Source organism: Epinephelus lanceolatus, chromosome 17, assembly GCF_041903045.1.
Source record: "Epinephelus lanceolatus isolate andai-2023 chromosome 17, ASM4190304v1, whole genome shotgun sequence".
Lineage (NCBI taxonomy): Eukaryota > Metazoa > Chordata > Actinopteri > Perciformes > Serranidae > Epinephelus > Epinephelus lanceolatus.
The window spans coordinates 34,417,335-34,705,692 of NC_135750.1; the positions used below are offsets into that span (position 1 = coordinate 34,417,335).

Genomic DNA, 288,358 nt, shown 5'->3' on the forward strand with positions numbered 1-288,358 from the left:
GAGGGGCTGCGGTCCCATTGACGGTTCCGTCTCCCTGACAGCAGCATCAGCATCAGCATCAGCGGCGGCGCTGGAAAACAAGAAGTCGCCGCCTCGCCCCGCAGCCACACAGCCAGCCCACCGGACCGAGCGGAGACCCGAGCCGTGTTCAGGGGACCCCCCTCTCTGCCTGGCCTGAAGGAAGGAAGCGAGATCCTCCTCCCGTGTGCCATCATCCCGACCGACCGCCGGAGATATGGGCTCCCCGTAAAACGGAGGTGGTGGAGGGGAGAGGCGGGCGGGCGGGCGGTGGGAGGGGGGTGGGGGGAGAAGATAGCGGAGCAGCAAGAGGGAGAAGGAGAGGCTGAAAACGGCAACCGGGAACCGAAGCGCTACCACCACCACAGTTACCGCTGCTACTACTACCACAGCTAGCACCGACACTGCTGCTGCTGCCGCCGCCGCCCTGGGTGCCCCCCGCCACCGCCATGGGAACTCCGCATCAGTCGCTCCAACCGCCGCTTTGTCCGTGGGCCATGTCGTGATCCGTGGGCTCCGCCAGCGGGTTTTCTATCCGTGATCCCGACCGAGGCGAGGAGGAGGAGGAGGAAGAGGAGGAGGGAGGGAGGGAAGGTGGTGGTGGTGGGGAAGATGTTCGCCTCGGTGGGCCCTCGGGGCGGCCCGCGCCCACCCGTCGCCCCGGCCATCCCGGAGCCGGACCTGAGCCATCTGACGGAGGAGGAGAGGAAGATCATCATGGCTGTGCTGGCTCGGCAACGGGAGGAGGAGGCGAAGGAGGAGGCCATGTTAAAGTAAGAGGGAGAAAGAGGAGAAAGTGTGTGTGTGTTAGTGTGTATGAGTGTGTGAGAGAGAGACTGGGCCTGGGCTATTTCCGTTCTGAAGAAGTCCATCCACCTCCTTTCTCTCTTATGGATGCAATGTTTCACCAACACTTCACTGTATCTGACCATGCATGCATGTGTGTGTGTATGTGTGTGTGCGAGTGTGTGTACATCCTGCAGGTCCCCCCAACAGAACTCACTCACTCACAGGCCCATAGGCTACAGCTGTGTGCAAGAGAAAACATGCAATGGGCAGTGTAGACCAGGTTCACCTCCAGTTTGCAGATTCTCGCTGCTCCTGTGAGAGGCTCTGTGAGAGTGGTGGTGGTGGGTCAGGTGTAAGTTTGCTCAGGAGGGAGGAAGAAGAGGACGGTGGGAGGATGAAGGGGTGTGTCACCATGCCCCATCATCAGCAGCATCACACTCCACTCAGATGAATAATATGAACTGATTTCTCATCTGCACTCCCTTTTACCATCACTGCCATTCACACAAACGCCTGAGTCAAGTGGCGAGTATTTTGGACTTTAAGCTGAAATGTTTCATTTATAGATGCAGCAGGAAATTGCAGAAGGCTCACTGGAGCCTGGCATTGAGAGTAGTAAAAGTAAAACCCTCCCTGTTGGCTTTTATCTGTGCAGCATCCATCTCAACAGCTGCTGTTCTCAGCTCTGGGGTGCGGTTGAGCCTTTCCCAGCCGTATGCACTGTATGTAGGCCAGTGCTCTTGCAACAGACATCGCTCAGGCTGTTATGGAACCAGTAGGCCTATTACAGGGGAAGAAAGGTGCCTGTGTAATGTCATTTTGCATCAGGAGTGACTTATATTCACTGTGAGCATCCACCTCCTCCTCCTCCTCCTCCTCCTCCTCCTCCTCTTCTTCTATACCACCACCATACATGCATGGAGAAAAGTCTCCTCCAGATTTATTTGTCAACTGCAGTCTCTGCAGAAATGAACCCACATCCACCCCCTTCCTCCAGGACCAGAAAATGCATCAAGTTGAAACGATGCCTTTCTCACGTTTTCTGCATGGTCTGCATGAAGCTGCATGCATAGATGGCCAGATAGAAAGATAGACCGACCCACCTAAGCGAGGCGCTCCTCAAGCTTTACGTCCCTGTTCTATTTTAAGCCCTCTGTGCGGACTGATAGCCCAGCACTGGAACGGAAGATCGATTCATTGCATCTAAAGAAGGGAATGTCCAATATATAGCTCCGGCTCTAAGTGGCTATGCATCATTTTCAGTAATGTATTAGCAGCCGAGGATTCACTCATATCATACCCTAGCAGCTGCAAATACGGCAGGCTGTCAGCACATACATGTCTTAACCTATACTGGCTTCAGCACTGTTTCCTCTCATCACTGTTTGGATGGAGATTGCCATAGCAAAAGCAGTGTGTGTGCGTGTGTGTGTCGTTACGATCTGCACTGAAAAGCTGCACTGGTTGACTAATACATGCATGGTGAGTGTACTAGCAGTAGGGTAGTGTGGGTTGTAATGCAGAGAGGCAGAGGATACACTGCTCCTATGAGAAGATATACTCACCATCAGTCCTCTTGTTTTTAAAGCATATAGGATAACAGTATATGTACGCATACCTCCCTGTTGGTATATAGCCATAGCAACAATGATGTCATGGTAAATAAATTAAGGGTAAACAGTGACATCCTGTCAATAATTATCATGAGCTAAAGTGGTGTATGACAAAAAAAAATCATTGAGAGAAAGAAAGACTGATAAACTGTAAATGTAATGATCTAAAGCCTGAATCCCAGTTACATAAACGGAGAGGTAAAGTCGTGAACGTAGTACAGTAAAGCTCCTCCCTACAGCAATATAACAAAACATCAATGATCAGCGAGTAGCGTTCCCCCGCTGAATCACAAACACAAGAATTCAACTAAAAGATGTGCGTTTTATTGATACAGTCAAGCACAAGGCATCAAACTTGACAGTTTAGCCGTCATGATGGCCTTTCCTTATTGCACTGAGCTGATGAAACCAGAACCTCAGTGGAAGTACAGTCTTGCATTGCATTGCAATCACTTCATCTCAGTATCATTAGTCTCTGGAAGTAACTGAATAAGTCAAATTGATTACTTATTTTCATTGGACAGAGAGCTAGTATGTCAGTGCCCTCACCTTGAAGGTAGGAAGGTGCCAAACTTGTCTTAGTCCTAAATGAAAACAGGAAACACACATCTGCATCCATTGTAAAGGCTCAAGTAGATGAAAGTGTTAGGTACGTGGTGTTTGTGCGTCAGTTGTTCATGTTTATTTTTTTCTTGACTAGATGAGAAAGACAGTGTAGGAACATTGCAATGCATTGTACTCTCTATAATAGCTGATCAACCTACAATGCATAATATGGATTCAACAATATCGAACATATTGTTATATGCCAATGTAACAATACATATTGTGATAGACATGAGTGTATATGTATGTGTGTGTGTATGAGGAAAAACACCACTGTGTGATAGTTTCCGAAGAGCTGTAACATCTCAAGCAAAACAGCTTAAAGGGATAGTTCAATTTTTTTCAAGTGTGATTGTTTGAGGTACTTATTCATATGCAGTGTGTTCCCCACAGTAGATGTTAGTCAGCAGACATGAGTACCACCATGGAAGCTAAGCAATGTACTGCTGTACTTTGACGAGGGGGAGCAGCCGCAACATATTTTAGCCACTTAAAAAAAAGCCCTACCTTAAAAAAATCAATATCAGTTTAAGTGGACACCACACTGAAAAGAAATTCACCACTTGACCTTGCTGCCAAACAGCCCTTTCCTTTGGCACTACATTTTCTCACTCGTAGAACTTTCGTATTCCTACGCATCTCTCTTTCGGCCCGCTGAGTCTCCTTCTGCAAAAGTTGTTCTCTGTACTCTGGTTCATAATGGTATCCTCTTGACTCCACAGTGAATGGCGTTTTATTGTCGCTGTCATAATCACTCATTTATTTTATTTTCTTGTATTTGTTGTCTCTTTCATAAACCGCTGAAAGTCTGACCCAAACAGCTAATCTGTGGCGTAATACAGTGCGTGGCACAGTTGTGCTAAAGCATAAGAAGTTCTACAGTTGTCAAAGGAAAGGGACAGTCTGACAGCAAGGTAAAGCAGTGTAAATATTCTTCCTGTAGCATATACTGAAACTGAAATTGATTTTTTAGGTGGGACTTCTTTTAGGTGGCTAAAATAGCGTTTTGCTGCCAACCTGCATCCACAGCAGTACATTGCTGAGCTTCTGTGTCGGGACTCCTGCTTGCTTCTCCGAACTGGGGGCATGCCTATCGCCATATACTGAAGGTAGCTTACTATGTACCTCATACAACCTCATTTCAGAAAACCTTAAAGGACCTTTCCAGTGATTTTGCATGTTTTAGCCCAACATTTTCCTCCTGATACTGTTTCTTATACCAGAATGTAGGAAATCTGCTGATACAGAGTGCAAATCCAATACCAGGGCTGTCTTTTTCCCTAAATGTGTGGAACTGATTGTAATGATTATTGTGTAAAGTAACATGAGGCCAGGGATTGCTCCAATGCAGGCATATCCAAACTCCAAAGTCTGGCTCGGGGCCAGCAGATTTTAAACAGCTCTTGTTGTGTCATTAAAAACATACTATATGTGGCACCCCACCCAATAATGGTTAACCAAGCAAGATCACTTCTCCTTTTTCGTACACCTCATGATAGCAGGACTATCATAGTTTGAAGACCAAGTAGGAACTAATGTTACACAGGTGGATATAGGGCATTTTCATTAGAGGTAAACAAGCAAACAAACTAAGAAAGGAGCATAAAGTCAACAGTGAGGGCTGCCACTTTGAGGAGCAGTGAAAAGTTGAATACCTTTTCAGTGGAAGATGAAACAGTTGCATTTCTCTCATTTTTATGTGAATTCTTTTTTTTTTAATAACCCATATGATGTGAGAAGCAGCTGGCCCCCAGGTATTTTCACATTATCTAATCTGGACCCCATTCAAAAAAGTTTGGACACTCGTGGTCTAACGCTAAAAACTAAATCGTCAGGCTGTTGTGAATGAACGTATAATGGAAACGCTGAACATAATAACGTTGCCAAAAAATCGGGTTTAATGTGGATTGGACCGATTCATCCATATTAACTACAAATAACAGATTTGACATTACAGCCAACCATTTTGTAAATCATGCTGCAGTATTTTAGATATTTGAAAGATTTTTTTTCCTACAGACTCAGACATCTGTTGGCCTCCATTGATTTTCATACAGTATGAAAATCTTTTAGTAAACACGTAACATCAGTAACATTATCATCATAAGCTATCTACAGTTCAACTATGTAACGGAGTAACCTTTACCAATGTATTCTGAGGATGTCATATCTACCTCAATCACTGCTGATTTTAAACAACCAGTGAAGCAAAGGATGGTTGAAATCCATGAGCAGCAAAGAGATATCACCATTCCTAAAGCGTCTCATAATGAGAGGGGTACCCACAGTATTGACGATAAAAAGACATGTCTGTTTTAGACAGCGTGGGTGTTGGCGGGGATTTCTCTCTTGAGTTTCCTCTGTGATCTGACTGATCAGAGCCCACTGTTCATGTTTATGGATGAGATGGTTTTGAATCATGCCGTGAATGTGTCAGCGGACATATTGAAAGCATGTCATTGTTGTCTAAGGCCTGTCATCGACGCCTAAAGGTATCTCCGACTCTGCGACGGGAGTCTAAATGAGCAGTTTACTTTGCATTTGGAGTGTTTGCTTTTTTGGTTTGACTGAGTACAATGTCATTCAAACTCAGGCGACACAAAATACTTGTACTGAGCGTCTATGCCTTAACAACTCTGCTACAATTCATTAAGAGTGAAAACATTATCCTAACCAAATTAAGCCTCAAAACACAAAGTTTTTTGGAGAATAAGAAGGCAAATATTGACTTCTCAAAGCTAGCAGTTACTCATAAGAAAGCATAGCATAACAAAATGAACCAGGGCTACTGTCTGGACTCATGCTCATCATCTATTTTAATTTATATGAACATAACAGGCAGACAGGCAAAAGCGTTAAAGTGTTTTGCAGGACGACAGGTAAAGTCTGTCCAACAAATCTACAAAACTTAATAGTAATACTGACATTAGACAGCATTCTGTTTGGAGCATGAGTTTGGAAATAAATAAATTAAAGGTCCCATATGATGCTCATTTTCAGGTTCACGCTTGCATTTTGGGTTTCCACTAGAACATGTTTGCATGCTTTAATGTTCAAAAAACCCATTATTTTTCTCATCCTGCCTGCCTGAATATACCTGTGTTCACCCTTCGCCTGAAAAGCTCTGTCTATGTACCTGTCTCTTTAAGCCCCCTCCCGAAAAGCCCAGTCTGCTCCGATTGGTCAGTGTTTCCGGGTCTTCCACATCTGCGATCTTGGTGTTTCTGAACAGTGATTGCAGCCAGGGAATGACTGTAACAATACCATAGTGGCAATTTCAACCGTTACATAGTTTAGTTGTGACATCACAGCTTCACAGAAGTCCTGACGGCTCGTCTAAAGGCACAGTTTTTGTGCATTTCTCTGTGGACTGAACGTTTTAATACTTTGACAGTAGTTACACAGCACCTAAACCTGCTTTATAATAAAAAAGTCATGGAAATCTGCCGTTTTACAATATGGGACCTTTGGCTATATACAAAAAACAGAACAAAGTTAATAATAGAGTTTTGCGCTAACTTCATTTTCCCTAACTCCGTGTGTTTCAGAGAAGAGAAGCCTATCCAAGCAAGAACGGTGAACCTTGTTGGGCAGAAGAAACCTCCACAGCAAAATGACGTCCGGTGAGTGGCAATGGTTGTTTTTCAACCACCAACTCTTTGTCACCTAGTGGATATGGAATTTAAAATGAGTTTAAAATTGGTGTTAATATTTGCTTTTGCGTCACTTTAGCGTCATTTCACCCCAAAAGCCCAAAACAACCTCCAGTCGAGGGCTGGCAGTCTGTTCTTTTGCCTCACATCCGTGTTTTGTTGTGAAATCTCTTTTACACCTTGGATGAGTCAGCGGTATAAAAGATAAACTCGTGTTCTGGTGACTGTCTTTTGCAAGCGTGACTCAAGCCATTATTATGGAATTTGTATGGTCCTCTAGTTTGAATGGCATTGCACTGGCACCTCATTTGGACTTTTTATTCATATTTAGGGAATTTGCCCCAGTTGGTATCACTGAAAATACATGTTTACAAGCCACACACTTCTTTACCTTCAGAGTGAGTTTCTATCCTGTTAAACACACTCACAGCCCTGTTGCTGTCTGTCATCTATCAGACACCATCTACATGGCTTGCACTGTAAAGATGGACACGGTCAGTGTGATAAGTCCAGTCCAGATCCTGTTGAGTCATTAGAGACTAGCTAATGTTGTCCTCCTCCTCCGTAGCTTTGCTGGCTTACGCTGGATTCAGATGCTCTGGGTGTCTCACAGTTTGCTCAGCTCTATTGTCAAACTGCCCGTCTGGAGGAATGACTTCCATCACGTGTGTGTGTGTGTGTGTGTGTGTGTGTGTGTGTGTGTGTGTGTGTGTGTGTGTGACATGTTTAAGTTCAACTTCTTCTGACCTGTGTCTGAAATTTCACATGAGCTTTGGAGCCCAGCTGAACAATGCATGGCAGCCATGATGTCTGATAAGAATGACCAACATAGTAAATCAGGTCTATTTTTCCATAGTAAGGCCAAAAAACAACTGTGGCAGGAGAGCTAAAACATGCTAGCCAGCCAGGAACATGATAGCCCTAGTCAGTCCCAATTGATCTCCAGGCTGGTAAGCTGGCAGCTAGCTCTAGTGGTTGCCAACCGGACAATACAGCAACAGTACAGGGTTATATAAAAATAGATGGTGCTAATAAGCTTTAATGGCGTCCTCTGTTTTCTAAGATTTATGCCTGTAAAAGTTTTGCGTAAAAATGTAGCTGGTTTAAGTGCTTGTGTGACCAAACGCATTTTCACTCTCGACTCGTCCAATAATGACGCTTGGGTGCGCCAGGTATCCCTCCAACATCCAGTTTGGATGCTCGAGGTCAGCGTATCAAGTTCTGCTCATTACAAGCAGTGTCTGTACAGAAAATGTACAGTTGCTGCTCGTTAAATGGGTTTTAGGTTTACCTCCTTAGGTTTCAGCATCAAAAGCAAGTGGTTAGATTTAAGAAAAAAAATCATGGTTGAGTACATTTGTTACCAACATAACATATGTCACTAGCATACAGTGCTACATTGTTATTAAAAAAACGAAGATGAAGATTCTACCACCCCTGTCTTTTTTCACTTTTGGCCATAAAAGATAAAAAAACACATATCTAATAAGTGCAGTAAAGTTTACTTTAAATCCACGCCACTAACACACATAAAACGTCAGGTCTATCTGGTCTAAAGCCCTGAAGGCAAACTTCTCCAAACAGCCCTAAAACATTTACACCAAGATCATTCAACAAACGTATCAAATTCAGCACAGTATTAACTGTCAAGGTTCATACACAAAACAGTTGTTTTTTGCTAGTGACCCATTATAAGCTTAAGCATGTTTACATTATACAACATAGCCTAGCGCCTAGCAGACTTTTTTCCTCTACAAATTAACTAATTCCATATAATGTTATTATTTTTCTTACTCCCTGTTGGTTTAAGTCCCTGCATCTCCCGACAGAACAACATGGTTGAATTTCAGCCTGCATGCAGGTTTTTTCAGCCGAACATTGTTGAAACAGAACTAAGTGAGATGTCTGACCAGGCAGGTATGTCTGGTTTTATCTCATAATGGCATTATTTACATATGGGATGTGCTTTGTCTGTTGATCAGTATTTTCTCCATCACTGACAATATTTCCACACTGCTGATTTGTGACCTTCTTTCTCTTGGCCGCTTGCCTGCTGCTGTTTGACGGTGACACGGAATTTCAAAATAAAAGTGTATTCTTAAGATTATGGTGTTTTCACTTTGCATTAGTGATATTATGATCATTGAATCGATAAATTGATCCAGATCAATAGATCGTTACACCCCTAGTAGTCTCCTGGGTGAAAATCTGGAGTCTGTTTGACCCACTACCCTATTTGGACTTACTTGCTCTTTACATTATGTCAGTTGCTCTGAGCTTTAACAAAATGACAGGGTTTGTCTCACACTGACTCTAAAGGTGCCTGGTGCATTGATATCTGAAGCAGAGGGTAACTGCCTGAGTGTCGGTATTTAATGCGTTTGGAGTGACTGGGCCTTTATCTTTATTTACGCTGTTTTAATCACTCCATAGGTGAACCAAAGCCAAAGAGCATATCAAGCTAGCTAAATGTTTTCATTGAATACCCATAATACCCATGTTCTAGTAAAGTTATGCACCCCTGCTAACTTTTTAGCACTTTACATCAGACACTTTTTTAGGCAAATAGTGCTGCATAGTTGAAGGGACTATATCTGTCACCTAGGGTTATGAAAGTAAGAACACATTCATTTTTTTTAACTGACAGTGAGTATAAGCCGACAAGCTGTTGGAGCAACAAGACAGCATGCAGTCTTTAGTAGAGAAATCAATTACAAGTTCCACGCGGCAAATATTAATCACAAAGGTTAACGTGGTGGTTTGCTACCTATTGTGACGACAAAGTAATCTGAATCTGATGGAACTCTGAATCTTCACACTGGCTATACCTTTATAGCGGTGGCTACTGAGAATCATGGGTACTGTAGTATTTAATGGTATTTGACACATGAAAAGAAAAGAAAAACTCTAATTTCCTGAAAACAAGGTCGAAATATTTATATCAGACGACTATAAGATATTGCTATCGTATCATTAATTTATGGAGGAGACTGCCGTGATTTTTACTGACATTGATGTTATAGTTAAAAGTAAACCTTGGTATGCAAATTCACATTTGGAAATTTACTTTCAGCTTTAGTGGTGCCAACTTCCATGCTTCTATATTCCTCTATCCCTTTGCAAGCTTGCCAACTTTCATCACACTGAGGTGGTTAGTTAGTTTTTGCTAAAATATCCTCTACCATCTCGTCTCCAATTAGTGTGGACTGGATGCTTGATGGTCAGGAGCGGTTCTTTATAACGGCTCAGCTTAGTGATCATTTTTCCTTCACTGCTTTGTGTGGGTAAAGTCTTGTTATTTAATCAGTGGTTGTTAATATGGACTTGAATTATTTGAAACACACTCGTTTTCACTCTTTGATGTCATATGAGCATCTCTGGCTTATTTACGTGTTGAAATGCGAGTTTCCACGCAGCTCTGTTCGCAGTGACCACAGCAGCCAGTAATGTCTTTTTTTCTGCCTCACAATGATCAAAGGATAAAGCTTGTTTATGTTCTCTGTGTGTGCACTGTATGTGTGTGTGTTGGTGTGTGTGTGTGTGTGTTGTTGGATCAGAGAGTGAGGTGGGATTACAGAGTAAGTCAGCTGGAGCACATCTGCTTCTCTGAGGAATCCCACAATATGGCCCCTGTTTATAACATTATACAATCTGTGCCTTTCCGGTCAGTATTTCCCACATTATTCACCAGACGTTAACAGTCAGTATTCCAACAGTAATCCTTCTGCAGGGGCCGCTGAAGTGGGACAGGGATACTATTATGTCTATAAAGTGATATTAATGCAAACCACATCAAACCAAAAGGACTGTTGAGCTCCTTGAGGCACATTTATGATTTGTGATGTTGGGCTTTGTAAATAAAATTGATTTGACTCTGTTAGCCGGTGTTTCACCCAAAAACAGTACTGTTAAAAAATGTAAAGGCTGTCTTTTGGGGGCCTGCTGCTTTAGGTACTGTTTAACCATCACCCAAGTTCAAATTTATTTCCTTCGGGCCTGTTTTCGCTGGCGCCTTCCGCATCAGTACCCACACTTAACTAATGTGCTAATGTCTGTCTGAACATGGCCTTAGCATGGAGGTTCAGTGTTCTCTCACAATACTGTAATCGTTCCCTCTCTCTCTCTGTCTGTGATAGTTGAGCACACAGTATAGTTAGTGGGTATAAAATTACCAACATTTAGGCCTAAGCTTCTTCATGTGTTTGGCCTTTTGTGCATACCTAAACTGCGTACTGGGTATCAGTACTCAATACCTTTATGGTATTGACCGAAAGAACACAGCAGTGAGATCTCAGTCGTGTCCAAACTTCTCAGGTGAAACAATACCTGCATTGGATCCTTTTGTACCCAGATGTAAAAAAATGACTATTTGGATGGTTTTTCCTTGCAGTCAATCACCTCAAGCCTTCTTAGATTTAATGTAATGAGGGATTGGCCCATTGCCACAGCAGCTCCAACCCATACAGTCTGTGGTGTGGTGAAGACGAGACTGGTGTATTTGTACGAGTAGGCAGTTCAGCATGCCCAGATTCTTCCAAAACGTTCGAAAATATGATGGCATTTTATGCAACTTAATGCTCCCATTTACACTAGGGTTGCAGTGGTATACCGATTTTAAGGTATACCGTGATATAAAAGGTGATGGTTATCATACCCTGTTTGTTTGCTTGTCTACGATATAAAAAAAAAATGCAACTAGACATTGAATCTCCCCTTTATTTTAGTTATTTTAAAAGGGGAGACTTTTCACACGTACTTCCACTAACATTATAGTAATGAAAATTTTGTTCAACCAAAAAGGACCTCCCTGTAAGGTTCATTCTGATACCGCGAAACTGCGAAACTGCGAAACTGCAGTATTTTCTGAGACAGTTATTGTACTGTGAAATTCTCATACTGTTGCAACCCTAATTCACACCATAGGTATTGAATGAAGTAAAAAAAAAACCAAAAAAAAAAAACCAAACATAACAAGTAAAGTACTCTATTGGTATCACTTTAAGGGTAGGTCTACTGGTAATAGTACTGGTATTGTTATTTTTTTTTTAAAATGACACCCAGCTCTAGTTGTAGGTCACTGAACTCACCTATTGTAAAACTCCGTTCATGTTGAAGATTTTCAGAAACTTTTTCAATGTTGACGTATAGACGGGGAACACAGGTTTTAGCTTGTTGGAGTGTGCGCTATTATTTCCTTGGTGAGGTGTCACAAATAAGGTGGCATTTCGTGCAATGGTGGATGTGTCCAAATTAAAATAGTGCTGGGAAATGAAAATTTGCATGCTACAGGTAGCCTTTCAGAAATACCTTTTTTTCAGCTTTCTGTTTGGCTAACATCTTCTTTTTTGTGTGGTTTAGGGTTGCATTGGCATGATCTTGACAGTGCTTCAGTTGTTTTTTTGTGTTTTCATTTGGATTTTTTCAAAACTAAATTTTAAAAAATACTCAATTGTAGACTTAGCTTTAGCCTTTTTACTTTACTGTCATGACAAGCTGTTTTACCTATATCGTTACTTTAGGTTAGTATCGTTTGACTGATATCTTTTCAAACTGTCCATTTGCGGCAGAACGTGGCTACTTGCTATCTAAATTGAATGTTCCACTGTGACAGAGAAATTCTAATTTATAATGCCAAATTCACACATAGTATAAGACAAAGCATCGCTTTTTACCAAAAAACAAAAAAATGAAATCAAAAGCAAGCAAAACAAAAGCTAAATGACTGGTTTTGTGTTGACTAAGTTGTTATTGTGATCATAGTAATGCTAACTAGCTGGATAGCTAGCAGCAAGAAAAATTCAAAAGAGCTATGTTTCAAGCTTGAATTGGTTATACTTTCATCACATTCAAACGAAGGATGATGTGGCATCTAGTGTCGTATTTATGAAGTTTTGTCTTGTTGCAGTGGTTGAAACATTTACCTGCTCATCTACTTAGCAAATAAGGCTGGCATTGTAAACTGATAAACCCAGAACACATTTTTTTTAAATATCAGTATCATCTCATTATGGACAACATCGGTCATTCCTTTACTAATTACAGAAAAAAAAAAAAAAAAACATAGCTCCGGGAAACCTTGATGGCAGACATCGACTGCTCATTGTGTATTTCTCAAGGCATAATGTTTATTCACAGAATTATCGTAACGTCTGTAGGAAATAAAGTGGGCAGGGAAACCTGGCTGCTGATGGCCAGCTCCTGCCAAATGTTTGTCAGGTTGATCGGCTCAGTAGAGACAGAATGGACTTCTGGTGAGCTGTTGATTGAGCTGCTGGCAATCTCAGAGCACTGTAAGAGAAAATGGCTTGTCCTAAACTTGACCACCGTGTACTTTTGAGTTAATCTCTTGGGGGTTTTAAACTTTTAATAAGCCCAGGAGTTGCAGACGTTTCTTAGTCTTTAGGGGAACATGTAATCCTTCAGCTGGAGTTAATTACCATATGCAAGGTTTTCAAATGATAATATCACTGTTAAAATGTGAGTTATTAATGACCTTGTGTTACTGAATGCATTTTAAATGAGCATATTTCCCATGCAATACCACATGTTTATTAGTCATTCAATGCTTGTATGTTGTCTTGAAGGTTCTCAATTGAACATTCTTGTGTTAATAATGCAGTATTTTTGCATACCAGTGTTGCATTGAGTTTAACCCATTTAATCCCAAACCATGATGAATTTTAATCCATGGAACAACACACACTATAAAGCTTTATGCTTTTTTTTTCTAAAGTTATATAAAGTTATAATATCTAATTTTTCTGCAGTAAAATGTCTGTTAAGCGACAAGCCTATTGTTGTATTTTTGTTGAGTTGTGTACTTACATTATCCTACCAATGAGAAATCTGTCATTTTAATCAAACTGTCATGTCATTTGGTCACTGACCCCCATTAGTGGCATCATACCTCTTTGTGCATGCATCAGGGTTGTGGTTGTCTGCCAGAAGCTGTTAAAAATTGACTTCTTCAATTCAATTTTAGGCCACATTTTTACGATACACTTTTTTGAGCTTAGTCGCTTTTAACTACATGTTTTCACTGGATGAAGAATTTTAGTCATTTGGATCTTAAGTTATCAGGGACACAAGCTGAGCAAACATGAGCTGCAGCTCAGCTCCAGTCCATGCTGTGTCAAACAGCATTGAAGAAACACTGATTTTAATGCAAAACTGTTTTGTTCTGTGTTTTTGCTAGTTTAAATCACCTGATCTGTTTGTTTTGGAGAGAAAGGGACCTCTGTGGATAATTCGGCTCCTGGTAAAAACCTCCGGAACATCTGGCTCTTAAGTTTTTAGAGAAAAAAGCTGAGCACGTATTAGCAGGAGCGGGGCTAGCAGCCCCTCCATGACAAGCCAAACAGCATCTGAGAAGCACTGAGTTTTAGAGCGAAACTCTGATCAGTGTTTTTACCAGTTTTAATCTCCTGGTTAAATCCTCCTGAACAATGAGCATTGAACTTAATCCTAACCAGGATAATGTGACTGTAGTGACGTCATTGCTCCGTCATTTGTTTTTGTCTTTTGATTGAGGGACCGCTAGTGGCAAAATTTATACATTGTACATTAAATAATGACATGTTGTGGGAGCATGACATAAATGTCGCAGTATCAATAATAGACCTTTTAAATATAATGTAAAAAATATTGTGGTCAAAAAATATAACTTGTGAGATTAACTTTTCTTCTCTTTGCCTTTTGCACCATGACAACAGACTAGTCAGGTGTGGTCACATTGCGTCAAAGTGCCATTACTTTCTACATGCATAGGATTCTCTAGTCTCGCTCCACCCCTGTCCCTCCCTCCAGCCACCCACGTCTGCACAGTAAACCCCATGCTTCTGTAAAGGGAACATGAATGTACTGCAGTGTAAAGGTGTTTACACTTCACATCACTATATGTGATTGGCCAGGTGTCCCCTGATAGCAGGGTACCATGGCGATGGCCCAGCAGCCCCGTAGTAACCTCGGTGACCCCTGGGATTGGCGAGGAGTCACTTCCTCACTTCCTTCAGGGATTGGCTGTTATCCTGGTCTTCCCATGAGTCTCTGCTCCAGCGGGGACCGGGGAGGGACTTGACACGCTCTCACTTACATTTCTGTATGCTTGAGAGAGTTCCATCTCGGATAGAGTTTTTGCTTTAAACTGGATCTTGTGCATAGTCAGTAGGAAGGGATGGGAATTTTATGACTTGATGGTATGAACCAAACATTTTATGATCACTAAGGCTGCACGACATTGAAAATAAACTGACATTGCGATATGTTTTTTCTCTGTGATATAGTATATTGTTATATAAACATTTTAAGGATTTATGACCAAATGTCTTGAATAGCTCCATTTGGAAATAATTAATCATTCTAGAAATATTGGCGTGGTTTAGTGGGGGACTGCATCTGCACAAACAGTAAAACTTGCAATAATAAAAGCAGTAGTGGGGGTAGGTAGTGTAATACACTGGTTAAATACAGGCTAAAGTCATTGATCTAATGCCATATTAATAATGTGTGTTGCTCACCTTAAAATAACAGGGCTCCTCTATGTTGTTCTCCTGTTTGTCCAACATTTTCAGGCAGTTGTCGGCAACTAGCTGGGCGTGCTTTGGTTGTTTATCAGACAGACTTCTTCCGTGGATTAATGTGTTAAAGTTACCATAGTTGGCAGGCTTCTGGTTTCTTTAGGCTAACTCTGTTAGCCTTAGCCCAGCTTGTAGCCTGTACCTTCTCTTTACAGTTCGGTAGGGTTAGGCTGGTGTAACTAATATTAAAGGTTACATATTATGCTCATATTCATGTTCATACTTGAATACAAAACACATTATTTTTCTCATATTGTCTGCCTTGTCTGATGCAACACTAGATGCAAGGCAGCTGCCTGGATCCATGTTTACTTCCTGTCATCTGATGTTGGTCATATACACTGCAAAACATTCAAACAAGAAATTCAAAAGGACCAGTTGAGAATGGTTATGACCTGGTGGTACATTCACAGAAACCAATCAATAGCAAAGTTTCTGAATATGAACAATGCATTTCTCTGCGGACTGAACATATACCTTCGCAGCACCTATACCCGCTTTATTTTTAAAAACACATGAAAATCTGACTTTTCACAATATGGGACCTTAAGGCCTTATGCTGGACTGAACTGGTATACTGAATTTTACCAGTGCACTTGACTCAGCAGCCACTCCTGAGTGGAACATCCATTAAATTTGCACTTATGTTACTTCGTGTAAACAATCTATGTAAATATCAGTTGTTTGCATGAGATCAGACGGGAGGAGTAACCACGTAAAAGATGGGCTGCTTTAACAGAAATCCCACATTGTATATTGTGATATTTAATGGAAATGACATATAATTAAGACAACAGCAGGTAGCCTTGCTTGTTATTAGCGATGGTCAGTTAGTTCACCAGAAACCTTTAGTTACCCGGCGACTTCCCTCCAGGCAGCTGCACCTTATTTTATTTTTTGCAGTAAAAAAAGAAGGTATCATGTAGATAATTCCTCTTTTCAACTTCAGGAATCATTGCAACGCTTTTAAAGCGAGCGACAGATGTAGATAGAAAGAAGGTGCCTGACAAAAGTTCGGCTCACAATGGTAGTGCTATGTTGTTCGCAATTATTTAGGGCACCCCTTTGTTTACTTCAAATCCAAAATGTTGCTGTATTGGTGCAGTTTTAGTTTCATATCTCCTCTCTTCACCTTAAAATACATGAACTTTGTTGTCAACAAACTGTGAGTAATGCTTTGCCCCTCCCGTCTCCTGAAATGTGATCTCCTTCATGTTGCTGTGCTCATCTGTGAAGTTGGACACTATTGGCTCCATTAGTCCGTTTATAAACATAATATTATGTTGATCATGTGGGATTTAGCACTGTGACGCTGTTGGCACAGGTTGCTGATTTAGACCACTTTTTAATTTGCCAGAACGTGTTATAATGACAAATACTGGTTCAGATGGTTTGCATAGAATCAAACCAGTTTAAGCTCCTACACTGGACCGGACCAGCAAAACCAGAAATCGACCCAATGCTACAGTCCTGCAACTGTGCGGTGAACAGTCGTTATACTGGAACGTGAGCTTATCTAGAAACTTTCTGCTGACTACTGGAGCTTCAGAAAAACATGTGTTTCTCTGTGTCTGTGGCACTTGCCGGCCAGGTTACAGTATTTTTCTACACACACACAAGAAGATCTCACTTCCTATAATGATTGCTGGCAGACTAAATCACAAACACACCTAGCCTGTCTTAAAGTGGAACGCTTGGCTGTTAACATTAGTCGTGGAAAATACTGTGAGGTTTTTTTTTGTATCAAGCAGCAAAAAAGTTGTAGCATGAGTGTATCTCTGTAGACATTTTACACCTTTGAGATGTTTATGCTCAACTTGGGTCTTATTTTCATCAAAAAGTACTTTCTATGGGACTCTTCAATATTTATGAGGGTGGAAGGGGTGGTGCAGAAAAGGAGATGCACGTCACATAATTTTTTTTAAGCACTGGGGAGGGACTTATGTTTTTATTTTGGATTAGGAGAGATGTGTACAAGTTTAAATGGTTGTATTTTGTATTCATTTTACCACAGATGTCTTGGAAGCCATGTTTTCACCCAAATTACACCACTTATCATGACCAAAAACTGTAAAAATAGACATTATCATTGGATTTTCCAATTTCTGACGATCCTTGAACACGTCCTGTGTGATAAATGCTTCTCTCAGAAAAGTAACATAACCCAGTCTTAGCTTAAAATAGTGATATTTCATCAAAATCACTTTATTCTTTATCTCCTTAAAAATTTGGCCAAAAATAAAATGTTTGCCAGCATGCACGGAAGAGTCTAAAAACCGAGGCTTTTCACAACTCCAGGATTTTTAACTTTCAAACATCAAAAGGTAAGTTTTAAAAATCAAGGAAAAATATTTGTAGCTTCAGAGAGGGTCATAAACAAACAAACAAACAAACAAACAAACAAAAAAATATATGAAAGTCACGCCCCAGCCACCCCCCTCCTCTGAGTAAAGAACAGTCCCTAATAGTAAAATAGCTTGTACTCACCAAGTTAATTGGTGAGATTGCTCAATCTTATGCTGAAGTCTGAGCAGTCAGATGACCATACACACTTTAAACAAACCCTTTCTTTACAGAGTTGGGGGTGGCATCCCCTCACTTCCCCCTCAGACCGAGCTCTGTATATGTGTGGGTACATGACAATGTGTGAATATGCACTACGTGTGATTATTGTGTTGAGCAGTATTTGGGTATCTGTGTGTGTATACATGCTGTGTGTGTCTGTGGGTATACATGCTGTGTATATGTGTGTTTGTGCTGCCTGGCTGTGTATGGCGTTGCCAGGCCATATGGAGTGCTGTCTGGGGAGCACACTACCCACTTAGCTCTGCTGTTGGCTCTGGTGCTCTCTCCATCTGTCCCTCCTCTCTCTCTCTTTCTCATCCCGCCTTCCATCTCACCATCTCTCTCTTTCTCTTCCTCTGTTTTATCTCCTTCTCTTAAGCTTTTGTTCTTTTATTTTTTTATTTCTTGGAGCTCAGTCTTTTTTTCTCTCCTTTCTCTACCGTCTCTCTCTCAGTCTTCTACACTCTGTGCTTTATCTCATCTTAATCCAAAAATAGTCTTCCTTAGGTATTTGTCCAATTACAAGTGTGTGTGTGTTTGTATGTTAGTGTGTGTGACAGAGCTAAGTGTCTTGTCAAGCACTCCTCCTCTCACTTTCTTTCTTTTTGGTTGTAAAAGTTGTCATCCTGCAGCTACTGTGCTCCTGAACATCCACTCAGCTGACAACGGTGATGAGGTTTAGAGCTTGACCAACACCAGAGCTGGTGAACGCCCTCCAATGGGCCCCAGGCTGTTGGGTTGGGATCCCAGAGCCAATAATCGATGAAATGACCGGTGGGGGGTCTGTTGTTGTCGGCTCACTGACAACAAGTTGTAACACAGTACATGTACACAAACTACCTCCCTAATCCACCCCAGCCTTCGCACATCCCAGCTGACATGCTGCATGTCCACAGGTCCTGGAAAAGTCCTGAGAAGTCTTTAATAGTATTAAGGTCATTATATTTCTGGCATCATTATTTATATCATACTTTATTTGTTTATAAGGATTTATAAGGCATCATGCGTGCAGTGGCACATGGTGTGCTCATTAACATTTACCTGAAGTGCATTGGGATCAATTATAAGGGGATTATAAGCACTGAGCTATGAGCTGGTGATGGTGAGCCTCATACTGTAGGGCAAACATAAATACAACTCTAGGAGAAGCACTATGTGCCTTGATAAGGTCTGATATGTACTATAAATACTACACAACTATGAAGTAGTGAGCCATTGCAGTACAGAAATGTTTGTACATAGTTACCTTTATGAGGTTTGTCCATTGGAGAGCAGCGACATGTTCCACTCATAACATGGTCACACATACTTAATAGATTTAATAGACACTGTCGAGAAAACCCATCCCTTCATGGCTGTATGATGCGCTGCGGGGCGGGGACATATACTTACAGTTTACAGTCAGTTTGAAATGCCACCCAAAAACAATGTAACTTAAGGAGCTGGAAACTCCCTATAGGGTGGGTCCAACAAACACCGGACTGTCACCTAGGAGCCCAGTGTTCACTTCCTGTATGAATGTACAGCCAAACCGTGATGTTTTTTTTTTTTTCTAAACCTCACCACATGCATTTGTTGCACAAGGAAATAAATGTAAAAATAAAAGGCGTTTTACCAACGTTGCAAGTTTATTTTGAAATAGACTGTATGCATCTAACAAGAAGAAACTGTACATTTCCTGTGAAAATGAAGGTGCGTTTTGAAAAGACACAATGCATATAACAGGCGTAAATTGACACGGCATCCCAGAACATCAACGACAGATGCACCTAGGGTACATTGCACATCATAAGTACATGTCAAAAGTCCACTTAACAAGCAGCAATATGTGAGTGAGAAAATGTTCGAAGGATTTAGGGAGATATATTGGCAGAAATGGAATATGATATGATAAGTATGTTTTCTTTAATGTATTATCGCGTGAAAATATGAATTGCATTGTTTCCATTAGCTTAGATTGAGTTGTATATGTCTACATAGGGAGCAGGTCATCATCCACAGTCTCTGCCATGTTCTGTGTTGTTACAGTAGCCCAGAAAGGACAAACAAAACACTGGCTCAATACTGGTTGGCCAATGCAGTTAGTAGCCCCTCCACTACGAGCAGCATTAGAAAAACACTTTTTCTTTTTATTCAGTGTTTCACCTGATCCATTTGTCTTGGTGAGGAAGTGACCTTTGTGGATAATTCAGCTCCTGCTAAAAACCTCCTGAACACTAAACACTGACAGAATTCTAACTGGGAGAAGTTTCAGCTGGTTGCAATCTGCAGTCCTCACAGCTGGATGCCACTAAATCCCCTAAATCTTCAACAGTGCCGCTTTAAGACCTTAAATGACAGAATTACATTTCTGTTGCTGTTGCTGACTGTTTTAACAAAAGGGTGTCTATTGTACAGTGAACTCCATTAATCTGTGTCTGGATATATTGCTTAAATAACATCATCAGACCATACACCCTCTTTGCAAAGTGCATTTTGTGCATTGCATTTTTCAGCATTTGCAGTTGCTGTCCAGTTCTTTTCTTTAAAATAACTGAACTCTTATGCAATTTGGTTACAGGTCCAGTGAGTAGGATTTAGGAGGATACACTGGCAGAAATGGAATATAATGTTAGTAACTGCACGGGCTGGACCTAACAATTATTTTTTTTCATCAGTAAATCTAACTATGCAAATGCAAAAAAAATCCAAGTGTGAATTCATGTATTCTCATTGTCAATAGTCAATGGTTGGCGGGCTGACCGGCACCCTATCACAGACCAGATTGTAAGTAAGGGCTGTAAGTTGAATATCACCGTGCTAGACCTTTAAACAGCCACACCTTGCCCTCTGTAAGTATGATATGAAAATGCTTCTTTGGTTTCCCTGTTGCAGAAGCCTCCTCTCATTTGTTCTGTGTTTTACAGTCTTGTAAGTTACTGCTGGACAGACAGAGACAGGGCAGTGATGATGATTATGGTTCTGAGAATCACAGTAAATTATATTTAGAGAAACACTTTTCCTGAGTGCCATTTCAAAGGAATGTTGGAGGCACGAGAGAGAGTTAGAAAGAGAGAACAAGTGAGAATGCAGAGAAAGTGCGAGGATAAGGAGTGAAGTGTATCCAGAGAAAGAGGAGGAAGGCGGAGGTGAGAAGAGTAGCGGAGGACATGAGGAAGGAGAAAAGTACAGGAGAGAGTTGCTTTGGCGAGCTGCAGTTAGAAGCATCACATGGACTCAAACTGCATTAAATCACAACTGTCAGTTTTGGCATGAATCATCACTTTTCTTCTCTGTTGGGATTTCCAGAAACCCTAATCTGTTCTTCTTGAGTATACTTTAGAACCAAAACCTTCACACCCAATGTGCTGAAAAACAGACTATGATGCTGGAGACAAATTAGAGCAATCGCTGATCTCGGACAAGATTAATACTTGTCTCTCTTCTCCAATAAGTTGTAAATACTATCAGAAGGTGGATGGGAGTGAGAGAGAGAGTGTGATACCAGAAAAGGATGGGAGGATAGATGGAGGGATGGAGGGAGTGGGGGAGGTGAGAGTACATCCGAGCAGCTCAGCATGGTGAGTTCTCTGACGGAAGTGAGGGAGGGGAAGGGATGGAGGAGGAACAACAGAGCTTGGCACAGAGAAGAGAAAACTAGAGGGCGAGAGATTCTCCATGTCCCTGCTGCCATATGGTGAGCAGCCAGGCCACAGCACAGCACATACATGCACTAATGGAGAGGTAAGCACAGAAAAAGGCTGATCAGATCATATTTGTCATGAAAAGATTTCGCTTGTATAACTTCTTAAGTTTAATGAAATATGAAGAACAATTAGGCGACATCAAGCAACTAACAACACCAAGGACAAAATACGACCTGTGCTAAATTCTGCTGCCGTAGCAAAGTTAAAGGATGGTTCGGATTTTTTCCAACCCATGCCATGTTAGAGAGTTATAAGTGGCTGTACTTATTCCTCCTGTCCTCACTGCCAGTGAGATGATCCTTTCTTATTGTGGCAACCCTGTAAAAAATGGGACAAAATCTATTGTACTAATGTTATGCAAAGTCAACCTAAATGCCACCACAAGGACTGAAGCTGGATAACTGGCTACAGCCCCAGATCCCTGGATCCTTAGAACACCTGAAGACTTCAGGTTTACAGTGTGGCGGTTAGTCTGTGATCATTTAAATTGGCTATAATCTGTATATTTATATTACCAATAGATCACATGACTACCTGATGTGAAAGGCTTTGCTGGTACCAACAAGCCCACAAAGGTTTTAAACTCACGATGCTTTGAAGCACCTTTCTCCTCATTGTTTTGGTGTTGGCGGCCAATTTACTGTTTGGTTTACTTGCGTGGTTATATCTATTAATTATTCATCACTTTTCCACCACAGCAGGCAGCTGTGTTGAGTGAAAAGACTCCAAAATCCCATTGTACGCCACCAGCTCAGCACCCAACAGCACACAGGCACAGTTGGGGCTCTGACATATTTTCCGCATCCTTCTCCCACGGACAACCACGGACTTGTACCAGTCACTCAGACACGCACAGGGTTCAATTCATACGATTATAAAAGGTCCGTGTCGATCTGGTGTTCCATGCATGCGCATTTCCCAATCCAGACTCCATTCCAGTTGGTGGTGGTAATTAGGGCTGCAGCTATTATTTTCGTTGTCAGTTAATCTGTTCATTATTTTCTCAATGAATTCATTAGTTTTTTGGCCTAAAAATGTTGAAAATGGTAAAAAAAAAAAAATGCTGATAATTGTGTCCTATACCCTGGGATGATGTCCTCAAAAGTCTTGTTTTGTTGACAATCCAGAATTGGATACTGGACTTACATTCATCATGTAGCCAGAAACACGACTTCACATTAACACTGTGTCTGCTTGATGTGCACATGCGCAAATGTTTACGACATGTCAGTTTTGTGTTTATGACCTGTTACCAGCAACCCAGCTTGGCCAAAAAATCATTTGATGCAGCTTTAATCGTTGTAGATTTCATTGTTAGTCCTTCCAGTACAGTATGTATCCTATATGTATGAATGAAATCTAGTTTTTAAGCCTTTATATTTTACAAAATATGTCATTATTTCAACGTATTCTCATAGACTGGTTTGATGATCCTACGAAAAATGCATGCACAACAGTTCATATGATATCCTACGAATTTGCGCCCCATGAATGACGTTACATCTGTAACAAACAGTTACATAATTAATGTAAAATTATGGATGTTAGTTTTAAGCAATAAAAGTTACTGTGGTCAGGGTTAGAAAAAAGCAACATGGTGAGGATGTACCTTAAAATGACTCACCGTTCAGTCAAATTTGATACAGGTCCAAACATGCGACTCCAGGGGAAAGTCCCGGGCTAAAGTCTGTTTTTTTTTTGTGACCCATCCACCACCCCAACCACCTTCGGTACAAGCACTTGGAACTGCTTCCTTGTTTACTGCTGTCAGCTTATTGGTCACGTGAGTGCAGCCTTTCAAAATACATGGGATATGTATGAATTTGGGTGCATTGCTTTTCATAGAACAGCCTGCATATTTTAAGTGGTCCTTGTCAACATTATGCTCAATCAATATACCAAACAAACTAATTACAGTAATACACAGAGTGGGAGAAATGGGGCGATCAGTGGGGTTCCTAAGCTCATTTTTGGCCTGAAGTCCACTTGTGGGTAAATACGGCCCTGAACAGGATGTGTCAACACAAAGAGGGAATGTTGGAGTGAAAGGGCTGTAATGACGGAAGATATCTGTGACTTGATCCACTATACCACTTGATTTGGAACTGGGACAATGCAATGTCTTTCAATGTACTTATGGCATGTGAATATTGACTAGAGATAGACTTTTGTCTCAAAGACTTAAACCTATATTTGAGAAGCTGAACACAAAGATGTAATTTTGAAATAAATCTCAGACTATACATTAACAGATACATAGCCTACATACTGTATGTATACCGAATATGCAGACATTTATTTTCTGAGTCATTTTTATTCTTTTATTACAAAAGACACACATCTCTATTAAATATAGATCATTAGGTGATGACAATGGATGTCAAAAAGTCATTATCCAGTAAGACCAAAGGCGTCCTCATTGATCTGATGCATGTTGCGCACATTTTTATGAAAATGATGCTGCTGACGGTATCATGATGTTAATAACTCAAAATAAATACATGCTGTATTTCAAGTTCAGAATTAAACCATTTTTCTCCCCTATGGTGCCTGTTTGAAATGATTCTCATGTCAGTGTGACGCAACCTAGCACAGTGTATATGGCCAGTTTCATAATTCCCAGATTTCCATCAGCCTGTAAAGGTGATAAACTCCTTTCTGCAAATAATAAGGTGTTAAAGTGAGTGTAGGTGGATCTCCTTTGCATGCAAACAAATTCCTTTTCCGTATGCGGACACACACACACACACGCACACGCAAACCGGAAACCCATTTCTAATTCTGGCATGCATTTTACCTTCCATTCAATTTCACAAATAGCATGAGAGGGAGGAAACTTTTTAATACTTGTCTATTATAAGACACAGAATGAGTTCCAATCAATCTTGTAGATGACTCCTCTACAGTAAGAGTGTGTGTGTGTGTGTGTGTGTGTGTGTGTGTGTATAGGGACTAGATTAAAGACAGGAGTGAACGTTGTGGGGAGGTAGAGAGGATGCTGAGAGGGAGACAGGTTTGAGAAAGAGTTGGAGAGAATGAAACTTTTGAAGGTCTTAAACATCGCACAACAGACCTGAGTAACAAGGGACCAAAGTTACTTTAAAAATAAGTGTAGGAGAGCAAATGAGAACGAGACGGAGTGCTTAATTTCTAAATGGCTGCGAGGTGATTTTCTCTGACACTGACTCATTGTTATTTGATTCATGTCTGCCTGCTTTTTGAATATCGATCCAGGAACTGGAGGAGTGACTCATACTCAGCCATAGAGGCCTGAGTCACTACAGGAAAGGAGTCGAAGCTGGCTCGCAATCCCAACCTGATGCCACCCTGCTTTATGAAAGCCCAGGACTGGGGAAGGCCCAGCCAACGTTTGGCCTAGCAGCAGTAATGGCGTTCAAGGACTGATGGACTCAGCTATTTTATCTGCCTTATTTTTGGACACATCTACTGTATGTCAAGCAGGGGGTCTTTAACTTTTTGGAGTTGTTTAACTAAAGCTTTAAGGTTTGATTAAAGGATTCAGGCTCCAGGAGAGAGCGGTCCAAAATTGCAGGAAGCTTTGCCTGCAGAAATAACTGGGGGGTCATTAGAGTAAAGGATACGTGGGGATCCAATAATGATTTTGGTTCAAATTTTAAAAATAACTTCATTAAAATTGAATACTTGCTAAGTACTGGTCAGTTGAAAGTAAGCAGAGAGGAGCATCCCCGCTAATTCAGATGCTAATTAATTAACTGTAGGATAAGACTGGTGATAAAAAAAAGCAGTTTTCTAGAAACTTTATTTTTTTTTGTTCGCAAACACTACACACAACCCATATGTACTGTTTCCCAAATGGGATACTTCCGCTAGTACACCCACATGCAGCACACTGCATACTCAAATCAAACTCGCTGTTGTGCACTTAACAAAAATGATGGTCACAAGATTTGACAGATTTTCTTCCTCTGCTTGGCATTATCACCAACATTTTATTGCCACTTACCAGAATATATGCTTGCTATATCGGGATATTTGCTCACTTGTCCTTGTCTTCTTCTGTATTGTATTAAAAATGAAGTGCTCATATGGCACATTTCTATATCTATGAATGTCTGCGGCTGATACAGGCTGGCCCTGTCACCAGGTAATATACCCAGGTAATGAAAGCTGCTGCATTTTGCAAATATTTACGGCTTGTCAAGTATTTGACAACAAATCTAATACTAAAATCCTCTTAGTGAAGATAAAAAATTGAACATGCATAAACACCTAAACATATGCCCATAGACCTTATAGCTTACACCACAACACATATAACCTCCATGCCTGATTATAAAATGTGCTGCTGTTAGATAGCTAGCAAACTGATGTTAGCATTTGTGTTTGCGTTTGCGGTACCAAATTTTTACAGAATTAACCCAATAAACAAACTGATGGCTTCTATTCGACAACAGTACAGTGGTCATGAAAATACGCATGTATCTTTGTAAAATGCTTTGGAGTTCACCAACATAATCGGCCAACATTTCACAAGTCGAAATGTGTTTGTTGTCCCCCTGTAGCTATACATAGGCAACAAGGTCGACCAATGAGGGTCAGAGGTCTCTGATGATCCACACTCAACTTTTTGACTGTTATGAGTGCACCATCCGGGGACTCATAGTTCACTGCGTTTTGGCATATTTCTCAGTGTGCATGCACCCTTGCACTCAAAAGTAGGAATGTACGATATTGGATTTTTTTGTCGATATCTGATATGCCAATAGATCAGCCTAACAACTTATTTGGCCAATAACCGATACAGATATTAATATATCCTAATTCACCTAATTTTAGTGATCATCAAGTCTCTTCTGTAGTGGAATTAACATCATATTATGAATACATACTCTTATCATGATGGCCCACCAGCAGATGGAGACATGAAAAACAATGCTTTTCAATGTAATATTCATTCATTGTGCAAAATAAGAAAACGCATGTTGGCTGATTCTGATAATTCATTTTAAAGCCAGTATTGGATATACGATACCGATGACGTGCCGATATCATCGTGCATCTCTACTCAAAAGAGCGTGTATAAGTACAGAAGTATCTGATTTGAGACACAGCATCGGTGTGCTAGTGGCCAGCAAGGCTCCACTTTCACTGCAACGCCATTAGTTTATGGTCATGTGATTAATTAAATGTTTATTAGCACAATATAAACATTTTTCCCCCATCATCTCTCTCATCCCATGCCTTCAGCGGATATAGCAGCCTGTTCTCATTCACAGGTCATCAAATACCAACACTGTCATGCCCCTTGGTGTGTGATATTGACGCCAAAGGCACCCTTTAGCGTCTTTAGCGACCTTCAGCTAACTTTAGTGTAAATCCATCAGAGAGCAACTGACATAGTATTAAGATTGAGAGAGTCTCCGTATGGTGGGAGGAAGGAAAGGTAGATGGGTCAAACAAAACCTGACTTTCACCTGGAAGACTGCAGTTGGTGTCTCGTGTGAAACCAAAGGTCAACATTTTTTATTGCAATGTTACTGAATTACATACAGTCATAACGCACTGATATCACAGACCAACACATTCTCAATCCAACCTTGTCACATATCAACAATTGGTCATGGACTTCTGACAATGACATACAACGTACAAGATCCTGGTTGCGCCGTGTCAAGTTCTGCCTGTTACATGAATTGACTCTTTTTAAAATACTATATTATCACACAAAATGTACAGTTTGCATACAGTCTCTTTCATTATAAAGGTATTACGTTGGTACAACACGTAGGGCTGGGCAGTATGACAAAATTTTCATATCACGTTTTTAAAAAAAATCATATCGGTTTCACGGTATTTTATGGTATTTTGCTCGGGTTTGGCCCACTTGACATGCTGCTGTGTTGTGCTATGGCCTCTTCAAGTGCTGGAATTTGTTATTTACCAGACAACGCCTGAATGCAACACAGGCTCTGCTCCATTAGTGCCATGCTCAGGTATAATTGTCACAGACTCGGGTCGGCTTTGGTCAGGAAAATGCGGCCCGAGCTGTGCTCTAGTGTGCTCTCACCTGTGTGTGTGTGCATGTGTCTGTGTGTGTGCGCATCAGGGCAGAACTCCGCCATGCACGATACAGAGAGCAGAGGAGAATTGTAAACGTTCTACCATGTAGAGACAGAAATGACATGCCGTCATGTAAATAAGATAAATAACATAAGGCTATTTAGTTTCTTTGATAAAAGGACAAGGTATTGACCTGTTCTATAGGCCTGGATATGAAGCGTCCGTGGCGCCAAATAATATAACGGCAGTTTATAAAGAGCTAAGACATAAAAAAAAAATTTAAAAAATAGAAAAGAAAAAAAAGTGAGCAGTGGCGGTCATATTTCAGCAGCAGCGCGCCACTGCTTGTTGCATATAGGGGAAACACTGCTCTTTTTGGTATGAGTTCTTCTGGGTCATCGAATTCTTCTTCAGCAACATGTACAGTTGCTTCGTGCATGTTCCGGACGTTGTTTGGGCTATTCACCGGTATTGCGGTATTTGTAAAATTCATATCATAACAAAAATAAATACCAGTCTTCGGTACGAACCCGTATACCGCCCAGCCCTAACAACACTGCAAATCGACTTTTTTCCCCTTTAACAACAAATGCACATGGTTACGTTTTCCCAACACACACACATGTTTAGGTTTAGGCAACAAAAGCATGCGGTTGGGTTTAGGAAAAAAGAACAGGGTTTGGCTCTACAATCTTACAAAGTTGGTGGTTGTTGGACCCATCCCCCACCCCTCGCACCCGTCCTATCTGGACTTCAGCTGCCTTAACTTTTGGTGCTGTCCTGCTGTGTTTGCCTCGATGATGCTTAGCGCTGTTGTTCAACAGCGACTGGTGGTGTATCATGCCGATGTGAGAGGACAGCTTTTTTCATCAGTGTCTGATGCCAAAAGTCACTGACCAAGTGCTGTATTTTGACCACTTCAGAGTGAGACAGGGTTGTACTGACACTACCTATTTTGTTATGTAACAAACATGCTTATTTTTACCCAAAACATGATCTTTTTTCAAAAACTAACCAAGTAGTTTTCTTCCTTAAACATTACCACGACTGTTTCACAACATTTATCTCTTGTAACTGTGTGTTTCATCTGTCCATCACAGAGATACACATGGGCGTAACAAAGTATCAGTATTTCATGACAGGTTGATATTGCACTGGTGCATATTCCGAAAAATCAATTTGTAGTTCAGTAAAATATTATTGACTAACTGACACTGCAAACAAGAGGCAGATAGGAGTGTATGCCAACTGACCTGAATGGCACTTAGGGGACCGCAGCTCATTTTTGCCCTGGGGCCCACTGGTTGATTAATCTGGCCCTGGCTTATATTTATAGTGGTGTATGGGTGTATGTGTGATTATCTCAAAATTAAGTACAGCGTGTGTGTGTGTTCATGGTAATAAAGGTACATGTGTCCCTGTGCAATGCTGTGGCTCATTTATGTGTTTTTAATGGTTTTAACGGCACTGAGGAACAAGATATATCAGGATCTGACGATACAAACATACATAGATTGTTGGTTATATGCAGCCTTATCCTTCAAGTCTCCGTGTATGTGTGTGTGTGTGTGTGTGTGTGTGTGTGTGTGTGTGTGTGTGTGTGTGTGTTTTTTCAGAATGTGTTTGTATGTCAACAGGGGGGTTGGGAGAGGCTCACAGATTGATTAAAGGGATAGCTTTAGCTCCTACAACACACACACACACACACACACACACACACATACACACACACACACACATTGTGTTCAGGAGACCAGGTAAAGGTCAGTGACCTATATAAATACTCTTTCAAAGGCTCCATCAAGCTGTAATCATCAGTGAAACAGAGAGAAGAATTTAAACACTTGTGCTGCTATCGCTGCTCCTTTATAATGACATTGTCATTTAGGGTTAAATTTGTGTTATTATTAAAAGTGTAAACTGTACCTTTGGCTGCACAGCAAATACAAGATTCAAAGTTAAAGATGTTGGTGGTAAAATGCCAGCAGGGGGATATCCCTGCAAGAAAGATTGTGTGTCCACCGTTTGTCCTTGGCAGGTAGAGGTCCATGTGCTGTCCAGCTTTGAGTTACAGTGCTTTATAGCTTCTGTCACAGTGCTTAACAGTAAGTCCAGAAGCTCCTCCCTCTACTCGTCTGAACTCCATCCTTTCTTACCCTTTTCATCCACCGTCTTTGCTCGTCCTGCCCTCAAACCTTGTTAGTATTGCCTGTGTGGCTAAAGTCTATGTCATAGAGCTCCATTGTTGTCCATTGTTGCACTGGGTTACATGTCACTTTATTACCATGAACACAAACACTGACGTTTATTGTGACTTAATGCGTCTGCTGTAAAATACTCACTGGAGCACTAAATGTGTATTAATCCGCAGCACAAAATAGTCCTCATCTGATTTCCTCCTGTTTCAACAACGTCTGCTAAAAACTACAGTGTCCAGCTGTTTCAGGGAATTATTGAGGCTTTAAAAAAAATAAGACGCAGTGGTATGGAGCCAGAGGAATGAATGATGAATCCATAACAAAGTCTTTGCACTCTGATCATAAAAGTGAGCATATCGCATAGTTCAAATAAGTTACCGGTATAGAGTGTTAAGACATATTGTGTTAATGGTTCTACATTTAAACATGTTTTGGATCAATATGTTTTATGTTTTTATTTTGTAAAATCTGAAAAAGCATTTTTTTTCAATGACAGAATTTCAATATTGTTATCAGTTATTATGATTTATTGACTTACATAACCTTTTCACTTAGGTTGTACAGATTTCACGGATGTAAAGCATTTGAAGATTCCCCCAAGCAATGACGTCACAGTGAGCAAAAATACCAATGTAGGCCCTGGTGGACCATTTCTATTGCAGAGTTCAAAGGGTTAACACAAAACATGATGTCTTTTCAAAACCTGACCAAGGAGTTTTGTTTCCTGAACCTAACTGTGACTGTTTGACAACATTAACCTTATGTTACAATTAGGGCTGTCAAGCGATTTAAGCATTAATCTAATTAATGCCATGCCATGTGACTAATTAATCTGAATTAATCACATACATACATTTTTGTTGTGAAAGAATTTTAAAAATTTCAGTTTAAATGAATTTTGGCAGATGTGTCGTAGTAAAGCTGCTGGATTTTGGATGCAATTGTCCCCCTGTCCTCCACCACCGTAACTGGTCTGCAGTCCATTTTGCAAGGGAGTTAGTTGGTCACAGGAAGACTTACTCAGTTTGCGTCTGAACGTGTGGTTGAGTGTGGCTTGTGCCAGCTCGGACCTGCGGGTTCACTGCTAAATGGTGTGCATTAAGGTGATACCTCAGGCTTGCAGTAAACTGATGGTATGAAAATTCCTTACTGCAGAAATTGCAGAGAACAGTGCTTCTAATAACAGTTCCATCTGGGCGTTTTTTAAATGTAAATGTTCCGTTCACAAGGCCAAGCAGCATTGTCTTGTCTGCGTCCATCATGTGACAAAGCCACTGTGGCCTCCAGTGATGCTGACAAAAAACCAAACAAACAAACAAAATAAAAATAAAAATTAAAGTTATCTCAATCCATTAATAGATTTGTTTCCTTGCATTAAGAGACACATCATTTAAAGACAGTAAAGTACATGGCTTGTTCTCGAATGTAACTTAATTTGCATATTTACAATAACAATGCTAAACTTTATTGAAACTCTCTTTCGTTCTGAAAATTTGGTAATATACTGATCATTGTACTTAATAAAAACAATGACCACTTTATTCAATACAGTCCTAATTATTGGTTGATTTCCTTGGAAAATATATTTCTACTTTCATTTTAAAAAACTATTCTTTTTACATCTCAGTACCAGGCGAAATGAGGGATCCTTTTTTTGCAGTGTGTATCTCGTGTATGTAATCCAATTTAATTTCTATTCTCACTGACAAAGCTTAGGTTTCTGTCTGTATGTGGAGTCAGAGTGCAGAGCTTGTTAGTGCTGCACAGCTCAGTTATGAGACACTTTATGTTAATGTTGTTTCCTTCTGTGAATCATGGGCCATTTGTTTATGATATATGCACCCACACAGATACACACACACATACACACACAGGCAGGGTTTATTTTTATGCTCAAGAGTAAAGGCATTGGATGTTTGATGGAAAAGTGAAGTGTGTTTTGAGTTTGTGTGTGTTTGCATAGAAAAGTGAAGCTTTTATGCTCACTTTGCTTTAACCTTGTGTCTTACTACATTTGAATATGGATATTTCCCTGCGTTGTCTTAATGAGCTCGCTCTCTGTTTCTCCGTCACACTGTACCTTTCTCTCTGATCTCTCCTCATCTTTCTGCCTCTCCGTCCCCTCCCTTCGCTCTCTCCCCCTCCCTGTCTGCTTCTCATAATGATCTGCCAACCCCCTCCATACATTTCCCGACACTGTTATTTGATGTGATAAATATTTTTTTTTTCTCACCTGCAAGAGCGAATTTGATGGCTTGTTGTGGTTGACTGATTTGCAGAGACGTACTTGATGTATTTCCTGCTCCTGTTCTCATTGTTTGCTTCTACAGTATGTCCTACTTTGCCACATTGATTGTAAAACACACACACACACACACACACACACACACACAGAAGGTTCACCACATTTGTGTTAGATTGTCCGTTGGTTTCTGTTCACCAAGGCGAACACAAACACCAAATGATACTCACGTACTCAGTTTAGTATGTTGTGATAATAGGCTAACAGTTAGCATTTCACACAAACTTTGTTGAGAGACAGTAGCTTGTATGCTTTAGCATGTGAGTGATAATTTATACTGTATGCTTGTGTCACTATACTTTTTAGGATAGGCTATACTGATTGAAAACTGGAATGTTGGGCTACATACTAACTCTTTACTAGGACTGTAGTCTCCTGGGGCCTGTATCACGAAGCAGGATTAATGTCTTAGCGAGGTAACTTCAGGGTTAACCCTGGGTTTTCGGTCTCACAAAGCCGGTTCAGTTCTTATCGGGGTAGATCACCATGGTAACTTACTCTGAACGGCTATCCTGCTCCGGAGCAGGGTAAGTTCAGGGTTGAATCTCATCCTATAAAAAGCACCACCCACTGGCCAATCAGCTGTTCAGAAAAAAATGACTCCACTGACAGAAATGCAGCCCAGTCATGACGGGAAGTTTAATTCATTTGATTGATTTTGATTTGAAAGTTTATTTTGAACATTAAAAAAGAAAAGAAAGCAACAACAACGGACAATGAAAAGATTGTTCAAAAAGGAGTGGAAAGAAGTCGAAATTTCATCCCACCCCTTCATAAGAAAGAAACTGATCATTTGCGGACACTTAATATATTAGTGCCAACATTTTGTTTTGTTGGAGGAAATGATCCCTGTTAAAGATAATGGGCCTAATTGACAGCTTTGCTGCTGGAAATGTGGAAAGTAGCCTATCATGTCTACACTTCATGGTGTTTGAGGGATTTTCCTTTTTGTTTTTTAAACAGGGAGACTTGGTATATTTTTGCGCAGTTGTTAATTTCTAACACAGCTCAATATCAGGATGATTTTATTCAGACTATCAATTTGGTGTTGATATGATTTAATTGTGATGTCAGCTTTAAGCTTTATTGTAGCATATATAACGTTATGACAAAGAAGACCAATTTATCAGACGCAATGATGTTAGATGATAATTGTAATACACCCAATTCATCTGCGCAGCATTGATTTCATGGGATTCAAGGGTGTGATCAGTGTCAGATGTACAGGTACAGGTACTGTAGCTACTTGAACCAGTGATGAGTAATTTAACCTACACATCATTTTATTTGCTACCTTGTTTTGTCTTGATTTTTCCCTCTCTCCTCCTCTATTTCTTCTTTCCTGACCTGTTTTTTTTTCTTCTCTATTATGTGATTTCATTGATGTTTTGACAGGGGAATTTCTTTGATAAGGCTTTAGTGGCTTCTAACCTCTCCGGCACTTTTCTTTTTTTGATCTTGTAAATTTTATACTGTCTGTTTTTAACATTATGTGCAAATAAACTAATCTAAACTAAAGCTAAATATTATTCATCCCGTTATGCGTTGCCACGCATGTTTCCTCCTCCTGCAGCTGCCACAGTGTTGGCCTTTTCTCTAATGTTGCTTTTCTCCTCCTCATATTTTAGTCGAATTAATCTCTGATCCTCACGAGAAATACTTTTTTTTCCTCAGGTACGGCGCTCTGTGAGGACGCTCAGTCACGTTCAGTGACGCTGTGCTTCTCTCATGATTGTGATTGGTCCGCTGCGTGCACGTTCACGGCTCTTGATAAAGCAACCCTGGGTTGAGTTACCGAGTTGATATCCAGCGTCGTGATACCGATGATCCTGGTTGCCATTGTTAGGGTTAGTCAACCCAGGACAGGTCTGGATAACCCAGGAAAGGTTGATCTCGCTTCGTGATACAGGCCCCAGGTCAACTAGTTGATTATTTGGTCGCTATGCTCTGGTCCGACCAAATTCTCATTGGTCGAATAATCGCTGTGTTACTTTCATAAGGAGAGAAGTGCTACATCCAAAGCTTTCCAGGATTAATCCATTATTTCCTGCCGCGGGGGGACAGGCTAAGTTACCTGTAAAAATGGGGGTGTTTTCAGAACACCCCTGTTGCTGACAGAAAGTTGAACACGCCCACCCTCACGCTCAGCGTCGCGGTGACGCAGACCTCCGGTCAGTTTGACAGGACACCATTTCCCTCAGTGGAAACGGAGCTTGTTTTTACTTGTATTTCACAGTTAAGAAACAATAAATTGTGAAGACAGTACCGCCTCCACTAAAATAGCATTTTAAGTCTTGTGTGTGATTTATTCTTCAGGGATTTGTATTTCAGGATTTATCCTGGCTTCATATGAGCAGAGGAAATCTCAGCTCGCCTCTAGGCTAATTTATACAGTGTAAAATGCCATAGGCTGGCGCTAATAACGTTAGCATGTTGTATTGTGGGGGAAGTGTGTCCAGATAAAGACAAGTGTTTGTCTGTCAGTTCTGCGATTTATAGTGAAGCCAATTTGCGTACTTGTGTTTGAAATTGTCTCTATTAAGCCATATTTAATGTGTGTTTTGAATCAACTATATAAATAAAGTTTGATTTGAACTAAACTTTACAGCACTTAACACAGTCCTTGACCGCCAACTAGTGTTCTGGAGGTGTAACTGCAGAGTGACACAGACACATCACCACAGAAGTAAAAAAAAACGTGCAGATTTTTTTTTTCTCCCACGATTAATCAATTAGTCGAAGATTATGTGCTACTTTAGTCGACCCAGATTTTCTTTGGTTGACTACAGCCCTACTGTTTACCATGGGCTATGTTGGATGAAAAAATTATATGTTAAGAGATAGTAGGCTACATGCTAACTGTTTAGCATAGGCTATATTGTTAAAAACATTATGTTGATAGATAGTGGGCTACATGCTAACTGTTTAGCAGAGGCTATATTGAATAAAACATGTTGAGAGATAGTTGGCTACATGCTAACTGTTTATCATAGATTATATTGAATGAAAATGTTAGGATGAGAGGAAGCAGGCTACATGCTAACTGTTTAGCACAGGGTATACTGATTGAAAACTGGGATGTCAGGCTACATGTGTGCTTAGCATTGACTATAAATGAAAATGTTAGGATGATGGATATTAGGCTCCATGCAAACTGTTTAGCAAGGCTTTATTGTATAAACACCAGGTGCGGGTCTCCTTTTGTGTGTGGAAAACAGGAGAGCAAATATAGTTATAATTAGAATATATATAATTAGAAGAATATTTTGTTGGATAAAAATGTGAATTTTGAAAATGATAACACTGATTTTTTCATTTCTAATTTTGACTTGGGCTTATCAGAGCTCTAGAGTTATTGGAAATGTTTGGATCAAACGAGTCAGAAACAATCCTACGCAGCCACCACTGGAATCTATAGCCTTTATTTCTAAAAATAATAAGCCTATTTAGTGTTTCCCATATATTGATATAATTGTGGTGCCACACCACATTATCACTATTGATATTGATTTCTTTTTTCTTTTTACTGTTTAAAATGGGCAAATTCTTATTTCATTGTAGAGCTGCATGCAGCACATTTATTCACTCAGCCCCTCCTTGCCCAACTCTCGCTTTGTGTTTATCAGACCACAAATGAGAAAAGAATTAGTGAGGTAGTGCACCCCTCGTTCCCTCCATCTCACTCCCACAACTACTTTGCAAGAAGAAGAGCAGTTGGCTGCTCTGGAGATGGACTTTCACGTAGTAACTGTAGCAGCTCCCCGTGGGGTCACTGCGGGCAGTAGCCAGCAGCAGCTCTGGGTCTAACCAGTGTAATGGCAGTAACATAAAGTTTGCTGATCCAGCAGGGAGTTGGGGCAGTCTGGAATTAGATACCCAGCTGGCGCTTGGGTCTGCACGATTTGAATGTGAGTTGCTACAGCCACTGACTGAAGGTCTGTGTCCGTTCCTCCTTCTCCCTCAATGAACAGCTACTGATAATACTAATAATATTAATGTAGCCTAATCCTTGTTTGCAACTGTGCAGAAATAGGCCACTGATGTATAGCTTTGAAGCTGTGAACTATTCGGTACAGCCCTACTGTATGTTAAGCTCGATGCTATCACTTAGTTTGTCTTTCACTCTGTGTGCTGTTTCCCATTACAGTGGCAGAGTCTGTGTTTGAAGACTGAATACCATAATTTCTAAAGTGTAGCCTATGTATTTCAACTGCTGGCCTTTCAATATTTGAAGTGTATATTAAAAACATGCCTTTTCTGCACTATTGTCTGTTTTATAGAAAGCATGTTTTTATCATATTTTATGTAAGAGCTCTCCTTGTTTTCAGATCTGAATGAATAGAGTGCTATTTGCTGTTAATGCAAACATGCAACATCTTCCAGTATGTTCATTATTGAGGTTATAGTTTGCAATGATGTTGGACTGCACTATATTGAAAGGTCTTTCAGACGTTTTGCCCACATCATTTACAAACACAAGGGAGGAAGAACAGACACATTTCAAAATGAGGGGCACGGTGGTGCACTGATGGCTCACAGCAAGAGCCTCCTGGCCTGTTTGAGCCCTTCTGTGTGGCGTTTGCATGTTCTCTGTGCCTCTCACCTCAGTAATAAACATATAGTTGACTTATCAAGTCTGTCTGACATTGTCAACAAACACTAACCATTATAAGGATCATGAATGTTTTATTGTATTGTATTAGGCTTACACTGAATACATAGCCAGCAGGTGTATGTTTCACATGAAAGCCCTCTGGGCTTGTAATGTGAAATATGTATTCATTTTCATTGATGGTAGCTTAACAGTGAAACTACAAAACCCCTCATTGTCTCTTACCTAGCCTTTATTTGTTTGTGCACACCAGGGTTACAGTAATATTTGGCTTTATTAGAGTTTCTGGGGTCACTGATTTTGGGTTTGCTTTAGTTTGGGAATTACAAAGACACTGACTGACTGACTTTGAGGACTTTACAGCTCTAGAAGCTTTTTACAGTTGCTTGTGAGGTTTGAAGTAAACTGACAATGCTAAAGATACATGCTAGGAGCTTTTTTATCTGGTGTATTTCTGCATATATTTGATTGGCCAGCACAATACATGGCCGGATAATGTTGTGTTACAGTGTAGTGACAGTAAAATCTTAACTCTTTCCATCCTTTTCCCACTCTCACTTCCTCTTATCGTTTATTTTCACATTTGGTTTATTGTTCAACTATAATCCTTTTCTATGACTCTCTACAGTATGTTCTGTCATTACATTTTCAAAGTATATAAAAGCACCGGCTCACACATAGTTATGTTCTGTTTTCATTAGGAGTTTTGTTGTAGTAAATATCTGTGTTTTTCTACTTTCACTTAGGATTTTCAAATGGAGTGAAAATACTTAAAAAAAAATGTAACTGCGGTATGAGGTGATAGAAATAGAAATATAGAATAGGCAACAGAAAGAGGTAATGCACATCAGAATAGGAAAGTGGAAGTATTTCGGAAAGGATCTTAAAAACTTGATGAACCCAATAAGACAATGACAGCAAGGACAGAGGGAAATGAGATGTAGTGGGGATGAAGCAATGCACAGAGTCCCTCTATGCATTTAATATCAAGTGTGGTTCCATCCAGCCAACGTGGATTTATTAAACCTAATACCAATAGAAGCTATTTTGGATTGAAGCCACCTTTCATCAGCAAAATGCCTCTGAAATAAGGAATAAGACACCAGTAATCATAATAAGAAAAAAATATATATATATGATGTGTGACATATATGATATGATGATGATCAAAATCATCAGATTCAATTCAGTTTAATAGCTTCCCGTGAACAACCAATGTAGTATTGATCAATGAACATATAATCAATCACATTGGCTCTGTTTATCAGCCCATATTGTACAAGTCTAACTGTACTGGGTTGTGAATGGAGCCAGGGGCTAGGAGAGACACAGTGAGAGCCCTGGAACAGGAAGTAAATCCTGTGGTGCTGCAGCAGCAGGTGACCTCACCATGACCTTTGGCTATTGCTCTCAGGAAGTGCATGTGTGTGCACTTAACATCACCAGTGGTGGGTTTGCATGAGTGTGTGTTAAGTGTGCAAATGTGTGGCTGTTGTTTTTGTGTAGAGATTACAAGAGGAGAGATGAGGTGAGGTGTGTGTGTGTGTGTGTGTGTGGGCAGGTGGTAACATTTCCAGGGGCAGGTAGGGTTTCACCCACTGGGTCCGCTGAGTCTCTGAAGGCTTTTCTTCAGGGTGTATTTAGAGAAACAGTTTGTCCTGTTACACACAACGGAGCGATGTTGATTCGTCTGTCAAACGACTGGATGTCGGACTTCCTTTTCTCAGGCCTCTGCTGCTGGGGCTTGTAGTTTTTGCCAGCTGGGCTGATGGGGGAGGAAGCTGCACCGCTGACTCCCAGTCTGTAAGTACTGTGCTGGAGCCACAGCAGACGATATGAAATTCTTTCGATGTCATATCAGGTTAACTGCTCTTCACTGTTTTGAGCGGTTTGCAAGGCTGAGTAGTGATTGGATGTGAGGATGTCAGAGCTCATATTAAACTTTAAGTCCAGCATGGCTCAGCTAACTCATTGTATCATCGTGGAAAAAAAATTTTATTCACAGAAATGTTCAGTGTTTTCTTCTGTGTTTAGTATTTGGGATATGGAGGCCAATAATAATTTTTGTTTTAAGTCAATTGTGTGCCTTTTTTAATATATGATTTCATAGTCATGCATTGTCATGGATTGCCAAATGCATATCGGGAGTTATATAGTGTGTCTAAACTGATACTCATATGAATAATTCCATGACTTTTGTCATCTTCATATTTTTATTTTAGATGTTTTTAATTTGGGGAAGGGGAAACCATGTTAGAGACTCTCCTCTCCTCTCCTCTCCTCTCCTCTCCTCTCCTCTCCTCCTGTCTTTCCGCCTACTTCTACTTCACCCCTCCGCTCTTATAACATTTCTTCTCCCTTTACCCTGTCCTCTCTACTTTCTATTTCTCTCCCCCTCCTCCCTCCTCACCTCCTCTTTCCTGTCCTCCCCCTCTTCTCGTTTCTTCTCCTCTCCTTCCCTATTTGTTAATTTTCACTTTTCCTTTCTTTTCTATGTATCCTCCCCTCTACTATTTCCCTCTCTACTCTTATCTCTTCTTCTCATCTCCTTTTCTCTCCTTCTTTTTTCTTCTCGTCTTTCCTACCTTGTACATTTTCCCTTTCACCTCTCCACTTCCTCTTTTCCAATTTTTACCTATTGTTGTCTTTTCTTTTATTTATTTACATAAAGTATGCCATCTTTGTATGGGATCATAATTGATCTGCCCGCTCAGATGGAAGTTGTGATAACTAGACAGACTACATAAAATTAAAAAATGCACAGCATCTCCTCTCTTCCTGTCATTCTCAGCCGATCACTTCTTCTCCTCTTTGGTCTGTTTCCCCTCTGTTTGCTCTCTCCTCAATCTCCACAGTCTGAAATCCAATTAATCAACATACTGTAACGCCTTAGATAAAACCAATACTCTTCCCCTCCCTCTCTCATATCGATTTGAAGAGTTCTCGTGTCTGCAAAGCAGCCTGAAACAACAGCAGACACAAAAAAGTTGATTGCACCAAAACACACAAACAGTACAGAGAACGGTGATATCGACTGGACTTAATGCAACGATTGTCTCCTTCACTCTCTGGTTTCAGTTCACTTCTTCTCCCCTTTATTTATTTATTTATTTATTATTTATCCAATAAAAACTCTTACTATTATTTTCTAGTTTTTATTTCATCTGATCACCCTTTAACTTGTGTGATATGTAGTCAATCACAGTTTATGGAATTACCATTGAATGGTGAATGAAACTAATTGGATCAAAAGAGCAGTATGGTGTATGATTTTTCATCCCTATTACTTACAGGAGATCATCCACAATGTTTATTTCTTCATATATTTCTATTTTTAGCCACACTAGCTATTAGATGGAGTGCTGTGAAATTTTGTACATACATCCATGGCCTCCAGAGGATGCCCATAACTTTAGTGATACCCTGACTTTTCATCTAGAGGTTTTTCATTGGGACTGAAAGCCTTGGCCCCAGAGGATGAACCATAATGACTTTCTTGATCAATGACTTTTCATCTAGCATCACCAGCAGCTCAAGTTCTGGTCATTTGTACGGATCCACGATATTAGATTTTTTGTAGATATCTAATAAGCTGATATATAACAACTAATTTGGACGATAACCAATACCGATATCAATATTTTTTTCCTCACCTAATTTTAGTGATCATCAGGTCTCTTCTGTAGTGGAATTGACATCATATTATTCATACATACTCTTATCATGATGGCCCACCAGCAGATGGCAACGTGAAATACAATGCTTTTCTATATTTGTTATATTCATTCATTGTGCAAAATAAGAAAAAGCATGTTGGCTGATTGATTTTAAAGCCAATATCGGCCAATACCAAGCCAATATTATCTTGCTTCCCAAGTTGTTTCTTACACTGCTTTGATCTAGACTAGAATATTGCCACGTATCATAACTGTTAGTATGAGGTCTTACAAAAATGCACATACAACAGTTTGTATGATATCTAGCAAATTAGCATCCATCAAATTAGCAAATTAGTGCCCCTACTGGTTAGGTTAGGTTAAGGAATAGAATCATGGTTGGGCGTTGTCATGTGACGTACTTAACGTAAAGTTGCGTAGGTTAGGTTTAGAAAAGAGAAATGGTTGGATGTTAGCAGGTTACATATTTAACATAAAGTTAATAACTTAACGTACCATAACAACGTGACGACATACCGTAAAATAACTCAAGGTTCTATTGGTTTTATACGGGACATAACACTGGTCTTCTGGGGGAAAGTTGTGTGTTTGTTTGACCCATCTGTCACCCAACCTGCCTCCTTAGATGGACTCTCACTTTCCACTTCCGTCTTCACTCCTGTCAGCACATTTGTCACGTGATCGCAGCCTTCATGGTTATGCTGGTTGAAAACAAATTTTGATGCATTACTGTTTGTAGGTATACATACGAACAGTGAATGCCAACAGCCTGAATATCTCAATATTTGCACAATGGATTTAAGGACAGTTATGAACAGACATGCATGGTTCCCAGACAATGTATCCTAATGACTTTGATGTCCTCCTGACTTTTTCTGTAGCATCACCAACAGGGCTGACATTTTTGACTCAGAGTGAAATATCTCAACAAATGTGGATGAATTGCCCTGAAGTTTATGTTACATGTACATATGAATTGATTATCAAATGACACCTGCATGTATTTGTCTTTACATATTAATTCAGAACAACTTTCAAATTTGCCAAAGCATTCATGTTTCCTCTCTTATTTCTTCCAGAGGTATCCAGCAGCAGTTGTCCAGCTACAGGGAGACGGTGATCCGGCAGGCCACGGTGGCAGCGGGCTCGGCCGTTCACCGGGACGACGCGCCAACCTGCGGCATCTGCCACAAGACCAAGTTCGCAGACGGCTGCGGGAACCTGTGCTCGTACTGCCAGACCAAGTTCTGCGCCCGCTGCGGAGGGCGAGTGTCCCTTCGGTCCAACACGGTAATGGATGATGAGCCACAGTGTGTCAGTGTAATTGGGCAACATTTTCTCATGGCCGTTTACTCATATGTATCCTGTAGAAACCACAAATTATAATATCATTTTCATATTGTGATTAGTGATGGCTATATTAATAAAACTACAGATTTCTATTACTCCAAAATCTTCTAGCGGTACTCTACTGAGTTGAGATGTGATGACTGTGAAAGCCATAGCACATGATTCACATTATTTTCATACTCATCAAACCATTCAGTGAGCCATCATGCCCTGTGGATGTGGACGTTGTCATCAGGGAAGAGACCACTTCCATCAGGGAGCAAGTTGATCACTCAGACTAACTTTGTATTGATTTGCAGTGACTCTTTCCACTAGCTGGAAATATATATGAAGGCCCACAACTGAGCAAAGGCAGTGAAAGGTTATCAGTCAAGTCAAAAATAAAACTAAATTCATTAATGAATAATACTGTCTGTTGAAAGTATACTATGAGGAACTATTGGTTTATCCACCTGGGGATTTAGCCTCGCTGTATTTGCATTTTTTCTGCACTGTGTCCATGGTTTTCGTAGCTTCCTCTTGAATGCATGCTGCATACAGTTTGGCACATGGTTGTTACATTTTTATAAAGTCCTGACTTTACCTGTGCACTGTGCCCAGGAATTGCCCAAACACAAATAAGAAGAAAATAAGAAAACCCAGACAGAGGGCAGAGTCGCTGCAGATAAATACACACTGCCAAACACCTCTAGTGATGGATATATCTCTGTTGTTAATTTACACACATTACAACAGTTATGCACAGCAGTCTGAATCAACTGTTAAATGAATTGTTCTTAATGGGGAGATTACATAGTAAGTCTTGTTTCCAGCGGCCTTGGACCTCAAAAAAAAACAAAAAAAAAAAAAAAACCCCGAGGTTTGCAGGGCAGCATAAGTCCATATCCGTCATGGAATCCGAATCTTCACTTAATACTTTTATTGCACATGCAGCTGTGGCCAATCAGGTTATACCAGGGCCTCAGCTGTTAGAACTCAGGTGGAGGTGATGAGCCATGGCACGTATGAGTGTCATTATGTGTGTATAAGGGTGTACAGTACACTGTGGATTTGTGTTGATGTGTACTGTATATGGGGTGTGTGTATCTGTGTGCACTTCCACCCATGTGTGTGAGTGCAGTGTATATGTGCATGTGTGTGTGTGACCCAGGCAAGAGCTGGTAAAGGTTAATTGGGCATTAGACTGAGCTGTGGACGGAGGGGGTGGTCTCCCACTCTGTCTTGGTCTCCCAGGGGTCCGGAGGTGCCCTATACATGCACAGCAGGGTGTAGGTGTGTGTGTGTGTGTGTGTGTGTGTGTGTGTGTGTGTGTGTGTGTTGGCATCCAGAGGCGAGTCTTTCTCTGAAATAAGTGACATCCTCTCCACCCTTTCTCTTGCATCGTCAGTGTGGCATTTAATGACCTCACACACATACAAACACACATGCAGACACACACACAAACCCACACACACACACACACACACACACACACGCACACACAGACGCTATCTTGAACAAAACGTTGACATACTAAGTACTACTGTTAGATTACATTTATTTCTTGATATGATACTTTTGTTGCAATAGCTAATGATGAAAAAAATCATGAAAGAAAAATAATACCGTATAATTTGACACCAGAAAATTGACAGCATCAGTTATTTGTCTTAGTACTTAAAAGTGTTGCATATCATGACATACACTCACATTTACTTTCATTTTGTAAGTTAGACTTATTGGTACAAATCTTGTGTGGGAGCAGTATCAATATCCTCTTCTAAATTTTTAAAAGAATGCAAATAAACACATTTCCCAAAACACAAATAAGTATTCTTTAAATAACCTCATCGTGTTCAGCCGATTTAAGGGGGGACGAGGCAGGGCACCATCCCCAATCTGCCATCTTTCTCCATCCCCTGGGTTCAGACCCAGATGCTGTCCCATCCACACCCAAACCTGTAACCGATAAATGACTGAGAATTATTAAATTTGAAGGAACATTTCTGTTTTAATCAGCACAGAGAAGCTGTGAGAAATCTGCCTGAGAAATGCATTGCATGGGCATGCCTGCACAGTGGTCAGGATGAAGTTTAACAAAAAACAAAAACATTCCTTTTCTTTTATGGGCCCAAATTGTTTGTAGTTTCAGTAGATAATTATACAAAAAATTGCAAAAAAGTTTCTTAATTTACTTGAATTGCTATACAAATAAGAATGTAGTCAAACTACCAGCAAGCTACTGCAAAATGTAGTAAAACTATGTTTAATTACATGTAGTTCACGACTCCCAAACAAAGTCTGATATTTAGGAGTCTGCGTGGTAACTGCTATTGGAGACTCAAATATCTGTGTATCACAGTGTTTGTTACTGGTAGGGCGGTAGGATCATTGTCATGCTTTCAGATATCATCTTTGCTCACATTCTCTCTGTCTTTCTTTTCATTATACATGGATGGCTGACTGGGCTGCAGGAGGACAAAGTGGTGAGTGCTGTGCTTTTTTTTTTTTCTTTTCTGGACCACAGAACTCTGCCTGCAACCTTTAAGACAATCCGTCTTAATGGGTTCAGACAGTATGTATGTATGTGTGTGAGTACCTTCAGTCTTTCTGTCTGTTCATGTGTCTTTTATTATCCCAAGTACAAGTTGTATCAGGAGAAGCAGCAGTAGTGGCAACAGTGAGTAGCAGTAGGAGCCTGAAATGTCACACGGCATGTAATGTCATCTAATAAGATACTTTAATCGCTACTATATACAGTGATCTCCTGGACTAAACTGCATCATCTTGCATCTAAATTTAAAACAATCCATTTATTCATTGTTTTGCCATACCTACTAATATTCCTATGACATCACCCAGTATGCATATGAAGCAAGGAAACAACCTGGACCTCATAGCTAGATCACAAACCAATACACAAAGGACAATTTTAGATTTTGCAAGTAAAAACTGACGGTGTGGGCGGAAGTGGCTACAAGCCTGTGCAAACATGGGGAGAAAGTGCAAACTCCATGAAGAAAGGCCCAGATTAGGAACCCACTCATAATACTGTCAACATTTAAAGGGACAGTTTTTATCAAAAACCAAATATTTCATTTTTTTCTTTTCCCTGTACTACTACTTATCTCTTTAGATAGTTTTGGTGTGAGTTGCGGAGTGTTGGCGATATCAGCTGTAGAGATGTCTGCCTTCTCTCAAACACAATGAAACTAGATGGCACTGAGCTTGTGGTGCTCAATGCGCCAAAAATATACATTTGAAAACCTGAACAGCAATGTCTCTTTCCAGAAATCATGACCCGATTACGCAAGATAATCCACAGACCTTGTTGTAAGCAGTTTCATGTAGGAACTATTTTCATTCTACTGACCTACACCCACCAGTGGTATCCCTGTGCAGAAGAAAGCTAGCTAACCTAGCACCACTGAGCTAGCTAATGTTACAGCTCAGTCAAGGCAGACGTCATTAATGTTTACATCTGACGCTGTCACGCTCTATGAGTAGATGAGTAAACAAAATCTAAATTCAAAGACACATTTATATCTGGTGTATATACAGTATATATTTTTTTGTTAATCCGTGACAGCTGCACTTAAAATCTTTGACTGTCACAAGTTAGCATTGTAGCTAAAATGGTTGCTTCAACCATATTTCACTGTGGTTGTGAGGTTTTAATGGTAAGGTTGTGCCTAAACTCCAACAGAATATACTTTAATGACAAATTCATTTGTGCCACTCAAAGCTTTGAAGAAAAAATGACGTGAAAAAAAAAAAACAAAACATTTTTAGAATCCTTAAAGACAGTTTTACAAAGCAGAAGTTTGTCAAATATGTAATTGTTCACTTCCTTGTTGATACTTAGATGAGAAGATTGACACCACTCTCACAACAGCTGGTTAGCTTAGCTTAGCACAAAGACTGGAAACAATGGCGCTGTCTGAATCAGCAAAATCCAACTACCAGCACTGCTAAAGCTCATCAGTATAGGAGGTTGTGTGTCGCACCACTTTTTGGCCTGGTACAGCGTCATCTTGAAGCCTTGTCATCCCTGTGAGGTTGCCAAGCAACCGACAGGAAGCCCAGGAAGTTACTGTGATAACTCTTAAACTCTCAGCAAGAAAGTATCAAACCATGGCTGTGCTTGGTGCTTGGACCCATCAAACCCAGCAGCACGTAGAGTTAACAGGCCGATGTGCAGATGGAGGACAGTGTGGCCTGTTTCTTGGGGTTTGTGACACACAAGTGCTGTATTTGCCTGCTCCATCACTGTAGACTTTCTCCGTCGAGTGGCCTGATTAAACAAGAGTTAAGCAGAAACATCCGATACGATGCTGCTGGAGAAACGTTCCCTGCGGACATGCCTTTAACACCTTCCTCTGTTTGTGTAGTTGTGTCAGGTTTAGAACCTTACTTGGCCTTGGCTGCCATCCCTCAGGGCAGCTGCCAAACTGGCACTTTGATGATACTTGGCTGGGCCTGAACGCCACGGCTGTCCAAGAGTGCTTTGGTGTGCTGTACATAGCAGTCTCACTCCCTCTCTAAAGCTCGGTACAACAATCACTGGCTCTAAAGAGGAAAGTTTTGGCAGAATGGAAGCCTTATGTAGCGCTGGCTGTATAGCTGGACATGGATTCATTTAATTACTTGGGGACTGATTAATCTTGCCTGGCACAGTGGTCTAAAAGTGCAAAGTTACTCTGCCCGCTTTTTCCACTCCACTCAAACTAAACACTCAAAGTTAAAGTGAAATTGTTGGCAAGGATATTTCTGGGCCTGATTGATATGTAGCCTTCCGGTGTGTTTTGTGGTCTAGATTAGTATAACTGTTTTTTTAATAAAGTGCTTTTCAAACTGGGTTTCTGTGGGTCTTTGAGGTCAGTTCCTGGGAGGATGTAGCACACAAAGTAAAGTTTAACTTCACTTTTATTTCACCTCCTGGACGTTACTTCTCTGAGATGTTAGACATTTCAGATGGCGATCCATAACCTGAAGCAATGCACTTTGAGCACCACAAGCTGAGTGCCATCTAGTTCCATTTTATCGGAGACAAGGCAGACATCTCTATAGCCAATATCTCCAACACTCAGCAGCTCACACCAAAACAATCTGGACTGACAAACAGCACTACAGGTACAATTTTTTATTTTCTTTTTTTGATTTGGGGTGAACTGTCCCTTTAATTGCTACTATGTTTTCTTTTACTAACATCAGCTTGTCTTTCAACTGTATTCATTTTGTGTATGTAGGGCTGGGCAAAATATTGATGTTATACGATTATATAAGATTTTGGATATCTTAATATCTTAAGTGTTGTCTTTTCCTGATTTTAAAGGCTGCATCACAGTAAAGTGATATTACTGTCTGAACTTACCAGACTTCTAGCTGTTCTATTATTTGCCTTTACAGCTTAGTCATTATATCGACATTACTGAAGATTATTTATCAGAAATCACATTGTGTAAATATTTTGTGAAAGCACCAGTAGTCAACCTTACAATATTGACGTAATACTATTATTGAGGTATTTGGTAAAAAATGTTTGCTCCATATCGCCCAGGCCTAACTGAAGGAACTGTGAAGAGGGTGCTGCTTTGCTTTTCAAAGAACATTTTTGAAAGTCGATGATGGAGAGATAGATAAATAATGTTTTTAACAAGCATAACGATATACAGTGTGTGGTGCATGCAGCCCAGTGTGTTGTGCTAATGATATTCAGGGCTCATTATCTGCAGTGATGGCTGTGCTCTCGTGGAGAGATGAGTGTGTGTTGTTGTTCTGAAGCCAAGTGTTTCTCACAGAAAGGGCCATTTTTGAAGTCCTGATTCCTCCTCTCATGGGAGACCAGAGAAAAGTGTTGTGTGTTGCTTTTTCACACACACGCACGTGTGCAGACACACAATCTCACACATGCATGCTCACTAACACCTCTCTTCTCTCTAATTGTAATGTCCAGGGCTGTATTTCTGTGGGGGGTCTGTGCTTTTATGTGACTATAACTCAGCGCTGGTGGATGGCTGTTTTTAGACCAATTCTGATTCAGAATTACTGGCACAGCTGCTACATCCACTGGTGTTTCCAGCCCACTGATGCTCTGAACCATGGACATAATGTTAGTTGTATTAATATACTCTATACTATTTCAGATGCAGAGTCTTTGTATGATTGACAAGTTGTGAGAGTGGATGGTGCAGATATTTTGCATATCTCTTGAGTACCTTCATCCGGAGCAAGAGCAAGAGCAAGAACTCTACCTTGTGCTGACATTTTTATTTACGTAGATGCTCTGTATCATAGTAGGAGTGTAGAGATACATCGATCTGGACTGTTATATTGATTCAATCATTTACGATTTAATGTTAGCAATTCAAAGTGAAAACATTTATACACATCGTCATCGTTAAGATACGCCTTTATTTTGAAATTCCCATGGCACGTCTTTGTCATCATTACTGTCCAAGCACACCTCCTTCCGTCACAAACACTCAAACTATTTTAGCAGCCTAGAGCCAGGCAGATAATAGTAAGCTGCCATGAAAAAGTCGAAGAGAATATTAAATGACACTGTCTCATACTGTGTCAATCACAGGCCACTGAATCAAATTGATTTAAATTTGTATCTTGTCAGATTATTGTTATCCAAATAATCAATAAAATATTGTATCATGATGAAACTTGTGATGTACTACTAGCAACCAGACACAACCAAAGCATCTCAGCCGAAAAAATTGCTGTGGACCTTGTTGCCCTTCTGCAACTCAGTCTCACTCTGAATTCCTTGAAAACCGGCGCTAGGTAAGTGACTCCTGAAAAAAGCTGTCCTTTCACATTGGCATGAGACATGGCTGTTTGACGTTATTGTTTAACGGCACCTGGTGGCGTCAGGGGGAAACAAGGCGTAACAACAACGAAAGTTAAGGTGGCAAAAGTCCGAGTAGAGCAGGTGGGAGGGGTTGTGGATGGGTCCAACAGCTACCTGTGATTGTAAGGCCAAACCCTGTTCTTTTTTCACTAAACCCAGCTATGTGTTTTTGTTGCCTTAACCCTACCATGTGCATATGTTGCCTAAAGGTAACAAAGTCTGTTTTTGAGAGAGAAAAAAAAAGTCAATTCACGGTGTTGTACTGATGTAGTGCGTTTATCTTGAAAGAGACTGCAAACTGTACATTTCCTGTGAAAACGAAGTGTATTTTGAAAACAGACAATGCATGTAACAGGCTGAAATTGACAATCTCGCCCAGAACGTCAACAACCAACGCACCCAGGGTACTTTGTACATCATATCTCGATGTGGGAAGTTCATGACCAAACCTCGATATGTGATGAGGTTGGATTGAGACTGTGTTGCCTTCAGTGCCTCTGTGCTCTGTATTTAACAATAAACTCATGACACATCAGCACTTTGTCAGCGGCCCTTCACGTCAATCTATGACGTGCTAGGTACCCCACCTGCCTCAGTTTTGGACTCCCAAGGAAGGCGTGTCAATTGTGTCTTTTCAAAATAAACTTTAATTTTCACAGGAAATGTACAGTTACTGCTCATTAATTGCAAAGTTTTTGTCAAAATAAACGTACAAACGGTGGAGCTGGCATTTTCATTTGAAAAATTTGGGAAAGAACGCACATGTTCCATACATCCACCAATCATACACATTCAGCCTACTATCAGTCAGCGAGGCGTTGTTTATAATAGGATTTACATTTACTCTTTCGGCGTACTCCTCTTCTCAGGGCCTCACAGCCACTTCCTGTATTACTTTTAGGAATTTGTTACAGGGGGCTCAGCATGTTCATTCATCATGTTTGTCCAATTATCTCGCCATCATGTTAACGTGATAGTTGTGTGTAACAGCTTTTCCTGGGGGAGGTGTTTATGAGCTCAGAGACAAGACTGTGTCATGCTTGCGTAGATTTGTTCCAAGCATCATAGAGTGCCATTTACCCTTGTCTGGGTCAAAATGCCTCTAACACAGTATTGTTGGCTGAAGGACGAATGACCATCATGTAAGCTGACCAGCCACTCTGATTGAAAAACTTAGTCTTGCACCTTGAGAGGAATGTCAACTAAAGGAAAAATACCTAAAAAATAATCTTACTATGCGCCTGATACTTGTGCAAATGTATATCTATTGATCTAAGCCTACAAGGAATTATGGCTTTGTGCCGCTTTGTGTCGGGGTGCAGCGCACTAGAAAAGCCTGAGCGATGTGTCATCTGCTGTTAACGCCACAGCGCCTCATGATTACTATTGATCGCCAGTCTCGCTAGCTGCGTCCGTCTCCACGTCCATCTCTCATTGACTGGTCTTAAGGGGGCCATCTCTCTCCCGGTTGTTGCTGTACACTCCCTTATGAAAGCAGGCTCACACACACATACACACACAAACACATTCTCACTGTATGGTAGTGTGCACATACAAACACACACTGAAGTGCAAACATCCTTGGATGTGCAGTGCTGTAGAAACAAGGAAGACACATTCACATACTCATGTAGGCTTCTCATACATACATACATACATACATACATACATAAATGCACTTTATTTACTGACACAGAGAACTCAGCCTTTGGTCTTTCATCAGTGTAATAATCACTTTTGTTGGGTTAAGAAAAGGTGGTCAACGTTTAAAAAGTAGTTTATGTATGTTGTAGGTTTAATAACTAAAAGTAACACAAGGCCAACATAATTTGCATGAATGCACAAAGTTACATTTGAGAGTTACCATATATTCTTAAATTGTTGTTGATATATTTTGGGTTTTTTTTTTTTTAAAGATTTTTTTGGTGGGGTCATGGCCACTTTGATACAAAGGCTTTGGCATGCACATTTTTTAAGCAAGCACAAAAGTAGTGACATCTTGAAACTAGACAACTTAAGGCATGCATTGGTACCAACCATGCCCTGCTAGCTTGTCAGGAAGGGAGCTAAATGACGTTCCAAATTTAGGCTAAATTTTGGCAAATTTTGGCTTGTTAGCAACCGCCTTTTTAAGACACATAAAAGCTTCATAATACTACATTGGGGTATTTATAGACATATTTTATTTTGAAAAACAAAATGTGAAAGTCTCTTAAGCTTGTTAACCACAGACCTTATTTCAGGCACCTAACCAAAACACATTCAAAAAGCACATTGACTTTGAGGTAAAGGGACTGGGAGTGCTAAAGTGCTAACTTATTTCTGGGTTTTAGGACTCATTTCAGGACCACTCTATAAAAATGTGTTCTACTGGGTACCCATGGGTCCCAACTTGAGACAGCTTGTTCCCAGTATTTTGTTCCTTATAGTCAATGTCCATCCATCCATCCATCAATCCATGTATATTTGTCTTTTTAGGAAAAGGCCAGCCGTTGTTGAGGAACGAAAACTCACCTAGCATGTACAGATACAAAACACATCAAAACCAGGTTGTTGTGGAACTCAAAATGTAAACTGCACCAGTATTAGTCTGTGCACATCAGATAATTCGTAATATTTACTGTAAATAACAAACCAAAGTATGTTATTCCTTCACTCTGATATTGACATAGTTTTCAACAGTATAATTCCTGAAACCAAATTGGCTTTTGGTTTTGTTGTGCCACCCCAAGATTTTCAGTGGCTCTATCTGGCCACCCCTATGAAAACTTCCTGGTGGTGCCACTGTCTATAACTAATCTTATAAATAGCTTTAAAGTTAGAAAAATGTTTCTTCCCTACTGTACCTCAGTGTTTAAAGTATGCATTTTATTCTCCCTGTTCCAATGCTTTAATAAAGCCAAAAAACAATTGCTGTACTGTGATTTTATGGCTGCACCACTGCTTGAATGGACATTAGATGTCTGCATGTCTTGTGCATAACATAATTCTGCCTGAATGATAGTGTTTGGTATCTATGAGATCCTTGTGAAGTGGATCATTATTTAAAGGGATATTCCTGTAATTAAGACATTTTTTGCCTCTGTTACTGTGAAGGACTTTTAGCAGTCCACTCAGTGGTTATCTCACCTTTAGTCTTGGTTCACACTGTAGTGAAAAACTGGCTAAATCTCCTGCCAGATTAAACCTAAAAAACATGTATACCAAACACACACAATCTCCTCCCTTGATTTCTTTTTCTCTCTCACACACATGCACACTTAAAACACTCACTCAACTACTCACACACTTACATTACCAGGTGCTATGTTTGCTAACTAGAGACATTTAGTGGTGAAAAAGGGGAAGTGCAGTGTCATGACCACCCTAAACTGCAGGACTACAACTCTGTGGTTGCTGGAGACTGGGATGGGATTTCAACACACAATGAAATACTAACACATGCCTATTATGAGAGAAGTGTATAAGTACCTGCTCCTGCTCTCTCTCTCTCTCTCTCTCTCTCTCCTGTTTAAATTGGTGGTATTCTGAAAGGGAAGCAGTTTGACCGCATTGTTTTCTATTGGAAGAACTATACAAGTAAAATGTGTCAATATCTGTACTTCCGTTGAGGGGGAATCCTCATTTGGGTCCCTGTGTTTAATCTCTTACTCTTCGTATCAAAAATGATAGGAACCCAACCCAAATTTCAGGATGAAAATAAAAATTTCCGATTAGGTCCCACCCAGTTTCAATTTAAACCCCACCTACTTGTGACTGAAAATCCACCGATTTCAAGTACAGATACAGATAATTGAGTTGGATAAATAATCCCAGACTCAGATCCAGATAATGGTGTACTCACTCAATCCTAACAACTATAGTAAACTGTCACAAGTAGAAACTGTGAGTACTTTCTGTCAGAAAGATCAGTGTGTGACTGACGGTGCCGGGTTTCACAGTTAGTACATGCTTTATGAAATGTCACAATTAGCATGTACCTGGGTTCTTCTGTGTGACATCTCTTCTGTTCTGTGTGTGTATGAGTGTCAGGGCAATGTACACCTGGTCTGGTGACAGAGGCCCTCACCTGGTCCTTCTGTAACGTCTGTAGGGAGCCAAAGTATTTTATTTACAATATTAATTACCTATGTGATTGTAGACATTGCTCCTGTGTATGTGTTTATACAGTGTGAAGGTGTGTGTGTAGGAGAAAGTGTGTGTAGCCCATCATGCATTGTTCTTGCTTGTAGGACTAGTGTTCCATGTGTTACCGTACAAATACAGTGCACTTGGGCGTCTACAAATGCACTTGTGTATGAGCATTCCGCGCGTGTGCATGTGTGTACTATATGTGTGTACTCACTTGTGTGCGTGGGTGTGTGTACTTTACTGCGGGTGCTGGGCTGCGCTGATATAGTACCTCATTAGCTGATGTGGACACTAATCTCCTTTGTGGCAGTCTTTCATCCTTAGCGCAGGATTTATAGGCGCCCTCGGTTACGGCGCCCGCCTCGCATGCTGCCGGTGCCATACGTCAAGCTGTCATTGGCTGATGCTACTTCCTGGTTCCGCCCCTCCTCCCACTCCACTCCCACATCTCAGGGCACATGTGGTCCCACCTGTTAGCTGGCAGGCGTGGGGTGTGTTTTATCCCCATGTATGGTGATGGCAGGAAGTGTTATGACAGTTTGTGATGTTTAGTGTTCTCTGTAAGGTCTGGAGATAGAGGCAGCGACGGACTCTGCTTTCATGTCATAGCAGAGGAATTGTCAGAATGACAGCAGTAACTTGGGAGAGTTCATATATTAAAACTCTTTTTAACTCTGCCAGAACCCCTTGTTTGATACTTTCTGGAGATGTCAGTGGCTAATAGTGTGTAATTAAAGGTACAGTTCATGGCTGCTGAGTGTTGGAAAAATTGGCTATGGAGATGTCTGCCTTCTATCGGATAAGGTGGAACTAGATGGCACTCGGCTTGTGGTGCTCGAGGCGCCAAAAATAATACATTTAAAAACTCCTCAGCAGTGTCTCTCTCCATGACTTTCTTACTCAAAATAATCCACAGACCGTGTTGTAAGTGGTTTCATTTAGGAACTACTTTCTTTCTACCAAACTACACCTGCCAACTGTATCACTGCACAGAGGGAAGCATGCATCAACTGTTAACTCCCCGGGAAGAACTAGATCATCAGTAACACTGTTTACTATAAAATAACAGACTTAAATTAAACATAAACATGAATTATTTCCCCTCTTCTTTCTTTTCTTTTTTTTTGTAAGACTTTGTGACATTTAAACATGTCCTCCTATAACATGACATCATCAGTCGGCCTATTGCTCTCTCTCGGTCTCTCTCCTCTTCCTAGTTAATACGTTTCTCTGTCTTGGCCTCTTATAGTAGGCTATCTGGCTCTGGCACCAATTCAAAAACAGAATTCAAAAATATATTTTTCAGTATAAAAAAACAATATATGTAACAATATAACAATAAAACTGTAATAATAATAGACAGTAATATAAACAATACAAAATGGCAGACCTAAATTAAAACTTTTGTTTTTTTGGTACATTAGAACATAAACTTAATACTGTCTCTCTGGCTCTTTTCTCGGCCTTGTTGCATCTGTTTCTCCAGTGTCCACTGCAAATCTACTAAATATATACATTCTATGGGCAAGACATGTGAGAGACTCGTCAAGAAGCACAGTGTAGCCAAACAGAGGCAGAGTAGGGCGGGTCTTGCCAAGAAAAGCCAATAGCAAAGTGGCAAGTGGGATAAACTGAAGGATTAGTATATGACGTCATGTGGAAGTGCTTCCCTCATCTACATATCTCGGTGTGGCACTGAGAAAAATAGCTTGTAACCTCTGTGGATGGTACCACGCCACTCGGTCAATGAATCAACTTTGCTGTTGAAAAGCTATTTGACTCAGAAAGTAGTGACATTACCACCACACAACTGAGAAATGTGGTTAAGTTTGTAACGTCGCCACTGCACAACACTGGCTAACATTACAGCTCAGCCGAGGAGAACACTATAAATGTTCACATCTTAAGCTGTCCATGAGTAGATGCACACCTCCTCCTGCACGTGATACAGTTGGCGAGTGTATTTTGGAAATAAAAAAATAGTTCCAACATGAAACTGCTCACAACAAGGTCTGTGGATTATCTTCAGTAAGCAGGTCATGATTTCTGGAAAGAGACATTGCTGTTGAGTTTTTCAAATTTATTTATTTATTTATTTTTTTTGCGCTTTGAACACCACAGGCTGAGTGCCATCTAGTTCCATTATATTGGAGAGAAGGCTCGGCAACTCACACTAAAACAATCTATTGATAAATAGCATTACAGGTAAGAGGGAAAATATGTATTTTTGATTCTGGGGTGAACTGTCCCTTTAAGAGAAACAGCATGAATATGTTTGGTGTGATAATTGCCTTTCTTTAAAGGAATAATAAAACATTTTGTCACCTCATTCTCAGAGAGAAGGCCAATAAGCTTATTTCCTAAAATGTGTAAGTATTCCTTCAAGTTAAGGCTGACGATGGTGTCTGGTGTGGCACACAGTAGTACAAAACTAGAAGTGTGAGTGAGACAGAGTATCTGGATTGACGGATGTGACTAACACTCACCCCTCTTTGTCCCCAGAGCCTGTGGTAGTGGTTGTTAATTAGCCTAACACAGAAACTGGTAATGAGCTTGATAACATCTCTATTTTGGACTATAGCACTGTTTAGTTTGGATTTGTCAGTTGAGACATTTCCAGAATTTCTGTCCATCCTCCTTATGGCCTTTTGTTTTGTCATGTCAGGGAGCGCACAAGAGCGCATAATCAAGAAAAAAGTTCACCCTCTGGTACTTTAGTGCTGTTACATCATCAGCCTGTGATGTTCAGCACAATCTAGGAGTAACATTTGTGTTTTTTGACAAACTGTAGTGTTAAACTCTGTGTTAAACAAATAAAATCCCAGATCCAAAAACGTTATATACAAAATCATAGCAATAGAATTTCTATGGATAATCCATAAAAAATTAATTCATCAAGCTGCTGTATAAATTTAATAGTTCAACATTTTGAGAGATATGCCTATTCTCCTTCTTTCTGAGAAGAGATTTTATGTTTTCCTTTCACATATTGAGACTATGAACAAAAAGAACCTCATCTTATGTGATATATACTGAAAGAAAATGGCCGCCACCAGTGAAAATGTTTTTTCAACACAGTGTGTTCTCCGGACAGTGAAACATTAGATCACCATCGACACAAGTCAATACAGTATCGATCAGTGGCACTATCACATTATCACAATGTAGCTTTATGAATACAGTATCTGCTGTCACAGCAGACATTCCCATGTTAGATTACAGGAATGTCTGTAGTAAAATCCTGCATATTTGTGAATGCGGGTACAATTTGAGGTTATTGTCCACCAGCGGCCCCTGGGGACCTCCATGCCTTGCTGCCGACACTGGCACAGAGCTTCAGATGAAAGCACTGAGCATTAGATCAAAACAATCGACACACCTCTGACAGTATGATTACAACATTCGAAACACAAGTTTCATTCTTAGTGGTTTCTGAGATATGAGAAATACTTTAAAAGTGAATTAAATCATGTGACACCACTATTACCATTTCAACATGGATGTGTTGTTCACAATGTAGCATTAACAGGGGAAATAATAGTGTGTTCCCTGGATGCATCAGTAGTGAGTTGTTCAGATTTTAATGCATTAGGGACACAGGACACGTACCTAGCAGCATCACTGTTGTCTATTTCTTGCCTTATTGTTTTCAGAAACATATTTTAGCGTGACGTTAAGATGTAAAAGTTTGTGAACCGGTGACCATGTTGGAAACAGCCAAGTGAAAACCAAGCACCGGCTGGACTAACTGTCTCATTTTACAGCTAAACAGTACACTAAAACATGTTTCTGGAAACATCTGAGGTGACAAATAGGCAGTGTAGTGACAGAATCTCTTCATATTCAGTCAGCGGTGCCTAGTTTGACAGTTTGACCCCAGTTTATGGGCAGTGATGGACATGGTTGACAGCTGCAAGACTCTAGCTTTAAAGGGATAGTGCACCCAAAAATGAAAATTCAGCCATTATCTACTCACCCATATGCGGAGGGAGGCTCAGGTGAAATTTTAGATTCCTCACAACACTTGCGGAGATCCAAGGGGAGAGGGGGTAGCAACACAACTCCACCTAATGGAGGCTTACGGTGCCCCAGATTCAAACGTCCAAAAACACATAATTGAAACCACAAAATATCTCCATACTGCTCGTCGGTAGTGATCCAAGTGTCCTGAAGCCCCAACATAAAAAGTTGTTTGGAAAAACGTCAGGACTTTGGCTCTCCATACTGCCATGGATAAAACAGTCTAAACAAAATGGCAAAAACTGTGTATAAAAAAGACATAATGATAGTTTTAAATCCCCTGACAGGACAAAGGATCAGCCCTCTAACAGTAATTAATGTTGTGTGTTTTTCGTCACATCAGACAGGTGAAATATTGCAGACAGATTCAAGTTTAACAGTGAAATAAGCTAGCTGACAGATACACTGTAGCAGCCATCCTCAGAATAAATCCCATTTTTATTTAAAGTAAAGGTCCAGACTCCTTTCCTTTAGAAAATTAAAAGTATTTTGTTCAGCCTTGTCAAGTTTATATTATTACAGGGATTTTTCAGTTTTGCTCCTTCAATGCAAATTCTCACTTTATTTGCAGTGGCATTAGTCGCGTAATATATATATATAGATATAATCTTGAGAGACAAAGAGAAAAAAAAGATAAAGTGTGAATGTAGGCAGCAGTGAAGAGCTCGCACTGGGAATTGAACCTCTCACACTGAGTTCACCCATCTCAGATACAGTACTGTACAGTCTGTAGTTACACAAATGACCTGCTCTCTCCAGGAAACAAACACCTAGCTACACAAACTCTACCACAGGATTATTCACTGTTACACCGCATCACACACACACAAGCACCCAAACGCACCATATACACATGAGCAATGATGCACACATGCGGATACGCACTCCAGCTCCTCGACAGACACAAATAGACACACACACAGATGGACACACACACACACACACGCAGATGCAGCAGGACGCAAAACAAACACACACAGGGGTTTGGTGTCCTAGTTTCCATCTGTGGAGAAGCTATTCTCTCTCTCTCTGGCTCGCTCCTTCACTCACAAACTCATCTCGGGGGGGGGGGGTCTTACTGTGGTCATGTGACACATTGCTGCTGTTGTTGCAGTTTGTGTGTGTGTGGATAAGAGCAGGCGTTTGTATCTGCATGTGTGCATCGCTGCTCATGTGCATGTCTTTGATTGTATGTATGGTTTTGTTTGAGCACAAGCCGCCTATATATATGTCCATCGTGTGTGTGTGTGTGTGTGTGTGTGTGTATGAGAGAGAGCTCACTGTCAGGCTGCTCTCTGCCTGCCTACGGTTCCTCCTCTCCACTGCTTGTTTCACCATCAGAGTGTGATCTAATACAGGGATTACTTTGGGATTAAGTGAGTCTCTTATAAAATAACAGCTCACCGCTCCATATCTCCACAACACTGGCCATTTGTTCTGCGGTATCAACACACTCTAACAACGTCTCACAAAGGTGAAACACAATAACTGCTCCAGCAGGGAATGAAATGTGCTTAGAAAGGAGTACACCAACAGGAAAATTGACAGGTGAGACAATCTACCCAAAACATGGTGTAATCCTTTAAGTCAACCAGGAAATTTCACTCGCCAGTTTCATTTTTCAACACCTGAACAAATTAGAATTTATTTACTTTTTTCCCCCCTCTTTAATCAGAACTGGCAGTCCTATCAGCCACAACCAGAGTGAGTAAACTGTGATGTTTGGTTTGTGTTGATTATCAGCAACATGAATTCTAACGCTGAGAGATGTCGTTTAGGCATTAGGATAATTAAATATGAACATAGAGCTTGATTTATGCTAATTTTAGAATACTTAAGCAGACATCAAAGAAAGGAAGCTATTAATTTGTGTTTTGGGGTAAGTGGCTCCACAGTACAGACATACATTTACAGTCCATGTAGAGAAATGCCATGCAAAAGGCCAAATATAAAAGAGACATTATGAAGTGTCTTATTTATGCTGCAACCCCTGGGTCTTCAACAGGGGGTCTGCAACCCCTAGGGGGTCCTCAGAGTTACTGCAGGGGAGCTGCCAAATTTAATTAATTAATTTTTTTCTTTCTTTCTTTTTTTTTTTAAATTATTTTAAATTTGAAATAAGTTTGAAATACACATTGATATGAATCCAATATATTATTAGCAAAGATAAATTGACCTATTAATGGAATTTTTTTAAAAAAAAAAAAGTTACAGTACACATTGATGTTAGGCTAACACTGAGTCCTTGTGTAATCATGTTCGCTAGCTAATGCTGGAACATGATGATGATGTGGTTAGGTGCTGCACCTGTCCATAACAGCGAGGCAAACTACTTAGCTAACATTTACGTATTACTGCAACATATTGGCCAATTATCTGTATCATTATTTTAAGTGTAGGGACATTCTTGTGAGTCACAACGGATTGTTTTGTAACTTTTCCAGCAAGAGACCCTGAAATACTGTCCATCTCAGACATGATGTAATGAATCGGCCAAAAGTTAGTATTTTAATAGCTTAGTATTGTATGCACCATAAAAGGGTATGTTTTGGCACTTTAGGCTGCTCTACATGTTATTGTAGGCCCATCTTAATATGCAACTCAGTTTTATTCAACATATTTAGTAGTGGGTCCTTGGCCTAAAAAACACTGAAGACCCCTGCTGCAACCTATTCAATACAAGTGTGAAGCAAAAAGTTTTTGTTGTATCGTGGAATAAATTAGATCAAGAAAAGTCAGATGCTCATTTGGCATTACGATTGAACAGTTTTGAATATTGCACAAGTTTAAATCCAGAAACAGATACGGAATCAGCACATGTTCTGCTTTATTTAAAACTGTTTTAATCAATATTTTTATGTTAACAGTGAATCAAATGACAATGTAATATGGGAAGTGTTGCTCCTAGTGGTGAACCCCTGGAACACTTGACAGTGTCAGGTAAAAATTGGTCTCAGGTAATAATAGTCTCAGCTCTATGGAGCTTTTTACAAAAACAATTTCTAAGGAGAAGTTCCCCAGTGACACTGTACAGATGTGCAGGTACACTACTAATCCCACTGTTTGCATTGGGTACTCTGATGATTTTGCTTCAATACTGGGGTGACACAGAACATGTTATAAATCACCATTAAGCTATAATTGCATACAATAAAAAAATATTAAGGAATTTTATTTTGCTATAGTCCTAATTAATACCTATTTGGTACAGGGAACTATGGTATAGAAAACATAAAAACAAAATTAAATAGCGATAATTTAAAAAACCGTACGGCAGACAGGGTCGTCGTCATCAGGTCAGAGGTCAAACTCCGTCAGCAGCAGGTCACACAGCAGCTGAAGGGCAGGTTCAATAACGTTACGTCGCACTTGATCTTCTGCCAGCGAAAATGTCTTGGAGATGTTTCAACCAGCCATGGCTTGTTCTGGATAGAATATTCAACCACCCAGCAGGGCATGAATGTTACACCGTCCGCGCTACCGACTGTCGGTTTCCAGAAAACGCCGACATGCTTGTATCAAGGATGGAGTCCGAGCTGTGGGACGAGTAAGTGTGGCCACACCTTCCTGTTACCTTTAGCTAACGGTAGCATAGCCATAGCGTTAGCACGGCGCTCACCATCCATGGAGAGCAGGCGGCGAATTTTAAATAAATGACGTATCTTATTTAACGTTAGCATCAAAGGCCAGTTTACTTTCTGAACTGCGAGACAGGCCACTCATATTTTCTTGTATGTTACTTTTGACCAATATTACCGGGGAAAGATTGTCTTTGTGTGTAGAGGGAGGTGTGCTAGCTAGCTGGTTGACATGAATAAAGCTAACGTTAGCCAAAGTAATGTAAAACCGCCTAACAGCGCTGTTAGCCTGAGTCAGAAAATACTTTGTGACAAGGGGTGAATTACACTCTCCACATTTGCCAGGCTGACCTGTTTTTAAATACTGTACATTTTCTTGATTTCTAACCAGCTCCAGCACCTCTTGGTAAGCTTATTCTTCATCTATATTAGGATTTAGTTTTAGTCATTCCTCTTCTTCCTTTTATGTTTTTAATTGTTAAAATACTTATAGATGTGTGGCGTGATATAGAGGTCTCGAACCAGGGTCTATTTTTGTAGCAGCACACAGGGCCGCTGCTTGACATTGATTTCATCACAAATGGTACAAATCAGAAAATATTAATAATACTACTAATAAAAATAATAAAGAAAATTATAGAACAGACAAACACACATACATACATGTGTGTGCAGTCTTTTTAATAAAATAAACAGAAGAATGATATTTTTATTGTAAGTATTACCATTATACACATAAAAGAAATACAGAACTGTCCCTTTAGTCACATGTAGCAGGAGAAGAGTCACAAAACTTTCCAAAATCTGCATATATGTTCCACTACAGAGGAAATTTTCAGCAGTTGCGGGAGGCTCTTGCACACATGTCTGCATTACCTGGCTGCAAGGTTGTTCATTATATTGTTAATTACTTTATTGTTATTGCAGACAGCTTCTGCATTGATGCTGATGACAGCAAGACCAAAGCTCAGCAGATGCAACCGATGGTATTAGTAACTGTAACAATGACTTAAAAGAGCGCAATGGCTAGTGAGATGTGGCGAGTGCGGCTCAAATCGTGTTGTGTCTGAAAGGGTCTTAACTGAAAGAGTTAATGCAATATGTATAATTAGGATTGATGATAATCATGTTAGGCTTTTGTGGTGCCCTATGCACAGCGCGTGATATGCATGCCCTTGGCGGCAGTGCTGGTAGCACATGTAGAAAGCTCCTGTTGCACTTCCACAGCCAGTTACATTTTAGTTTTAAAATGTTTTCAATTCCTGCCTTTCTGCATGTGTAGTTTCAGTCCAGAGGAGAAGGATCCTGTATATCCAAATCATCAAGAATGGTGGTTTTCTACTCTTTCTTCCCCTCTGGATTTGCCTCTACTGTTCAATGCCTCACTTCGATCCCCTGCAACATCTTGGTCTCCACCCCACAGAGCTCTAAGGACCAGGTTTGTGCCCCCAAATCAGTGGAGAACCAGGAAAGCTGCTGCATGGCAGCCCTATAAGACCAGACAATACCATGGATGGAGACCATCTGTTTCCATGCAAGGCGGGTGTGGCTGCAACTGTGGCCCAAGAAGATACAGACAAAGGAGATGGAGACCAAGAAGATGCCAGCCAGAAAGATACAGGCCAAGAGTGACATCTTCGGAGCATCTTCCTGTGGCCATCCAGCCTACAAAGTGGTACCAGGTTGTCGGGAGTATGCAGTGCAGCAACTGCAAAGCCCAGGGGAGGCACCAAATGACGTCTTGGATGTGTCAGAGATGCGAGGTTCCACTTTGTCTGAAGCCATATAGGAACTGCTATACCAAGTGGCACGGTCAGGGATGTGAGCTCAGAGGGTGGAGGTTGCCTTTCCAGGAGGAAAGGCAGTGAAAGTTTATTCTCCTGTGATGCGATGAGTTCTTGTGTTGAGCTGTGGAACCTCAGTTAGCCTGCAGGTTTTTCTTGTTTATCCTTTACTCTCAAATCTGTTGTTAACTTGCAAGATGCTGAATATTGTGATGGAGAGTATTGCTTTATGTTTACATGAGGGACATCACTTATTTTGACTTTTTCTGAGTTCCTTAAAGATTATTTATAACAAGAAAAAATCTCAGAAGTTGCAAAGGAGAAAATGTTTTAGGGGGTGCACAACTGGTGTGCACTCCATTGTTACTCATATATTCCCTCTGTGATTAGCCTATATAGATGTTAGGGAAAACGGTTTCAATAAAGTTTTCCCGTTTCTGTAAATGTTTGTTTCTGATTAAATTGCAGAGAAGTTGTATGTGGTTGTTTTTGCATTATTTCTGTAATACATCTTGGAAGGCCCAATACTGTAATGAAAAGGGAAACAGAACATAAATATTCAGAAGTCGGACAGTGTAATGGGATGTCAATGAGATACATACAACTTCCTCATGTTTACCAGCTGCAAGATGACGGCATGTATTAAGTTTTAATATGTAACTCCCCGTGTATGATAAAGAACATATCCCTACTGTACCAACATTTATGTTAAAAGAAAGAAATATGAAATGTCTTATTTGTGATTGGACACTTCAGGTGACGTGTCTGTGGTATTTTTTAGATCAAGGCTATTGACTAATTTTCTTAACAAATGACCCATGAGATTTTGCTCTCCATCCAATGTTGTTGCAAGTTCTGCACTCCAAACAGGAATATTCCTGTCGACTGTATTGTGTAACTGCAGCAGCTCTGGATGGAAAAAAAACACCCAGACTATTTTTGACCATTTATACTGCAAAAAATACAGCAAAGCTGTTAATATTAGTAGAATTTCAATGGAAATTTCTTTTGCATTAAGTACTTGCAGCATTAGAAATAATAATGATACTCTTTTTGCTTTTATGATTCAATAGTGAAAGCTTTTTATTCTGTCAGTGTTGACCATGGATTATCTAGGTTAATTACTGTCACAGTTCTAAATCTGACTGAAGGAGGCGGTAAGCAGATCTTGAGAATTAATGCTGCACACTATCATCACTGCAGTTTTCATAATTAAATTCAACTTTGGGTTTTGACATTCATTGTATTTGACCACCAGTAGGGGAAGGAAGTATCCAGATGCCTTACTCAAGTAAAAAATAAGAGAATAAGCTTAAGTAAACATACTTCATGAAATATTTTAGAATAACCTCTTTACAGGCATACAGAGACCTCTGCACACTGACGTCTACATCAAATTACTGTAGTGTTACAAACTGGTATTTTATATGGTATTTTTTTTTTTTTTTTGGATAGTAATGTGTAACATTTTTAGCAATGCATTATATTCTCAGACTATAGCAAAAGCATAGCATGTTTAATATTCTGTGGGCCTTTTTCACAGCACACACACACACACACACATTTTGACTATTTACACTGGTGCTTCTCCTAATGTGACTTGTCAAACTATTAGAACCTCAACATTGTGACTGAGTAAATTTTATTGGCTACATTTATAGCCTTAACACTTAAAGGGATACAATTTTCAATCCGCTTTGTGTCATTGCCATGTGGGTAATATGTGTAAATGAACTGAGGTAGGCTTCCCTCCATCTTCTAGTGCATTCTAGTAGGTCTAGGTTTTCTTCCTCTTGAGCAAAAGCGAATGTCAGCTCCTTTTCTGGTCATGTAGCACAAATTTTAAAAGTATTTGTGACTTTCACTGCATAGACAGCCTAATTTTATGATAAGACCTCTCTGGCAGTGAAATACTTTTTTGATTGCTTAGACCACTTATTGAGCAAAACTGTTGAACAATTGATAGTTCCAGCTTCTTATGTATGAGAATTTCTTGTTTTTCTTTTTTACATAATTGTAAATGTAATATTTTGGATTTTGGACTTATATTATAATTTCACTTTGGGAACTTGCATGGGCATTTTAATAAACTTTTAATAGCATTTAACGGAGAAAGAAAATGATTACTAGTTGCCAGTTATGTTCCAGCTCTGTGGTGCAAAAAATGTGGAGCAATTTTGTTTGTTTTTTTTTATAAATCAATAGCATTTCTTACACCTTTCCAGAAGTGTTCAAACTCGCTCACAGTATTTTGGATCCTGAAGATGTTCACTGTGGTTTTTCTGTTGACACTGTTACGAGCAGGTTGATTTTTATTCCAATTTAACGCCTGCTTGTGCACCTTTTGACATCAGAAGCGGTTAGATGAAATGCGGGAATTAAATGAAGGAGCTACAGTAATATCCCTGAAGGATGCTTTGCAGTCCCTTTCTATGACTACATAGCAAATAGCCATCACTGCCTGCCTGTAAATGTATGAACAAGTAGACTAGCACTGCAGTGTCGATCTGGCAGCCATCCACCTCGTCAGTCTGGCTGCAGAAAATCACAGATTGGTGGATGTTTTCACCAAAGCTATAATGTCCCACATGAGGCAGTGTTTTGCTTTCTTTGCTGTGTATGTATGTGTGAGTGTGTGTGTGTGTTGAGCACACGTTTTCCCTCTCTCCCTGGTGGTGCTGGGGTGTTTGGCAGGATAAATATAGCTGCGTTGGTGTAAAGCTGTTTTCTCCTCAGCTTTTGTAGCTTTAATCAAAAGCAATCTGGAGGAGGGAGAAATGGAAGGCAAAGGGGGGTGAGAGAGAGGGAGAACAGGAGGAGGAAGGGTAAGAGGAAGAGGGAGAGGTGGGTGGGGAGGGTGGCCGATGCCAGAGTGTTTTATTTTAGCTCTCTTTAAAGAGTCATTGGGGAGTGTTCAGGAGTAATGAGAACCCTGGTGGCTGGAGGAGAGGGACTGACTCTAACCTCCCCTCACTCTCTTCCTCCATCCTCTCTCTGTCTCTTTATTTCCTGCCCAACCTCACTTCCCCTGTCATCCCCTCTTTCTCATTTGGACTCTGATGTCAACACAGGACTGTGACTACGGCTACGTTCACACTGCAGGCCCTCATGCTCCGCTCTGTCTTGCTGGATGAATCCTCGTATCTATTCTAGGATGTAACCCACATCCCTCATCGATATGAACTGACAGCGATGTTGACAAGACGTGTGCACAGAGGAACAGTCATCAAAGACGTCACATTTGTTTTTAATGAATTTCAGTTAGTGTACGTAATAAGTCTAGCTGGCTAGTACAGGCTTCCTTTTCAATGCTGTGTGTAATTGTCTTCTATGATGTCAGTCAGTGAAAGTGCTGTAGATAAGAATTGTTGCAATTCACGAAGAGAAAAATATAGACAAAAGTTTAAGTACTTAAAAAATGAAAACATAAAAATATTTAAAAAAAAAAAAACACCTTACAGGCATACAAACTTGTCACCTCCTGGCAAAATTCACCATTTTGAATCCACGTTATCTACGTAAGTGTTATGAAATGGGCAATGTGAAGATGTTTCCACAGAACTTGGGAAAGGTTGCTGCATTTACATGCTTCTGAAATGGTCCCATTTCCTGAGCTGGGAAGTCATTCTTCCAACTTTGTTGTGTTACTGAGTTTTTAAAGGCCCAGACACAGAAAACGCAGTTTAGAGAACTAGCAGCGGCGAAGGCCCCCTGCTGCGTTGCCTGACATTGCCATGTCTTGGCCAAAAAGTTACACTTGAACACACTGCAAAGACTACAGACAACAGCCAACCAGCACACATGTTCTGTGCCTGCATGAGAGGAAATAACTTTCCACACCAGTAGATGGTGGTAATCTGTAATTGTCATTAACAGTAAAAAGGGAAACTGTAGGGCCACTCTTGACGCTAGTTAGCCAGCTAGCACATTAACAACACAATCCAATGCGTACAATGTACTGTGCGCTAGTGAACAAAAACACAAACCATCACGAAACGCTTCTGCTAAAGAGCACAACAGCTAAATAAAAATAATCTTACTTTATGGAACACGTGTGTTTTGGTCTCACTCCCTCTTGACTTCAGCTCTTTGTCTTAACCTCTCCTCATGCACTGGGCTGAACTGCCAAAGTTGTGTTATATTTTATTGGTCAGAGCATTTAAACAACACACTGATAACAGTTTGAAGCTTTATGTTTCAAAATGATTTTAATAAAAGTTTGCTTTTACATAACTTTTTTTAATAATCTAGTTGGACAGCAACCTAATATATTACAAATTACGTGTGGGCAAAAAATTGACACAATTTGTAAATCAAGAAGTTTATTACCATCAACCAAACGTTTACATTCATCCGCCATTTTTCTGCATATATAATGTTAACTCAGCAACGTGCACCAAAATTTTCAAACACTTTCTTGGTGTTGTTCCAACTTCAGGGGGCGTTCAGGTGAATTTTCTCTGTTGGGAGCTAATTTTTCCGATTATTCCGACAGCACATGAATGCAGGGTATGTGCCTGTACGTTTGAAAACACACTTTGTTTTATGCCATGCAGGTGAAGTAAAATACATTATTTTGTAAGATGTCACCCTGATGGCGATTCTAATATCTTTTAGTGTGTTTATGGGAATTCTTATTACGTGTTAGCGTCGAGCTAATGGACTAATTATTAATTTGAGTCTTGTAACTAGTAATTAAAGTTATCAAAAAAACAAAGCAAAATAGTGCAGTAAAAAGTACAATATTTTGTTCTGGGATGGTGTGAAGTCAAAGTATAAAGTTTCAGAAAATGGAATACTTAAGTAAATTACAAATACTTTAGATAAATTAGTTCCAGGGTACGTTTTTTCCCCATATTCTCATGCTCAAATCAATTGTAAATCCACATCTTAAAGCTGATGTTTTAACTTTATTCAGTTTGCATGCCTGAACTTAATGTCAGGGTAGCATTAGACAAATTCTGAGTTGGGTGTTCACATGTAGGTCAAATGCTTTGGGATCCCATTTTGTAGCACATATCCAAGTAGCACACTGTGATATCTAAATATGCAAAAGTCTCTAAGTAGTTAATCATCTTGTCCTCTATAAATCAATGCTTTTGCTGGAAAAAAAAATAATGTTACTTAGTGCTCCTCCTATAGAACTCCAAGCAAAGAAAATCTGCCTGTGAATCAGAGTTTCTGTGGGAGCAAATTGTGAAATGATAAATACCCAAAGAGACAGCGAGAGAGGAATGTGAGTGTGACTCTCAAGAAGGCTCTTACATAGTGTGTATAAAATCACTTGGTTGTTCATCACTGTCAGATTGTGTTGTCATCAGATACTGTATGTGTTACATACTGAAAATGGACATGAATTGTCTTTCAGAAAGAAAAAAAAAGAACAAAGTCAAAATTTACAATTAAGATTTAGACGTACGATGCATGTTTTTGTGTACACACTGATAACAAAATGTGAGGTAAAAAAAAAATCTGAAATTGGACACTCTGAGCTGTAGTGTGTGAATACAGCCAATGTATAGTCAGTGTGCATATGTGTGATGGGAAAAATAGAAAGAAAGAAGATGGGAGATATTATTTTGGCAGGGAGTTGAATATCCTTTCATTATCCATTTGGCTTTGTGTGCTTCGTTTGCAGGCCAGAAGCAGCCCACAGTGGAAGCCAAGCTGCTCCCTGGTATAACTGCCATGATGTTGATCTTAAAAAGCTCCCATAAAAGCCTTTTTCTGGACCACTCATTGGCAGCAGTGCAGCTCTTTAGGAAGTGCATTGTTCCATTTCCTGTTTGACAGTCACTGCGATTGAAGCTGGGCGTCAGATTAGTGGTTGGCTAAGTATGGGCTGAGATGGTTTTCAGTGGCTGCAGCAAAGAATAGTTCCTTCCTGTTGGAGACATTATGAAGATACTAATGTCAGCGGCATTAAATACCTCAGACAGACAGTTCTCTGTAGTGTTATGTATATATATGTATATATGTGATTATCTATTCTGTTGGTACAAAGGCTTTCTGATGAAATTTGTGTCCTATAGCTGTGATTGTAATCTATCCCCATGCTTCTTTTCACCTAGGTGATCTGGGTGTGTAATAACTGCCGGAAGCAGCAGGAGATCCTGACCAAGCCAGGCGAGTGGTTCACCGGTCCGCCTGGGAAACTCGGTTCAGCCGTCAGCGAGCCGTCTGTGTGCCAACAGCAAGGTGACAAGAAGCTCCGGTCTCGCTCCCAAGCACCCCCGGGCTCCACCACAGCAATCCAAGACCCCAACCGGCCCGTCGCACCTGGGACTGTACCTGGCACTGACTCTCGGTCACGTAGCGAACCACCACGAGACACGTAAGTTGAAGCCATGTCCTAGAACTTGTGCTATAAAACACAGGGCAGCATTCAAAGTGATTAAGTTTAAACCTATAGTGATGCTGTAACGGAATCACAATCTTTATTTATTTATTTAGCAATATCTGACATGCTACAATATGCAACCTTTAAACAGACACAGGAAGTGTATTGTCTCCCCCGCAAAACAAACCATCAAAAACATTTGTAGTCTTTGAACCTATGCATCTGAAGACACAAATGGGTGATAGATTAAAGGAAACCAACATAATGTGTCATTGGAACTCTAGTGGAGGAAAGGCAATCATAAGGCGGATTTATACATGTGCGTCTGCTCTGTGCAGAGCCTATACTGCAGCCTAAGTACGTGGCTTACGCCATTGTGAGGATTTTTACTTGTGTGGTGATGTGTTTGTGTCACTCTGCAATTACTACTCTAAAACATGAGTTGGCGATGGGTTTTCTGTGGAGTGCTGGAAAGTTGAGTTGATGTAAAACACACCCAAACCACACATTAAACATGGCTTAACATCAACAATTTCAAACACAAGTACGCAAATCGGCTTCATCATATCTCACAGGATTCACAGACAAAACACTTGTCTTTTGCTGGACACATTTTCCCCACAAATACAACATGCTAATGTTATTAGCACAAGCCTATGGTATTTTACATTGTGTAAATTAGCCTAGTTGCTAGCGGAGTTTTCCTCTACTCATATGAAGCCAGGGACAACAGCAACACTTAACGAAGGTAACGTTACAAAATTCATCTCCATTACAGCTCACAAGGTTCACCAACAAACAAACTAATGCTAAACACGTTTTCCAAATAAATACAACATTCTAATGTTACTAGCACAAGCCTATGGCATTTTACATTGTATAAATTAGCCTAGCAACTATATGAAGCCAAGATAAATCAAACACAGAACTTGAAATGTTATTTTGTGGGGGCTTTATTGTCTTCACAATTTATGTTTCTTGTCTATGAAATTAAAGTAAATAAAAGCTTTGTTTCCACTGAGGGAAATGGTTTCAGCTTACAAAAATAGGAGCCTGCACCGTCGGTATGGTGGTGATTTGATGCAAAAGTATAAATCCCGCCGTGAGATATTTCTGTATTTGGCGAGAATGTTGTCTGAAGCCCTTTTCCAACATGGAATATGTAACATGGAATTGCAGGCTTATCTATCTGTGAGTGTAAGGGATGGGCTTTTGTCACATGTAACAGACACTGGTGTCTGTTACATTTATTTAAAAAAAAAAAAAAAAAAAAAAAAAACTAAATTGAGGCAGCATAGGGATCCATATCATGTCTTTTAGTTCCTTGTAAGGGTAATGCTCCCAAAAACACTGGACCGTACAAATACCATAATGCATCTCACTAGTGTCATTCTTCAGACCCATTCATAGATGTATAATAATAACTAGATATGAGTCACCAAGATGGTGCCTTTTCAGTCCAATGGAATTGGTGGCATGGTGCAAACACCCAAAAAAGTTTATAGCTTCTGGGTTTAATTCTGGGGGAACGGGGCCCACTCACTATGCACGGTAGTGTTTCTCAAGTTCTTTTCCAGATCTTCTGTTTTCACAAGCAGAGTTGGACTAACCATACCTAGTAAAGTGATGCTTGTATGTGGAATTGGTTTAAATTGCATTCTCTCAGCTTCCAGAAAGAAAGCAGCATGTCTAGAATATGTTAATATTTGTATTATCGAGCATTATCTCCTGCATTCATCATTTGCTTCTTTTATACAGTGGCGCATTATGTCACTTAAGCAAGCAGTCTGACGTTGTTTCCTATGCCACTCTGAGTGTAATGGAAGAACGCAGTCCGTTCCAAAACACTTGATAGTAGAATGTGTTGTGACTTTCTATTAGTGGACATTAATGTTAACAACGAAACGCTAACAGATGCAAAATCACATCAATATTTGTTCGTGATGTTGTAAGGGAAGTAGAAGCTAAAAGCAGTCAAATACAGTAGGGTCTCTCACAAATCATTTACTCAGCTCCATTAGTTAAACTAGTTACCTTCCATCTCCACATGTGGTGTTATAAGAGTCAGCAGAAGTTAAACAATTAAAATCTGTGGACATACTGTTGTATGTGACTTTCATGTAGTGCTGAAACAATTAGTAGACCAATCGGTTGATCAGCCCTTTCACCCTGTAACCTGGCTTTGTGAGCTTCTCCAGAGAAGCTAATATTACACAACATTTCTCCAAGCATGTAAATACAGTATCCAGTGATTTATGTGCCCGAAATTAAATACTTTGTCTGTCAACAGCTGTCACCTATTCTTTTCTTTCTCTCTCCGTCCCCATATTGATTCCTCCCCAGGAGAAATGGGAGGGGAGGCGGAGGAGCTGGTCGAGGAGAGCGTCGGCCAGGTCAGCCCAGATTGCAGACCCAGGTCTCCATGGACCGGGACCTCCGGGGGGAATCCAGGGAGCGCAGGGAAAGCCGGCGGCTGACAAAGGGACGCTCTCTGGAGCACGATCCTGTGGGAGGAGGTGGTGGGGTGAGACGGACGGAAGAGGGGGGTTACCACCACATGGACCACAGTGGTGCCCCCCCTCGCCAAGCAGGGCCGGTCCCTCCTGGAGGCCGGGGCCACCCTATGCCCGTGCAGGGTCGTGGCATGGGCGTAGCGGGGGATGACGGGGATAGCGTGCGGCCCGGTCAGAGGACGGTGGGTGGGGTTGGCGGGCCACATGAACACGCCCTTGCTCAGCAACCCCCTCCCCCTGAACTCAGAGAACCTCCCAGCTCGGGCCCTGGCTCAACCCCAGGCCAGGGACCCGTAGTGAGACGGACCAAACGGGAGAAGGCTGAGAGCATGCTGCGCAATGACTCGCTAAGCTCTGACCAATCGGAATCTCTGCGTCCGCCACCACCGAGGCCCTACAAGTCAAAACGAGGGTTGGGGGCGGGAGGGAAGAGGCAAACCAGCGTCAGCAGTTCAGAGGAGGAGGGAGGGACCACGCCTGAGTACAGCAGCTGTGAGGACGCTGAGATCGAAAGTGTCAGCGAGAGAGGTGAGAGACAAGATCAATCTTCACTTTTTGTCCATGAAAATACTGTCGTTGATTTCAGTCAGGGAGGGTGTGGGAAGTATTGACATCTGTCTGTTCATTCATCTGTTTATCCATCAATCACATGAGATATCTGAGGAAATTTGATTTTGAGAAAATTTGAGGGAATGATCCGTCTCAGCACTGCTTTATGACACTGCCTAGGGCCAAGAAGGTACTTTTAACTACAGGTCAGCAATAAAAATCACAATAACCACTCATATGTCTCCAATCACATATTACATTTGATATACATGTCCTGTCCTATTTCCTATAGGACAATCATACTCCACCCTAAAAGTGTCTTTTGAAGTGTATGTAAAATGTTTTCTCTGTATGTGTAAGGCTGCGACCATCAGCCTGAATTAATGTCAGCAGCCAGTGCATAGCAATATAAATAATAAACTATTAGGAAATTATAGAACTGGTGCACCAACAGACATGAAACTGTGACTTTTGATGTCAGTTAAATTTGACAAAAAAGAAAGTAAAGCGAGTTTTTCTGAAGACTTGTAGACATGTCTCCATCTGCTGGTGGGCCATCACGATAAGATTATGCATGCATAATATGATGTTAATTCCACTACAGAAGAGACTTGATGATCACTAAAATTAAGTAGGGAAAAAGTGGATATATTGATATTGGTATTGGTTATTGGCCAAATAAGTTGTTATATAATGGCATATCAGATATCGGCAAACAAATCCAATGCCGTGCATCCCTACTTTTTTTTTTTTTTTTTTTTCCTCAGAAGTGTGGAACCCACAATTAATTTTATTTTTTGCAGCATTGTGGGACAATAATGCACATCAACATCTTATTTAAAAATCAAGCATTTTTTTGTCCGTGTGCTTAGTTTTTGAGCATTATGTTATGTAATATTGTCTCCTCACCAGAATGAATACACGACAGACTAAAGACCTGTCTAGAATTAGAATGTAGTTATAGAATTCAGACACAGCTGTAAGTTTAGACACTGAAACAAACAGTTCACAGTAACTTCTGGGTATAAAATCCCCTGTGTCATGTACATGAAATGAAATTTTGCTGAGCACACACTGCCTTAAAGGGAAATTTCGGTTTATTTCAACCTGTCTCCTATCGTCCTAAATTTGTTTCAAGTGACTAGTGACATAAAAATAATAGTTAACATGTTAGCCATTAGCCTAGATACAGCTGGGGCGCATAGTAACGTCAGACCTGTTAAAACGTAAGTGAACGGGCATACTTCAAGTGCAAAGTTAGTCCACTAAACAAGCTTTTTTTCCACAAAGACCGCCTCATATCGTTAGGATAAATGTCAGAGAACATATAGAAAATGACATGTAAACGTGTTGTCTTACCTTACCAGTGTGCTGCCATGTTCGTTTACCATTTAGCTCTGCTTTCCAAAGCATGGCCAAAATATATCTCGTGAGCTCTAGATAAAGCCCAGCTGGATACTACTCCAGGTGGAGGTGTCTTGTCCTCGGTCACATCCAGACCTTGAAAATAAGGCTGCAACCGGTCCCATTCCTTGCAACAGAGGCATTCCTCTTCTGTGGGCATTGGAGCACAGCATTCACAGATACACCATAGTGTTGCACGGTATACCGGTACTAAAATAGTACCGCGGTACTAGAGTATTCCAAAAGGTACTATAATGCATTTGGAAAATACCGGTACATTGAAATTCATTCATTCATTAATTTAGTTAATTTATTTTACTCAATTATGCACACAAACGCCTTTCTTGTTCCTATTGGAGCACAGAATGCACAAGTGGTGTGTATGACAACACCTATCAACGTATCACGTATCAACATTCGCAGCTGGCGCATGTGAAAAAAGACAAGAGAAAGTCTGCCTCGCAAAGGGAGACAACGTGAGACAACACAAACTTGGTGGGACATTTGAGTTACCAAACCGTGACGTCCGTACCGAGGTACTGACCGAACCGTGATTTTTTTGGTACCGTTACACCCCTACTATTTATTGTTCTAAAGGTTTGTATCCAAAAGGATTTTTCCTTAGGAAAAGTACTGAAGAGTATCGAAAGGTATCGAAATTCATATTGGTATTGGTACCGAAACAAAGATTTTGGTATCGTGACAACACTAGTACACCACCAATCTCCAGAGCTACGAAGCCTTGCAGCAGCCATTCCTCCTCTCTCATCCTCTACCTGTTGCGCCTCTCTCTCTCTCTCCTCCTCCTCCGTTCTTCAATTTCATGAAGCTCTTCGTCAGTGTATTCTGGCTCAAATAAATAAGGGCAGCCATCAAACTCCGCAAAATCAAATTCCTCCTCCACAAAGTTGAAGTCTGGCAAAAAGTCAGCCATTATTCTATAAATCTTTCATAAAATAAATGAATGAACTTTTCAGGCTACTGTCAGGTTCTGCCTTCCAGCTGTTGCTGCTTGTTCTCGCGAGATTCCAGGCACGGTATGACATCACTGCTTGTTCTCGCGATATTTCGGCCGCGCTTTGGAAAGAAGAGCTAAATGGTAAACAAACATGGCACCACACCGGTTAGGTAAGACAACACATTTACATGTCATTTTCTATATGTTCTCTGACATTTATCCTAACGATATGAGGCGGTCTTTGTGGAAAAAAAGCTTGTTTAGTGGACTAACTTTGCACTTGAAGGTTGCCCGTTCACTTACGTTTTAACAGGTCTGACGCTACTATGCGCCCCGGCTGTATCTACGCTAACGGCTAACATGCTAACTATTATTTTTATGTCACTAGTCACTTGAAACAAACTTAGGACGATAGGAGACAGGTTGAAATAAACCGAAATTTCCCTGTAAATGGTTAGTTTTTTTTAATGGTAAATGGACTGCACTTGTATAGCACCCTTCCAGTCTTCTGACTACTGAGTCACATTCACCCATTCACACACTGGCGGCCGAGGTTACCATTACAAGGTGCCACCTGCTACTCAGTAACCATTCATACGCTCTTACACACTTATGGAACAGCCATCGGGAGCAAGTTGGGGTTCAGTTCAGGGAATTGAAGTCGTTATCTGAAAGCCACCAGACTCCATTGACAAAAACCATCATTTTACTTTGCAGACATGAGAGTTGCTGTCATTCTACAGATTGACTTATTTATAAAGGCAAGCAGGCAGAACAAAGGACAGAAATAACTAAACTTAAAACTGGCAGACAAAGAAAGTAGCAACCAAAGGTTTACAGGGCAGTAGCTGTTATTGTGAATTAAAAGAAATTACAGGAGGTCATGTAAATTGTTTCACAAAATACATCGGCTGATGTTGCTTAACAACAGTGTTGAAGCTGACCCTCTACACAGTTGTACAGTTCATCTTTGATTGGCCAAAAAAGTAATTCCTGGGGGGGATGTCATGTTAACTGTTGCCATGACTACATTTTTATTTTTGTTAGATTTCTCAAAGCACCCAGGACCACAATGTCTCCTACAACTATACTGTGTTTATCAACCTGATTAGGTCATTCCAATGAGGGATATCAAAAACACAAAAAACTCACCAACGGATAACAAACCTCTTTAACCAGGACTGTTTGCAGTAATTCTATTAACTTAAAGAAGAAATAATATAATGCAGGTAATTTAATTTCACACACTTGCTGTATTTATGTTTAATTATTGCAATGAATGAGGTAAGAGGCATTGTACTTTATGCTGTATGTGTGTTTGAACACTCCCACTTTAACACTACCACTGGAGGTGAATGTAAGACGTGGAGAGAGCCTGTTTAGCCTCAGTGTGCTGTCTTCATTCAGACTTGAATCTAGAGACGCTTCTCTTCTTTGACTCTCGGGGTTCAGTGATCAGAACAGGTAAGACTGCTCTGATAGAGCCTACTGATTCAAGGTTACGGCTTGTTCTCACTTTTTATACTTTAGTATAAAGTGTTTGATTAAATCTAATGTATTACCAAACTGCTTGAAAAAAATTAACATCTTAGCAGCTTTCTAATTGATATCTGTCATTGGGTTGTGTTTGCAGAAACACTGCACCTCCTGCAACCTTTTCTAACTTCTGTGTACAGTGCATGCAGCAGGCCGTAGCCGGCAGTCTGAATGTCAAAGTGAGCGGCGACACAGTATACCAGCGTGCATGCTAACAAGTGTGTGAGCCCGGGTGTCATATTGTATTGTTTTCAGCTTGGCCCTAAGGGGGGACAATCCCACACTGAGTCTACATGTGTGTGCATGTTAGTGTGTCTGAGATAGGGATGTTTGACCCCAGTTGATCCCAGTGTTGACGTGAGTGTGGCCTCACATAGCCAACTATGTCCTTAAGCTTGAGAACACACTACTGTCATGTCCAAGCTGGGTTATGTCACTTCACTACAAACCATTCCAGGGCGCTCTGGCTCACTGCTATGTATCCAACTGTGCTGGAAATATAAAAAGGTAAATTGGACTAGCTAGGGGTGGAGTGATATTCTACTATTCTTTAATTCTAGATTGCAGCAGGATAGACCTACTGTGGGATTGCTGTTACATGTAAAAGAAAACAACATAAAGTAGACCTCTTGGCTTGAGCTGGGCAATATTACTGAAGAGAAAAGATGGATTGTGTACTGGCAATATGATGGCCATTGGAATTTGATACACTTTTAAAACTTTTACTATTTGAGTAAAATGTTTCCCACGTGTCCCTGAAAATTTGGGAAACACATTGTGCAACTGTATCATGTCACTGTCAACAGAAGATACAAGGCCCCCAAAATTAATATTGGTGTGGTGATTTGATTGATTGAACAGTTGGAGTTTTGGACAGAGACAAAGTCAAGTTCAAATCAAGTGACATCATGATTTTTTTGGTTGTTGACCAAAACAAATTTTAATCAAAGGACAACTCTCAATCTTCTCATGTGATTTTCAGATGTATACTTCACGGTCTTCATCAGCACATGGACTTTACATAGCTGTCATGGAGTTTCCCTGATAACTGTGCAAACATCCATCTAAGATGAAGTCCATTTTAAACCTATTTTAAAAGGTTCAGAAGTTCATTCATCTATTCAGCGAATTCACACGCGTATGACGAGTTATTCGTGCAAGTTATTTGCACATATGAAGCAAGTCAACACAAAATATACTAGCGTTCAAACTTGTATGAGTAACGCGACTTGAAAATTTGCATCGCATTTGGTGTGAACACAACATCAGACTCACCCTGAGTCTGGGTCCACAACTGCCTGTCAAAGTCAGGAGCGCTCACTGTGCAGCTAAATGCTTATATGAAATTATGTTTTTGACATTTTACTGATAATGGCTTTTAAGTTATCAAACATGCACAATTTGTTCTTTAAGGGTATTTCATAAAAATGTCTCAAGATTTAAGTAGAACTGATTAATATAACTGCACATTTTTAAATGACACTTCCACAGAGGAAACTTGTCACAAGGTTGGCAAAAATGTCATACATGCACACACTAGGTCTTTAGAAATTACACAACTTGTTTTAAGAAGTGAGAAACTTAAATGCCTCAGTTTGATTGTCCAGATGTCCTTTTGACTGTTTTAACCACATCCAGAGATTTACACACCTTCATACACCCACATAAAACATTACAGAACTGGCTCCTAATGATGTATGTTACAGTAACAAACAACCAAAAGGTCCAGTATGAAGGATTTTGGGGGATATATTGGCAGACATTGAATATAATATTTATAACCGTGTTTCCATTAGTGTATAATCACCTTAAACTAAGAAGTGTTGTGTTTTTGTTATCTTAAAATGAGCTCTTTATATCTACGTATGGTGCAGGTCCTCTTCCACAGAATCAACCATGTTGTTACATGGAAAGGACAAACCAAGCTCTAAATAGGACCATTTGTGTTTTTGTTTTTTTCGCGCCAGCCACCGTAGTTCTCCTACACACTCGGCACAGAGAAGAAGTTTCAGTAGGTTATAATCTGCAAACTCACCGCTAGATGCCACTGAATACTAAACACTAGATCTTGAAGCAGTTCAATGAAAGCACAAGCTTATGAGCATATCAGTCAAATGAACAATAATAATATTGTGTCAAACAACAGAAGTGGTTGTTTACCTTTTGATGATTACAGTGACTCTAGGTCTTTTTACAGTGTTTACCAAACACACTGTATTTGACTGTAGCCACGCTCACGCTACATTAAAGCTACATTTTCATCGATAAAGTGTGTTGTGTTCTGATGAGACAGGGAGCACACAGCACCAGCCTGGACCCAAACCAGGGGCTTTGACATCGATCAAGTGGAGGTTTAGGATCAGAGTGTTCTGTCAGGCCAGGTTTTAAACACACCAGCGTGGCAGCGAGACGCTGCTTCCTTTTTTAGCTCGAGACTGAGACCAGGTCAGCTCCGAGATGTGGTTGCTGGCAGCCGAGAAGCGTCCAGGCATGTAAATCATTGTAAGATCAGCGCAGGAAAACACACACACACACACACACACACACACACACACACACAAATGCAGTCAGTCACAGTACAGTAGATCCTATTATGATCTCTGCAAGTACTCTCCTCTACACACAAACACACACTTCCAACTTATCCTCTGATAGGAAGGATGGAAAGAAAAAGCACATCAGATATAATACTCTGCACCTTGGTTCACAGCTCTCACTTTTAACTCCTTATCCCAGAGTTTGTCAACCTTTTCTGGCCTTGGTGAACCTTTTTATAGGCTAGTAAAGGTAAGTTAACAAAAGCAGTCAAATGACAAGTGTTTTATCAGCTCTAGAAGCTAACCACCGGCTACTCCATGAGCTGCACCTCTGTCTACAGCTGCCTTTATAATGTTTCCGACAGAGTCAATATTGAGACTAAACCCTCACCAGTTGATGAACCATGTAGAACACATGGAAATGAAGAGACAGCATTGTTCTTGTATTGCAGTGTAGAGCTAGATAGTTCTAGTATTATTAGTTTGATAAGCAAAAATGTAAGCATATACTCTTACTTTGTTTTAATGTAATGCTATTTGGTTTCTTACCTGCTTAGCTTACATGCTTACATACTTCACTCTTACCTACTTTGCATTTTCAAACAGTAGAGAAAAAGGCTTTTAGAATAAAAAGTACCTAATATTTTATCCAAAGTAATGCTATCACAGATAATGTTGTATGGGGTTGGGCTGTTAACGTCCCCCAATCCAATAAAGAGCAAGGACAGAGCTGCTAATGTTAGCCTGAACTCTGATTGTGTCCAGGGCGGGTTTCCATACAGAAATAAAACACAGTGGATATGCTCGTTGTGAACTGGGCTTTTTAAACACATATCCATAACCACAAAAACCAACCCAATGGCCAGGAGAAAGTGTTGGCATTGTACGTTTCTGCAAACCCCAAATTCGTTACATTTGCAGGTTTCATACGTATCATATCAACGTTTCTAAAGTGAAGTAGTATATGAGCTGACTCTGTCATTGGTCGGTGGAAGAGATGGTGACTGATGTGTCACCAAGGAGTGATGCCTGCCAAGCTGCAGACCACTGTTCGAAACCAACAAAGAAGAAAACTGACTGTGGTTAAGCAAGTCATTGCTGTGTTTCCAGCAGCTTTTAAGGCCCCAAACATGGCATTGTTTCTCGTCAGGATAGTGGCACCAAAAGTGGTTGTAAGCCAAAGTATGATCTTTTACTAACCATGACAAAGTGTTTTTTGTGTCTCAACGTAACCACACATTAACCATGTCGTTGCTGAAACATAAAGTTTAACGTGTCCGCTGCAAACAATGTATCTGCGGTTTGCAAAAACAAACACTGCCAACATTTATTCTTGAGTTGCAAAAACTGATGCAATTACTGATTTGCTCCTTGGTCTTTGAAGAATCGCAGAGTTACTCCTGTTAGTCAGCTGCACACAGTGTGTGTGGCTTTTGTTTGAGAAGTCAATCAGTCTCTTACTCTTAGGTTTTTGGTTTTGGAAAAGCTAGGGGGAAAAAGCTCTCACTAAGCTTTGACAGAAAAACTGCTGGTTGGGGGAGGGTTTAGCAACTGGTCAAGTGACTTTAGCAGTCAATGTGCAGATATATCATTTTAATAGATTTAATAGCCAATGGATAACATGACTTGATGTTGCTGTTGACATGAACATAAAGATAGCTCCAAATGGACTTAATTTAAAAGACAATATATTTAACACTTAATACTACATGTTCTTTTAGTAAAAAAAAATTTATCAGATAATTATCAGCATAGCGTATCCATTCTTTAAATATCATACAACTCTGTCTGCACAACAAGGGACCCTTCATGGGGTCCTGACCCTGTTGTGACTATGTGAGCCTTTCTTTTTCATTCAGGTTTTTGTATGTCTAGAAACACAGGAACACACACTCACCCATGTGGCCCACCCACTGCACAAAATTACGTTCACACTCGAGTTATGAAACTGAGAACTCAGTTGTCTATTGTCAGAGCGTTTGCTTTAAGATTACATAATGTCACTATAAGTTGTCACAACTCATTAACCTCATAGCCTCCTGGCTCCTAGGAACGCTTGGCTCTGTTTTACTCTGTGTCATAACAGTGTCGTCGGGGTCCTGCACACATTTCAACACCGCCCCTCGGCCCATGTGTACAGAGGAGGCTGTTTTTGGACTCAAGCAGGAGATGGGGCTGAACCATTAAAAATATTTTGTGTATAACTGTCTGCCTTAAAATAACCAGCTGAACCTGAGAAGAATGCAGCAGTTCATGTTGAGCGCTCCCTGAAAGAAAAACATTATCATTATCATGATCCTTATTATAAATCATTAAAGCTATAGTGCGTAACTTCTGTCGCCCCCCCAGCGGATAATGCGTTATTACAACAAATAAGCCGGCACTTCCGTGTACACAGAGTAACACTCGCCTCACACCGTGTACACAATGCTACACAACGTGGCGAACACCAGGCTGCTAACATTACATTACGTTCATAGCACCATTTCCAAGAAAATAATAAAGTACTAGGTCCAGTACATGTAACAGCAACACATACTACTCATAATATAATTATAAACCAAGTCACTTACTTATCCAACAGCAACAAGGCAACATCTGTGTCTGCCCTCAGCCCAATTTCTTCCTTCAGGGCTCTCCACCGAGGAAAAGCGACGCCAATACAAATCCTTGTTTGCCTTCTCTGTCAGTCACTTTCCTTCTTTGCTAATAGACCTTCAGCCGAACGTCCAGGCTTTTTCTTTGTGGTTAGATCCACTTCTGAACCGTGTCTCGGCTGCTTCTTTGGGTTCTCCGCCATGTTGCTTTCTCTTTCTACCTGCGCCCTACCTCTTGCTATGAGACTCTCTGCTCTTCCTCCCCCTGCCCTTCATTTCCTGTGTGCCAGTGCGGGAATGTCGCCGGTCGACACGCAAACCAAAAATGATATATATTGAAAAATACCGCTAGAGGAGCCGATCGGCTTAATCAGCATTGTGTCATCTCCCCTAGTAGTGGCTTGGGTGAGACGGACATACGTACATACGCACTATAGCTTTAAGTAACTGAATTAAAGTGAAGCTGTGCCATTTAACAAATTATTGGAACTTATTTAGAAATATTATGGAAAACAATCGTTACTTAAAATCCACTTGCCAGCTTTTTCCGAAGCTTTCAGCTCTATCACACTGTCTTCATCAGCCAATAGAACTTGCTGAGTTGTCACAGAGACAGATCTATTAGCACTTTTAGGATCTTTAGTCGGCTCTATTCACCAATGAGGACTGTATGATATAGTAAAGTGATTGGACATTGACTTGGGATTGTTTTGTCAAATTATTTCAAAGGTCAAGAATGAACTTTTATGCTTATTTAGAAATAGTTTTCAGTGACTTTTTTTTTTTTAAAGATTATTTTTATTGGCTTTTTGCCTTTATTGACAGGACAGAAGGTGAAATGGGGAGACAGAGAGAGAGTGGGGACTGACATGCAGCAAAGGGCAGCGAGCCGGATTCGAACTTGTGGCCACTGCAGCGAGGCAATGCCTCCACTACGCTACCGACGCCCCCTGATTCAGTGACTTAAACCTTTGAGGTTAATTTATTGCAGTGGAGAATTTATATATTCTGATTAAACATTTGTTATGTGTCTGGCCAATCGGAGCTCTTGCCACTGCTCTGGTATGATTTCAATTTTAAATGGTTAAAATGAAAGCTGTCATGAAATCTCCATGTTAAAGCGAGAAAGATATTGTGTTTAACAAAAATTAAAATTAAAAAACTCATTATAAATCTTTTTTTCTATATATATATACAGTACAGGCCAAAAGTTTGGACACACCTTCTCATTCAATGCGTTTTCTTTATTTTCATGACTATTTACATTGTAGATTCTCACTGAAGGCATCAAAACTATGAATGAACACATGTGGAGTTATGTACTTAACAAAAAAAGGTGAAATAACTGAAAACATGTTTTATATTCTAGTTTCTTCAAAATAGCCACCCTTTGCTCTGATTACTGCTTTGCACACTCTTGGCATTCTCTCCATGAGCTTCAAGAGGTAGTCACCTGAAATGGTTTCCACTTCACAGGTGTGCCTTATCAGGGTTAATTAGTGGAATTTCTTGCTTTATCAATGGGGTTGGGACCATCAGTTGTGTTGTGCAGAAGTCAGGTTAATACACAGCCGACAGCCCTATTGGACAACTGTTAAAATTCATATTATGGCAAGAACCAATCAGCTAACTAAAGAAAAACGAGTGGCCATCATTACTTTAAGAAATGAAGGTCAGTCAGTCCGGAAAATTGCAAAAACTTTAAATGTGTCCCCAAGTGGAGTCGCAAAAACCATCAAGCGCTACAACGAAACTGGCACACATGAGGACCGCCCCAGGAAAGGAAGACCAAGAGTCACCTCTGCTTCTGAGGATAAGTTCATCCGAGTCACCAGCCTCAGAAATCGCAAGTTAACAGCAGCTCAGATCAGAGACCAGATGAATGCCACACAGAGTTCTAGCAGCAGACCCATCTCTAGAACAACCGTTAAGAGGAGACTGCGCCAATCAGGCCTTCATGGTCAAATAGCTGCTAGGAAACCACTGCTAAGGAGAGGCAACAAGCAGAAGAGATTTGTTTGGGCCAAGAAACACAAGGAATGGACATTAGACCAGTGGAAATCTGTGCTCTGGTCTGATGAGTCCAAATTTGAGATCTTTGGTTCCAACCGCCGTGTCTTTGTGAGACGTAGAAAAGGTGAACGGATGGATTCCACATGCCTGGTTCCCACTGTGAAGCATGGAGGAGGAGGTGTGATGGTGTGGGGGTGTTTTGCTGGTGACACTGTTGGGGATTTATTCAAAATTGAAGGCACACTGAACCAGCATGGCTACCACAGCATCCTGCAGCGACATGCCATCCCATCCGGTTTGCGTTTAGTTGGACGATCATTTATTTTTCAACAGGACAATGACCCCAAACACACCTCCAGGCTGTGTAAGGGCTATTTGACCAAGAAGGAGAGTGATGGAGTGCTGCGGCAGATGACCTGGCCTCCACAGTCACCGGACATGAACCCAATCGAGATGGTTTGGGGTGAGCTGGACCGCAGAGTGAAGGCAAAGGGGCCAACAAGTGCTAAACACCTCTGGGAACTCCTTCAAGACTGTTGGAAAACCATTTCAGGTGACTACCTCTTGAAGCTCATGGAGAGAATGCCAAGAGTGTGCAAAGCAGTAATCAGAGCAAAGGGTGGCTATTTTGAAGAAACTAGAATATAAAACATGTTTTCAGTTATTTCACCTTTTTTGTTAAGTACATAACTCCACATGTGTTCATTCATAGTTTTGATGCCTTCAGTGAGAATCTACAATGTAAATAGTCATGAAAATAAAGAAAATGCATTGAATGAGAAGGTGTGTCCAAACTTTTGGCCTGTACTGTATTTATCTATTTTTGCAAAGGTTTCTTTAATTGATTCAGTTCGATATTAGAATTAAAAACAACTCCTTAAAATTACATTCTTAATAAATCATTTTCAGACAGAATTAGTAAATAGAATACTTGGATAAAAAGTTTAGTTTTCATTTTATTTTTTCTTAGACTTACTTCTGCTGCATGTTTAAATTAAAAATAGGAATAAAAGACAACTCCATTTTAAAATTAGATTATCAATAAATTGACAGAAGAAAAAGACAGAATAAGTAAATAGAATAATTAGATAAATAAGTAAATGAATATAGTTTTTATTTTATTTTTTAGACTTATGTTATATTTTACAATTTAATATAATAATAAAAAATCATTAAAAAATAAATTATTAATGAATAGTTTTGAGACAAAAAATAAGTAGAATAATTACACTAAAAATATATTTTTTATTTTATTTTTATTTTTTATTTCTAAACTTACTACTTACTACATAGATTAAATATAAGGATAAAAAGACGAATAATTAGATGAAGAATAATTTATTATGGACTGACTTTTGTTGTTGTGTATCATTTAAATGCAAACATTTGAAGTTCTAATAGCTTTTTGAGACTGATAAATTCATTCATGGATTGTATTTAAAAAGCATAAGTTAATAAAAAAAATAATGTAAAGGAAATATATGCATTCTTTTAATGTTTTTCTGCAGCTCTAATAGAGTTTTTGTTTGAGCTGCTTCACATTGACCATTAACATGAGGTCATTATTTATCACAGTTTGTATTTAGTAATACAACACTGCGTTACCCCTGGAGAAGAGCCACAACATCTAATCTGTAAAATATCTGGGAGGGATTTCGAGCATTTTAAAAGGCTTAGCTGTGCTTTGGTATATCACCACTGCCTCGGCGGACTACTTTGAGTCCGAGTCCTGCCACAGCAGTGATAAATTTCTAATTCTAGCCCAGGCCTGAATATTCAATAAACTTAACCCTCTCCACTGTAAACAAATACCTTCCAAATTTGGCTGAGCTGTGTATGAAAGGACTCAGGCTGGTATGTGCTGTGTATACACTTCCACTGTATGCGTGGGTGTGTATGTGTGTGTATGTATAATGGGGATATGAAGAAGGTCACCATCTCTGCTTCATGCACAGTATGTGAGTCGCTCTCTTTTCTCTTGCAGGCGACTGGGAGTGCTATCCTCATGACCCCACCGTATGGCATGTAAGTCATCGTTTTTTCTTTTTATCTCATGTTTTTCATATTCAGCTGAAATGTTTTTAGATCAGTTTGAAGTGGAGCCAGATTGTCCCAAATTTGTCTTTGCAGATTTCAATAGAGATGATAGGTGTGTCAACAGTTATGTGTTACATGTGAATTGTGTATATGTGTAAGTTTCTCATTGCTGTGGTGAGCACAGTCCTCCACTTTAACTTGGATGCCCTTTTGAGAAAGTAACCTTTTTTTTCCATTGACTGTTGTAATGGTTGCTGCCACTGTGTATGCTAATCACTCAATTGTTTTTCTATTTATCCAAAGAATTCATTAACCCTTTAAAAATGGACGATCCGTGGATGGCTGTAGGAGATGGTTGTTTGCACGATCCTGTTTCAGTCAATCTAAAATAAGAACGATAATTACTCTTTCTACACCTGAAAGCAAAGGCGTCTGTCTTCCACATCATCACCTTACGTTACCTTACCTTAAATGCAGTGCAAACATAGCATTCGCAGTGGCACGGAGGGTTTGAACCCCGGGGTGAGGGGGCCCTTCTTCACGGAGTTTGCATGTTCTCCCTGTTTCAGTGTGGGTTTTCTACTGGTACTTCCTCCCACAGTCCAAAGACATGCAGGTTAATTGGTGACTCTAAATTGTCCGTAGGTGTGAATGTGAGCGTGAATGGTTGTCTGTTTCTATGTGTCAGCCCTGTGATAGTCTGGTGACCTGTCCAGGGTGTACCCTGCCTCTTGCCCAATGTCAGCTGGGATAGGCACCAGCATCCCTGCGACCCCTAACAGGATAAGCATTTACAGAAAATGAATGAATGAATGAACACAGTATTCGCCATGATAACACTGATATTTCCCTGGTGTGAAGGTGAAGGGATGACCTGCCTCCCCTGATTGGCTTGTACTCGTTGCCTTCGTTGGTTGGGTTGGTTAGGTTTAGGCAAGAGGTGTAAGATTGGTTAGGGTTAGAGTAAGAACGTCATGGTAAGCCAATTAGAGGCAGAGTAAGGCAGGATAGGGCAGGTCATGCCTTCGCTATCCTAGGAATCACAGATTTGCTCCCTGTAATGGCAACGGGAGATTGTTGTTTGCACAATACTGATTTTTGTATTTCTTTTTATGACACTATTTCAATACTTTTATCAGTTATTATGGTTTATTGACTTACATAAGCTTTCAGCTCTGGTTGTGCAGATTTTAGAAATATGAATCATTTGAAGATACTCCAAGAATTGACATCACAATAAGCAAAAATACCAATGTAGGCACTGGCAGACCATTTCTGTTGCAGAGTTCAAAGGCTTAATATAAAACACATGACAGCTTTTTTTTTATCAGGAAATACCCACCAGATCCAGTGTCAATACCAGCAAATGTTTCGGCTTTTACAAGTGTAATGTTAAATGACTGTTGTGTTATAGCAGTTGATGATAATGGATAGCAAACTTAAGCTAATTCATTCCTTGGAACTGCTGCAAACCATTGCCGCCCTTAGCGGGAAAAAGCATAGCGTAAATGAACCCACAATGCTTTAAGTTACCAATCATCAAACACTAGCTCTTGAAGAAACTGGACATGCATTAAGCCACATTACTAAAGCAACCGAAATGCTGTTCACTTTTAATCCATATACATATTTAACAACTATTTTAAAGGAAGACTTAATCATGCTGATCCAACAAGGACACTCACAGGTAACAACATGATCATAAACAGTCTATATTGTCACAGAAAGGAAACACTGTAGACTTCGGAAGGTTTACTGCAGCTGAAACATGACATAACATTCCAAAATATGGAATTTCATAACATTCAAAACTGGTTGTATTTCTCCAGTAGTAACTGATTTTATATTCCTGTCTTCATATTTGCGTATATGTCCTCTGAGTATCAGTGTGTGCAGCTGTACGTATCTCTTGTTGTCTCTTGTTGCAGCATCCTGTAACCTGGCAGCCATCCAAAGAGGGAGACCATTTAATTGGAAGAATCACCCTCAGCAAGAGGAGCGCCAGCATGCCTAAAGAAGCCGGAGCTCTGCTGGGGTTAAAGGTCAGAGATGGGCACACATACACACGCACATAGTGTTGCTTATTTATGGTTGTGATATTATTATTATAGTAATGTGTTCAGTCACCATTGCTTACGGCTATTACGGCTATGACGGCTATGACGCTAATCTTTGTCTCTCTCTGTGTCTCTCTCTATTTGTCTCTCTGTCTAGGTGGTGGGAGGCAGAATAACAGAGTCAGGGAGATTAGGTGCCTTCATCACTAAAGTCAAGAAAGGAAGCCTGGCTGACGTAGTGGGACATCTCAGAGCAGGTAGTCTAAACCATAATGTGCTATAATATTTGTAGGTCTTGACAAAGACTGGAATTATGATCATTATGGTCATTGTGATCCAAACATAAGGCCTATTAACATCACAGTGTCTTAAAAACCATTTTAGAGGCCTTATTTAATGCTATACAGTGGCAGGTTTGTTGCACGTTTACTATTGGATTAGGAGGAGCTGATTTACTAAATACATTTAACTTGTTTTTTTTTTTTTTTGTGGCTTTATGGTTTCATATCTTGTATTAGCTTAACTGGTCATAATACACAGTATATTGTATTATATGTTAACAGATCTCATAAAAAGGCCAAAATGAGGAATTAATTGATCCTACTAACAAGTTTTGTGTGTATATTAAAACCTGATATATGTTCGTCCTTTGAACTGTGGAGCTTCAATATTCAATATCAATAAGTCACAGTCACTACGTTTACATGCACAAAATAGCCCTTATTCCGAAAAATAAATTATTCCTGCTAAGCTGTTTACATGGCAAATGAAAATGAATATTCCACTGATATTCCCGTTTACATGCAGCCGTGCATACTCAGATGAACATGTCCTAACATGTTGTTAATCACGTGAAAATATAGAGCAGTGGAACGGCTGAATGGCTTGTGCCATTTTGCTCTTTTGCATCAAAACAGGGTTTTCAAAGTTTCCTACCTGTTGCAAACTTGTTGGACCATACAAACACAGCCTCCGTCTTTTATTTCTTCAACCACCTATTTCAGAAGGTCGGTGATGTGATATTTGCACATACCCGAAAACCTGCTGAAAGTCTTTCATAAAGTTTACAAGCAGGTGTGTTTCTTATTCCAACCAGAAATTTGGACTCTACCGCACAGCCTTGCAAACTGTTGAGTAGCTGGTTTGTGTACAACATGACATGACAATGCACAGAGGTGACTGTAAACAGACAAGAGGCTGTGTGACACAAACTGCATTAAAAACCCCAGTGGAGACGCATATTCTGAATAGGCTGTACTGTATACAAGTCCAAATAATGCTGGTAAAACCTCAATAATGATACACATCACACGTCTTAATCAGAAAATGTTACATTCAGAAAATGGTCTGATTTGGACAATTAATACATGACCCTTATCAAATTCAGAATATTTTCATACTCGAAATAATGCTGAAATATTAGTGTGCATTTTAACGTTCCCACTGATGCACCAGGTGACATGCTCCTTCATTACCATGCACACACACACACAATGTTGTTTATTTTGACTCCATCCCACATACACCGTCCTGTTGCCACAAGTACTCACAGGCGCACCGAATGTGGATTAATCCGCTGTCGAAAATAGTTCCAAATAAATGCACGATTCCCTCCTGCTTGAGTCACACTTGCTAAGACCTACAGTGCACAGCTTTTCTACGAAATTACCAAGCCTTTTTAAGAAAATAAATATTTGTGAAATGTGTGTTGTCAATTGGCATGAATGGGCTCTGAGCTGTGCACCGGGGCTGGAAAGTATTGAGAAGTGGACTAACACATTGTTGGTTTTGCTCTTTTAATGGGATTTTTCGACGGAATGAAAAATATAGAATAAAGATGAATAATCCTTGAACTCGTCTGATACCCTGACTCACACCCAGCCCTCACGCCCAACTTGGTGAATATCACAATATTACAAATAATTTCAAATGCACATGCATGTCTGATTCCAGGAGATGAAGTTTTGCAGTGGAACGGGAAGCTATTACCGGGAGCGACCATGAAGGAAGTTTACAACATCATCCTGGAATCTCAAGCTGAGCCTCAAGTGGAGCTGGTGGTATCCAGGCCTATTGGGTAAGTCGGGAATAAAACACACTCTATACACCTGTCTCTGTTGTTTTTTGATTTTGATGTTGTAAAAAAAATGCAACCCTTAAGTCAGTCTAAATGTTGCTGTTTGAATTTAACCCTTATTTAACCAGATAGTGTTGGCTGAGGCTCTGACTCAGAGTTGGCCGACCACAGACAGGGATGTTTATTTGTATTCTGACTATGACTGTGCGACTGCATTCAAAGTATTAAAAATAGCCTGCCATTACCTGCTGCAGGGGTTGCCAAGTTTTGAAACAGGAGATTTCCATCTTGTCTCGTATGTCCCCTTTAAAAAAGCACTTGTGTTTATTCCTAGGATGATATAAGGTGAATTATTATTGACCACATAAAATCGGCTGTAAGCTCCATAAAAGTAAAAGTGGCTGCATCAGATATTTCTTGTTGGTTGATGCCTTGTAAAAATTCAGCCAAGCTGGTCATGAACACAGTTGTGAGTGCAGTTGTTGGCCTGTGGTTTGAAAGTGACTGATTTAAAAGAATGCATAATTTTTTGCCTCATAAAATGTATTTATCTGAGTCAGATGATGGTTGATGTGTTCTTTCTAAAATGTCGTCTTTACTAGCTTATTAAAACAGAATTTTATTTAAATTCAATAAGGCAGACATGTTCATTTGAAGTATGTGGTTGAATAGCTGCATTAGGGGCCTATTTCATTGTTGCATGCAGACAGGAAATAACCTCATAACTATACTGATGAATTTCTCATGATCACGTTGACTTAATTGATCTATCTCATGCTATCATTTGTTTAAATGTCTTGAAGTCACCATTATTGTAGTAGAGTTATTGCAATTGAAGATAATTTGCTAAAATGCATTTAATTTTTTGAGTATGTTCAAACCACTGTAGGATAAGTCTTATTTGTGTGAAGTGCGGAGGATCAATATGCACGGATAAATGATGAATATAGTAAGTTGTGATTTGAGAGACATTTGGGAGATAAGTCTGTTTAAATTATTAATAGCCATAGTTTAATCAATAAGAGCTGGTTTTTACACTATAATGATAAGACACGTTAAACTTATCTCACTATCTCAAAAGCAGATATTATGTATCTTAAAAAGTTGGTTTGTAATTTAAGAACAGTATCCTAATAATTTATTTGGAAGTTTGAAAGAAAGACCTATGGAATTTAGTGCTAATCGTTTGGAAAATAGACATTTCCTTGCTTCATTTAAAGTAATAATTTATCATTCATTTCTTATTGATGTTAGACTCTGTACATATGTTGACTCGGATGTCTTCCTGGGTTCTGCTACCAGTTAATTTGAATTAGTTAATTGAAAGTGTACCAATTGACCCTTGGTTAAGCCCCACCCCCAGACGCAGACTGACCAATGATAGAGTAGCATCGGGCCGGCTCAGACCAGGCTCAGCAACACAGCTGTGCTCCATTGACTCCAGTGCAGTTGTTTCAGATTTCCTTTCATTTTCAGGCTGGTTTTGTTTATTCCGAGCTAAGAGGTTGGAAGGAGATATACGTTTCTTCCCTGTTCCAAAACCAAAATCAGATCCTGAAAAGTGTAGGGTTAGCTAACTAGCTAATGAAGGTACAGCCTACTGAATGTATGCACATGCTGCTTTTGCTTTTTAATGCTCATACCACTTACAAAGATCGACCCTGCTCTACAGGGACCAGTGAAAGTAAGCATGGAAACATTGCAGATATTTAACCAGCTGTATGGCATCAGAAGAATGGTGTTTGCCTTGCCGTGGAGCTCCTCACAGTCCAGTGGTGGAGGTCTGACCACTGGCGGTGGCACGGGGGTGAAGCCAAACTTCGTTCATCTGCACACAATGCGATGCCACACAGCTGGTTCAATATCAGCAAAGTTTCCCTTAATATTTATTGTCTTCTGAATCGGTCACCAGTGATGTGGTGGTTCACTTTTGCACTGTGATCTGTAGCCTATAGTTCCGCTTTAGCTTCTAACTATCTTCATCATTTGAGCCTGTTTTGCTGCTGAGTCAGTTTGACATGGGTAATATCCTGGATATATTCTTCAAACATATGTTATAGACCCCTCTGTCTGCCTTTTTCAGGAATCACTTTTTTGTTTTTCCAAAAATGTGATAATATTTCATCAGTGAGTGCAGGAAGTTACAGTGTGGGCACTATGCTAGCTCATACAGCTTGGTGGAGCATTACAAAGGGGCAGGGCTTAGCAAAGGGTCAATTTTATATTGCCTCCATTTCTCTGTTTGCCTTTAGTTTGTGACAAATTATATAGTCCAGAACACTTCCAAGGAACTTATTTGAAAATTATAAGGAAAGACCTGTAAAATAAAGCATTACTGTCATATCTCAGTATATATATCTGAAACAAGAATGTCAATTCACTTCCCAGGATAAGATAGTCAGTCAGTCAGTAACCTGACATAGATCACTGAGTAACAAAGTACAGTACAAGTTGTGTTTCAGCATTTCCAATAAGATATTGTTGTGAGTAAGGTTATCCTATTGCAATGGCTTTACATAAGACTTATTTCACGGTAAAGAAGTTACTACTGCGTGAAACTCTTGTAGCCTTTCTTAAGATTTAATTGCTCTTTGATGGGGAAAATAGTTGAATGTATTAATTTCTCTCCAAACACTCACGAAGGGTGTATAGAAAATATCAGTAAGTAATCTGCCCATTTTATTAGGACCCCTTAATCCTTTCATGCTTTTAAAAACAACTTTGGTTTTGCTGGTGCCATTTTGCATCCCTGAATGAACTGAACTGAATGCTGTTTATTAGGGATGTCAGTTGATGTAACTATTGACTTTTGTGGAAAAAAAACAAGCTGCAACTTGTAGTCTGCAATTAAATTTTTTAAGCTGAAAGTTCACTTAGAGGGATACAAAATGGCCAATGGGAAATGTCCATCAATGTAGCATTGCTTTTGCAAGCAAACTGTTTGTGCGGAGTTTGGAATTCCTCTTTTTCATTCCTGGTTTAGTCTTAGGATCCTAAAGTGAAATTCAGCACTTACAGTGTCATATAAGAAATGCTTTTTTTTTTTTGTTTGTTTTTTACTTTTAATCCCTTGGTTTGGAAGTTGGGACATTGGGATTCATAATGCAAGCAATATTTACTTTATTTCATTTACATGTTTTCAATTTTTGATTTTGGAATGGGCTCCAAGGCAACCTAGGGTCCATGAAACACTTATCAGTTAAATATCTGTGTATAAAAGTAAATATTAAAAACTTGAAATAGTTTAACATTTTGGGAGATGTGCTTATTTGCTTTCTTTCCTAGTGAAATGAGAAGATGGATTTCTCATGTTTTTATGATATGTTCAGCGCAGATGCTGGGAGGCCATTCACCTAGCTGCTTCCAGGCTTTATGCTAAGCTAGGCTAACCACATCCCAGTCCTAGCTCTGTAGACAGACATGACAGTTGCATCCATCTCCTCATCTCTCACTCTCAGAAAGAAATTAAATAAGTGTAAATTACCAAATGTTGAACTATTTAAAGAAAATATGGTAATATATAGTATTAGTTTGCTGAAAATTTAAAATACTTCCTTCTCATGTGCTGCCAAACCAACACTGAAAAAACCCTCCAAATATCATTGGTGGGGCTGCAAATTTTAAATTATGAACTTTTTTACTTTTCAGATTTTAAATTCAAAATGACATTTTTCTGATAAGTGTTATACAGATCCCCATGCTTTTATTACATGAAGCTGGTGCAATGGATTCTGGTGTTTCCCATGGGATCCTTAATTGTAGTGGTGGTGGTGGTGGATAAGAAAAGACGGTGGTGTGGACAGAATTGAGCTCCTGGTTCCCAACCATTATTATTTCAGATGACCATTGGCCAGACAAAACATCTGAATGAGTCTGGGAAACACTGCAGTCATGAGAAGAACTTGGCTCTACTCACATCTCCCCTATGCTTTTCCATGTTTTTTAATCACATTACATTTTAATCTTCAAATAACTTTAATTGCAGTGCTACTTTCTTCCACTACCACATTTATATGCATGTATGCCTGTGCATCAAGAACACTACTAACTTTGTTTAATCCAGTTAGATGCCAGAATGAGAGTGACTGACATGGACTTCTGCTTCTTTTCCAGTGATATCCCAAGAATCCCCGACACGTCCCACCCTCCATTAGAATCTAGTAGGTATCTCCTGTGGAATGTTGAAATATCTTGTATGCCTGTCTGTCAGTGTTTGCTTTGCAAGTAAGCAGATATGTCTGTGTGCTGACTATGGTGCCAGAGCCAGGTGATAATTAGCCTAGCTTAGCATTAAGACTGGAAACAGGGGGAAACAGCTAGCCTGACTCTCTCCAGAGTTTGTTTGTTCAATCCACACACAAACAGAAATGTGAAACCGCTGATGGTGATTCTAGAGTGAATCATGCTGTGACAGTCTTTGGGTGGAGTGGCTTCCTGAAGTTTTGTTTTCACAAAAGTTTACCATTTTTTGTACCATTGTGCCTGAACAGAACCAATACTAAAACCTGTGCTCAACATCCATATCTGGCAGCGTACTGGTTTTTGTCAAGAAATAGAATTATAGTGTGTAACTTCTCGTAAAATCTGTAGTTGGCATATTTACATTTCTGTTTGTGTGCTGATTAAATATTCGAGAAACAACTGGTTAATCAGTGAACTTTAGAGGTGCTGGTAGGTGTAGTGTTAAACTTTGGAGCTAGTTTAGCTGCAGTATGTATGCTGAGCTAGGCTAATCATCTCCCAGCTCCAGGTCTGTAAGCAACACACAGATATGAGAGTAGTATCAATCTACTCATTAACTCTCAGAGTGAAAGTGAATTAATTTACAGTATATCCGAAAAAATGTTGAACAAACAGCTCATTATCACAAGCACAAAAAGTCTCTGCATTCCCATTCCCCTCTAAACTCACAGTTGACAATGCAATTTTGTGTGACTTTAACCAGAAAAGTCGCTAACAGCTAATATTGCAGGAAATTCATTATGTCAATGAGCCTGTTTACATCTGGTTAGAACATGCATCTTATTTGATCAGATCACAAGTGAACAGACTTCAGTCTGTCTGTTGACACCTGGCATGAGAATGTGTCTTCACGTGTGTCTTGACCGTAGACTGTATGAAATAATGGAAATGGCTTTCATGACATTACCCATTGGTTTGTGGACTCCTATTTTGAAGCCTCAAGTTCAGCGTTTCAACTGTTGCCATGTTTGGGGTTTTAGAGCCAGAAGTGACCATATTTGGACGAGGGGGTTGATGCCTCTCAGACAGACTATCACTCAATTGGCCCTGCCCTTAAATATGTGCAATTTTGAGCCTTGATAAAAATGTTAACGGGTGAGTTGTATAAAAATTCACCCCCTATACAGTTGTTTTGATTGTTGGAATTCGCTACGGAGACCAAAACCATTTTTGTAACAGGCTTGTGACCATGATTATTTCTGCTGTAAAGTTGGGCATTTTAACGTAGGGGTCTATGGGGATTGACTCACTTCTGGAGCATGTCTCAAGTTAAAGAACTGCAGATCATGGCACTTCTGTGTTGGGTTCATTTGTAGCCCCAGAGGTTGACACTTGGTCTAGCCTGTGTAACAGCAGCAACAGAAAGTTTGCATATCCAGTGGGGAGCTGGATAAGAAGGGATGTCAGCTGAGTAGGCAGTTCTTCAGTGTGGCCCAGTACAATTAGCATACACACTGCTGAAAGAATGTGACCATATGTGGCCCAGGCCGCCTCTGAATGTGTTTTGAGTGATAGAATCTAAAGATTCATTGATGATGTGTTAGATGCATTCACACTTGTACTTAGAGCTGTCCACTTGTGATCCGGTTACCCAAGGTGCATGTTAATACCAGGTGTAAATAGGGCTTATAATGTATGTCAAGAGTGAGGTAATGGGTATACGAATAGTCAGTAGTTAAAATAAAACTTGATCATAAGACCATTTTATAAGGCATATGGGGGCCCAATACTTCTAAACAAAAGCCTATTGGACTCAAAGTAGGACAGAAGCTTGGTAGTTTGTCATCCTGACAGCAGGGGAATGGTCTGTGCTCTTTTTATGTGAAGTTTTCCAAGTTAAGGAATGGATGCTGGATATTACATAGATAGGAATACACTAACCAGATTATATTTTCACTCCTTACTGAATAAGTGTCTCACGTTTTTCCTCAGACTCTTGTCTTGTTTTAGTCAGAAATAGAGCCGACATTCTCTTCTTGGGGCTTCAAATCATTTCCCCCTTTTTTCATAGCAGGTTCCAGTTCTTTTGAGTCCCAGAAGATGGAGAGACCATCCTTAAATGTCCTGTCTCCCTCCAGTCCCGGGATGCTCCAAGATGCTCCACAGTTAATGCCAGGGCAACTCTCAGTGAGTGTGCGCACTTTAAGTGTGTTGGGCTGTTGATGTGTTAAACTGAAGATGAAGCATCAGACTTTGTTTGTATTTTTTTCCCACCCAGGTGAAGCTGTGGTATGACAAAGTGGGTCATCAGCTAATAGTCAACGTGCTGCAGGCTGCAGAACTTCCTCTTCGGCCCGACGGACGACCCCGGAGCCCCTATGTTAAAATGTACTTCCTCCCTGATCGCAGGTATGCTGTCCCTTCACAGGGAGTCGTAGTGATCTAAATAGGTTTAGATGGACTACAATAAATTGATTTTTACGAAGTGCATTAAAATCTGTCATCACACTGGGTGGTGAGTTTAGATAAGCAGAACCACACATTAACCGTTACCATGAGTGTAAAATCATTACATCCCCTGTAGAGATGCAACTTTTTTTTTTCTTAGCCATTTCTGATTTCCAATTTTTTAAAAGTCTGACCTGCTGATTCTGATTTTGGCCTATGCCAGTTTTCTTTCTACGAATTAATTGATAGCATACACACTTTAGTAACTCTCTAAAGCCAGTGGAGACTTGGCTTGCAATTATTAAAATGCATATATGATATCAAAGATGAGTGCATCCACAAAAGTCTCTAAAAATAGAAAGCCTAGTGAAAAAAACGGCTCATAATACTGCTCAAACCATTTCTTAGTATTGTGGGAGCATGATCAGATCACGCTTTTTGTGACAACTCACTCTCAGCTCAGGTAACTTTACCATTATATTTTCCTTTCAGTCACTAGTGTTGAAACATTTTGCAGCAATGGAATCAGCTACTAAATATATTAAATCTATTTAAGTTTTTTAATTGGACAAACAATAAATGTGAGTCTCCTGAAAGGGGAAGTTGGTTGGCTGAGTGTCTTTATTGTTTAACACAGTGACAAGAGCAAACGAAGGACAAAAACAATGAAGAAGACCTGCGAGCCTAAGTGGAACCAGACGTTCGTCTACTCTCATGTCCATCGCAGGGATTTCCGCAACCACATGCTGGAGCTGACGATATGGGACCAGCCCAGGTCACCGGAGGAGGACAGCACCTTTATGGGAGAGGTACCACACACACACACACACACACACACACACACACATACACACAAGACTTGGTTTGTAAAGGTTTATAGCCTGCCATGCTATAATCTTGCATTGTGTGTACAGTGGTGCACCAAAAAAAAAATGCTGTTGCGCACCAAATACCAAACAGCAGATGTTGAGAGCAGCACTGTCCTGTTGTTTATACAGTAAACAACTCCTACTGTCTGTTTTGCTGTATATCAATCAGCAGCCACAAACAGCACTTAAACATGTTGTTACTATGTGGATTATGACTTGAGCAGATCCTGATAGAGCTGGAGACGGCCTTATTGGACGACAAACCTCACTGGTATCCACTCCAAACCCATGATGTCTCATCCATACCGCTGCCCCGACCCTCCCCATACCTGCCCCGACGACACACAGACACCCCTGGCAAGAAGCTGCAGCGTAAGTCAGAGTCTTTGAATGCTGCTGTTTTTATAAATGTATGTATAAGCTCTCTCATAACCTCTGTGTGTGAGTGTGCATGCATGCTTCACTGTATGACAGAGAAAGGACTGTGTGTGGTTTACTATCAGTGAGCAAAGTATAACATGTATATCAATGTAAATGTCTGTTTTTTGATGCACCTGGATACGTGCACCCATATATGTGTGTGGTGTATATATACATCTGTGTGTGTCTGTATGTGTGTGTGTCTATGACTGTTTAGGTTCTCAACGTATAACAGAGCCTGAATTTGATGGAGGTACAGCAATAGTGTCTAAAGGTGGGTGGGGATTATTTCCTAGTACTACCCTCAGTGTTTCCCACAAACTGTATTTTATTTGTGGTGTTATTATAGGGGTTGCTTGGCTGGAACAGGTGTATGCATTTTTTATTTATTTTTTTAATTTTGTATGGAATAAGTTTTGTGCCAAAATGTATCTCATCATTTGTCCCAAAATGTATTCCATATGCAACAAGCAACCCTTACACTGTTATGCAAAATTTACACCAGCTGATACAAACTAAAGAGAGGCTAAATTTTGATTTGGAATTTTTATTTATTTTTTTAATTGAAATGAATCAAGAAAATATTAATGATGACTTGAAATGCACACCAACATTTAAAGGGTGACTTGAATATTTTCCGACACAGACCCTATTTTTCCATGTTTTTGTGTCTAAATGAGTAATGGAAACAGATTTTTTTGAAACTGGTCCAGTATTGAACAAGACTGCTGTAAAAGCAGCTGCAATGTAATCCGTGTGTCTGACAACATTATAAGAGTGATACTACAGAGGTTGACCTCTTTTTTAAAGAGTAAGATCCATTTTGTTTAACCAGAAACAGCCTGAAATTGCTGTCTTCAAACACACACCAGAATCCATTTAAATAAACGTGTATAGAGTCAGCTTATTTTCACATCTAATTGGGTGACTTAAGGGTTTATTTCAACCAAACCAGAGTGGGGATTGTTGGAACAGTGAAGAGATAAACCAAGATGACTATTCTGAGTTTATTTTGCTTCTGTTGACTTTTAATGAAGTGTGTTTTATGATGATAAAATTACTGTGTATTTAAATGGATTCTGGTGTGTTTGACAATATCAGTTTCGGGCTGTTTCTGGTTAAACAAAAAAGCTCCTAGTGTTTAACAAAGAGGTTGACCTCTGTAGGGGTCCTTTCTGTAATGTTTTCCAACACTTCAAATAACAGTCTAAGCATGTCAGTGATTGAGGGTGTCCAACTGCCGGCAGTTTTAACACTGCAGCCTGTTTTGATGCTGCTGGTTGCAGCTGTTTCACTCAATACTGGACCGGTTTCTAAAATGTATTCTCCGATTAGTCACTTAAACAAAAACAAATGTGGGAAAAGGGTCCAGGCTGAAAAATACTGAAGTTACCCTTTAAGGTTCAATGTGAACTCAAATCTTTCCTATTCTTAATTTACCTGTTATTGTGCAGCTGTCTGACAATAGTATAATTCTAAAACATTCTAAGCAAATTACTTGAAAAATAATTTAAAATCTAAATTGAATCAAAAACAACATAGATAACAGTGGGTACGACAGGCCACCACAAATAAATCATGTGTACGGGAAACACTGTCATGTCATAGACTACATGTTGGCATGGGGAGAAACCATCCAGGCTCCACGCACCACGCAGGCATTGTTCTGCCTCAGCTCTGAACTGGGTCTCCATCTAAAATATAACTTACTACCATGTATGTTGAAACACTCAACTTTTGGTTTAATGTGTATTAGTGTATAATTGTAAATGTCTGTCTGAGTGTTTGTCTCTGTATGTTAGGGCTGGACTGATATATATATATATATATATGTACAGACATTTGTTGATATGGGCTATCATAATAATCAGGCTGCTTGATCATATATTTCTTCAATGAAAACCCCTTAGGATAATATTAGTTACATTATATCAGTCGAACTCTACAACAGTATGTATCTGTGTTTTTTTGTTAATGAGAACTGAAGTGAAAAAGAGAGACAGAAGGGATGGAAAAATACACCACCTTCCTTTGACCAACTTTTTCTTTAATTTCCATGCATGGTAGGAATCAATGAAAAACCTTGGTAGCACTTTCCAAAGCAAAACTAATGACCCACTGTGAGCTTTGAGGTGCTGTTCTCTTGGAAATGAAACCAGTGACCTTGGGACCACAACAAAGCCTGACACAGTCCCACAGATCCCTTCAAGGCTGATCAGTCTTTCTGTTTGTATTTTTATCTTCAGAGATAGTTCTGCTACACCACCAAAGAAAGAGAAAGGTTTTTTTTCTTTACTACATTTCAAAAATACAGGACATGCTACTGAAAAATAGCCAGCTGCAGTTCTATTATTAGACTAATCTTTTAATAGTCTGTATCCTTGAGACACACTGTACTGTCGCGCTTACCATACAATTATGTTCAGTGGTATCAGGCTCCATGCTAAGATGTTAGCACCATGGTAAGAATACTGAACAAGAATATTTTTACATGCACTTAGCCACTGTGTGGTACTAAGCCATTAGCATGATCTCTAGGCAGTCCGAATCCAGTGTGGGAATGGCGGACTCTGCCACTTCTTTGTAAGTTTACTTTGGATCAGGGCTGTGGAGGCCTGCATTAGAAACTACTGAAGAGTCCCTTGACACTTACATTTCTCATATATTTACATTAATTTCGAAACATTTACATTTTCTCATGAAGGTGTGTTTATGTGTGTGTTCGTGCACTGCCATTCCCACCCAGCAGCGGATGGACGTGGCAGGGAGAGGCAGCGGGAGTCCGGGTCTACCCTGGAGGTGCCGGACCAGCAGAGGACGCCAGCCCATCACATACGTTCCCGCTCTGTCTCCCCACACCGTGAAGAACAGGGACGAATCCGGTCACGGCCAGCCAACATCCCCGCCCAGAGGTGAGGGTTAAAGGATGAGAGCAACATGCAGAATTTTAACAGATGTACTATTTTCTATAAAATAGTATGAGACATTATTCAGTTTGAGGGAAACAGAGCAAGGGATGTTTAAAGTGATATGCCCAAATCTTTTAAACTGCAGTGTTATTTTCATTGACGAAAACTATGATGAAAATTTTTCATCAACACCCTTTTTTCCATGACCAAAGCAAGACGATGATGAGCAAAAAATAGATCTTGATAATAAAAAATATGACAAAATCTATGTTTCATTTACGTTGACAAGTCGAGACATGACAAAAATGTGAGTGGTGAACTAACAAACATGGAAATTCAAGAATGGCCGTGCTCGCAATTATCTTAAAATACCGCATGAGCGTTAGGCTGGCAAACTCCAGCAAATAGTCTGCGCCAGGATGTTATAAGCCAGCAAATACACTCACACAGGAGCAGGGGCAGCCCTTGGTGCAAGTTATGAGCTGTAATTTAGCAGGAAATAATCAGTGTGTGTCTGACTGTGGATGGTGGAAGTGTTTAATGGATTTGTGGAGTTTGTTAGTTTGCTGTTAGCGGTAAGCTCCGCTTGTTAGCCACTGATGACAGCGGAGCAAGCAGCCACTGGCTGCCGGACTTCATAGCTAATACCCACAGAGCTCCACTGACATCTGGACCATCTTGGAAAGATTTATGGTTTGATGCTGTTTGACAGGCAGGTAAGAGGCGCAGTTATCTGAGTATAGCTTTGATGTAAACAGTCTGAAGTCACCTGAGTTTTCTCTGACAGAGATGAAAGTTTAGTTTTAATCACCAACTCTGTGAGAGGACATGCGTTTAAACCTCCAGACTAACATGTTGCAGATTAAGAAAGAATTTAGGCTTTAATTATTTTTCTGCTTCTTAACAGTGAGATGGATAAGTCAGTTAACAATGAACCTGGGTACAAATCCTAGCTGTCTCAGATTAGTTATTTGTGGTGTCAAAGTTTTTAAAAGCGTAAGAAAAGAATGACCCTTCATGGAGAGTGGAGGCTATGTTCAGCATCACAGTGATTACAATGCAAAGTGATCTTTCAGAAAAACGTGAAATAATCACGTCTAACATGGCATTATGTGGTAGAGGCAAGTGCGATGAAATTATGTGGTGGCAGCACAGTTGGATTTAGGCACCAAAACTACTTTGATTAGGTTTAGAAAAAGTTTGTGTTTTTGGTTAAAATAACAATGTTTATTATGAACGCAACACATCAGTATATCGTAAAGTGACATAAGTACATTACATAACATGACATAACTATGTAAAGGACATAAGCCGTTAAGTTGAAAGAAGTACACCTTACTCAAACTGTAGTCTCCTGGGTGAAAGTCCCATTTTGTCTGACACATCCACCACCCACATCTCATTGCTGTGAGGACTTTCTAGCTCTTTATACCACCCACGAGATTGTGACGTTAACCACAGCTAATTGCATGACGTCGTTGAACCAGTAAATTTGTGTGTCCACCACAACAAAGAATCCTAATTGACTTTACATCAGCATTGTTTCTGTGGTTTTGGCACGTATTAGTAAGACATTATGTGCCACCACCACATACTGCGGTGTGAACAGGTCATGGTCATTTCACGTAAGACCAGGTTGTTGCAACTAATTTTAACAGGTTTATACATCCATAATCCACCTCTCAGACACCTGTTTGTATATTTAGTGTGCTCCAAATGGTTATATTTTGGCCAAATGTAATACATAATTACACAATATAAATCATGGACTATTAGTCTTCAGAGGTGGGCTGAATGGCCTGATGTCTAATGATCGATACTAAAGAAGGACCAACACCAGCCTGGTGGGAAGGCTGAAAGACACTGGTCACTTGTAAGAGGTAAAAGCAACATGGTAGAGGGAGAGAGGAGGAATGAGAGTTTGCTGGAAGGCAGCAAACAGAGTCCATCTACTAATGAAATGTCTGTCTGAAGCAGAACACACAGTGCTGCCAGCTCTGCTTTTACTAGCTGAGCCAGATGAGCCCCGCCAAGAGTCTGCTGCAATACCGCCTGACCACTAACCTGACATAAGTCTTCCCTCTTTCCTTCCATCCTTCCTTCTTTCCTTCTGTCTTCCCTTCCTCCCTTTCTGTCTTATAGGAGTCTGGATGATGAGCTTCCTTATACTCGTCGTTCTCGCTCTCCAACCCGTTATGACGCTGCCAGAGGTCGCCACCAGGAGGAGTACCTGGATGACAGGTGAGTGTCTGTGTGTGAGCACCCTTGTTATATATCCAAATAGAGTAAATCTTAGAGCTGCTTGTTTGTGTGTGACATTGACCGCTTATTTGTGTGTGCAGTTATAAAAACATCTGTGTGACTACTGATTCTGTTTTTACATGTAAGCGTGAACGCCTGTCATTAAATTTGCTAAAACCTTATTTGATCAAACAGGTTAAGTTCTTTTGTTTACTATAACCATTTTTAAATATTTCCTGATTTAGGTTTTCTACCCTTTTCTTTCACTGAATGTCCCTCTTTCATGGCTGTTTATTTTGGGGCTGGAACCAAGTTTGGTGCAGTAGCTATCCGTTGATTGTCATATTGTATAAAGTGACTTTAGAGCAGTGTTTAAACAGAACAGCTTTAGTTGTGGCATCTTTGAGTGTGTGTGTGTGTTGTGTGTGTAGCAATTAGTGACAGCGTCTTTTCCTATTCACCCTCTTCTCCTTCTGCTCTTCTGGTTTTATGACTGTTGTTGATTTCCTAATGTGTCATCCATCCCCATGGTAACCACAGTGAGGTCATCATGATCCACCAGTCAATGCGAGGCAAAAGTGCTGAGTGCCTCCACACCAGGTAAACTGGCCAATCATGACATTGATTACATTGTGGTACTGGATTAGTTGTAGTTGTTGTGTGCAGTGGTCCTTTTTACTTTTTTTTTTTTTAATCAAATTGTCTCTCTATGCAATAAAAAAGGTAAATCCACTTAAAATACTCTTAATAAAGGGGTGAAAGTGGGAGAAAATATTCTACTGTAATCGAGACTCTCTGTTGTAAAAGTTAAATAAGTGTTATAAAGGAAATTGTCATTCAGAAAATAATAGCTACATAGTCTTCTTTCCAATGTAATGCAAATAAAGAAGTCATTTCAAAACACACACATGTAGAAATAAAATTGTGGACTGGATTTAACAGATGAGGCTGGTAATATTCTGTAGTTTTGTTATAGTCAACAAATCCCATGAAAAAACACCAGAAATGTTGTCTTCATTGTCCCTCTCACAATACTTTTTTGCTTCCCTACCCTGTCTGTGGCTCTCAACCCAAAGCCTAAAAAAAACAAATCCAGCTGGGCACTGTAGTTTTGATTTTTTACCTAAACAGGAAGAAAGCTGCAGATTTCAGCTGTGGATTAATACACAATTGGTGCTCAAGTTAGTATTAGGGACAGGAGGATGGTGTTTGTGGGACTGAGTCAAAATAAACCACAGTGTGTGTGTTCATGGTAATGAACATGTCAGCCAGTGCAACAGTGTGGCTCATTGATGTGAGTATGCACACACAGTACTTGTTAGTAGATACACTCAAGGTTGGTTTTGGTCTTTTCATGCGGTTTGTTGACAGTAAGAAAAATAAAGCCTATGATCACTGACTTGACAATGACTTGTCATTTTCTCCATATTTTTGGATAAAGTTGACAGTCAGGAGGGTAGCATGTGGGGAACAGGCAAGCAGAGGTGTTTACTCTCATTTTAAATTAATAAAAGTAGAGGAAATGAAATACGGGTCGGTCAGGCTGAGGAAAAGAAGCCAAAGAGCAGATTGTTTAGTTGTACTGCTGCCTCAGATCCACAAGAGGACACTACAGGACCATGCTTGCATTCAGACTGTGCTCATTCTTGGCATGCTGCTATTCTCTTTGCAGGTCTTGTCTCTTCACTCTGTTCTCATATCCTAATACAGTTTATGATATCAGACTTTTACTGTCACTTAACATTTGGTCATCACACCTACTGTGGTTACCTCCACATGGGTCTTAGATTGTTATTTAGGCACACAGACAAAGAGGTAAGTTACACGCTTGAGAACACATCTGTATGTCATTGCGGGCGTCTTCTTATACAACCATACGTCTTAGATAGAAATACAATAAGCTGGTAACATTCTTTTTTGTATTTTGTATGCACAGATGTGTTTGAGGGAGGACAGTGTTTTTAAGCATGTCGCTAGAGATGAAGGCCGGCTTTTGATGCTTGTTCAGCTGTCACGCAGTGCTGTATTTCCACTTGCTTACACTGCAAAAACCTACAAGCTTATCCAGTGATTTCTCAAAGAAAGCACTGTATAGAAACATACCAGATGACAACATGAATGTTGTGAAGAAGTAACTGACAGTCCTACTGCAAAATCTGACAAGTTGATCTTACTTTAAAAAGATCTAGGAAACTGATTGCATCGAAAAAGTTATGTAAATATAACTGTTAGACTTGAGTTAGGTTTACTAAGTTTACTTTGAGTAAGTTGTATTCACCTAATTTTGTGAAGTTGTTGCAACATAAAAATGACAAGTAAAATAAACATTTTCTTTCCAAGTGTTAGGAAGTAAGTCTGACTTAACTGGACAGTTGTGTTTACTCAGTAGAATTTAGGAAACAGATTGTCCTTGATAAATAAAGTAATCACAACAACAAATTATTACTTTGTAGGAGTGTCAGTGTATGTGGTAACAAATCAAATTGCACAATTAAAACAAATCCACTATCCAAATGACAAGTGAATTTCACTTGTCATTTCTAAGTTGCAAAAGCCTCACAAAATGAAGTATATACAACTAAATTCTAAGGAAACTTATTACTTAAATATAATGTACACATAACTTAAGGTTAATAGTGGTATCTACTTACCTTTTCAAGGCAGTCGCTCTCAAAGATTTTTAAAACTGAAATCAACTTGATTTTACAGGGTGAAACATGACACGCCTTTTTTTTTCTCAGTGTAAGTAATTTTTTTTGTGTAAGAATGGGATACATGAGCTGGTGAGCTATACCTCTGTAAACAGCGTAACTTAAAATAAGCCCAATTACCTACTAGATGGTACATTAAATCACTGGATAAGTTGGCGCCTTTTTTGACCTACAAAACTTTATGTCTGTTGTGTGTAAACACTCCCACAGTCTTGTTTTTTTCTCCTCTCCCACCCATTCCTCCCATTTTCTGACTTCTGTCTGCTGCATGCATGCAAACATCAGGAGATCCACTAGGCACAATAACACACTGCCACCTAAGATGCCCCTTTTGTTCAACGGTATCCACAAACACACAAACAGGTAAGTCCACAGGTGAGGGTTCAGTGTGCTTCAAACAAACAAAAACCTGGAAGTGCTTTACTCTGTAAATGTATTTCAACTTTTTCTCAATTTCTTAATCAACGTTACAAATAGAAACACAGGACTACCAGACAGTAAAACAACCCTATAGTTTTATATTATGGCCACTAGTTTGGATTGTTTTAAACTTAATTTTTGTGAAATAATGTTTTTTTTGTCTGTTTGGCATGGCAGAGAGCTATAGATACTACAATTACCATGAGACTTTGTGGCCAATGCTATGGGGATGAATCCAGTTAGAGTGACAGATCAAAGCCTTAATGAGTTCAAAACACTTTGTTGTTGCATTTTGGAACAAACATGGCGGCGTTTTTGTTGAATTCATCTACACGTAATCTCTATAAATAGATATCTGCATGTATGCAGAATCTGTGGGCAACGGGACAAGATTTTAGTATCATAAGCGTTCTGGTTCTGAGTAATGTTGACCAATTAAGTTTGAACAGCAGGTAACAAGTCCGTATGGAGATGCAGAACACGTTGGCCGACATGCAAGCGTAGAACCTTTGGGCTGTTGTCTGACAATAATTTATATTATATTATATATTCACTATATATCACTTCACCAACCAGCCCTTATATTAGGTTTTTTTTTTTTTTTAAATTACCTGTGTTCATATGTAGATATCTGTTTATTGAGATGACATCAAATGACCAGCACATGCAAAAGGATATCTTGGCCCAGATGTCTGCTGGCTATACTGGAGTACCTGAAATATTGGCCATTGCCCCCAGAGGCTTATCGCTGTCAGTCTGATAACCCACTGGTATCATGATTGATCTTTAAGTGACCCAGAATCCAAAAGTGAATTAATTTAAGCTGCAGACTGTATTATAATCTTTTGCTTCTGCCCTGTTGCCCGTATGCAGTATGTTACACAATTCTATCTTGGCGATTGGGTGTTTTTTTACACAAAATGCATCCTGTGAGTCGAAGTTTATATCTACGGCTGATGTTTAAATATGCCTATACATTCGTTTTTTTATCCTAGGACCACATATTTTCTAATGCAGGTGCTTGTCCTTTGTTCATTTTATTTGACTGGGACAGTTTTATGCTCTTCCAAGCTGAGGAAGTGCTCCAAATATGAGTCACCTTAAACTGTCTATGGAGAAAACGAATGTGACTTTTACGTCCGGAACCAGCTGTGGCCAAAATAGGTCCTCTTGGCTATGTCACACTGCCTCCCTGAATTCACTCCAAAATTTTGTGGGTTTTGCATGACTGTGTAGTCTTGACGCAATGAAATGGGGATGACTGCGCACATTTCTGGACAGCATCTTCTCAAAGGAGGAATAAAGGATCTCAAATAACTAACATAAAGTGATGGAAGTACAGTAGTTGTGCAAAGAAGGCTTGAGAGAGAAGAATCCTGCCTACTTCCGCACCGCCTCACACATAGCCAGCGTCCTGTTTCAGAAAGTCAAAAATTGTCCAGTTTCTCTCACAGTTAGACAAACACTTTGTTTGAAGCATACTGAGGCCTTTACACATTTTGTGGTGTCAGTGTGAAATTTTCTCAGCCTGTGGAAAAGCACATTATCCTTTAATGGTAGTAAATGTTGATCATCTCTAGTTAGGATATCTGCCAAACACTGCAGACTTCCTTTTATGTGAGTATTTTCTACAGTAGCAGGAGCTTCACAGATTCGTTTCCAATCTGAGCTTTCTTTTCTTTACTTTGTTTTATTTGCAAATGCATGCTGTCTTTGAAATTTTCATCTTGTGACTAGTTCAACGCTGCCTGCATGTCGAAAGATATCTATCATGGGATCGCACAGGGTCATGGCTACACGCAGCTCCGTCACACAACGCGTTGTAATGTTCACAGATGAGGCAACAGTTAGGTAAGACACATACATACATATGTACAGATTATTATTAATGGTTAGACATATGAGCGTAACCCATGTCTGGTTAGGAGAAATGTGCAGAGAGCATTCCATCCTTTGTCATGACAATCAAATAACACGTTTCGGCTATACCTCATCTTCATGACAACCATGACAACTTACAGACACTCCCATCCTTACACCAGCCAGCCAGTCATGATTTAGTTTTCAGGCTAGCATTATGATTTTGGGAATCAAACCAGACTTTCTTTTAAAACATTTTTTTTCTGTTTGTCCATTGTTTTTTCTCTTTGTGTTTGTTTCTGTCCTCTCCTCCTGTCTCCTCCTCCATTGGATGGCATGTTGTGCTGTGGTGCCTCTAGTGATCTGCAGCCTTCTCTGGACAGGGTTAGGAGCGCTAGCGCCAACTGTCTGACTCCAGACAATCATGTCCCCTCACCAGAGACTGAAAGGTACCAGCCTCTGTCCCAACCAACCCTCCTGTAGTTCTCCAGTAGTCTCTTATCCTCTACCTTTCCCCGGTGTTTGTAGTTCTTTACCGTCTGAATGGTCTTAGATTAAGCATCCACCCTTCTCACTCTACCCAGACCCCATCACTGTACACCACTGTTCCAATCCATGTTTTGCCACAATCCTCAAGTTGTTTATCAAGGTGCAGTGCTTTTCTAAAACTAACATGAGTAGACCATCCGTTTGTAAGGATCATTAGTAATTCTTTTATTTGTTCAATTACTTGATTCGAGCAAGATTTTGCCAAATTTAATCATTTATCATTGAGGTATCACCATCTAGAAACTGTCATCGACCCATCAAAGATTGGCACCTTGACAACAGAATCGGTGCACCTCTTCTTCTTCACCTTACCTTAACTACTGTATCTAAAGATGAATCACTTCACCAACCAGCCCTCTTTACCCTGCTTAGTTTCACCCAATCCAGGCTTCAGTAGAATCAAACCTTCAACCACTCTTGTGTCTAATGTGTTCAATTCACTCCATAACCATTTCCAGTGTCACCAAGGTTTTTTTTTTTAAGACTCAATAAGACCAGAAGTCTTGCTTGATCCAAAGAGATTTCTGATGCCAGTGCTGTTTCTTGGATAACCATTATCGACAGTGTGATTAAAATACCTAACCTAACCTAATAAAGAATAGGTTTGAATGCATTCTAGCCAATTTTATAACAATATTCACAAAGAAAGAGTTTGAAAGAGTTGTTTGGAATCATTTATCCTGTCCACACTAGCTGTTAAGTGATACCTTTCTATTGTGACTGCAGGGTAAAAGATGAGGGTCAGGTTACTCAGTCCTCCTCCTGTTCATCTTCATCCTGGAAGTTGCATGTAGGTTTATTGTTGGTGTTTTGTTGGCAGTAAATCTACAAGCAACTAGCCGGACATTGTTGATTGTTTCCAGCTCAACAAGAAAACACATAAAGGGACATTTTTACTAAAAAGATTGGATTCCAAGATATTCAGATATTTCCCTCAGGAGTTGGTAGACCCCAAAACTGAACTAAAATGTCATAACTCAAAATTAAAGCTAACGTTGCCCCACAATATTCAATTAGGGAAATGTTTGCAAACAAGGTTGCCATGTCAACTGTATAAGGTGATTGTATCTCAGTGTACTGCTGCCCCTAAGTTGCCAAAAAAATTACTTGTAGCCATGGCAAGCACAAAGAGACTCAGACAGCTTCTCACTATAGGTACATAACCAATAATGGAATAGCATGGCTTTCTGATTTTGTAATGGCTTTCCAATTTGGTCATAAGATTGATATATTTTGTATGTGTACACATAGAAAATCTTTGTCCCATTCCCTGCCCCGAAGACGTCCAGCAAGTCCCAGGATTCTTATCCAACATGCTTCCCCTGAAGATGACAGGTACCCTTTTGTGGACCTCCAGCCGCTTCCTTTTAGAGCTTGACTAATGCCTTATCTGATGCCATTGTGAACCAGACCCTAAGGTTTTTGCTGAATTATATTAAAAAGAGAAAGGCTTTTTTTTTTTACGAGGCAAAGGCCACCCAGTATGTCACCAATTCCCAAGGTCTTTTTTCAGTATTGTAAGGAACACCTTCTCTCAAACTTGACTGAAGTCCTTTGGGTTCAGTTGGGTGTTATTGGGTTCAGGCAGATGTCAAGCTCTACCTCATATTCACAGCTGACACTAATCTCTTTGCTGAGTTGTGATATTTTGTGATTAGTTGGTAGTGAATTTGCAACCTAAATTATTCCAACTCTTTCTACTCTGATAGAAGTGTAGTGAGTGACTTTATCTTGTATCATACAAAACAAGTATAATTTAACTTACTCCAGCCAAATTCAGTACAACATCGAGGTGGCTGATTTCAAATGTTCAAATGCCTTTGAAGGGTAACTTCTGTATTTTTTTTTCACCTTGACCCTATTTTACATCTTTTTGTATCTATAGCCCTGTTCGCACAGTAGTAGTATTACCTGTGGACCTCTGGAAATTTGTAATAATTAAGGTCGTGTGTGAGCTTAATCCTATGCAAATCTGCTATGTCTACAATTTGTCGACAAGTACAGTAAGAATTCCACCCCAAATTACCTACCATATTTTGCCAAACACAGATTTCAAGTTAGAGGTCAAATAATATTACTCCTATCCAAATCAGCATGTTGATGATTTGGCGTCCTATTTAGGTTTTCAGTTTTCTCTGTGCCTTGTTTTTGCCTCTTTTATAGTGGAAAAGTTATGGGGGTTGCATTAGCAATTATAAAAGGAAGTTCTGACAGCCCTTTGAGTGCAGAAGGCTCAGCTTCCTACACAGCATAGAGACCCATTCACAGAAAAAGCAAGCTCAAATCCATCAGAAGAGCGAAATCTCGAAAGACAATGTGAGTTGGAGAATGTGACAATGTGTGGCAGAATTGGTTTTGTTTGTTCGACCCACATTTAAAAAGAAAAAAGAGGTAAACACTGTACATCACCACTAGGTGTGCTGTGTAATTTTTTTGTCCAAGGCAGAATTTCTGTAAATTCTAATAAAATACAGGCTTCACTTATCCTGTGGGAATGTGCTGGTAATTTCTGGATCACATGAGGTCCTTAGGTAATACTAGTCCTATGTGAATAGGGTTTAAAAATATTTAGAAAAAATATGGCTTGAAATTGGTCCAGTATTGACCGAGAGTGCTGCAGCTGGCAGCAGTGAAACATGCTACAATGTTACCTCTAGGGGTTGGTGTACCATCACTTTACGTCCACTAAAAGAGCCTGTTTTAGCTCACACTGTTTTTATAATTATCTGACAAAATTATGGAAAGGACCCTACAGAGATGAACCTTTTTGTTAAAGTGTAAGATCATTTTTGTTTAACCAGAAACTGTAATAAGCAGTAATTTTAGGGTGTATATAGCCAGCATATTTTCTCATGTTACTGGTGAATTTAGGGTTTATTTCAAGCAAACCTGAGTCTAAATGGAGTCTGGTGAGGTGGCGATAGCAACTTCGGATCTGTTTCTGGTTAAGCAAAAGGATTTTACTCTTTAACAAAAAGGTTCATCTCTGTAGGGTCCTTTCCATAATTTTGTCAGACACTTAGAATAATAATCTAACAGCCTGTCAGTGGCGAATACAAGCATTTAAATGAACAGAAATTAACGATGCACAGTTTCCCATTAATGTTACATTGCAGCCTGTTTCACAGCTGCTGGTTGCAGGATAAAATTGTTGTTTCCATCGGTCACTTAGACACAAAAACGTGAAAATAGATTCTTGGTTAACAATATCAAAGTTGCCCTTCAAATTAATTGTAATTTAACATTTTTTTGAAATACACATTCATTTGCTAAGAGTTAGGTGAGAAGATCCATACCGCCCTCATATTTGACCAGTGAACATATAGTTACTGCCAGGTAGTCAGCTTAGCTTAGCATAAGGACTTGAAACGGGGGTAACAACGAGTCATGCTCTGTCCAAAGGTATGATGAATTAATAAGACAACATGTTTGTCAGTGAACTTTAGAAGTACTGTTCGGTGGATTTTGTTACCTGTTGTTACCTATTTCAAGGTGTTATGCCAGGCTAGGCTAATATTGCTTAGCTTTAGCTTCATAATTAACCCAGATATGAGTGTGTTATCAATCTTCTCATCTAACTCTTGAAAAAAAAGCAAATATATATCCCAGATTGTTAAACTAGTACTTTAAACTTGCTTATACCTTTTAATGTGAGCCCTTTTATTTTTTTCTCAAAACCAGTAATAGTTGCAGTTGCAACTGCAGTTTTTTTTTTTAACAAATACAAGATAAAATCACAAGCTATTCTTGTCACTTTTTGCAATTTAGCCTCTTAACACTAAGCCCAAACTCCTGAATTGTGGTCAGTGAGCTGGGCACAGTGAGAGTGAACATGATGGACAATGTAGAACTTGTCAATATAAGTCAGAGTGTCCCGTAGGAATAGACAAGTTCTAATTTGTTTCATGCTGTCTCACTCACATTGTGTGAAGGGTTGCTTGTATGGGTTTTCAGCTTGTGGGTGGTGTTTTTCTGATTTGTAATTTTGTTGCCAAGAGCTGTAGCGATAGTTTTCGTCCCTGGTTGTGGTTGGTGTTGCTGAAGTTTTGTCCTCTTGCTTTTCTATTCTTCCTTCGCGGTTTTTTAGTGCCCAGTTTGTTCTCTTCTGAACTTAGTAGTTTGTAGTGGTTATGGTGTGAAATCTTGCCTCATTGATTTTGCTTCTTGCAGTCTTTCCAAGTGTACTTTTTGTTCTGGGAAATGCATCTGCAGCTTCTGTGTGCTCTCCTTCTTCGCTCAGTCTTTAAGAAGTCTCTCTTTTCCAAGGCTTAGCTCCCAGCAATGACTTAGAATTCATGATGTCCATAATTCATATCAGAAGTGTGACTGTGTGTGTTCGTGTGTGTGTGTGTGTCGGTGCATGTGTCATCCTTGTCATCTTCATGTCCATGAATGGAGAATATGGATGCTACTTCCTACTCAAGAGACTTTAATTCACCTCAGTACAAAGAAGAGGTACACACGCACACACACACTTATGTGCACACACACACAGGCACAGTTACAGATGAAGCAAGAGTGTGTGACACCCCTTATTCATATCACAATCACGCCATCCATCACAGCATGCCTCCTATTTCCTGTTTTCCAGATCATAAACTTATAAGGCCAATGACAGCCCCCTGACAGAGTCAGACTCCTTTAAATCTAAATGATGTATCCTCCATCATGCTCTCTTCCATCCTCTCATCCATCCATCCATATTTTTTTTTCTTTTGTGTATTGTTCCCCTCGCTCATCCACCATTCTCCAGGCAGCCTCGGACCCTGGAGACGCCTGAGTGTCACACTCTTGGCAGGAAGCTCTCTGACAGAGGCAGGTAAGGCATGTACTGTAGGCTCAGCACATGTCAAACTGTAGTATAAGAGGTAATTGACAGGAGCTTGAAATGATATGACCAACTTCAAAATTCTCTTTAAAAAATATGTATTGCTGGTATCTCTTCAATTCCACTCGCCAGTTTGGAAGAAGCCATCTTTTCTTAGGTTAATCTTAAGCTCCATTCGCACAGGATTAACATTAGAGTGAGACGTGGGAATTGATATAATGACTTTGCTCCTCTGTAATGTGACACATTGTTCTGGATGGCATTTTAACCACCCAGAAACCATAGGATATAGCTGTTAAAGACATGGACATTCAGCCTCCCCAGTGGGTGTGGGAGATTTAAAGGAGAGTCGCAGAGGGAGAGATGTGAGATGTGATACTGTGTGATGTGAATTTGAGTTAGTCATACATGAAACATGTATTGATATTGTTCAGTGTGACTTAGATTTTGTGAGGATTGTCTCTGATGTTCATAGCATCTAAAAATCCATATATCCACCTAGAAATCATAGAAAAATACACTTCAGTTTAAGTTTTAAGTCATTCAGTTGTAGTTTTATGTACAACCATAAATCCAGTCTGAATGGGGCTTTGGATTAAAGCAGACAGACACACGATAAACCATGGACTTGTTTTGATAGCTGAAAGGTAAACATTTATTTGTATTTAATTAGCAGTTGGTGCAGGTTTTAAAAATGATTTTAAATGAGTTTATGTATCTTGAGGCATTTAATTCACATTAAGTTCATACCCAGATAAATTCAGCCAAATTACATCAGTGGTATAGTATACTGTAGGTGCTTTGTCTTAAAGCACAGGAACAGCTTAAAGGGACAGCTCACTCCAAAATCAAAAGTACATATTTTATCTCTGACCTGTTGCGCTATTAATCAGTCTAGATTTTTATTTCTCTGCAGCCATGCTGGCAGCTCTTCTAATGTCACCATGCTAACATGCACACAATGGCAATGCTAACATGCCTATGTGTTGGAGGTATAAAGTTTGAGATGTTCGTAGGATGTTATTATACTAACATGTGCTACTTACAGTAGCACTTAATACAAAGTACATTTAGGATGATTGGATGTAATTAGCTTTGAAAGTAGCTTACTGGACAAATTAAAAATTTGACTTGATGGTAGTGTTCCATGAAACGTTATGATAATTGATATTGTGGGGGACATAACTGTCTACCCAATCTAATAGCAATCCATCCAATAGATGTCAAGACATTTCACTTAAATGTCAGATGATTTGGATGATCTTTTATTTATTTGTTTTCTGTTGCTTTTTTCTCTCCATTTTTCCTCGACCCCATCTTTCTTCTCATTTTCGTTCCTGCATGCTGCTGCTTCCACACTATGTTGCGGGGTTTGTATGGCACTCGTGTGACTGTGCGTATGTGTGTACCAGAATCATGCCCACCTCCATCTTAAGGGGCTCCAGAGGAAAGAAGGCCCCACTGCAGCCCCTTGGTAAGGGGATTCCCCTTGAATGAGTGTCCCCCCCATAACCCACTGACACAGAGGCAGATCCCCTTTAATTTACTATAGTTACTGTGGTGGAGAGGGACAAGACAGGACTGCTTTCCCCCTCCCTTCATACGTTTACCTGTTTGTACGTGTGTGTTTGTGTGACCTGTCTTTGCCACATCACTGCCACAGACACCGCTGCTGTTGTGTGTTTGTGTGTTTATTGTCTTTGTGTTGTCTGTGTTGTGTGGACACAACGGTCAGTGTTTAGTCATTTCTGCGCAGATGTGTAAATGTTGTGTTGAGTTTTTTTGGTAAGTGTTAAATGCCCATTTTTTCATATTTTTTGTCTGTTTCAATATTTCTAAAGCAACAGCTGAAAATTATATTGGAATTATTACAGAACTTGTAGATTAGGCAGCAATAATTTTATTTTATTATTTTCTATTATGAGTATAATGGCAGAGCAATGGCCAGTAAAATGATTAATGGGCTTTTTTTTTTTTTCAGTAGAACTGTTGTTGTATACATGTAAAATACAATGATATTCACATTTTTAGATATTTCATACTTAAGAGAATAATGAAAATATTATTTTGTGGAACATGCAGTTGATCTGATTGGAGCAACGTCCCAAAAGACATTGAAACAAAAAGATTTTCTGATAAACCCCTGTATTTTAGTGAGAATGGGTTACAGTGAATGAATGTCTGCAGATATGGTGGGTTTTGTGCTTGAAGGCTTTCACCTTCGCTATGTGTTCTTTCACTGTCTAAACCTTTATTTGCTGCTCTTTCTGCAACAGGATCCCTCACTATCAGCTCCTGAACAAGCTTCACTCTGCTTCACTTTGTGGATATGTTGTTGCTACTGATTTTTCACTAAACTATTGCTCTTCTTTCATTTTCACGACTGATGCTTTTCCTATAGCCACATTCTATCACTTAATTTTTCATGCAATTGTGTTCTTTAGATACATCTTAAGACGAGAAATTTAAAAATGACAGCAGGTTTCCATTGGTCAGTTTTTGTTCCTTCAGGTGAATTTCAATCACTTTTAATGTCAAAATGATACCGACTGAATAGGAAAAACTCAAGAAATGTGAACTCCGACCAGCAAGTGACTGCTGCTGCAGTGTGCACCCTGGATCACAAACCATTTAAAAACTTTAATTTCACGTTCTCTCTTTTTGTATCCCCATTCTTTTTATCCTTGCTTTTGTTCATTCTTCTTCTCTCCCCTCTTTCCATCTCTCCCACCCTCTGGGTGTTTTCCTCTCTGTCATGTTATTTTGTATTAGGGGCCACCTCCAAGGTGGTACGTCTCTTTCCTCCTCAGTGACGTCCTCCTCAGCCCGCAGAGTGAGGCAACTCCCACAGCTTCCCCCCAAGAGCAGCACCGTAGAACAAGGTATGTGCTAATGATTATGTGTGTGTAAAACTGAGTCACGTGTAAGTCAAGTGAGGGATAATTTGTACACTAACAGCATTGGCAAGTAACCGCCATGATGAGTTGTTTCCTGTGCTGATGCAGCACCATTCAGACATTGTTATTATCACAAACCCACATGCCTACATCTTCAGAACGCACATGCTTTATTGTTAAAAGGATACTTTCCCAATTTTCAACCATCTTTGGGTGATTAAGATATGTGTAAATGAAGTCATTTTTGTATGCCCATTACCCCGGTCACAAAGAGTATGGATGCAGATTGAGAGAGAGAAAGAGATACCCCTCTCTTAAAGTCAGACCAAACATTAAAACTAGGTGGTCCTAATCAAATATAAACCAAGATTCTGTATTGCCTATTTCTCACTTAAAATGTCATCGTATCATATTTTATTCTACTGTTTGGCTGTAATATGAGAGTTTCTGAACAGGAAGTGGGTTGCATACTGTTTTCCTGTATTGTCAAAATGGAGGCTGAAAAAACTGAGATCAAACTGTAAAACTAAACAGTGCTGATCAAATATGAACCAATGTTGCATTGCCTATTTCTCACCTTTCAGAAACAAATTTTAAGTTACTATTTAACTGTAATTCAAGATCCTTTATTATCAGCTGGCCATCTTTCTACTGCATAGAGAGGCCAGTTTTATGATAAGACCATTGTTCCAGCAGTGAAATACTTCTGTAAGGGCAAAAATACATAAATCTTGGTTTAAGGAATCCTTTTTTTTTTTTTTTTTGGATTCAAGCAGTCCAGCTAAGAGTTAGCAGGGCATTTCCTCCATCACTCTCTATGATTTATAGCCTGGCATCACCAGACCAATTCGCAAATGTGAATTAGCCTGGAACCTCATAGTTCCTATTCAGTTTCCAAGGGGCGTTATCAACGGCCGCAGATCAAAATGTCTTTGGACACAGTTGGACAGACCTATAACCAGTCAGAGCAACCCAACGCGGCATAACCCTGAGTGACGGACAAATGTAAACAGATGACAGAGTGCAGAGATGAGCTGTGATAGTGTAGCATCAATATATCTGTGAAAGACTCTTACTGTTTTTTCTTTTTTTCATTCAAATTTGGAAGTAGTACTTCAGAGGAAAGTTCTGCAGTCGCTGCTGCCATCTTGGTTGTTTTCATAATGCCTCAACTGCTCTCCTCTTTACTAAATAAAGTTTATATTCACCGTCATGTTCCCTGGCGTAAGAGTGCACAAGCCAAAAATGACATCATCACAGATTTTGCGTAATATGTGAAGGCTCCACATGTTGTCAATCATCCTATCAAATCCGCCACATATTAGATAAATGGCCCAGACGCATCTGACAGAGCAAATAAAGCATGGGCTTTGTGACTTCCTAAAGTATCTGTTGGTTGTCTGGCAACCTCACACTGCTGACAAGACTCTGGGAAGTCACCACTCTCCTTTTTTTTAGCCAAATAACCCCCTGTAAAACTACAAGTTGTTATCTTTTCATACGTCAGTAAAATTATAATGATGTTCAGTAAATTCTTACTCATAGGCTGGTCAGACAAGGATCCTATCTTGAGTGCATTTCCAAAGTTGAGTTGGACACTCTGAGGTTAATTAGTAAAGCAGAAAAATACAAACCTGTAACTGTTGCAGCTACTGAATCCACTGATATATTACACTCGCGATTTGACCTGAACGACCAAGATTAATGAATACAGTCTTGATATTTCATCCAAACTAAAAGGTGACATCAGTGTGTCCAGCTTTTTCAGGACTAAATTTTTAGGCTCTGCAAATAGGGTCACTTTGCAGTGTCTAAATAAGTGCAAGCTTATTGACTGTGTGTGTGTGTGTGTGTGTGTGTGTGTGTGTAGCCCTGGTAGCAGAGGAGTGTGTTCGTCAGCTCCAGATGAGGGTTCATTCCAACCGGGTGTCAGCAGCCCCCACCTCCAGCCAACAGGACCTGGACCGAGCCCTCAAGAACAAACGGGAGGTGGGCCACCACTTCTTTCTTTTTTTTCTTTTTCTTGGCTTCATTTAGCCTGACAGTTCACTTTAAAACCAACTCATCAGGAGAATGGAGGGGGACAATACGTGATCCAGCCAGTGAGCATGGGCCATAATGTTGCTGAAGTGCATTGCAGTGAATTGCATTTACTGTCTAAGAAAGTAATAAATTATGTTACAGTAATGGTGAAGACCACTCAATAAAATGAATTGGTTCCAAGTGGGCAGTCACTCAAGAATGCACCGAACACCTCGAATACAGAAGTGTATAATCCATACTGGCTGGTTTTCCTGTCCCTAACTTACAGAGAACTGACAGTTTAATGGTGATAACCTGACTTTCACACATGCCTACATGCCAGTAGTTTCACTTTTTTGTATGCATAGTGTCAGTGCTGTCATGGTGATGCATTACACTGTCCCCCATCTGACTGAATGTAGAATGATTTAAATCTGACAGTATAGATCATCAGCACAAACTGACTAAAACATCTGAAAGTGTCAGAAACGCTATGGTACGGTTGAAATCATGTAGAAAGTAATAACACGCTATCAAGGCCCAATCATTTTGAGATTTATAATAGTTTTTATATGCTAATGTAAAATCTGAATTGTTAATGTGTGTATAACAGAAAGGGTTTATCTTATATAAGCTTCTGAAACATCTGTTTAAACTTAATATGTTGAAATGTTTTCTTTTCAAAGATGGGAATGTGAAACAGCAATGAAAGGAACTCTCCTTTAAAATTAATAATAATAATAATAATTAATAATAATAACAATACTCTGATAGGACTGAGGTGACTGTCTCATTACAGTCAGTTCAGGTTATGGGATTCCTACAGACCACCATTGTACTTAGACATGAAAATTGTTATTGTATTAATACATTGTACAATATATATGCAATACTTTGCATGTGAACTGGATTAGTAAGATTAGTATTGCAAAAAACACTATTGTGACAACGTTCAACACACCCTAGGAGGAACCAAAACAGGTGTTTTCACTTATTTGCCATGAGTCAGACAGACTGTGCTTGATTGACATCTCCCTGTGTCTCCTACTCAGTTCTTTTTAACAACAGACATTTTGAGTATGCATTGCAGGAAAATCACAGGTCTAACTGATGACATTAAGGCTGGCTCAGTTGGTTTAAATGTTGTAAAAGGTGGTGCTGGAGAGTCAGTTTCAACTTAATTTCCTTCAAAGACATGCCAAAACATCTGCCATGAATAAGACCTATCACTCACCTGTCAGTTACACCTCATTCCAATTAACAGATAGAGTTTTTTAATCTTGTGTGAGTAGACTTAAAATTAAGCAAGGCACTAATTTAATTTTGAATACGTAAAAACACCCGTGAGAATGTGCAGGGCTTTTAAAGCCTTGAGCAACTATTAAACATTTAAGGTCTAGTGTGTAGGATTTAGTGGCACCTAGTGATGAGGTTGCAGATTGCAACCAACTGAAACTCCTCTGTGTGCTAAGCATGTAGGAGAACCATGGTGGCTGACGCAAAAACACGAATGGCCCTGTCAAGAGCCAGTGTTTGGTTTGTTGTTCTGTGCTACTGCAGAACAACATGGCAACCTCCGCGGGAGAGGACCCTTTCCATATGTAGATATAAAGGGCTCATTTTAGGGTAACGAAAACACAGTGATTCTTAATTTCAGGTGATTATAAATTAATGAAAACATAGTGAATATTACCTTCTATTTCTACCACTATATCGTCTTTAATCCGACCCCCTAAACCTTAAAAAAAAACAAAAAAAACACAAGGACACATAAAATATTTTTGCAACATGGAAATTCCAGCCTTGCAAACAGATTTTTCTCTCTGATGTTATGGGCTTATACATTTGGTATGGCTGGTATGATTGTTAGCATTAAGTGCCTTACACAACCAGCAGACGTGGAACAACTTTAGCATTCATTTGCAGACGTGTTTCTTGCCATGTGACGAATGGTAGTCCAATATTCACTTTCCTTTAGCTCTGTTTTGGTCTCCACCAACTTCTGAGGAAACTATCTGTCTCATTAGCTGCTAACTGCTCTACTATGTTCACCAGCTTGTCGCTAACTCTGGCTGAAAAAAGGCTGATGAGAGCACTGAGAGTGAACTTAAACAGTAAAGGTATGGGTCACAAGCCATAACAATGAGCTGAAAGATGCTACAATGCTCTGCAGGTAGCATAGGGGAGCTGCTGAGTCAAGTAATAATCATCTCTGGGTTCTTCACAATGAGCAACCTCTCTCAACCCCACACATTGGTATTTGATCCACTCTTGAAATAGAAATGTTGACTGGTTCATCATTAGTACCTCTCCTGTTAGATTGTTTATTGACCAGTATAATCTCAATGAAGGCTTTTCAGTAACTAATGCTGTATTTACTAGCAACATTTTGTGTAGCAACATGTATTGTGTTTCCTGTAGCTCTACAAGGACCAGAGGAGGAGCAGTGAGAACGTTTCCCATAAGTCCTCAGACAGTGATGTCAGCGACGTGTCAGCCATCTCTCGAACCAGCAGTGCCTCTCGCATCAGTAGCACCAGCTACATGTCCATCCAGTCAGAGAGACCCAGGGGACGCTTTAGGTTAAAAACACACACTCACTCATTTAGACACTAACTTTGCTTTTTTGTATTATTGCTCATGTTTGCTTGTCGAGTAAAGGAATTACGAAGTCACAAGAAATTAACTTTTTGGGTGACATTCAATGCTCAGCAGGGCCATGCGCGCAACGGGTCGCCACATGATGAAGAGCACCAGCGTGAGTGGTGAGATCTACGGCATGGAGCATGCCGATGGCAGCCAATCAGACACAGCGCTCGGGAGCTTGGGAAGCGGGATCAAGAAGCGGCGCTCGAGCCTCAGCCAACGTGTTGTTGCCATCCTGCCATCCAGACGCAGCCGGAGTACCTCGCAACTCAGCCAGACAGGTCAGAGAGCAGTCTGATTGACAGTCTGAGAAATGATCACACAAACGCACAGAGAGAGAAAGAAAGAAAGACACGGTTGTTATACAGCAGTAACAGGCCCACTTATCCTCCCTTGAACTACACGGCACCAACAACCATGCACAGACCCTCAGTGAAGGACTTTAAAGTTGCTGTGTGTATGATTTCATCAGAGAATTACTACCACAATAATTTTGAGACATTAGTGTAATTACTGTAAATAAATAATACCTTCGCCAAGGAGATTGGCAGCCTCTAATGGCATCTAGTCTGTTTTATATTGTGTGGTAATTAATTCTTTGCCTTTGGAAGATGATGGACAAACTAAAAGGCTAATGTAAAATGTCTATCAGTAAAGCTGAAGCAGCACATTATGATTAAAAGACACTTTTCTTAAAGCCACTGAATGCAGACATTTTTATGTGATTATAGAATCTTTCAAATTATTGTGATTACATTTTTGTTGGTAGACAAATGAGACAATCCCAGCTACAATGTCTTTTTTGATACTACCTTTCGTGGGGTGCCAAAGTCAGACATTTTCAAATAGTACACTTAGTGGTTTTAGAGAGTAACAAGCAGGCTAAAAAGGTTTTGCTGCCATTTCCAGTTAAAGTTTCAAGTGTGTTGCACCCCAGTCACACCCATCAGTAATGCTGGTGTGGTCAGTGGATAGTGGACATATTGGGACTGTGTGGTCACTATGGTGCACTGAAAGTACCATGAAATTTTGACCACACACATGATGTGTTTGGGGGTAAATGTGAAATTTAAATTAGTATATAATTTTACAATGAAAACTACGGAAACCCTGAGAGGCAAGGAAAAATAATTGCGGGCAATGTGGCCAAAGGTTCATATCTCCCATTGGAGATATTATCACCTACATATGACAAATTATCCCTTACATACTGTGCATACACCTGATAAACTTAACTGTTGGCAGATTTAACGCCCTCTGTGAGGCCAGATTAAGTATGTGAGTTAAACACCTCACATGCAGGTATCCCACTATTTGAATGGCAGCACCCATGTTAGAAGCGTTGTCTGTTACAACCCCAGTCCCCCATTGTCGTGCTGCATTTTGCAGGAGGTCTGCAATGTTTGCTCCAGTGTGACTTTCGTGTACTGCTCTAGTTTGCGTGAGACAGCAGTCAGCATTTCTCTGTAAGATGATGTGCCATTATAGTCATATATGAATCCACTGACCTCGGGGTCCAGGTGTCACAAGTTAAGGCCACCCTTCCTGCTGTACTCAAAGATTCCTCAACTTTATGGTTCACTTCTCTGTAGAGCTTTGGTACGACTGTATCGGTGAAAAAATATCGGGGCAGAGTCACATACCTGGGTTCCAGTGTTTTTTAGGGCTTGGGGGGGGGGGGACTCCGGGGTTTTTTCGGACCTAATTGCATTGCGGAGTTTTGCACAGCAGCGACCGGATCTTTGCTCTCAAACCACAAAAAAATGTGATGGCACAACAGTCTCCTTCAGTACATTATTCTATGCTTTCTTTTGATTTTCACATTGGCTAGTCATCCTGTTTAATTTGTCTTCTGATTAAATCGGAACCGTTGAAACAAGTTGTAGGAAGCCTCTGCAAGTAATTGGTTGCTGGCAGACACTCTGTGCTGCAATAAAATGGTTAATCAGCAGTGCCGTGCACTGTAGAGCCGATGCGCTGCTGGTTCTGCCGGCCTGAAGAATATAATGTCTATAGCCTTACTGTTGTGTGTACAGCATTTATAGACTGAGCTGAGTAGTGATGCGCCGGTCGACCCGTAACCCGCGGGACCCGCAAATGGACCTGCAGGTCGGGCAGCAGTGATTGTCTGTTAAATCGATCTGTAAATGATATTTTGACATTATTATTATAATCTATTAATCTATAATCTATTACTGTCATGGCATCCAAAGGTACTGATGCGCTGAGTAGGTGACAGTCCGCGGTCCGTTTTCAAAACACACTTGTGTCACACACTCCAAAAGAAACTTGTTGAAACTTTAAACAATAATTTATTGTACAAAACGGGGGAAACAAACGTTGACAAAAACGGTTCCATAATTCATATTAAATTCAAAAGATAACGAAAAAACAGCTACAAGTTAGAGGGAATAGTGATAAACTGGTAAAACTTGGCATTGATCCACAGCCTCAGACAGATGCGCTCAAGCCTGCCGTGCGCACAAACTCAGTTGGTAGGCTATACTATATTTTCACATTTTTAACAATGCAGTTTAAAAGTTTTGATTTTTATTGATAACCTACATTTACCAGCAACAAAAAGACTACATTTAGCTTTAGCTAATATGTAAAACAAAAAGCAAAAACAAAAGTAAATAAAAAAAACGAATATCAAATACCAAATTTTCATAACGAATACCTACCCATAGAAACGAATATTCGAATATCCAAATATTTGGGTACAGCCCTAGTGTTTTTAGCATGTAACAAAAGCCTTTGTTTTAAACAATGCTGTATGGTCGCAGATCTTTGCACATGAAGTAGGTGATGGGATGTGATATTTTCTTAGCTCTCTCAGAGTTGGATTTAGCTTTGTCAAGCTAAGTGTGTCCAGTGTTGGTTGGTTTTTCGACGGAGCAGGTTTAGCATTAGCTTGGCCATCAGCGGCTAACGCAGTCTCTGGGTGGTGGCGTGTGATGTGAGCCCTCATTTCTGTAGTATTTTATGAAATCCAAAATAAGTTGAGACGTTTGATTTAAAAGCCGATGGCATGTTTCTGATTTCTTTCTCTGGCACCTCCATCTTTGTTTTGATGAACTTTCTGCCAAATGTCCCTGACTGAGACCTCTGCTGACCTCACCAGGAAAGAAAACATCAGCACCATCTAGTGGACTGAAAAAGCAATTGATTTTATTATTCTAGTACCATAAGTTGTATTAAAATGTGCATTTGCACATGGTACTTGGTGTCCATGTATTGATACAATATTGCCATACAAAATATCGCGATACTATGCTGTATCGATTTTTTTTCCACCACCTCGATGAGATGCTACCTCCTATATATGGGATGGTATCTCCTACAGACAGGATGTTGTCTCCCTCGTACGAGATATGATCTCCTACGTTAGGGGTGTTTTCCTCTACGTAGACGATATACTTTTAGGCTTGAGTAGGTTGTTTTGAGAATAAGGAAGCTGTGCAGAATGAATTGCTTAGTGCACAATACAAAGGGCTTAAAAACTTCAGCCAGATATAGCATAAACAGAAGGTTTTGCCTTCTCAGTTAACTAATGAAAAGTTTCCACTATAAAACATAAAGGAACTGTGCCGTGGTGCCACCAGCCCTAAACATCTAGTTTCCCACAAAACCCTGATTAGCCTACCGCATGCACTTCAAATACCAGCCAGCAGGTTAGGTTTTGCAAAGCTGTTGTTTCAGCACCAAGGATAGTGCTGCTGTCCATATTAGAGGAGGAGAGAGGAGCCAACATTGCCTGTAAAAAAAAGAAAAAATTGACCCTGCCTTTTAGGGCCTCTTTTGAAAACTCCACAGGGTACCTTTAGTTTTATTGTAATTTCTTTAAACGTTAAATGTAGACTGGAGCTCAGCACCTGATTACAGCTGCAGCTACGGTTTCTTTGTCAAAGACATTGGCAATGAAACTCTTTTGCCTCATGGAGAGACAGTGCAGAAATGCATCATGGGTGCATTTATAAATGGATTTGGTGCATCTTTAGCTATACAGAGGACAAAAAGGACAAAAACACACACTCACATACTGTGAATACACACTTAAATACAGATAGACACCTAGGTCACACTGTTAACACACAAATAGATCTTTTTACCAGTGTATCCAGTGTTGCTGTTGTTTCTGATTATGTTGTTGTTTATTGGCTTTGTTGTTGTTGTGTGTGTTATTTCAGAGGCGGCGGGTAAGGCGGCGGACAGACAGAAAGGTAAAGCAATAGTTAGACAGACAGACAATTTGAAAGGAAGGCAGTCAGACACTGTAAGACAGGTAGAAAGGTTAACTGTACTTTACTTAAGGTGATGCTTCTGAGTATTTATAGGTGCCATAGAGTTACATTGTTGGTGCATGATAAACCAAGCATGGTATTATATTATATAGTATTATATTACATAGCAGGATTAAATAAATTAGGTAGCAGTTGTTAACTGTAACTTCTCTGATGTTTTTCTAATTACATTGAGATATATTGAAAAATAAGTGATTTAATGAAGCATCACAATACACTTTAAAGGGTTTTAAGAGATGCAGATGAAATAGACCAAACCCAGGAAGACAGGGAGTCATAGGAAGAGAGAATGATAGCAAGAGAGAGTTGTAGAATAGCTCTGTTAGGTAGACAAAAGTTCCCAGCACCTCCAGCCCCTCCTGAACTCTGTCTCCGGCACGCTTCCTTACTCCACCCTCCTCTGTCACCATTGTGTTCAGCTCTTCAAGAAGCCTGACTGAAACAAAAATATTTGTCTCAATTGTCTGATTGTTGCAACGTAAGAGCAGGATCTGCATTTTCACATTCACTGCTTTCATTTCACGAACAAAAAGAAACCAAATCTGAAACACTGCTTTTCTTTTTGGGTGGACTGAAATGAAGTCATGTGTTTACGATGAAAAGAGCAGGCTTTAAATAAGATCTGAACTCCCCCTTTAAGTGCAGCTATGCACTGTATGATTTCTTCAACCCTCTGAGCTTTACCTTTACATCCCTGCCGAACATCCAAGATTGGGGTGGATTGACTAAGCCATGCTGTCTTCCTGCAGTGACCTCATCACCAAAATAACAAGACATATTAATTCCTATTTTTACAATATTAGATGTGATTTTCTACACAAAACCTTTTTTTCTAGCGTCCCGAAGATTGCTATATATTTTTCTTTTTATATTTTTAGATATCATTTCTGGATTTTTTATTTTCTACTTTTTTATATCCATGTTTTGAGATGCTGCTGAGGTCACCATGGAATATTAATTTGCATGGGATGGCCTGCATATTGATGAACCTCAGGCCTAAAGTTATCAGGCTTTTCAGAGTTACTACCTTGAACTGATGCAAAACATAGTGCAGTTTCACTTTGAATTATGGGTACATGAGATGCCTGATAACTGGTAACAGTTTTGGTTAAGGTGGCACATAATAAGTTTAATAGTTTAACGCCTCTTTTCTGTGTTTGCCGCAGAAGCATCAGCAGGTAAAAAGTCGAGTAAGGGTGGCAGCAGCAGCATCCAGAGGAGCGTGGAGACAGGCATGGCAGTGGAGTACCCACGAGGAGGGTCAGCCATGAATCGGCAGGCCAGCAGAGAGTCGACTGATGGCAGCATGAACAGCTACAGCTCTGAGGGGAAGTACGTACACACTAGAGGATAGGCCTATATGTGAACACAGAGTGCATTTTACATAGAATATATGAGGAGGGTACTTCAGCACACTGTGAGAACTTCACAAAGAGTCTTGAGATGGTTAGTCTACTAAGCTAACAGCTAAGATGGCATTTTAGCAACTTTAACAACATAGAAAAACAGGAACTTGACAAAAGCCTGTATACAGTCGAAAGGTACTCTCAGGAAGGATTGGAGTGGTGCTTGTGCATTGAAACTCTGTCCTTGGTACCATTATGATAAGTTCAAAGAGGATATGATGATGTCTTAAATTCAGAGTCAAGATAGTCTTTCAGAAGCTACAATTCTAAGCCAATCTGACAAACTTGACTCTTCATGTTGAGCTTCTGTCTTCATCTGGAGGTACGGTCCAGACTGAAATATCTCAGAAACTATGAATTACCATGCAATTCAGTACTCACATTAATGTCCCCCTCAGGATGAATTGTGATAACTTTGGTGATCCTCCAACTTTTCTAGCGCCATCATTTTTAATGTATCCAGTCGTTTAGTTTAAGGCCAAATACCCGTAAAACCAATAGCATCCCATCAGCCTCACCTGTCTCTTTTGTTTAGCGCTAATCAGCAAATGTTTGCATGTTAACATGCTAAACCGAAATGTTTAATATGGTAAATATGACACATGCTTAAAGGAAATGACCACTTTAGAATGAAAATACAGACAGTACTTACTCACCCTCATGCCGACAAGAAGTCCAGTGTAGTTTTTTAATCCATAAAATTTATTCGGGGTATCGAAGGATAACAGCTAGCCGGATTTTTCCATACACTTGAAGTGACTCATGAATAAGAACGTCTCTGAACGTTCTCGAGTCTCGCGCAAGTTGCCATGTAAACACAGCACACCTGCAGGGCAGGCTAACTGACCACGGTTTTTTAATCCACAAAACTTGTTATGGGTATCGGAGGATAACAGCTAGCCAGATTTTTCCATATACTTTAAGTGCATCGAACCCATGTCTAAAATCATTTTGAAAATGTAATAAAACTCTGCTAATGCATTTCAGAAATGTCAGAACGGCTTGTCCATCGTAATCCAAGTGCCCTGAAGCCGTGGCATGCAAAATTGACTTGAAAAGACATAATTTACTCCACTTTTATAGCATAATTTCTCACCGTGGTCAGTTAGCCTGCCCTGCAGGTGTGCTGTGTTTACATGGCAACTTGCGCGAGACTCGAGAACGTTCAGAGACGTTCTTATTCATGAGTCACTTCAAGTGTATGGAAAAATCCGGCTAGCTGTTATCCTTCGATACCCCGAATGAGTTTTATGGATTAAAAAACTACACTGGACTTCTTGTCGGCATGAGGGTGAGTAAGTACTGTCTGTATTTTCATTCTAAAGTGGTCATTTCCTTTAACATGAGAGTGTTTGCATTGCATTAGCATTAAGCTCAAAGCACTGCCAAATATAACCTCACAGAGCTGCTAGCATGGCTGTATAACCCCTCTGATAGGGTTTCTATTTTAATCAATCACTCCAGCTGTCTACACAGACCACGTAACTGCACGACTTTCAACCGTGCTATACATACATTAAAAGCCTATGCCGACTTAGACAGAGGATTGAAGCCGCTGCTACTGCTCACGGATGTATAAAGAGAACTGGATACGGTATAGCCAGTGTATCACCTTATTTTGAAAGTTGTTCCGTGGTGCATGAAGCAAAAAAGTTTGAGTTCCCAAGTATCATGGGGTCCGTAGATTGAGTGCACCAGAGGCTTTCACTGGCTTCCAGTTTAGCCCTTCACAACATCCAATGAGGATGAAGTAATTTAATTGTGGGGCTTCTCTAGACTTTCAAAATGTTATTGGACCAAATGACTCAAATTCTGAAAGTGAAACAAGTCATTTCACGGTCTTAAAGTCTCTTGCACAGTGTAAATCTATGGGAAAAGGCTTTTCGGACCCAGTGGCATCAAGTGATGAACCCAGAAGTTGAAATGCTACACTCTGGCCACGATATAAAATTGGCTTTAAAGGCCCAGACACACTAAACCAACCTCAGAGAAGTAGCAGTGACGAAGGCCCACTGCTGCGGTGCCTGATATTGCGGCCAAAAAAGTTGCACATGAGCACACCACAAAGACTACAGCTGACAGCTCACAGACAGCCAACTGTCGGCTTGGTGTGTCAGGGCCTTAAAACCCAGCGCTGCTTTTGGGGCATGCCTCTGCTCTGATAACATGCTACTCATGCTAAGCCTCCTGTGCAGACGTGGTGTTATTCTTGTTAGACCTCTCTTATGCTAAATCTAGTATTTGTTGGGGGGTAAACAGAAATTTTGAGGAACAAGTCACTGCCGTGCTTTTATTACACCAGTAGGCGACAGGCAGCAAATTGTGACAGCAAGGATCATAACCAATGATACGCAAAAAGAAGACTTTTTGGCTTTTTGGCTTCCATGTGCATGTTTGATTTGTTCACTCCAAAGTCCTGTTTCCTCTTAATACAGTTAGTATTAAAATTGATTATAGAGACCCAAGCAGTTGAATATGCACTGTGCCATGGTATAACGTATAACAGTATAGTGTAGGGTGACAGTAACGTTTGTTTTCCCAAACTTATAATTGCATCTTATGGTATGTGTTGTAAGTGGTGTTGTAGGACCTTATGAATAATTAGTGTGTATGTGCCTGTGTCAGTCTGATCTTCTCAGGTATGCGGTTGGGTGCCGATAGTCAGTTCAGTGATTTCCTGGATGGTTTAGGCCCCGGTCAGCTGGTTGGTCGGCAAACACTGGCCACACCTGCCATGGGTGAGTGATGGCTCCATCAAATCCACTGCACATTCCATACCCAAAATTTCTATATTTGTAATGCAAAAATGAAACTACAAATAGTAGTTGTATTTCACATGTAAAAACAGAGGACTACCATTGTACTTGCCCTTTTTGTTAATGTGTATATACTGTATATGCTGTGTACATGCTGCTTTCAGAATGTAGAGAAGAGCTAAAATGTGTATATATATGTGTATATATTGAGATCAGGATCAAAACTTTTAAGTAGCTTTATGATAATCGTACAATAATTGGTGTAACTGTGGTTTGTATGTGTGTTTGATTATGTCTCCTACACAAACAGGTGATGTTCAGATCGGTTTGATGGATAAGAAAGGCCAGCTGGAGGTGGAGGTGATCAGGGCACGAGGCCTTACCCCCAAACCAGGCTCCAAATCCCTCCCAGGTAAAACACACACACAAACCTTAAATACAGCACGTCAAACTCAGCTCAACAAATCAACAAATATTCTACCTTTCTCATCTTCTTCCTCCTCCCTACTCCTTATGCTTTGCCCGTCTCCCTTTGTCATCTCCTCCATCATAATATCCACCCTCCGTTTCTTTCTTTTTACTCCCATTTAACTCCATCCCTCCATCCCCAGCTCCCTATGTCAAGGTGTACTTGCTGGATAATGGAACTTGTAAAGCCAAAAAGAAAACCAAGATTGCACGAAAGACCCTAGAGCCGCTCTACCAGCAGCACCTGCTTTTCGAAGAGAGTCCCCAGGGCAAGGTGCTTCAGGTAATCTTCTGTGTGTATGTTCAGTGTGTGTATATGTGTGTGTGGGAGGTTGTACCCAGTAATACTTGGGTGTCAAATAGACTCAACGACCAACTGTCACTAACTTTGTAATGACAGTGTTAATGAAATAATTTAAATAGAAACTTATTTTGATTGATGGCAGGCAGTAGAGAAAGCTTTTAGGTCATGGTTTAATTAACAGAAAATGACCACATCATAGTTTAATTTTCTACATGCCAGAAATACAAACTTAAGTCGATAGACTTGAAACGTAACTGCTACGAAAATTTCACTTAAATTTATTTGTTTATTTAACAGGGACAGTGCACAGCTCTCAGCCGTACCAGAGTTAGCTACTAGCTAATTTTCATCTGTAGTCCCCTAGAATTTGATACTCGAAAACAATTCAGTCTCAGGTTTTGACCTAAAATTAAAATTCTTGGGCAATAAAAAAGAAGACAAGCAGACTTTGCATTGATCTGCATCTTGAATATTGAATCATTAGCCATTTGCATTGAAATATCTCAGCTATGTAAATCATTTTAATGAGGAAAATGCCATGATATTGCGTCTGCATTCAGATGCCTGAAAGACTTGAAAATGACTTGCCGTTTACTCGTGAAGACTTGCGTCATGTTTGGATTTACACTCTAGGACTTGAATCTTGCCTTAGACTCATTGACTTAATGACTTAAAACTTGACTTGTCTTGACTATTTCAGACTTACTTGGACTTGTATCATATTACTAGACATTTGACTTGTACTTGTCTTAAAATATTTGATACTTGACTAGTACTTGTCTTGAATGACATAAATTTGACTCAAATTTGTCGAGATTGAGTTGTTTTGAATTACTTGAGACTTGTCTGGATTTTTGTCGGACTTGACGTGGAGCTGTCTGAAAAAGACTTCTATCATGACTTGAGACTTGAATTGAACTTGTCTCAAAGACTTGAGACTTGATTTGGGCTCGTTTTGAATGAATTGACACTTTATTTGGACTTTAGGGTCCGATTTGACTTGGACTTTTCTTAAAAGACTTTCAATCAGACTAGAACTTATTTTAAAATACTTGCAACTTGTCCAGGACTTGTCTGAAAAGACTTGAGACTCAATATGAACTTGTTTGGAATTACTTAAAATTTGACTTAGACTTGTCTCAGATTACTTGAGAGTGACATGGCCTTGTCTTACAAATTAAGACTTGACCTGGATTTTTCTTAAATGATTGAAACTTGACTGAGCTGTCTTAAATTACTTGAGACTTGTCTCAAGAAACGTCAGGTTTGACTTAGACTTGTCGGAAAAGACTTTTGATTTGATCATCATAAATCATAATGTGCATGTCTTTCTCAGTGCCTCCTAGTTTAACTCATCTGTACCATCTTCTCCTCTAGGTGATAGTATGGGGCGACTATGGACGATTGGACCACAAATGTTTCATGGGTGTAGCACAGATCTTATTGGAGGAGCTGGACCTCTCAAGCACGGTGATTGGCTGGTACAAACTGTTTCCGCCGTCCTCATTGGTGGACCCTACATTAGCTCCGCTCACGCGGCTGGCGTCTCAGACGTCATTGGACAGCTCAGGACCGCCACCAGGCGTTCGGTCCTAGTGACCGAGTGACGACCGCAAATCCCCCAATATCCCTTAAATGACAAAATAATGGACCACAGCTACTGGACCAGAACTGAGCAGAGGGCGAGAACACGCCCCGAGGACAACAACGACAAGCCCTCGGTCAACCAATGAAAAGCCAGACGGAGCGACAGGGAACGAGAGAGAGAAAGAGAGAGAGGGAGAGACAGAACTAGCCAATCAAAGCTTAGCTGGAGTCTGACAATCACGTCTCACGCCTTCCCTCTTCCTCCTCCGTATGCCTTTTTGTTTTCAAAGCTTTGCTTTCTTTGTTTTGTCCTCTGAGCTGCAGCAGTGGAGGTTTCTGTCCAGCATTCTTCACTCCTTGCTACTGTTTTTCTTTCTTTCTTTTCTCCCTACCTCCTTGTTCAGCCCCTATCAGAGCACCCGATCAAAGTGGAGTTCTCCACTCAGTAGCCCTCCAGCCAATCAGAGTAGAGATTGCTGCTAGGCCACAAGGACGAGTGGTGTAAACAATGTGTGGGAGTTAGTGAGTAGCAAACTGAGGCATCTTCATTCAGCTGTACTGTCACATAGAGGTTGGCTGTTGTGTCTGTTACCATAGTAACAGTGTGGTCGTAAATGAGCACGAGGGGCAGCGGTTTGGCACGGTTTGGCAATCTCTCGATGAAGGGAGCCTGCAAGCGCAAGTGCACATTCTTAGCCTTGATGTGAAATATGAAAGCAAGCACAAGGAAAGCTTGACTCCTTTATTAAGACAAAGGAAAATAAAAGTTTTGCTGTTCGTCTAAACAAAGAGGAAAGAAAATAGAGGCCAAATTGACTATTTGCTTTTATTTTTTTCATTCAGAATCATTTTTTCTGTCTTTGTTTTGCCTAGAGTTCAGAATGGTACCATAAGGTGCAGACTCCCTCTGTGTATGTTTGGTTTTCGAGCGACGGTGCGCCAAAGGCCGATGACAAAGGTCAGGTCACATTCGCCCGAACACCCTTTGCCCAACCCTCACCCCCACCCCCGGTCTCCTCCCCTTCCCGACCCCTCAAACTCCCCCTGTAGGAGGGAGCAGCATGACTCGGGGACGCCCTGCCCCGGCCCCAAGCTGCATGCACGTTTCTTTTGTTCCGTTTGTTTCGTTTTTTGTTTTGTTCTCTACTTTTTTGTAAAATAGAAGACGAGACAAATTAAACGAACAATTCTCAAAAAAACGAAAACAGAAAAAAAGACTAGACTATGTGTGTTAGTTCCACATACTTTTAGGCCAGCTTGTATGTTGCATGTTCTTGTACAGTTTGCTCGTACTGAATATGAATACAAACCGAGAAAAGCCAAGCCATCCCCGCCCCCTAACAGGAGCAAACCAACGGGGGGGGGAATCAAACTCAGCCCAGGCCACGCCTTCCACTCTGGGTCTAAATATCCATATTAGGAAGTCTCCGAAAAAAAAAATCTCTTTGTTTCAGTTTTTTCTTTGAACCCTTTGACAAACAGTGCTGTTCTGTAGTACTGAGCATACTCGAGCCCCTGGCGTATCTGAGGGTGTAGGTGTCTAAACTGTAGTTTACGACAGTCGGGGCTAGAGACAGAGATAGAGAATGTGTGTATAACAGCTAAATGTATATGAAGTATAATTATGAGTTTGACAGAAGTTTTAAAGATATAGATATATGAATATAAAAAGAGTGTATCTGACTGTACACCCGTCACTGACACACACACGCACACCTTGTACATACAAACCAGGATGAGCGGCTTGAACTTAAGTTATGAACAAACAAAACATCGCTGACACACAAACATTCCTGGTCTTGTTGAAGGGAATTTGCGTCCTGTGGATGTGCTCGAGCCGCTGAGCGGCGCTGAGCCACAAGGGGGCGATAATAGGCCTTTATTTTTGTCCCAGTTGCAGAAAAACAAGCAGAACCAATTGGAGCAAAGTTTACTTTCTTCTCCTTAAATCCCCCTTTCCCTTGTTTATTACTATTGGTTTGGACTGGACTTCTAAAGCCAATGAGAAATCTGATTTTGCAGACATATTTTGCGGATGTTTCTGTTGAAACCCTTGGCGGTGTGGCCGACTGCCCTTTCCTTTGTCAGTATTACTCCAGGAATACTGATTGTTTACAGCCCATGGCTCCCCACTCCCAAACCACGATTTTAGACGAAAGACTAAGTATTCACTGCAACAGTTCTTGTTTGTATAACAGATGTGGCTCTACTGATGTGTATGTTTTATATTCAAGAGTTCATTTTTATTATTTACAAATAAAAGACTGTGTGGAAGAAGATCATGGCTTTTTCGAATGGAGTGGTCTCAAATTATTGTGGTGCTTGTGACCTCAGAGCTGTATTGACATGTGAATGTGATGTGATAGTTTATTTTTCACTGTTGCACATAAACAGAAAAAGCCTGAACAATGCAAAGTAAACCTTTTACCTTTATATAAAATAAGCACTTGCTATATTCCAGCTTTTTCTTGGATCCATCACCTTGAAGAATGAAGGTAAGAGACGAGCTGCTGTGAAAGACAGTTAGTAAAAAATCCTGCCTTGTCCCACCAATGAAGCCTGTTAAAAATAGTTTTGTGTCCATGGGATTAGCGTGTTAGCAGGCCAAAATATCATGGCTGAACCCCACATGTACAAGTCATAAGCAAGTCCCAAGTCAAAACCTTGAAATCTCAAGCAAGTTCTAAGTTACTGTGGTGAGAATTAAGCAAGTCAACTTGAATCCCTGCAATAAGTCAATCAAGGCAAGTCAAGTCATTGCTCAGGTCAAGCAAGTCACTAGTCAGGTCATATGAAATTATGTTGATCTGGTCTGACGTTAGCTTTCTAGCTAGCAAATAATATACAGTCTATGGTAATATATGGGCTAGCTTTCTAGCTAACGTCTGACTAACACTGACAAAAGACTCAACTTTGACTTATTCATAACTTCAGTGTTGACTTACACTTGGGACAAATGACTTGACTTTTAATTTGCCTAATTGTATTTGTCTAGATGTAGATAAGTTAGGGTTTGTTTTTGAAAGATGTTAGTGTTTTAGCTAATGTCTGACTAGCTAACATGTCAGCTAAAATAACACATTCACATAGGCTATCATAGGCTAAGTTGGATATTAAGGTGCTCGTGTCACTGATATTTGAGCTGCACACCTGGTATATTGCTGATCTCTTTTACCACTGTCACAGACAACATAATCCTTGAATCTAAATTTTATTATTTTTGGACTAGCTGATAGCTGCCTCATGTGTTGGCCCCTGCTGGTCTGCTGGGTTCTAGGAACTTATAGGCTGACCAAACGTTCTCTTTTGCCCGGACATGTCCACTTTTCACGTTCTGTCCGGGGCGTCCGGGGGGTTTTTATAAACTGATGATAATGTACGGTTTTCTGTGTGTTTGTGTGTGTGGGTTAGAGTGCGGCACAGGCCGCATATTTCTGTCCAAACCTGAACCGAGTCCGACATTATTTAATGACCAAAGCACTGAGTTTGTGTCACACAGTTGTTACGGTTACAGGCTATTTAACAGGCCGGGCGTGCTCAGCGGAGAGGGAGACCTCTGTGTTTGAGACAGAAGCGGGAGGCGGGAGGTCCGACGCTTCCAGCGAGGGGAGAGGGAGAAATAAAACAAAATAAGATAAGATAGGAAAAACCTGTCTCCCTCTTTTATTTTATTTTCAGCGTTTAATCAAGGCGGAGGCGGGCGGCTGGAGGTCCGAGACTTCCAGCGAGGAGAGAGGTAGAAACAAACAGCCAATGTGTGTCTGTGTGTGTTATGTTCAGGTGTTGTCACGTAAATAACAGTGCCCAAGCAATAAACAGGACAGACAATAGGATTTTATTTATTTTTACACTACATTTTCACTGAAAGCTGACCGAATCCGACCCGAGCCCGAATACAATTTATAGCTACATTTTTGACCAAACCGGCCCAACCCGTCGGGTACCGTTGGGCTCAGATTGCCACACTCTAGTGTGTGTATGTGTCCCATATTGGGGCCTATCTGAATTTCTGTCTTTGAGAGATATTATTTCTTAATATAACTGAATTTTCTATCCATACATATACATTTTAAATATGTTAAAATGATAAGGCATCTTTGAGTAAGCTGCGAGTATCATTTAAGTAGGCTATGTCGTGGCCGGCCGAGTGTCCTCTTTTTTGGAAATCAAAATATGGTCACCCTGTTAGGTTGCCAGGTTTGCAATCATTGCACCAGAAATCACCCAATCATGTTTCAAAAACAAAACATAACTAAATATCAAGAAAATTGCAAATATTTAATAAAACAGTCAAGTCTTTTGATGCCATTAGTCTAAATCTCAAGTCCTTGAATTTGCGACTTAGGTGTGAAGCCATGTGGCACCAGCCCCCCACCTCTAGTATGTAGAAAATTAAAAAATATTATAATGCATAGGCAGGCACTAGATGTTTGCAGAAGGCCCAGTACACATACAGATTTTATTTGCTCACTTTATCATTAGTGTTATGTCATTTAGCCACATACTGAGGGTAAGAATGTGGACACATCATGGTAAGTATTATTACTATGAAGTTATACAATGAAAGATACTTATCTGATGGTGGTTAAATGTTACATAACTGACTATAGATGATAATTTAGGTTTTTGAAAAATATTGACCACCACACTGTGTGTGAGTCCTTGATCATTTTAGGTTTTTCAGTATGGGCTGATCCTACCAATCTTCATCCCAGGCTACTGCTGCCACCCTGTGGCATGACAAGGGTTGACTTATTGTTTAAGATACATTCTTGTACAGTGTTTTTTCCACTCTACATACTTCCCAGGCAAAGAAACATATGTTTAATATTTGTATCCACAACTGTGTAATTTCAGACATTTTTCCTAATAATTCAACTCACATTAGTGATTGTGAATGAAATCACCTCCTCACATTACTTTACAAAGAAAAAAGAGACCAAATATAATTTTGTTGGCTCACATTTACTGTTTTTACTTCTGGCATACAACAGATAAAAGGACAAATGGCATCTAACAGACAAGTGTGACTGATACATGGTACATGCTAACATAGGGGAGCAACATGGATCACCCTAATAAAAGAACTCCTCAGGCACATGAATGGTAAAATGATTAGTTAATATTTTATCTGAGACTCATTTACTGCTTAACAGAACTTGAAGCAGGGATGGAAAAGTAATGGACTTCATCTTCATGCAGGTAAAGCCAATGGGAAAATGTCATTCAAACATGTTTTATTTACCGTAATTGGTTTGGGTAGGTGTAAATGTGTAGCAACACAGTCACTTAAGTGTTGTGGATCAGTCATTATTCTTATTATATAAAAAATGGCTATTTATGTGTGTGTTTTTTTGCTGTATTTTATTTGTCCCTGGGCCAGATTTTGGACAATCAGCCCAGCTACATTTTTGATTTGATACTGATCTAATATGACCTTCAAATATAAATGACACATAAATACCCATTTTAATGAAATGTCTCATGTTATAAGATATATTTTATGTTTTGTTTTTTTTTGTTTGTTTGTTTTCCCCATTAAAAAAAAAGTTCACCTGTCCCTTGGGGTTACTTTCTTTTCCACCACACTGTGGAAAATGTAAATTCGGGGAGTTTGTTTTAAGAGTTTGTAGACTTGTCATGTGACAGGAGAGCTGTGGCTGGAGGACAGTTAGCTCAGTGGAGGGAACTGAAATAAGACGAAGTCCAGGTAAATTTTTGTTAAATCGAGAATATGTTTATTAGCTGTCATTTCCAAACAGCTCATGTTTCCTTTGAATGCACAAATAATAAGATTTTTTTTTATTGTGTATATTGTGCAAATGTAATGCTCGTGCTAAAATGGACAACAGCAAGCTAACATTTCATGAGATTTTTTTTAACAAAATGTAATTTCCACAACAGTCATTTCCATCACTTTATTTATTGTATTGGAAAAGAAACATATGCTGAATATGACAATGCCAGTTTCATGTTACTGAAAATATTGTATCATTGTGTACATTTCTCTAAACGTGTCAGATTTTGTAAAATGTTCCAGACCAAAATGGACTACAGGTAAAGAATGAACCATGAATAATAATAAATAGATCCTTTCTAAAAAAGTGATTATTCATACATTAGTTAACCACCTGAACTTACATGGTGCATTTCTGCCACTGTGGAAAAAGCCCCTTACATTGACTCTGATTCAGCCAGTCATACGCACACTCATAAGGCTCTGGCTTGGCCATGAGGAGCAACCAGAGGGTCTCGACTCACTTTAACATGTGGACAGCAGGGGATGGGGATCAAACCACTAACCCAAACGGCCCACATCAAGGCAGAGGTGAGTCCTGCTTATCAGGATGTGTTGTAGCCATTCAGAGAGTCTCAGTGTTTGTTTTATGAACAGTTCTAACAATTTTTGCTTAATATAAGAGAGAACTGTTTTCCTCAGTAAGAAAGTCTTTAAACTATAATTTTTATTGGCTACATGCTGATTGGTATTGACATGTGACAATGTAACTACTTTGTGAATGCTCTAATAGATATGTAAAATATACACAGTCAAACTTTGACTTTATTGTCACAAAAGGGAATATAATCCTGACATGAATATACGATACATAAAACATAATAATATTCATAAAACACATAATAAAAACAAATAAAATCTAATGTACATCAATGACAGCAGCTCTGTAGTCTGTTCAGAGCAGAGCAGCTCGGACTCTCCACAAAGAGGAGAAACATTTTTAGCTCTTCAGTGCCATCTTGTGGTGAGCTGTATGAACTGAATTAGTTGGTAAAACCAGTGGAAGCTTTAAAAATCAGTCTCATTCCCCCCTCTCAGTTTGATATTACTCTATAGGTGTGACAGGTAATACACTGAGTTGACAAATCAGTTAGAGAGTGAACTAGTAATATATAGAAATAAATAGAATGACAAGTCAGACAATAAAGTCTGAAAACTGAACATTAAATTATGAAAGTTCAGGATGTGTAAAAAAGCAGGCTTTTCCTAAAGTGCATGTATGTTATTTTTTTTAAATGGAGGTCATGAATGGATTCTTGAATGGGCCTATCAGGCACAGGACCAAGGGCCCAAAGCGTCAGGGGCCCCACTCACCTTCACCTGCAAAACGTCACTCAAATCAACATGTACTGACCAGGAAGGGACTCAAAAAGACTGCAAAGAGACACAAAATAACTACAAAAATGGGCAAAACAAACACAAAAAGACACATAATGACTTCCAAGAGACACATAATGACCAAAAAAAAGGACTAGAAATGACTTCAAAGAGACACAAAAATCACCAAAAAAGACACAAAATGAATTCCAAGAGACACAAAATGACAAACAAAAAAGACACTAAATTACTTCAAAGAGACACAAAACAACCAAAAAGAGACCAAAAGACCTCAAGGGGACACAAAAATGACCAAAAAAGACACATGAACACACACAAAAAAGCACAAAGACCACAAAGATTAAAGATACAATAAATAGAGTCAAAACCACCACTAAGTCATGCTCCTATGGTGGTGGGGCCTTTTGCATATCTGTACTCAGGGGCCCACTGTCTCATAATCTTCCCATGCTATTAGTCGGTAAAAACGATTGATCCTTCAAAATAAAAGCAAACAGCTTGGTCCTTAGTTGCAACCAAAGCACATCAGGACTTGGTTTCAACATGGTTTCAAATACACACCAAAATGATCACTGATGGACTTTTCAGATTCTTTGTCTGACATTTCAAGTTCACTAGAGGCAACTAAGTTAGAAACTAATGAGCACATATCAGGTTTCTCCTCAGAGTCAGTAAACTCAGCATGCAAAAAGCTAAATGGCTCTTCTATGATTAAAAAGAGACGATATTAACTGATGTGGAAATCACAAACCTATTATCCCTCATGTGGAAATTAATGTACCCATGGAAGTGATCCTGATAAGACGTTTTCAACAATTTGAAAAAAAAAAAGCTGGTATTATATTTTTCTCTTTAAAGGACCCCATTCTCATATAATCTACCAGATTGAGGTTTGAATGTGTGGGTGGATTGAAATGTTCACACCTGCTGGTACGGTTCAAGTTCATTTCATGTCAAACCACTTGGAGTGGCTGAAAAACTGTTCAGGACTGAGCTGTGATTTTCAGAAATGCATCAGTACACAACTGAGCTTATCCCCCTTTAACAAATCAGTCAGAGGGTGACTGAGAGATTGAGACAAGTATCAGAATTCCTAATTTATTAAATAATCCAGAAATGGCTTTGGAATTAATTTAGAGTGATGCCCAAAGCTTATAAAAAGAAGAGAGATATGAACCATCCATTTGTGTCCGGCTCTAAAATGATGAAGATTCCTCCAAACCATTCTGAAAAAAATCCTGATTTGAAATAAAATAAGATGATGCTGGGTGCCAGTAGAGAAATGTAGTGTTCCATAATGATGTTTCATGCTATTGTTGTCCCTGGTGAATAAAATCATGGGCGACACATTTACTGTTTTGGCACATTTAATGGAACTGAAAGGTCACAACAGTTTTTAATGAGGTAAAGTAAAAACAATGTTATTATTGTCTGACTGCCACTTGTTAAGTCCTCAATCATTCCCAAAGAATGCACCCTAAATCCGTCATTTGGTAAGATGATTTTGATACCTTTATATTTGTGTGCACCCTGAAATAACAATTAAATAATTCTAATTTGCAGAGCAACCTTCAGAAATCCACTAAAATACTCCGATACAGTCTGATACTGTGAGCAGTGATCAATGTCACTTCTACCTAATATACCCATTACATGAAACTTTTCCCTGTTCTCTTTTCAATATCATGGTTATTTTATATTTCTATCGTATCATTTTAGTGTCATAAGGAGTTAAACTGAACTCATTACCCTTCATGGTGCTTTCAAAATCACCACAGTACAAAAGTGTCTTGTAACTGCAGCCACACTTACCAAAAGAAGAGAAGTCACTTAACTCTCAATACATGCTCATTGTATTGGTTTCCAGTTGGTTTTTGAAAAAGATTTCAAGGTTTTACTCTGTGCCTTCAGAGCACTCCATAGTCTGATTCCGTTATATATATATGTGTCAGCCTTTGTGCCCATGCAGTAAGAACCTGCACTCAGCCTCAGATCCTGCAGCAAATCTACTGTCAGGAGCCCCTGTGGAACAGCATCTCTGTTATTAGATCTATTCTCAGTTTTATAAACTTACATTTCAATGTTCTGTCTCTCTTAACTTCTCCTTCTTCTTCTCTTTTTTTTGTTTTATTTATTCTGGAAAGCACTGTAAAACTTTGTGGTGAACTGCTCTGGTTTCTGTGCCCTGTCTTTTTTTTTAACATCTTCTTCATTTTGCCCCAGTTATTTATTTATTTTTATTCCTTTATTTATTTTTGTTTACCCTGTAAAGCTCTTAAACTTTATTTTGAAAAGTGCAAAAGTCTTTAATTAGTAGCAGATGCTTTGCTCTGGCAAGGCACATCATGCTCCTATACTATTATGCGTATTTTGCTGCAATCATTTGCTGTTTTAGTGTCACAAGAGACAGTTGATGGTAAGTCACTCATCTTTTATGACTGTTATTCCTGAATACAAACACTAACTTATTATTAATCACCTATGATAATAATATGTTGTCAGTCATCAGATGCTCTCCACTTGTCCCCACAATTATGGTCCAGGAACACAAAAGTTAAGACTTTGTAAGTACTTTGTGGTGAGCTGATATGCTGCTTTCTGTGCTCTGTCTCTTTTACCGTCTTTTTGATTTTGCCTCAGTTACTTCTGTTTTTTTCTTTATCATTATTTGTTTTACGCTGTAAAGATGTTAAACTTTATTTTGAAAAGTGCAAACGTTTTTTATTTGTTGCAGGTAATTTGCTCTGGTGTATGGCACATTATGGACCTATAATATAACACACATTTTGCTGCAATCATTTTGTAAGGTAAAACTCCTAATACTAATCTTGAGTGTTATATTGGGAAGTAGTAGCTGTGTGTTGTTTTAGCGTCTTTCTCCAGAGGGCACAAGAGACAGATAATGGTAAGTCACTCATCTTATGTGATTTGTTATTCCTGAAAACAAACTGTAACGTATTATTAATCACCTATGATAACAATATGTTGTCAGTCATCAGCTGTCGCTCCACTTTGTCCCTACAATTACGGTCCACCAACACAGAAGTTTCGACTTTGTCAGTACTTTGTGGTGAGCTGATACGCTGGTTTCTGTGCTCTGTCTCTTTTAACGGCTTCTTCATTTTTCCCCAATTATTTCTGTTTTTCTTTCTTTCTTTTGCCCTGTAAAGCACTTCAACCTTATTTTGAAAAATGAAAAATCTTTTAATCAGTGGCAGGTGCTTTGCTCTGGCGTTAGGCACACCATGGTCCTATAATATTATACACATTTTGCTGCAATCATTTTACTGAGTAACTCCTAATGCTAACCTTGTATACTTTATTATAGGGTGAGTGTCTTATTGGGACATAGCCGCTGTGTGTTGTGTTGGCGTCTTTCTCTAGAGGGCACAAGAGACAGATGAAACTATGGTAAGCGTCATTCATCTTCTGTGGTTTGTCATTCACGAAAACAACTTATTATTGATCACTTGTTTTAATAATTTATGGTCAGCCGCCGACCGTCGCTCCACTTTGTCCCCGCAATTACGGTCCAGCAGCACAGAAGTTGAGACTTCACCGGCACTTTGCGGTGAACTGACGCCGCCGGTTAACAGGCCGGCTGAAACAGAAGGGTGTCATGTCACATTAGATTTGTTATGTTCCCCCCTCGGTGTTAATGGTTTGAAAGGCCCCCCTGGTTCGGCTGCGTGGCAGCGCTTCAGAGCCCATTAGAAAGTCGCTGCCGTGATAGCAGTCATTACCGCAGTATTCCCCCGTCCGGCCCGCGCCGCCCCTCACCGCCGCTTAATCTAATTAGATAGCCGGGCTCCTGGCTTTTCGGGGGGGAGTTCTTCTATTGATATTCATTAAAAATACATGATTTATCACTAAGCTCTCGGAGGTGCGGCCCGCTCAGACTGCGGCCCGCTGGAAACACCGCTGAGAGAAGATTTACTGGATCCTACTTCATTTCCAGCAGCTGATCACGGCTGAGGAATTATTGGACTGGATTAATAATCCTCAATCAGTCCGACAATATTTAATATTACACCAATTATATCATGGAGAGGGAAATTGTTACTGCCTTTACTGCCAATATTAGGGAGGTGAAAAGCCCTAATAATGATAATAATAATAATAATAATAATAAAACAATTAGACGTGAAATATTGAAAGGAATGTTATAAGAATAAAGAATATTTTTACAGATTTATTCCCGAGTTTTATCAGACTACAATGTGACGAAAATAAATAAAGTGTTCCCACCCAAGTCATTTACCTTTAAGCACCCATAAAAGACAATGATTTTGCCTTATAATAAAGATTTGGACAGAATAGCACTGATATTAAAACCTATTTTATTCTGTTAAATAGACGATAAAGATTTAAAGCACAGCTGACTGAGGAGAGGTGATGGTTGTTTAAGATTTCAGAGTTGGGTCTCATTTTGAAGCATAAACACCCATCTGCTCAACACCAATCAAGTTATGAATTTTAATAGATTGATTGTGAGAATTATTGATATCTTGAGCTTCAGTCCGAGCCACAAATCCTGACAAAAATCTTTCACAATTTATTATATATCCTGTTATTGTTTTTATGCTCGAATGTACCTTCATTTGACTTCAACCTATTTGTGTCATCTTCACTCTGTATTCAACATAAACCACCTCTTCTCCACGCCTATGTCTTTTTGGTTGATTTAAACGAATATGTCCAATATTATAGGCCAATTTATCACATTTTAATTCCATAATCAAATCCTTTACATCCACCTTGAAGCTCAGTTTGATGCACCGGGCCCTCGGAGGCGGCTTCAGCGTGCTGGGGCCCCTTTTGCATTTCACTGCGCTCTTACACTGCCAGCACTTTGACACTAGGGGGAGCTAGAGTCCGTGTTTGGAGATGTTGAGGCACGAAAGTCGCCTCCACTACAACCAGGACGAGGGGCTTTATCTTTAATTTTAAAGATCATTGATTATTATAGATAAAGATATCGATTTTAGGGCCATTAGATGAGTTGACTCAAGTCGACATACAACAGTCCACCTAGTGCTGATGCTCCCTTAAGCAAGAAAAGGTGAGTGTCGGAGAAACTTGAGTGCATTTATCAGCTGTTTATAGAGCACAACGCACACTGGCATTTAACTGCACTTAACTTACCACCATCCGTACAAGTCTGCATGTTTCTGACATTTAAATTTATCTGACGTTGATTGGAACTTTAGTGTAGCGCTTTGGTCTAAATTCTGCTCCCAAAACATTTCCTCTAATCAGAATCCTGATTTCAAAAAACGCACAGAAACACGTATCTACAATTATTTTGTCTTATCCACAAGGACAATCAAACCACATCAGCAGCTTTCAGCATCACTCCAACCTTAAATCACCAGTCACTTATAACCGTGATGCGTTTAAGAACATCTCAACATCAGCAGCACAAATAGGCCCCTTCAGACCACTACACTCTCACATCTCCTGCCTTCATAGATCCCTATAGCTATAGGCTCCTCTCAGGACGGAAAAACGCTCCGCCGTCCCCAGTGTACCATTCCCCTCCCGTCATTCATCTTCATAACAACCCATTTAGTGTAAAATTAACAACGACTTAACTACGGCGGCCATAAACACGTCCGTGCATTACAGGCAGATGGATGGATGGATGTGGATTGTGTGGTGGTGTGGTGGAAGGTTGGAGAGGGGCATGTGCACGGTGCATGACTCTGTAAAGACACCGGACCTTGCGGAGTCTGCAGCGAGTATTGTGGTCAGGGGGCCCCCAGGGGTCCTTTCAGGGTTTTCCAATTGGTCCCAATGCAACAGGATGAGATGTTACAGTTGCGCCAGCTATTTAATGCATAGACGAGATGCTTACAGTGTGAACGTGAAAAGAAAATTGATCGTTTTCTGGTTGCACAAAGTTTTGATGCCCCTCATTTCTACTTATTTTAACTGGAGTGGTCTCTGACTGACTTTCAACTCACCCGTCACATCAGTGCCACACATTATACAGAGGAGGGGGGGGGGGGGGGGGGGGGGGGTCGGACGGTGGAAGGAGGGAAGGGGGGTGTCTGATAATTTGGTCTATAGCCGTGTAATCCCGCCTGATTTCATCTAATACCACCGGCCCGACGCAACGGCGTGCGCACACATCCCCCGATGTGATAATAGCACGTTGTGAAATCCATCCCGCTCCCTTTATTGTAAAGCTTTTGGGATGGGATGGTGGTGGTGGTGGTGTACAGGGTACGTGTGTGTATATAAGGGTGTTGGGGGGGGTAGGGGGGGGGGGGCAGAGCCTGAAATTCCTCCGCAAAAAGCCAGGGACTAGATTTAACAGGGATTTGGAGCTAATTCCCAGTGGAAATAAACACATAAAAACCCGAAAATCTAAAAAAAATAATGTAGTTTTGTCACAGCGCTGGACATATTGTGTCTGTGTTACTTGTCAAAGAATTACATTTTTGTAGCTTATTTTTATGATTTTAATCGTAAAACATAAACTATTAGTTCAGCAATTACTGCATTTTAATAACAGATTAAACAGGTGCAGATCAGATGAGCGTACAGGCCTTTAAATTAATCCTAAATTTCTTGGCATCAACTTGGGGCCACGCTGGACCCCGGTGAGGATTTGCTAAATTGCATAAAACATATGCTATATTAACTTTGGTTCAGGTGGGTTCAGCGGTGGAAAGAAGCCTAAAGCAATTCAAAACCTCACATTTTATAAATGTAACCTACTGATGGCAAATGATTGTAAATGTTCCTGATTTTGGAGCTGATTTTAGTCAGTGGGTGTTTTGCTTTGGTTGATCACAGACTGGAGATCAGTTCCTTTAATTTAAAAACACATGCCTGTAAGGCCCCATTCACCGCAGGCTGAACGTATCTGATGCAGCCTTTTAATTCTGGCTTTGTATATAACGCGGGTAATGTCAGTTTACAGTGCGCAACTTTACGCACGGTTTGGGAAATTATGACAAAAGCAGCAAAAGCAGCGGCTGGAGAGACGGAGAGAGGGAGAAATGTAGGTATGAAGAGGAGCATGGAAAAGAGGGAGGGGGATACTTTGCGGGTTGGGGGGTGCGGAGGGATTGGAGTTGATTTATCTCAGGAGCCCCCCGGTCATTTCCATATATTGAAATGCGCCCCCAGTCACTCAATTTCCCCCGGAGCCTTCGTGCGTGCAGGGAGGCGCGCATGTGACCACCGCCGGTCTGATGCCATGTAGTCTCTCCGCTCTTTTCACGCTCCTTACAAAACCTAAATCCCCCCCCCCCCCCCCCCCCCTTCCTGTTTTATGAACCATCATCAAAGTACGCCGCTGTCCATTCACTCCATGCACACATATACGTACTGAATATATAGGCTGATGAAAGTTGCAGCCGCTTTAACAAGCGAATAAAAGTGCTGAATAGGAGAAATAAAGTTAAAGACGGCAGAATGTGGCCTACATATGGCGCAGAAAATATACTGCTATATCACTTTTTATCTTAACACACACCTGAGTGCGGCCTGTGGCTTCCAGATTAAATACAGGTGATTCTTGATTTTTATCCTCACTCTGTTTTTTTCTTTTTAAATGAATGAGTAATTTGGACTAGATGAAATATATCTATGCACACATACAGGCAAACATTCACCCAGGCAGTGCTTCTTCCTTGCATGCAGGGTGCTGCTGTACCTCCACAGCATTAAGCATGCAGCCTGACTGATGTATGACGGAGCCGGCGACGCGCTGCCATTTACATATAGAGATTCCCCTCTGCGCGCTCCCTGAGTCCGAGCAGCTCTGCGGGCTTTGATCAATGTCCCGTCTTGACTCGGAGTGTATATGTGTGTGTGTGTGTGTGTGTGTGTGTGTGTGTGTGTGTGTGCGCGCGCGCGCGTGTGTGATGGGGTGTGTATAAAGTCAGGAGAGGAGGAGGAGGAGGGAGAGAGAGAAGAGAAAAAGGAAAAACACTCTTTGTTGCCAACAGATGGAGCGGGGTGTAGGGAGAGGTCAAGGTTAGTGCTCTCGGATGTGTGTGTGGAGGGTGTAAAACGAGGGGCCCCTTTAAGTGTGGGTACCAATTGGGGATGGCATGGGCTCTATTAAAATCAGGAGAGCAAGTTTTGCGTGATAGATGAGCTGGAGGCTCCTACTCTCTGTCACGTTTCAACAACAGTGTGTTTAGAAAGCAGTTGTTCCTCTTTGTGCGTAAAGGTTTCTGTGACTTAAAGGTTTGAGCGTTTTGGTGCCAAAGGATGCAGTGACGCATCTATATCAGCCTGAAGTAAAATTAAGCCAGTTTTATGTAACAGCCAATAAGTCATGATAATAAATGACAGTAAAAACCAGTAACATGACGAAGTCCCTATTTCCTTTTGGATGTTTTTAACTGCGGGCGCAGCTCCGAACGCTCCGCCGTGTCACAGAGCCTGTATGGGCTTCTAGTGTTACTGGATCAGGTTTAGTGGGTGCGGTGGCCGCCTGTCGCCATCCAGACAGCAACAGGCCACCCAGGACATCCGATTCCCGGGAAAGAAAGCTGAAATCTCCCCATTTACCCCCCAATTACGCTCCTTAAAAGAACCCTCGTATCCCAAAGGGAACTGTAGCGTTTGTCTTTACACTCTATCGCCTATGGTGGTTTATGGGCATCTTTAACGCGTGTTAATCCTTATCAGGACACTGGGTTATTTTAAAGGAGTGTAGCCTCTCCATCACTGACAGAGCGGTGAGGTTTTTCAAGCTGAAGAAAACCTGAAGGGTAACACCCACCTAATAAGAACTGTAAATCTTGAAATCAGCGCAAATATTACAATTATTTCTTTCTAAATCACTAAAGTGCTCAAATGAGGCAAATACACAAGAAAAATATAATAATTTAAACTAAACCCCCACTTAACGGTCACCATCTGCGCCTTTTTGATCCACTTTGACACTGAAAATATCACATTTTAAATCAATTCTCCAAATTCATGCGCAAGCGCTGCTGTCTCCAGAAACACTGTAATAATTCAGATGTAAAACATGTATTCCTCTCTGTAATCTCACATCCTACCTCACGTGGATTCCAGTTAAATTGTCTAAAGAAAATATATTATATGAATATAATAATACAGCTATAATGGGCAAGCACACCGAGTATCTACAGATGAGGAGAAATACTACAAAAATCAATCAGCATTATGATTTGAATTGGCTTCATGAGTGAATATACAACGAATGACTGTAAGTGAACCAATTCATGGCTGATAGATGTAACCCGCCTCTGCCATTAGAGCACACAGTTTTATTAAGATGATATTGTCATTATCATTAAATTATATTTTTAAAAAAAATCCCTGCAAGGTTTAAACCTGCCTGCACTCTGACACACGGTCAGATAATCACTCTGTGCGGGATAATCACCATGCACACACACACACACACACACACACACACGCACTCACACCATACACACGGTCGTCTAATAAGCCACGCAGCGAGTTTCAACCTGCAAAATATTTCACTCACTGGTCATGCATTTTTCCCCCTTGACGTTGAACCTCCTCCTCCTCCACTCCTCCGGCTTCTCTCTCTCTCCTTCTCTTTCTCTCTGTCTCTCTCCCATCACCTCTCTCCTCCTCCTTCTCCTCCTCCTCCTCTTTCTGTCTTGGCTCCCTCCACCACCCCCACCCCTCGGTATTAAGTGCGCGTCCTCTTCGGTCAGTGCGCGTAGCTCCAGGTCCTCCGAAGCACCACTAGAGTCGCCGCTGCCGCCGCCGCCGCTGCAGCTCCTGTTCCGGGCTCCTGCTCTTCAGAGCCGCCGCCGCTGCTGCTGCTCTTCCTGCTCCTGCCGGTGCCGCTTCCCGGTCGAATCTCTCCGTCTCCTCCTCCTGTTACCATCCCTTCCACCTCGTCCACACAGCACCGGTGGCTCTCCTCTCTTCTTCCCATTTTGCGCCGTGTGTCTCCGCACTTCATATCTGTGTTCGAAAACCCCGGATCGCGTCGGGCTGCTGCGGCGCCTTTGCCGTTTAAAGCCCCGCGTCTTATATTACCAAACCCCCTTTATTACAAGAGTATTTACAATCTCTTCCCCCTCCTCTTCTTCTTCTTCTTCCTCCTCCTTCTCCTCCTCTCCACACCCCCCCTCCACCACCACCACCACCACCACCACCACCACCAACACACCCTCCCCTGTACCGTATGCAGCTCGAACCTGAGGCACATCTGAAAGTTATTACACGGGGCGCTTATGTGCCCGCTCGCACTCCACGGTCTGCACGGGCTGCAGTGTGGATTTCACGCAGACAGATACAGAGACAGACAAACAGGCAGAGGGGCTCTGGACCCTATAGTGCCCCTTCTAAACCCCCCCCCCCCCCCCCCCCCCCCCAATGCAGACACATACTTATACTGTACACCTCCGATTACAGGCTGAATGTTTATTTATGGCACAGACATGTAGCAGAGCTCAACATCAGATATGAATTCATCTAGTTTCTTTGAATAAATTAATAAAATAATAAAGCAGAGAAACTTTTTCTTGATTGTAAATTTAATAGATGTTCCAAAGGAGTTTGGCGCAAGTGTTTTCTCTGCCAAGGTTTTCTAGCCATTTTTTGTCATGAGTGTTAAGTCATCATATATATAAATAATTATGCACCATTGTGGGGCATTGTCTAGCTCATGATCAGACCCAATAAATTATAATAACCACTTTGTTATGAAACTGTTTTTAGATTTAAAAAATGACGCGCAATATTGCAGATCCAGGTGTATAATAATGCAAATGATATTAACAGGATTCTGTCTTTGTTTCACGGGGCCGGGATGTGATTATCATCAGAGCACTGTGTATATGTAAAGCATATGTGAAGCCACCCAGGTTATAGCCTGTGCCTGTGTTTCTGTGGCTGTTCAACCTGTTCGTCCTGTTCGCTGCAACCGGATAGTTTGCTGCGCTCCTTGTCATTTTAAACACGTGCATCTCCCTCTGTCTCTATCTGCATAACATAGCCTTTATGTGCACGCGCTTTAAGGAAACAGACATACGTGTGTGTACACTCGCGCGCATCCAGGTGAGCTTGTGGCCGGCACTGCGCGCTTTTCTCAGGCTGAAACAGTGGCCACCACATGCGACAGACTTTGTTCACACGCGCACACACTCCTCCGCTCTGTAGTATATGCAGCAGCATCATATCCGCCCCCCTCCAGTGAGCTCCTGTCCGCGGCTTCCCTTGCCCTGTTTTGCGTCCACCTCTCTCTCTCTCTCTCTCTCTCTCTCTCTCTCTCTCTCTGCATATTGCTTTCATTAGACATCTCTGCCTCTCTCTCTCCCTCTCTCACACACTTGCACTAACACACACACACACACACACACTCCTCCCTCCCTCCAAGAGCCTCTTGTCCGGCCCCCCTGATCTCTGTGTCCATTGGCTTCCACTGGGTCTATTTCTCATGTCCAGCCCCCCCTCTCTCCCTCCTCATCTCCTCCCCCCCCCTTCTCTCTCTCGCTCTCTAATGACCGTCCATTGGTGTTGTTATTGCGCGTCCCGTCCGTCCCTCCTCCCACTCCCACTCCCACCCGGGTGCCTCGGCCCTGCCCATGTTTTTGTATGTCGGGTGTCCGTCCATCGCCTGACGTTCAAGTTCGCCGGGAACGTCACGTCCGTGCACTTGAACTTGCACAGCTCAGAGGGGGGGTTGAGGGGAGGGGTGGTGGGGGGGAGGGGGGGCTTTTGCCATTTTTTCCATCTCTCTCCCCTTCTCTCTCTCTCCATCTACCTCTCTCTCACTCTCTCTCTCTTTTTTCTCTGCTCTCCTTTCTCAAAAAAGCCATGACGGCGATCCCGCGATCCATCTTCGCCTCCGCGCCATCTTTGTATTATTTCTAATTTATTTTTATTTTTTTTTCTTGTGGATGTCAAAGGCGTTGGATGAAGATATTTTTTGCCCCGCTGGAGTCTCCTCTCTAACCCCGGCTCTCCCCGATGTGATCCGCGCTGAACGCCGCCGCAGCCACCATGTCTCGCCGCAAGCAAGGCAAACCCCAGCACTTGAGCAAACGGGATTTTTCGCGTAAGTAGAGATGAAAAAAAGAAAGAAAAATGTCACTTCTGACTCCTTTTCATTTCATTCAGCAAAGACAAGGGGGGCAAAGGCAGCAAAACAGGAGCTTGTGGACACCGGACGTACCGCTCGGACCCGCGGTCAACTGGACTTAACAGTGTGGAGAGAAAAGTGCGACACCTCCGTGCGTAAAAGCCGCTCGGAGATCCCAAAAGCCCGAAAGAGAGAAAAAAGTTTGTGTGTCGGTATACAGCCCGTTACTTCTCCTCTGTTACACGGGTGAATGTGCATTCATAGGCAGTTAAATGCACTCGCTGTGGCTCCGGTGCCCCCACGGTCGCTCCGGTCAGTGGAAACGCGCAGGGCTCCCGGTAGCAGAGCGCGTCCTCTCCGCGGAGCTTCGTGGAGAAATCACCCCCCGGAATATCGCTGTCTGATAGCTCTGCGGGCAGGTTTTTCATCTGCTCTCTCTCGTTCTATTTTTGGATTATTTTCAGGGAAAAAAACTTGGAGGTGGATTTTTGGATCGAGGGGGGAAAATCTCGTGTCCGACTGTTTACAACTGCCTCCCTCTATCAGCAGCTCCGCAGCACAGACAACACAAATCGATATATTTTTACACACTTGTAAAATCCTAATGCCTCTTATGTAAAGGCTGTTTATTGATGTTTAGTTTAGATGAGAAGCTCTCTTTTTCAAACAGAGCAGAGCCGCTGCAGCCCAGAGTTAGGAACACAGCAACAGGACAGCAGCACATTTAATCCTGTCGTTTTTGTTATTTTTCTTATGAAGCCAAATTTGGACCGACAAAAATTCCAACTTAGGATTCTAAAGCTTCATGTACAGTAAGGTAAGACATAAATGTCAGCTTGCTGGTGTGTTGCAGCTGCAGCTTGTGAGGAAAAGCAGCGAAATTCCAACAATGTTTAGTTGAGTCGGCAGTATCCGTCTTTACGCACGGCTTTTATTCATCACCAAAGCTTTATTTTTTCCAGTTTATTACACGCATAAGTCTGATATGTGACAGTGAGCAGATATAAGTGTGTTTGGAAACTGCGGAGCGATTGGCAAAGTGGCGCTTATCACCACACCATGTGCCGCACTGTGCGCCACCTCGCAGCGTTTTAGCGGCTCTATAAGTGTCCAGTAAACATAAAACAAGAAGTTATTTGGGCATCTTTACGCATCAGTGCTTGATTATGTTTCGGTATGTTGACTGGCTGTCGCCTGTGTTTGGTTTGGAGAGAGAGAGGGAGAGTGTGTGTGTGTGTGTGTGTGTGTGTGTGTGTGTGCGTGTGTGTGTGTATGTGTGTGTGTGTGGCCCCGGCTGGGTGACAGCGCAGTCATCATGGCCATGTGCCGTCGCTAGGAGGCAGAGCACGATCAGAAAATCCAACGCTGAACTTGAACCTGATCAGTTTCACCGCCACCCCTATCTACACGGGCTACTATTTGGCGATCTCTTTAGAATAACGGGAGAGTATACAAGACATGGGGAGGGAGGGGGTGGATGGAAGGATGTAGGGAGGGAGGAGGTCCCCCCCCCATCTCCAAATCTGCAATTCCTCTTCATCACCTCACCTTCTTTTCCTGTATCTCCTTTTTTGTGCATCACATTTTTACATACATGCAGGCTGCAATCAGCATATGCAGCTGCACTGTAGTGTGCCTGCAGACCTCGCCTTTTACCCCCCCTTCAAATCTTACAGCACACACCACATACACACACGCACACACACACTTCATTTAGCTTACATTTGTTACAAATGAAGCACAGAATCTAGCCTATCGCTCTGATGCAAACACTCATCCCTGATTATTTCCTCTTTTCAACACCTGTATTTTTATTTTCTATATTTCTCACAATTCTATATTTCTAGTGGATTATTTAGCATATAATACATTTCCAGTGTTTGATTTGTAACAGCATGATTAAGCTGAATTTAAGCAGTAAAATGTAACAAGACTCAACAGTGTGTGTTTCAGTGATACAGCTCAGCTACATTTCCTCCTCCAGACTAAATTACATTATCACTATTTTCATATTTTTGTCAAGATGGAAATATATTTTGAGTAGTTAATTGAGGCAAAGAGAAATCTTTCCACAGTGAGGTTTTCTAGCTTTATAGATTTATCAGACAGGTGGAACTTTTAACCTACAGCTTAGTGAAAGGATTTCTAGTCGAGAGGACATTTACGCCTTGATTTTTTCTTCTCCTGTAGGAAAATGTGATTGTATTGTTATGCATATTTTCATATATCAGTACGGTGTAAAGAACATAATCCTTCCTGCTCCTCATGCTGCTTATTTCACCCAGTTGCATGTTCTTAAAAACATACAAATAAGTGATTTATGCATGTTCCTATTTTATTGAAATTGAACTCTGTGCATGGAGACATGCTTTGAATTAAAACAAAATCTTATTTAGGTCTCTCACCCTCCCTCCTCATGCACCATTAAATCCAACAAAATGTTTTTTCAAACCCCCGGATATCCACTCTTGAGTTCAACTTAAGAGGTGAGGGGCTTATGCAGCTTTCATTAGATTTTTCTTTTTTTTTTTTTTTTTGTTGTGAATTTAATGCCCCTCCGGGAGCTGTTGTGTAACTTGCGTGGCGTTGTGTTGACCTGAAGTTAAATCAAAGAGGAGAAGGGTGGGGAGGAGGAAGAAGATGAGGAGGAGATGGGGGAGGAGGGGGTGTTGATAGGATGGAGGGGGGTTAGTGGTGGTGGTGGTGGTGTTGGTGCAAGCCCGGAATTTATCATGTTATCTCCATGTCCCAGTTTGCGCACAGATGTCGCGCAGGATTGCGGCGTTCAAATGATATTTCCTTGAGGGGATGTAGTCCACGTTCAGACCCTATCTCACTCTCTTTCTCCCCCTCTCTCTCTCACACACACACGCACACACACACGCACACACACACACACACACACACTTGTGCATTCCCACACACACTCTCTTACACATGCATGCACAGGAACCCTATCCCTTTTATCAGACAAAATCTGTACCAATCACCCAGACAGTGAAAATTAAAATCTATTTTTTGATTCTCAGTGGTTTTAAGTTCATTAAAATGTGAAATTGGCGGCTGAGTAAAGAAGGTCAACATGCATTAGGCGGCTAGCACAGAGTCAGACTCTTCACCTTGGACTGGAAGATTTTCTTTAAAAGAGGGACAGTGAATTATGTTCTCCCGTTTCGCTTCTCTAATTCGGCGGGCTGCTCTCTTCACACTCCTCTCCCTCCACTGCAGGACGGTCTGAGCCTGACAAAAGGCTTCTTAAAAAAGTAGTCAGGAGTTAATCCGGCCTCGGAGGGGTGAGGAATCGGGTTGAACGGCTCATTTTGGGGTGATTTCCCGCTGTACAAGCGGCTGGTGTCTAAGAACTATAAGTCAGGCACATGTAATCGAGGCCGAGGGAAGAGTTTTCCCTCTCCCTGACACACACACACACACACTCTCTGTGTGCCGCCTGCCTTCCCTTCCCTTTCCCCCGGCACATATGTTGGACATGTTTGTGACAGTTTTTCCTTCTGCTGATTACAGGATCAAAACCTGTACAAACAAGGTTAGGCAAGTCAAACTCATCCACATATTTAGTTTTTTGGTGAATGCTGTGTTTAACCATCATTGTCTAAGCTTCCCCTGTCATTGGCTATGAAATTGTTATCTTTGAGGAATCTGATTTGAGCTTACAGGATATTCTCTCCCACCATTTATTCTTATGATGTGTGATCCAGATCAGCTTGCAGTGTAATCATTTTTCCTGCATTACATGCATTTCTATCATTACAAGGCACATTTTCTCACCCCATTATTGTGTCTACCACATGTCTTTTGCTTTGCTTTGACTCTGTAACTCTGATCCTCTGTGTGACTGACAGAGGAAGGTTTTGTTCACTTTTCTCTTGTCATCTATTCCCACAAACTGTTGTATCAATAGGTTTAAATTACAGGAGACAAAAAGAAAAATATAAACATGTGGTTGTTGGTTTTTGCTGAGAGTAAGCATCACCTTCTAATTTCCTCTTTTTTTGCTCCCTCTCCTTCTTTCCTCACACCCCCCTCTTCTTCTCCCTCTTCCTCTGTGCTTGTTCCCCCCCTCTGTCTCGCCAGCAGCCGAACCCCTCTCCACGGCCGTCGTCTCGTCGGAGGAGCTGTCGGAACGCTGCTCGGAGAACTCAGAGGAGAGCGGCAGCCTCAACGGGCACCACCCGGGCTCCACAGTGGGCCGGCTGGCCCGGCTGGGTCACGATGCTCACCCCTCACTGGAGCAGGACCTGCTGACCTGCGGCCAGTGCCAAGCCACCTTCCCCCTGGCGGACATCCTGCTCTTCATAGAGCACAAGAGAAAGCGATGCCACGGGCCGCCCTGCCTCGCCGTGGGCCGGGGGCTGGACAAGCCCCCCTCGCCCTCCCCTGGCCTGGCCCTCACCCCGTCGCCTGCATTTGGCTCTCTGCGCAGTCGAAGGCCTGTGGAAGTGGGTGTCCAGGCCACGCTTGCAGATGACGATGACGACCGGTTCTCATTGCCCCGGGGGATTTGCCCCAAACAGGAGCCCCTCCCAGGTAACCAGACCTGCTCCCACATCATACATCACCTTTGTCTGGATTTGAGCACAGTGGCGGTGGTGCTCAAATTAAGAGAGAAGCAGCAGCTTTACTCAGGCAGTGGCTGCCAGATCGTCACTGTAGAGGATGTGATTATGTATCAGCTTTTGTGTGAATGAGGAGGTAAAATCTGACAGAATATTAAAAATAGACCATAAGTAGCTCTTTCCTTTCAAACATTTTCTGAAACATTACTCATCACAGGATAAATGAACTCATCTGGATCAGAAGCAGCTCTCAGTGTCCAGATTCTACTTTTCTAACTGGCCCATTGTCATTTTGTGTACTGCCCTGAATGGGCGTACGTTTTTTGGATGTGTGTGTGTGTTTTCTGCAACGTCAGGCTTTGTTTTTATATCGTCGACGCAATGTGGGTGTGCTGTGGTACGACAAGCCAGCGGAGTCTAGCCTGCATGTTGCCCGTGATCTCCATCCAAACCTTGTGGGGGCTGTAGCAGTCTGAGCTCGAGGTTTTTTAGGGGACACACACATGCCAATCCCTGTTAAGGCAAGAAATCTGATTGGCTGAGACTTGTTTGAGGGGGCGGGATGAAGTGGATGGGTGGGGTGGCTGTTGTCAGACAAACAACAACAGAGGGTCGTCACAGGTGGGTAGGAAACCCGGGAGAATACGCCTCTGTTCTCTTCTACAGCTGGCACAAAAGACAGTGGTTTGATTTAGGGTGGCTTTCTCTCTGCGCCTGTGTGTGTGTGTGTGTGTGTGTGTGTGTGTGTGTGTGTGTGTGAATTGTTCTCAGTCTTTACTGATTAAAGTAAAGGGCAGTGTGTATGTTTGTGTGTATGAGAGTGTGTAAGACAACGTAGCCAATATATCTAATTATCTACCGAGTCTGTGCAATTGTCCTTCCACGGATTCATCGATTAAATGCAGTGTGTGTGTGTGTGTGTGTGTGTGTGTGTCAGTGAAGATGTGTATGTGTATGTCTGTGTGTGTTTTCCCAGTTTACCCAGTTTGGCCATGGTGACCAAATCCCACAGGCCAGTGGCAAAGAGACATGGGTGACCTTGACTTTGTGGTACCACTGGTCAGTGTGTTAGTGCACTTGTGAGACCATAGTGTAATCGTTTGTTTGTGTGTGTGTGTGTGTGTGTGTGTGTGTGTGTTTGTGTGTTTGGGCAGATGTATGATCAGTGCTTGCACTGGATGTAGCTAAAACTGTGTGTTTGTGTGCAACTCTCAGTCTGGGGAGTAGCTGCAGCCTCTTTCTGGGATTGGGTGCACAAAATGTGTGTTCTTGCATAGCGTGTGTGTTTGTGTGTGTGTGTGCTGTTCTCTCATGTGGCCCTAGCAGATGTGTCCTGCTCTCGGTGTGGTTTCCCCCCTTCCACTGCCACATCTTACCCGACCAAATGCAGCCCAGCTCTCCATCTCTTTCATTCTTCTCCCCTCTCTGACTTTACCTCCGCACCAAACTTCATAGGTAAACGCAGCGTTTTTCCTCCAGTTTCATCCCTCTTTTTCCTCCTTTTCCTTTTCCCTTCCCTGCCGTCTCTTTTCCCGGTACAAGAATCAAATGAGAGGCGAGCGGAGAGAGGGAAAAGCCAGTTTTAGTTTTGCTCTTAGAGGGAAAGTCGTTTATTTAAAGCGTCTTAACACCACTAATTATTTGTTGCAGTGCCATTTTTTTTCTTCCTTGTGCATTTTAATTAGCAGTAGTTTTTAGTGGCGGGCTGCCTGTACTAAATTAGCCGTTACAGAGAGAGGGAGAGAGAGAGAGAGAGGGGGGGAGAGAAAAAGGGGGTGAAGATGAAATAGAGCAGCGGAAACACACTTGCAAAATACACACTTTATCACTTTGCTCGTTGAATGCAGCTCAGGAATCCTAAATGCTGCAGTTTGTTTTCCATTTCGAAGTTGGTGTGTGTTTGAGGAAATAAGCACAATAAGCTGGTTAAGGTTCTGCTTTCTCTTAACTGATCTCAGCTTTTACAATTTTTACACTCACAGGAAGTGGAAGTGAGGAAAAATGTTGTCAAAGATGTATTTGACCTTTGACCTTTGGCCTTTGAGACAAATCCATCTACTGTATGTCAGCTGGAACGAGTTAGTGCAACATATTTTTTTCTTTTTTGCCAAAGCTGCTTGTGTCTCTGCAGTGACTATACATTTCAACACCTACTCCCACACACACACACACACTCACAGACACTCACCAGCTAAACTGGGTTATTAGAGCGATTTACATCATAATACAGGCGTCTGGTTGCTTCAATAGCGTTGTGTGTGGGAACGTCTTGGTAGGAACAGCTGTACACTCAGACAGGAGGAGAAAACAGGACAGCAGTGTTATATATCTTGTCTGATGTTGACGTCAGGCCGAACAGCAGACGGACCGAGCATTATTAAATGTTTACTATTTGGAATTTTAAACCAAAAAAGGAACACTCAGCTTTTAGAATAACCATCCGCAGGAGGAATTCATCTTTTTATTTACATCTCTCCTCTTTAATCGATGCTTTTTTTGGATCCTTCTCTCAGCCACTGGAAGCACACCAGCACAAACACCACCTCGCATGCTGAATTTACGCAACACATCCATTCTGATAGCTGATAATTAAAGCCAGTATTTTCCTCCCCGACCTCAGCTTTCATCCTAATTGACCCCAAACTGTCACGGTGAAGTAAATATGTGAAAGGCAGAAAAAAAAAAAAAATCTGCTGGAATTTCAGCCGCGATTACAGCCGTCCAAAAGCATTCCTAATGACAAAAAAAGGAGGCGAGGGAGGAATGCGTGTGTGTTTCTTATTTGTAAATGCTGGCTTGGTGTTCCACTGTGTCTCGTAGCTTTTCCTTACAGTATATGAGGCCTCTACTGCAGCCTGTAAGAAATCAAAATTACCAGAATAACAGGAAATTAATTACATGCCTCTTTTTTTCCCTCAAAGATTCAACATATGCCAGTTTAATACTGCTAATCAATGTCAATATTTTACATTTAACACTATTTCTATTGGGTTTAGGTTTTAGCATCCGTGTTGCTCAGTATGCAGGGATTTTAATCAGTAAAAATGTGATCCAAATGCCATCATTTTTAATTTATCTTCTTGTCTTCTGGGGGGGATTTACTGCTCTGTTAGGAATCATATTTTACTCTGACTTCTTTGAGAAATCCAAGGAATACTTTTCATCTTATGTTGCAGGAAACCAGACCTCCTTTATCTCCACATATGTAGCTTGTTTTTCCTGCATATGTAATGTGATGGCTGTATGTCTGCTTGTTGTAAAAATGTGTATCAGTATCTCTGGTCAGAGTGCTACAGATCTCCTCTGGCTGCTGCGAGGCTCAGAGGAACACAAAGCGTCGGACTTGTGCCGGAACGCTGCTATTTACATATCAAACAGCCCCGGCCGAGGAGAGCCGAGACATTACCTGTGTGTGTGTGTGTGTGTGTGTGTGTGTGTGAGCGGGAGAGCACCGTACAGGCAAAATGCCGATCAGTGATGCAAAAAAAGGCAGCATACCCGCCCGCCCACACCACACACAGACTCACACACACACATGGTTAGTGCTCTCTCCCTCTCTCTTGCCCATTTATTCTATTAATCCCTGACTGAGATGAAAATTCTGATTATAATCCCTGAGGCGCCCCTCATTCAGAAACAGCATCGCTAATGTCTCAAAAGAGAGGGGTTTGCATGTGTGTGTGTGTGTACGTTTTTGTGTGTGGATGGCCATGTCTCTGTCTTTTTTTCTCTTTTTTTTTCTTTGTGGTTGTGATTGAAAAAAAAAAAATCTTGAAAATTGAAATTTAGAATGAATTCTTTTGTGGATTATTTCCACAGTAAATACAATTTCTGCTGTCCAGTTTGCCAATTGATTTCTCATAATTAGCATCAAGAATTTAATCCTCTCCTCTGTGTAAAATCAGTCCTAATATGTGCGCTAATGAGCTGAAATTGATATGCAGCCAGTGCAAAGAATTATTCATCTTATTGACCACTGATTTTATTGAGCAATACTGGCTGATAAACCGCGTTAGCCTAGCAATATTAGCTCATTAACAAGAGATATTATCAATACGCGTGCATTGTGACAAATACAAAAATTTCTTGAGCCTAATTCATCAGACATGCTGATATTTTTCGCCCAAAAATATCCGTCTGCAGTCCATCATTATGGTCAGCCCACTGAAGAGTCATCCTGGCTTGAAGCCTCGTAACATGAGTATTGTTAGTCTATGATCTAGTGATTAGCAATTAGCTTATCATCACTGGCTAATGCTGCCCACCTCAATACACATTAGTGCATTTTTAACACCCATTCATTGTCTGGCTCGGTGTCAGATCTCTTTCTATCTCATATCTGTTCTCTCCCTCCTCTTCTTTTTTTTTTTTTTTTTTCATTTTCTCTTTTGGCTCATGCATCTGTCTCTCTGCAACATTAGCAGTCAATGCAAATCCGGGACAGCCAATTGATACTGAATCAATTACAGTATGTTTGGTGTGTGTGTGTGTGTGTGTGTGTGTCATGCTGAAGCACATCCCGGCGAGCCTACAAAGAGATTTCACACACTGGCTGCCATTACTAATCTATTGTTGCTCTCGCTTTCTTTCGCAACATAAGATTTTATTTAGTGGACTCAAGTGCGGCGTTTGAACTCAGGCATTTCTCTCCCAGTGCAGTGAAAGTCTGACTGTGTCGGCATTTTGAATGAGCTTACTGCGTGTAAACATGTTGCTGTGTGCAGAAAACATCACTGGCAGGATAATACATACAGCAGGCCACTGGAATGACTGGAAAAGCTAATAATCTGCCACCAAGGCCAACAGGCTGTACTGTGTTTTCTACCCAGCACTCACAAAAACTCCATAAACTGCATATTGACTGAAGTGAACTGTTGATTATTGTCTTGCTGTAAATGTGTGGGTGTGTGTTTGCAGAGCGTGTCTGCGATCCAGACTGAAGCAAAAAAAAAAAAAAAGACTTAGAATTCACTACTGATAAATTTTGGACATAGTATTAAAACAAGGATCGGAAAGATAATGCTTTGTGTTGCTCAAAACAGAAAGTGAAGCATTTCACCTGAATTTAAAGTTGCTTTTCTCTGGCCTGTGCCTGTAAAGTCCAGACCGGTGAGCCTGTTGATTTATCCTTTATCCTGTTTGGTAATGCTCACAGCACACAGACACACACAGACACACACACACTCACACACACCCATATTTTGTTACATAAGATAGTATTAGGGCAGCAGCATTGAATTGCTGGACTAAATCTAGTTTGCTTTTGTCCTGGCTCTTTATTTAAAGGGATACTCCAGCAATTTAAAATTACTCTGTTACGAAGTTGGGGTAGTCGTGAAAGACAGGTTAAAAAAGAATGGTCAAAATCAAGGCAGCTGAGGCTGAGATATCCTCACTTGTAGTCCTGAGTGTGCAAGCGCAAAGGTTTCGTTTTAACATGGAAATTTTGAGTGTCAAAACACATAATTTCCTGCATTCTGGTGAATTTTTATGCACCAATTTGTACCCTTTCTGCATCGGCTTAAGGTGGAGGTGTCTTTAATTTCATTCAAATAAAAGCCATCTGCCACTCTCATGTTTTTACTGGAGGGGAGGGCCATGTATTGAGGGGGATGTGGCCCCTGCGCCTCCCCTAAAATCTACGCCTATGTGAGTGGGAATCAAAAAATTCTAGATCCTACATTTCCCATAATGCAACTACATTAAAAAAACATCCCTGGCCTGATAAACATCTTTTAAACTCCAGTTTGCAATGCAGGCTTACTCTTATAAATGTGTGGTCTCCAGGGCCATGCTGAGATAACTCTGATGACATCACAATGACATCATCAGGGTTTGTTTTCTCACACTTGACAAAGAGACACAGAGGATATTATACGGCTGTGCACTCAGGCTGAGTAGAACTAATGCTGCATTCACATGGAATCAGGGAGACAGTAGATGACAAATAGGATATTATTTTAGTGAATGAGAGCAGGACAGTAAAATTAGGTGAGGCTGGCAAGGGTAACGGTAGATGGCATCGCCAAAAAGTTTACATATTTTAACTTTTTGCCCTCCTCCGTGATGGAATTTACAACCAGATGTAACATAGCTCCTTCATACAAAGAGAAAACAGAGGCGATCTGGACAATTACTGAACGTTACTGGAAAAATTAAGTAAAATGTAATGTAATATCATGTAATAACGATACAGCGTCACCATAGCAACACATCATCATGCGTATTTTGTTTTACTGTCCTGCTATTCGGTCAGACTGTTTGTTTGTTTTACTCGTGCCGTCCAGAAGGTGTTTTTGTGTCTGCTGTCTACTGTCTGCCTGACTCTGTCTGAACGCAGCATAACTGAGACAAATGAAGTGATCTGTCTGTGTAGAATCTGCAGAGTCCCCTTTAATTGACTGGGTTAGCCCAGAACTTTCCAAAATGCCTTTGAGCAAAACAATGAACTCCTACTTCTGTACCAAATGTGACCTTTGAACTGCGGAGTGAAGAGTAGAGACAAGACAGCTTTCCTGCGGTGATCAACAGACTGTCACATTATTGTATTAATGGTTTGAAGATGGATGTTGAACAGGCAACAGCATAATAACAGTGAGCTGTTTTGATCTCCGTTTTTTTACAGTGCAAATTAGATTCATCATTGTCATCATTATTTATCAGTGAAAGATTTTACAACAGTAGCTGGTGCCTCTTCCTCAGACGAATTGTCTGGTTGCACAGGAAGTGATGCATTTTACATGTGGCTTTGGAATAAATAGAAGAAGAGCAGGGCATGAACAGTAATCACTGCCGTGGCTGAACAGACAACAACAACATCAAAGGGTAAAAAAAAAAATCCAAGAGAAGACGTCACGCTGCCCACGCAGTTTGATTGACAGCTGATCCCTGGGAAGTGCGGCACAGACACACCGCAGCGACGGTGACCAAAGATGGAGACGGATCTGTAGAAAAACAAAAGATCTCCCAGATTACCGTGGTCTGTGAACCATTCAAAAACAATGACAGAGAACAATAAGACATTAAAAAGACCAGCGTTATTTCCCGGTTCTGCAGCATTTGCAGCAGTGACAGTGTGTCAGTGACGTGCTGTACGCGCTCTGTGATGGAGGATTGTTTATTGATCTGGCTCTTTGTGTTTATGCGAGCGATTCGACATCCACGCTGCATCTACTCCTTCGTGGTGAGAGGGAAAGCTGCTGTTTTTGGCTCACTTCATGCTCTGTGTGTGTATGTGTGTGTGTGTGTGTGTGTGTGTGTGTGTGTTTATGCCTGTGTGCTCATAGGCATGCTCACAGAAAATACACACACACACACACACACACACACATACACACACAGTGCTCGGTCTGCTCAGGGGGTGCACATGTAACTCAGCTCTCTTATTATGTTGAAGGCAGTTGAAGGCCTGTTCATAAAACTGTTTATACACTACAAAGCTTATTTATATAGGCCACTGGATTACAGACTGCCTCTACACACCACACACACACACACACACACACACACACACACAGATCTCACTGGCTAGATATGTGTTCATTCGTCAGTGCTTCTCTTTGTATGTAGCTGTTATTACTTATACAGCATGCCTACATAGGTGTGTGTTTGTGTGTGTGTTTTAATGTGGCACGGGTGAACATGAAAGAGTGTGTGTGTTTGTGTGTGTGAGCTGGCAGTGTGGATGCAGGACATCCCCTGGTAAAGTGTGCCAGGGCTGAGCTGGCAATATGTGTGTGGCCAGTGTGTGTGTGTGTGTGTGTGTGTGCATGTGTGTGGAAGGGCCTGGCTCCTTGCTCTGGTTTCATGTTCCCCATTTGGCTGAACTACTACTACAACTGCAGAAGAGCAGCACATGCATGCACATACACACGCACACACACACACACACACACACACACACACACTGCCGCCCTGTAACAGTGTGTGTGTTGATAAGTGGAGCACATACAGTGCACGCACAGCTCTGTATGAGTGGGTCTAATCTTTTAGTTTGGCATTGTGAGCATCAGCCTGCTTCTTTCTTTCACTCCCACCACCTTTTCATCACTTTACATCCTTCTCCTCAGCAAATCAAAAGCATGTTTAGTGCCAAACAAAGTGATCCTCAAAGCGGGATAACATATGTAATTCTTATGATTGCAGGCAGCTCACTTCATATTTTTTTGAACATGTTCAGCCCACTGCAAAGACGAGACAAGCAGGCCCCTGATGGTGTTTAACAATTTGTTCTCTGAAGGAAAGACTGTGTTACTGTCACTAACCCCTAACCCTAACCTTTCTCATGAATTTGGGAGTTGGCTTCGAGAAAGTGGAAGTTGCAGTAGCAAAATTGGAAGTATTTTTTCAAACTTCCCCGTCCATATTTGGAAGCTGGGTTTGGGTCCATCATGACCTAACCTCTAACCTCTTGCCCTAATGCTTCACTCTGAGGAGCTAAATCAAGCTTAATCATTTATAGCGATGATGTCACAGACCTACACTTCAAATCTGGTGATTTTTCTAAATTAATAAAAGGATTAAATGCTCCAGAGATAAATTAATTTATCAATTGGTCAATTCTAAATTCTGGTTTTGGACTGTCTGTCAGACAAAACAAACAATGCGAAGACGCCACATTGAGCTCGGGGTAAATGTGATGTTCTTTTTCACCAAATCAGACATGCTTTAGATGAAAGTATTAGTTCATTAATCAAATAACAGATTAATCAATAATGGAAATAATGCAGAAATGCAGTCCTAAAATGCTTCTTCTTCTTCTTCTTCTTCGGCAAGATTGTCTCTGGAATGCACCATCAAAAAATTTTGGAGATACATGGCCATCACATGCTGTCACAGCCTGGCATATAGTTTGACCAGGACTGTATGACTGAGACATTGTATTACATGATGCTGTAAATGAAAATACGAATCATTTCTATCGCCCATCTACCCACACCTCTCCAAGAAATAACAATAAATGTTTTATACAGACACGTCTACAGGTTTATCCACACACAAAGCTATGCTTGCACCAGTAAACCCAAAGTAATCTATAATATACACACAATTGGCGAGACAAGTGTAAGAAGTCACAAGTTGATTGACAGTGAAGGGAAGCAGAGAAGTCACATTTCGGGAGCACCCGAATGTGTTTATTTTTTCTCGTTAATCTTTGATATTTTCTCGTGAATTACTAGAGGATTTCACCTGTAAAAATATTTCTTGTAACACTTGAAAATATGTATAAAAAATAAAATCAGCTCTGCGCATGATTTCACAAACATTAGCTTTTGTCATGCTAAACCCCAAACCCCTTAATTACACTTGTTCAGTCCTCACATGTCGAGGAATACACCATTTGATAATGCTTAAAAAAGATTACACACACACACACACAACATGTATAAGGAGCTCCCCCATCGCCACCAGCAGCAGCAGCACTGACTTTTCCGATAATTTGCGGAGGCTCATTTGAATTTTAAGCGCTACTTTAATCTTCAAAGCTCAAATAGCTTTATGAATATGCATGCAGTGGGCAGACTTTAGTTCATTACCTAGTTGTAAATTCTAATGACCATTAGGTCCTCACAGTAATTGCCAATTGTTTTGCATTTTTGATTGGCCTATTACCATGCGCATTCGCGGTGCACATCAGCTACGCTTGTCAGAGCCGGCATGTCAAGGGGTGTTTGTGTGTGTACGTGTGTGTTTTCATGCCTGTGTGTATTTTCTCATTTGTGCCTTGGGTGGGAGCTGTGTGTGTGTGCGCGAGCTGGTTTTTTAGGCTAATATAAATGAAAGTTGCATTTTTTTTTTAATTGTGTGAAGATTGAGAGCCGAGCCAGAGATTGGACATATTTAATTTACATGATGTCTCGTCTGTTCCCTCATTACACTGCTTGTCTCTCACAAACACACACACATAAACACACACAAAGTCTACCCAATGCAAACCATCTGGCTCTCTCCTGTATGTGTCGGTCTTGACATGGTAAAATGATTTCTCAATGCCCATCTCTCTCTCTCTCTGTCAGTGTCAGCCTATTCATTTTTAGTGTCACCCCCCTCTCTCTGTTTCTCCTTGAACAAACAGATGTCAGATACCTCTCTTTTCTCTCTCCTCGTCCCTCCCTGGCTCTATCTCAGGCTGCCATTTTGGAGACAGTGATTCGTCTTCCTAAGTGAGTTTCTCTGTAAACATGGACGAAAACTCCCGAAAAAAGGAGAGAAAGAAAAAGAATTCCATTGTTCTGTCCTCGGCAGAAAAATGCGTCTTTTTTTGTGTGTGTCACGCGGTTGTGCATACACACAAGAAAATAGGCACCTGTGTGTAAACCCTCACTTACGGGCACACACCTAATGCTTCCTTTGTACTCCAAAAGAGGCCTGTTCTGAAAGTGTTTTTGGTGAGGGGAAGACAAAAGAGAGAAATCAATAAGATAAATCAATTTTCATCTAATAATGAGGCCCGGACAATTAAGAAAATGAGAACAAAGATGGAAAGGCAGCAACAACAAACAAGAACAACTGGTGCACAGGCGCTAATCTTTCTGTTTTTTTCTCTGGTTCCCTTTGTTGCTTTTTTCTCCCCACATCTTTTCACCCTCCCCTTCTTCCCCCCTAACACACACACACACACACACACACACACACACACACTCTTCTTTTTCCTCACGCCTTCCCAGTTTGTGTACAAGTGCTGTGAGGGAGATATGTGAACCTACATAGCGATGAAAAGGAATTCTTAATTGCCCAGAAATGAGCAATGTTACAAACGGCGGTGTAATGGACGCAGCCGAGGGGAAGGATTGTGTGTGTGCGTGTGTGTGTGTGTGTTTCGAGGGGTTGTCTCCGGTGGGACTCACGAGGCCTGTTTCCTGAGGTCTCTTTTAGCCCCCCTACAAATACTCACGCCCATACACACACATATACACACACACCCTATATACCTCTGGCTGCTGTTACTCACTTCAAAGTTGTTAATATTCAGCTGGGAAACTGTATCCAGAGCACAGCTAAATTATTAAGCGTATGAACTTTTTAGGCAGTAAGATGAACTGATGGGCCACATCTATGAGATCCTCCTCTTCACATGTGTGTGTGTGTGTGTGTGTGTGTGTACATGCCCTCTCCTTCTGCCCGGTGCTTGGTCTTTGGCCAAGGGCATGCATAATTGATCCTGTGCCCGCTATCATTTTCTTGATGTAATTGCCCCGGTAAGATATGATGAAATCTAATGGATAATTTATCCCCCCAAAACGGATAAAGAACCGCTAAAATGTACTTTATAGGCATTTTTGTCTGAGTGTGTGCATGTGCGTTTAGTAGTACAGTAATATACACGAATATTTCAGCCATGTGTGGTCAGTCTGGGGAAAAAATTGGTAACTGATATTGTCTAAGGGGGAAGAGAAGCTACAATTGTGTCAAACGTGGACATTTTTAGGATGTTTTTGAAGCTAAACTCAACGGAACTGCCAGCTTTTAATGCTGACATGAATCGTTATGAGGTAGATTTACAATAGATATCATTGCTAGTGCAAAAAACTGCACAAGGACAAAATGTTTAAGAGAAAAAATTAAAAGAAAGACAATGCTTTCAAGGAAAAGTAGCTGATTTGTTGTCTGTTCTAAGGCTTCGTTCCTGCTGCATCAGTGGGATGTAAGAAAATGTTTTTGCAACAATATGAATACCTTCCAGACTCTTTAGAATTTGTCACATTTCCCCAACCTGTAGTGGAATCATACAATAATTTAACCGCAGCTAAAATGACAAAATTGCCCTCAAAATTACAGCAACAACAACAGCAACATTTATGGCTCACTTCATCTCACCTCCCCTCAATCGTTGGACTCAACCCGCCCCCAAAACCCCAACCGAAAAAAACATGTATTTAAAAATAAAGACATCACCTATCTCGTTAAATAAATACTGAAGTGTGAAAGAGACTGTAATTCCTTGAACTCTTGCCCCGCCACAAATAAGCCAGGAAGAACGCCAGCCTTTTGTAAGAGTGTGTGTGTGTGTTTTTAAGCAAAGACCAAAATAAAAAAAAAGCACCTTCACCTGCTCTTTATGAATTCCCCTTCATTTTTTTCTCTCCCTTTCTGTCTGTCTTCTCTTTCTTTGTCGATCTTTTTCTTCTCTTTTTTTCCTCTCCCTCCTGTGCTGCAGTTTTCCGTTGGAAGCCAGATGTGTTTCAACATGCTCTGGACTGTAGTTAACACTGATCTCACTCTCTCTCTCATACACACACACACACACACACACACACTTTCTATCTCCCTTAATTTAATGGAATCTAACCCCGTCTTTTGGCCTTTGTTTGATTTTGGACTTTTTTTTGTTTCAAGCTTGTTGAAAAGCTGTTCAAAGGTACTCTCTTAAGACAAATGTGTGTGTGTGTGTGTGTGTGTGTGTTTGTGTGTGTGTGTGCAGCACACCCCGAGCACCGTCTGCCGACAGACAGACAGACAGACAAAGGGACACATGCACACACACACACACATGCACACACACACACACACACACACACACACACACTGTTTATCTTTGCAGTACAAGGGAAACGCAGGCCCCAGTCTGCAATGCTGGGAGAGGTGGGATAGGACGACAACGACAAAAAAAAAAAAGACAGACAGGGAGATGAGTGGGAGAGGGCATCGGGGTAGAGCGCCCTAGGGGGATAGGGGATGTGATAGAGAGAGAGATGGGGGGTGAGGGTAGAGCGAGATAGGAAAGGCTGGGTCCTGGCGGTGGCTGTCCATTAACAGATGAACTTGGCCGACGTCCAACTGTTTGATGAGACTGGTGTCATAGTGCTGCTTGTGTGTGTGTGTGTGGGGGGGGGGGGGGGGGGGGGGGCTACACACACACACACACGATTACACACACTATCTTTCCTCACTTTTTGGCTCTGCATATTAACCCACTGTTAGCGTTCAGTGTAAGCTCTCATTCCCATTTTTTATCTACCTGCATACACACCTCTCACACACACACACACACACACACACACACACACACACATAGTTCAACAGGACCAGTCCAGACCGGTTTGCTGGCATGGAAACGGTGCCACGGAGGGTTAAAGAAGTGAAGTAGAAAAATGAAAAACAACAAAAAGTTCAAACAGACACAGAAAAAGAAAAAAAAATACAGCAGATTTCCACTAATGCCCCTGACCTGCCGAGCCCTCCACTTCAAGAGGCAGAAAGATAGCAAGGAGGAAAAATCGCACACGGTGAAAGACAGACAGACAAGGCAGAAAGAAAGCAGGAGGAAGTAGAATATACATATTTTTAACCTTTGTGGAACTGCTGCTTGTGTAACCAAGCGCGAGTTGACAGTGCAGGAGCACATTTATATTTACAGCAGCAGCCGGGGTCAGGAGGTGCAGCAGGAAGGAGGGAGGGTTACACACTTTCTGTAAATTTACACTGCTGAGCTGCTGCTGTTTCTGCTGCTGTTGGCTGCTGAGCAGGTTCAGTGGGTTTGATGCCTTGCTTAAGGGCACTTGCGCATCGGTTGGCTGTCTGGTTGTGCCACGGTGAGAAAGTGGTTTTAGTGAGTTCAGTTTCAACTTTGTAGCTGTAGCTGTCGGGACATTCTTTTACTTTTGATTGATGGGATTAATGCCTTGCTCACTGGTTTTCTGACAGAGGCATTTATTTGGAGTAGTGATGGTTGTTATGCCTCCAGTTCTGCTCCCGCTTCTCCCACTGTTGTTGTTCTCCAGTGTGCCCTCAGGCAGGCTTAGTGCCTTGCTCAAGGGTACTTTTGAAGAATTTATTTTTTCCAGATACTTCAGTGGCTAATTTTCTCCTCGAGGACATGACTGCATTTAGGATTCAGATGTCTCTAGACTTTGGCATCGCCACGAACATACTGTACTTTACCTCTGCATGATTTGTTCTGCCCATATGATAAAGCATCATCTCAACTGCGCTGTACTAGACACACTGTCCTGTACACTTGTAATAGAGATCAAAGGTGATGTGGAGAGTGAGAGCTGCGTGACTAAAATGTGACTGTAAACATAAAGGCGCTAAGCCATAAAATGTAGAGTTACTACACACACACACACACACGCACATATATACTCACACCTTCAAGTTACATTAACCAAACAGCTTATTACTGATGCACAGCTTGATAAATGGCTCAAAAGCATTAAAAACAGACAAGTAGCATGTCAGTATGGCATATTGTAAAATGGTTGCATTTTGAAACAAAGTATTTAATATTTAATAACTATTATTTGACAAAATTAGAGACATTTAAACCATACATTGATGCAGAAAATGCACAAAGTGGTGCATAAAAATTCACAAGAATGCAGGTAATCAATTGTCTAATGCTCAACATTTTTTGAGGGAGAACCCCCAACCCTCAGTTTCCTGTGTCTCCCTCCCAGTGTTGAAATTAAACCCTTGCTTTCAGTGAATGTTTATGAATGGGAGATGTGACATTTCTCCAAAAAGTGAAAATATGTTTTGAAATATCACAATAGTAATTCAGGACATTGCATGTAGTTGAACTTCTTTGAACAACTGAAGAATCCAGGCCCTCTGTATTCCTTATGATAAGTTGTCTTTATGTAAATGGATCAGATACCTGCGTGGTCATTAGAGGTGGCGTGTATATGTGTTGTTTGGAATGTGATATCTGGACCCAACATACTATAGCTGTGTAGAAAGTTTAAAGGAGGCCACGTCCTAATGTTAAAAGGGACGGAAATGTACTCTGGACTAACTGTGTCCCTGTGTGTCTTTGCACATATTAGCGCATATATTTGTACCTGTTTTGTATAGCCTCCATGTTGAACGTTGTGGTCAGTGCAAACACAGATCAGAGCTTTCATAAGAGTTTCACAATAAAGGCCTGAGGACCCACAGAGATGTGCATATACACATGAAACATTTATGAGTGTGTATGTATTTGTGTTTTATAGCATTTTTGTAAGTGTGCATATGTGAGTGCAGACATACTGCAGTTTTGCTCAGCTGTTTTACAGCACATTGACATCACATGTCATTTACCAAGGGTCAGTGGGTGTAAACTGTATGTACTGTATGTGTGAGGGTGTGTGCCATATGATAGGGCAAGTGGTATGTGGACTTTATGTTTTGAAGTGAAGGCCAGTACAGTACATGCAATATGAACTGTGAACTGGACACCATGACCTGCACCTACAAGTTCAGACTGAAACGCATTCTGCAAATAAACTTTATAAGGTTGTTTCATACAGCTACGATGTTCCAGCAGATATGTAACATTAGCATTTATTTTGGAGGCATGTTTGTGTCCACCTGATAAATCACTCCCCTTTTAGCTTTGTTTTGGGCTCCACCAACTTCTGAGGAAGTATGTGACTCTGTTGTTGATAAATGTTACACTGTGTTTACCAGTTGGTTGCTAATCTGGCGTGTCTGTTTGGCTTCCTGCTGCAGCTGGAGACAACACCAATGACAGCCAGAACTTTTAAGTTGTTGGCCATAAAACTAAAACAATTAACTGAAAGACGTTAAAATGCTTCATATAGCTGAGGGGAACTGAAGAGTGCCAGAGGAACCTTTTATATTACCTATAGCCATTCACAGAGTGCTCCGGGGATGATGTTTTTTTTTTGTTAGGCCAAACCAGAAGTTAGCATCTGTGGCAAATAAACATTTGTGATACTTACACATTTCGTTCAGCAAGAAAATCTTCACAAATGAACACCACTTTTAAGATTTTTGAAGCCTAAATGCAATCACCAGAAGTAAAAAGCTAACATTAGGCTAACAAACTACAGCACAGTTGCATGATATAACATCCCCACCACAACGAGGCTGTAAAGCCATGTTCAGCTTTGATATTTGTTGCACTAACCAGCCATCTGCAAAGATTAGGTGAAGTCCACTGCAGCTATCTTATTAGCGCCTTTAGTTTGGTTAACATATTAAAATATTTCTTAGTTGCTATTTAGCATTATTTGTAGTTTTACAAGGTCAATGCTCCATGCCAGACTTTGATAGCAGCGAAAACCTTTCTTTTTGTCTGTTTTGTGTGATGCATTTCTAATAAATACTTCTTTAATGTATGACTGAGTCTGAGTCACAGCCCAGCCTCAGCCCTCAATGATACTCTTTGAAATTCTTCAGAAGATTGTTGTTGTTGAAATGTTTCAGTGTGCTCTTTCATAAGCAATTTCTGTCTCAAAAATGTGGATGGAATTGTCAGATCTTTCAAATCCTGCCTGTTCAGTCAACATATTTTAGCTTTAAATGCTCTTTTCACATGCTGAAAAGTAAGACATGGCAAGTCTCATGCTGCAGGCTTCTCATGTGGGTATTTGTATTGAGGTATCAGCCAAATTATAAATTTTAGGTATGAGCAGCATTTATGTATTGGTGGTTAGGATCCCTGACCACTGCTGCAAAGCCGGTAGACAGGGCAGTGCACCCATATAATTATAACACACACACACACACAGAGACATGCACCCCTAAGGCCTGTAAGTGGTGTAACTTACTGTTCCTACCTTTGGCTATATCTCTCCTCAGCCCCTCTCCTGCAGGCTGTTTGTGGCAGCATTTGCTGCATTAAAAATGAGAGCTGCTTGGCTTGAAGCTACCATATCGGCTACCTTCTTTTCTCCCAGCGCTCTAATCTTATGTAAACATAGAAATCAGCTCCCAGCTCGCTCTGGAAGATGCAGGCCAGCAGTGATGTCCCACTGTGATACATCCCTCCAAAGCCAGGATTAAAAGTTTGGAGGCACGGGGCATTTAGGGGAGGGGAGTTTATGTAGGAGTTGGGTGGGCAGCTGTCATCTCTTGAGTGTATTTATACCTGAGAAAAAAGAAAGATTGAACCAAGGTCTCACGTTGGTTGGAATCCAGGTGGTTTGTATAAATGTGGTAAGATTTGCAGGAACAATAAAGAGAAAGCTATAATTGTTCAGGAGAAACAAATATGTGCACTCCACAGGGTTAAAGTGCAAATGAAAAAGTTAAATCTATTTTTTCATTAATGGGAGGGTGGCAGTGCTCTGCTTTAAAGTGTCTAGTCTGCCAGAAATCCACAAGAGAGGGAGAAAAGCAAGGGAGGGAGACAAGCATCCCAAAAAGAGAGACAAAGATAAAGTGGAATAAAGAGACAGAAAGAAAAAGATATCTACACCACGCTGAAAGAAGCACGTTGTGACGTGACCCATGTCCAGCTCTGTGTACGCATAAAAGCATCTGTCTTCAAAGACATATTTTATGTATGTGTGTGTGTGTGTGTGTTTATCTGTGTCTGCGGCTGTCTGTGTGTATCTGTGTCTGTGAATGATCTATGGTTTGTGTTTACCGTGCCATATTTCGGCCTGGCCTGCCGTCACTGGCGTATGAATGATAAATTGCGGATGTCCATCGGATTCACCCGAGCACCTGTGGTCCCTCGCTCCCCCGGCCGTGTGGCAGGAGAGCAGAAATAATAAATAAATAAGCAAAGTGAGAGATAAACAAAAAGGCCTCCAAGGGATGGGACTTTTTTTCCTCCAGGGCTTGTTCAGGGACCAAGATTTTTTTAAAGAGGTTTCTCTTTTACTCTGCCTGTTTCTGCAAATATTTTATGAAAGCAGCCACTAGCTATCATCCACCCCTGACCTGAAGTGTTTCCTTTTTGACTCAACACATTTGAAATGAATTTACCTTTTGGTGCTGTTTTTTGTGTCCGGATTTGTTTCGAGGGGACACAAAAGTCAGAGTGGAAAGGGTAGTTTAGTACTTTTTTCATAGGCAATTGACATGCTGATTATTTCCCTTATTTTTCACTTCCTATTTTTGGTCTATAAAATGTCAAAAAAATGTAAAAATGGCTCACATCAATCCCACAGAGGAAAAGGTGACATCATCATATTACTTGTATCGTCTAAAATATGTTAACTTTATAATTATGTAAAACAGAGAAAGCAGCAGTTTTCAACCAGATTTGATGCAGTTTTGCTGGATGACTTAATTCAGTTAATCGATTATCAAAATTATTGCAGATTCATTTTCTACGGATCAAACATGCTGCATGAGAGCAACCTTTCCTTTACCTATTGCCTTCTCTCTCTTTCAGTAACTCTTTTCTTTCTACCTTGCTCACCCTCTGCCTCCTGTTAATCTACTACTCTAATCACAGAGCAAAGCTCTTGGACACTTTAGTCATCAGTTTATCTTCTAACTGCCCTTATCAATTGCTTATGAAGTTCTTTAACTGCAGATAGAAGAGATTTCAGCTTCCCTCTGAACCTGCAGGTTATTGTCTGACTGGTGAATGGACATTACAGACACAGATTCAGATCATGTAATCACCAGGTTTTATAATCCATGAGATTCTTGCTTTAGAGTTTAAATATTGAAAGAGAGAGGGAGAGAAAAAAAGAGCGCGTTAGTGATAGAATCGTTGTTGCTTTTCGACCAGGGAGCAGTGAAACAGACATTTATTTAAATGAAAACGTCCTTTTAATTAAGCTGTCCAAGATTAGAAGCGCGTGGATTCTGGTGTGAGGTGAATGCTCCCTGTGGCCTGTTGTTCGGACATAAAAGTGATTATTGTGAGAGCAAAGGAAGGAATGAATCTCTGACTGGAGCAAAGCAAAAACACTGGAATAAAGTGTAGTGATCATAAGAAAGGAAAAAATTCAGTAGTGGAGCTGTTAAGTAAAGGTCTACTGCAGAGGCACCTGCAAATAAAGGGCAGTGCCCCCTCACCTGCAAAAATAATTGAAGGGCCGACATTACTGTCTTTAAGAGGCTGTGGCATGCTCATTTTTTAAGCTTGGTAGTGTATCTTGTGAAACCAGGCAACTTAAGGCATCCATTGGCACCAACCATGTGGACATAGCTTGTCGAGAGGGAGACTAAATAACTCTCCAAAGTTAGGCTAAGTTTTGGCAAGGGAACAACTGGCAATCATCCTTCAACAACATATTTGAACTACTAAAATTCAATGATGGCTTTAGGTTTTTATTGTGCCACCCTGAGATATTCAGTTACCTATCTGACCACCCCGATGAAAGATTCCTGGGTGCAGCACTGCTCCTCTGGTCAGAACATGTGCTTGCGTTCCTTGGTGTGGATATTATGAAGCTGATTTGGATGAGAAATGAGTGTGTATGTAGGGTGTTATTACAGTAGAGCTGTCAGGTGTGTGACCGGATCAGGACTTTTGTGTTTTTGGGTCACGCTCCAATTAATTTTTGAACTTCTGCACTTCTGTACTCTGCATCACAGAGTTTTTTTCTCATACTCTTTTGCATCTGCAACACATTTTGTAGTTGAAACCCATGATTACATCTGTGTGCGTTAAAACAGCTTTTGATTCTTTTTAAAATTAATTATCTGCAGTGCACTGTGGCCTAATGTCTGAGTTATGTTTTGCAGAAATAACTTGTCAGCTCAGTTTCTGCCCTTTTAACACATGCTCAGTTCTCTCTGTGTGTTAGTGTTTGCATGTCTGACGTCGCACATGGCTGCATTCTGTTGACCACAGAGGCCCTCAAAGCATCACTACTCGTCCTTTTCCTCCTCCACCTTTTGGTTTCCCTCTCAATATCTCCCTCCTTTTTTCTTTTTGGTCTCCTTCTATGTCTCCCCCTGTCTCTCTCTCTATCTGTGCTGTGTTTGTGTTTTCTCGGCCTGCTTGTCTCAGTAACAGTAAATACCCTTGCTACCTGACACAGATCCACCTTTCTACTTGACCGCGCACACAGAGAAGGGCAGCTGTGTGTGCGCATGTGTGTGTGTGTGTGAGCGAGTGAAACAGTGTATTCTCCAGTGACCCTCTGCCCTCTGGTTTAAAGGACTGAGTGAACACACACACACACACACACATACACACACACTCTCCCCCAAGCAACCCCCTTCTCTGAGATAAAACACAGGTTTAATCTTTGACACTGTGTCCAAACTGGCCTCTTTGCAGGTGAGGAGAGCCTCCTGGGGTGTGTGTGTGTATGTGTGTGTGTGAAGCTGTTAGTACCGGCCTGACCTAAATGTGGAGGACAATAGCCTGGAGGCTGTGTGTGTTTGTGTGTACATGCCATACAGTATGTGTTGTCTTCTTCACTGCCTCTGTGTGTTTGTGCGTTCCTGTTTTTTGGTTTTCTTCTCTGGTCTGCCTCCACACTTTGAGCCTTGATCTTTTCTTTAGTTGGTGGCGCAGCTGTGTCACATATTGACTTTTTAATTGGTCTTTTCATAATCTAGATGGTGTCAGCCAGTCAGTTAGTCCTTCTCTTTTCAAATCAGTCTGTCAGGGCTGGCTCACCTGCATTAACGAGTTGGCTCAACAAAATTATGAGAAAAGAAACATTTATTTTCTCACTTCCTTTTACTGATGTCTAACCATGCAAATAGTCTTGGTTTTATTTGTCCAGGTTTTGAGGTTTCTACCTCCACGTCAATACCGTGCAGCTGAGTAAAATCTAGATTTCTGATGCTCACTGCATTGAAATTTCACATTTAAAAACTTCAGCAGCAATGTGTCTTTCCAGAAAGAGCATCAGTGTCTCCATGGATAACCCAGAGGCAGATCCTCCTATAGGCAGAGTGCCAAAATCCCCCTCTCACCACCCCCAACTTCTTAAGGTGTTTATCAGAGAGTGATCAGAAAGCGGGTTAGTAAATGGTAGAAAGCAGAGTGGAGGCCTGCGAAAACTCTCTCTCTTTCTTTCAAAGTCAGTGCAGACTGATTTGCAACAATGTTTGAGTGCTGCTTTGGTGGAGATGGACGGCATTTTGTGGTGGCACGATATTATATGTTACCAATTAATGGGCTAAAATGAATGCGTTCACCCAGGTGTTGTATTTCCATCAGTTACATCAAAGCCAGTCAGAGCCAGAGTTGATAAATACATGTAACTACTGTAGAGTAATTTGACCTGAGTGTGAATGCTGATTGTGACCTTTCATATTATATTAAAGAGCCAGGTGTTAACGGGTGTTGCAGTTGAAATGGTCACAGTGATGTCTGTGGGTTATCCACCAGTCACCAGGACTCTGTTTGTCCTGCAGATTTACTTTTCCCAACATTGTAAGCTCCACAAAAGAAGTTTGACTTGCCTTCATTGTATTGGAGCGGAGACAGAAAGCTCAGAAATGGATCTCGCAAAACCTGGCCAATTTTACAGGCACAAAATGTTAGTTAGCTGCAGCTTTACGGTGCCAAACTTACTAAGAAATTGTTTCAACAGATATCAGTGCATGTTTTCCTCACGCTGTCATTCAGGAGACATGATCACGATTCAGGTCAACTTGAATGCAGGTTCAACCCACGTTTAAGCATTTTAATCCCTTGTCATCATTGTACATAGAGAGACATGAATCTGCTCGATATGCCTCAATGCCATACAATGGAATTACACAGAAGTACTTTACATAAGTACCAAATAAAGTTAGTTTCATTTTCTGTTCTCCTCACACGCTCGCCCACGCAGTGCACTCTCTCTGTCTGTTGGGTTCTGTCCCGTCCTCTCACTGTTTGTCAGACAAATATCATAATAATTACATTTCTGTCCCTGCCTGTAATGTTCATCTAGGCTGAGTTCGACCTGTGTACAACCCATATTGAGAGCAGGCTGGCCCTTTTTCAGTTGACCACAAAGATGGTTCAACATGCATCACTGTGACAGTCTCAAAGGGTATACAGAAGACTGATGTTTCTTCTAGACCAGTAGTTATGCCAGTTGTAATTTCAAAGCAAACATCAAAATAAATGACTCCCCTCAGTTCCCTCTTGTTAACTTTGACAATTCTAACCAGCAAGATAAGTGGCTGTATTTTGGTTGGTAAAAAACAGGACAGGACTGGACATCACTGGCAATAAGAAAGTCTGTGTTTCAGGGCATTAAAGTCAAACTCAGACCCTCACACATTATACAATCTTATGGTGGACAGCCACAAGCTGGCGCTGACTCATTCCAAGGTGGAAAATCAGTCCTGCTGGCTAGATCTTAGCTATAATAGATGCCTAGAAATGGAGTTTAATGCCCCTGGCTTCTGTAAAATCCCAGAATTTCTGTTTCTGTTGCAGCGCTCTGTGATGATGGTGATGTTTCAAATGGAGATATTGACCTTTTAGGAATATTTACCATGTAATGCAATTATACCACTAATGGATTTGGCCCACTGATCTTTTTATGCACTGTGTCAGCAGGCCAGTAAAACATTGCTGGCTTTATTACAACACAGACACACACACTCACACACACACACACACACACACACACACACACACCATGCAGACCAGTCGGGCCCTGTGCTCATTTGCGTGTGTATGTTCAACATCTATAATCCTCCCTCCCTTGTGCAATCACACACAGGCTCAAACGCACATGCATGCATGCACACACAGCCACAAAAACACACACGTGCACACCAGACCCCTTGCGAGTGTGTGTCTGCCAAGTCGGACGGCAGGCTGCCAGCAAAAAAGGGGGCTGTGATTGGGGTGAAGGCTCATCTGCTGGGGTTAGCCAGCTATAGCCACACACGCGCGCACACTCAGGCGCACACACGTACTGACCCAGCGGCCACTTAGATTAACAGGGTTAATTAGCTCAACACGACTCCCAACCCTGGCTACAGCAGAGGGGCGTTGGTCTCAGGCCGGGGTTACAGGAGTGCTATCGTGTGGAATGCTAATGTTTTTAGCCACTGGGGTCAAATTGGTGTTGAGATGGAGTCTGCTACTGCTAATGAGCTACATATACACCTTCAGGTTCCAAAGATGCAGTTTAATATAAGTGCAGTTAGAGCCCACTGATAGGCCACTAATATGACCAATTTTAGCTCATCAAGGAGATTAGAATTCATGTATATTCAGCAAATAAGATACAAATAGCTGCTGTTCAGAAACACCAAAAGAGTGTCAGTAAACGACACATGTATTTATAACAACAACAACAACAAAGGCGACAATTTTAATTCATTTAAGGTTTATTGTAGCTCAGTAAAGTGAATTATAGATGTGTACAGTGCAGGACGGAGGACGCCATTTTTTCTTAGGTTTCACGCTATCATGAGCACAAGCCTCATGTCCATGGGTAGATGTACATTTCCTTCTGCACGGTGATACAGTTGGTGGGTGAAGAGAGAAAATAGTTCCTGCGTGATACTCTGGATTATTTTGAGTAATCAGGTCACAATTTTTGGAAAGAGACATTGCTGTTGAGTTTTTCAAATGTTTTTTTTTGGCTTCTTGAGCAACACAAAGCTGAGTGCCATCTAATTCCATTACACTGGAGAGACAGACATCTGTACTACTGATATCTCCAACACTCTGCAACTCACACCAAAACAGTCTAGACAGATAAATAGCACTACAGGTAAGAGGGAAAACATATAATTTTGATTTTGGGGTAAACACCAAAGGGACACCACTGATTTCATACACACAGGTCAGGGTTCACTCACCACAGGGACTACTACTGAGCCTGTGTATACAGCTGTATAATGTCATCTGTGGCTCTGGAGGAGCTTTGTCAAGTCTCAGAAAAAAACACCAGATGATGTCATAAGGGTTATCTTGAGTTAGGCTTGAGACATATTTGACAGACAACCTGAGTTGTAAAGTGAGGGCATGAAGTTTGAAAGGACATCTAACAGGCAGAAAGATCCTATTGAATTGCATTATGGGAAATGTAGGATCAAGAGCTTTTGAACTAAAAGTCTGAATATTTTAGCTTCTGTTGTTTCAATTTTGATCCCTCTTTTAAAAAATGCATCTCTTGCAAGTCCGCCAACTTTATGAAAGTGACGTATTAAGTCACTGGAGCGCACCTTTAAAATTTGCTGCTGTATCTGGTGTTACTGTTATATGCTTTGTGACGTTTATCTTTGAACTGTCTTGTGTAGCACATTTTTTTTAATCACAAAAGGGATCCTTTTAAAAAAAATGTTAATTTATATTATGTGTTAATGTTAAAAATGTATCGGCCAGTATTTTTGGCTTTAGCTCCAGTCAGGTGAATCCAGTACTTTTGTTTCTGAGGCATTAAGAGCACACTCAGCTAAGCTGAGTTTCAATTGTGCACAGGGCGGTGTGTTAACAGAAATAGTTTACAGTGAGTGTACAGTATGCACTATATATAGCAGTGTATATACAGTATAGCAGCCACTTCTCAGCACTCAGCAGTATGTGACCTCACAACTAACTCTATACAGTTTCCTCATGACAACGTATGTAAAAACTGAATTAAAATAAATTTGGGAACTTTTTACTCTCAACTGAAAGCTGATCTTTTTCAGGACAATATTTGTTTCCCATTTCCTCTGACTCACTTGAACATATCAAGCTAAGACCAGTGATGAGGCTGACTGCAAACACCTGCCCCACCAAGCATTATCACACATACCGGTCAGTTCCTCTTTCACACTTGTTTTACATTCACACACACGCACACATCTGGCTGCAGGCCTGACAAAAACAGGTAGTGAGAAACGTGAACGGCTGTGGAGGTGAAACGTGTCTGTCTGTGATGGGATTGATTTTTAGTGTGATTTGTGTATGAATGAGCGTATCTGTGTCTGTGCATGTGCGTCTGTAATCTCTTCTTTTTGTGTGAGTCATGGTGGTTTGTGTTGTGCACTCCCGTCGTCTAGTCTAAATATACCAGCGGACCATGAGAAAGATTCTCCCTGTTTCTTTTTTCTGTGGCCACCAGTCTTCTGACTCATATAGCCACTTTGTCACCGCCTTTCACTCCTGATATTACACCATTTGCTGAGCGGAAAAGATTTAAATAGGAGCCATTTTAAGGTTAGAAACTGTATTTACAGAGCCGTGATGGCCGTCAGGGGTTTTGCTGAGATATTTGCTGCTGCTTTGTTGAGACCTTGAGGCACTTTTAATGGAGAGAAGAGGAAGAAAGGAGGTGGTGGGAGGTTATACATAAGCCTGTATCAGCCGGGCAGAGAGCGACAGTTTAGGAATGAGCGGCAGAGAAAAAGAGAGCGATATACAGACACACACAGAGACAAAGAGAGAGGGCAGATGGTAAAAAGAGACGGAGCGATGTGTGAAAAGCAACAGTTAGCCTGTGCCTTTGCCATGTGCCAGTCTGGCCTAAATATGGCAGGCTTTTTGACACTTTCTCCCCTCACACACACACACACACACACTCCGTCTCTCACACACTGTCTCTGCGAAAACTCTACATGAAGTCAGCGACGCAAGTCATGGGTTAAAATTGGTTGTTGCGTTTTTAGCATATTTTAACACAAGAGCTGTAAGAACAGCACATCATCCCATCAGGATCATGCTTCCTCAGAGGAGTAAATGTGGATTGGATTACATCAGTAACTGTGACTCCCTTCTTTGACACTAGTGACTGCATGAGATGTGAAATATGACCAGTGACAATACTATTATTGGCCTGTAATGAACATGACACTAATGACCAAGGAAGAACTTTATATTTAGTCTCATAAGTTGCACAGAAATATTCTAAAACAGCATATTAGTCCAGAGCATTTATCAGACTGTTAATACGAGTTTAAAAAAACACTTATTCAAGCTGTAATATTTACAGTTGTCAACAAATGACAAAATTCTGATCAGACTGAATGGGCCTATTGGCCACAGGTCCAGGACTGAAAGACATCGGGGGGCCCTTAAACCAGACCATCTGTTTGAATTAACAACATAAGGGCTCAGTCAAGAGTAGTGATGTACCGCTCATGTTTTATTTTATTTATTTTTTATTTTTTTTATCTGAGTCCTTTCAAGGTCTAGTGTGTAGGATTTAGTAACATCTAGTCATGAGTTTGCAGAACCTAAACTTCTCCCATGAGCCATATGTGTAGGAGAACTATGGTGGCTGATGCCAAGATGCGTGAAAACACATTCTGTCCATTTTGGGCTACTATAGAAACAACATGGTGGACTCCATGGGAGAGAACCTGCTCCATATGTACATAGGCGGATTATGACACAATGGGCATGCAGGAACACCCTGGCCAGGCAGGGCAGGTACCAAATGCTATTATTTTCCCTCACACATTTTGGGGGCCCATATTGCAAAGAGTACTCAGCCCATCTAAATTCCTATAGTTAAGGGAGTTGAGGGAATAAAAAGACACTCACTTAAAATGGGTTCTTTATTGTGACATCCTCAAAGTGAATGTTATAAGGCTGTTGTAAGGCTATTCCTTCAGTTTTTGTTTTTAGGAAGAGGGCCTCTGTTATTGACATGAATGACTAAGCCCTTTGATATAAAATGGCAAGTTAATAATGACAACTTCCTGCAGAGTCTCTGGCTTAGAGCCCCCCTGCCCAGTTATACACCCATACATTTAAAGACATACACAGCTCATTCTAAAACACAGTAATTCTTTGATTCTGGTGATTATACACAAGAGAAAACATAATCATAAATATTATATACCATTTCTGCTAATATATGCCCCTAAATCCTACACACTGGACCTTTAATATTGAGTATCTGCCAGCCTTAAGAGCTATCCTATAATCAGATCTCAATGATGCATAATTATGCCAAAGAAAGCCTGCATTAGAATTAGTAAAGAAATGTAATCTGCTAGAGGGGAGAAAAGGCCTTTTACGTGTCTATGTCCAAAGGCCTGCTGTCAGATAATCTATTCCTGATCATTTCACTTGTTTATCATTGTGTCATTCAACATAGTTTAAAATAGTTTTCCTTTATTAAGTGCAGCCTTCTTAAACCTGTTGCAGTAATCGCTTTACACTTCCTCCTCTTAAGATGCCGCCACTCCTGGAGTTGTGATTTTCAAACTAATGGCATATTTATTTATTTTTTTTTTTTTTAGAATTTTATCCATCTTGAATTATTGCAAAATGATCTGTCTGGTGAAATATTGTCACTGGTTGTTTTCAAGCATTTTAGCCAACAGCTAATTGCAGTTTTCTGCTAAATTGGAAGGAGAATATTATAGTATGTTCCACATGCACAGCTCTAGCACACCATTCTTTCTTTCTTTCTTTCTTTCTTTCTTTCTTTCTTTCTTTCCAAAACAAATAACATTGTTTCTTTAAAAAAAAAAGTGCAGACAGGAGTCCCAGTGTGGTTAGTTTTTCTCCCTGCACTACATGAGATAAGCGTCCAGGATATGTTCTTTCAACCCGTATGACCCTGACAGATACCACCAAACTTAATCCCACACACACACTCACACACACATACACATGCCTTCGTCCCCTCTGGCTCTTCCTCCTCCTATAGGCAGATGTATAGGGAGGTAAGGGGGCGGTTGGGACACATTTTTTGGCAGCGGTTAGTAGGCAACATACAGTATATACACACATATGCAGAGCTATGTTTCAACTTGATTTACTGGGCTCAGCTGCAGGGAATGGGAGACAGGGAGAGAGGGCGGGGGACAGAGACAGACAGAGATGGGGGAGTATAGCTTACAGGTAGCAGGTCTGGGAAAAGAAGACATATAGTGATTGTATAAGTGTCTTAAACAGAAGTGGTGCAGGATTTTACAGGGTCCCGGAGTGGCCGCCCTGTAGGGAAAACTGGAAATATTAATTTGTGAACCTGACATACTGCTGAATGTGCTCCATATACAAACCAGGCATGTGGGTTACATGAGAAAAAGTGGACAATAAGTACAAAATGTTAAAGGGTCATTTCACGCAAATAAAATTTTCAGTGGTATTTAGCTGTGCAGATAGTTTGGGTTTTATGTGTCTAGGGTTTTGGTCCACCCTGATACAATGGAGGTGAATAGAATTATGTTTCAAATGAGATTCAGATTTGTGGACTCTTGTATTCCTTGTATTTGGTAAATACAAATGAAAACAGTTCATACTGAGGTCTGTGGATTATCCAGAGTAATAAACTTCTTTCACAGCAGACATTTTGACAGGTCAACAGCAAAAAGCACAGGTGAAATTAATCACATTAATAAAAACTGCATTTTATTCAGGTGAGCCTGTTTTATGGTTCGGGGTTTGCACATGCTGGCTAACCGGCTAACTGGGACACTTGATGGAAACAGAACCACTGTTAAAAAAGTTGTTAGCAACACCTGCTATGACAAGTCAAAATGTCTGCTTTGAAAATGACCATAGGAACACCATATATTCACTTCCATTTTGGAAGGAGATGTTGCTGTAAATGTTTTTTAAATGAAAACATAAAAACAAAATTCCATTAATCTTTATTGTATTAGGGTGGAGGCATAAATCTCAAAATGTAATAGATGGGTATTTTAAAATCTTGACGAGTATAAACATAGATAGCACTATGGTTAAGGCAGATAATGTTTTTTTGCATGGCTGATGATGTTTCTGTGACACAGAGGAGACACTGATGTCTGTGCTTAATCACTTAATCAGTAAGGTGACAAACCAACTTTGCTGCCAGGAAAGAACTTTGCCATTGGAAAAATCAGTGACGATGTTTCATGACAATCTTCATTAATTGTTCATGGGAAGTAAGTTATGGTTAGGGAAAGAATGTGGTTAGAGTTAATAAAAGATAACATTAACTGATTGTGATGAGCCTGAAAGTCATATGTACAACACACCTCTTCACCACCATAACCTATATGCTATCACCCTCTGCCTTAAAGCTGCAAAATAAAGCTAGAATTGTCGCTGTAGCCACACAGAAGTACAAGAGACAGATGATCTATGAAAAAAAAAGAAATCATGTTTCTCTGACTCCTCGTAGTGCTCCTAATGGCAGTACTGCATGTGGATAAAAACAACCAATCATAGTTGAGGAGTCTCAAAAGCAGCTGTCAATCATGTCAATTGCTGCTCATGAACTGTGGTCAAACTGTCAAACTAGGCAGTGCTGATCAAAAAAAAAGAAAGATTCTTTCATTACATTGCCAATTTCTCACCTCAGATGTTTTCAGCAACACATTTTAGTGTACTGTTTAGCTGTAAAATATGATGATTGTGACCCAGCCCCATGTTGAGCAAAAACCAAGCACCACCCACCAGCCGGAGCAAACTCATGGCTGGTGGGAGACCTAGCAAGACTTTAGCAGAGAGGAAGCATGATTTTTTTTCCACATTATCTGTCTCAAGTACTACTGTGTGGATGTAGAGACAGTTACAACAGTAGGACTTGGTGCTGGACCATCATGCCGATTACCCGAGAAAACCCTTTAATATGACTGCATCAGTCCTTTGTGTGAGATGTATTCAGAGCTCATCTAAGGCCTGTTATGGCTCTCCCCTATAAAGTCTGCAGTTTTACGGTTGCTGTGCCCCTGTTTAATTACTGTCCTGACTGTTGTGAAATATGTGTGCTTTATTCAAACGTAGTCTTGTAGTGTGAGCAAGCAGCCTGCTGCGTGACTTTGGCCAGCATCAAGCTAAAAATGTTGCAGAAAACATCACAGCAGTTTTCAGCTCACAACAGTTCAGTTTCTTGATGTTTTTTCCACACAAATTATAATCTATTAAGAGCACAAAAAAAAAAAAAAAAATCTGAATGAAGACACAAAGTTAATTTGACGCTGTAGTAAGTCATTCCATTTCATGTAGCAGCTTGTGACTGTGATATAATTTCTCCCTGGCCACTCCCATGTTTTGCAGGATTTAGACCAGCAAACACTGACAGATTTTTCTAATAGGCTGAGTGACCGTCTCATCAGGAAGCATTTTTTAAAAAGATTGCTTAACAGCTTTTATGAATATGACGGCCTTCTGGGTTATTAAGAGCTAATGAGGAGAAGAAAGATATCCTACTCTAAATGTGAGGAGTGTGTGTGTGTGTGTGTGTGTGTGTGTGTGTGAGGCCCCGAAGGTGCCTCAGTGTTTCCTCTTTGTTACTGGTGTTCTTTCACTCTTTTTGTATCACGAGGGCTTACAAATACTGCTGAAGTGCTGAATGATTTTCTGTTAATGCTGAATAAGGTTGAGTCAGGAGTGTGTGTACGTGTAGGTGTGTTTGCTCCACGATGAGTGATGTTTATGTTTTGTCTTTCTCTCACCCTCTTCTGTTCTGAAGGAGACAAAGAGACAAAATTGTAGAAGAAAAAAAAATAGAAAAGAAGGGGAGGAGGTGGGGAAAGACGAGGAGGAGGAGGGCCGGTAATAAACAGGTATGCCGAGCCCACCATCTCCTTCTAGGAAAAAGTTGCCTCAGTGCGTATTTGGCTTTAAATCATGTCTGAACTTGAACTGACGTGATTCCCAGTGCTCTCCACTTGCAAGGAATGGACCCTGTTTACCCTGGAACCAGAGCTATTCTCTCCACTGTCGTCTCGCTGCCTGAAATCTCAGGGTTTAAAATGCACAGCAGAGTTTAAAGTAGAAGAGTGTTAATTTGACCTAACATTAGCGACTGTGGCTGGCAATCCAGATGACAGTTAAAAAAAAAGGAACAATGTGAAGGGAATTTAAAACGCATCCACAAATGTTTCAAGACAGTACGTCCAAAGATTGTCACATGGTGTCCAGTGCAGGTGTGTGTGGACATAAGCCCCATTTGGATGGGATTAGTGGAGGTGGCTTGAGTTTAATATTATATGTGCTGGTCAGTGACTTTAATCCCATCCTGTGCACACGTGTTTGATTTTTTTTACTCCGTAATACCCCCATAATAATTACAGCCCCAGCTATTACTGTTTTTTAATGCACTAGTTCATCCTCCCATACAGTAATTAAGTCCCGTCTGCAGAGACACCTTCCATTTCTTTGACTGAGCATGTACTCACCTTACAGACTCTTTCTGTAAAAACATAGGGCAGATATGTATTACTCACCTGCCCATGTAATATTTTATTTTAAGTATTTAATGGGCATTTCCTGCCTTTATTGGGTAGTTAAAGAGGGGAGAGAAGCATAACAAGAGTCCCTAGCCAGAGACGAACTGGGGACGCTTGGCCATGATTGCGCCCATGCCCCAGTAATATTAATCCTATAGAGAACTGCAGGGATGACATTTATTTGGAGGCCAACCTGGAAATTTGTGTTGCCCTGGTTCCCTCGACAAAAAGCCAGTGGGACTTTATTTCATTGGATTTTGGGTAATTGCAGAAAATAAGGTCTGTGGCTGACAGAAGTTTATCATGATTACACGTTTGGTTCCGCATGATAATCTTCAGACATGAACAACACTTTTATGATTTTTGAAGCGTAAATGCAATCGCCAGAAGTAAAAAGCTAACACTGGCTATTAAGGAACTACATCAGAGTCACATGACTTCAGCGCCACTACCACAGCAAGACTGCAAAGCTGTGTTTGGAGTGATGATGTTCTGTGGTAATTAAGCCATGTGTTAGCAACTGCCTTTTTTAAAGACACATAAAAACTTCAAAATTCTGGTGTATTTACTGACATGATTTATGTTGCAGAACAAAACTTGAAAGTCTCTTAAGCTTGTGTTAACCACAGACCTTATTTCAGGCATCTGACCAAAAACCCATTTAAAAAAACCCCCATAGACTGCAAGATGACTGGAAGTAAAATTTTCATGTATGTCCAGGTCTTTAGGCTCATTCCTGCAGCATTTTTGCCAACTGGGTTATAATTACACATTCTCACCCCCAGCTTGACATCTGTTCAGTGGCCCTACACGTCAAAGTATGAGGCTAGGTACCCTCCTGCATCAGTTTTGGATGTCCAGGGATGGTGTGTCAATTTACGCTCGTTACATCCATTGTGTCTTTTTAAAATACACTTTCATTTTCACAGAAAATGTACAGTATTTGCTTGTTAAATGCATATAGTCAAAATAATCTTGAAACATAGGTAAAAAAAAATGTTTTTCAGTGTACTTCCATAGGTTTAGCCATCAAAATTACGTGGTCAGGTTTAGAAAACCCCCCATAATGGTTTGGCTTAAAATAACTATGCTTGTTACTCATGCAATGTAACTTCATGTGACATAAATCACTAGCCTGGCATGCTACACAAACTAGCACACTACATTGTTATCAAAATAAACCTTTTGACTTCTGGTTTCACGCGAGAAACGAACAGTGGTCTCCCGGGTGAAAGTCCGGAGTGTATTTGACCCATCATAAACCCTCCAAAACCATACTTTCTTCAAGTAAGAACATGAATCTAAAAAGTTACTGGATATCACATGGCACTTGTGATAAAAGACTTGACAAACTCTTGACACAGAAAATGAAAAGAATGTCCCAAAAGCACTTAAAATACTCTGAAACCAGTCCTTTTTGTTACTTAATCTAAATACTCTTCACTTTGACAGAGAGCAACATGTGGACACTCCTCTACCTTTATCTCAGGGGAGAAGTATGGTTTCTCAATTATCCTTGTTTGGCTTTCCCCTTCCGACCTGTGGCTGTATTTACGCGAACGCCCATTTTATCCATGGCTTTTAATGGCATATAAAAAAATCACTTCCCCATCAAAATGCCCTCTCCTAATAGCTTTTCAGAGTTGTTTGGGAGCTGTTTGGGTTTGGTCATTAGTGGACCATGAGTGTGTGTGTGTGTGCTTATGTGTGTGTGTGCGGGGGTTTTGGACCCGGCTGAGAGGCGCTACTAGGTCGTCCTAGGTGGGATAGGGTTGGTGGAGGGGTGGGGGGGTTGGGCATCCACGCTGTGCCCATGAGGGTGGGGTTGGTTAGGGTTTGGGAGTGTGTGTGGCGCAGCACTTAGGCCATACTGGGCCTGATGGGAATGCCAGGCCCCCACACCACTTTCCAAATCACTAATGGAGCATCTTTGGGCTCACACACACACACACACACACACACCCACCCACATAAAGACATCCATCCAAAGAAATACTCACACAACTTGTCACATGTACGTAGATGCCCAGACATCCAAATGTTTTCACATATATACTGTATTCACTTTACTAAAGAGTTGTATATAAGTTCATACATGCTAAAAAAAAGGACTGCATGCATTGTGGCACCACCCACCACCCTCTCTCTTTTTTTCCCTCCGTTGCTTTTCACACTTCTCAATTATTTACTGGCCTTTTTGTCCTCTGCTGGTGGCCAGGCCCCAAGCATATGTCAGTGTGTGTTTGTGTGCATGCGTGTTTGTGTATGCAGAAATGAATGCCGCTTCACACACAAACAGAAGTGGCTTTCACAGGCGTCACGAGTCTTTTATCATTCAGAAACATGGTCCATACCATATGCTCATGCAGGCGTTGACCAGTCACAGGCTCGCTGGAACCATTTTTCACCACCACAGGGACCAGACACTGAGGAGACACTTTCCATGTCACACTTTTCAAATTTAAGGGGATTTTTTTAGTAATATTTTGGCTTCTATAGTTCTCTCTTCTTAAAGGTCCAGTGTGTAGGATTCAGGGGGATATACTGGCAGAAATGGAATGTAATGCAATAAGTAGGTTTTCTTTATTGTGTAATCACCTGAAAATAAGAATAATTGTGTTTTTTTTGCCTTAGAATGAGCTGTTTACATAGGGAGTGGGTCATCATCCGCAGAGTGCGTCACGTTGCACCAGAATGTTTCTACAGTAGCCCAGAGTGGACGAACCAACACTGGACCCAGTGAAGGCCACTGGCTTTTTCACATCAGCCACTGTAGTTAGCAGCTCCTCTGCAATGAGTGAACATCATCAGGAAACATAGATTTTTATGATTATCCTGTCTTTGTTGATTTTAATGTTTAAATTATCTGCGACATGCCAAGCAGTAATGAAAAAAAAAAATACAACACTGCATTTTAATCTGAAACTTCTTTATTCAGGGTTTTTACCAGTTAAAATCACCAGGTCCATTGTCTTGGAGAGGAAGATACTTCTGTGGACAATATGGCTTTTGGTAGAAACCTCTAAAATGGTGAAAACAGAAGGAATTCTAACCGGGAGTTTGCCACTAAATCCCACACACTTCTCTTTTAATATAGCATTTAACTTTAGAGCACAAATTTTCCTTTGGTCATTATTGATTATGACAGTTTTCTTTAGTGATTTCATATCATATCACTCCATCAAGTTGGTGAAATCAGCTGTACAAATAAAAACTGGCTTTGCTGGCTTAACGTGGTGAAATCTATCTCACACTGAGGATGAGTCAAACTCCCCCAAAATACCAACCCTTGCTGTCTTTCCAATGTGTTTGACTGGTGGTTTCACACAAACCAAAAATCTCTCCATCATCTGACTTTGGTTCCAGCTCATGCACACCTTGTTTCTCTTGGAGGGCGAAAGATTTCCTTTGGCGACGAGCGGGGGGCTTTTCTCTCCGGGAGCCGTCACAGTCGCCTTGCACACTAGAATGAATTTAAAGAGGCAGGTAAACTGCTGCTCGCTTCATATTAACAGAGCCATATATTCAGCCTGTCTCTCTCGTTTTTTTTTCTTCCTTCCTTTCCTCCATTTCTCTGTTTCTCCATCTTTCTATTTTCTCTCTGCTCTTAGTTTTTTCCCCGGCCTGTAGAAAACGTCTGGGGGATCGATAGGGCTCTCAGGGTGTAGTGACTGCAGCTCTAATGAATCAAGCCTATGTGTTTGTTAAGTAGACAAGGTTGTGAAGGAGCGCTGAGGGGAGTTTGTCTTCGTGCTTTATCTCATCGTAACACTCCCTTTGCTGTTTGTCTCTCTAACAGGGACCGAATCTGGGAACTATGAAGTTTAATATTTAGCTTCTTTGCCTTAAGCAGGAAAATTATTTGTGGAAATGGCATCAAATAGTGTTCAAGTTTGCCCTTTAAAATGCCTATCATTCAAACCTGATTATGTACATTATCTTAAATATATTGTGTTGCTATCTAATGGCTTTTCAATAGTGGAGAAGCAGTTTATCTCACAAATGCGAAAATAACCAGCCTATATAATAATTTATTATCCCTGCCAGAAAGTGCCGCTGTGCTGGAGTCCATCCTGAAATCCTCTTGTGAACTGTGCACTGAAATCAAATGCCTGAAAAACCTCCCAAATACACCCGAGACCCACTTGAAGTTGAAGCCTTGTCTGAAAAAAAAAGAAAAAAAATCTTGAATTCTCGTGTTTTTCTTGCAGCTTAAACTGTATCTCTCCAAGGTCGGACAGTGAGACTGTGGGAGGCTGTTTGTGTTAAAAGCAGGATGGCTTGTATTTCCTCTCCTTCCTCCTCCTCCTCCTCCTCCTCCTCTCTTTCACCACAAGCAAGAGCTATCTAGGAAAAAAAAGGCTTTTTATCGCTGATGGCTAATAGTCATAAATTTGTATTAAATATGTCCTCTATCGATTGGCCTTGTCGGATGAATACAATTAAAGAGACGGCGCTGAGTGCTTCCCACCTGGGAGGGGAAGATGGAGGGATTAAGAGAGGGGAGGGATGGAGTGAAAGAATAGAGGGAGGAGAACAAGGAGGGAAAGTGGGAGGGAGGGATGGAGTGAAAGAATAGACAGGCGAAAGGGTTTTTGGCAGCAGCGTGGCGTCTCCGGTCGAGTCGCAGCTTGTCCACATGTTGCCGTAAATGCGTGTGCGTGTGGGCGGTAAAGATGTGTTTTGCTGTTTGTATTTTAGAGATTCATCGTCTCTCATCACGCTGTTCTTCTTTCCTTACCCCCCCCCCTCCTTGATTTCCCCTGTCCTTCCCTTCTCCTTTCTGTTTCAATGCCGAGTCATGAGGAAGAAAAGAGGCAGTGAAAGAGATGAAGACAGAGGGAAAGATGGAATGTGGAAAATAAAAAGAGGGATTGAGCAATAGAAAAGAGAAAAAGGAGAGAGAGGACAGCCACCTGTATGCAGTGTTGATGGACAGATGGAAGGATGAAACCAACTGGGCGGAGGAGGGATTAGATGAAGAGAGGAAGCAAAGAGCTCTGTGTGTGTGTGTGTGTGCGTGCGTGCGTGTGTGTGTGTGTGTGTGTGTGTGTGGGCCTCCGGCCAGCTGAGGTGTTTGCTCGGCTCAGAGTGATCTCCCACTGTGGTCACTGCAAGACTCACACACACACACTCACACTCACATACACACGCACACACTGATGACTGAATTGTCCTGCTTGGCAGCTGTTGCAGGTCCCTGCAGATCACTCAATACCAGACTGGCTTTGTGTATAAATGTGTGTGTGTTTGGGAGTGTGTATGTCTTCAGTGACCACCAACCTTTTGCTTGTGGCACTAAAGAAAATCTGCTTCCTCTCAGCATGTGCTCTTGTTTCATCAGGGATTTAAGACACAAGTGTGTGGGCGTGTGTGTGTGTGTGTGTGTGCTTCCAGGAAAAATAAAGGACATATATATTTAGTAATAAAAATAGTAAAACTACCTTTTCTAATTGTCAACTTTGGTAACTTACACTTTGGGCTGGACTTGTCCAGATGAATGATTTTGGACTCAAGGTGCCAACTGATTGAGATTATTATTACTATGTTTTTTGTGTTGGAAACATCTTTAATTACAGATTTTCAGTAATTTAGTTTGGTTTTAAAGTCAGTTAAGACCAAGGGACACTATCCTGTTGAAATCACTATTATAGCTTTTTCTGCTGCTTTCAAACACTCAATTATTAAAGGTAAAATTTGGAAAATTTAGGAGGATTTAGTGGCATCTGAGGATTGCACCTCGTTAGAATTCTTTCATTGTTCATGTTCAGGAGGATTTTACCAGGAGCTGCATTATTTGCAGAGGTCCTTTCCTCTCCAAAACAAAATCATGTGGTGATTAAAACTGGTAAAAACACAGAATACAGCAGTTTCATGCATTAATACACATGTATTAGTGTATTTACAACACTACTCATCAGAGATAGTCTTCTAACTACGATGGATGACACATAAATGCAAAAATATAAACACGCAAATGGCCTTATCGGGAGCCAGTGTTTTGTTTGACTGTTTAAGGGATACTGTAGGAACACGGCTGTAAGCATGGCAATCTTGGTAGATGTGGACCCGCTCCCTGTGAAGATATAAAGCTCATTCTAAGATAGTACAAACACAATGATTCTTATTTTCAAGAGACTACACACTAAAGAAAATATACGTATTAAATTCCATTTCTGCCAATATATCCCCCCAAAATCCTACACAGTGGACCTGTAAGTTATGACCAGTAAATGGACCTTGTTTCTTTAATATCAAATTTCTTTTTCCAAGGTCCATAATGAACGTTCAAATTCAACTGACTGTGGAATTTGTTCATTATTTTCAAGCTGATTGACAGTGATAGTATCACTGTTGAAACAGAGTTATTGCACCATGAGAGTTTCTATTGCATCATTCTTTCATTCTTTTAAACCGGGAGTAAAATACAATATATCATAGTCAATCTGACCATGACACGTTACGGATTTGACCAGTAATATTAATGATTTGGTACACTCAGTACTCCTTGAGTGTTCTATGTTATTGTGTTTGCTCACACACTGTATGTCTCCTATACTAAATGGACCAAATATTAAATAACTAGTCAGGCTGAAAAGAACATTGCATTGGTGGATCTTTCACAATCTCTGAACCCACCTGCTATTGGTCTGTTGACATTAAGCTTCTGGGGTGAACAGAAAATATTTCGAGGGTTCTGGTGTAGCCATCAGATATTCCAACTAAAACTTGGCTCTTTTCAGTGCACCAGTTATTATTTACAGTTCAATTAGCAACTTTAAACAGGTCCATATATTCTACCTTATATCTAAAAACAGACATTAGAAAAAAAACCAATCAAAAAGCTAGACCGTCATCAGATGATCACCCATGGGTTCCAAGATTGCATTTCGGCCAATGCATTGTGCCCTTTTCGCTCTTTACATATAAAGGTACCTGCATAAAACCAAAGCCCACTCAAACATGACTACTTGGACTATAAACCAGAATGCTTCCGATACAGAAATCTTTTCTTGTTGTCTACAGATTCTGCATGCAGATATCTGTTTATAGAGATTAGGTATATATTGCCTCAGCTACTGAAGAGATGTACCAGGAAGGTCAGTCTGAGTGAAAGACCCATGAGTATGATGTTTGATCTGCAATCAAAACATTCATATTACAAAGTAATCTACCCAGAATGTGTGCTTGCGTGTGTTTGATTGTCCAAGACATTTTATTACCTCATGATGTCGCTTAACTTTGCAGCAGAAGTTGATCCAGGAATTTTTTTTTGCCAGAGGACATGTTGTTTTGCCAGAACCCTACTGTGTCAACACATTGACTTCATTGAAATGAATAAGGGGGTAGCATTTTTGTCAGTCAGTGCTATTGTCTGTCTGAACATGGACTATGACATTTAGCTCTTGTGCATCTGCTTACCAGCACCGTCATTAAATCTTAGAATTTATTTCTAAAAAATTAACTTGTTAACGAGAGTAAGGACTGCACAGTTGTTTAAGAACTTAACGCAAAAGACACAGCATGTCATCTAGTATGTAAACTGTCAGTTTGACAGAGGATGTTATCAATCAAATGGCTGCATGACAGCAACGTCAAAACCAGCCTGAAGGGACCACATAAAATCTGATTTAGGGGCACCAATCTGCAACAGATTAGGAGTTGAAAGAAAGTTTCTGCATTCTGGGTTTCAAGTAGAAGTCCACAAGCTGAGTCAGTCAGGATTGTGTGTGTGTGTGTGTGTGTGTGTGTATGTGTGTGTGTGTGTGTGTGTGTGTGTGTGTTGGGACCAAGTTTCCTCTTTCAAACCCCATTCTTTCTCTCTGTCTGTCTCTCTCTCTCTCTCTGCTCGCATAAGTGTTGTAATTTGGATGCTCTGTAATTTCACCATGGTGGTTTAGGGTTAAGTGGAGGCTGTCCCTGCCATCGTGAGTACCGGTCTTCCAAATGGACACACACACTCACTCATACACACATGCACACACACTGGATCATTGCTGCAGTGCGCTTGGATGCTTCTACAAAGGCCGGTCCATTTAATTACATTTATAAACACAGTTTAAGGGCCCTGGCTGTGTCATTAGAACAGACTTTACGAGATACATTACCGTGTGTGTGTGTGTGTGTGTGTGTGTGTGTGAGAGAGAGAGAGAGGGAGTGTGTGTTTGTGTGTGTGACAAAGAGAAGGAAGAGGAAACTTTGTCACATGGGAGCTATAATGGGTGGTTGGATGGACACGGACACACACACACAGACACACACACAAGTAGATTACTTGTGAGAGAGTTGCAGATAGCACAGTCTGTAGCCCAGCAGGGGTTCCAAACACAGAGACAGAAGGTATTGATATATCCCCCGACACACACACACATAGGGACAGACGGTATTGATATTTTTGCTCATCAGCCTAGAGTGGCTGTTCAGCAGGACCACACAGATACACACATTCTCGCGCACATCCATGCACACACAGCATGTAATCAGACTGGCTCAATAATCCATTGTTGTTTTTGGTAATTCAAATGCGTTCATAGTTTGTCTTCCATAAAAATACCAGATCATTATTGTCAGGCCTGGAGGCTTCTTTTTGCAAAAGAGCTATTTTAGGTTCAACAAATGTAGGTTTTTACCAGTGACAGTATTTTGGCTTTTTACCTTGATATTCAATATCTATAAATCTGACAACTTTAAAGTGGATTAAAAAGCTTTCTTTGAAAAATGAAAAGGTGTTTTTAAGTTTCCAGATTTCCAGAACTTTACTTACAAAGAAAAGCTAACACTCCAGTGATTGTATTGAGCATGTCGAGACATTCACAGATACATTAGGGCCTTGCGGTTTTCAATCACTATGTTAACATGTATGTCAGTATCCTGGTTTTGATCACAACTTTTCAATAGCCTGTTTATTTTTTGGTTGTAGAAACCTTGATAAGCCCTTATCTTATTTTTGATAACCAAACCATGCTAGCTGGAATACTCTGATAGATACATCTTATTCATGCAAGAGTGTCCTTGATTTAAGATGCGAAGTAGTTGATGATAGATAGGCATGATGTTCCACAAGCTTAAGTAAAAGTGTAGCCTTGACACTGGTAATTCAGATGAAAAAAGAACTCTTATCTTTCATCCAGATGAGTGTTAAGATGAAGAAGTCAAATTTGACAGATAGTGGTAAGCTGAGCCAGTTTATCAGGACATTCCAAAAACGAGATTATAACCAGAATATGATCTTAAATTAAACAGTGGCAAAGAGTTGTTGGGATGGGGTGGAAACAAATGCTTGACAGATGCAGATAATCACATCATTGTAACCATGCAAACAGGGAAATGAAAAAACAGGTTCCTTCATGTTGTATGCAAACATCATATCTTAAATATGATCAAAACAAAACAAGACTGCCAACAGGGTTACTAGCACACATGTAAACCTACTCAGTGATTCTTTCTACAGTTTCTTCTACAGGTAGAAGAAACATGAGTAAGTCAGCAGGCCATTTCTTAATTTTTAACAGGGGGTGAGGGGGCTGATCGCCACGGGCAACCCACTTCAATGAGCTGGCTTTAATGAGCTAGCTTTAATGTGCTAAAGCTGGTTCTAAGCATCAAAGCACCGCACATTAAAATATAACGTTGAATTTTAGACTTTTGTCATCATGGACATGCTATGTATTGTTAGCTCAGTTAGATTTTTCATACAGAAACCATTAGCACTAAAGTATTACTCACTCAGATTCACCATAACACTAGCATGGTAAACAAGGGAGCCATAAGAAAGTTGTGACTCTACCTTTAAAGTGGTCCCAAAGTCCAAATATCCAATAACCTTGATTACTTATACTCCTTTAGTCAAAAAAACTCTGTCCAAACTGTCATGAGTTCATTTTGCTGACAAGATGGAGGGGCGCTTACTGGGTACACCTTAGAGCCCATGGTGCAACTGAAGGGTGCTTTCAACAAACTTGACTGTACAAAATGATTATCCTATAATGCCTAAAGGCATGATTATACTTTGTAAATGGCCACACTCAGAGACAGGGTGAAAATCTGCATCACATTGCCTGTCCGAACTCTCTCCAAGAACTCTGTCTTTTGAGTGTATTTTAGTCCTGAATTGTACATATTGGTGCACACTTTCGGACAGTCTCCCCTTAAAAACATTCTTGGTGTTGCGCTGGGTTTGACACACAAAATGGATGGAAGTAGTGTGTAATGAATGAGAGCTTAATAGAAAGGTTCAATTCCTGCTCACTGTCACACCTCTGTACACCTAGCCACTGCATAAAATGGGCATGCTTGTTGGATTATCTGCCTCTAATAATATCTCCAAGAATGTTGTGAATGGTCAAAGGCCTCCCCAGCTAGCAGATACATACGCCACTGAACATTTATGGGATGCAGAAATTAATTCTCTTTATTTGTCAAAAAAGCAGAGCCCTTCCTTCTTGAGAGAAGGTTTACAAACAGTACATAATGCTACGTGACCGCAAGGCAAGGAATACTGATCCCTACTCCTAATTCATATATTGTAAGGTAGTTCATGTAGTTTGTCCACCCCCTTTTATGAATACACAACCATTCTTTGCATCAGGATTGGCATACTCTTCTCGTACCAGCAGTGTTTCAGGAAGTTGCTTTGATCTAGCCGGCAACTCGTAGCCAGTAATAGAGGCTGATTCCTTCCAAGCAGAGCACCGCCTTTTCGAGCAATTGCAGTCATGTTGTTATTTGACTGCATTGCTCCCTTCAGTGAGCGGACAGGACACCAGCTGCCACTGTTTGCATTCCAATTGTTGGCTGTCCAGTTAGCAAGAAGGCTTGAGCATAGAGGGGAAAATAATTGGGGGAGAGGAGATGAGTGCCGATCTCTTCTCTTTGGGCTATACTGAAAGTTGTGGTAGAATGTAGCCCAGGACATTGGTATGACAGTTTATGATGCCAAAATAGCAATTACAGGAATTTTTGTGACAATTTAATAGGATGCCATTCAAGTATGCAACAATGTTCCTATTCTCGCTGGTGTCCCAGATTTCCTAACAACGGTGTTTTTGAACTTGACCACCATGCGTTTTTGAGTCTAACCAACAGGGTTTTGAAATGGTTTCATATATATGCCCAAGGGTCATTGAATTCCCCCAGCTCCAAGAAGAACATGCAGTTCTGAAATTAAAACATAAAAAGAGCCATAATTAGGGTAACAAGATTTTCACATGACAACAATGTTATGGTAAAGTGCTTTTGGGCAGTATAACTGACTGTTGGGATTGAAGCAGAAAGCCACAACTGTTGCACTTTAGTGGGTGATGATGGAGGGAGGACGGAGGGAGGGAGGCTGGGTTATGACAATGGAGTCGATAATGTCCATGTTCTGCAGAAACCATTTGAAAATCATTTTCTCTGGTATGGCTGGCTCCCAGAGTCATGAAAGTGTTTTTATTTAAGTAGGGCAGTGTATCAGTTACAGTACAAATGTATTGTGGGAGTCATGACATATGAGGAGGCTATCTGAGTGTTGATCAGCAAGCTCTTATATGTGACACTGAAAATAAATATGGATTTTAAGAAAGAAAGAAGGAAGGTGAGGGTGAAACAGACATGAACAGATTGCCTTATCATGGAATGATCATACTCATGTTATTTCACCCATTTCCCCATTGTAATTTTTTTAAGTGTGATCATCAGAACTCCTTGTAATTTGCCTTATCTTAAAGGTGCTGCATGTAACTCTCGAGAAAGATGGTTGATTGCTGAATCTCTTTCCCAGGTTTTCAAATACTAGTGCTTTTGGTTGGTGGTTTCAACACATTTTCACCGCAAACCAATTAAATACTAAAGCTTGGTTTATGGCCCTACCTTAAAACTATTCATCATTCATCTACTAACTAACTGTCTTATATGTAAGCTGTACAAATGCTGGAAATTCTCCTTCCTTCCCTCTCTGTAGAGAGGTCAAAGGTCAGGTTAGTGCTCAGAAAATGTGCACCAAATATTCTGTTTTTTTTACCCATTCAAATGCCTTTAGACATTATAATACATGTGCACTTTAATAGAAGGCTAAAATTATAGTGAAATGTCCAGGTATCCCTTTAAGATAAAGCAGGGGGTGATCAGGGGTGAGCTGCGATGCCCAGATGTAAATACAAGCAGCAGATCCTGAAAGCCTGAGGCTCAGACAGAAATCCCAAATTGTATTAAGGGACATTGTCCCTCACTCCCTGTATGCGTACCTAATCCTGTTTCAGCGATGTTCCATTACCTCAATTACTATCATCTCACCCAGAGGTGGACCCAGCCAAGGACACCACCGATGGGTGGAAAGAGGGGGGTGGAGGAGGTGGGGAGGGAGGGCTGTAAAGGAGACGGCCCTACTTAGTACAAAGAAAGTAAGAGATAGGGGATAGTGAGACAGGAAGGGAGGATAGAGAGCTAGAAGGAAGGAAGTGATAAAGAGTATTACAAGGGATAGTGAATGAAAGAAGAACAAATTGAGAATGTAGAGATGGATAAAATCATATAAGGCCAGTAAGATAGTGGTCGGTCTGTCCTAGCTGGTAGCCAAGCCCTGGCATCCATTTTTGTTTCCCAGCTGGCCGGAGAGGGATGTAATGGTGGCAATCCAGCTAATTTACAGGACAGAATGACTGGCTGAAGAACAGACAGTTACACAGGCTGACATTATGAGGTGGATTCATTAAAGAGAATTTATTTCATGTAAGTGTGTTGCTGGCCTCATGAGCTGCTGTCTTACATGTACACTCTCCAGTGTTTTGTATAGTACCACAAAAAGATCTAATATATTAAACCTTTTGATTTTGCTTTTCTACACCATGTGCAGCCTACACATGCGTATGTTCATGGACATGAGCAGTTGGCAGAATTTATGTCATGCAGACATTTGTGGACCCTTGTGGACAGTCATGTGTCCTTGCAGCAGAAAATATTAATTTGCCTCGAGTACTTCAGTCGGCTTCCACCATAGAAGAACTCTTTAAGACTATATAAAGAAGAGGGGGTCTTTTCAAGTGAACCTTTTAAGCAAGAAAGTGATGTTTGTGGTGTATCATTTTACACAGTTGTGCTATTATGAGCTGCAGGCACATTAATTCAGCAAACTGTATTGTACTGTAGGTGCTGTTTGTATAGAATAACACTGGTTCACATGACAAGGATTAGAAGAGAGTTGACGTAAGAAATTATTAAGAGGACTGCAGATTGCAACCAGCTGAAAAGTCTCCCGGTTAGACTTCCTTCAGTGTTCAGCGGGAGCTGAAATATCCACTGAGGTCTCCTCCTCTCCAAAACAAACAGACCTGGTGATTTAAACTGGTAAAAACACTGAATAAAGCAGTTTCATGTTAAAAATCTGTTTTCTTTCCCCAAGGCTCTCGTTGCAGAGGGGCTGCTAACTATGGTGGCTAATGCAAAAACACGAATGGCCCTATCTAGAGACAGTGTTTAGTTTTTCTGTTCTGGGCTACTGTAGAAACGTAGTGGTGCTACATGGCAATCTCCGTTGGTGAAGACCCATCTCTATTTAGATATAAACAGCTCATTTTAAGGTAACGAAAAAACAACAATTCTTATTTTCAGGTAATTACACACTAAAGAAAATATACTTATTATATTTTATTCCATTTCTGCCTATATATCCCCATAAATCTTACACACTGGACATTTAACGCATTGTGACACAAAAACATCTGTGTGCATTGTGCTTTTGATAAAATCTGATGCATTTAAAAAAGTGTTTGATGCTTCCAGTGCATTTTGACCTGAACAAGCACCCTTCCCTGGATGTACAGTGTGTCTCCTCAGTTTGCACTGGCTTTATTTTAGCTCCGTTGACAGCCATTGGGTCAGAGCGCTACACTTCCTTCTGAGAAGAATGGATAGAGCCAGGGGAAGTTGCTGCACACACACTCTCTCTCTCTCTGTCCCTCACACATACACACACGCAGACATACACACCCACACACACACAGAAAGGTGTCGTGAAACATGAGCCGCGCTGCCTTACTGCCTCCCTCTCCCATCTCGCTCCACATAAGTGTCCAGGCAATGCCCTTGGCTTAATAGGGCTTAATGCCTGTGCTTGTCACTGTAGCATGGCTGGTATTGAGTGGTAGGACATTTCTGGAACTGTGCGTGTGTGTGTTCTCCAGAGTCTCACTAGTGGCTGTATGGCTTTGACATTTACCCCAAGTAAAGAACCCGATGCGATTATTTACCCCCATCCTCCCTCCCTTCTCTTCTCTTCCTTCTTTCCCCTCTTAACATCCTTGCTGTATCCAAACTTAAAAGTTGCAGCAGGTATTTGTCACCTCTATCTAAACTTATACCAGAGGGATTACCTCTCCTATCTCATCTCTTTCTTTCCCTTTCTCTGACTCTATCTATCTTCATCTACCATTCTCCATTCCGCTTTCTCACTTCATTTTTCTACCTCCCAGTGGTGGAGAGTTTGCCTAATGAAGTGGCTGATGGGAGTATATTACAGAGAGACAGAGTGGAGCGGTCGCCTACTCTAAAATCCATTAACCTTACAGTTTCAATCAGTGTGCAGACAAGTCTGAGCTATGAGTCAAAAAGGAGCGTATTAGCTCAAGAGTTAAACTATTGTGCCTTGCACTTGTTTTTCTCAATATTTTGCCCATATCTTTGTCTGAAAACAGTCCTTTTACTCTGTATAATCATTGTGCTGTCAGCGTTTTACAGTTTTCCTTGGTGAAGCTGATATAGTTCAGTGTAGCAAAAAAATCTGGGCCCTGTCCATACACAGCCTAAGTGGGCCTCCTTACCCTTTCAGTACATCCATTTTCATGCATGTAAAAATAACTGAATCACTTCAGGCACATTTACATTTTTAGGACTCGATTCAAAGGATTTTTCTTAGAGTCCAATGTCAGAATCAGCACAATCACACATTCAAAGACAAACAGTTTTTTTCTTTGCAATTGTAGAAGCTGAGTAAACTAGTGATTTCCATCAGTTTGGCATATGCCCTCTCAAAACAAAGGTTCTTGTCATTACCTGCCATCATTTGATGCATGCCAGGTGTGACCAGTTCAACCAAAAAGTTGACCCCTTGTGTTGAGGTGGTCTTGACCCCTGCTTGGGAACTTCTACATTAAACCATGTGCACCTTTCAGAGGAGGGAGGACTCCTATATTATTTTAAAAAGTCTGTCACATTATTTATTTGACAAGTAACCATGATAATACATGTAATCTGGGCTTTATCAATGGTTAGAAATTTTTGACTATTTCCCCCACTAGTGTGCCCCTGAGAGGAGTCTTCTGGGGTACTTGCAATACCAATGTCCTTTTGAACACTTATAATGTGAATGTAGAGTGACTGCTTTAATTTCCAGAGCATCATTTTGACTTTGAATAGATGATTTGACATCCTGCATCACTATTGAAATCTCTTGTAACTGCAATAGGATAATGGCACATTCCAAAGCAAAATTGTGCAATTACATACAACAACAATATGCTTTTTTTAGTTAATAGTTTTCAATACAAAGATGACAAAATAATACAAAAAAAAAGAGAGCAAAACAGAACACAAAAAGAAAGAAGTGTGTGTGTGTGTGTGTGTGTGTGTAAAAGTGTAAGATACACGTGTATGATATATGAGACTTCTTTTCAAGGTTTTATCAAGACCTGATCTAATAAAGTTAAAGGGTCCATCAAGTTCAACAGGCCTATCATCGTCTTGGAGAGTTAGAGCTGTCTGTTCCATTGATAGCAAGTTCATAAAGTCCTTATACCAGCTCCCTTTGCTGAAACACCTAGGTTAACACCTATGTTGTTTCCAATTATTAGGATGATCCGCTTAGCTGATACAAAGGCCAGTGTTATATACTATGCACAGTACTACTATATAATACTATATACAATACTACTCAATAGTATCTATATATTGAGGAACCATGACAAGTTTTCAGTAATATTTGACAATACCACAACAAGTGCATCCACTTCAAAACCATGCCAGCACAATTTTGATAATGTATGTTCAATTTTGTTAAATGTGCAGGTTGTAATATAGGCCCCTGTGTATTATCTTTATTTGCAGAACCTTATATGTGACACACTTTGATGTTTTAGTACTATTTTAAGCTCTGCATTCAATTGTGTTGTGGTTATACACATGCCACATTCCCATTGTAATTTCATTTGGAAATTGCTTTCAGAGGCAAAAGAAGACAGCAGCCTATACACTATTGAGACTGTACCTCTCCTGTCAAAAATATGCTCTAAAAATATTAGCTTGACTTGTTTGATTTGTGTGTACAACAATGCAGATATCAGACTGTCACGTTAGTGAGAGAGACTTTTTTTCATGGTCAAAACTACTGTTTGGTAATGTGACAGCTTCATTTTAAGCAAAAGAAAAGCAAACTCCACACTATGGATCTGGTCAATAAAGGAAAGGGCTGCGCCCGTGCAGGATAAATGCTGATTCCCATATGAAACGTAATGTGTACCGAAAGGATAACCCCATCTCCTGATTCAACTAAAGTGGAAAAAGTGCAGTTTTATTTTCAATACTGTCAGTGCCCAGGATTGAAGTGGTTTAACCAGAGGAGAAAAAAGATGAATAAATAAATGAAGCCTCCCTGGTCTTGATAATGCAAATGATATGCACAGGTTAGATCTGATGCAGGTGGCCACAATTAGTGGTAATTTGTGCCGATTTTAATGATCCATAATTTAGCTGCCTTTCCAAACTGTTGGTCATGTGGGATAAGTGTGTGTCTGTGTGTGTACAGAAAGTGAGAAGGGAGGGATGGTCACAAAGAAGGTGGAGGCAATGAAAGAAAGGAATCTTCCACACGCTGAAATACGTTAACAGACAGGACCCCTGTCTACAAGCATCCACGTTTGTATAATCTCAGTATAATCTTTGTCAATAAAATCACATCTTTGCCAATTTAAATTAGTGTTTATGTATGTTCTGAAGTCCCATAGCATGGGGGGAAATTACTCTTTTAAATACACACACTCTCATGAGCACATACACAAATGTTCCCTTTGCAGATATGTGTTAAATCAGTTTTTTCACCACAACCTCTCTGACTCTCTCTTTCTGGCTATTAGAGGTAAATTGCAGTGTGCAGATGTATAAAAGCTTCCATGTAAACCATGACATCCTTTTAGTTTCACTCCTAATTTGTCGTTCTGCTGGTAATTAGCGAGCGATTTGTCCTGTTTTGTGTGTATTTTTACAACCCACCTTACCTGTTTACATATTAATGGGATGTTTTGTAATTTATTGTTCATGACATGTTACAACAAAATAGCTTTTTACATCAAAAATCATCTGAGATAATTAGCATCAATATCATGACCCCTGGAATGACATCTGTTTATTTATTCTGATTTTGCAATAATATTACAGCAACTTTTGACACTGTTGGATGTTGACATAATTGTCGTGGCTGTTATCCCATAAATAACTGCATTTCTACCCACACCTGGAAGGGCACACATATTATCTTTGACCACAATTTAAAATGTGATAGTAAAAGATTTTAAATATTTAGATTTTTCTACAAAGTTTATAAAGTTTTAGTGTGTTAAGAACAATTTTTGGTTGCCATTAATGGAGAAATGAATTCATTGCTGGGGTAGTGAGGCTGCCTACCAGTATTTATGCTCTCCTTATATACCTGCTATAGGGTTTACTATGTTTGTAAGTATGTGCTTGTAATTGCTTTATTTAATATTAAAAAAAAAAAAATAACAAAGTGTGTAATAAAATTGGCCTACTTTCACAGCAGCATTTTTTCTTTAAATATTTTTTCTCGTGTCTTTTTCCAGTCCTTTGTGTAGCTCTTTGCCCACATATGGTCACAAGAATGTTTTAAGGACTTAACTGTCCACCTTAAATCATTTTTATTGTTGATGGTATTTCCTGAAATATGACATAAATGTCTAACCTTCGTGTTTTCAAGCATATTTCTGCTTGATTGTGTGTGTATCTATTTGTGTCTTCACATATGGATGTGTATCTCTGTTTGTTCACTTTGTCAAACGCACCCACATTGCACTGTGCTTAATGGTGGAAAGCTCTGCATGGCAGCAACGGGGGTTTGTCTGTCATCTAATCTTGTAAACGAGCTGATGGCCGTCCGTTCGGTCCCCTAATGAGATTACACATGCACTGCGGGTCCCACCACAGGTCATCATCGCCGAGGCCATTCAAAGGCAATTATTGTTTTAAATGTTCCTCTCGTCGCCGTCTCAAAGTGACTTGGCATGCTTAACTGAGGGAAGAAGCTTTGAGGGGTTATTTTTCCTCTCCGGTTGGAGCCAAAATGTTTTTACACTCCTACTGTTTTACTTTCCTCAGGCGGCTGGGGTGTCTTATTCTGTCTGTGTGAATGGAGAGTATGCGTATGTGCATTTGTCTGTGGGGTGATCGGTGCTGGACTATCAAAACTACATAAAAGAATATAACTGGAATATAGTATACATGAATAAACTTGTGTATAATGAATTTTTATTCTTAGGTTGCCAAAAAAAGAAATCATTTCTGAGCCAGTATTTACTGATTGGGTTATACTTTGAAATAATAAATCGCCAACCTTTTCTCAGCTATATTACTGAGTAAAAACCATTCCTAGTTCGTCAGATATCATATTAACTTTTATGTATTTATGCTGTTGCTGCAGAATTGAGGAAGCAGTAATTTAAAGGACTAAAGGATTCTTCTCTGTTGCCTCTCCTGCATGTGAGTGTATGTGTGTTTGTGAGCGGGCCTCTGTTTTGGTAGATCAGTGGGAAGTGGTAGTCCACCGGGATAGCCCTGTTTCTTTGTTCTCCTGCTGACAATGGAGGACTCACAGTCAGTCTAAAGGGAGAAATTATGTCCCAGAGCAGTCTGTGAGAAGAACAAATGCACACACACACACACACACACACACACACTACTTCTCACATGCTACTCATGTGGGGCATGACCTCAATAACAGCTACTGTTGTATTTGCAAAGCCCTCAACACCATGTGCCGACCACTTTTAAAAGCTGTAACGGTTAGGCCTAAGGTTCAAATAAAAAATTGGTTCAGCCAAGTTGAAAAGAGTTGTCCTTCATGGATTTTTTATTCTGTGCACAGTACTTTTTATTTACAGCTGTGTGAATGTTTCCAAAATTAACAGCATTGCAGCCTTTAAAAAAACAAAAATGGATGTGAAGAAAATAGTTATATCTTAACAGACTCTGATATTGGCTTGTTCTTATAGTAATGCCTCATGTTAAATGTTTTTAATAGTTTTAAATTCCTCCTTACCCAAGTCTTTCTTCTCTGTCATAACAGGTAAGGAGGAGCCGACCACCTACACCTGCACTACATGTAAGCAGTCCTATGGCAGCGCCTGGTTCTTGCTGCAGCATGCTCAGAACACCCACGGCTTCCGTATCTATCTGGAAAGTGAACACGGCAGCCCTCTCACCCCACGCATGGGTGGGCCATCCTCCCTGGGTGGGGGTGCGGACTGCCCCTCTCAGCCTCCTCTTCACGGCCTCCATCTGCCTCCTGATGCGAGCCCCTTCAACCTCCTCCGCATCCCTGGCTCGGGCTCAGGTGGAAGGGACAGCGTCGGAATAGGGGGTGGAGTTGGTGCTGTTGGCACTGCTGGTGGGGGCCATCATCAGCGTTTCCCACCCACGCCACCCCTCTTCAGCCCCCCTCCAAGGAACCACCTGGACCCCCAACACCTGAGCCCAGAGGAGCTGGCGCTGGCAGCCCACCACCCGAGTGCCTTTGACAGGGTGCTGCGCCTCAATCCCCCTCTGCCCCTGGACCCGCCTCCGACAATGGACTTCTCACGGCGGCTACGGGAGCTGGCGGGCAACACCTCAGGGTCCACTCCCCCACTATCCCCCAGCCGGCCCAGCCCCATGCAGCGCCTGCTCCAGCCATTCCAGACAGGAGGGGGAAGCGGAAGCACAGGAGGTGCAGGGGGCAGCAAACCTCCATATCTTGCCACCCCACCCCCTCTTCCAGGCTCCATGCAGTCACCTGTGGGTTCTCAGACCACTCCTACCACCCCTCTCCCCTCAGCAGGAGCAACCCCTTCTGCTACCACCCCCTTGAAATCAAAGTGTTGTGAGTTTTGTGGCAAGGCCTTCAAGTTTCAGAGTAATCTAATTGTGCACCGGCGCAGCCACACAGGAGAGAAGCCGTACAAGTGTCACCTGTGTGATCATGCTTGTACACAGGCTAGCAAACTGAAACGCCACATGAAGACACACATGCACAAATCGTCCTCGCCAAACACGGGCAAGTCAGAAGATGGTCTCTCAACAGCTTCCTCTCCAGAGCCTGGTACCAGTGAGCACTTGGGAAGTGCAAGCAATGCCCTTAAGTCAGTGGTGGCCAAGTTGAAGAGTGAGAATAACCGCATGCTACGTGAGAATGGGGAAGAGGAGGAAGAGGAAGAGGAGGAAGAGGAAGAGGAAGAGGAGGAGGAAGAAGATGAGGAGGAGGAGGAAGAGGAGGTAGAGGAGGAAGAAGAGCAGAACGGAGAGAGGGCTGCCAGAAGAAACAACAATAGCTATCACTTTGGGTTGAACCTTGAAGCAGGACGTCAGCATGAAAACAACGGTGGTATCGGAAGCCGACTGGGAGGAGTCGCTGATGAGGGGTCCATCCCTCGCTCACTGCCTGAGGTGATGCAAGGAATGGGCCTGGCCGCTAGCATGCATCACTTCAGCGAAGCCCTCAACGCGCACAAACGAAATGCCATGGCCCAGGAGAACCACCTGCATCACCACCTCAACCGAGACCATCACCACAATCGCGAGATGTGTGATGGGGACTCAGTGTTGGAAACAGATCGTGGGGAAGAGGGCTCTGTCTCAACAGTCAACGGGCGGGGAGCATCCCCTAATGAATCTGCCTCTGTTGGCCTCTCAAAAAAACTGCTTCTGGGTAGCCCTAGTCCACTCAGTCCTTTCTCCAAACGCATCAAGCTGGAAAAAGAATTTGACCTACCCACTCCCACAATCCCAAACACGGAGAACGTCTACTCCCAGTGGCTGGCTGGCTATGCCGCCTCACGACAACTCAAGGACCCTTTTCTGAACTTTGGGGATTCCAGACAATCGCCCTTTGCCTCCTCATCTGAGCATTCTTCAGAGAATGGTAGTCTGCGTTTCTCGACCCCTCCGGGGGAACTGGACGGTGGGATGTCGGGCCGCAGTGGTACAGGCAGTGGGGGCAGCACACCACACCTCGGGGGTCCTGGACGGCCCAACTCCAAGGACGGCCGCAGGAGTGATACTTGTGAGTATTGTGGCAAGGTGTTCAAGAACTGCAGTAACCTGACAGTGCACCGGCGCAGCCACACAGGGGAGAGACCATACAAGTGTGAGCTGTGCAATTATGCTTGTGCCCAGAGCTCCAAACTTACTCGCCACATGAAGACCCACGGTCAGGTGGGCAAAGACGTGTACAAGTGTGAAATTTGTCAGATGCCCTTCAGTGTCTACAGCACCTTGGAGAAACACATGAAAAAATGGCACAGTGACCGTCCTTTGAGTACCGAAATAAAGTCAGAGTAGAAGGCCGAACTATGGGACCTTTCCCCCGCAGCTATGTCCACCATTAGTCCCCTGTTTATTCCCAGCCCCTTGTAGATTTGCCCCAACCCTAACACTCCACTTTCACCAGTCTGGTGGAAGCTTAAGACCATGTGCTCTGCACCAGCACACCCCGTTTCCATTACCCATTGAATGCATGATCTGTATCGGGGCAATACTCTTGCATTGACGCAAAACTTCGAGCCTTTCTCTTGTGCAATAATTTACATGTTGTGTACTATTTTCTTTTTTGAGTTTTCCTTTTCCATTTTTAAGAATTAGTCAGCATGCATAGTATGTTTTTGCTAATCAAAAAAAAAAGAAAAAGAAAAGAACTTGTCCCTGGTTGGTTAGTTGTTGAGTAAATGTGTTGCTGTTTTTCTCTTGTTCTGTTTTTTCTTTTTATTCTTCAAAAAGAGAAAAGACAAGAAAGATACATCCATGCTGCATACATTCTGTAACACATATCATGTACAGCTTTGTTTTGTAACATGGAAAGTGAACAGTCTTTGACTCGACCCTCTTCTTACAACCCTGGAAATGCACTCATCCTGATCTTTCTAAAAGACGGCATGTTCACACAGGGTTTAAAAAAATCATACATTGGCTTAATGACTAAACTGAAAGTAATGACAACCTTCAAATTTCTTTTAAAAAGACTAGGGTGTGCTAAGAATTCAATTTGTACTATCATTTGGTAGAATAAGAAAGAGTGCCTTTGATATCTCAAGACTGCATTGGCCATAATCTTATCTGGTATAAGTGTGGGGTCACATTAGATAAAGCTAAAAGGTTTAAGCCACCCAGGGAAGGTCCTTGCATCAAGCACCTGACTGCTCAAATGGACTGTGACAACTCATGATGAAAGATCAGAGAGTTCTCGTTAATCATCATTTAGCTACCTATTACATGTTCAATAGGCTATCTTTAATATGTGGATTTCATGGCAAGCATGGTACAAGCAGTATTGTGTATATCTGAATTATTTGTAGTTTTGTTTCTGGTAAGGAGGTACTTTTGAGATAAAGGTAATCTGTAATGTACAATCCTGAACTTGAGGGATACAGCGCATGGCTGAGAAGTGTCATGTATCTGCGTTAGCACAAACCTACGACGCTGTTTCGATATGTCAGTGTGTGGAACAATGCATAAAGTAATATATGAACTCCAAGTGAGGCTAACCGTATTTGAGAGCATTGAAATAACTACAAGCTAGACAGACAGAAAGCTACACAGAACTGGAAGCTACATACATGTTACGGGGGATAAGAGGCAATCTCTTTCACTTTACATTTCTGGTATCAAAACAGGGTCATTAACTATGAATTGCATAAAAATGAAAGAAAGAATTGCAAAAAAAAAAAAAAGAAATATCTGTACTCCAGGGCTCTTGAAAAGAGTAAAATGCGATAATTTTAATCAGTATGCATAGGCTAATGCAGGGCACATTTCTTTGTTTGCTGTTGCTTTTCAACCCAAAAGGAGAGCTTTTTTCCTTGTTGAGTTTCATTCAAGCTGTTCATAGTATAGCACTTGTCACTCTGCCTGAGAGTAAGTACTGACATCTCTCTTGCATTTTCCCACACTGATGCAATGTTGGTACATGGGTTGAGTCTAAAAGCTAGATTGTCATTTATAGGACATGAAGTGCACTGTTGCAATTTTCCCAGTTTACAAGTTTACGCTGAAGGGGAAAACGCTGTTGAAATGCTGTCAAATGACGAGGGTCCCATTGTTAAAAGCAGTAAAAGATGAGACACATAATCTGTTGCCAGCAACTCCACCCTCATGAACCTTGACCTTTGTACCCTTGCCGTTTCACCTTTGACCATTTGTCAATTTGTTACCCCTAGAAACCCCAGTGCTTAGTCTGGGCTGAAAATTCACCCTGTCGGCAAGGTCTGTGAATTAAAAGGTTTGATGGGAGTTACATAAGTACCAAGCGCTCCTACATAGTCACAGAATAAAGCTCAATTTGGCCACAGAAGTACCCAACATCACATTTATAAAGGAGCTGCATTGTAACTTTGTTTTCATCTACACCTGAATCATTTATAGACCTTGCTGGCTAGACAACAGACACTCAAATCTTGTTGCTCACACTGCGAGAATCTGTTTTTGTATAAATCTTCCTTTAATTATAGATATGAAAATAAACGTTTTTGCAAATAACACTTCACTATCTTTTAGGGGAAACTGTATTTAAGTTTTGTTGTCGTTTCTCTTTTTCCTCAGCGTCTTGGTGGTGTTCAAGACTCCGATCACAGTATATATGAAATGATAAAACAAAAAAAGACGAAAAAACAAACAAAAAAAAAATTCTGTGATGGTTTTGTATTTTATTTTGCCTTGGCTCTTCACAGCTCTTCAGGTTGAAATACAATTTGCATTGGGGAAAGGATTAAGATTATATATGAATATATAATAAAGAACTTAAAATATAGGAAAATGCACACTCATGTCGATTCCTATGCTTAAACACATTTATGGTCTACTTTTTCTGTATTTCTAGAATTGTATTTGAATTCAATGTTCACTTAGAGTAGGCACTATAGTATTTATATTGAGGCTCGTATTTTTAACTGTTGCTTGTTCTCTCTAAAGGTATTTACCATACCTTTTTTTGGTAGTGGAAAAAAAATCCCAAGCTGCCACGGTATATTTTTTTAATTTGGCAGGATAATATAGTGCGAATTATTTGTATGTTTAAAGAAATAAAAGGAAAAACCCCATAAAAAAGCAGCTAAAGTATGTGGCATTGGGAGGCGTCACGGGCCATCAGATGGCCGCCGCTCTGTTTCCTGTCCACAGAGGTGGTTGTACATATCTTCTTTGGTTTTTGGTTCGGACCTCCTTCCCTCCCTCCCCCTGCTGCCATTCTTGTATGCAGTAATGCAAGCTGACGTCGGCCTGTTCTGTTGTGTGCTTCTGTCTCTCTCACCCCTCCCACCTGACTACATTCCAACATCAAGAAGAGAGGAAAAAAAAGAAAAAAAAAACCTTCATATGCAGTACATGGATTACGAAAAAAAAAGCGTCAAAATAAATACATTTAAAAAGAAATTAAATGTTTTGCAGTTTCTTTTCATTGCCAAATACTAAATGGTGCTTTATATTTAGATTGGGTATACTTTCATATGCAAAGCATATTTAAAAATGACCCGGGGGATGTGGAGAAGCCTGCTTGAGTTGAGACTTTTTTGTAAATGGCAATGCGGAATATTTTGTTATCAGCCTTTTCTATTCCTATTCTGAGAGCTGTTTGTTGTAACTTGAACTTGAACTTTATCTTTTACTATGGGAGTTACTATTTATTATTACCTATATGCTCTGTTCAAAACAGAGACATGGAATGGATCCTTATTTTTGGTTTCTTTTTATTTTATTTTTTATTTTTGGTTATAATATAATTTTGATTTTGTTTTTTTTTTTGTAATGGTGGCCCATGGTCATTGGACAAACCTAGCTCTTTAATTTCTGTTGTACTTTTGGGGTCTCTGTTCAGTTGTATTGGGAAAACCACTGTCTGTGTTTTCTGGCAGATGTCTGCATAATCCTGTTCACACACCCATTTTGTCCCTTTATCGAAAAACAATTAATAAAAAAAATGAAAGTATAATGGCACTTGTCGCTTATCTCCACTGTGTGTGTCAAGTTAAATCAAGCGTGTGCATGACTATGTGTGTAATAACCCCCCTATCCTGGAGCTCATTGGTATCTTCTTACACATTTCTAATATAAATGTTTATTTCTCATAAATTACTTAAAGTGGAAGAGTTTTCACAAGTCAGCATTTACAGGCATGTAGTGCAGAGGGCATTGTTCCACCTCCCAAGTGTGTTTTAGGTGTTAGTGGTGACCTGCACAGGATTCTTTACATGATTTCCGTAATCAGGCCTGTGTCTTGTGCTGTTGCTTGAACCCAATGAACTCAGTCCTCCACCCCCCCAACCTCTCCCTAGCCTTTGGCCCTGTACAATATGTACCTTATGACTTTCTGTGTGTGTGTGTGTGTGTGTGTGTGTGTGTGTGTTTGTGCATGTGTGTCTGTACGAGCTGTCACTGTCTTGCCCAGGAGGGGTGGGCGGGCTTAACAGGTGTATATGCAAATCATCTAAACACCTGTGTGTCTGCAGTGTCATCCTACCTGTTGGTCAAGACAGTCCAGCGGGTTTTAGTGTGTGCGTCTTTCGTGTTTGTGTGTATGTGTGTCCCCACCATTTTCACTTAGCTTGCACGCTATCTCAAAGCACATATGTGTATGCATGTCACTCCTCAAAAGTACAGTACAGTATCTGTTACTGATAATAGCTGCTCCCTCTGTGCCTTTCATTCTCAGGCACACGCCTGCGCACACACATATATGTACAGTGTACCAACGTATATATATATGCTCCTCCTCTCACAGAATGTACTTGAGTAAATATCATTATGTCCCTCTGTTTGCTCGGTAGTCGCAAAGCCTCATAAAGCTGTCAGGATCAATCAGCACTATGTTCTCCAACCACCGCACCCTTGTGTTCAGCTTTCTCACACACGTCATGTCTCCTCAGAAGGCATCATTGCACCTGCTAAGGGAAATATAAGATGTAATAAGTGCAGTCATTAAAAAAGCATACAAGTTATGTTAATTTAAACTTGGATAAAAGAAAAACAAAAGCAAAACAGAAATCTAAAAAAAAAGTTTTTATCATAGATTGTTATATGTAAATACTGTATTTGTTTTCCATCTTTTACTGCTGTGTTTTGCAGGGTTACCTTCATGCTAACATTGAAAACTTCACCTGAACTCACAGATGGATTACTGAACGGGACTGGCATACACAGGCCCAGGGACCCTAAGTGTCAGGAGCCCACTGGCCTTCACCTGCAAAATGTCACTCAAATTAACATGTATCAACCAGGAAAAGACTCAGAACGCGAGATGCGCACGAACTGCAAAGTGACACAGAATAACCACAAAGAGAGGCAAAATGACCAAAAAAAAGACACAAGTATAACTCAAAGAGATGCAAACTAATCTTCAAAGATTTACAAAACTACAATAAAGTCAAAGCAAAGGAACTTCAGAAACACAAAATGACCAAAAAATGGCAAAATAAACTCAAAGAGTCACAAAATGACAACAAAAAGATGGGATGGAACTACAAAGACACATAAAACAACTGCAAAGAGACTTAAAAAAGACAAATATACATAAAATGACTACAAAGAGTCACAACAATAAAGTCAATGCCAAGGAACTAGACAGAGACACTGACTGACCTTTAAAGAGACACAAATATGACTCAAAGAGACACAAAATAACTTCAGGGTCATAAAATGACAACAGAGATGCAAAGAAACTACAAAGAGACATAAAACAACCAAAAAAGACAAATATACCTGAAAGAAACATAAAATGACTTCAAAGAGTCGCAAAACAAGGTCAATGCAAAGGAACTACAAAGAGACACAGAATGACTATAAAGAGACACAAGATGACCAAAGACAAGGACACAAATACACCTCAAAGAGACACAAAATGACTTCAAAGGGTCACAAAAAACAACAAAGTGATGCAAAGGGACTACAAAGAGACATAAAATCACCAAATGCTGTGTCTTGGTTTTTTTTTTTTTTTGCATGTCTGTTCCCGGTGGTCGCAATCTCTCATTATTCACCCATGCCTCAACTACTATATTTTGTTCACAATGGAGAGGAAGAGAACCTATCTAGTCACAGCAGATCCAAAGTGGTACTCCTTTTCACAAATATTAAACCAAACACTACAGCATATACACAATATTATAGGGAACAGTCGAAAGAAACCTGCATGTTATATTTTCTCAGCAGTTCTACTAGTACTATTTTAGCATCAACAATACCTGCAAAAATACAACTACTGTGTAATATTTGTGGCAAGTAAATAGTAGCAGAGTGTGTGAATGAGCACAGGCACCACATGTCAAGTATGGCCATTTTCATGCACACAACAGCACAAACATGAAATGGCCTGTTATCTGTTCATACAGTATGCTTGCTGTAGCCATTTTTCCAAATGCCGGTCAAAGAATGCTCATGCTGAGTAATTTTGAAGACATTTCTGTTCTCATATTGTATATTATATGTTGTGTATTCTCCTCTAACGGCATTTTTACTTTGCGGCATGGTACAGAGTGACAAGATGGGGAGTGGAACAGGTTTCTAGACTTGGAGGGTGGAGTAACACTTTCTTCTGCTACTGCTGACGTGCCCCTGACCAAGGCAGTGACCCCCAACTGCTGCAGGAAGAATGCAGTGGAAGACTTTGGCTGTACTGGGCAGCTCCCAGGTGTGAATGTGTTGCACTGTTTGAATGTAAAACAAGACTGTTGCTGGAAAAGAGCACAGAACCTCCTGTAAATTTCCCTGCAAGAATAAAGGCTACAAAAGGTCACAAAGAACATGTATAACTCAAATTCAAAGGAATAACTTTTTTGTGCAACTTACTGCCAAGCTACCTTGATGCCCCTAGAGCTACTGACTTTGAGGAGATACAGTGCTGCGAGAGGTTCAGGTGTGTTGGACATGGAGAGACTGTAAGACTTTATTTCCCTCCTCAGGACCCACAAGTGGCAGCAGTTTCCTTTTTACTCCCTGTTAAACAATGCGACTAGCCACCAGCAGCACCGCCTGGGCAAATAAAACAAATCAGCACCATATTTTTTTTCACTTCCTCTCTCTCTCTCTCTCTCTCTCTCTCTCTCTCTTTGCCTCTTCCCACTCTCTCTCTCTCTCTCTCTTTCTGTGATAAATTCATTGTGTTATAAACCCGTGAAGCGTTCAGGCCTTTTCTGCTTTACTAAGGCTCTCCTGTGCTGGTTTATGTGAAAAGCATAACGCATTTGTCACCGTTATAAATTCTATACAACCATGACCTGCAGTCCCCCATAAACTCCCATGGATTTGTCTTTGGCCTGCAGGGTTAACAATAAAAGATTCTCCAAAGAGAAAGCATGTTTTCACACTGCTTTTGTCACTGTATGGCCTTGGCGCAACACTGTTCCAATGGAATCTAGATAAAGGAAAGGAATGTACGTGTGTGCGAGTGTGTGCGTGTGTTTTGTCTGTCTTTCACCCGACTGAGTGTACTTTGGTATCTGTGTACATACTGTGCTATGCCACAGAAGTGGATTTTATGTTAGCGAGCCTCCGTCTGCCATACAGAGGAGTAGCTACTTCTATACGTATTGAGCGGTTTAATACACGCTGACCACTGCGGTCTATAGGAACTGGCTGCAAAGTAAATGGCTTTTACTGTAATGGACAATCATTGAACATTACTTAGCACATATAATGGCCACAAGGCCAGTCCGGCACGTAAAAAATTGCAATCAAAGCCAGTAAAGGAATAATGCATGGACACTGACCGCCTTTGACCACAACACACTTAACGCCCTTGAGTAGAAGTTACAGTTTAAGACATTGACTTAAGAACCGCAGAATGAAACTCTGTGCAATCATTGGCGATGAAAATAAACTTTATCTCTGACCCCATACAATTCACGGCGGCGAGGCCATTTGATTTACTTGAATATGCTCTATGTTAACATACTAAGGAGGGCTATAGAGCTTGCAAAAATTTCTTGGAATTTGAGCAAAGTTTCTTCAGGGATACTTCTTGTGTATGTGGGTTTTATTTATTTTATTCAATTTTATTCTATTTTGTATTTTCTTTTTTGTTTCAATCTCAGTCTTAAGTTTCATTTATAAAGCCCAGTATCACAAATCACAATTTGCCTCAGAGGGCTTTACAACATTCGACATCCCTCTGTCCTTGGATCCCCGCAGACGATAAAGACGCCCCTTAGTTAGAGCTGAGATCAAGGAGCATGGCAGCATCACTACAATGAAGTCTGATGAGACAAGACACGTGAGCCATCTGCATTGACAAACTGTTAACATGCCAACACATCAGTCAACAACTATTTACTTCTAGCTAAAACTAAACTGTGGCATATGTGGTAGGTCAGTGTTGTGTTTGGTGTTAACAACAGACAGTTTTAGTGTTAATATTACTGTTTGTCTATGTTTTCACTTACAAATAGCCTAAGTCTTCTTAAGTGAGAATTTGTTTTAGATCTGTTTGTTTTAGATCTGTGTTATAGATTTAAAACTCAGTCAAAATAGGCTCAAAATGCCCCCAAACCCACTCCATATATTGATACAAAATTTAAAGAAAAAAAAAGCTACTATAGGCAACCGTGCACAGCCGTGCAATATAACCTTTTGCAAATGTCATAAACATAAATAAACTTCACAAATTCCCATTATTATTCCTACTGGTTCTAATATTACATTTTGCTGCAGTTCACTGTGTAGTTTGTGCAAGTGGTGTTGCCATACCCCAGCCGAAGCCAGTCCTTGACTGCTGTAGGTAGGTACAATCAATGTCAAACACTGTACTGTCTCTCTACTACATTCATTTTGAATGTAATATTAACTGGAATGGAATATAAGTGTTATGTAGGCTATATTACTGTTGATTGGTCTAGTTTTCATTAAGTGTTAGCATGTCATAAAAATGTCATTAAAGAGTCAAAGTGTTTGCACTTTCATGTGCAGCCATCAATCATATGCTAGCTCCCTAAAATGTCACTCAGTCACTGAAACTTTGAAGACTTTTATTTAAAAATGCTCTAAAATGGTCACTGTAGCTGTTAAGCTTTTAAAAATTCCTCTTGCGGACATTTGCCCCAGACCCCCCTCGAACGTGGGATGCACAAGATGAATTTTAAAAAATGGTCCCCCTTAGTGGTAAATAGATAATTATGGACCTGGCACAGAGTACTTAAGGAAAGGTTTTTACTTCTCCAAAAAGGTCTTAATTTCAACAATTTTATTTGTTGTTGTATTGATCACGAGGTAAACATTAGAAATAGAGTGTTTAAGTTGTAGAGCAATCTACTAGGAAGGTGAGTTTGCATGTATTTTATTGACCAGCACAGCTCCTTGCCAGATGTATTAGAAGTTGTGTGAAGTTACTGCTTGAAAATCCAACATTTCATTATTTTGCTGCTTTACAAAAGTTTTTAAAAGTTTTTACATAACAAAATGACAGGGGACTTTTACTGTTAAGGGATCAGGATCAGCCCATTGCTTTTAAATGTCATAACTAAAGACAAGCCATCATCAGTTAAAGACACACCTTTCAGTGGGTAGCCCTTTTTAATGGACACGCAAATCCCTACTGTGTTGGGCTGTTGGCCCAAACCAAACCAAGCCAGCCCATGACTGCCAAAAATGGGTATTAAAGGTACCTTTGGCGTCAACATTGCACGCCGAGGGACGTGACAAAGTATCTGTATTTTTCGACCTGGGAATGAGAATGGGCTGACCTCATTTTGTGATTTTATCAAATTCGCAAATATCTTCATGTGTAAGAGTTCTCATTACTATAAGGAATGACAACCAATGACATGAAAATAAGACTACAAAAAAGAATCAGCTGCAGTTATTCAACGCCATATACAACATTTCAAAGAAGACCATCAACTGGACCTCCAAACTGTTTCAAAACTGCAGAATTTCTCCCTTTTAAAAACATTTAGTGTGTTTCCAGTGGGTGGATGTTACAGTCAGAAGTTGTGAAAGAGATGTCAGGAGGTAAGAGGTCAGAGTTCATATGTTTATTGCTCCATTCTTTATCTGACCTTGTGTATGTTATGTCACGGTGTGGCCACACAGACTGTTTGGTCTATTCAAAGAACACTCCACAAAACATATCTGTGATAAAAGTTACTTAATCTTGTGCTGAGCCTTAAAATCATATTCCTACTGCGGGTGCTTTGACTGCAGCATCTCTCTACAAGTGAATATAATTTGGGGAAGTTAAACTTTGTGACTTTATTGAGATTTAAAAAGAAAAAACATCCTGCAGTTGCTCAATCACCACCCGTGCTGATAATATTGTTACAATCACAAGTGCTGTTTGAATCATTATTAAGAGTAGTACAACCGCCACCCCACACAAGCACACACACATGCTCTCTCTCATACACACTGCTAAATTGGGGCAGAAGAGGTCAAAGTCTATTGATAGACCATCAGTGCTGGAATGCAAAGTGTAGAAAAGGTAAATCAAACACAGCAATGGCAGGTGTGGTGACTTGTGTCCAAATGTCCATTTCTCTCATCCCCTCTGCCAACTTTGCCTTATTGATGTTGTGACGTGTTAAAAACTGGGTATGTTGAGCATTTTGTAACTGAGAATGTCAAGGGTTGATGAATCGGGGGGGAGGGGAGAGCTGTCTGGCCCTGTGTGGGGTCATAAGGTCAGGGAGTGGGCTTAGAGGAAGAAAAGAAAGCACCCTCCCTCCCTTTTCTTCTCTTTTCATTCTTCATTCCTTCACTCCACCCCGGACTCAGTCTGAAGTTCAAATTCATTGTCAAAGTGAATGTGAATGAATGAAAGAATGAATGAATGGGGGGATGGGGGAGGGTCAGGGGGGAGCAGAGCAACATGTGTCAGATGGGTATGCTCTGTGCGTCTTTCACAGAGTAAGTTAAATCTTTGCTCTTAAAATGTAATATTAATGGGAAATTCTTTAAGCTTTTTATGATATAGAGTTGTATAATTTGGAAGCAAATGTGAAGGCCCTGTAAAGGTGAGTTACTGGTTTTACATGCGGTTTTAAAGCCCATTCGAAGGGAAGATTAAAAATTGTGCAATGTAATCTTCAACTTTACAGTTATTCCAGACATGATCTAACAGCCTAAATTATTGTTACATTGTGTTTATGACTTCCTGCTCAAATTATATCAATTGTCAGGCAGCTGCAATGTTCTTATAAACAGTTTATGATGTCTCATGTGTGCCACTTCAAGGACTGTGTTATCTATTGGTCATTCTGTCTGGTCACATGGTAAAACAAAGAGGCCATTAAACCAAGTATAGCCTGATAACCTGCCTTTTTACACTGTGGCTGAATGGTTAAGAAGATAAAAATCTCACTCACTGACTACACAAGATGATGCTCTGTGTTGTATCATGCTCCCCAACTGCAGCCTAACCCCCTGACCTCATAGCGCTGGCAGACAGCTGTTAGGGCTATACTGTGCTTGGATCCACCAGGGTCACAAAGGGCATCTCTCTGATCTCTGACCCCAGAAAGAGGCTTCTCGGCCTGGCCAGGCCAATGGAAAATCCCTGGGGCCTGAGCTGGATAAAAGGATGTCCAGGAAAGACATGGATTATCAGTGTGCATGTGTAAGGGTATGTGTGTGTGACGACATGCCCTGGAGACTCATGCCTGTCTTGTGTAACCAAGTTCAGGACACACACACGCACGCACGCACGCACGCACGCACGCACACAAACTCACCAGGGTTATGGAGGTTAATTGTAGCTACACAGATGAGGGGGTTGGGTCACCTTTGCTGGAAAAGTGTATGTGTGTGAGAGCGAGAGATGGGACACTGCATAAACTCAAGATATATTAATGTGTGTGTGGGAAAGAGAGATAGAGACACACACATGTGGATAAGAGGACACTGTGTGTGAGGTTGTTATGTCTGGAACCAATGTGTGTATGTTTCTGTGACCCTACTGCATATCTACAGCCTGTTACAACACACACACACACACACACACTCACACTCAACGCTTCCACCCTCTCCTTTAATCTCTTCCACTCCTTTTCCTCCAGTGGGTTCATATGTGTGTGTGAAAGGTGAAAGGTCAACCTGCGGGTTTGAGGCTTGGGTTTCACATGACTGAACACCTTTGTTGCTTGCTGCAGGGGGAAGACTTAACGTGTGTGTTTGTGTGTGTGTTCATGGTGAAGTGGGGGCATATTTGGTGTGCTGTGTCTAGTTGTCTAGTAGTCACAGCAGACCCAGACAACAGTGAAGCCCCCTCGTGAAGGTCCAGGTTTCAATGTCCGCTGAATGCCCTGTGATCATGCAGAAATGTGTCAATGTATCACACACAATAGATTTCCTTTTTTTAACAACAGCTGCAGGGGGAGTGAAAAAGTAAAAAAGCCAATCCCAGATTCACTCTCATATGGCGTTTCACCTCACTATATATATATATATTTTTTTTCTCTGTGTCTCTTGGATGCCTGCTGCTTATGGTCTGGCACCTGATTTATACCGTTTTAAAAAGTCCTTGTGTTACTTGAGCACTGCGGGGTTTACATGCCACAGAAAATAAGAAGAAAATAAGGAAATACAGAGGGCAGAATCTCTGCAGAGCAAATACACCCCTACAGACTTCTAGTGGGTTGTAAGTCATGACTCAGAGGGATTAATTCTGTATGACTCTATACATTGTTTTTTAGGAACATTCTGCATAGTATACCTGTCCAAATGCTGTTAGAAAGTGTTGTATGAGCAATAAACAAGTACAGATTAGTACAGTTAAATAAATGGGCACAAAGTAAGAAACTATTGAAGGACAGGAAAATCAAAACTATATATTTTTTCTTCTGACCTGTAGTGCTGTTTTACAATCTAGATTGTTTTGGTATGAGTTGCTAAGTGTGGGAGATATCGGCCATAGAGATGTCTGCGTTCTCTCCAGTATAACGGCAGTAAATGGCGCTTGCCTTGTGGTGCTCAAAATGCTAAAAACAAAAAATAACATATAAGAAAAACTTAACAGCGTTGCCTCTTTCTAGAAATCATAACCTGGTTACTCAGGATAATCCACAGACCTTGTTGTGAGCAGTTTCAGGTAGGAACAATTTTCTTTCTACCAAACACCAGTCAACCATATCAGTGCACAAAGGAAAGCATGTATCTACTGCTAGCTCACCTAGCTTTACTGAGCCACATTATAGCCCAGCTGAGGAGGATGCCATTAATGTTTAAATCTATGTTGTCACGAGCATGAACCTCTTGTCATGAGTGGATTCAAGCTTCCCTCTGTGTGGGATATGGTTGGTGGGTGTAGTTCTGTGGAAAGAGAATAGCTCCTACATGAAACTGCTCACAACAAGGTCTGTGGATTATCTCGAGTAACCAGGTCATGATTTCTGGAAAGAGACATTGTTTTTTAAATGTATTTTTTTTGCAGCTTTGAGCACCACAGGCCGAGTGCCATGTCGTGCCTTTGTGCTGGAGAGAAGGCAGACACCTCAACAGCCAAATATCTCCAACACTTATCTCACACCAAAATAATCTAGATCAATAAATAGCACTAGAGGCAAGAGAGAAAATATGTATTTTCGATTTTTGGATGAACTTTCCTTTAAATGTAGTTAATTAAAAAAAAAACTAAATAAAAAAAATTAAAAAAAACTCCCAGTGTCATTTGACCTTCCAATTAACCTAGCTTGTTGCTTCTTTGAATTACAGTTAAGCTCCTTAATTTGTCAAAACAATGCGGAACACTACAGTTTAAACACCCTCACAGTATGTTATTCATGCACTTTAATGGATCACAAGACATAAAGGTTGGAAATCACTTGTCAAGGCTCAAATTTTACGTCAGCTTAAACCAGGCAGGTCCTGTTTAATTTTTGCTCCTGCAGCTATGAACAGGTAGGTAAGCCACTCAAGGTTTCGTCATCAGTCTTTTATTTTCTTCAAACTGCTCATGCTGCTAAGAAATTAGGTTAAATTGGCTCTTGAAACTCTAAATACCACTGACTCTGATGGCCAGTGGACAAAAGTAAGTTGTAAGTCTTGGCCAGAGTGCTGTTAAAGTAGTGTATTCTTACTTTTCTTTTTCTCCCTTAAGCAGTGCGATTATTTGTCTTTTCAACAAGCTCTATTTTTGACTTACAGGTGGAGGGTGAACCTGATGAGGTGGCTTTTTTGCTTTCTGGGTCATGGAGGAGTAACAAAAAGAAAGAGAGTGAAACAGGGAGGGAGAAAGAGATAGAGAGAGAGATACACTGTAAAAAAAGGTCAATCTCATTAATTCTTTTAGACATTCTGAGTTGGACATGTGTGCTAACATACAAAGCTTTGACGCTGACTGCAAACACAACAAGCTGTTGAATTTGGTGTGATAAATTGGTTGCACTGTTTCTATTAAATAAGCAATTCAGAGCAAAACCTGCCTCCAAGCTGCTGATGGACAACTGGTCTTGTATTTCCTCCATTTTGCACCCATGCAGATAATACAGCTGTAGACCAACTACTGCTGTTAATGATTAGTCTCTCCAAAATGTGCTTGCAATATTAAAAAGTTAAAGTAAATGTATTTAATTTAGGATTTGCACAGAGAATGTGCATTGATCAACATCACAGCAAAGGTGCTATAGTTAGCCAAAAGGTTTGTTTTTACCTTTTGTGCAATGGTGTAACATTATAACAAGAGAAACCAAGCAAAAACATGAAGCAGCTGAACAGAGAACCAAAATAAATAGGAATAAGGCAAGTAACCCGTACAACAGCACAATGCGGAACACAACAAAATCATGTTAAGCAGACAATCAGCACAAGCAATTAAAATTCAACAATATACATATAATTGCATTATACAGTGGAAGACATGAGTTAAAGAGAGACAGTGAGACCATGAAAAGAAGAAAGAACAACTATCAAAGCACTTTTCTAGTAACTGTGGTTTTGACTTGAAGGGATACAAATGTAAAGCAAATTGTAACATCGAGTTCATCCTCTGAGCTAGATGGAGGCATGTTAGCTGTGTTGCCCCAGCACAGTTCAACAAAGCACCTTGACAGATAATACATTTTTGTTCCAGGACTGAATGGTTTGTGACAGTGACATATTGCTTTAAGGTCCCATCAAGAACTAATTCCTGGTTGATTCCTTGTATTTGTGCCTCTGGCTTGGTTGTGTGTTCGTAAAAGGTTAAGGGACTGCACTTGTGTTGGGCTTTTCTAGTGTTACAACCACACAAAACACTTTTTACACATTCACCCATTCACACACACTTTGCCACACTGGTGGCTGAGGCTGCCATACATGATGCCACTATTCACGTGCATTCACACATCGATGGAGCAACCATCGGAGCATTTAGGGTACAGTATCTTGCATCAACATGCAGGATGGAGGAGCTGGAGATCAAACTGCCAATCTTCCGATAGTGGACGAACTAGCCCGTCATCCACTGGTTTGTGGAATCCCATTTTGAAGCTTCAAGTCTGGCATTTTGGCCGAGGGTGATGGATGCAAGGGTGAAAGTAACCGTAACATTAGCTGCTAGCTTGGTTAGGATGGTTCATTTATAGCAAAGGTTAACTGTGATAATACTAATGCTAATTTTTGCTAGCAAAAGAACAGGTTTAAAACCACTAAAACAAAATGTACTTACTGGAAAAACTGAACATCTGACTTTTCTGAGGATCTTCTAGTACAACCAAATGCTAAACAACGCTTGACCAAAACATTACAATTTACTTTCATGAACTGGAAACAAACTGAAGCCAAGCCAAGCTCATGTCTGGCAGGTGGAGGGCTTAGGTTATGTAACATGAGCTACTAATGTGTGTCTGTAACTCCCAGGCCAGAATCAACTGTAACAAAGGGGTTAGGGTTAGTGTCACAAATTGCACTATTTACTATTTACCCTCCACTGTTTTATTTTAGTGTCTGAACGTAACATTCACACTTCTTCTAACAATCCCAAAGTCATAACAGTCATGCAACACTATTACTGTCTATGACACAAAATGACAGTGATTCATAAGTGTCCAAATTCTCAGTCTATCCCTCAGTCTGTTCCACTTTTAAAGGCTGTATTATCAAAAATCAGACATTGATTAAAGTCTTAAAGCCCCAGTCTACTCCTCTTGTGTTTTCTCCACTGTTAGCACTATGTTTAAATGCATAAGATTAAGATGGGAATTTTTTGCAGTGCATAAAAGAAGGTGATAGTGAGAGATAGCAGGAAAAGAAGTGAACATGTAAGGTATACCTGTCCCATCCCCTCTGGCTGCTTTACTTAAAACACACACACACACACACACACACTTGGCTGCACGCCACTTGTCTCATTGTGTTCCTAGAAACTGTCACGAAGACAGACGCACACACATACACACACTTGTGCCGCTGAACACTGGTCATATGATTGACCTGTTCTACTGGCCCATCTGCACCTTTGTACACACATGAGATCATACGCATAGGGTACACACACACACGCATACACACACACACCTGCTATCAGCCACACCCAAGGTGCTAAGTGACATCACAGCGATGCTGGGAAGCTTTTCGTAAAGTAAACACTCACACACACAACTAGAGCACAAAGAAGCGCTCAAATATGTCTTTTAGTACACCTCATGCACACAGGGTCAGTCAAGTGCATTGGCGCATTATTGTCATTCCAAGACTTGATTGTGTGCGTAAAGGTTATTGTGGTTGCCATCAGGTTTTAGATGATTGACGGCTTTAATCTTAGTCCATTATGCTGCTAAGGGCCTTATGCCAGAACTAGTTATGTTAGGATTATCAAACTATAGACAGATATGAATGCCGCACACACACACACACACAAACACAGAAGGGATGTGACCTTTTTTTTTTTTTTTTTACCTCATTTTCGTCTCTCCGTGTTTCCCTGCTTTCATCTCTTTTTCCATTCATCCACCCATTCAGGCTATTAAAACACAGTAACAGAGTAATGATAGACTGATGACAGCCTGAGCTGATTGTGTTTATTTTCATCTCTCTCTCTTTTTCTCTGTGTGTGTGTGTGTGTGTGTGTGTGTACTTCAAATGAGTTGAGGCCAGCTCCACTAAACCAGGCACCATTGCACTGTAATAACAGTAATCAGTTTGGCCCATTTTAAATAAGACCAAAGTGAGTGTATTGTTATGCTCAATTACTGTTTGTGGTTAAGCCATGCACAAATAAATACATACACGTGTATATGCTTAATTCCATCACTGTATTTATGCTTTTTGACTGCCTAGATACACAAATTTTAGGGTTATGGCAGATGTAATCTGCTTGTTTTTATTTGCTAAAAACAAAAGAGACACCATCAATGAAATGATAAATTGGTGGGTACACTGTGACCTACAATGTTTAGTCAAGAGAGGGAAAACAACCACCAATAGAAACAGAACTTAATTTCATTTTCCCAAAAAGGACTACAAGCTGTATCCTTATGATAGTAACTAGGGTTGGGAATCTCTCTGTGATAGACAATTCGATACGTATCTAGATACAGGGGTTACGATACGATTAAAAAACAATATATTTTTAATACAGAACGATTTGATACGATTCGATACAGTGTAGGAACGATATGATTTGATATGATCCGATACGAGTTTTGTTTTTGTATGTATCTTATATGGACTTGAGTCTGGAATAAAGTTTATTATAACGCTGTGCAATATAAACATAAAGCAGAATAAAATAATAACATGCAATGTAGGGGCAGAATCTGACATCTCCTGTTATTAGTTGATTTCATGGACTGTGATGACTAGCAGCTTATCACTGACAACATGTCAGACTATTTCTCTGTGTTTGCTACACTCTGTTTGTCATTTATAAAAAGATAAATCACTTTTCTATAATACATCAATGATATTTCATTACTTATTGACTTATTCATACTTCAAAAACAGCATGAATAAGTGATTAACATAAGGGGGGATCAAAATAAAATAAATAAATAAAATAAGAATCAACCAGCCACCCTCCTCCCTTGACAAGTCCCTTCATAAGTAAAGAACAGTCCCTAAAGTGCGGTGAGGTTTGTGTAAATGTGAACTGCTCGTTTCTCCTCTGACACATCACATACCTGTGTGCTGCCAGGGCTCGCCTGGTATTTCTGGGCAGTCATGACACCGACGAAGACTTCTTGGACCTGGAGCCGGGCTTGTCGGTCACCGGTAAGCCGTTATCATGTGCCGCTGTATTTGACAGGAATAAGTATTTCTGTCTGTGTCTGTGACCCCGCGTTCAACCCACAACTGGCAGGATTCGCCTTTAGTTTCTGCTGCGGCTTGGCTGCTCCCTGGTTTATCCAACCAGCATTAGCTTCTGTTCCTCATCTCCACCGGTCAAGCTGGCGCTGATGTTTACATCCATTATCGTTGTCAGTAATGCCTGCTACGGAGCATGCCGCCGGCTCTTGCGTTGTTTTCGAGATGCAAACTGTTAAAGTCAGTCAACCGATTGCTAGTCTCGCGATACCCGAATCCATGACTCTACAATCGATTCATCTAAGGATTCATGGCTGATTCGTATTGATTGAGGAGGCTGCTACCGACGTAGCCGTATCTCTCGCTTGTCAAACCGGATATCCGGTCGTATCGGTTAATCGTTCCCAACCCTAATAGTAACATTAGTTTCATACTTGTTACGGGTAATGTGATGCCACTGTTTTGATTTACTGTCAGTATGAATGTTAATAATACATGTATAGTGAGGTGCAATGGTTTAATAAGTTAGAGAGGTTCACCAGGCATTTTGTACTTCTGTAAAGTTTGGAAACTCACAAGAGACAGAAAAAGAATGGTCAAGATTGAAAGCAACAAAGGTGGTGGATCCTACATTTTACATAATACAACTCAATAGCATTGAGCAACCCAATCACCAGAAAGAAATGTTGGCATTGCACATTTATGCAAACCACAGAAATGTTACATTTGCATGTTATTATGTAGCTGATATGTTGAAACTTTGCTTTACAACAAAGCTATGATTAACGTGCGGTAAGCTTTAAGCACAAAAGCCACTTGGTTATGGTTAGGAAAAAAAACATGTTTTGTTTTAAAATACCTGGTTTTGGGGGGTTCAATCCCTGCTGAAAAAGCAGTGCTGTCTCTGTAAAAACACTGGGTTTTTGTCACACGTTTGGTGTTTTAAAAAAAAAAAAACATAGTAGAAACAGTGACTGATTGCTACAAAACACCAATGTTTCATGCCTAAAAAGCCACTGTAGAAACAGTGACAGGTTGCTACAAAACACCCATGTTTGGTAGAAACAGAGTCTGGTTGCTACAAAACACCCATGTTTGGTGCTTAAAAAGCCACTGTAGAAACAGTGTCTGGTTGCTACAAAACACCCATGAGTGGTGCATAAAAAAATCCACTGTAGAAACAGCGACAGATTGCTACAAAACACCCATGTTTGGTGTTTAAAATGCCATAGTAGAAACAGTGGCAGGTTGCTACAAAACATCCGTTTGGTGCTTAAAAAGCCACAGGAGAAACAGCGACAGTTTGCTACAAAACACGCATGTTTGGTGCTTAAAAAGCCACTGTAGGAACAGTGACAGGTTGCTACAAAACACCCATTTTTGGTGCTTAAAAAGCCATAGTAGAAACAGTGACAGGTTGCTACAAAACACCCATTTTTGGTGCTTAAGGTCCACTGTAGAAACAGTGACAGGTTGCTACAAAACACCCATGTTTGGTGCTTAAAAAGCCACTGTAGAAACAGTGACAGGTTGCTACAAAACACCCATTTTTGGTGCTTAGAAAGCCACTGTAGAAACAGTGACAGGTTGCTACAAAACACCAATTTTTTTGCTTAAAAAGCCACTGTAGAAACAGCAACAGGTTGCTACAAAACACTCATGTTTGGTGCTTAAAAAGCCATAGTAGAAACAGTGACAGGTTGCTACAAAACACTCATTTTGGTGCTTAAAAAGCCACTGTAGAAACAGTGACAGTTTGCTACAAAATACCCATGTTTGGTGCTTAAAAAGCCACTGTGGAAACAGCGACAGGTTGCTACAAAACACCCATGTTTGGTTAAAAAGCCACTGTAGAAACAGTGACAGTTTGCTACAAAATACCCATGTTTGGTGCTTAAAAAGCCACTGTGGAAACAGCGACAGGTTGCTACAAAACACCCATGTTTGGTTAAAAAGCCACTGTAGAAACAGTGACAGGTTGCTACAAAACACCCATTTTTGGTGCTTAGAAAGCCACTGTAGAAACAGTGACAGGCTGCTACAAAACACCAATTTTTTTGCTTAAAAAGCCACTGTAGAAACAGTGACAGGTTGCTACAAAACACTCATGTTTGGTGCTTAAAAAGCCATAGTAGAAACAGTGACAGGTTGCTACAAAACACCCATTTTGGTGCTTAAAAAGCCACTGTAGAAACAGTGACAGTTTGCTACAAAGTACCCATGTTTGGTGCTTAAAAAGCCACTGTGGAAACAGCGACAGGTTGCTACAAAACACCCATTTTTGTTGCTTAAAAAGCCACTGTAGGAGCAGTGACAGGTTGCTACAAAACACCCATTTTTGGTGCTTAAAAAGCCACTGTAGAAACAGTGACAGGTTGCTACAAAACACCCATTTTTGTTGCTTAAAAAGCCACTGTAGGAGCAGTGACAGGTTGCTACAAAACACCCATTTTTGTTGCTTAAAAAGCCACTGTAGGAGCAGTGACAGGTTGCTACAAAACACCCATGTTTGGTGCTTAAAAAGCCACTGTAGAAACAGTGACAGGTTGCTACAAAACACCCATTTTTGTTGCTTAAAAAGCCACTGTAGGAGCAGTGACAGGTTGCTACAAAACACCCATTTTTGGTGCTTAAAAAGCCACTGTAGAAACAGTGACAGGTTGCTACAAAACACCCATGTTTGGTGCTTAAAAAGCCACTGTAGGAGCAGTGACAGGTTGCTACAAAACACCCATTTTTGGTGCTTAAAAAGCCACTGTAGAAACAGTGACAGTTTGCTTCAAAACACCCATGTTTGGTGCTTAAAAAGCCACTAGAGAAACAGCTACAGGTCACAGGTTTTGTTGTCAGACATCTTTCCTAGGTGACACACCATCCACCACCCCTCCACTTCCAAGTGACACTATAGAAACTTTGATATGATATGTATAAAAGGTGCAACTATAACCTATTCGTTGTTTACAGAAACATACAATGCCAATGTTTTCTTCTGGCGAATGGGATAACCCCAATGACATCATCAGGGTTTTTTTTCTCAGACTTGACAAAGCTCCGCCAGAGCCACAGAAGACATCATATAACTGTTTTCATAGGCTGAGTTGAGCTCCCCATGATGATTAAACCGACCTTTATATATAAAACCAGTAAGATACCCCTTCAGAACACAACTCTACACAAATATACCATGTGTTATTTCAATATAACAATGCATTTTGACTCAAAGTACTGTTTTTGCATTCTTTTTGTTGCCAAGCCAGAGTGTAAAAATCAACACAATGCTGCTGTAAAAACACATCAATACTGGGTAATATACAGTGTGGTGAGTGTTTCATCTGAAACCCAAACATAGCTGTAAACAGCCTCCAACTCCAGCACACAAAACATTTTCCACTGTTGATTTTCAGTAACAGTGATTAGAGCTGAAAATGTTGATAAATTGATAAATCTTGTACAGTGTTTGTTTTCATATTGATGGTTCTCAGCAAGAATGAAAATGGAATGTAGAAGTGGGAAAAGGAAAAACACTTTTTTCTTTTCAAACCAAATTGTCATCGGTTGATTTGATTTCATAAAGGAATATGTTTTGCTGTCTTTACAAGCTGTATCAATTGTCAAAGACTTATGCTGAATTTTTTCCTGGACTCGCATACACTTTTTCACTTCTGTTAGTTTAAATAAAGTCACATCAAACCAGCAGCTGCAGATTGAAAGTCTTCTGGATGAATTTTGAGGAATAGAGGGGTGAGATGCAGAGACCCCCAAAAAAGTGCAGAGACCTGTGTGTGTGTGTGTGTGTGTGTGTGTGTGTGTGGTTCAGAAGTGGTCTCAGTGTCCTGGGGGCTGGGGAGGTTTGAATGTCAGTTTCTCTAATAACAGGAATCGGTGAAAAGGTCAGCCCCAGTCGCCTGACCACACCGAAGGGATGGTGTGTGTGTGTGTGTGTGCTTGTGTTTGCAAGAGCATGTGTGTGTTTGAGTGCATATGACTATGTGTGTTTGTGTGTTTCATATTCTTATTTGCGTCCGAGTGTGAAAAGGTGCTCGTGTGTGTGTGGCGGCGAAGGGGGCGCCGGCCAGGCCTGGGGTAGAAATTGATTCTCTGGCGAAGGAGAGGAAATGAGGAGGAAAAAAAATATGGCAGAAGGTCGGGAAGGTGTGAGAAGAGTGGGAAGAAAGAAAGGGAGTGGAAGGAGGAGGAAAAGTAGAGGGAGAAGAAGGAGGAGATCTTTGTGAAAGAGGACAAGACAAAGAGGTATATGAGTAAGAAAGAAGAATGAGGAGAAGATGGGGGAGGAAGAGTGTTAAAAAGAAGAGGAAGTATCAAGGAGGAGGAAGAAGAGCCAAGCAGAAGGACAGAGGGGAAAGAAGAGGAGTGACAGAGGCAGAGAAGAAATAGGAGTACAAGAGAGAATTGAGAGACAATGTGAGGGAGGAGAAACAGATGGAGCAAGGGAGCAGAAAAAGCAGCAAAGGTTGAGGTGCAATAAAGATGAAGCAGGAGGTGGAAGAGTTACAAGAGCAGGAAGTTGAAGAAATGAGGAAGGAAAAGGCTGAGGGAGGATGAAGAGCAAAAATAGGGAGTAACAGAAGAAAAATAAACTTTGACCCAAGCAGCTTGGAGAAAGATTTGAAACATAATTTAGACCATCATGTTAGGAAATAAAATGGTTCTGCTTTATTTTGCACGTTCATCGTTTCCCAATAATTTCCTTGGTGGTTTCCTGGAATGAACTATTTAATCTAGAGACCAGATTGTAAGACATTTATTTCAGTTTGATTTCTGGCAGAATTGCAGGAATACATGTCTGAGCAGTGACAGATGACATAAACGCATCTTAAAGCAAACATTTCAGTAACCACAATATCACTTTTGGTTGTTTTTATGAGAAAACTAACACTTTTCTGGATGTATTTTTTAACTTGATAGTTCGTTGATTATGATAATCACCAACTGAAGGCTAAAGTTTACAGATTTTCTTTTTTTTTATCAAGCTACTACATGACTCTTTTGACCAACATAAAACTTGCAAAATCAGCTTGGTTTACATACAGCAGCCTAACTGGCCTGATTCTTATGCTTCCTACAGCAGGGCAGCTATGACGGTGGTCGACTCTATAATGTGCAGGAGGCACAAAGGAGGGAAATTGCATTAATATTTGAGATAATGAAGCCGTGTGGTCATTAGGCTGGTCTGCTCTGCTTCCATAGCAATACATTAAGCCAAGACAAGCGCCATGTATTTTACATGGTCCTGTCAACGCAGAAGATGGATCCTGCGGCATAATGATGTCCTCTTATAAGATACTGTAGGTATAAAGGAAGAAAGACAGAAAAACTAGGGACAAGAGTTGAAAATTAGTAATAGCTATACACTCTCTATGCAGCCGTGGGCAGACTATGAGACAAGGGGCCCCTTGGCACAGACCTGCAAAAGGCCCCACCACCTCTCCAACATAGGAGCAAGATGCATAGACTTTAGGCTGGTTTTGCCTCAGTTGTTATTTTTGCATGTCTTTGTAGTCATCAGCATCTTTTTTTTTGTTTTTGCTTTTATGTCTCATAGTGTTTTGTGTCCTTGTGGTTTTTTGTGGTAATCATTTTGTATCCCTTTCAGGTCATGTTTTATCTCTTAGGGGTGTATTTGTGTTTTATTGTAGTTCCTTTGCATCTGTTTGTAGTCATTTGTCTCTTTGTAGTTGTTTAGTGTCTATCTGTAGATCTTTTGCATGTCTTTCTAGTCGTTTTGTTCCTCTCTGAAGTCATTTTGTGTCTCTTTGAGGTATATTTGTGTTTTTTGGTTGTTCTGTGCCTCTTTGTAGTTCTGTTGCATCTCTTTGTTGTCATTTTGTTACTCATCAAAGTCAATTTGTGTCTCTTTGAGGTAGCTTTGTTTCTTTTTTGATTGTTTTCTATCTCTTTGTAGCTGTTCATTGTCTCTTTGTAGTTCTTTTGCATCTATTTGTGGTCATTTGTCTCTTTGTTGTTCTTTTGCGTCAATTTGTTGATCTTTTGCATGTCTTTGTAGTTGTTTTGTATCTCTTTGAAGTCATTTTGTGTCTCTTTGAGGTATATCTGTGACTTTTTTGGTCGTTTTATGTTTCTTTTTAGTTATTTTATCTCTTTTTGTAGTTCTTTTGCATCTTTTTGTGGTCACAGTAAGTCTCCTGAGTGATGTTTTGCAGGTGAAGGCCAGGGCACCCCTGACACTTTGGTCCCCATTCCGCCCGTTTAATCATCCATCCATATGTGTATCACATTAGTTTCATGCTCTGTGTTAGAAATGTGTTAAAGGTATAAGGTGGTTGAAGTGTTGTTACTTGTCTTTAGTCAGTGTGTTACCTATAGTAGATGTCAGTTAGTATGCTCCCAGTTTGAAGAAACAGATAGGAGTACCACCACAGGAGTTCAGCAATGTACTACTGTGGACGGGGGTTAGCAGCAGAACATGTTTTAGCCACTTAAAAAGACATTCCTAAAAAACCTGATATCAGTTTAAGTCAACGCTATATTAAGAATATTATCACTGCTTTACCTTGCCATTCGACAGCCCCTTTTCTTTGGCACTGCATTTTCTCAACTGTAGAACTTATGTATCCCTGCCCATTCTCCCTCTGCAAAGTTCTTCTATAAATTCTGGTTCATAAAGGTATCCTCTTGTCTCTGCTGTGAAAGACATTTCATTATCACTGTTTTTTTTTTTTAAATTTTTTGTATTTGTTGTCTCTTCTATACACTGCCTAAAGTCTGACCCAAACAGCTGATCTGTGGCATAATGTTGGGCCTGGCACAGTTCAATTCAAGCAATCAATTAATCAATCAATCAATTAATTTTATTTATAAAGCCCAATATCACAAATCACAATTTGCCTCAGAGAGCTTTACAGCATACGACATCCCTCTGTCCTTTGGACCCTCACAGCTTATGCATAAGGAATACACAAGTTCTTCAGTTAAGAAAATGCAGTGCCAAAGGAAAGGGCTATCTGACGGCAAGGTAAAGTGGTGTAAATATTCTCAGTATAGCCCACTTAAACCGATAATGATTTTTTTAGGTGGCTTAAATAAATTGTTTGCTAACCCTCCTCCACAGCAGTAAATGTTTAAGCTTCTGTGTGTCTGCACTCCTGCCTGCTTCTCCAAACAGGGGGCATGCTGACTGCCATGTACTGAAGGTAATACACTGACTATGGATAAATACCTCATACAAAACTATTTCAAAAAATCCAAACTATCCCTTTAAATTATATTGTCCCGGTCAAGTAAAATTTGAGAAAGAAAGAAAGAAAGGGAGAAGATGGTGTGTGTGTTTCAGACACCAGACTGTTGCCTGTCCCCCGGTCACACGACTGACCTGATTTGGCTTCTAAAGCCTCCAGTTACCCGTCTGAAGGTGCACATGCTTGTTTCCAAGCTGGTCCATAATATCCCTGACACACCTACATACACACTACATGAAAAACACACAAACACAGTGTGCTGACCCTAACTCACCTTTCACCTCGGTGGACATTTTGGCCCAAATCCCCCATGTGGCACAGTCTGAGCCAGTGGTGTGTGTGGCATCACATCGTTGGACAGTATAACTGTATACTGTGTCAACTGACCGCAATGTGTCTGCGTGACGAGGACAGGGGAGGTACAGTGACGTCCAAGTGATAATCAGTTAATAGGTCTCAGGGTTCAATGCTGACCGCATTTCGGATACAGACCAAGTCAACACACACACACACACACACACACACACACACACACACACACACACACGTGTACCTTGATCACATTTTGTATCACCAAGATGGACTTGGGGAAATGCGTTTGCAGGTTTCACACCCGAACCAGAATGAAACTGATCTTTAACATGAGCACAGCTTAAGCCGTGCTCATTTTCTGCAGTGGCAGATGGTGAAAGACAAAGACACATTTTTTTTTCCAAGGGAGATACATCCTTTTTGCAACAGGATCCTACAGGGTCTATGGCGCACTGGTGTGGCATCTTGTATGGTAGCCTTGACCACCAGTGTACGAACATGTGTGTGAATGGTGCTTGTGTTGTAAAGCGCTTTGAGTGGTCGCTAAGACTAGAAAATCACTTTATAAATGCAAGTTGATAAATGCCATGGGTAATATCATCTTTACAGGGAAGTCTTTTCCTCGTCAGTAGTTGTGAAAGATGACCTGTTCTCTACTTCAAAAGCATACAGTATATTGTATTTTTATTTACATTTTATAGTGAACTCCCTTCCCTCCTTCCCTTAGCATCCACATGTACCCTTGCCCAGGTCTGACAAGGTTATGTCAGGCAACATGCTCAGAGGAGTTATTGATTTCCCCTCCAACCCCTCCTCCTTCCTGCTTGTTTGAAACATGGGCAGACACACAATCACAAAGTCTTTTTCTGTTGGAAAAAAATTGAGCACTTATGAAAAAGTAGTACTCTATCGGAATATCATAGCCTATAGTTGGGTTTATACTTCATTTAAGATAAAATATGAATAGAAATGGCAAAGTCTGACACTTTTCCCCCCATTATTAAAAAAATGTAAAAATTCAACACCAGCCTGGGGTAATAAAATGACATTTGAATGAAGAAACTGTGCAATAAATCATGATGGAAACCCATTTGTTACTTAGTTTGTAGTGACATTTGTTTGGTAAGTATCTGTTTACTACAACTTCATCAAATTGTGACTTTTGTTTGTTTTGTTTTAATTTAAAATCTGCTTTTCGGATTTTGTCTTGGGGCAGCGTCATGTATGCCAATCAACAGAAAACAAAACAACTTTACTCTCCATTAAACTATCTTTTTTTAATTCTCTAAATGTGAAGAAATTACTTAAAAGTAGAAAATGCTGTTAACAGTAAAGTTAAAAATAATGACAGTAGCTTGATGAATGACATTTTTTCCAAGCAATTTATGTGTGTAGAGAAGTCCTGAGAGGTTGTCTGTTTTTTTTTTTTTTTTTTAAGATATTTTTTCGGGCATTTTTTAAGCCTTTAATCGATAGGACAGATGAGTGTGAAAGGGGGAGAGAGAGGGGGAGTGACATGCAGCAAAGGGCTACAGGCTGGAGTCGAACCCGGGCCGCTGCGGCAACAGCCTTATACATGGGGCGCCTGCTCTACCACTAAGCCACCAACGCCCCTGAGAGGTTGTCTGGTTATCTGTTTGACTGTTGATTACTGCATTACACAATATATGTCTCTGACTTTACATTCAGATTTGAAATGATGAAATAAACATAAAATCAAAAAAATAAATATTTTAATGTCCTCTAGAGCTAGTTAAAGAAGCAATCCAGAACTGGTAAATGACTGTTCAGTTAATACTACATAGGTGTCTGCATGTATGGAAGTGCTGACACATGCTTATTAGCATGTGCAGTCTTTGCAGCAACACATTTTGGGCTGCACACTGATGGACCATGCGGCCCTTAGTGGACATTGGTGGACGAGCCTTGTAGATTCAGGGCTCTGTTTATACTACCGAACTGTAAATCAAGTGTAACTCCAATGAGTCCCAGGACAGTATCCTAGGAATTTAGGTCATAATTTACATCTGGTGCCAATGCACAAAGCAGTATGCCTTTTATGTAAAGAAATGAAAACTAAGGGTGTGCAGATTTGGGTGGTGGATGGCATGCAGAAATTACACCCCATATTTACATTTTTTGTTGGATAGCGGCCACTAGTGGCTGTAGTAATTAAGATGGGAGCAAAGAGGAAGTCAGGTGACGTAGTACAATGAGCGACAAAGTGTGCTTAGGGGAGGCAGATCAGTCAAACAAACACAGGACTATCACCCAGAAGCCTGGTGTTCGTGTACCACGTAAAACTAAACTTTACGTTGAGTTATTTTAACAATCTAACACAGTATGTCATAGTATGTCACATGATGTATGTGATATACGTCACCTGAGATATGTCAGGTTATGTTAACATGGCAAACAAAAATACTAATTTTAGCCAAACCACAACCTGTATTCTAAACCTAACCAAGGCATTTTATTGCCTAATACTAACCATGTAGTTTTGATGCAACTGCGTCCATTGCACAATGTTACCCACGTGTTTGAAGACTGCAACTCTCAAAAGTCATATAGTTATTCTATCAGCCACCGGTAGTTGCTCTAACTTGGCAGTGATGCATAGAGTACTAAATATCTATAGAAAGTACAATTACTCCCAGAAAGAGTGACTCAAGTATAAGTGAAATTTACCATTGGAGCAGCCTACAAGTAAAAGTTAAAAGTACCTGGTCATGAATTACTGAACTACAACTTACTTTCCATTTTAATATTTTTGGGGTGTATGGGCGTGAACTCTGAACTAGTATGGGTTGGAGGACATGTGTAGAGCGTCAGACCTGCAGGCCAGTGCTTGTGTTCCATTAGACAAGGAATGGAATTGATGTTTTAGTGATTTTTTTCGTAACTTTAACCAGTTGTTTAAGTTCCCTTATCTTGACCCTATCTTAATGATTAACCATAACCATTATCATTCACTAATCTTAATCATACCATGAGTCCTGCTTGTTATAAAGCCTGGGATTAAGCTCATTGGGCTGAAGTCACCACCAAAGCTACTGGAGTGTTTTAGCACCGACAGATGACAACATATGAAGTTGAAAGTCAAACAAAATCAACAGCAAAGAGCTTTGAATGGTTCTTGCCGGCCTCCAGATATCTCTATAGAGGATGGAGTGGCAGAGGAATCCTATGCTCTTCAATTTGTGCTACTGAAGGGGGTCAAGGTGTTGTTGGCCTTTTGTCAAGAGGTTCCCTTTTAATTTGCCTCTTCAAGCAATTTTAATATCAGGCAGGTCAATGCAGAATCATCAAGGACCTTTGGATGTGGATTGCATTGCATTGTTTCTATATGATCTAGAGGCTAAATCATATATTAAAAATGTTGGTAAAGGTCACTGATGTGTACAACAGGTAAGCAAAAAGAGTTCCTAGAACTGTTTAAGCAACTTAATTTACATTAAAAAATCACTGACATTATGTACCAACTTAAAGCCTATAAGTTTAAATAAAAATATATCTTGGCACAAAGTGTTGTCTACCAGTGGCTACAAACTAAAAACACTTCTATGGTTATCAGCCTTAGAAAAACCATATCGACTCAACCCAAAGTGTAGGAACAATATATTTCTGTTTCGCTGATTGAACGTTCCCCCCAAATTTCACCCTTCTCCCTAAACTTGGCCTGTTTCCATAAGAAAGGGCTTTGCTAATGTGATTGCTGTGGTCATGGGCCTGCACTGATCTTCTTTTTACAAGGGAAAATGAGGGCTGATTGTTGGAGGCGCGTCTTGTGTCAAGGTCCCACAGCAAGATAGACAGACAGACCGACTGGCCGACAGTGGTGAATGAGTGGCGGTGTGCCAAAGCCAATAAGAGGCAGCGGTGGGAGCCAGGGGGAGGGGAGACACTCATGTATTATTCATAATTATTCGAATAATCCCCAGACAGTGGAGTGTGATGGTCTGTGTGAGTACTCATGTATGTGTGTGACAGTGATTTAAGGTGAAAAAAAAAAAAGATGGATTATCAGTTGGGCCACTGTCTCTGTGTTTTGGGATGTTAGCTGTCAGAACAACCTGGAATTATATGTGTTTATAGAGCAGATACAGCCACAATATGTATCTGCATATTGTATCACAGTATTAAGCTTATTATTATCCTTAGAGAAGCACGGCACTGTCTCTGTAAAGTGCTGTTTGGGTTTCGAAACCTGGTCTGGTGATTTTAAGGCTTTTTGTAGCCAACTTCTAAAGATGGAAGTTCCCTAACCCCTAGTCTCGCCACCAGACAATCAGAGATCTCCGCCTTCTGATAGTCTGGGGACACTCCTTTCTAAAGTGTGTTTAACACACCGGTGAAAACGGCCGGCAACAAAGCAACGCCTCTTGCATTTTTGAAAAGGACAAGCCTTCTCGGAAATGTGCGCTCCTCCTTTTCTCGTCCGCAAGGAAACAAACACACAGAGAGCTTGAAAATGGATTCCGAGATATTTAACTCTGTTTTATCAAACGTGTGCTCATCCGTGAAGAAAATATTTTTTCCAGCGGATGTCTTAGTTACAACATTATTGAGCTAACTGGAGTAGTTTCATGTCGTATCCGACAATGGGAGGCTTTTAACAGATGACGTCCTGATGTTAGCTTTGCTGCTGCTGTTAGCTGTCCCTGTCAGCTGCAGCCACTGATGCTTTCTAGACATCGTGATTTCCCAAAAGTGAATAAATACCACACATAGCAACACAAAACTGCTTTGCTAGCTCAACCATGTTGTAACTAAGATATCTGCTGGAAAAGATATTTTTTCCACGGACCGTTTAATGAGTTATTACCTATTACAGACACTGCTAATGGCTAACAGGGCTAACAGCTAACGGTTAGCCCAGCTAAACATGCACACAGAAATAGTAATGTTTGTTCAATCATTGTGTTAATAGACTTTACAAACATTGGATTAGTCCAAACGGTGATACAGTGATGTGAAAAATGTGATATATAGGCTATATATATAGCTAAAAGCTCTGCTGGTTTTCTACCCGGAAGTATTTGTAAACAACAAGGCGATTCTCTCTATAATCCGGCTGGACGGATGAGTCATGGCCTTGTAAAAGATTATGTTTGTTTCTTTTAGTTGGCGAGAATGTGTCGCCGCAAACGCGACAAACATCCACTAACTTTGACAGCGTTTTCTGCGAGCACGGCTGAGCCATTTTGTACTGCTACACGTGTTTCTAGTGGGACTATGTTTACAAGCACAAGAGTTCAGCGAGCCACCGAAGGACCGCCCTGCAGATTTACTATTGGCTCTGCAACGTAGGGAGTTTTTTTAAACTCTGAAATTGTATCCGCCTATCTAAACACAAAATCAGGGAGAAAGTCATCAGTCTTTAGTTAAGCAAAGCGTCTAAAGACTGACTTGTGAGTCTACTAACCCCCTGACCTTTGGACTGAAACACTTGAAGAAGTTTGACTGTTCATTTTTTCTGTCTTTTTTTGTATATGACTATGGTGGAGAAATTTTTCAGAGAAAAACTAGTAAGAGTTTGTTCAGCCTTTTATGTTCACTGAATGTGGAAGTTCAAATCCAACAGATCACAGAACTTTTATGATGTGTTTTTTTAAGTGTAGAAGAAAACTGATATTAGCCTGATTCCAGACCTCTAATTGTTCAGCTATTCAGAAAGTTTCTGGTGTCCATTGCTGGCAATGTTTTGTCCAGCAGCTGGTTGGTCAAACAGCTGGCCAATCAGAGCTTTGTAGGTGGGATCAAGATTGTGTACATCATCCCTCCATTGAGGTCTTTTTATCTATAACATTCTTTCCTGTCTCACCTATTATGTGTCATTTCACCAAATAATAATAATGACAATAGTAATTAAAAAAAGAAGTTACTGATACATGTTGCTTATATAAAAGTCAGTAGAGAGTAAATAACTTTGATTACTAGCTGAAAAGATGAAAACAATGCCAATGCAAAGTCTACTTTGAACAGTCACAGTTTCATTGTGAAACACTTGCACTTTGGCTAGGTTTAGGGAAAGAAAAACACTTGTCAGGCATTTCAGGCTGCAAAATCCAGGAAAAACTGAAATACCTAAGTACAGGACATAATTGATGTAAACTTACATACTTATGTGCATAGTTTCTTAAAGTACCTATGTAAAGCACTTTGCGTAGTTATATAAAGTCCATAAAGTGTTGACTTTTGGTTTCACACAGGATATAAATAGTGGCCTCCTGGTTGAAAGTCCATGTTAGTTTGATCAACCCACCACCTCTCTAGCCCGCTCCACGCAGACTTCTCGCTCTTTAAACTTAATTTGTGTGTCTGCCACAACAACAGATCCTTACTGACTTTGTGTTGCCATTGTTGTCATGTTGCCAGCATGTGATTTTAAATGCTTGCCACCACGTAATGCTTTGTGTCCATTTCATGTGTTTCTGTAAGACTGGGCTGGTTGTTCAAATGACCATATCCCACACTATTTATGCTAATGCTTTAGCATAGACAACTGAAATACCAGCAATCTGCTGGGGTCATAATGGATAATTTGGAATCATCCATCCATCCATACATGTTCTGTAACCACTTACCCTCTTAAGGGTCACCGATGATATGGAGTCAGTGTTCTTATAATCAATTCTTGACCAATATGCCAGTCTTGAAATATACATATATCAAATAATGTTATTTGTTTTTGTTTCACTTCCTGCTGCAGACAAATAAAGAGCAGAAGATGAATAGACAGAAAGAAAGAAAGTCAAGCAAGACCAGACCTCCTTTTCATTGTTATGCTAAACTGGGGTCAGTTTTTGGATAACCACAGCTCCTTCTCTGATCTGAGATCTGGCCCCTTGTTAACACAGTCTGTCATTATCATAATCAACTAGCACTGCTCTGGCCTCTGGTCTGCAATCAGCTAAATCAAGGACTCTTTATGGGAGAGAGACTGGGGCATTACAACACAGGACTGCATATGGCTTCTATGACTTTATGTTTATAGTTTTGTAACCATTTTACATTGTTAGATGTATTACATGTTGGCATATTGAATGGTAACACAGCACAGTACATGCCGCCACAATCTTGCTTCCTCCAGCTCATTACATTTATATAAAAAGGAAAGAAATTAGAATTGATTAGGAGGAAGTGTTTATCATATCACCACTGCTAAAAGTGATCTTTCCGCTTAATTACTAAGCCATCTGCCACTGTCACTACTGTTGTATCTAAGTTGATACTGTATGTACTGTATATCACCTTGGCAACAGAAGTTTCTCACCTGTCTTGTCAATAACGCTGATTTAAAATGAGTTGACTTCGTTTAAGGACAAGCTAACCTTTCTCACCAAACATGTCACCATTCATCAGCCCTGGAACCTCACAGTGTATGTCAACAGTACCAACATCATGTACTAATATCCTTCACCATGATTGTCTGAATTCAGGCTTATTATAGAGCACGTTGACAGGTTCGTTTAAAAGTGTGTTGTCCTTTAATTTACACTTGGGACTGCAAGGCCATTTTTCACTTCACAAGCAGGCCCAGAATCTGCTGAGTGTCGGTGTTGGAATGTGTGTATGGAGGTGTAGGTAGTGTCACATGTGTCTGTGTGTGTCTGGTCTTAATACAAGTGACCTTTAATGAGTTAAAGGGATCCCACTACGGCTTTCCCAGACACACACTGACCTTTCAGCCCAGACGGGGCAAAGAGGAAGTGTGCGTGTGTGTGTGTGTGAGCAAGACAGAGATTGGTAATGTGTCTGAATGTGATTTCAATTGATTAATTAATAAAATTTCAGAATATTAATAATACTAATAATAAAAAACAAAACAAATGCAGTACCTTAAAAAAAAAAGTTATATCAAAGGGTCAGCTCATCTGAAACTCTCACTTCAGGCTCATTAATATGTACAAAAATAAATCAGTCTATTTCACATGCAAACGTCACTGCCGTCATACTTCCATGTGTACAATAGCATAGATACAGCTGATAGATGGCACTAGAGTCGAAAGTTTCACACAACAACAAACGAGACAATGATAAAGGAGGTCATTATATTGTACGTTTAAACAGAGGCAACATTGTAGACTGCGGTTGTCTTCGTTGTCATTATAGACATGCCGACATGTGGATGGATTCTTTTCACAATATATTATTTAATATTACCGATTCATTCAGTTCCGCCATTATTTAAATTTCTTCGTCGTCTCCTACAGTGTCTCGCTTGAACTATGCTACACTGCCTCCACGATCTCTGGTGGCACGGCTCCGTTTCGTCTGTGTTTATTTCATCCATATTTGTGCAGGTTATCTGAAGACTTATGGATACAGTGTACTGACCAAAGTCCGTTTGTCTCTCAATCTAATGGTGATCTTAAATGACCCTAACTCCTAGCAGCTTTTAGGTTCTTTGTGCTTATCTTGTGAGTTATCACCTCTGGATATTGGATACCTTAGCGACAAATAATTGTGGCAACACCTGACAGCAGTCACCTCAATAGACCAAAATGCAAAGCAGGTCTCCCTTCAATTTACTGCGAAACTGCTCACTTTTTATGCCTCTGTGCCGGTGATAGCTGTGGTCTGAGGCATTATGCTTTCAGGTTGTCTGTCAGTCTCATCTGTATGTCCATCCATCCATACGTCCATGGGTACGTACGTCCGTACACCCATATGTCCGTACGCTCTATTCTTTTGAACGTGAAATCTCAAGAACGCCTTGGGAGAATTTCTTCAAAGTTGGCAAAAACACTGGACTCAACAATGAACTGATTAGAATTTGTTGGTCAAAAGTCAAGGTCACTGTGACCTGGTATCCACCTCAATATCTTAAGAGTCCTTGAGGGAGTTACCTTACATTTGCTCAAGCAACTAAGTAGAAGCCGAGATGATAGGGTGGTGCCAAATAGGCATACCAAAAAGTTAATTATAACCCTATAACACTCCAAAACAACTCCAAGATTCTGGAGCTTTTGACCATATTACAGTCATACTTTCCCAGTGTTAAAAATTTCCATCTAATCAAGGACTTCTCCCAACAGTAGTTGAGAAAACAATCTCATATGGAGTTTGCCTGGGTATCATGCAATGCTAGATGTTCAAAATGCAATTCTTTCAGAGCACTTTAGGGGATTGTTGTCCATGTTTAAAAGTTGAGACTGAAAGTTAAGCAGTGGCTGAGAAAGCAATGTCATGACAAGATACATTTAGTAGCACTTCTGGAGCATTCAATCAAGGTGTTTTTTTCCCCAGTTGTCATTGAAATGTAGATGTTGAGATTAGCACACCGAAAGACTGTATGATATGATCGAAAGCTCCACAACAGCTACTAAGTGGACCCAGTGACAAGATTGTTGTTTCAACTAAACCGGAGGTGAAGAATTAACTTAAACTGTCAACTTCTAGGATGCATTAAATGTCATGACAATGTGAAATAATATGAGCACCAATCTGGGTCTGTATTTTAACCTAATACTAATTTAGCATAATGACAAAACCAAACATAACTTATACTTAGTGCAATTGTGTTTATTTTTGTCTGCCTTTAAATATTTGATGGGACTGAAACATCCCCAAATGTCTTCACTACAGGAAATCTCAGCAACACTGAGTACTGTTACTCAGAAGTGAGCAATGCATCATTTTTTGAACGTAACACTGATGTCACCATGTCACATAGCATCAAAAGTAGTATTCATTTGGAGCCAAAACAATAGACAATGCATCACCATCCAAGTGTCTATGTATTCAGTCTGCAAGTCTGCATGCTTTTGGCAGGGCTCTCTTCCCTTAAAATGAGCTGGGGGAGGGCCAGCTTCCGCACCCTCTGTCCCTCCCTCCATCTCTCCCCCTCTTTTTCTTTCTCTATGTGAAACGCCTCGAGCATCCACGGTGCTGAACTGTCTCTAATCGATTTGTCTGTGAAGGCGAAGCGTCACACTCAGAGTACCACAATGCAATTCTCTCTCTCTTAGTGACATTGTGCCCCCACCCCAAACACCTAAGGGAGCCTTAGTGAGCTGAGAGACTCCTGTGCTGGGATAAAGAATGTAGAGACACCTCAATCCACCACAACCAACAACAATGATGTAACACTATTACTCCTACTAGTACTATTACAAATACCACAGATAGTGCTGTTTCACGATTGTTACTACCATCACTGCAACACTGTTGCTACTTATAGTCTCAGTATGACCATTTCTATTTTAAAGATACAGTGAAATTGCTGTCAGAGTATCTTTAGTAATTATGTGTGTGGGGTATACATTTGAGTGGGATTTAATCAGATCATACAGCAATTTCATTGATCTCTGAAAATGGACTTTAAAGGTTGTCTATGTGACATTCAAAGCATTAAAATAGCAGCAAATCATTATTTGCTATGTAAAGGTATAGAGTTATGGCATCCTTAGCAGAGAATAAAGTCACGCTAACTCTGTGTTTGTTGTTATCTAAGCTTCTCTGTGGTTTCTTGTGATGAGTCGTTCCGGCCGCACATGTATGTTAGTACATACTGGCTAGCTCAATGCCACTGCTTTGCACTGTGCTCATATGGCTCACTGTTGCTGTTGTTAAGTGGTATTTATGAGGTTCACACTGTTAGCTGCTAGCCGCTGACTCAGCCACTGCCATGTTGAGAACCATGTCCAGACAGGTCATACTCTCTGAATTTAGCATCCCAGTGATGGCAGTGTCAGCAGCCGGAATAGGGTCAATATATTTGGCCTGATTCTGGGATGTCATTTATCCTGAGTCTCAGGCACACTGGACAACAGGATGCAGTCTGACTTACTTCCTCAGGCTTGCAAAGATTGGGCCAATGCTGGGCCAGGTCATTTTGGCTACCTGGGATAGAGCCCCTTTAAGGTTTTTGTAGTAAACCACAGCAACTTCTGGCTTTACAGGATATCAGTTTGCTACGCTTAAGACAATATATTTATCCAATTAAATGGGACATACTGCCAATTGCAGGACTAGGCATCTCATTTGGGATTGAGTTCTGCAAGATAAGGGATGTGTGCGGATGAAAAAGAAAATGGGGAGTGTGTTCGTATGATATCCTATGAATTGGTGCCCCACAAATGACGTTACATCCTTAACATAAAGTTAAGTAAGTAAGGTAAAGTTACAGAGCTTAGGTTTAGGAAAGCAAAGTTATTATGGTTAGATTTAGGAAAAAACATAGTGAGGATGTACCCTAAAATGACTCAAAGTTCACTCAAAGGTGACATGCTTCTCAACACCCTCTCCTGGGGAAAGTCCTGTGTTTTGTGACCCATCCATTGCCTCAACTTCCCTCCTAACTGGACCGCTTGGGACAGCTTTTGACGTTGCTGCTTAGTCACATTATCACAGCCTTTAAATATACATGGGTTATGCACAAAATACTGGCTTATCTTTATGTGTGGTGTGCATGAATTTTAGTGCATTAGCCTACTTTTCGAAGAAAAACATACGAACAGTGCATGAGAACAGTGTGAATAGGGACTGCTCAAGCTAATATGGTAGGCCAATTGCAAGGTTTCAGACAGGAAAAAGCTTATTACCAGACAGACCAGGCTAAGCCAAACTAGCTTAAATACAGAGGTCTGCCAACTTTGGAGCAGTGATAGTTAACAACCATGAAAATATTCCAGGAAGAGAAAGACCAAGAGATAGATCAACAATTCATGCAGAAAACACTTTATTCAGATATAAAATGGGGATTAAAATAACATGTAAAAAATCTTTGTGAAAGGTGGAGGTCATAAAAATAAAAAAGACTTATTTAAGCTAAACACATTTATTTCCATGTTAAACTAATATGTCCTTTGGCTTTGGTACGTGTGTCTGTGGGTGTTAGGGTCAATGAGTAATTACAATGCTGCTGTAGCAGCTCTTTAACAAAGTGTTACCTCTACACACTGGTGCTAATCTATGTTGGTACCATGCTGATTAACACAAAGCCAACACTGACCTGCTGTGTACAGCCTGACCTAGCATCTGTATGCTTCTGTTTGTGGCTACCCGCTGTGTTTGCGTGTGTGTCTGTGTGTGTTTGTGTGGGAGAGGGTGAGTGGGTGTTTGTGTGGAAATGTGTGTGTATGTCTCAAGCACACACCTGATGGGGAGTATCTCTTGTTTCACAGCAAGGTCACAAACAGATGGAAGAGGCACACATACACACACATATGTATGTAAAAAAATGTAAAATAAAACTAAGTCCTCAGGCAGTGCAAGTCAGAACAAAAATACAGTGAAATTGTCTCTTTCTTTGACACACACACACTCACACTAATACACACACTCACACTAATACACACACACACACACACACACACACACACACACACAAAGCGGTTCGCACATTTCTCACTTTCACTGAGCAGTTTAGGCTCAAATGGATACGTGGGTAACTCGCGGAGCAGCTGATCAAAGCCCAACCACAGCTTGGTGTGTGAGGCTCATGGAAAAATAGGGATCGTCACACTGAGTGTGGAAGATCTGCAGCTGGTGGACATGGAGCAAATCTACAGGTCACACGAGTCTGTAGTGATGGTTAATGTTACAGTTCCCTCTTGAAAATATGCAAAAAATATGTCCCCACACTGGCAACAGCCCTACCTGAAAGCGTTATGTTTTCAGGTTGTCAGTCCACCCGCCCCATTCTGGTGAGCGCAATATCTCAAGAAAACCTTGGGGGAATTTCTTCAGTTTTGGCACAAACATCCCCTTGGACTAAATGATGACTCAGCTATGAACTGAGTAGACTTTGGTGGTTGTAGGTCAAAGGTCAAGGTCACCATGACCTTGTCTGTCTCTTCTTGTGAACGCGATATCTCAAGAACACCTTGAGGGAATTTCTTGAAATTTGGCAGAAACCTCCACTTGGACGGAAGAATAAACTTACTGGAATTTGGTGGTCTAGGGTCAAAACTCAAGGTCAGTGTAACCTCACAAACATGTTTTTGGCCATAACTGAAGATTTCTCATGACAAAACTTCACACAGATGTCTAAAGGATAAAATGATAAAGTGATGACATTTTATATCCAAAAGGTCAAATGTCAGCTTCACTGTGACATCATAATGTTCTGCAAAAAACATTTTTCTGGCCATTATTTAATGCCATAACTCAGGAACAGAAGGGGAGACATTTGGTCAGATACTGAATTGGTGACTCTAGTCTCTGGTGTCCACCTTGAAATTGTGCTGATTGTATAGATCTTCTGTGCTGCTGGGGGGAAGATGTGTGTGAAGCATCCATGTTTTCACAGATGGATGTAAACTGCAAGAGGAACTTGACTGGTGCACGGAAGCACACAACTGCAGGGCGATGATTCTAGTTCCCTCATTTTTTAGTGCTGCTTGTCCCTCCCCTCTTAATTCTGCCCGTGATGTACATAAACCACATTTCTAAATCCGTTTTTGTTGTATATCTGGTGTTCATTTGCTCCTATTAAATTTCAGTTAGCAAACTTTAAAACTGTCATTTGCTAACTTGCAGGCTATAAAATAAAACCCTTACATTTTTAAAAGTTCAGTTTGGCATTACGCATTAATGTACATATTCCAGAACAATGCAAAAACCAGAAATGAGACATGTAATTTGCATTTTCTGCCTAATTTCTTTATTATTAGAGTTCTCTGGCAGCTCACTGTGTACAGTCCAAATCATAAAGGCTGTGTCCTTACTGTAGTGACCAGGGATCCAGTCTGGCCCAGGACGCTTTGCTGCAGGTCCTCCCCTCTCTCATATGTCTCTGGCTCTCAATAAAGCATGAAAATAAGAATCATTTCCTCATTCTCTTCTCCAAAGTAATCATTTCAGTAAAGAACTAAGGGCCTCAGAATACTTCAAACAAAGTGCTTGTCAGACTTACCCTGGATCTTTCTGATGTGCAGGGGTGGCTGCCAATTTTTGTAACTTTACAATGAAGAGAATCCGACAATCACACCCACATTATGCAGAAACTGGCCAGATGTATGGAGGTCTCTGTCTCTCTCTTTTTTCATTCTACTCCCACATCTACTGCTGTCACTTTTCAAGTGTGCAACACGGTCCATCACCAACAATGCATTTAAGTAGAGACTTTTCGAATGTTGGGTCAAGACTACAAACACATCCAAGGGACGCGGTGTGGTGCAGATGGGAAGGAGGCTAAGGCTTTTCACTCCACTTTCATTGTTACAAGTGGAAAAAGTTTGAAACACTTTCAGAGTCAGATGGTATGTCTTATGAACTAGACTGATTCTTACTAACCCTTTAAATCTATCTGGATTCCAACCAAAATAATTTAAAAGCCATATTTGTCTTGAGTGTCCTACAGACTGCTCGTTCAAGAAATCATTTTTCATGAGCTGGTCACATGGTCTGATCACTGTTTTACTTTTAATTTATAGGTACTGTTAGGTGCAGGTGTTGGGTAAACACTGTAGCACACCACGCTGGGTCAGTATTTGCAAACTCTTTTTTTAAGGCTTTTTGTAACCTACTTAAGTGCAAGACATGTGGTTTTACAGCACAGGATAACATGCAACACTTTGACCAGTAAAATATACACTTCAATGAATATCATTTAAGTAAAGAAAGTGTTAAAAACTGTAGTAAACTCCCTTATTTTGCACTATTTTCAGTGCAATAAAATGCATGTTAGAGATGTGTCTGTGTACTGCCGAAAGGATGAAGAAGAGTGATACTGAAAGACACCGAGACAGAAACTGAAGAGAAGTGACAGGGAGAGAAACAGAGCTCCAGAAAAAGGGGGATGAGGTGAAAGATAGGAGGAAGAAGAGGAGAATGGGGGCAGTGAGCAGGAGAGACAGAGAGCCTTTAATTGCTTGGAGGGAGCATGACAATTGAGAGGAGAGTAGAGAGAGGAAAATCTCCAGCAGTATTGATCAGTCCGGCTCTTCCATTTCAGTCGCCTCCAACCCCCTCCTGCGTCTCCCCCTTCACCCAATTTGCACCCGTAATTTAGATTGGAGTGTGTTTGTGTTTGTGTGTGCGTTGGATATGTGTGTGTACGCTGAGGTCATTTTGCACAGTGTTTGTCCTTCACTGTGTGCCTACATCTCTTTTGTATTCATTTACTTGTTAATGTGCCTGTCTATCACGTATCAATGCAGAGGAACCTGAGGTATTGCCAGAAATAGTGCAGTAAACAGAGTGGACACCAACTGTCTGTGTGTGTATCTGTGAGTGTTTATGGGATTTTTTCATATATTAGGAGTGAAATGTGTTCTGTGTGAACTACCTTAAAAGTGTGTATATGACATTTTCGGAGAGCTGGAGCATATGCTGAAGTGTGTATGTGTTCATGTATGTGTTATCTGAATGTGTGTGTAGTAGGTGATGGGTATGGTGGCGGTGGTGGTGGGGGGTAACCTTCCTCAATCGATCTCCTCTCTCCCTTTGGAGTGACCCTGCATCTCCTCCTGCGCCTCCTCTTGGTCCTAATGAGACACTCCTCATCCTGGGACCATCATACATCCACAAACACTTACTCAAATAAAAACTATGTACACAAAAAAGAATGAATGCAAACATTACAAGCAGCATTTATGCTTGAATGCTCAAATATAAATAATCTATTTTCAGATTCTTATAAATGATTATATAGAAGCTGTACACACACACATTCACAAACACATTCACTGTCTTGGCAGGGGGGTCACCATCAAGGCTGCGACCTTCCACCCCTGTCTCAGTCCCAGACTGAATCAATTCCTAATCAGACAGACCCCGCCAACACCACCACCCACTCCCGCCGCGCCCCCACCTTCTCCAAACACAATGACCAGACCCTGCTGGTTCTGCAAACAAAAGGAGGGACCACCAGAACCTTTAAAGACTCTCTCTCTCTCTCTCTCTCTGTCTCTGTCTCTGTGTGAGTGTGTGTGCGTGTGTGTGCATGGTCAGAAAAGGTGGAAAGCACTTAAACCCACCAGACAACTGCAGTGTGCTGTTATTGTAGTATATGTCATACATGAAGTCATGTTCTTCCTAAGGGGTTATCTGTGGGTCTGAAAAGTAAACCCAATGCTGAAGTGCCTTAAACCTGCATTTTTCCACTAATGGCCAGCAGGGGGTGACTCCACTGATTGCAAAAAGAAGTCAGATTGTACTGAAGTCTATGAGAAAATGACCCTACTTCTCTTATAATTTCTTACATCAGCAAACATTTTTCCTGATGCCTTTATGGTCTCAGTCACTACTTTTAAGTCTTCTTCAATGCAGCATGATGTTCACTTTAATAATAATAATACATTATACTTATATAGCGCTTTTCAAGGCACTCAAAGATGCTTTACTTTGTAAATTATAGTACCATTTAGAGTAAAATAGATGATGATGCAAGGTATACTTTAGCGTGGCTACCTTGTGATTGACAAGTTGCCATGACCGTGGTGTCCTCGGGTTCTCAGTTAGTTCCACCCCTCACTCCTCCACAGCTCCACCTTCTCCTCCAAATACCGTCACTTCAGGACAAGATGGCCACAGCCAAAATGCTTCAGAATGGTAGTCCACAAACCAGTTAATGAAGTCACAGTAGCAACCTCCACTTCTTGTATACACTCTATGGTTCTGACATGAAGCTCAAATTCGATTTTGCCCCACTAGTGACTATGTCAGTGAATGGTGATGCTGGCGAACACTCTGGTCCAAGTATCTGGACCATTGGTTTTGTATGGATGTTCTTGCTCCCCAGAGGATGAATTTTCATGATTTCTCTGTCAGTGCCAACATAAGGATTGACATTTGTGATTTGGGGTGAAATGTCTCAGTTATCGGATGGATTGCCATTAAATTCAGTACAGATTTTCATGTTCCCCTCAGGATGAGTTATAACTTGCTGATCTCTTAACTTCTCCACCATCCTCAGGTCAAAATTGTAATATGTCCAGTACCTCGATTGCAAAACTAATGACATTTCCATCAGCCTCACTCGTACTTTGCATTTAGTGCTAGCTATCAAATATTAGCATGCATATATGCTAACTTAAAATGATGAATACGGTAAACATTATGATGCATTTATCTCAAAGCACTGCTGTGCCTAAATACAGCCCCTGCAACATCCACAGCTGGCCAGAATAACAAACAATTGGACTGCAGCATAAAGAATCGTGAAAGTTTACAATGTCAACCCCCTTGAGTTGTGCACACAAGTATGATCACAACAACCACACCCACATTCGATTTTGTTATATTAGTGCTGACTGTTTACAAAGGGAGATGAAAGGGATGGGAAGGGCATCTGTGATTACAACAAATTTCTAGTTGCAATCATCGCTAATGACTTAATACAATGTGAAATCAAACATCTTGTTTAACAGGGTCTGTCTGGAAGCCCCTTAAAGACCCCTGGAAACCATTCAATCAACCCAGTTTGAAGACCACTTGGCCTATAGCACTGAGGGTCAGTTGCACATTTCAGTCACAACAAAAGTTTTGATAAACAGTTTTGAGAAAAGTTTCAAGTGAAATTAGCCAGCTATATCTGCTCAACAATATATTGCAAATTTAATCCTTTGTTATGTTATCTTTGAACTGTTACAACTTAGTTACCCTCATCAAGGTGGATATGTTTTTGGTTGGGTTTGTTTGTTGGTTGGTTGGTTTATCTGTCAGGGGATAACGGAGAAACTACTGGCCAGCTTTTCTTATAACTTGGTCAAAGGGTGTAGCATGGGCCAAGGACGAACTCATTGCATTTTGGAGCAGACTGGAATCAAAACAGGGGGATACACTAATTATTTTTTATTTTTGTCAACACTGAGAGAGAGACCATGTAGCTTTGGTGGAGGTATGTACTCTCCAAATGTCCTTCTACTTACATCTTATTAATTGGTTTGTGTCAAGGCAAATTTTAACACTTGATGCTGTCATGCTATTTTTGTTGGCTGCAAGTCCAACAATGAGGTATTTTCTAAATGAACAAGTAAAAATAAACAAAATTTTGGAAGATGATCTATATAGATGTAATGTTTTCTGACTGAATACATGTATTTGACAAACTCACCACAGGTGTTGACAGTCTACTGGAGTCTACTTCTTTCATTAGATGTCTGACTAGACAATTCATTCCCATTTGGTGTGGGAGGACATTGCATAACTGTGTAGAACACTTGCAGTCTCACCCTGCCTTAAGAAGGTGCTCAAGTACCTAAAACTATTTCATCTCTGTTTGGTTTCTGGAGAGTCTCCCCAGAGTTTTAGTGTTCTGTAATGATCTAAATGCTTTATCGCAAGTTTCCCCGGGGAAACACAGAATCCTTGTAGTTGTTTTCATTTTTTATTTTTCAACTTTTAGCCATGCTTGCAGCATGACTCTAAAGACAGCAATGTTGGTCTGCCGGTCCACCACCTTGGTCCAGACTGAAATATCTCAACAACTATTAAATGGATTGCCAAGGAATTTTCTACAGATATTCACAGTCCTCAGAGAACGAATCCTTCTGACTCTGTATAACTCTTGACATTTCCTCTAGCACCACTATGAGATTGGCATGTGTAGTTCAGACTGAAATATCTTGATAATAATAACTGGATGGATCACGATACAGTTAGCTTCAGATATTCAAGGTCCCTATAAAATAAAATCTAATGACTGTGATGATTCTCTGACCTTTACGCTAAGGGTCTTGACTCACCAGGCCTACTATTGGCTGTCGCTCAACGTTTGACCGTTAGTGAGCATCTGTGGCCCTGTTTTTTTAGTGTGTCCCTCTCTGTTGGCACTAGTCGGCCCTTGTTGGTGGCTTTGAATTGTCTTGAATCGGTACACTCTGTCCTCTGCTTTCCCTTGTTGAGTGACAATTTGTGACTGCCACTGCATTTTGTCTCATGCAGGATCGGTACCCAAGTGCTAGTTGGCCATGACTTAAGTCTTTGTCGTGTGTTCAGGTGCAACTTTTTGGCAAAGTCACAAGTGACATTAGCTGACCCAAAAGTCAGCCCTCTTTGCCACAAGTTCTGTGATGTCAGTTTGGTATGTCTGGACCTTAAGGGCATCAGCAGGTCAAAGATTCCACTTATTCTGTAAAATATCTCAACATCTAGTTGATCAATTGGCACAAAATGTGCTATTCATGGTCTCCAGAGATTGAATTGATTGTTCAGATTTTCAATCAGTGTAACACTTTGGTTTGTAGTACTATACTTCATACTTGCAAAACTACTGACAGTCTCAGCTGTAATTTGTCTTTTGGGAATTTACAAATGTTAGCATTCTATCATACTTATCTAAGCTGGTGGACTGAGTAAACATATCTGCTAAATGTGCCAACATGCAAATCACGAGACTGATTGGAAACATATTTATCTTTTATTCTATTATTATGCCCATTCTCTGAAGATGGGTGTTCTATGCCATAAGCTTTTTCTCTTTTTGTCTTTCTCCTTTGTTAGAAGTAAAATGATTCCATGAATGAAAATAAAAAAAATGAATCCTGTCTCTTTTCCTTTATTTAAGTTTTTCCGCCTATACATTCAATATAGCACATGAGTGTTATTGCCGTTCATACTTAAACCTTTCCCTTTGAGGGTGATACAGCATAGTGGACCTGAAGGGTAGGGTTAGCACTGGGGTCACTGAGGACATGTATGTTGGTGTGTGTTGGTTACAACTGCACAGTGTAAAGTAGACAGGGTCTGTTATGGTTTACTGATAAGGTATTTCTTAGAAGTGAGAAGGAAAGACAGACGTGGTTTATTTTGTGTCTGAAGTTCCAAGTCATCCGTTGGTCTGCTGGTCTGCACTGCAAAATGCACCTGTCCCCCCCTGCTCAAACAACATGACTGGATCTCCACTGTCATAAAGTCACTGGTGAAGTTGTCATGTGACACACCACTTTAACCATGAGGTATTTCAAACTTTATGCAGTTGTTTTAGTCCAATCACTTAAAGCAAGACACTTTTTATTTGCTTAATAGTTGTGTTTACATGGGCTTAAATAGAAACAGCTGGCCCAGTGTCAGAACTTAATTCTATTTAAGGGGTCTGTTACCTCCTTGCACCTTTCACAAGCTGTTTAAAAGATGTCATGTATAGGCTCTCTGTCTGATTACTATTTTCTGTGCATGCTTGTCCACTTGAATTAAGTCAATGATGTTGCTGCCAGAAAAAGCACCACATTCTCTTTTATTGTCATTTATGAGCACAATTGAGATATTCAGTTAAATGTACAGCAAGCTCCGTATATGCATTAGAGCAGTGTAGTGAATATATATATTGCATATGGCCATAAGTTAAAAAAACAAGAAGCCGTGTCAGCTGTGTGTTGATTACATTCCCCTCTGAATTAACTCAGCCCAGTCAAAAATGTGGACAAAGTTAATAAAATCTGTTAATTAAACTATGAAAATATGTTAATTAGTTATATACATGTATAATCAGTTGTATGGACAATGCAGCAGCGACTGCATCAGGTCTATTTTCTGTACTTTATACTGGAGAATGCTTTTACCTTGGTGGTTTTGTGAGCTGAGGACTACAAAGAGTGATTTATTCCAACAGAAAAAAGGCCATTCCATATTGAGCACCTTTCAGCAGCCTCTTTAAAACACTTTGGCCCTGTTAAACCATGCAGTACCTGACCGCCCTGCTCAAACTGTTTATTTGACTTGCTGCTGAGAGCACTGCTGTGTGTGTGTGTGTGTGTGGAGGCGAAATGTGTGTGGATGTGTGCATGAACACCGGCTTGTATTTGTGTGCTGTGATAGGTTTATACACTACATGTGCATTCAAGCTTGTGAAGTCATATGATGTGTGTGTGTGTGTGTGTGTGTGTGTTCACAGTGGCGTTAGGCCTTGCTTCCTTCCTTCCTGTTCAAGGGGACCTGGTCCCTTAACCCACCAACGCTTCTCTCCTCTGGGATGGCAGTTTCAGTGTGCGTGTGTGTGCGCTTGACACTTGGCTGAGCAGGGTGGTCCTAAAGGACTAGTCTATCGGTCTAGTTCCTGATTCTCAGAAACACACACACACCTGCACCATCACACCAGCCAAGCGCCCCCAATATAACCCAAACCATGTGATACACACTGGCTGACCCACTCTTTCTTTCACACCTGTCCTTCCCTCCTTTCTTTCTCTTTCTTTCTTCTTCTGTTTTCTTTCTTTGTCAGTTTACCAGAGGTGTTTTTTTTCTCACCCCTTCTCAATTACTAAATGATGAAGTTACTTCCCTCTCTCATGCACTCACAATAACAAAACAATGAACTCACACACACACCCACACTCCCTCTCTCTCTCTCTCTCTCTCTTTCTCTCTTTCTCTTTTTCTCAGACACACACTCTGAGTTGTGGATTGGGTTTGTGTAGGAGCATAGGGATGGTTTCAATATTGCATCATTGGGATGCGGCGCGGCTGCGTTTGGGGTCAGAGCGCTATCATGTTGCCAATCAGCAAGGCAGCTCAGAGCCCTCATCAGCTTTTGATTGCATTTAGAATGGCTAATTAAATAAAATATGACATTATGTAAATGTCTGTGTCTCTGCCATATGGCCCCAGGCGCTGCCCCCCACCCCCGCCCCCCCGCCTCCAGCACACCAGGGGCAACCAAGTGAGCTGCTTACGTGTGTGTGTGTGTGTGTGTGTTTGTGAATGTGTGTCCATCCACATTGTGTGTGAAATTGAAGGAGAGTGAACAAAGTGATGATGGGCTGACCAAACTTTTGTTGTTTTGTTTCATTTAAGACTATATAAACTTTTGGTCTGTTGGATATATTTAGGGTGTCTGACAAGTGGACTGAAAAGGTGCAGTCAATTGTATACAATTTAAATGCTGTCTTTTCAGGGATGAAATGCGACTTGGCCATTTTCTCACATTGTCCCACGTTTCCCTTTCACCCATGCAGCACACAACAGGAGATTGTCCCTGTCAGAAGAGTTCTCACCCACTGGAAATACTCTGTTTGGTTTGGACCAGGGTTGACGCCTGGATAGAGCATGCAGGAGCTGGGACATGATGTGGATAACACCGTGATCACCTTACTGGTTTGTAATTAGGTCATAAACAACAGAGTCTCTCGCTGTTCCTTTATTTTATCTGATGATTTCGGCTGTAGCCATTACCAACAGAAGTTCCGGGATCTTTACAGTTTGACATTTTTGTTGCATTTTCATGTAAATGACCTGTCTTCTTCACCCTGGGATGCTTGTCTTCTTCTGGTTTTGTGTGATTTGCATGATAGAAACATCATCAACCCCTACTCACTTGCTGTGAATTTTCAACACATTCTCATTCCAGGTCGTCACATATAGCCACTTTGTCAGTTGACTTTCATGTCATGCCACAACCAACACCAGGATGTCAACAAAAGCACATGGATAGATTTGGCTTTACATTCATATGGGAAGCAAACACCTGGCTCCCAGGTCAATGTCCAGGGTTTGTTGAACTTTCCAACTCTTAACAAAAAAAAATCTGAACATCTTTACCGGCAGCGTTTCAAACTGACGCTGTCTAGCAGCGTATCATACTGGCCTGACAGGTGGCGTCCGGCCAACTGGCGGAGTATAATACCTCTGTGAAAGTTGGCTTTTGACATGGCTGTCTGAGGCTAAAATCACTGACAAAGCGATGGTATCTGATGACTTCAGAATGAGAACTGGCAGGAACTCTCTGGATGGTTACCTGCTTTACTCACACATTGGCTCAATCGGCTATGACATGGACTTTGTACTAGGGAGCTGGCAGGGTAAAGTCTATTTAATGTCCTGTTCAGCTGATTCATTTATATGTATTCTCACATACAGCTTCTCAGGGTAATTTGCATTTTGTTGTGCATATAAGAAAGAGACTTTAAATTGGAGACTAAGGGAGTAACTTAAAATAATTTGTTATGGAAAATGTATAATTTGTACAGTACCTGTGCTAAGAAGGATTTGCATTATTTGTTTGTTTGCATGTAAGCAGAATATCTCCCCAAAATAGTATCTGTAATGTAACTGTAATCTAAATTACAACAAAAGTGTTTGGGTTTGGTACAAGTGAAATTTAGCCATTCAGATAGACAGGCCAAGATTTTTAGTTATCCATAAATAGATTTCTGCCCCCTGCCAAATGTAATGGATGAATGAAACTTTTTCTTTGCATAATCAAAGCAAGTGAAAAGCAATTTTTGCATTTAAGAAATGGAATAAAAGTTTTCAAGTGTTAAAATGGGGGTATGCTCTTAAAGAACTACTTCATCTGCTCATGTCAGAAGGCAAAGTGTTTATAGTTGTTCCAAATGGCCACACAGGTAGGCGGGGCAAAACCATATAGAGGGGTGAGACGCAATAATTGTTTAAGTATGGGGATAATGGTGCGCACCTTTGGATAATCTTTCCTGGAAGACATTTACAGTGTTGCACTCTCATGGGAAGTGGAAGAATTAATTGTAGAATGAAAAAAGAGCTAGAGAGAGTAACAACCCTGCTTACTTTCTTTTCTCTTCACACCTGGCCAAACGCTCTGTAAAACAGACGTGATTGTTGACAGTTTCAGAAAGTTACAGAAATTGTTTTACACAGATGTGTTGGGAAAGAGGTTTCAGATGCTGCACTTTGATTGGAACGTACCATCGCTTGCAGCTTCATAGAAAATGGTAGATAGTGAAATCTGTCTGGCATGCACAAATTCCATTCATTTCCATTGTAATAGGGTTGTGGAAGAATTTTCAGAAGCATATATTTGTATTGTGAGAAAATAGCAGTATGACAAGACTGAACTAAATTGGGGGACCTGAACTGAAAGGCTTACCTACCAATGCTCTCCTTAGAGGGGAACTAATGTTTTTTTCAACCTGGGCCCTATTTTCTGATCTACTTTTGTCTAAATGAGTGATAGGATGTTCAATAAATTGACATTTCAAAGCTAGGGCTGACCTGCCTGCAGCCTGTGAGCGTGCGCTATATTAAATAATAGGGCACTGGGACAGCGTCAAACAATGTCAAAATACGTCCACTAAAAGTGCATTTTTTTTTAACACAGATAGGCTCGGATTGTTAGTATAATTATCTGACAACATAACAGAAAGGAGAAATGAACGTCTGTGTTTACCTTTAGCTGGATTCAGACATGTTCCTCTGCCTGTTGCAATTTTAGTATATGTGCTACCGAAGTAACACTGCTCCCTCTCTCTCCTCGTCTGCTCTTCAATTTCAATGAGTAGTGTCCGTGTACATCCGTGTACTCCGTGTTCAAATAAATTACGGGCAGTCATCAAATTCAAATGGCTCATCCAGATCCAGTTGGTCAAAATCGGGTAAAAATTCGGACATGTTTGTTGTGGCAAGTTAAAACACTCACTCAGAGAGTGAAAGTCTGGCTCTGAAATCTCACATCTCACGAGATTTGAGTTGTTGCAGGAAGTTACCGCTGGAGTGACCTTACAAATGCGAGGAGTTACTATGTTTGGAGTAGTCATAGCTGAATTTTTACCCGATAAACATTAGTTCCCCTTTAAAGCCAGGCTCCATCGACCAAAACAATAACTTTACCTTGCTTAAAATGGCAGCTGCTAATCTACTGCTGCCTAGATTGTTTAATTTGTTTGTGTTATTGTGTGACTTTTGTATTGTAGGGTTAAATTTGATTTAGCAAAGTCACTTGATAGCACAAACAAGCTACCACTTGAGGCAGGAGTAGACCAGCAGCTTCTGAGCTCAGCAAAGTAAAATGACCATTTTTGTCAATGGATTCTGGCTTTGAAGAGAGCATAGATAAGTTTTACTTTCTGTTCAGCTCCCTGTGGGAATGAGCTGTCTGTTTTGGAAGTACTGATCATATGACTGTATAAATGAGACTTGAATTATACCACAGGACTTGTGCAAAAGTTTGTAAATGGATGCCTTGATATAGTTTTGCTCCAGTTAAATGTGGTCACCTATTTCATCAATTTAGCAGGAATTTTCTCAGTTTTTGGATTCTTTGTTCATGTATGCAAGAAAAACAATGTTTTCTTTACTAATTCATCGTAACATCCCTTTAAGCATTGAATATGAAAATGTAAATGTATTTCTGATCCTGGTTCTTTGTCTTGTGATCACAACCTGGAGGGTACAGTTCACCCACTGCTTCACTTTCCACTGCATCGCTGATAGTATCACAGGGAAACCACTCATTTCTCCTTCTAACATGACCACCTCCAACAATATGTGATATATGGACTCATTTCATTCCTGCACAAGTGAAGTGCAGCTAACCTTTTCAGTCAAGGCACCAACTTCAATGCTTTACCTTCCTTATTGTGTGGACTCAACATGGCCATTTCCTTGATAGTTTGCAGGTTTTCTACTACTGACTTTGCCTGGCTATGGTATGTGTGAATATATGTCTGCGTATGTGTGTATTTGTGTGTGTGTCCGGGGGGTTGCTGCCTGTCCCAGTGATAAGGCGTAGGGAGCAGGCCCAGTGTTACCAGGCCAGTCACACATATAGATAAGAGCAGATAACATTCACTGGAAGAACTGCTGCAGGCTCAACACAGTGCCGTACACAGCACACAATACGGTGTGTGTTTTGGAGCAGTTGTATTTGTGTATGTGTGACTCTGTGTGTGTGTGTGTGTGTTTGTGTAGACATATAGGCCTATAAACTGTGTACATCTGTGTGTCTGGGAGCAATCTTTTGCACATGGGTTTGTGAGCGTGCTTCCCTACAGAAGATTATGAGGGGTTATTACTGAAAAAAAAAAAAGTTTTAAAGAAATCCTTTGTGTTTGCAGTCCACTCTCCTGCACTGTGCCGCTGACTCAATAAGGCAGCCCACCACTGCTGCTGTGGAGGCTTCAGCCCTTGAATTGCTTTGTTAATGTGTGCATTTTTTTTTTATTTTTAACCTTCTTACCCTGGGAAACTCAAATGAGCACTTTTTTAAACACTGCTTCGTTTCATTGTCACATTGTTGGACACGTTTACAGTTTAAAGCTGCCCAGTAAAGCAACAGCTTCTACTGCTGATGACGGAGCAGTTCTTTTGGATGTGTTGGGGGTTTAGCACCTTCCTCAAGTGCACCATATAGAGACTGCAGTATTTATACAATTTTCCAACTTTGATTCTCTCAGGCATCGTTGAGATTACAGTCCTTTAGGGGCCGTGATTCAGAAAAAAAAAGTTTTGACTGAGAAATTATTTTTAAGATGATATTTTTGGGGTGTTTTGCCTTTACTAGACAATGAGAGCTGGGAAACAGGAAAGGCAGGAGAGAGAGAGAGAGAGAGAGAGAGAGAGGAGATGACATGCAGCAAAAGGCCCGGGCTGGAATGGAACCTGGGCCACTGCAATAAAACTGAGCCATAATGGTGAACAATCTACCAGGTGAGCTCCCGGGGTTCCCCCCAAAAAATATTTTTAGAAGTGTTTGAGAAATTGTGCAAGGGGAAAAATGGGCAACATAAATCTGCTTACAGTGTGTTCTGTTACTCTACTGCAGTGTTGCACAGCCGTACAGTAATGCGACTACTTTTTTCTGTAAGGAATAATCTGTCTTTAATTTCAGAATTAAAGTTATTATTTCTCTGTCAATTCCACATTTTTGTGATCAGCTTGTTCACTGTTTTACTCGAAGTTCTCGAGGTCTGATATCATTGTTGCCAACTTGGTGACTTTTTTGCTAGATTTAGCGACTTTAAGACTCTCTCTGCAACTTTATTTCTAAAAAGTGACTGGTGACAAATATAGTGACTTATACAAACCATCTGGGAAAACAGAAAATTATATTCTGTTTCATTCCCACGCATGCTGCTCAATGTAGTTGCAGTCAACGGCTCTTACACCATCAGCTAGAGATTTGTCCCCCTTGATGTTGAGGGGGATGTTGACAGTTAGCCTTGACATTGACAGTTCGCCTAGCTCCTTCCAAAGGAAAAAAAAGTCTTACAAACTAAAGTGGGGATACCTGACCCAAGTCTGATAGGACCTGACGTTCTGATGTTCAAGTTAGGATTGTGTTCAGCCTATGACAGACGTAGTGTCTATGGTGGGTTACTGTGCTGGGGTTTGTTATTTATGTGACAACACATGAATGTAACACAAAGGCTATTTCAGGTGGGGAATATTCATGTAAGTTAATGATGGAGGATGTCAAAATATGTCATTCATTCATTTTCTGTAACTGCTTAGTGGTCGCGGCGGGGTGCAACCTGGGCAGGTCGCCAGACTATCACAGGACTAACAGCTCTATGTGTTAACCCTGTGATAGTCTGGCGACCTGTCCAGGGTGTATCCCGTCAAACCTGTCCTGACCTGTCAGGATCTGTCCATTCACACTTACCTTCACACCTATGGTCAATGTAGAGTCACCAATGAACCTAATCTGCATGTGTTTGGACTGTGGGAGGAAGCCGGAGTACCTGGAAAAGACCCACAGAAGGGCCACCCCCACCCCGTTTTCAAACCAGGAACCCTCTTGCTGTGAGGTGACAATGCTAACCACTGCACCACCGTGTCACCATGTCATCACCTACCAATACTTAAAGCTTGGTGTACTTGCTGGAAGCATTCTGACCTCCCTTCCCTTGTGGTAGCTCCAAATAAACTACGATGGTTCAATTACATATATAGTTCAGTCAACAGTGTTTACAGTTTAAGAAGAGTTAATGGAGATGAAGACTTGAAAGACACCAATGGTAAGACTCAAGTTTTATTATTTACAACTGTTGATAACATTGTATAATGTGTGTGTATGCCTGACACAACCTGCCGATATAAGTCTGTACAATACATTGCCTTTTGATGGTCATTTACAAGGTGCCACCATATGTGTAATTATGGTACACAGGCAAGCTGTAACCATGCTAACAACAATAGCATGACAGGGACAAGCTAAGTGCTTCAGTAACATTATACTAATGGCTTCAGGCTTTGATCAGGTTGGGACATAAAAAAACAGAATGCTTGTCAGGTTTGGGTCAAGCTTGGGTTGGGTTCGGACAGAAATATGCAGCCTGAGCTCAAATGGACTACCAACACCTCTTAAGCTCATTAATTAACTCGATGTATCTTGTTTAATTAATCCATAAACAGAGAAATTTACAACCATCCTGAAGCACCTCTGTTGCTTCCACTGGTCACCTGGCAAACCTTACAGTGACGAGAAGACTCAGGGAAATTAAGGGCTCTGGCGCTTTTTTTTTTTTTTTTTTTTTTTTCAATAAATAGTTCCAGCATGTAACTCCAACCACAAATCATCATTTTTACATTATGGTTCCCCCTTCTTCAAGTCTAGGCTAATTGCCTTCTGGCTCCTGCTCTGTACTTACCGTATAGAAATGAGCTTGGTGTCAATCTTCTTTCATCACTTTTGGCAAGAAAGCTAATATTCTAAAATTTTGGGTTATTTATTTGAATACAGAATATTTTACATGTAGGTGTGGATGCTTTGGAGTTGTTGGAAGTAGCCTTTGACAGAGATGGGCTGAGTACTAGAAGCTAATGTAATTTACCTGCACCAACTCTTCCTAGATAACTTAAGTAAAGATGAAATATATATTTCTAAGGATTTGAACTTTCCAGAGCTGGATTTTCATAAAACAATACATATTAGCCTGGATGTTGAAAAGTTTCTGTATGTTAAAAATCTACTTGCTGTCTCTCTCCCTGGTTGCCTTCTCTTTACCTCTCCTCATTCTTTTTTCCTCCCTTTTGTTTTTCTCATTTTTCAGAACCCAAAGTCTCTCTCTCTCTCCCTCGCTCCTCTTTGTCCACACACCATAACCAGACCGCAGAAGGGGCTGCTGCAGAGCGAGAGAGGTTGTGGTTGGCACACATACGCCCAGAGGGGCCCAGGCCTGTCAGCTCAGTAGCCCCACATCTGGAGCCTCCCGCTGGGCCAGCAGCCTCCCTCCAGCCCTCCTCCTCCACCACCACTGCTCCCCGGAGAGCAGTGAGCATACATACCACACACACACACACACACACACCGACAGGAAAATATACATGCACATACATATTTGCACACTTCAACACCTCACTTACACACACACACAAGCATACTTTTTGTACAAACACATGCATGCACAGAGATGCACACACATAGATACCTAGTTTTATTCAAAATATACGCGCATACAGCACACATGCATACACACACCCAAACACCCACTCACACACACAATTTACAGGCACACACATTAAACTCTAAAACATTATGCTAATCTACAGCCGGCGGCAGAGGATGGTACTCTGCTCGGCCTCATGCCAAAGTCCCTTTCATTTTATAAGATTAACCATGAGGAAGGACGGGGAGAGAAGGAGAGACAGATTCTCCTCTGTGAGAAGACTGGACAGCAACACCTACTCTCTCTCTCCAATGCTTCATAACACTTTGAAACATCCGCTAATATAAATACAAATGACAACACCATTTGACAGTAGAGTTAAACAACCAGGCCAGGCTTTATGTCCTGCATCACTAGACATATCTGTCTGTAGCAAAGAATGATAAAAAGCAGTATTTAGCTCATGTTTGGGGATTGTCTGAAATGGATTTCTGAGAGGCATAAACAAAAACATAGCAGTCCAGTCATTAAATACTCAGGAGGATCATACTTTAGTACTCTGTTTCATTGGGATCTTTCTCTGATTTTGCACTTGAATTCATCTTTTCTTTTTTACCTTTCACATTAAATCAGAAAAGAGTTTCTGTGATTTTTTTTTTTTATTGTAAAATCCACCTCTCATAATATCTGAAGTTTAAGTTCTGGCTGATTCCTGAAGGTTAATGTTTGTATTTACAAATATCTTGTGTTTAAAAATGTTGTCTGTATGTCTAAATATTTTCTATCCTAGGGAAATAAAGAGGAGCAATCCAATACAATTTTATTGTGGAAAATCTTGAGTGTGCCACACAACAGCAGACCTACAGTATGTGCCAATTCCACACTACACCCTGACTTGTTGCAAGTTTTGGCTCTTTGGTGTGTTCACATGGGGAAAGAGACAACATTAAGTGCAGTCTCAAAATGTAACTTGTTTAAAAAATGCTGTAGAAAGGCATGTCAGTGGCTTTAAACAAGAACAGAATAAGGCAATCTGCTGAACTAGAATTATGAAAAATGTAACAATAGAAAATATATGAAACAATTTAATTTTTTTTTGTTTGTTTTAACAGTATTAGGACTCATTGAAGCACTAAAGTTATTCAATAAGAAGATTCTGTGCATCATATTTTATAAACTGATCAGTTAACTAAGGAGTATATATTTCCTTCTGAAATGTAATGGCATAATGTAGAGCAGCAGAAAATTGTGCAAGCGGAAGTGGGACCAAGTCATTGTTTTGCAAGTCACAAGTTAGTCTCAAGTTTTGCATTTGAGTACCAATTCAAGTCCCATGTCAAGACTGACAAGTTGTAAGTTAAGTCCAAAGTCCTAAACGTAATGTGCTCCCTGACCATTTTAAGTATTGAATGTATAAAAATAGTGAATGCTTTTTAAAAATGGTATGTATTTGCTAAAACCAAGTTCATTCAAACAGGTGCAAATGAACTCTCAGAAAAAGTTGTGCTGACAAGTCCCACAACATAATGAATTTTATATGTTTTCTGTCTTGTCTTGTTGTATCTTACTATCTTACTATATAATGATGAAAACTCTGTCTGTGTGTGTGTCTGTGTGTCTGTTCCACGTTTTTCTCCTCACTGACTTAGTCAATCCATGTGAAATTTGGCACAGTGGTAGAGGGTCATGGGAGGATGTGAGTGAAGCAATATTACATCAATTGACCAAAGGGAGGCGCTATAGCAACCAAACTTTGAATGGGCATAACTCATGTCCCGTATGTTGTAGAGACATGAAACCTTGCACAGAGATGCCTCTCCTCATGAGGAACAAATTTGCCTCAAGAACCCATAACTTCCAGTTATATAGATTTTCCGCCATTCTGAATTTTTTGAAAAACACTTAAAATCGATCTCTTCCTAGGAAGTTTGAGCGATCTGCATGAAACTCGGTGAACATAATCTAGGGAGCAATATCTAAAGTTCCCTCTTGGCAAAAGTTGGAAAACTTTCTAAAACTGAGCTTCTATAAGGCAATGAATATTGCAGAGGGCGTGGCTCATCACATAAAGGTGTATAACATCTCAAGGGTTTCACCGATCACCACGCAACTTTGTAGGCATATGACCACACATAATCTGAGGGTGCCCCTCCATTATTGACCCCATTAAACAAAATGGGGGCGCTACAGGGCTAATTTCTTATCTAGGCCGGAACGCTATATTGATTTTTACTAAACTTGGTAGATACAGTATGTAGAACAGGACACCTCAAGGTGACTGGAGAAATTTAACTCTAATTGGCAACTGGGTGGCGCTATAACAACAGAAAAATGCTTAAAAATGGCTAAAATGCGACTGATTGTGGTGGCTCCCCCTGTGGCCAAATGTTGTTATTTTTTTCTAATTGCTGATATGACTAAGTTATGGTATGGTATGCTGCTGAAACAAGGGCTAGCCGCACCTTTCCCATGTGAACTACCAGTGCGCCCCACTTTTAAGTCAATACAACATATAAACACTTTAACTATCTACCTTTCAACGTGCTACCTCAACTACAAGTTGACTATTTAATCTGCAATTTCCTATGACCTGTATCCCAAACACACATCATGTGAAACTGTATGTGGGCAACTGTGCACTCAGTGGGTATGGACTAGTTTCTTATTATTAATATTATTAATAGGTACTTTTCAAGATACTCACAGTCACCTTACAGGCAAAGATAGAGAAAATATCAACAGATTAATAAAGTCAACGAGAAAGGAATAAAGTTAAATAAAAAATAAATTAAAAAAATTATAACATAACAACAAATACATATTCAGCAAAACAAGTTTACAATGAATAAAATTCAGTGTAAATAGTGGATGTGTGTGACTAGACAGATGGGAGTCAGCCTGAACAAGCTATTTGAAAAAGATGAGATCTGAGGTGGGACTTGAAAGTGGAGAGAGAGTTGATGTAATGAATGTCCAGTGGGATGGAGTTCCTGGAGCGGGGGGCAGATCGGCTGAAGGCTCAAGACCCCATGGTGGTCAGGCGGGCTGGTGGGACAGTAAGGTGAATGGAAGAGGAGGACCTGAGAGTGAGGGTTGGGGTGTGTATGTGCAAGAGTTCAGAGAGGTACAGAGGAGCATTAAGGTCATTGATGACCTTAAAGGTGAGCAGTAAGATCTTAAAAGTCAACGCAGTATTTAACAGGGAGCCAGTGAAAGTGCTGAAGGACAGGAGTGATGTGATTGATGGAGGGGGTTCTAGTGATGATGTGAGTACTGGACTAGTTGAAGTTTGTGAATGGACTTGAGAGGGAGACCAAAAAGAAGCAAGTTACAGTTACCAATACGGGATGTAACCAGGGTGTGAACAAGAAAGTGTGAGGGATGGGCGAAGGCGGTTAATGTTGCATAGATGGATGTAGGCAGAGTAAGCTTGAGAGAGTCACTGATGTGAGCTTGGAATGACAGAGGGCTGTCGAGGATAACGCCCAGCCTCTTAATCTAACCTCTCATATTGGAGAAATGTCTACAATCTTCTCCTAAGTAATTGGCTTTGGAGAAGGTATTAAGTATGCTAAAGTCAAAAGACTCAAGTTGTAAGTGGAGTTGTAAGTCTTTTCTGATATTATCAAGTTAAGTTTAAAGTCATCAAATTTGTGACTCGAATCTGACTCAAGTCCAAGTCATGTGACCCAAGTCCACACCTTTTGAGTATAAGTACGTCAGCATTGTTCTTAAGTACAGAAGTTGAGTATCTTTAACCTTCTCTTCAACACCTCTTGTGTCTGAATTGATGTAGGGATGCACCTGTTCATTTTTGTAACTTTCAAAAACTGCCAGTCTCACATTCACGGCCACTTTTTACAGTGAATAGGAAAATTTCTCATTCAAGCTCTTTGATGTGCTCTTCTCACAATTACCTCTGTTACATATTGTGTATACAGCTGAGTGCAACAGCATGAATGTGTTAGAGGACAGACTGTCCAAAAGTCATACTTGCCAACCCTCCCAGTTTTCCCAGGAGACTCCCATGTTTCATTGCCCTGTCCTGGTTTCCTCCCAGGGTCACAGTACTTCTGTATTTCTTCCAAATTCTAACATTTTTTTCCTTTTTGTCCCTTTTTGTTATCACTGTCTGTCTCACTGTACAGTGTTTATAAGTTCTACAACTTAAGGTTTCTGACCCTCCAGGGCTGAAGAGGGGCACCCGATGGGCCCACATGAGTCAAGCATGGCTGCCAGTGGACACATAGTCTCTATGCTGATCATGTTATGTGTGCATAAGTCCAATGGGACACTGTAGTAGGGGTCTGAGGGGTGCCCTGCAAGTTGGGACGATCCCCTTGAGTGGGGCCCAGCTTGCTCTTCTTCGGCCCAGCAGGCTACCAAGCTGTCTTCCAAGGACCGTTAGCTTGCTGTTCTGCTTGGCCTGGGCACCCAGGACCCAGGGGTGTGTGGACCAGGGAAGACAGCTGACTGGGGGTCCCTGGCATGGGCCAAGCCTACAGCCTGGCCTCTCTCCCTCCTCATGAAACTCGGTTGGATTACCAGGGGCATGAACCAAAAACTAAAGAAAATTCAATGTATTTAACATAATGCTGATGCAGTGTACTTAATGCAGGAAACAAAACCTCTGATTTTTTTTTCTTGGGGGAGGACCCACTGACTCCTGCTTTGGTTTTGAAAGAAAGACATGACTTTGTATGAACTAATTGCAGTATCCTGAGTAACTGTTTTTTTAAAGAGCTTTAAAGGTCCAGTGTGTAGGATTCAGGTGCATATATAGGCAGGAATAGAATATAATATTCATAATGTGCTCATTATTTTATAATCACCCCAAAATAAGACTTTTTATGTTTTCTTTACTTTAAAACAAGCTGTTTATATCAAATATATTAAACAAGAAGTCTGTATTGCAGGTGCATTGGGCTGTGGCGGTCAAACCTGCTCTGTTCACCGCAGTCCATGAGTAGCAGAGAGAGTCAGCCGAGGGCCAGAGCACACTAACTCATTGCCAGTCAGTGTGGCATTGTGTGATGATAATAAGGATAACTTCCTCCAGGATAATGGAGCCGAAGCATATTCAGGCCTCCGTGTGCGCTGTCCCCGAGGATGGCCCTGTCTGCTGTGAATATTCTGCATTTAAATGGTCCATTAGAAGCCAAACAAACACAGACAGGCCTCCATACTAATGACCGACGGGGTCCAGGGGTGAGGCAGGGCACCCGCCATGTCTCAGTGTGTGTGTGTGTGTGTGTGTGGATGCGTGGGAGCGACACAGACAGTGTGAGTAGGGGGGTGAAGTGGTGTGTTGGAAACAGACAAGGAGAGTTAAGTGTGTGTGTTGGACTGAGAGACTGATTGTGTGTGACATGGGTCAGGAGGGTATGGGGGGAGGGTTGGGGTGATGGAGTGTATGGGCTATCTGGCCAGAGGGGAATCCTCTTCTCAGTCCCAATGGGTGCCCATTTGCATGTCTGTCCCATTTATGTGTGTGTGCGTTTGCATATTCTCACGTTATCCATCTTCTGAATAATATGTCTTTGTTGACTTGCATGCATATATGTGCATATTGCCTGTCATATTGTCATGTGCACAAGTTCATGTCCATATTCACTCGAGTGCATATGTGTGTGTGTGTGACATAGAGAGTTGCAGGGGTTATTCTAATAAGGGGATGCTAGTTGTGGGCCCCGGGCACTGGTCAGCCCTTTGCTCGTTATCATTATTAATATTTGAGGAGTAGCCTGTGCAGGGCGGACAGATGCCCTCTTCTCTCAGCACTCAGCTACTCATGAAATGTGACAGGGCACATCCTCGCCCCCCCTCTGCTGTTTATCAAAATATGATGACTGAGGATTGAGGTGTCTAAACTGGGGGGAAATGAGGTTTGGATTTTATTTTGACAGATAAAGCCAAGATCACAAACACCACCACTGTGGTGCTGAAGTTTGAATTTTGATCAAATAATGGTGCAAAGGGGCATTCAGACTGAACACAAAGATACCTCTTGACCCTCTTTATTCATGCACATTTGACCATTGGACTGTTTGTGGAGCCTGGATTTATTTGCAGCCCAGTCATTGGAATAAAATGTTGGCATCATACGTTTCTGCAAACAACTGATATGTTACATTTGTGCATTTTATACGTATCATGTCAAGGTTTCTAAGGTGAGGTAAACCCGGTTCTGCTCCGAAGTCGAAAACTGGCACTTGGTCAGTGACTTCCAGTGTCAGAGACCACGTCGGCATGATACACGTCTGGTCCCCGTTATTGTTTAATACTGCTTGGCGGGGTCAGGGGGAAACATGGCGGGACAACAATGAAAGTTAAGGTGGCTAAAGTCCGAGTAGGGCGGGTGGGAGGGGTGGTGGATGGGTCCAGCCACTGACTTTCGCCTGGGAGGCCGGTGTTTGCTACCCGTAAAATTGTAAAGTCAAACCCTGTTCTTTTGTCCTAAACCCAACCTCTTTTCTTTTGTTGCCTAAACCAGTTCATGTGTGTGGGGGCAAAATGTAACTATGTGCATTTGTTGTTGAAGAAAAAAAAAAACATCAATTTGCGGTGTTGTGCCATTGTAGTACATGTATTTTGTAAGAGACTGTATCCAAACTGTACCTTTCCTGTGTAAACAGAAGTGTATTTTGAAAAGAGGAAATCACAGTGCATCCCAGAACGTCAACAGCCAAGGCACCCAGGGTACCTTGCACGTCATATGCCTGCATAGTGTGTGACTTAATCTGTATGTCACTAGTCACTTGAACCAAATTTAGGACGATAGGAGATGGGTTGAAATAAATTGAAATTTCCCTTTAACCAAACCATGTTAACCACAGCTTTGTTGACACGTAAAGAAATTGTATCTTACCTGCTACATAATAACATATAAATGTAATGTATCCCTGGATTGCAGACACGTACAATGCCAACATTTATTCTGGTGATTGGGTTGCAATGTTTTTGCCATGCTAGTGATATGGGTCTAAGGATGGCACTGTTAGTCTTTTGGTCCACTACTTTGGTCCAGAGTAAAATATCTCAACAACTGTAGAACCATAAGCACGCCATGAAATCTGGTACAGATATCCATGGTGCCCTTAGTATTAACTGTAATATTAATAGATACATTTTAGTGATCCCCTGACTTTTCATCTAGTGTTATCATAAGATCAAAACTTGACATTCCCATCTGCCTTAGCTCAGGTGTCAATTGAAACAAGTTAGCTTACCAATGTTAGCATTTAGCTCAAAGCGGCCCTGTGCCTCACAGAGATGCTAGCATGGCTGTAGACTCTTGTTTTCTGTACAACAGACAGTTAACTGCTCCGATTCTGAGCGAGTCATTAAAGGGTGTGTTTGTGATACAAAAAATGCTTATCCATTGTTAAATGATTGTGTATTAGAAAAAGGGGTTTTTGGACCAGTGGGCATCAGATGACCTGCAGCTCTGAAGCCAAAATTACAGTATGGCTCAGAACCAATCCTACAGGCTTGGTCTTTCCTGGGAAAAATCTTTGGTTAATAAGTGTGAGCAGTGTTAGGCAGCATGGCTTAACAGTCAAATAAAAAGAGAACTATCTACAGAAGTTTAAACTGCAGTAACAGACCATTCAAAAGCACAGATGTCCAGTGCAGGTCACACTGCTTAATAGACAGATAATCTCTGGAGAAAAAAGGAAGATCTGTAGGTTTTACATTTGGACACTGACTGTCCAAATATGGTTTGATAAAGAAAGAAGCAAAAGCCAATGTCCAAATATGCTAAATCTTATCTGAGATGAAGTCACCATATGTTACTATACAGCACAGCCCATGTGCATCACCCCAAAAGACATTAAATGAATATAAGAGGCAAAATGCACTCAAGGTATGAAGTTTAGACCTTACACTAGAATGTGGTTTACACTGTGTCCTAACAGCAAGCGAGTGTCTGACCATCACGCTGCATTGTGGTGCATTCAGTGCTCTCTGTCCACACTTGATCCGTTAAATATGAGACTTTGTCACATCACATAAACAAACCACTTACCTAGCAGCTGTGGTCTCACAGTAACCACTGAAAAGATGAGTGAGTATTCACAACAATACTGTCGCAGGTAACTTTTGGATACCAATGTTGTAGCTATCATACTATATCATACCACCATCTCCACTTTGTAAAACAAGCTAGCTATCTAACAAGCAATGCTAAGCATCTCACACAACCAGAAACATTCAGCTCCCTGCTGATCTCCCTCCAGCCAGATGCTAACTTACCGTAATACTTCAATTAATAGCCCAGGCCAGGCTTTAATTACGTTCACACAAAATTGTTGCTCAGCAAAGATCAGGAAATACAATCAAATTGTTTATTTAAACCGGTATGATTAAAGTTAAAGATTAAAGATTTACATATAAAAAATGGGTTTTAACATATCAATTATGAATCATTCATTTGATCTAGTTCCGACAGATGGCATCAAAGAGACAGAGAGTTACGACACTTAAGGATAAACAATACCCGGCATACCGATGCAATGCCACTTCATCCTGATAAAACAATACTCCCAAATAGGATTCATTTCTATTAAAAAAAACAAAAACGTTTGATTCTTTTGATCTGCGGACGCTTACGGACTAAAGGAATATGAATAACTTACAGGGAAGTCAAAGAATGGACACATAATGTAAGGTAGCCAACATCCTGCTTTTGTACATGCGAAGAACTACTGTTAAAAAAAACAGACTTGGCAACCAAACTGGGCATCTCATTGAGACAGGAATTTATTTGTCAAAATGTGTAGCCACAGCAGGCTAGTAAAAGGAATTGGGCGTTTTATTTAAGTTTTACGTTATATAGGGTTTTTGTCGTGAAATGAGAATGTATCGTATAGATAACTCACTTCAACCTCAGGAGTCAGCTATTCCTTGTCCATTGCGATGCTTTAAAGGGGAGTGACGGGAATAAATAAAAACAGGGGCATCCGACAAAAGGTTCGCTCAAAACAGCAAGGCCTATCGCGCTGTGTCACTCGCGGGCAGTTTGGACAGTAGAAAAGGAAAAGCAAAAAAAGATGTAATCAAAGTGATTTAGTTGCTGCTGCTCGCTCGCATTGCATCCAGTTGGGACACAGTGTTAGGCAGAGAAGGAGAATCATGCTGCCATTTGGAAGTAAAGAGGCTCCACTGCTCTTTTAGCTTTAACTTAATTCCACTGAATTGTAAAAGAAGTTTCTCCACTTAAAAACTTTCTTTGGAGGCAGAAGAGTTATAAAGAATTCAGAGGCTGACCATTTCATTTTTTTTTCATTTTTGAATTTTTCCAAATCCATCCATCTGACTAGCATTATTATTATTATTACATTATGTATTTTTCATTTCCAATGCTAATCTCAGTCCATCCAGGGAGCTGGGTGAGGAGAGAGCTGTATCAACTCCTGTTAACCATATTCATAGACCAAGAGAGAAAGGCAGACAGGCAGGAGGAGAGAGACAGACAGAAAGACAGACAGAGAGAAAGAAATAAAGAGAGAAAGAAGGAGAGAGAGAGCAGTTGTTTGTACTATTAATTGCTGGAAACAAAAGCAGCAGTTCTTCAAACAAGCGCTGACTCCTCTGTGATATATTTGCATATTCATGAGAGCAAAAGTTTTTCTTTTTTTTTATCTCTGTTGTTTGCAGGGGGGTGGTGGGTTTGTTAGGGTTATTTGTTTCTTGTGACATTCTGGGAGTCTTTCCTGAATGCCAGCCACCCAAAATAGTCCAGCTAGGGTTAACACTAGCATGTACAAACGCACACCCACATGCACATTTTCCTAGAAGGATGCACGTGCACAAATACCAGGAAGGGACCATCCAGGGTGCTCTTTGTTGGTTTGATTGTTCTCACTTCTTTCATATACATACATGCTTTCTGTGTACATACAGAAAACATGGGGGTCTATGGTGCTCAGGTGCGGGCAGGAACAGGCAAAAAGCTGCGCACACACCCTCTTCTTTTCCACAGTTCAAGTGTGCAATCTGATCATCTTCTGATTACTGTGTTTGCTTGTCTTCATATCTGTTTACATCTCCATATGCATACTACAAGCAAGGTACAGAGAGACACTAAAGCATCCTGTACACACATACACATACACTACTGTACACACAGGAGCACTACAAAAGACAGAGAAAGTAAGACAGCGAAGTAACAAAACGCAGCAGCAGCAGAAACAAGCGGGCAACAAAGCGAAGGCATGTTATTAATGGAGCGTTGTCGAGCGAGGTGTTTATTTTCGACACGTGTGCTAGTTAACGGCAGCAAACACTCACTGTGTTGTACACGGGGCCAAAACAACACGCTCGGGGACCGCACCAAGCCAAACAAATGATGTCTTTTTTTAGTTAATCGTATATTTATACAATAGGAGGAAGGGGAAAATGCAGGGTAGAGTGAGCAGACGCTGCAATCATTAATAGGTTCTGGATGTGGAATTAGGAGATGAGGGAGGAGAGGATATTTGAGAGAGGAGGGTTTTGGTTAAACAAAGGTGGATGTATGGAGGTGATTAAAGTGCTTTTGTCGATAACAGTCAACATTTATGTTTGTCCGCCCTTCGGGAATTGAGTGTAAATTTGAACTTTCTGTTACAATAAAAAGCAAAATGTGACAGTTTTGACACCAATTAGTCAAATAAGAACAGAAACAAGCACAACAAGATGTCCTCTAGGAGGGTAGGGTACGTGGATGGATGAGGTGAAATAATAGCATAGGAAAGTGTTGCTAACCTTGAGTATTTATATGCTGGAGATATTGATATAAGTTTTTCACTTAACTGCTCAAAACTGATCTCCTGAAAAAGTAAGCTGAACAAATATATTGCTTTAATCCCACTGAAACTTGTGTGAAGCTTCCCCTATTATTTACAGTTACACTAAGTAATTCCTGAAGCTTCTTCACAACAAAATTCCTGAGACAAATCTCACAAACTTATTATCCGAAAGTCAGGTGATGTAGTATTAAGAGTGACACAATCTGGATAGGGAAGAAGTTGTGGTCAAGCACAGGCTTCACCCAGGAGACCAGGGTTTGTGTCCTTTGAGAGTCAGTCAGTGCGTTTACATGCACGCAGTAGTCGAGCTAAGCTCATAGCTCGGCTAATCAGTCAAGTCAGACTTCTCGTCTTGTCTGAGTATACATGCAGAAGAGAATGCAAATTGTGATTTGTGATATTGGGCTTTATAAATAAAATTGATTGATTGATTGATTGAATGAAAATTGAATTTCTGACCAAGTACATCTGACTCTGCGGTGAGGCGGTGCTGTATCCTTTTTATTAACATAGTGCGTATTGAGCTACTCCTAGTTCCTGACCGGAAGAGGAAGCTAACGAGGAATGAAGATTGCGAAGCATGAATGTAGTTTCCTTGTCCGTCCAGAAGTGCGTCTTCTGCTTCTCGGTCGCCATGGTGTTTGTTTGTTTGTTACTGCACTGCTATATAGCCTACTAAACTGCTGCTACGTCATCTCCCTTTTCCTCCAGGTGAAAGCCCACGAAAGAAAAAGTGGTGCATGCGCAGAACGCCGTGTCTGACTCCAGTCGGACTAGGTGGATACACGCAGCAATAGCTCGATTTTCAATCAAATTATCTAGGTGTGTTAGTCGAGCTATGGATGGTCCAATTTTAGTTGGACTAAGCTGTTTACATGCATTTAAAAGTCCGGTTTCAGTTGGACTAAGACAATAATTCGATTTTCTCAAGCTGCATGTAAACGCACTGGGTTATTGAGTGTTGGGTTATTGTTTTAAGACTTAACTTATTATCTTCAGTTTTTCAGATGAATGAAGCTGCTGAATGCACACCGTGTACATAAGCTGGGTCAAGCCCATAAGTCGACAATTGTTTAAATGTCCAATTAAATCTATTGTTATGGTACAAAAAAGGTTTCCAGAATAAAAGATGTGTCATTGTCATCAGCGCAAAATATGACATTGGTGCAAACTGGCCTGTTCTGCTTATGTTTATGTACGCAGTGTACATTCAGCAGCTTAATACATCCTAGTTGCTGAAAAAAGTAGGTGAACTAAGTCTAAAAAATAAAACATTGACTCAGGAATCCTGGAGTCCTGGGTAAAAGTCCTTTTCATCCACCACAACATTCTCCCTGGATGGGCTTTATTGCTCTTTATACTACTACTATACTGTTATTTTCCATAAAATTTAATCTCAGGGAATATTTAAAGTCTTTAACATAAATTTGATACTTTATTTCAAAGAATATCTGAGCTTTTGCTCACAAATTTGGGACTTTATTTTTTTTTAAATATTACCCCCCTACCCCAGTTTTTTTAACCCACAAAAGCCCTAATACACTGTAGTAAATAATAATAGTAATGATCTGACTTGTGAATTGATGCATTGACTGGTGCATTCACTCTTAATAAAATGTTACAAATACTGTGTATGTACATATTCTATCACAGTAACCTACTGCAATGTATTCTGATAATCTCTTTTTAAGTCTGTATTTTATGTCTGGCGCCTTATTTGTTTATTGTGAAGCACTTTGTGACATTCTCCTCTTGAGAGGTGCTCCATAAGTAAAATTACTCGCTGCTTCATACACTTTGTAATGATTATGCACTGTTTGCCGTACATGCACTATAAAGGTTAAGGGTTCAGTGTGTGTCAAACAAACAAGTAAATACAAAGTGTCATCTGATCACATCTAAAGGGCAATGTTTCTACCAACCCTGCAAAGTTTTTGGATCCAGCACTTGGTCAGTGGCTTCCGGCGTCAGACACTGACGAGTAAAGCCGTTCTTTCATGTCAGCATGATACACGGCCGGCCATCATTATTGTTTAACGACACCCAACAGTGTCAGGAGGAAACGTGGCTGGACAACAACGAAAGTTAAGGTGGCAAAAATTCCAAGTATGGTGGGTGGGATGGCTGGTGGATGGGTCCAACAACCACAGACTTTCACCTGGGAGGCCGGTGTTCACTTCCCATAAGATTGTAAAGCCAAATTCTGTTCTTTTTTTCTGAAAACCAAACACATGCTTTTGTTGCCTAAACCCAACCATGTGTGTGTGTTGGCAAAACGTAACAAGTGTGTTTGTTGTTAAAGGAAAAAACACGTCAGTTTGCAGTGTTGCACTGACATAGTGCATTTATTTTGGAAGACGCCGGATGCAAACTGTACATTTCCTGTGAAAATGGAATTGTATTTTGCAAACACACAGTGCATGTAACCCAGAGTAACTTGAACTTCATATCTTGACGTGGAAAGTCTATGACCAAACGTCGATACGTGACAAGGTCGGAGTGAGAATGTGTTGGTTTCTACACCTACTCTGAAAGACCATGCTCATAACTGTCGCATTGTCAGTTTCTGAAACTTTCTAATTCTCCTGGACACATTCCAGTCCCCAGTGCTGATGTTGGAAAGTTGTGAGGGGAGGAGGTTTCAGATGCTCCTCAATGATACAACCACTTCACACAGAGAAGCACACAGAAAGTTTCAAATTTACCATAATGTATTGATGCTCTTCTATTCATTTCTGCCATTTGAGACTGTGGATGACTTTCCATAAAGTGATATACTGCTGTGGCATGTTTGCATTTGTGCTGCGACACATAGTATATATTTGTGTTTATATACGTATGTGTGCAGCAGAATGAAGTTTGAGCCTTATCGTTGTTTATTCTTAGATTCTCAAACTAAGACCTAAAGCTCCTGCCGTTCAAACAGGGAAACCCCCCTGCGGCCTTGAGATCCAGCCTCCCCACCTGTCAGTCTCCACTCTGCCCCAGGGCCATACCAAGTCTGTCCGGGGGTGGGGTTGATATTAACGGTATCGCCTTTTTCCACCCCTAAGTTGTTTATTTTCATTTTAAGCTGACATTTTAATACACCACTGTGCAGCTTGTCTGATCCTTTGCCAAAAATGAAGCAAAAAAAATCTCCCCTCACACAGTTGTCAGCTAGAGGCAAAAAGGCCGAATCTGAGGTTTGACAAAACAGAAGACCATAATGATCGCTAGCATCTGTATGGCTGTGTATTTGTGTGTTTAGGGTAGTGTGTGTGTATTTTGACAGAGGGGTGGGGGTATAGGCGTGTACACACAAATATGTGCCTTCAAGGTCATTTTGATTACAAAGCTACAGTAACTTTGGGGTAAATTGCCAGCTCTCTTTGACTAATGTGGGTTTTTGAAGGCCAGTACCAACATTTTTGGGTTGGAGCTGATATTCTGTCCTGTATGTTTCCAATCTTAAGATCATGACAACAAAATCCAAGTAGTCAGTATTTCCTCATGGTTTTATTCTCAGACTGAAAACGCCTTCAAAACAGAATTGATTGCTTAGAAACCTACGTTAAAGGGCCAGTTTATCCAAATACAAAACAATGTTTTCTTGGCTTTCACAGTATGAAGCCATGCACATAGTTTTGGTTTTATTTGTCCAGGTTTTGTTGAATCTATATCTGAGATATGAGAAGAAATACTATGAAACTGTTCACTGTGTGTTCTGTAGATTGCTGCTAGACTACATTGCTGCAAGAACAGGTCAAAATGCACAGACTAACTGCAGTTGCACTAGACTTATAATTACTAATAGTAAAAAAGAAAACGGCACACTGGGACACTGAGCTGGCATGCACACATAGCACAAGGCACATAAATGATCACATGACATATATTTGGGCAAAACAACAACTGTTCCATCTGCTGACAGTTAATGTTCACTTAATCAGTTTGAAGAAATGAGCGCTCACTGGAGCACAGTCTGTTAAGTGATACTACATCCTGGCGGTTATACAATATATTTGCATTAACCAGTTTATTTGCGACAACAGTAATCTTTGTCTACCCTTCACCACACTGTAGTTACAATGAGTGGATATTGTAAAAAAGCCAGAACTGAAAACCAGAATTACTACCTCGTGGTTTATTGTCTGTACGCCAACCAGCTTACATCCATGTCTGTCCAGTTTCATATATAGCCATGACAGTTAAGAATGCTTCAACTATGGATGTTACTGAATAGAAGCTACAAATTCTAAAATGGTGGTGCTTCACACAACCCTTCATCCTGGCAACACAGATGATCTATACAATCAGCTCAGTTTCAGTCACCAGTTCAGTATCTGACCAAATGTCTCCCCTTCTGTTCCTGAGATATGATGTATAGTAATGGCCAGAAGGGTGGTTTATACAGAATATTGTGATGTCACAGTAAAGTTGAAATTTGACCTTTTGGATATAATATGTCATCATGTAATGTCATGTTTGTGTGAAATTTTGTCATAATTAGCACTTTAATTCTTGAGTTATGGCCAAAAACGTGTGTAGTGAGGTCACAGTGACCTTTGACCACCCAAATCTAATAAGTTAATCCTGAAGTCCAAGTGGACGTTTGTGCCAAATTTGAAGAAATTCTCTCAAGACATTCCAGAGATATGGTATGCCCGAGAGTGGGATGGACACAAGACCACAGTGACCTTGACCTTTGCCCACAAAAATCTAATCAGTTAATCCTTAAGTCCAAGTGGACCTCTGTGCCAAATTTGAGAAATTCCATCAAGTAATTTTTGAGATACTGAATTCACGAGAATGGGACAGACTGACAGACGGAGCAAATAGACAAATGTAGGTATGGACGGACAACCCAAACATAAAATGTGTCCTTGATGGCTCCCCTGAAAATGTTCCATGCTGCACTGCAAAAACCTGCTCAGGAATGGCCCGGGGAATGTGACAAAGAGCTCAAGGCATCAACGTAGCCTCCAAATTCCCAAGATCCCAGCGTCAGTGGGACATGCCGGTATTTCACCTCACAACCCAGAGGACTCAAAGGATCCACCGCCCTGGTGCAGACACCACAGGACACCCCCAGAGGTCATACATCCACGTCTCAACAGGTCAGAGCCCCACCATGGGTCAGACTTGGCTCTGACCTATAGAGACGTTGACACAGGACCTCTGGAGTACTGGATTATGTATATATATCTGTATATCAGAAAACTGATATATATTCAACCTTTCCACATCAAAGTTGTATCCATTGATGTGATGGATTTCGTCCAATTGTGTTTTATGCAGTGATCACAACTTAAAATGCATTCACTTAAAAGGGTATTTTAATGGTTTTCAACCAGCTTTGTGTCATAACAATGTGGGTAGTATGTGTAAATGAACTGTGGTAAAATTCTCTCCATCTTACTGTAAAATGATATTGTTTGTTACCAGTTGGCCGTTGTTGTGTCAAATGTATGAGTTTGCATTATGTGACCTACCAGCAGGAGCGTATATTGGTCCAATGTGGCGCTGTGCATTCTGGTAGTTGTAGGTTTTCTACAGCTTAGGCAAAAGCGAATGCCACAGTCCTTTTTCTCAGTTTTCTCAGGTCATATAGCACCAATTTCAAAAGTATTTCATTTTTACTGTATAGAGAGGCCAGATTTATAAAAAGACCATCTTTCCAGTAGTGAAATTCTTCTTTCACTCTTAATGACTTCTGATTTTTTTCACACGCTTTTCTTTTCACACAAATGTCACATAGAAAACAAGGTTTGTGAATCATTTACAAGTTTAGACACTGAGTGCAGATTTGAAAAGAATTGTAATGAATCTTCTAAGATATTTTCAATATTGTTCCCAATGAAGAGGAGTTTGAGTTGTGTCGACTCATTCACTGTGTGAATATATTCAAGGGTATAAAACTTTTAACTCTATAATCAGTATAAGGACAAACGTAAGGAGACAAACAACAGGTTGGTTATTTAAAAATTGCTAAAAAGAAAATAGAAAAGCAAACAGAGAAGGAAAAGCAGCTGTGATACAAAGTAGGGGTGTGTGAATGTAAGGTGGAAAAATCCACAGAGGGACAAGGAACGTCATATTGGACAATTTGAGGTTTCATCAGATTGTGGTAAAGCAGTTCAAGGCCTTTGTACACTGAGTCTGTTCTTTTCGGGTGCGTTTTTTAATCCATCATCTGAGAAAAAATCGTTATGCACAGAAACCTTGCACGCTGAGTCTGATGCATTTTATTTTTCTATTTGTTGCGAAAATTTGCAGTGTGTGACAAAATGAAAAGACACATTTCCTCCTTTGCCTATATCCACTGGAGTTACCTATCTGGCTGTCACCGCTCCCTCCCTATCTCGCATTTGGCACTGCAGCTGCATTTAGGGGCGGAGCTGTCCTCCACATTTTGTGTGCGGTCTACATCCTCCTCCTCCTCTTCTTTGTCATCCACCTGAATATTACCTCTGACCTGTTGAAAGTGAGTTATCTGACTAATGAAATGATTCTGTGCGCACCTTTCCTCTGTCTTATCACGGCTGTGTCCCACCGCCACATTTTCTTCACTGATTCTTGGTCAAACTTCTCTAAAGGGATCTGACAGATGAGAAAAACGCAGAAGATGCAACCTATCCTGAAAACTTTTAATGATCAGACTCGGTGTGCAAATATGATTCACACAACATGAGGTTGTATTCATTTTAGACGTGAAAATTTCTGACTTAGGCCCAATCCCAATACCCCCCCTTGTCCACTACCCCTTAGCCCTTGGCCCTACCCCTAGCCCTTGCCCACTACCCCTGGCCCTCGAAATGAAGCAACGAGGGGGAGGGGTTGAAATCTTTCCCTAGGAATTGGGACACCACTCACTAAGTCACCACGTCAGTTATGTTCACGCATACATAACTATTTTAAAAAAGGAAGCTGCGAGCCATCTACATTTCCAACTGGCATCTACAATGGAGTCTCTGGTTGAGTTCATCCTACCGATCGCGTTTGCATTATTCATCATGCTTCGTTTGATGAACGACAGACAACAGGGGACTTCTGCTAGCTAGATAGCTAGCTAACCAAGTTAACATTACGAGGCAGCATAGTCATACTAGCTGGCGTGTTATATTAATGTGAAAAATCCGTTTTTTGCAGAACAGGACAGATGACAGATAGTGCGAGCTACCAAGCTAGCTAACAAGCAACCTGACGACGGTAACGTTAGCTATGTATGAACTTTTTTCCCCGTCTCTTACTCGGTGGTAGCCAAGGCGACGTCTACCCCCTGCTGGCGAGTCAGCATCTGAAATCCCTCGCTCCGAAGGGCTAGTTTCATACCCACTATCCCTCGTTATGCCCCCCACCCCTACATGCAAAAAGGAATTGGGACAACCCTACCCCTCGCGGGAACGCACAAATGTAGGGGTAGGGCCAAGGGGTAGGGCTAAGGTGGGGTATTGGGACTGGCCCTTAGTGTGCAAAGGCCTTTAGAAGTGTGAATCTGAGAATACCACATTTTTTTTAAATAATTTTTTATGGCTTTTTTTGCCTTTATTAGATAGGACAGGATGAGTGTGAAAGGGGAAGAGAGAGTGGACCACATGCGTCAGAGGGCCACAGGTTGGAATCGAACCCATGGCTGCTGCAGCAAGCCACATGGCCTTTGCACACTGGGCATCCACTCAGGCGAGCTTCTTTCCCACAAATGTTGCTTTTGCTTTATCCAGTGGACGTGTCACTGTCATCATTCTATGGCTAAATTTGTCACACAAAGTCCTTTTCCTGTATTTCATATATTGAAAACAATGTTTTTATGTGTAATGATAGATCCCCCACATTAAAGACGGGTACACTATGTATGCCTGTCTGTGACTCAAACAGCACACATCAACACATGCACTCACAGCCACACCCCCATTAGACAAAACAGAGGCTGCCTTCAAGTGTGGTTGGAAACATCATAATTAGGAGCTGAGTGCGCATGAATAACTGAGCAGTTAAGTGGTAAACAACACTGGGAAAGTTGGTAAGTGATATATTTAGGATATATTTAGGTAGCAGTTGAAGTGTTTGCTCTCTGTGCACACAATATATCGTGCTGTCTGCTTCCACTTTTTAATTGAAATGTGCTCATCCTCAAAATGTATTGAATAGGAACTATAATGCATCTCTGGACTTTGATGTGCAATTTACGGGGAAGTGCTCTCGGTCATCAACAGGTACACACACATTTCCCCATGATCACACACTCACACACGTTCAAAGCTATCAGTGTGACCAGCGACCCTGTGACCTTGTGAGTGTTAGTTTCAATTCTGGCACTTAAGCCTGTCTGTCTTTTTTCAAAGGCTGGCTAATGCTTTCCCTGAGGGCAAACGCTGGCACAAACTGGCCCCCACCTCCATTTTTCTTCTTCCCTTTCTCTCTATCTCTGCTAGTTGGCAATTCCCTCCTTTGCTACCATTACCAAATCCTCTCTTTTTTCCCCACTGCCCTCCAATATCTCACTCTTTTTTCTTTCTGTCCCTCCTTATTCCCAGTCGTATACTCTCACCCCCCTCGCTCCCCCTCCCCCTCTCCTTTTCTCTACTTTTTGCATAGTGTTCGGCGGGGGAGCCACAGGGCAGAGAAATAATTCAAACTCTTTGCATATTGCAGGCGCTCTGGTCAGCGGCGGAGCCCCGTTGCACTGACACATTAGTTTATCTGGACTGACCCAGCAAACAGCCTACGCCATGACAAATAGCCTGGATGCTGCTACACACACACACACACACACACACTGAGAGAAGACAGGCATATGCACACACTCTGCCACTGTCTGTGGGCCAGGAAGCATGCGTGCCTGCGGAGAAGACAGCTTTAAAGAAATCTCCAACCAAAAAAAGGAGAAAAAAACAAAACAAATGAAAGCGGTAGGGGAGAGAGGGAGTCAAGATAAAGATTAAAAAAAAAAAAAACTAGAGAGATGTACTGTAGCATCCCTTTAGGTAACAGAGTGATTTTCTGCATTGTTTAATTTTTAATCACTTTGCCTTCCCCAACATTCCTCAGCTCTTTTTTGCATATTCTATATATAAATATATAATTAATGTCTGAGAGGCAGATAAAAGAAAAAAAATACAATTTTCACAAGAGCAGCTGAAAATCATTTGTTGTTCTCGAGAACAAATTAATGCCAAGGATAAAAAAAGTGCAGTTGCTGAGGCCAAGCTTTTTTCATCCCCCCCTTCTCCTACAACTTTCACACCTCACATGTTCCTTTGTTCCACAGGCGAAACTTTGCTGGTCATTTTGGTGTGTTACTGGAATAAATGGTCTCCCGGAGGCAGACGGCCGGCTGCAGACTGGCAGCTGCTGTTTGCACCGCTGGGAGGACAGACTGGTGGAGGAGTGAGCTGAGGCCAGAGCTGCTGTGATAGTGCTGTTACTGGTTATTTGCTGGATGCCAATCAGAGGCAGCCTGATGCTCGCAGCATAGGAACATAATGCCACCTATTACAAAGACATTATCATGTTCCACATGCTCCCCTTGTAAGTTTAATACATCAAACTTGTTTCTCCTAACTGTATATCCTTCAGTGTAATGATCCCAGATATGGAGGACATGTGCAGAGTATTGTTAGAGAAAATGCATACAGAGACTTTTCTATGCATAGAAGCTCCTGCTGTGACCTGTGGTGCTGCAGCTCCACAGTAATAAATCAGGCCAGTTATACTTTCAAATTATTTAATGTACAGTTGCATTATTGTAGACATGATCTCCTGAAACTACAATTCAAATCATTCCTTTGTGTTCAAATTTCTTTGCTCTGGTGATCTGTGATATCCATTACTGTCCAACCCTGCGTTTTAGTGCTTATTACTGTGGTGTTTCTGTAGTGCAACTCCCACAGATCGCCTGTCAAACACACACACTGGACATGTTTCTGACCCTTGCAAATTATCTCAGTTCATAAATTCCTAGATTACAGTAAATATTATAGAACTCCTACACATGATCTGTGCAGTTTGGCAATGCTTTAAATGTTAAATATGTAGAAGGTACAAAGTGCAGGATTGAGAAGGTGATTTCTTTGATCATTCATGCATTTTTTAACACTTTGAACATTAACATCACCTACAGTGGCATGCAAAAGTTTTGGCAACCCTGGTCAAAATTTCATTTACTGTGAGTAGATAAGTAAGTAGAAGATTAACTGATTCCCAAAGGGCTTGTGAAAGATGACACATCTTTAATATTTTAAGCAAGATGACATTTTAATTTCAATCTTTCACAAAAAAAAAAAAAAAAATCTCAAAATAACAAAAAATGAAAAGGGCCTGAAGCTAAAGTCTGGGCACCCTGCATGGTGTGTACTTAGTATCACAGCTTCTAAATGCTTTTTGTAACCAGCCAAGAATCTTTCAATTCCTGTTTGGGGGATTTTCACCAATTCTTCCTCCAAAAGGCTTCTAGCTCTGAGAGATTCTCGGGCTGTCTTGCATGCTCTGCTCTTTTGAGGTCTATCCACAGATATTTAATGATGTTTGGGTCAGGGGACTGTGAGAGCCATGGCAAACCTTCAGCTTGCACCTCTTGAGGTAGTCCATTGTGGATTTTGAGGTGTGTTTTGGATCATTGTCCTGATGTAGAAGCCATCCTCTCTTCAACTTCAGCTTTTTTACAGATGTTGTGATGTTTAACTGAATCTATTCCTCCCGCTACCTGTGAAATGTTCCCCGCGTCACTAGTTGCAACACAAGCCCAAATCATGATCTATTCAAGATTTGGGCTTCGTGAAATTCTGCATCCTTTTTTCTCCAAACATATCTTTGCTTATTGCTTCCAAAAAGTTCTTGTTTCCAGAAAACATCAGGCTTGTTTAGATGCTCCTTTGCAAACTTTGATTCTGAATTTGTGGTGAGGAAACAGGCAAGGTTTCCTTCTAATAACTCTTCAATGAAGAGAAGAACAGTGCACCACCACTCCAGAGTCTGATAAGTCTTCCTGCAGGTCTTTTGCAGTCCAACAGGGGTTTTGATTTGCCTTTCTAGCAATCCTATGAGCAGCTCTCTCAGAAAGTTTTCTTAGTCTTCTGGACCTAAACTTGACATCTCAAATTCCATTACATTACGATCTGAGGAAACAGCTACCTGAAAACACTTTGCTATCTTCTTATAGTCTTCTCCTGCCCTGTGGGCATGAAATATTTTAGTTTTCAGAGTGCTAGGCAGCTGTTTACAGGAGCCCATGGCTGCTGATTGTTGGGACAAGGTTTCAGGAGTCAGAGTATTTCTAAAGCTTTGAAATTTGCATCACCTGGCCTTTCCTAATGATGATTGTGAACAAGCCACAGTCCTAACAAGCTAATTGTGGTCTGAGACCCTGGTAAAAGTTGTCTGAGAGCTCAAATGTCTTGGGGTGCCCAAACTTTTCATGGTGCTCCTTTCATTTTATTCACTCTAAATTTGTACAAAACAAAAACAATACTCTGATCTTGCTTATAATGTTGAAAAGCATGTTTCATCTTTAACTTTATGCCTTTTGGAGATCAGTTCGTTTTCCACTTGATTAACTATTCACAGTGCACATTTTGATCTGACTATCTAAACCTTTGCATGCCACTGTAGTTTTCTGATCATCAAGGAGCTCAGTGTTAGCACACTGGTTCTTTGAGTTTTTTAAAAGCATGTAGTGCTAACCCAAGGAAAAACACAGTTTACAGCTGCATTTTCATATAGTTAGGTGACTTGCAAGGGAGAGATAAAAAAAAGTCAAAATTTGAAGCAGCAGAGGCTGAGCTAATACAACTTGATAGTTGCTTTTATTAGACTCTCCCTGCATAGTAGATGTCCATCTCTTTCAACTCTGTGAGTTTTCTGTGAAAGGAATTCTTCACAGGCAAGATGACCATCTGTATAGCAATAACTCATGCAACTCAGCATGTTACCATTAATTGGTTTCTTGCAGGCCTCTAAGGTGAGGGGACCAGAAATGAACAGGGACCACAATTAACAACAGCAAAACTATATCAAATCATCTGTTTACAATCTCTAACACAACTTGTGAAGTATAATCCAAGTCTCATTTATTCAGTCATATGGTCTTTCTTGCTTAACACATGCATTTTCACTAAAATATTATGGTTTAAAACAAACAGTACAAACGGTCTCATGCATGGCCGAGTGCCTTGGGCACTTGCATGCGTATAAACTCTGCTTAAACGGAGCTCACATGCATGTGCTTTCCCAGTCACACTCAGGGCACGCTACTTGTAGGTGGAAGGTTTTACATTGTGACGTTTTAGGGAAAACGCATGTGTTTAGGAAGTACTGTGCTTTCAACTGGATTTTGATGTAGTTTTTGATTTAGTCATGCTGTTGTTAAGCATGGTCCCCAATGAATTCATGACAAATGTTCCCGTTTTTTGGATTCTGTGTTCACTGTGTAGGCAGGCAGGAAAACCAATGAATGAATGATTTCAAGAAAACATGCAGTGAATAATTGTATGGTCATTTTGCAGCCTGTTCCCATTCCAAAGTTTTCAAATACTGCCACATTATCAGTGATTTCTGTGTCAGACATCGGCGCCAAAAGCCACCTTTCACGGCGGTGTAATATCCCGCTAATGAACAGAGTAATATTATTTATGAAATGCTAAATGCACTGTCAAACGTATAGATACTAATGCAAAAGTTGTCCGAAGTTTAATCAGCTCAAAAGTCACTATGTCTCTCAGGGCACAGTACCCACAGCAGTCAATCTCCATCTCTACTATACAATATCAGCTTATGACCACACATAGATGAAACTCACAGCTCTTGAGCTCCTGCCCAGCCTATTGTATCTGATTATTGCTACCAATGATACTTCTGGTGGACACTGACTGACGTTTGCCTCTCACCTCTGATGATCAGCTGTCCATCACTGTCACAGGTGATGCTGGCGTCTGCTGGCATCAAGCTTGGTTTTTATAGCTGCAAAACAATGTGTATCAGTATATGAATTCAAAGATTTTTGTCGAAAGAACTGATTGTGGGTTATTCTTGATTATATCATTTTAAAAAATGTTGGTTTGCCAAATGTGCTACTAAGAAGATCTTTTAAATGCTGAAGGGCCACGAACACAACTTAAAAAGAATGACCCAGCTACTGTTTTGCTTCATGGCCCCAGAGCATCATGTCCACCAAGACTTTACCTGAAAAAGCCCAGCTGATGTTTTACATATATATCTAGTTTCATATATATAAACCCACCCTTCCCTTTCCCTTCAATCGCTGGCTTTTTTCCCTCTCGCTCTTTAAACTGTTCGAGCAGTGAGGCTCAGGGTGTTAGCAGGGAATTTGTCCAGCTTTGACAGGGCCGAGACGTTTTTCCTCAGCTCTCTTTGAAGAGCGACCGCTTATCGACACCAGGGCTAAGCGCCGGCCCTCTGAGCTCAGGTTCTTGCACCACTGGGAGCATGGTGAGGCTAGCCTGCACCACGATCTGCTCTCACACACACATGCGCAGCCCAAGTTCACACACTCAACCCGTAATAACTTTAGTACAAGTACGCACATACCTACATACATACACAAAGAATGTAAAGCAGGCATGCACGCAAACATATGCATGTAAAGACGACACACGTGCATTCACAAATCATGCACACAGGAGACATTTGCAAGAAAGATGTAGTGACATTTGGATGAGTGGGGAAAGAGATAATAGGGATGATGGAGATATGGGCACAAGCATATGCACACACTGTCACACACACGCATACACACACACTAACCTTTTCCCTTGGCATACAAGAGAGGAAAACATAGAAATGCTTGCAAGAGGAAGATCAATGGGGCTTTGTGGCCTCATGGTGTGAGAGAGGTGAGCTGAGGAAGGTGGAATTTCTACATCTATTGTAGAGAATGGACTTGGCTGGCTTCAGTCTGCAACTTACATTAGACAGATATGTTGTGGCTCTGAACCTCCACCTGCTGCATCCTCTTTCAACCAAAGAAAAGTTTTAGTTCAGTGGTCTCTTTGATCGGTTTATAGTTGCGTTACAATACCATCATGGTCATGATCCCAACTCTGACTATGTTTGAGAAGATTCACGGTTATGACAATGCTAAGATGCAAGAAGGCCAAAAGTATCAGATATTAAGACAAGAATGACCTGCTCACTTAGGTCCAGTGCAGGTATTTAATCAAAAAGTTAAGCTTTTGGTCAACAGACCTTCACCAGGGCAAATACTTAATAAAAGCTACTGTAATCTCTGAACTTGTAGTGACATCAAATAGAGCACACCTGCTTTATTGTGCAAGAACAGACATAATTCAGTTAACAATTGTACTTCCCAATGTCATGATTCATAGGAAGCTCCAAAGATATAACATAGCACAAAAACAAGATATTTCCAGCCTGTTCTCATTCCAAAGTTGTCGAATACCAACATGTTGTCAGTGACACCTGACGCCAAAAGCCACCTTTTGTGAAGGCATGACACGTCGACAAGCGGCATCAGTTTGTAACGTGGCTGGATGGAACCTTTTACTGTGCAATGATACACCACCAGCCTGCTGTACCACACCTGTTGTGGCAGTATGATATGTGGACGGTAGGCGTCAGTTCATAACGTGGCTGGACGGAACCTGCTGTGGCAGTATGATACGTGGATGGGTGACCTCAGTTCATAATGTGGCTGGATGGCACCTGCTGTGGTGGTATTATATGCCGCTGGACAGCATCAGTTTTAAACGCTGCCAGAAACAACAACACGTAAGGAGCAGGGAAGTCCCTATTGGGCAGGTAGGAGTGGTGGTGGATGGGTCCAACAGCCCTGGATTGTCACCCAGGAACCTAGTGTTTGCTTCCTGTACAGATGTATAGCCAAACCATGATGTTTTTTTCTAAACCTAACCGCAAGTGCTTTTGTTGCCTAAACCTAACCATGTGCTTTAGCTGATGTCCCAACTTGGGAGCGTCCTGGAATGTAAACAGCAGACGCAGGAAGATACCTAGCACATACTGTGTTGAACTGAAAGGCCACTGATAAAGTGACAATATGTGATGCCTTGGAATGAGAATATGTTAAATATTTGAATACACAAAGCAATTAGGAAATCTAAATAATGGAAATACTATCAGAAGTCATTATGTCTACAACCATGCAAGTGGCTCTGTGATTCTGATGTTTAGCAGGTATAATGTTTGCCAGATTCACCATCATACTTTAGCATTTTAGCATACCAACACATTCTAATTATCATGTTAGCATACAACATAGCCTACAAATGAGGCTGATGGCAGTGTCAATAGTTTTGCTGGTATTTGGTCAGAAACTGAAGTTTTGGACACATTGCAATTCTGACACGGTGGTGGTGCCAAATGAAAATTCAGAGACTCTTCAAAGTTATTGCATTTCATCCTGAGGAGGTCATAAATGTCTGAACAAAATGTCATAGTAATCCATCCAAAACTGCAGAGCTATTTCAGGCAGGACCAAAGCAGGTGACTGACCAACGATGCCATCCCTGGTTCTACAAAGGTGATGTGGCTCAAAACTAATTTGCCAAAAAGTCTATTATTTTAAGATCAGCTGTTGACCATTTAAGAAGCTTCTGTTCTGTTAACATTCAATTTTTCATACCTGGTTTACCAGCTTCTTTCTGTATAAAGTTGGACCACAGCATGCATCAGTACGGTCGCCGACAAGGGCAAAAACATTTCAGATATGACAGCTTATGATATGATGTCAATTTAAACACTCGCAAGAAAATCCAATTCAAATCCAATGGAAATGTGTTGCAAACTAAATACAAGCCAAAACAAATTCAATAACAGCAAACATGCTGCAAATACAGAAAGCCTATCAATTCAAAAACACAAACCCCAAAAACAAATGCAATAGAAAACACAACTAAAGTTCTCCAGGCCTCTAGGTGGAGCATTAACAGCCTGATTTCTGACCGAAAAAGGACACCAGATGTGAGGCAACATAAACATGTCAATGTTTTTTTTTACATTTGGCCTTTGTCTTTGTCTGATAAAAGAGCAACAGATTTACGCAGTGGCAGTCCTAGCACATTTGGTGCCCTTTGACATGGTAACCATACAGCGTGTTGTTGGACAACTCGACCATCTCCTCCAGAGAGCAGGTAAAGCATCATGAGCTGAGGAAGAGGGCTGAGGGAGCGGCAGGAACCCCAGAAAAGAATGCCTCTCTATTATTTAGTAGGCTTTGCTATGTAGTTATGTTGTTGTGGCCTTATGTAATATTTCAAAATAATTGTAGTAATAGTATCAGTAAAAAATAGTAACAGATAAACTTTTTTTTTCTTCACCCCATGTGTGAGACCCTTAGCATTTGCCTATACTGCCTTTGCCATGAGCCAGCACTGGATTTACGTAACTCCCCCTAGAGGCCTGGAGAACAGCTGTGGTGACTGGTTTTTCCTTTGCATTTGTTTTTGTAGTTTGTATGTTTTTGACTTTTCATCGTTTCTGTTTTCTGATAATGTATTTGTTTTGGCTTTCTGCAGGACATTCATTGATATACTGTGAGTTTCCATTTGTTTTGGAATTTCATATGTTGTCATATATGGGTCGGCATCGTTTCTGAAGCTACAGCATGTTTCTCCAAATGGAAATGTTTGGGTCACTGTGGCACGTTTGCCATACATCAGTCAGAGGGTAACAAAACTCTGCACAGGTCACCATTC

The 288,358-nt window shown here is 40.8% G+C and overlaps 2 protein-coding genes across 16 annotated transcripts; both read left to right on the forward strand.

Moving 5' to 3' along the window:
- The first annotated feature begins 285 nt into the window (after positions 1 to 285).
- rims1a (regulating synaptic membrane exocytosis 1a) lies at positions 286 to 132,763 on the forward strand. Of its 14 annotated transcripts, XM_033613539.2 has the most exons (36): positions 297 to 791; positions 6,575 to 6,649; positions 41,417 to 41,627; positions 44,141 to 44,152; positions 68,113 to 68,375; positions 70,725 to 71,422; positions 84,473 to 84,513; positions 86,454 to 86,567; positions 86,740 to 86,839; positions 88,536 to 88,659; positions 91,303 to 91,320; positions 92,773 to 92,819; positions 94,913 to 95,028; positions 95,120 to 95,250; positions 95,927 to 96,098; positions 96,383 to 96,530; positions 96,796 to 96,852; positions 99,328 to 99,490; positions 101,630 to 101,728; positions 102,269 to 102,328; positions 104,725 to 104,802; positions 106,597 to 106,710; positions 107,079 to 107,168; positions 108,520 to 108,603; positions 111,667 to 111,723; positions 112,022 to 112,087; positions 114,869 to 114,978; positions 116,864 to 116,982; positions 119,437 to 119,597; positions 119,728 to 119,942; positions 123,852 to 123,884; positions 125,132 to 125,297; positions 127,997 to 128,109; positions 128,438 to 128,539; positions 128,739 to 128,878; positions 130,277 to 132,763. In XM_033613539.2, the coding sequence occupies exons 1-36, from the start codon at positions 631 to 633 to the stop codon at positions 130,493 to 130,495; spliced, it is 4,677 nt and encodes a 1,558-aa protein (XP_033469430.1). In that variant the 5' UTR covers positions 297 to 630; the 3' UTR covers positions 130,496 to 132,763. The 14 variants fall into 14 exon arrangements, with proteins under 14 accessions (XP_078032331.1, XP_033469430.1, XP_033469433.1 ...); XM_033613542.2 differs by lacking the exons at positions 111,667 to 111,723; positions 112,022 to 112,087; positions 123,852 to 123,884 and having other exon boundaries at positions 125,135 to 125,297; XM_033613544.2 differs by lacking the exons at positions 108,520 to 108,603; positions 111,667 to 111,723; positions 112,022 to 112,087.
- Positions 132,764 to 149,297: 16,534 nt separating this feature from the next.
- On the forward strand, positions 149,298 to 210,188 carry bcl11aa (BCL11 transcription factor A a). Of its 2 annotated transcripts, none has more exons than XM_033613472.2 (3): positions 149,298 to 149,658; positions 153,775 to 154,227; positions 204,298 to 210,188. In XM_033613472.2, the coding sequence occupies exons 1-3, from the start codon at positions 149,604 to 149,606 to the stop codon at positions 206,544 to 206,546; spliced, it is 2,757 nt and encodes a 918-aa protein (XP_033469363.1). In that variant the 5' UTR covers positions 149,298 to 149,603; the 3' UTR covers positions 206,547 to 210,188. The 2 variants fall into 2 exon arrangements, with proteins under 2 accessions (XP_033469363.1, XP_033469364.1); XM_033613473.2 differs by having other exon boundaries at positions 153,778 to 154,227.
- The last annotated feature ends 78,170 nt before the right edge of the window (positions 210,189 to 288,358 follow it).

Excerpts from the sequence above, each read along its gene's own strand:
- rims1a (XM_033613539.2), top strand. The coding sequence starts at position 631 with ATGTTCGCCTCGGTGGGCCCTCGGGGCGGCCCGCGCCCACCCGTCGCC. Across the intron at positions 6,650-41,416 it reads CCACAGCAAAATGACGTCCG|AGGTATCCAGCAGCAGTTGT; the intron begins GTGAGTGGCAAT and ends TATTTCTTCCAG. Across the intron at positions 102,329-104,724 it reads GCTGAGTGCCTCCACACCAG|GAGATCCACTAGGCACAATA; the intron begins GTAAACTGGCCA and ends TGCAAACATCAG.
- bcl11aa (XM_033613472.2), top strand. The coding sequence starts at position 149,604 with ATGTCTCGCCGCAAGCAAGGCAAACCCCAGCACTTGAGCAAACGGGAT. Across the intron at positions 149,659-153,774 it reads GAGCAAACGGGATTTTTCGC|CAGCCGAACCCCTCTCCACG; the intron begins GTAAGTAGAGAT and ends CTGTCTCGCCAG. Across the intron at positions 154,228-204,297 it reads CAAACAGGAGCCCCTCCCAG|GTAAGGAGGAGCCGACCACC; the intron begins GTAACCAGACCT and ends CTGTCATAACAG.